At 40.4% G+C, this 268,954-nt stretch overlaps 1 protein-coding gene and 2 long non-coding RNA genes across 7 annotated transcripts; 1 reads left to right on the forward strand and 2 right to left on the reverse strand.

The window, feature by feature from the left end:
* Window positions 1–25,382: 25,382 nt before the first annotated feature.
* On the reverse strand, window positions 25,383–26,386 carry LOC115340404. The gene is made up of 2 exons (XR_003923043.1): window positions 26,304–26,386; window positions 25,383–26,120 (listed from the first exon to the last, which is right to left on the reverse strand). It is a non-coding gene; the product is annotated as an uncharacterized LOC115340404 (long non-coding RNA).
* NOL4 (nucleolar protein 4) lies at window positions 26,118–223,069 on the forward strand. 5 transcript variants are annotated; one of them, XM_030011980.2, is made up of 12 exons: window positions 26,118–26,829; window positions 61,874–62,023; window positions 72,526–72,637; window positions 73,149–73,261; window positions 77,274–77,406; window positions 140,215–140,498; window positions 173,969–174,148; window positions 174,898–175,089; window positions 187,065–187,178; window positions 210,361–210,541; window positions 214,682–214,762; window positions 221,123–223,069. In XM_030011980.2, the coding sequence occupies exons 1-12, from the start codon at window positions 26,563–26,565 to the stop codon at window positions 221,314–221,316; spliced, it is 2,001 nt and encodes a 666-aa protein (XP_029867840.1). In that variant the 5' UTR covers window positions 26,118–26,562; the 3' UTR covers window positions 221,317–223,069. The 5 variants fall into 5 exon arrangements, with proteins under 5 accessions (XP_029867840.1, XP_029867841.1, XP_029867842.1 ...); XM_030011981.2 differs by having other exon boundaries at window positions 26,118–26,772; XM_030011983.2 differs by lacking the exon at window positions 26,118–26,829 and adding an exon at window positions 27,286–27,718.
* On the reverse strand, window positions 75,655–95,046 carry LOC121233251. Its single transcript, XR_005932227.1, has 3 exons — window positions 94,997–95,046; window positions 84,591–84,596; window positions 75,655–75,664 (listed from the first exon to the last, which is right to left on the reverse strand). It is a non-coding gene; the product is annotated as an uncharacterized LOC121233251 (long non-coding RNA).
* Window positions 223,070–268,954: the final 45,885 nt, after the last annotated feature.

Raw genomic sequence — 268,954 nt, forward strand, 5'->3', positions numbered from 1 at the left:
GGAGAGAAGAGGTACCCATATCTATCTGTACATCAGGCAATTATTTTCACCATAAGAATAATGATAGGAGTGGGGTAAACCATCACTGAAACTTATTCCCTCGCCACTCTATTCCTATGGAATACAGTTGTTTTACAAGGTCCTTTTAAAAAAAGTTTATGTAGCATTAATTACCTGCTGTAACTGCTGTGTGAGACCATTGTTTGTCAGAGAACAGTGACTATGAGAGCTCTCATCTGAGAATTGCCACAACGGAGACTTGAGGTGCTCTGGAAGTATAACCCATATCAGATTTGCTACGGAATTATTCTTGGCTGCTTGCTCTGGTCTCAAACGCTGGTCTCATTTGAGTTGTAGCTAACTGAAGAGCCAAGAGCTATGAAGTTATTTTCTATTTCACTTTGATAATTTGGTATTGAGAGGGAATATTCCCCAAGGAGAGGTGAAATCATGACTACAGTTCATGGGTGGACATTTGCTGCTTTTGGTTTATTGCAGGTAGGAGTTCCCGCCTACACTACAATCAAGCATGCAGAAGCTGCGGCATGGTAGGATACTGCTTGTAGAAAATGCTATTGCTTTTGAGTTCCTGTAAAAAGGCTTCTCTGATAAGAGATATCCTAAAGAGTATTGCTGTAGTATTATATGAAAAGAAGCTTGTTCTGGAGCTATCCTTGACAGGCTGCAGGTTGTGATATTTTCTGTCCTTTTTTTTAAAACCAGAATTATCTGCACACAGACAGTGACTTTGCTAGTGAGCCAGGTGATTTTCCTGAGCTTCACAAGCACAAGTTGGTCAGATGTCCTGCAGAACATCTTTTTTTGCTTGCCTTTTTTTCTTGTGCACATTGGTTTTAAACAATTCAGGAAGTCCAAAAGCAGCATAAATTTTCTCATCACCCTTACACATGTGGTTTAAAACTTTGTGGACATGTTAACAGTCAATTATGTTTAAAAGTTTCTTTAATCATCACCTTGGAGCTTGAGGCTGGGGATATTAATGGTGAACTGGGCTGGTACTGGTTTTGTGAGGAGGAGTTTTCTTCGGTATGATAATCTATGAACACTAGAAAAAAGTTAGGTCTAGCAGATATGCATTGCACAGTACTTAACAGTAGTTTGAAAATCTAGTGCAGAGAAAAATCTCAGGTTGGGCCCTTCTTGTTTGTTTAATTAGTTTAATTTCATTTGCTTCATAAAGTTTAGTCCTTATAATTTTAGTGCAGATAAGCATTGCATCAGTTTAGGTGCTTCAGTGAAGTGTTTCTTAATGGCTCAGATTTAGCTCAGCAGATAGATGGAGGTGTTTGCAACTTGCTGAGCAAACTGCTGGTGTTTTGTGTGTGCGTGCAACTTCTGCTCAGCACAATGAGAGCTGTGTACTGAGCATGAAGTGAAGGACAGCTGGTGAGAAGCATTTGGCTGAGGCCAGTTCAAGAGGTAGAAGGTTCCTGGTAAGGCCTTAAATATACATTGGCCGTTAGGTGTGGAACTTGGATTTTATGATTAGGGCCCTACTTTTGTTTTATTGGGCTAGGGAAGACTAGAAAGCGGTTATTAATTTCTGGACCTATTTTATAACATTTCAAATTATTAAAATGAATCTTATTTGAAACCTCCAAGACTCACATTCTCAGTGTTTTGCTTCTTTATTTTTCTAGTCACATGGAAATCTTGGTCCAAGGTTCCCAAGGGGACTGTAGACATATAAACATTTTTAAAACACGTATGAAAATCGCAGCTAAAAACCAAGTCGAGACTTGGAATGCTCTGGATGCTAGTTGTAGCTCTGATGGATTAGTAGAAGGACTGGAAAGGTTACTTCTATTAATGCTTCAGTACTTCAATAACCCTAATTTCCCTGCTTGTAAAAATGAGCATTTACCTACCTCTCAGGCTGCTATACAAATCAAGCTCAGGCCTTTGGGAAGTTAACAGGGACATTTGCAAAGTGTGTTATAGTTTACAGGCAGCATCGTCGTCCCCCCCTCCATTTCACAAAACAGGAACCACTTCAGTACCACTAATACACCAGTTACCCAGTAGGAATCCAGTGATTTCAACTCCAAAAAGGTTTGAATAATTCAGTGCCACTTGCTATGTGAATGTAAGCTGTGACAGGGAAAGGTCCGAACCATCAACAGCCTTGACTCTACCCCCTCTTCCCGCTACAAAACTGCCACATTCAGTTAAATTTGTTGCATTTCATGATGAGGAGTGAAAGCAGCCATGCAGCATGAGATGAGCCTCCACCACCACCGGTACTTTATTAGCTTCTGTTCACCAAAGAGCGTTTTCAGCAAGTTGCCCTCTTCTACTATACAGTTTCCTGGAGATACTGTACATATATACAACATGCATGTGAGTGTATTAGCAGTTGAAACCGTATTATTAGTCTTTTATTAATTTGATTTGTAGTTTGCCCATGACAAATGTATGTTTTCCTCCCTTCAGAGCAGACTGCTTGCAGTCTGTACAGCCAGAGACGCTGCTAACAAAAACTAAGCCACCACCCACCAAAGAGCAATGACAAACATGCTGGGACAGGGTCTCAGTGAATTTATTTCTCACTTGTTCACTAGAATTATGTAGGTTTTGTTGCACAACCAGTACTGACAGAGATGTTACCGAGGTTTGAAGCTTTTTCTTTTAAACAGAGGCTGTTCTTTCCTTTAGGAAGAAAAAACCTAGCATGCAAGCCAGCCCGGAACGCATTGCCAGCTGTGCAAAGAGGGCTTGGGGATGGGTGGTCCTCAGGCCACCTCATTGCTGGGCTTGGTGGTGGCTTCCACGTGGCAGTGTCAGCTTCTCAAGCTCATGTAGCATGGCCCAGCCTGGCTTTTCTATATGGCATTTCTCTATCCTGTGCAAGCTGCTGGTACACTTAAAATAGCAAACATGAGCTTCTGAAAGGAAGAAAACATTAAGGAGAATGTTATTTCCACAGTTAACAAACATAAGACTCTTGTTACGTGTTCCGCCTCCCTCTCTCCTCCGCATCCACATCCGTACACATGCAGAAAGAAAGGGAGAAAACTGGAAAAAAAAAAAAAAAAGCACCATTAAGACCACCAAAACCATCTGCACTCAGACTTGTTACGCGTGTGCATGCCAACCGTTTGTATACAACAACACATTTGGAGAAAGGATTTTAGGAAATGTGCAGCCCCTGGCAGCGAGTGCCTGAAAAGCATTTGTGATGCCTAGTTTTCATTTAGTGCATGCTTTTGGGTTTGTGAATGTATCTAGCCAAGAGCACTACCCTCTTGCCATGTTCTCTTAATAGCCAGCACAGAAACAAGATGCAGATCATGACTGAGGCTGCACATTTTTTTAATAAGACACAAGTCCCTTTTCACATTGGAAGTTGATCTCCTTTAGGGAGAAATCCTGCTTTAACTCTTCTCTCCTTTTGAATTTTCAGGAAGCATGGAAGGAAGGTCTGCAGGACAAGGCTGGCATTGTCTCCACGCTGTAAAGCATCCTTATCTATAAAGGTAGCTAGCTTCGCACTTTATGGCTTTGTCATTTAAAACAAATAACTGGGTTTGTTAACTAAGCTTTGAATTTTGGGTTTACACTTTCTCAAAAATAATTTTGGAAGTGAATAAGGGAAGAAAGTAAGGCAGCGGGGAATAAAATCAAAGCATACTGATTTCACATAGGTGTTTATTCACAGTCCTGTGGCCAAAAAATCAAGGCAGAAAGCACTACTTTTCAGTATGAAAAATATCCAAGTAAATCATAGAACTAACAGAAAGCTAAAGGCTTCATGTAGGAAATAATCTACAAAATTTTTTACTTTATGAGCAGCTCTTATAGACTTATCTTTTTAAGCAGCTAGAAGGCCTTTAAAACTTATTTGCTGTATGAACATGTGATCCCTGCTGCTTATGTAAAATGCACAGGAGTGAGAAGACCTCGTTACCGAGCTAGGATCATTTATTAGCTGCAAAGTGAAATAATTGAAGTTAACCTTGGGCATTGTTGTAAATAAAACAGATGTACCTCTGCACTGAAAATCAGCAATATTTTTATCATTAAAGTAGATTTCAAGGTTATTTATGCCAATTCAGAGGACAGCTCAAATTATTGAATCACGAATTTTCAGTATCCAGCTTGTGTTATGATTGTATATGGCAAAACCAATTTGAGGTGCTGGGAAGAATAAGCATTGCCTATTTGAAGCACCTCAGCATTTAGTGCTTTCCCTCTGATTGTGCTTTATTGCTGCATAGCAGCTTCCATGCAACCAGGAACGAGCATTTTGCTGGATAAGCAGGAGGTGGTCCTTTAACTAGTCACTTTTTCAGAAGCACAATAATCTCAAGAAAAAAAATTTGCAAAATCTCTACGTTTGTTTCCACTCAGTTTCAGTCAAAACAGCATTCGTTCTTCATCACAGTTACCTTGGTGAGTTTGGATGGCAGTAACTCTGCAAAAATAGAAGTTTCACAATAGCAAACATAGGCCATAAGAAACTCAGGCAAACAAGTGTTATCTTTCTGTACATGTGCTAAAGTTATGGGTAGGATTTTAAAAAGTACATTGATCACTTAGGCAAAAAAAAATAATGCTATTGACTTCCAATGGGATTTACACCTGCAAGTCATTTAGAGATTTTCAAGATGTATTTAAGTAGGTAAACATCTAAGAGGATTCAGAGAAACAGGGAGGTTATGTTCTCAAGGGCTCTTTGGCATTTGCAGTGGCCAGCATCTAGCTGCCCTATCATCTAGTCCCACCCTTGTCCAGGCCCAGGACTACCCCGATGTGACTGACACCAAGTCAGGGCACTCATGTAAGGGAGCCCAAGAGACCGAAGAGCAAGGGGCAAGCTAAGCAAATGAAAGACCTATCTGAAACACCCACGAGGTGCTCACTCCATCCTCCTTGTTTTCCATACTGCAATCATTGTTTTATATAGAAATCAAGGACAGTGGCATGCAAGGCAAAATATTTTGTTTTTAAAAATCACTTTTTTAGGGAAATAAGATTTCCTCAGAATATTTTCCTTTCAAGTGTACATTCCTACCATCTTCAAACACAACTCAGTTATAAGTCTCAATTTATTGTGTAAAATGGTACTGAATGTTAGTTGAAACATACATTTTTAAATCAACCTATAAAACTTATTGTACATAGAGTTAAAATTTATTTGTACCTGAGCTTCAAGTTAAGGTTTAGCAGGCTTCTGTCACCTGTCCAACAATGCTTATACAAGAAAAATATTCTTTGCAGTGCTGCATTTGAGGCTGGGCGTAAATTCCACACCACTTAAAAATGTGACAGAACTAAGCTTTGAAAACAGAACATGAGCCCATTTCCTAACACAAGACTCCTAAAGTATCTACTCATATCTCTCACTAAATCTCAAATTTGCAAACCCCTCAAACACATGAATATATTCATATCCAATTTTTCTTCAGTTTAATCACATCACTGAGACTTAATATTTCAAAAAATCAACATCTTATTCAGAGGAAGACTGCATTACAAGAAAGTCCCTTGGCTGAAAACAAAAGGATGAAAACTTTTCCAGACTTAACATGAGGTATCTCCCTGTTTTGTCTCCTGTGCCATGTTATGATTAAGAAATACATTTTCTGTTGCATTTTAACGTTGGCAAAATTAAATACCTCACAGAAATCTGACACTCTTTTGACACACCTTTCTAGATAAAATGACTCCTCTCTACAGTTGTTTGCTGCATCATGCAGTAGAATCACAGAATCACAGGGTCACTTAGGTTAGAAAAGACCTTTAAGATCATTGAGTCCAACCATAAACCTAGCACTGCCAAGTCCACCACTAAACCATGTCCCTCAGCACCACATCTACACGTCTTAAATACCTCCAGGGATCGTGACTCAACCACTTCTCTGGGCAGCCTGTTCCAATGCTTGACAACCCTTTGGGTGAAGAAGTTTTTCCTAATATCCAATCTAAGCCTTCCCTGGCACAGCTTGAGGCCATTTCCTCTTGTCCTATCACTTGTTACTTGGAGGAGACCAGCACCCACCTCACTCCAACCTCCTTTCAGGTAGCTGTAGAGAGCGATAAGGTCTCCCCTCAGCCTCCTTTTCTCCAGGCTAAACAGCCCCAGTTCCCTCAGCCGCTCCTCATAAGACTTGTGCTCCAGGCCCCTCACCAACTTGGTTGCCCTTCTCTGGACACGCTCCAGCACCTCAATGTCTTTCCTGGAGTGAGGGGCCCAAAACTGAACACAGTACTCGAGGTGCGGCCTCACCAGTGCCCAGTACAGGGGGACGATCACTCCCCTGCTCCTGCTGGCCACGCTATTTCTGATACAGGCCAGTGTTGTGAGAACATATTTAGCTAATGGTCACAATAGCATTCCAGACGCCTTTAGAAGGCCTTGAACAGAATAAACAAGAAGACAAAAATAAGAAAGATACCAATTAGAAAATCACAGGTGCGCATTCCACGATAAAGAGAACTTGGCACAAACAACCTCAATTCAGCAGTTTATCTTGACCAATTAGACTGAGACAAGTCTCGCATGTTTTAGTTAGTATAATCAATTATGTCTTATGTTTATGCGCGTGTACAGTGTTGATATAACCAATCATTAAGTGTAACTAGACGCGTGGACAGTGCGTGAATAATGTGTGTAACCAATAGTAAAGTAGCTAAACACATGTACGGATGTAACTAATGTATAAAATGATGTCTGATGCTCTAGTAAAGTGGGCTTCACCTGATCACATTGGTCTGTGTGTGATGTCCTGAGCCTCCACAGGCCAGGATGCCGTTGGCCTTCTTGGCCACCTGGGCACACGGCTGGCTCCTACTCAGCCGGCTGTCGACCAGCACCCCAAGGTCCTTTTCCACCGGGCAGCAGCTTTCCAGCCACTCTTCCCCAAGCCTGTAGCGCTGCATGGGGTTGTTGTGACCCAAGTGCAGGACCCGGCACTTGGCCTTGTTGAACCTCATACAATTGGGCTCAGCCCATCGATCAGCCTGTCCAGATCACTCTGTAGAGCCTCCCTACCCTCAAGCAGATCAACCCTCCCATCTTGGTGTCATTTGCAAACTTACTGAGGGTGCACTCAGTCCCCTCATCCAGATCATTGATAAAGATATTAAGCAGAACTAGCCCCAGTACTGAGCCCTGGGGAACACCACTTGTGACCGGCTGCCAACTGGATTTAACTCCATTCACCACAACTCTTTGGGCCCAGCCATCCAGCCAGTTTTTTACCCAGCAAAGAGTACACCTGTCCAAGCCATGAGCAGCCAGTTTCTCCAGGAGACAGCAGTCCCGTACCAGGATTATCTAACTTTTTTCAGCTTGTACGTCCCTAAAGGTTTTCAGTGGCAGAATAAGTACCAATAAAATGAGAGTATGTAGTACAGTAAATTTCATGATAATACTTCCTAATTTATGTTTTTGAGACAGTTGAGTTGTTCTGGCTTCAGAAAGAGTCTGTTCTTTCATTCTTTTGAGGTTAGCCACATGGTTCCCAACTTTCCTTGACAGCCTCCTCAGCTGCACAGAGCAATTTCTCCCCTGCCCAGAGTGATTCCCCCTTGGGGGGCTCCAATTCTCAAGTTTAGGCTCAAGCCTGGATGGAGAATTCCAGAAAGCTTAACTTACAGCTTTGCTTACAAACCTGGTGTAGGGCCTAGTTTGTAGCCATGCTAAAAGATTTAGTCTATGCCTACTACTTACTGAGCCACTGGAAAAAAACCAACATGGAAATGATCTTCTTTAAAGTATTATTACTCACTTATTAATTATTTCCAGAAGTTTTCTTCCTTTCATCTTATTTTGTAATCTGGGTTATGAGTGTAAAAGAAGTATGTATAACATTTCAGTGGGGAAGTCTTGAAAGTGTAGCCACATCCATGATTTTTATTTCAGATGGGCAATTCAGCATGGCTTTAGGGAGAAAACAAAAGAGAACACTGTTTGGACACCAATAAAATTCAAGGTTGGGGTCTTCAAAATAAAGCATCAGCTTTGTCAGCTTACCAAATCCAGGATCTGGAGTTGCACAGCTGTATCTTTTAAATGAAATTGTCAGTGTTAATTACTATTAAATATCATCATAGAAAAACAGGGCGTAAAAGGACTACCTAGTCCCTCTCACTGTTTCAAGGCAGGATTGACTATACCTGCCAGCTTTTACTCATGTCAACTGCCAATATTCCTTGCACTGATTTAAAGCCATTGCTCTTATCCACCATATTTGAAGAGATGGCCTCTTCCTCCCTGAAACAGTCACTATATACTTGCAAATTGTGATTATTCCTTCTCTCCCACTCCCAGATTTTTCTTTCTTAATCTAGATAACTTTAAAAAAAATCTTTTATTTGTAGGTTATGTTCTTTACTAAGGAGAACATGTTATTCTCCTCTGGATGCTCTCCAAGTGTGCCACATTGCTCTTAAAGTATAATATCCAAAACCAGCCACAGTTCTCCAGCTGAGGCTTGATCAATGATGGGTGGAAAAAGGATCTTTCCATGTGTCTTACAATCTATATTTCTGTCTATCTCCCACTCTTATGAGATTCAGGGGGAGTGTTGGCAACAGTACAGTTATGATTTATGTTTAGTATACTCCTAAGACCCTTTTCTGAAAAAATGCTACCTAACCATTTATTTTTCATCCTCTATTGGGGAGGAATAATCAACTAACAAATGTATTGCATCTTATTTATCTTTATTGAATCTCACCCTGTACTTTTAATCCATTTTTCCAGATCTTTTAAATTCTAAGTAACCCTTGTGTGCACTTGCAGTCCCTCCCACCTTGAATCATCTTCAAGTTTAACTCCCACTTCCACTGCCTAAGTCAGAGACCAAACAGATCAGCATTAAAACAGCCAAGATGTCTCTGACGCTTCACCCCAGCTAAAAGGCCTATTTCAGTGTCAGAGAAGGTAAGGTGGCCTGACACCTCCATGAGGAACCAGCATAGGCTGTTACTCATTTCGTTGCAATTCCCCCCATTACTTACCAGTCTTTTTATGTGTGTTCTTTCTAGGAACTGGCATCAGGCTGGCAAATCTACACCTACCAGAATCCTCTGCTTTTCCCACTGTTTTTTTCCTGAGAGATCTATCCCATTTGCCCCTTTTCGAGAGCTTTTTCCTACCTTCAGAAATATCCATCATGTTCTAACAAAACTTTAGTCAGTTTTTAAGTATTCCAGGCCCAGCTGATTTCAAAATAACTAACTTAGGCTAAGAGCACTTAGCTCTCTCCTTACTCTTGGAGGAGATCGGTACTTCAACTAATAACTACTTTTACAACACGTTTTGAAGTTAGCAAAAGCTATACACTCATCATGAAACTTGATGGGTTTTTTGTAAGCACGCATCATATTTCCAAAAGTACATAAAATACTGGTGGGACTCTATGCTTTCACATTTTAGATGTATTCACCAATTTATTAGTAAGTGAAGGGCACAACATAGTTCATAGAACATTGTTCAACAGCATTCCTAAATTTTGATCAGACCCTCCTTGCAAGAATCAAGCTTCCGAATTAGCTGAACGCTGTTCTGAAAGCAGAAACCCAGCTGTTTACTGCCGAATCTATAGGCTATTGATGAAAGCAGAGATTTGTTACTCCATAGCTTGTCCTCCCCCCATATTTATTGATCACTATCCAACAGCTGTATTATCACGCAGATTTCTTGCTTTGTAAAATGACTGACTTCTGCAGCAATTCTATCAATGCCTTTTATTCCAGTCATGAGAGAAAGGAAACGGGGGATGCTAGCAAGAGTCAAAGATAACATCAGAACTCAGTCTTAATTTAAGCATATAATCTCTAAAAAGCTCTGCTTTACCCTTTTATTAGAGTAAAAAGATGAACTTAGCACACGCTTTTGATGGCCATTACTACTGCCTTGTTAAATGACTGCTCCGAATACCTCCCTGCAGGTGATCCCATCACCAGCGACCACAGAGCACTGGTTAAAGCCTGATGAAGTTGCAGCTGGAGGATGGTCCAGAGATGGAACCGACATAGCAGAGACAAGAGAAAAACGTGAGTATTAAGCAGTGCCATCTAGTGTAGTGCAGGCACTCCTTCGCAGGGAAGGGAGCCAGGCCCCAGGCCTTGTTTAGCCTTGAACTGGAAGAGAATCACAAGACTAAACCCATACACACCACAGAAGGGTTCTGATGGCAAATACAAGTAAAAGATGCTAGAGAGGTTTTGTGCCTTTTAAGTTCTGCCTGATTTGCACCCTGAATACTCAGATCCTTTTCAGATTTTTTTTTTTTTTGGATCTTTGCCTGAACTACAAAGAGGGGAGTGTGTCTGCATAAGCCTCTCTACATTTGAGCATTCATACTGCCGGATTAAGAGACCCATTTGAGCACTGCAATGACAGATGGTAAGAACTTGGTTGGAGGGAGATACCAAACCAATTTGTGTACAGCACCTGGTACTGCAAGGCTTTAAGGGAAGCTCTAGCAAGATTTGAAACCCCTGATGGTACAGATGCTTTCATTAGTGACTTAGAAGAACTCCTACAGAAGAGGTTAACACATTCCCTAGTTTTAGGCATTGCCCTTCCTATACAGAGCTCTGCATTGCATGGTGGTAAACTCTCCACATTCCTTATTGGAGTTTACAGCTGCAACATAGTTCAAGGACAAAACCATGGATAAAATACTCTATGAAATCACATCAGTTGCTGTTAAAAGACAATGGACACATACCACAGTCAATTCTCTCACATAGGTCAGCAAGGATTGCTGTAGTAAAATAACCTTTGCATCAGCTGAAAGTTTTCCACTCAGCAAGCATCTCCTCAGTCCTGTTTCCCTTTAGCAGACTAGCTAGCTGAACTGAACTGAATACAGGCAACACTTTCTGAGACTCTTCCTAAAGGGACTAAATCAATCACAAGCATAAATCAAAGCCAGGTAAAATAGGTAAGCCAAATCTTACCACCTGACTCCTTCCAGCTCTCTACCATCACCTAGATAGCAGGCAGATCACCCAGTTTTGCATAACAGATCCTTATCCTTAACATGACCCAGTCTCTTTAGCTCTAGCAGGCTCCCTCCCTTAAGTAAGCTGCTTGTTAGCCTTATCTTATCAGCTGGAAGACAGCTGATTAGTTACAGGTAGAGGCTAAACCCATCATCTGAAAGTCCCATCTCACATGTGACCTGATGAATTATATCTTTTTTAAATGTGTGGAAAATGCCCATCTTCCTAAGCACAATGCTTTGAGAATTACAGGATACTAAGAAACCAGGTGAAATTATGTGACCTGTGTTATGCAGAACAAGGGGTTAGATGAGACACTGCCTTCTTCCTGCTTAAAAACTATGAATGTATTTTGGTTTGAGCAGTATAAGAAATGCTTCAACTTGTGCCTCAGTTGTAAAACTACATGCCTTACTACATGAGAGCATTGTTGTCACAAAGAAACTGTCTCTATAAAGGAAGTAATTTCTTCAAAAATGGTTACCTATAGAAATGGGCAAACCAAAGCTTTTGAAGTTTTCAGTTCTCTGTTTGGGCTTCTAAAGAAGTCATCACCTCTGCAGATAAATATGTCTGTTGTTATTCAGGAAGGGGGAGCGTGGGACACGGGGACAGGATGGGCAAAGCACGCAATGGCCGGGCAGTCCCCACCTGCTGCTTCGCCCCCAGCCCCACCTCCGCCCCTGCGAAGTGGGGAACTACGGGAGAGATTTCTTCTCGCCCCTCTGCTCTTCTGCTCCGCTATCCTGTGCCTTTGCAGATGTCACCTGCCTCCCTGTCTCCTCAGAGAAGGTGCCTCTCTGCCTTCCTGGTCAGCTGGGAAGCTGCAGGGGAGGAACATACCATGCGGCTCACTCGTTACACCCAGCTCTGGCTGAGGCTGGCAGCAATTATACAAAACCCCAGACGAAAGTGGCCTGACTTTATGCTGCCCGCTCGTTAAAACCTCCTTCCTTTACAGCAAGATCTTTGAAGGGTGCATGCCAATATTGTTGGCAATATGTCATTCATTGAGAAATCTGGAAAAGATGTCCCGTATTATTCCATTGTGGATCCCCTGTCAAAAAACTCATGATGAGGAAACAGTCAATTATCCCACTGTGGGCTCTTAGAAGCTACTGCTGAGAGCAGGCAGCTTCGGCCATCCTAATGCCTCAGGTAGACAGGCCCTTAGATTTGGCCCTGTGTATAGACTCAAGGTGCAAGCTAAATGTGGTGGTGACTTTTACATTTTATAGCTCTGTAATTTCAAAATGCCTTTTCAGAGCCTGTGTAAAGCAGCCAGGCATAGCAATCCCCTGAGAAATTTCACTGTACAATAAAGGATTTTTACCAATATTTGCTACCAGCAATCCAGTTCCCAAAGCAGGTACAATAGTGGGGGTGGAGGTCTCAGAATAGGCAAATCCCTTATGCCCAATACACTTCTCCCATGGTATCAATAAACCTAAAGTGTAGGTCTGTCTAGCAACAGTGATTCACATTAGAAACTGGAGCAAGCTTTGGGGCAGGGTGGGTTGATTGCAAAATTCCCACATAAAAAAAAAATGTTTTTAAAAGTTAAGTGTGAAGCAGTTAAATGTTAGCAGTGCCAGAGTCCAGCCTAGCAGGGGTCTGTCAGTATTGCCCTGCACCAGTGGGTTTTATCCACTAACTGAAGGGTTCTGAGTGAGTTTATCTTGCACGTCCAGACCGCACTTAACCACATTGAGCACCCTTCTCAAAGGGACTGTTGTTCCTTCCTATTAGCAAAATCTCTGACTAAATATTTAGTGATTGCTATCAAAAAAATTCAGCTGGAGAAATGAAAAAATCAGGCCACTGTGGATGTCCTCAGCAAAATTATGCAGGATGTCATGTCAAAAGCAGGAACTGCCCCAATAGCACCCTGATCTGGGCTCACTCTCTAATCATGTAATTAACCCAATATTGCAAATAGGTGAGGTCCTGAGTGCTTTTTTATTCTTCCAAAGTTGCTGTTACCTGTTAAATTGCACTGCAGATAGCAGCAATTTTCCCTCCTTCTCCCTCATCCTCCAAAAATCTCTAATGCTTTACAACGCATCGCCACTTATTGCTTAGTTTGCCACCTGAACATTCACATAGATCTGACTGACTAATCTCTGCAGTTAATGCACATCGGCGGTAGTCAGATCACTCATATTTGAATCATTCGTACCCTGTGCAAGCTGACTCTCATTCAGGTGTTTAACATGCTAGTCCAAGTGTAGCTCTACATTACAGTCATTTAGTAAATGAGTGATTGTTTTGTTCTTTGGAAAGGAAGGTGGGAGAGGGGAATATTTTTGTTTTCTGTTACAGTGTTGCTGCCACCTAACTTGCACAGAAAAAAGAAGTGATACCCAGTGTCTAACTCTTCTTCCCTTACTTTTTGTTTGGTTAAAATTAAAGATTTTTAAAAAATTGTCTTCATTATGTCTTGATACGAATTTAAGAAAAGCACTTATGAGTTGGTCCTTCTTCAGAAAGAGATGGTGCATGATTATAGCAAATAGATTTGACTTGACCGTGGATAAAATTCATAGAAGAATATATTCTGTGAAGTAAGTAACTGACACGAATAGTTCAACCTATGGATTCTTTAAACTATTTTTTTATTGCTATTTCTACCCAGACCTAATGTGGAGGGAAAGGGCATTATTTTTATACACAGGTTTGTCATCTCATTTTGTTACCCCCCCCTCGCCTAAACAGTGAGAATATCTAACTATTGGTTTTCTCACCTATGCTTTAAAGTGCATGTTTTACTGTGTATGATCATTGCTTTTGTTTTATTTCTCAAGTATTCTGTGCTGTATGTAAAGTCAGTTCTATTAACAATACTGTTTATGCAGAAAGAGTGGTAACATTGTAGCCGTGGCAGTTCAAAGACACAAAGTTTCCAGGAAAAAGTAACCTCTTAGATTAGAACAACTGTTATATTCATTTTTCCAGCTGTAATAAAAGACACTTCCTCCTCTTTCTTGACTTTTTTATATAGCTACGTATGTTGTAATGGCTTCAGATGAACTATACAGAACTGCCCAGAGCTACACTTTGAAGTAATGTTTATTTACAGTTCTCTGTATAGTTGGTCTCCATGACTTACCATCAAAATATCGAAAGGGTTCTCCTTTTCCTTGTGAGCAGTAATTTTCTAGGTCAAGTAACATTTGCATTGAGCACTGCTCAGAGACAGACACTCTGCTAGATTTAGACAGTATGGTTTGATGCAGTGGCTGGGAAGATCTTGGACAAATATTGAAACAAAAATTGTCTGCCTAGTTTAAAGTAGATTTTTCCTTCTTATTTCATACACCTCAGTGAAAGGTGATCAGGAATAGAGAGGTCCTGGTCAGAGAGGTCCAATGGTGTCTTATTTTACATTTAATTCTGCATAACAAAATCCATGGAAAGCTATTAATTGATTTTTTTGTGTGTATTTTCAGTGTGGCAAATGCAGCATCATTTTGGCTTATCCAGTAGAATTCAGTGAAACCAAAGTCAAGGTGCCTGCTGGCTTCAGCAGTGGCAGGACCTCATTCCTTAAATTGGGTCTGGGGTGTAATTTACAAAAGAGCCTGGGAAAATCAGGAGCTCACATTCCACTGAGATGGACAAGGAGTGGGGCATCCCACTTCCCCCTGCACCCCCGTGGTGAGCTATAACCCACATGCCTTTTGGAAACGGCTGCTGTCAATTAGATGTCAGCTCCTCAAGCAGTGCAGGAACGGTGGGGTGAAATGCAATGCTCTGTGCTGGAGGTACTCAGGCTAGATGATGATTAGGGGTTCCCCAGCCTTAAAATCTTTGAATCCATATGCCAGACTGAATGTCCCACCTGAACAGCAAGCATGGAGCTTATGTTATTGTCCTTCACTGTACATTTCCCAAGCAAATGCAAATAAAGGGAAAGATGTTTGAATCATACTTACTAGTTACAGTAGGAGAATATAGGACATAGGCAGCTATGCATTAGCTATTTGGTGCAAGTTTATAGATCATAAAGCTGGAAAGACCATTTGTGATCATCTATGTTTGTCCTGTATTACACAGGTTACAGGACTTTCTTGAATTAACTCCTGTAGGAACTAGAGCATTTCTCTGAGAAAATCAATCAATTTCAGCTTCAAAATGTCTAGTGATGGAGAATCCATTACAATCCTTGGTAAATTGTTCTAATAATTACTTACCTTCCATGTTTAAATGTGTCTGGTTTCAAATTTCACCGTTTTTTGTCAGACTTTTTTCCACTTCACTGAAATGCCATATATTATCAAATTTCTACTCTTCTATTTCTACAGGGAGAAGGGAAGTTTATAAATGATAACCAACTCTCCCCTTAACCTTGTCTTTGCTAAGCTAAATAGATTGATCTACTTAAGTCTCTCATTGAAAGACATCCCTTCCCCCCTTGTAGCCCTTCTCTGAAGCCCTCTCTGTCGGCTGATGGTGGACTCAAAAGTGCACACTACTTCAGTCACCACTGCACCTCTGCTGATACAAAGGCAACACAGCTTTACTCTGAGAAATCCTGCAGTAGATAGGAGGCATTGACCCTTTGACTCACATACCCAGACTGAAAATTTACATTTAGCAGATTATTCACCATTACTCTTGATTATTTTTTTTTTTTTTAGAGAGCCTTTATACATATGGACAAGACCCCAGTACTACAAATGTATATACTGAGTCCTGAAGTGAGCCTGGAGATCCTAGGCACAGTTATGCTCAGTCTGAAATGGGGCTGATCTGGCAGGAGTTGTGTGCAACAGAGAAGTTGATTTCTCTGAAGAAGAGGCACATGTAAACGGCTTCTCTAGATACACTAAACTGCGCCTCAGACATGGAGAACAAAATGCAGCAACCCCCCTTAACAGACCAGTTTTCATGTGTACTCCAAGGTCTGTGACCGTTGCTTGGTTTCCCAGACAGAATTGAAGATATTGGGATTTTTCTACAACACTCCACGTAGTCTTTCTGGATGTGTCTCCTTTCCCATTTGGGACACCCAGCAATACCAGAGAGTTACAGACAGAGTGGTATCTGGAAAGGTCTTTTACCTTTAGTTATCCTTTAGGATATTTTTCACGCTCGCTCTTTAAAACAGGCCGATGAGGAACTTCTTGTGTTGTACCTGTGCTTTGGGATGGTTTTGAGAACAGAAGTGACACAGTTTGCCTTCAGCACACCACAATTATTTCCTGCAGTATGTTTGCAAACCTGCTGTCTGTTTTCTAGGGATACTGCATCTACAGATTGATTTATTGTATTTTAATTCATTCTCAGAGGCCTGTAGCAAGTGGTGGGCTAGGGGATCGCCTTTTTCATGAATCCAGATGTGTAAATAAAAAAGATAGAAAAAGCAAGGTGAACAATTGGGCCAGCCAGAATGAGCTAATGTATGACGGACAAGTTCTGGTCTAGCCTATGTTCTTTTCCTGTTTCCTCTGATAAATGAATACATGAAATAGAAAGTCACTAATATGCCAACAGGTAGCTTTCTGACCATGCTAAGCAGAACAACAGAGTGGGTGGTTACAGAGCGGGGAGTCTTGCAAGTTTGGAGGCAAAGGCCAAAATGGCCTTTTCCTTCCCATCAGAGACTGGAAAGCACCATGGCCATACTTGAGCTTACAGAGAGAGTAAATATCTTTAAAACAAACCAAAGCAAACCAAAGCAAACCAAAAACAAACAGCAGAAACAGTAGAATAGCTTCCTAAGCTACCCCTTCTATGGCCATGTACATCTCTATCTCCCTGGTCTCTGGCATGACTGAGAGTAGCGAAGGCAAGATTTTGCTTAGGAAGTTGAGTGTGTTACCCGATGAGTAAAATTCCCCTACTGAGTCATCATTTCTCTGGCATGTAGTATCTGTATAACAAGTTGGCCAGAATTTCAACACTGCATATGGCTTTTTCACACATGAACACATTTTCAATCGTGTACTTGTTTGAATGGGGATATCAACTTCAGAAAACAAAGTACACCTCTGGTTCAAAAAATGGCTGTGGGAAGTACAAGGAGCTCCAGTTTTACTTTCTTTCATAAAAACCAATATGCAAAGTTCAACTGGAAATGTATGAAAATATATAGAGCTTAACACTGCAAAGTTCAGTATGTGTTAAACAGAGTGAGGACTTTGCTAAGGCAGCATTGCTCTCTATGGGATAGTGGTCATAAATATAACTATTCATGCAATCCTTCCCATTTCAGGCATACTGCTGTCACTATTGAGGTTCTTCACTAAGCATTTTTTTCTGTTTCAGAGCCTTGAAGCATTACCCAATGGGCTGGTTTTTTTTCAGATGGTCTTTTCCTTTTGGGAAGAGAGAAATCAAAATGATGTAAGAGAACTTCCTGGTTCAGGTGAATCACTCAGGCTTTAGCAGCAATGGACAAGTCTCAGAGGTACCTTGGAGACTTGTAAGCATCCAAAATATAAGGCACCAGGATCATTTTTGTTAAAGCCACTTCTGCATTGCTTTATATACTAGAGAGTGGTCATTAAAAGGTTGGGGACAGCAGGTAGAGAAATGGCACTGCTTAAAAGAAGTCCTTCCTGACACAAACCAGGCATTTTTGCTGCCTCGTGCTCCATCTCTACCTCTCTTTCCATATCCCAGCACAGAGTGAGGGGCTGTATCAAACAGGTGCCTGGGCAGATTGGTCACAGTGATGTCCAGCTCCAGCTCCACTGTTTTAAGACTCCGAATGTGGATTTTGTTCGAAGTAACACAAATATGGGATTAAGGACCTCAGGCACACTGAGGTCTAAATGAACCTCCTTCTAACAGCAAATAACCTGCAAGGTCTTGGTACAGATAAACGCCGTGATTCTGGCAGATCTCCGGAGACAGAGCACAGAGGGGCAGTCCTGGGCTCATACCTCATTTAATTCCTGAGTGCTGTCATCTTTCACACTTGGTGCCTCCTTGCTGCACTGCTTGCAGTAGGGCACAGCTAGTTAGAAATCAAGAGAGCCACAACTATTTCCCTGCTGCTGCAAACTGTTGTGGATTTTTGCCTCTATCTGCAGGTTTCCAGATTGACGTAAAGGGTTGGGAGAGCCCTGGCGCATAGGAGAAATATGGAATAGGTGTTTTGTCCTTGACTAAATGCTACAAGGTACTTAGAGTAGATGGGACCTGTGAGGAGGTCCTCTCCAGGCCTGCAGGCCCAAGCTAGGAGACCTGCAGGACACAATGACAACTATCTCCAGCTCCCTATCCTGGGCATTTTCTACATATGCTGCCTTGAAATTCTCTACCTAATTTGATTTGTGGCAGTGTCCCGCTGCCCTACAGGGGGTAGGGACCTTTCCTGGTCAGAGGTCCTCTCCTCACTCCTGAGGGGTGAGGAATAACCCAGTCATGCAGAGTACACAGAAAGCAGCAGACCAACAAACAAACCCAGGAGAACCCTCCAAACCAAACCAAACCAAACCTACTTCTTGGGTCTGAACCAATTTTACTTGCCGTAAATTAATGGAGAACCACACCCCAATTCTATTTGTAAATACCCAGTTGTTCTGAGAATTCTTTTTATTTAATCAGTTTGGTTGTTTGTGTTTACTTTTTAAAATTAATGATCTTTCTTCTGTTGTTACTGTTCGGAATGGGGTTATACTGAGTAAAATCTATTCAGTATTTTAACAGCAACAGAGAGACCAGCCTAAGAAGTATGCAATAGATAAGCTGCAGTTGGTGAGTGGGGAAAAGTTGCAGGAGGGCAGATACTATTTATACTGTTCTGGATGTGGTGTTTTGATGACAACTTTATTCAGGACACCGAACATTACCAAGTCAAAAGCTACCAGTTATGACAGTTTCTGAAAGGGCACTTTTTTATGACCATTTTATGACCCTAGACATATAACTCCAAAATGTGCATGGTGTTTTCCTTTAAAGAGCATGGCTGGCTTATATTAAAAATACAGTGGCAGAAATTTGGGAAGTACTTTGAACAAATTTCACCTGTGAAGCAAGATCAATTAGGTCAGGGAGCTAAAAAAGATAAAATAGTGAAGGAAGTAGTATCTGCAACATGAGCTGACACTCATTTCTTCCATCTTGGTCTTTAGCTAGCAATCCCTTTAATGTTGTGAAGTGGTGGGAGGGCCCTATGCTGCTGATGCAAAAGTAAAATTTGGATTTTACTTTTACATCATATGCAAAAGTAAAATTTGGATGATCTTTTATACTGGGGAGGGATTAATGTTGTATTCTGCCAAATATTTCAGATTGAGTAATCCTCTTCTTTTTTCTTCCTCCACAGTTTCCTGCTGTTGCAAGGAGGACAGTGCCAGCTGGTTAACCACACTCCGCTCTGCTCTTGGCTTTGTCTAGTCGTGCCTGACACAACGGCTGTAGAGCCATATCTGGAACTTTCTGGAAAAATTTCCAATTATCACATCTTCCTCCACGGCAATAAAGTTGAGAATGTTAACAGAGATAGGCTGCTAGCATTTTCAGAACTGCCTTGTTAGTCCTGCCTTGGCTTAGGCAACACACTGGGTGATATTCCAGTAGCTGGTTTATATTAGTGTTGCTCTAGCTGAGAAAGATATGTTACCTGTAGAAAGAATAAAAAATCCTACACAAAAAAAAAAAAAAAAAAAAAAAAAAAAAAAAAAAAAAAAAATCCTTTGTGCACACCTTTTCCTTTAGGATAAAAGCAAGCAAAGTTGAATGTAAGGCATCATTATAACATTAAAAAACATTCGATGCCCATATGCAAACCTTAACACATTTGAAACATTCTTTTTTTTCCACTGTATGTTACATATTTAATCCCTTTTCCTTTCTTTATTACTAAGGAAATGAGGTCATTTGCATGAAAACAAGAGCTTAGATTCTTGAAAGTTTGTCTATTCCTGCTTATATTTTCCTGCTCTGAAGGGATCGGAGCCTTCTGCAAAGGGTATCGTAATTGCTTCCAACCCAACGAGCTGTGATGAATAAAAAGCAGGAACTTTTAAACAAAGACCCTGTTTTCATGCAAATATTCTCAGTAATAAAGCATAGAGTAAAAGAAATATGTGAAGTTATGTTTTGCAGAACTGCTACTTAAAGCAAAGCAGCTTTGTAGAACGAAGCAGAGTCTGAATTTTTCTAACTGCAGTTAAGGGCAAGAGAGTTTGAGTATTTTCCGTAAGAAATTCCAAATGTCTACAAACAAGATCGTTAAAAAGCAAAGATGGAATATATCCCAATATTATTCTCATTAGGGTCATCAACATCACTCTATGTGAAAAGTTCCCAGCCAGAATTATGGCACCATTCTCCCATTTCTTTATAAACCCAGGAACATACAGCCTCTTTCCCCCAAAGGTTTAGCAGTCTAGTATGTTCTTATAATCCATCCCCGAGTCATTGCCTTGGTCTACCCCCTCTTAATTTTCCAAACTCAGCAGTAACTGACCAAAACCTACTGAAAAAAATAGAGAAGAATATTGGAATTGGAAACAATAGAGAATCTGTAGGAAACATTTATATTCAACAGTGATGAATAGTTTAGGCTTTGCTTCATGATAGCTCACTCAGTAGATAAATCAAAAACCAGGAGGTGTTCATTTGCTTGCAGTTTTCATACATTAAGACCACCAAGTCTCAACCGCCCCAGTTTCTGATCTTCTAAGCAGCAAATGCCTTGAAGTTATCATTAAGAACAACTTTCTAGAACGGTCCTTTGCCAGTAATATTAGTAGGTGGAACGGTGACTATTTTCTCCTTGTGGAAGCCATGTCACGGCAAGAGTCCTACTTCCCCAAGTGTAATGAGGTGACTGATCATCCGACCGCTTGGGGATTTTGTCACGTACCCGAGACTAAAGGAAGACAGCACAGACAAGCCCATGCAGTGCGTGAACACTGACTTCTGCCTTCACAAGCGGCAGGGCTGCCATCACTCATCGGTACTGCCATCACTGGGCTGGAAAGGGCATGAGAAGACTTCCACTGAAATTGTCTCCAGCAAAGAGGAAAAGTGCTAGCAGGTATGCAGTTTAAAATAAATAATTTGGAGTTGCGGTTTCTTTATTCCACAGCACATCTTCTCTCAGTTCAGCACAGAAGATTTTCACTCTGCACAGAACGCAGACTTTCCCTCGTAACTCACGGACATGGCAAGTTAGAAGTGTCAAAATCATTTTTCTAACTATGTCGGTGAAGAAAAAAACAAGAGACAGAAAATTCTTACCCTCAAAGGCTACTCTTAACCAACCAGTAACTCCATAACAAGCACTGTCCTGAAATATTATGGTGCACGTTTTCTAAACGCTCCTCTTTGGCAGAAGTCAGATGACAGATTTCAGCCAAAAGCCTCCTCTTTTTTTCAGCAAGTTTTAAAAACTTGAAAGTGTCTTCTCAGCTTTTTCCATGGACTCAGTGCTACATCACCACAGCGCTGTAATTTCATATAGAAACACTGGTAACTTTAATGAGAGACATTAGGCCCCATTCTGCCTTCACTTTCTATTGCCAGTGGACTCGTTAGAGCTGATAATTCCACAAACACAATATTTATAACTTATTCATGATTTATTTTAAACCTCTTTCACAGCCTGATGCACATGAGGCAATTTAAATCGCCAAAACTCTGTTTTGCAACTAACACTTCATTACACTGAATGGAAAAGTTCACACATCTGTTGGTGTTGTATTGTTTCGGGCTGGCTGCAAGAGCAAACAATCCAGCAAGGCACAGATTTGCCACAGGAAGGCTGTCTCCAAACCAGAGGACAGAAACTTTCGTTTTCCGACAAAGCCGAGTGAGTTCTGCAGCATGCAGAAGAGCCTCAGCCCGTGGCACCGAAAGACCGACACAACCCCTTTCCTTCAAGGATGCTAGGGGAGATTCTTCAAGTTCAGCTGAGTAATGGGCTGTCACTAGAAGCCTTGACAGAAGGAGGATCTGTGCAAGCCCTTTTCATTGCAAGGAGATCCCTGTCTGTGTTATTAAACCCTGTAAATTCTGATACCATAAAACCGAAACGGTGAACCAAACCTCATGCAATTTTCCTTATTTAAACATAATCTCACAGTTCTAATTTCAGAGTCTCAGATGATTTAAAAATTGGAGATTAAAAATTTGCATTCTAAACTCATCGTATAATTCTGCTGAAATTACTATAGACATATATATATATGGATGTATGTAATGAGTACAGGTTATGCAGATATATTCTATAATGTACATCTACTTAAAAGTTAAGTCGTGTACCATGCAATTGACCGTATTTAGATCACAAATTCTTCATGGTAAGCATCATTTTTGTGTCCTGTGCTGATCCATTGCCTGGCACAGTGGAGTTCCAGGATGCTCCTAGGACTTCTGCCCACGTAATTGAATGGAAGCAGTAAAAAAACATCCATACCTTTCACCAACACAAATCAAACGTCCTAACTGTAAAACAAAGAGACAAATCCAGCTGAGTTAAATATTATGCTAGTTTCTACACTCCATCCCCACTCCACACCACAGTTGGTTTCCATCCGCTTTTGTTTCTCTCCTGTCATTAAACAGTTTGAAAAAATAATGAGTTATTTCTGGTTTTTCTAAGGCACGATCCAAACTCAGCTGAATTTAGGAATTTGTCTCTGCTGAGAAGGCATATGGCTCTTTACATGATCCAAAGCGGTACTCCTGGATATGGAATTATTTTCTGATACACTAAAGTGCTCCTGCGATATTATTTCAAGCATTTCACTCATCCATGCTACAACTGTCTGTATCACCACTCCTGGCTACATCGCTTCCTCCTTCCCCCCCCTGCTTTGTGAGCTTACTTGGGATTCAGGCGTAGCACGGTATCAGTGTGATATGGAAGTTACCGAGACCCTCAGCAGGAGGTTGGTTTGAGAACAATTATCTGACAGAATTGTTTAGCAGTGCAGCCCAATCTATGTTATGACCCTTTTTCTAAATGCAGATATAATGGCACATTAAAGTAATGTTACATCTCATAAAGCCTGCTGGGTGAGGGTTCAGCGAGGTTCCCCTCGCTTCCCTTCTGCACAGCAGTTCCTTTGTTACTGCCTCTCCTCCAGATCCTGTGATGGACGGGAGTCCCGCGCTCCTCTAACACTAAAATGGGGCTGCCAAGATAATTTACGGGCCCCGTGGCCAACAAAAAGTCTCAGGCCTCCCTGGGTTATCTCTAAGTCCTGCTTTTCTCCGCCCATTGTGCCAGCTTGTCCTCTCAGATTTTACAGATGCCAGGAAAGGTTTTGGCAAGACAAGCATCCTTCAGCGCGCTGCTTTTAAACAACAGTCTTCTCCCGGCTTCGCCTGCGTCTGCGGCGGTGTTTCTAGACAGAAAGCAGAAAAGCAGAGAGTAAACACGGGACCGGGGGGAGGGAGAGAGCAGAGCGGCCACGGTGCGGGCGAGTTGGGTCACGCACGGGGAGATGGCGGCCGGCTTGAGGTGCCCACGCGTGGGGCCGGCTTGCTGGGCTGTTGCGGTCCGGCCGGGGTGCGCGAGGAAAGGCCTCTCCCAGCTCTCTTAGCACCTTCCCTTTCTGCACTAGAAATCCAGGCTCGGCGTGAACGGTTTTGCCGGGACCGCGGGCCGCGGCAGCCTTTTCCCGCGGGGTGCGAGGTGGTGAAAGCGGAGGGTGCTCGTCCCTGTCCAGGCCTGGGCAGGAAAAAAATCCACAGCGCTGGATTCGCATCCTCTGCACCGCGTCCTTCCAGGCCCCGAGTGACCGCGAACCCAGGCACAGGCAAGATTTCAGCGGAGGACGCCGGGTTAAAGCTCGGGAAGCCCACAACCCCCTTCATTTCCGCGCCGCCGGAGAGACAAGGGCACGTGCCCGGGTTTCACCCGGTGCCGGCCTCCCCTCCCACCCAACGGCCGCGGGACAAACGCCGAACCGTCAGGCGGCCGCTCGCTGCCAGGAAGCGCGGCGCCCTGCCCCGCCGCAGCCGCGGGCTGCGACGCCGCCGCTCCCGCCGCCCGAGCCCCCCAGCCTCCGCCGCCGGGGCCCCAACCCGCGGCCGCGCCCCCCCCCCGGAGCCGCCGCGGAGGGTCCCGCAGGCGACAGGAGCTGCGGGGAAGCGCCGGCGGGGGAGGGGGGGGGGCGGTGCGCCGGGGGAAGCGCGGCCCCTCCGCTCCGCCGGGCGGGGGCCGGGCCGCGGCGGGGGGGAGGCGGCCGGGCCGCGGAGCGGCTTCGCTCTCCGTTTCCAAGGGAGAGCCCGGCCCGGCGGCGGCCACGTGTCCCCGCGGGGACCCCCGCCCGGCCCGCCGCAGCCCCCGCCGGCCGGTGCGGCGCAAAGTGCGCGGTGCCGCCGCTCCTCCCCCGCTCCGCCGGCGGCTGCGGCGTGCGCGGGCCGGCGGCGGCTGGGGCGGGGGGGACGGACGGACGGACGGACGGACGGGCGGAGGCCGCCAGCCCCCCGGCGCGGCCCTGCGCGCGTTTCTTGCTCCAATAAGCAATAATTAGGTCCTAAGCTAATGATGTGTCAGCTGATCCGCTCGCTCCGTCTGCGCGCGGGGAGGCGGGGGGGGGGCTGCTGCGCCCGGAGACATCGCCATGGAAACGCTGCCCTCCCCTCTTCCCCCCCCCCCCCGCCCCGGGCGGCCCGCGGCCGGGTGCGCGCCGTCCTCCGCGCCCCGCCGCGCCCGCGGAGGCGGGGGCGCCGCGCGCGCCATCCCGACATGGGACAGCGCTGCCCGTCACCGCGCCGCGCCGCCGTCGCCACAGAAACTTTTGTCCCGGCGGCCAATCAGGGCGCGGGGGGGGGCGCGGAGCGGCGCTGGGCCCGGCCCGGTGCGCCGCCGCCGCCGCCGCCGCCAGCCCGCCGCGGAGCGCAGCGCAGCGCAGCGCGGGGAGAGGTGCAGCGGAGCGGAGCGGAGCGGTGGTGCGCGGCCTGCGGCGCGCAAGCGGCGGCCGGGCCCGGGTCGGACGCGTGCCCCAGCCGCGGAGGTGCCGGCTGCGGGCGGGGGCGCGGAGCCGGGCGCTGGATGGCGGAGGCGCGGGCGGGCGCGGCCGCGGAGAGGCGACGAGAGGAAAGCGCCGCCGCGGAGCCTTCCCCCCGCGGAGGGGCTGTCCTGGTTGGCGCGGCGGGGGAGAGCGCGGAAATCTCCGGCGTGAACTGAAACTGTGGCAAAGGGAGGGGGAAAAACCCCCGAGATTGCTTTTTTTTTCTTCTTCTTCCCCCTTTAAAAGAGGGGGTTTTGCTCAGCATCCGCACGCAAACTTACTTGAATGCCTTGTAGCCCAGTTTAGCCCAGAGACCAAAGGATACCCCGCACCCGAGGAGTCCTACATGTGTGAGCACCATCATTACACTGGCAGAGCAACCGAGAGCCGCCTCCTTTCCTTTACCAACATCCTCCTGGGACTGATCTCTCTCTCCTCTGGTCCAATATCCGAGCCTATCTCGTATATATCTGGTTGTTTTTTGGTTGTTTTTTTTTATTTTATTTTTTTCCTCCATCTGCTGGGATTGCTAAGTAAATAAATAGAGGAAAATTCTAAAAGGGCATCTGAAAATTCAGTGGGACTGAACATGAGGAAGTGAAATGCTCACAGACCGTTATTATTTTTTTTTTAATATAAATTAGAAAATATGTGCTTAAAACGCGGATCGGATGTATTAGGCTTAGAAAATAGCAGGTAAGAACTTTCTTTCTTTCCAGTACCTTCATGCCCGGAGCGGGGATATCTAAAGCAAAGCCGCCCAGCCCTGGAATAAAGGGGGAGCGAAGAGACCAGTTTGCCCTTCAGTGCTTCCTCCATCCTGCGCGGCGAGGCTGCTTTAGGGAGAGGCACAGCCCGCCAGGACAGAGACAGAAAGCCTTTCGAGAAGGCAGCCGAGGGCTGCCGGGGCGGAGGAGGGTGGGCTTTTTTTTCTTCTTCTTTTTTTTTTTTTTTCCCCCTTCCTTCACCTGCACTATGCAGGGTGAATACGGGTGCAGCTGATGTATGGAAAAGAAGAAGGATCCGAGTCAATATTTTCTTTTCTCTTCGCTAAGCCGTGGGATAGGATTTTAATTATTTATCCACCCGAACCCTCTCCGGGTGAGACGCTGCTGGAGCCAGTGGGATAGTCCTGCCTTGCACAATTATTAAAGAGACTGATCACGTACAGTGGAAGGATAAGAGGAGCCTCCACCAGACCCGTTTTGCCTCCTGTGAAAAAAAAAAAAAAAAAAAAAAGAAATAATGAAGGAGAACATTGCCACACCACTGAATTGATTGCTGCCCCCCCTCACCCATCCCCCTCCCGGCCCCCCCACCCCCCCGAACCACCACCACCACCACAACAACAACAACAACAAAAAAAACCCCGCTGGGATCTGCCTGCACCGGGACCTCCTTCGCCCCGGCTCGGAGCTGGATGCATTTTTCATGAGCGCTGGGTGAACAGGTGCAAAGTGCGGCGGGGCGGCCCGGCCCCGCACCCCGGCCCGCGGCGGGGCGGCGTGCGCGTGTGTGCGCGCGTGTGTGCGCGCGTGTCTGTGTGTGTGCGTGTGAGTGTGTGAGAGTGAGTGAGTGTGCGAGAGTGTGTGTGTGTGTGTGTGTGTGTGTGCGCCCCGGCGTGTGCATGTGTGCGTGTGTGTACTAGGAGATTATGGAGAGCGGCGACCGGGACATGTACCGCCAGTTTCAAGACTGGTGTCTCAGGACTTACGGGGACTCAGGAAAAACCAAGACGGTGACCCGTAAAAAATACGACCGGATCGTCCAGCTCCTGAACGGCTCCGAGTCGAGCTCCACGGATAATGCCAAATTCAAATTCTGGGTCAAATCTAAAGGCTTCCAGCTCGGCAACTCGGACGAGGTCAGTGGTGGTGCTGGAGGAGGGAAGCAAGTGCTGTACGTGCCAGTCAAAACCACGGTTAGTAGAGAATTGTCTTCCTTGTTCTATGTCGGCCGCTGCAGCCCGCTCCGGGAGCGAGAGGCACAGGGGGAGCCGCAGCCACAGTTGGCTCCTTCCTCCCTCTTCCCCCAAGTCATCATCACCATGTTGCGTTTGCCTGTCACATTATACACCGCCGAGGTCTTTGTGGGTCCTTTTATTTAAAGCGATCGTGCGCACAACACACCCTGCCGGGTCGGTGTCGTTCTCCTCCTCGTCCTCCTCGTCCCCCCCGTCCCCCCGTCCCCCTCCGGGCCGCCGCGGCGGGTTTGGGGTGGGCTATTGTCCCGCCGCCGCCGCCGCCGCCGCCGCCGCTCCGGCCATTGTGCCGGGCCCCGCCGCCCCGGGCAGCGGCCCCCCGCCGCCGGCGGGGCTGATCGATAGCGCACGGGGGTAGCCTGCCTGGCACAAAGCCAAGCGTGGCGCCGGTCGGTGATTTGGGGGGGTTTCCCCGGGATATCAGTTGTTGGGTTTGGTTTTGTTTGTTTTTTTTTTTTAATTATTTTTTTTATTGTTAGCCCGCAGCCCTTGAGCCGCCGAGCGGCACGACTGTCCCCGGCTGGCTGGGAAGCGCCGGCTGCGATAGTAACGGCGGCGGGGGGAGAGGATGGATGCTCAACAAAGGGAGAGAGGGTTCCGCATGACCGAAGGAAGGGTGTTATTTTGTTCCTCTTGCTGAGGGTTGCACGGGTCTCGCAGCCATAAGGCTTAAAACTCAATTTGATGCGCTAGGCTAGCGTGGCATCCCCCGGCAGGCGCTGGAGCTGCAGAGCTCGGTGCAGGTCTGACAGCGGGAGAGCTATTATGCTTGGTGGTGGCAGAAGCGACAGATTTTCCTATGTAAGAAGATGGGGACTGTTGGCTGCAAGTAGGTTTTGCCTATTGAACTCTCTTAAATGTACCATTATTCTTACTTCTTACGCTCTGGGTCACGCAAGCTAAGCTTCTTTTGTCTGTGCGTGGGGCGGGTGGGGAAGGGGGAGCTGAGAACGGAAACCCGGCAATTAAAAATATCCCTGCCTGGGCATTTGGCTTGGGTGAGCAATATTCTTCTCTCTCTTTTCTTTTTTTTTTTTTTTTTTTTTTTTTTTTTTGAGTGGTAGCTTATTCTGACCTAACGGGAAGGCTGCTGGGTGGCGCAGCAAAGGGGGCTTCTTGGAAAGTATTCTGGGTTGGGTTGTGACGTAGGCTGCCGGGGAAATCTGCTGCTCTCTGCCTCGCTGAAGTCATAAACCTGGGCATTCCCAGGGGCCGGCTTGTATTTGCCCCCTTGTCATCAGCGCCGTCATGCCTGCGAGGAGGCAGAGGTGGGAAATTAATTTTAAGGAGTTTACAAATATGAAGATGGAAAGTGAAAGAGAAGCTCTGGACAGAGTTTGTTCCCTCTCTATGGTTTTTATTCACCGAAACGTTCTAGGTCTGCCTAACCTTCAGGTTATTTGGCAGATTTCTGTTCTACCATTAGATGACTGATTGCTAATCTCTGACCCCAGAGGGTACTGCAGATACAATTTATAATGAAAATGTTGTCTAAAGCAGAAGTCTCCAATTAGGTCGATATTTTTTAAAGTCTCTTCTACTTACTGAAATAATAATTTTGGAGATCCAGTAGGCAAGATTGTTTGTTCCTAAGACTACCCTTTTCATTGCAGGCTCAAAACTGTAAGCAAATTCAGTATTTTTTTTTTTAATTACATTGACTGCGCTACTAAATAAAAAGGCTAACCTATATTTCACATGATAGAATTTAAAAAATTAGGTGCTGTTCTGGGCCTCTGAAACACAAGACTCAGTGATGATCAACTTGTCTATTTTCTCTCACCTTTGCTAGGCCATGAAAGCCTGGAGTCCCACCTTGCATCCCCTCTTCTAGTTTATTTTCAGATCAAATAATCAAAATTTTAAAATCCTAATAAAATAAGGATACCTGCTAATAAAATCAAGAAAGGAAAGTTAGCATGACCAGTCCTGAATATCTGTACATTACTTAAACAATGACATATAAACCCTTACAGAAAAGGTCTTGCATGTAGGTAAAATTCCCTCCTGCTGGCCAACATCAATCTGTTATCCAACATAAATGAGAAAAGGTGACACTCAGCACTCTCATACAACATTCAGCTCTGAGAAACAAATGCTGCCTCCCCTCCTAAACCCATGAATCTGGTGTCACTATCCCATCACAGGAGGCAGAGGAGTATTTAAGTAGGGTGGCAATGGTTTGTATGAGCTATTGCCAGGGCAGGGGCAGCACCTGCCAGGTGCTGAAGGCTCAGAAATAACCCCTTTGACATGACAGGGGTGCAGACCCTGGCCCACAGAAAGCCGGTGGCAAAGCTCCTATTGACTTCAAGAGGCCTAGGGTTTCACCCCGCCGGGAATGATAAGTTACCAGGGGGAAAGATGGGATTTTCATCAGACAGTAATTGTTTGTAAGCCTTGAAAGCCCATTCTCTCATTTCTTTAATTCTTACTAATTATTTAAGAGTTTATTAATTTATGACCATTTAGAAACATCCCCACTGGTTTTTTTTTTTCTCTGATTGTTATCCCATACATTTGAGCCTGTCCAGTCCGCAGAGAGAGCCACAAAGAGTAACAGATCCCCAAACTGTGAATCTCTCCCTCATCCTCTCCCTCTTCTTGCCCATCACTTGATCTCACCATAGGTAAAAGTAATTTCAATTTAATATTAATCACTGCTGGCAGCATGAGCGCTCCCTCTGCAGTAACAGGATGGATGAAATTACAAGTTGGACTCTACAGTCACAAGCTGGTCAAAAATAAGCAAATATTCAAATACTTCATTAGGAATTATTCTCTCCTTGAAGGTTTAAGATTTGCTGCTCAGCTTTGCTGTCAGCCAGAGAGATTTGCTCCTGATGGTGCTGTAATCCACTGCTGCTGGTAATTAGACATCATTACTGCTGCGTTAAAGGGAAAGAGAGAAGGAGAGAGGACAGGCTGGGGCTAATTAACTACTTGATTCTAATGAAAGAAAGAGAGCCTGATAGCAACTGGGAGGTTGCACCGGAACAGGCTAGATGTACAACACAGACTTAATTGAAGCAGGGGTGTCTTGCAGTCTCACAGTAGCTGAGGCTTGGTCTACTGTCATATTCTGTGGGCAGTAGCGCATGAGGTATTATTCTGTTTTTCCCTTGCCTGGTTGGGAAGTAGCTCAAAATCACAGGCCTACCTTCAATGTCAAGTTTAAGCATGCCAGCAAGAAGAATGCATAGATGATTATGTGCTGGCCTAATCTATTTTACGGGTATGGTCTCCTCAAGAGCAACAGGAACAAATCAATTTCTGAATGTTCACATCCCTCTGTGGCCTAGGAGATGCACTTTTGGTCACCAGGCAACAACATCCCCTGCAAAACAGCCATTTTAGGTCTGGAGTGGGACAACACACAGTAACGTATTCCTATATGCAACCCAGTGAGTATCTCACTTCTGCAACTTTGCAGATTGCTCCTGTTACCACCGTAGGTTTTCTTTCATTAAGCCCAAGCTGGGCTTTATGAAAGTAGTGAAATTATGCCTAACCTAGACACACTGTATAAACACATTAGGCCAATAAATTTGCCACATGGCTGACAGTATCGACTTTTAATGGTTGGTACTTGCAATCCATCAGGAGTCGTGGAACTAATATTTCTAGTATACTATCTTTTCCAATGGTATACATGATTTTTATGGTGGATTTTTTGGTGTGTATTTTCTGTATATTTCTTTAACTGAAACTTTATCGATTGGCAACTTGAAAACAAATTTCTTTTCACCACTTTTCTTTCTCTTGCTTGATGTTGTCTGTAGACACAAATATGGCTCCTGAAATCAGTCTTGATTTAAAAATAAATCCTAAAATAATGGCCCATGCTGTATCAGCAGATTCTAAGCAGAACTTTCCTGTAAAAAAGAAGCACCAAGATGACTGCAGGATACCTCTCACATACAGAATTTACATGGTATTAGCAAACTAATAGAATATAACCTCAAAGGCCAAGTTCAGACTGCTTTTATGTCATTATTAATTTGGAATGACTCCACTGACTTTAATGAAATCTCAAGCCTAATGTATGAATTTTCCTGTGTCTTCTTTTATATTTTCCAACTATAAGCATAGAATGAACTTTCATTCAGAAACCAAATTTTGTTCAGTTTAGTTAAATCTTTAGATCCTCCAGGAGGATCTGGTACCTCTTGGATTGCTGCTAGCAGACCAGTGAGGGTCTTTGCAGGTGCGGGGCTCTACTACTGAATCTGATTACGGGATTTAGGGCTTAAGATTACAGGCCAGTCAGTTCTGTGGAACAGGCTGCATCGCAGCCCACCTCTTGTTCTGTTAGTGGTGAAGAATAGGAGGTGGACGTATGACTTTATGGTTCGTTTGATTTTGTATAAATGACTTTGTTTATGAACAATAGAAGAAACAGATCACAGTATAGATAGCTTATGTCAAAATACGGTGCTTTAAATTATGTTTTAAATTGTTCATTATTTTAGGGTATTTTATAGCAATCTGAAAATATGCAGCTTTGCTTCATTGCGTTCCTCCCCATTTTTGTAGCCATCAATATAAAAAATGAATAAAAGTGTTTGTAAAATATATATTGGTAGCTCTGTAGCCTAATGAACTGCCAACACATAATGGCAGTAAGCACCACAGAAAGGTGATGCTGAGGGTGAGCTACAATTTATCCCAAGGTACAATTCTGTGGTAGTTTACAGTCCCGTTAAATGCACCTTCCAGGCTCAGAAGCAGTATTCGAGCCTTGCCATATCCACCCCGTTTTAACTGCCCACCATGTTTTCCTTAACCCCTGTTCAGGTCTGCAGAGCTTCGTCTCCTCCGGTTACCCGCAGCCTCTGACCTGCCATTTGCAGACCTCCCAGTGGACTCGGTGAGGAGGGATGCTGGTGAATCAGACAGACAGTGCTGGAAAATGGTCATAGCAGATGGAACAAAACCGGTTTAGTTGGCAACTCTGCCATGCAGGCATTCAGTGAAGTGTTCATGAATAAAGAGAATAACCCTGTCCTGAAATTTAAAGATGTTCAAGCGGCCATATGTAAGATGCCATCTCCACATGCAGGTGTGAGAGAGAGGCAAAGGAGACGAGATCTGAGATTTCTTGGTAACAATGTTGAGCTAGAATTTTCCAAAGAACTATGAGCCAAAGAGAGCAAATTTTTAAAGAGGGAGCATTTTAAAGTGCTGCTTCTGTAACACTAGAAACTGTTAATGATACTTCAGAAACATTAAATAGGGTGTAGCAATACCATAACAAAACCTACTACTGATACATCCATCCCATGCATATAATGAGACAGGATGACAGATTCAGTGCTATCCCCTGGTAAAGGCCAGGCTTGTAGCTCAAAAGCCCCAATCTTTCCAGTCATACAAAATAAAACATCCTACTTTAATTTTCTTGCTGCTATGAACCTTTGCTGAGAAGACTGAGGCAACAGTGAACTTCGCTATCTTACCTCAGCCTCTTCTCAGCGAAGCTGCACTGGATTCAGTCATGATGCAGTGTGGTAGGGACTCCAGCTCAGACACTTCAGCCCTGATTTTCTTTAGATGTACCTAGTGTTGTTTCTGTGGCTACATAGCTATGTGATCAGTAGGAAATAGGCAGGCATTTGCTAGCAGGTTAGTGCTAAAATGGGCTGATGGGCATCAGTACAGCATAATGGGACTTTTCCTGATCTTTTTACGGAGAAAGTTTCTTTCCCTAACTTCTGGGGTGATCACAATTGCTCTTGTTCAATGATCTAGACAGAAAGGAGACATAGTCTGGAGAGACTACACACATATGGGTACAGAAGGACTCCATGTAGAAAGGGCTTATCATGCAAACAGGGCCCTGGGGGAACAGGGGCAGTGCTAGTGCTGGATGAATGTTAATGGAGTTAATGATTCAAATTTCATTTTATGCTACAGAAATAAATTAAAATTGGCTGACATTGAACCGTGCATTTTTTTGTCTGCTGTTGAAAGGAGGCAACCAGCAGCTATTGGGTTTGGTCTGAAGGAAGCTATTTGGGTCCTGATCTTTCCCCATATGCAGGATACACCTGTTGAGAGTTTGCTGGTAAAAGAGGAACAAAACAAGCAGGGCAAATGTTGAAGAGAGATATAAATGAGGTAGATGTGGAGAAAGATCATGAGACAGCATGACAGGAAACACTCTCCAGGAGCATCATACCAGATTCTGCAGCCTCCCATGCACCACAGAGCATCACAGGAATCTTTTGTTCCTTGTTGAGTAGGTTGACCCTGGTCAACACAGCCTCCAAAATGAGTAGAGCTTTCCAGGACGTAAAAGATGTTTTTATCTTGTTATGTCATTTTAAACCTGCCAGAAGCCTCTCTGACTTTAGAAAACTCAGGAGGTATTAACTGGTGCATGAGAGCTGTTTGCATTGTCCTGCAGCAGCACTGAAAGTGATCCTGTAGCTTTCTTAAATTACCTTTTTGTTCTATTTAAATAGATGAGCCTTGAAACCTTACAGTTCCACTAGCAAGGTATTTTTTAATGGTTTATAAACATAAAATATCCAGGTAGGCACTGCCAATATCCAGGAGAGACTTGCTACAAGTTATGGCATTGAGCATTCTTCTGGATGCAAATGGATTTTCTTAGCCATGATCAACTTTATCACAGACAGTTGTACAGGCTTCTAACTGCTTATTCAATAACTCTGCAAGCTGCAAACCCTGACAGTTACTATGTGCATCTGCAGGGATTACAGCTAGTTGTTGAAATTGAATTGTAGGGTTGGAACCATTTAGTTGTATATGTGGATACTCTTCAACTTAAGGGGCTATCTGTAGTGAACATTTTACTTAATAAATCTGATCTATGTTAGACTTAATCTCAAGTAAAGACTTTTTTCAGAAATAAATATTCTGTATAGACTTGGAAGGACAATTTTTATTAAATGACCTACTTGAGCCTAGGATGAAACTCATTCAACCTTTTTCACTTGAGAGCCTGTAATTAAGCTCCTCTGGGAAATGAGAGGTTTTACATATTACATTGCCAGTAAGGTCTGTGTGTCTGAAAGTTTTGTAAATTTTGTTACCCCAAAGTTTTTAGTACGACAAGACATGGATGCTATAACATTTTGACTGTAGTGAAGAAAATTTAAGAGGTGAGGTCACTTGCACTTAAATGACTTACGACTTTTAACTCTCCATACAACTTTTAAATGGGTGCATCATGTGATTGCTCTCTTTGTTGCCTCTGGACTAATACCACTACCAATACTGCCAGGTGGATTGTAGAAAACTTTTGTTCAAGGCAGATCCAGAGCTGAAGTAGCTGCCACTAAATCATGACCTACCTGTAGGGTAAAGTAGCATTGTGTTAGCAGATGGGAAATCAACTTGTGAATGGACTAATGCTCACTAGCCTGAGCTGGTAGAAGATGAGTCACAAGCAAGTAATTATACAAGTATTGAGATACAGTAAGAGAAGAACAGCTAAGGTATGGCCAGAGGTTTCAGCAGACAGGAAAGACAAGGAGCATAAAAAAGTTTCACAGAACTTCATTTTTCAGCGTGTATCTTCTCTGTTGTAGGCAATGAGGAAATACCTGTCCTGGGTTTACATTTCTCAGGTGATGAAACTGAAGACTGGCCAGAAATAGAGAAATAAAAAAAGAGATGATGGAAAATCAAGGTATTAAACTGCAGTGCATCACCAGGACTAATACAAATCCAAGAACACTGAAGAATGAAGTAACTAAAACATTATTAAAATCTGTCATTTGCCACTATATATGGCAATGATACTGGAGGATGGCAAAAAATGTACTAGAAAGAGAAAAAACAAGGTGGTAAAGATAGCTCATAGAAATGACAGACCAGTGAACCATATTTCAACACCAGAAAAAAAAAGGCAATAAGAAAATCATTAAAAATAGAGTCGTTAAGTGTCAATATGAACTCTACCTGGTTGGTGCAACTAGTTTGGATTTTGTAAGGGTTAATTATGTTCCTCTAGCCTGTCATGTTCAGAAGTCTTTTGGAAACAGTTTTCAGGTGAAACTTTGCGTCTGGCTTCCTTCTGAAATGAAACCAATCTGATACTGACTTTATTAAAGCAGGGTTGAAACTTTGGCTATGGTGACAAATTAAAGCTGGTGAAGAGTTGGGAAACCATAGGAAGTGTTTGAGAGCTATACAAATGCAGTCCGATGTGCATACATACGCACACGTAAGTATACACGTATACATATACACACATAAACTGAGACAAATGAAGGAGTTTCAACACTGGATGGAAATGCAAATTAATTAGGTTAAGCAAGTCAAGGAAGAATGGGAGGGAAAATAGAAATATCATAACAAAGGAAAAAAGGAGAAATCATGGCAGGCAGAATTCCCTACAGACCATTGCCAGATAATTTACATTTTATGCCATTGTGACATTAGCTTTTTGAAAGAAAAGGAAGAATTCAAGCTTTTCAATCACATGTAAAATGTATAGAATTAGTATAACATCTTAAGGGAAATATTTAGGAATAATTTCAAACAAATCAATAAGCATCTCTTCAATAAGCATAGCAGGTATATAAAAAATCGGCATTAGGAAAAGTGTAGAGAATAATATTGAAAACTTATTCTTCTCATTAATTAAATGGTATGTCCTCACCTTTAATAACATGCTTAGTGTATTTACCTCATCTCTAAAAGGTCATGATAGCTGAGAGGTCCAGGGAAGGTAACTAAGCTAATTAAAGAAAAGGGGTACTTATAAAAGAAATAGATTTTAATGGTTATATCACCCAGAAAGATGAACGTTAAAGAATATGCACAGTAGAAAACAGACATGTAAAGAGGTAGAAAGAAGCTGAGAGAAATGGTGTGGTGTAAATACCAATGAACAGCAGAGACAGAAAATTCAGCAGCCACCCTTTTTATTCCTACTCCATCTTCTAAGACTCTTTTGACAACCATCTCAAAAGGTGAATTCAAAGCTAGGCCATTGTTTCATAACCCGCAGTGTTGGGAGCGGAAAGTCTGCATTGCAGCCCCTAGAGAAACTCTGATTGATTCAGCCAAAATTTCTTCCAAGGATTTTACAAGAGAATGATAGTTCCGTGGCTCTTGTAAGGATGTAGTATGCTCTTCACGTCAGTTCAGCTTTGCTGGCTGGAGCAGAAGTCAGGTCAAGGTTATGTTCCTGCCCTTCCCGCTCTGTGCCCCTGGGAGCACAGGCATTGGTGATGGATGGCACTTACCTGCTGCCTTGCTGTTACCTGGTCTCTTGCAGCATCTGCCCAGGTGTTTTCCTGTAAAGTGTCTATCAGGGTTAGTCATGTTCCAGCCCATAGAGTCAACACAAGGAAAGACTTGTGGAGGGTGGTGAAATCCCAGCATCTTCTCAGCCCTTTCCCCTTTGTACTGAATTTTAATATTGCTGGTGGTCTCAGCCTTCATGCTCTTGTTTCATGAATAGATTATTAAGTTTTAGGTATGTGTTCTTAGGTTGGCCAAAGCTAGCAGAGGAAAATAATTTGGTCATTATAGCACAATACACCTGCAGTTAGGGATTTATTTGTTTATTTACTAGTTATTGAGCTCTGAAACATCTTTTGCAGACTCCCTTGGAGACTGGGACTAGATGGTTCGTTGGTCAGTTTGGCTGTAGCAGTTTCTATGGCTCATTGTTGTACTGATATTACTAGTCTGGAGGAAGGAAGGAGACCATCAAGTTTCTGAGCTCCAGCGCTATCCTATGTGGACCGGTGCATGAGATTATTGTTGTTTCCACAGAACGTTTGTGATGTATCATCACCTCCGTTTTCCAATTTGCTCCACTTGCGATGAGAAGTAATGTGCTGTTTTCACCTCCATATTTTTGTCTACTTGTGCTAGGTTTTTTGTGTGTATTTGTTGCAACTATTACCAAACTCATACTATGGTGGGAAGAAAAGAAAAAAAGAGCAGAATTATTAGAGAATTAATTGCAAATATGAGAGGAAATTAGCTCATTCAAATGACAATTTCTGGAAGACTTTGCTTTTGACCAGTCTGACCAGCAAGTGTGGCACATAGATAATTAGATGACTCGTCCCATTGCATTTCTCAAGAAACTGCAGTGGAAAACAAAAAGAGTGTAACTCTTCCTTTTCTCCCTTAATCTAGTCATAGTCACAATTTTTTTTTATGACATCTTTTGATAACCTTTATCTTTTTATATTCTGAGAGTTCAGCAAAGCCCCACGGCCATGGTTGCCATAATACTAAAATATTTCATTTGTAGCGAACAAACAGCTCAGCCTTCTTTTAATGAGTGCTATATTCCAATTCCAGGCATCTGTCTAAAACTTGTAGTTCAGACAGACTACATCTTTTACCCCTTTTCGTCTCAATTTGGGCTTATCCAACAAAGAGATGGGATAGTAAGTTCTGTATGGATGCAGCAGCAAAACCCAGAACTTCTCAAAAAGACATATGTTGTAAACTCATTGTACCTTGACCCTGCTTTTTTAGAAAACCTACACAGATCCTCTGCTGTGTTTTACCAGTGCACAAGGCCTGGTTATCATTGTTTTGGTGTAACTGCGAGTTGAATTGGGCATACGGTGAGCTTTCAAGGCGTTAATTTTGCACCGAAGCAAATAATAAAGCAATATAAATAAAGCTGGGTCTAGAGCTGAATAAAGCTGGTTAAAATAAGACTACTTTCTTCCTTTTTAACTGCCCTTCTGTATAGCAAATTCTAGTATTATCCTCTTCAAATCAGCCCAATTTTGGCAAGATACATCAGACTTTGAGGAAACTGTGGAACTGAAAAGATTGTTTTACCTGTATTCCTAATTGAACCTTACAGTTTCAACTTGAAACAAAAGGACTGCTTTCAAAAACTGAGTAGGAAAAAGCATTCCTAAATAGGAGAAAGTGGGTCAAATTTTGTTAGTAATAGTAAGTAAGTAGAACATTTTAATTAATAGAATTCTAACTTATCATTGAACTTTAATGAATTTATACATAATTACCAGGGTGGTTTTTTTAGAAATTTAATTCTTAATAAATGTAAAGTCAGGAAAATTTTCACATATACAGACTTCAAAAATTTTAACAAATGTGCATTATCATGCTTGCTGTAATTTGAAAGCAGGCAAATACACAAAGTGCAATATAGATGGTTATGTGAAAATATTTTAAAGTGAATTAGTACTTTGCCTAATAGTTCCAAAGAGTGAACTAAGACCTACAAAAGAGCTGAAAAACTGTGGATGTAGGTACTTGGAAGGAGTCAAGCCGTTGAAATCTGTGAGGCTTTGAAGGACCAGTCCTGTCATCCTAAATTGCGCTGGATGAAATGCCCTCCTGGGATAGGACCAGCAGCAAGTCTGTGAATCATTTTTTTGGCACAAAGATTATGCCCCTGTTTTGAAGACATAATGCAGCCCTCGGGTGATGCTTAGTCTTTGTAATGGCCAGTACCCAAGGGAGGAGTCCACCCACAAAGCATCCGCCATGTGCACTCAACACCCCGATCAGTTGGTATCGGTTGACTGGGTGGCAATGACTGAATTCTCAATAGGATACGTTCAGATGAAGTTTTTGTATTTGCAAAGAATAGTTTACCCATAACTGCTCTCTGTTTTGCCACAGTATATCCCAATGTGCTAGACCAGTGCTTAGTAAGTGTATAGACATGTTTATAAAAAGTATAAAAATATCTAGAAAGGTGTAGTTACAGCAAGGCCCAATTCAGCTGTAAAATAATACTAGGAGCACCCTGCTCCCACCTCTTTGGTTATAATCTTCTGCAACACCAGAGTTGCACTCATTGCAATGCACTGTACAGACAGTTCTCTGTTATAGAAGTCCCCATATTCTGATTGTTTAGGGATGGAAAAACCATACTGGAGAATGGGCTTGATCTTAGTCCTTTAAACTCTCCATGTATTTGTCAACTGAAAGTGCATCTCTCATCTTGTCCTCTTCCCAACTAAACATACACAACACACACTCACTGTCAATTACACTGTTGAGGTTGTTTGTTTGCTTAAGTATTCTCCCCTTTCTATGGATATTGCATTAGGACATCTGCTATGGGGAGAATTCAGGTCTCTTTCCCTTTTCCCTCTTTGAACTATATTTGCATTAGAGCAATCCTGCTTCTAGTAAGTAAGAGTGGAAGAAAAGTGAGATGAGAGAACAAATGGAGTAAAGCGTTAAAGCCAATCAACTATAAACAAACTTTGGCTTAATAGCATCCTATGAGCTCATCCTAAAGCAAGAAAGTCAGCTTTGGGAGAGGTGGAGGCTGGGGAAAATAAAATAAGCACGGAAAACACATATCATGCATATAATAACAACAACAACAACAACAACAACAACAATAATGAAGTAAACCAGGTAAAAGGAGGCTGATGCTTCCTGTTAATTTGGTAATAAAACTACTATTGATCTTCAAAACCAGTATTTAAGCAGCTAAGCATACCTGTTGGCCACCTATAAGCACAGAACAACCTTAAGATACTAACTACCTAACAATTAAAACTGCCTGGAAAACGTGAGGAAGATGGAACATGATTTTTTGGGGGTATTTTTCATGGAAATTTGATTTCAGCAAGATTTTTAATAAATTCTATGCCTGTTCCCCAGCATTTATTTCAAATTGGAGTTTATTAGTCAACATTTAATTTAATGAGTATCACAGCATGATATAGCAGAAAGTAGCTAAGCAGAATGTTGCTAGACACTAAAAAGCTTGTTGTTATACAAATATGCAAATAATTAATATAGGTGCTAGATACACCTCTCAATTTGAATTTGAATGTGTTCGCCATTGTGTCATAGCCCCAATATCTATGTGGTCTGCAGCACTACGCGTTTTCCTTGATCCTTGTCGTTTGTCTTTGCTGCTGCAGATTATTATTTACTAATAGGCAGAGAACAGTTTTTTTCCTTGCGTTGCCTTTATTTCCAGACCTCGAGGCCTGCTGTTTCTCATTTTGAATTCCAATCCAACGGCAGGTGCCAAGATTCAAATGTATATTATCTATGGGCAGTAGGATCAGCCCATTTGTGTAACATCCGTTGAACTGAACCACTCACTGTGCTGGCTGCATTTTAATATTGTTAATCTTTCTTTGGAAGGCACGCTATTTTGGTGAGCAACCAAATGCAGTCTAAGCTGCACTCAAGAGGAGATCTACAAATGGGTTTCTAAATCTAAGCTTCTGTAAAATTAAAAAAAACAAACCAGAAAACTTAAAAACATGTAACTGGAGAATCTATTAGGTCCAATCCACCCACAACCATCTGGACCAGTAAGTTATCTATCTTATTTATCTAAACAAAACTTTGGACATGACATGAGCAGAAATGAGGTGAATAAGTTGAGCTGAAATAATTAATCTTGTAAAATGTCCGAGGCCAAGAAGGCCGATTTTAAGAATTGCTGAATGACATTACCATGATAATGGGAAATAGACCATTTTAAAGGCAAAACCCTGTTCCCAGTAAAGTCAATAGCAAAATCCCACTGACTACAATAGTACTGGGATTGGCCTGCTAAGTAGCAAACCATGCTTTAAAAAGATCAATACTTCAATTTTACAAGGTAATATGGATAGCAGTATAGTTGCCTATTATCAGACCCCATAGTCTGTGGATTTTCTCTCTCTAACAATACCGAGGTTCAGCACCTATCTTATGAACCATCGAAAGACATAAGCTGTTTCAAAGCATTTCCCCTGCCCCTAGCCGAGAAAGCTCTCCAGAGGCAGGATGCGCCGCACGGAGCGTGCCTCCATCAGCGCCGCACCGCAAGGATTGCTCTGAAATGAATGACTGCCTCGCTCGAAAAAAAAAAAAAAAGGCATTAATTGCTGCGGATCTCGCTGTAGCATTTGATGCACAGAACTTCAATTCCAACTCTTAGTACGTGTCAACAGAAACGCCCTGGAACAGGTCAGGTTTTCATTTCAAACCACGCCACAGAAAACACTGGCGACAGTTTTATTTTCTATTTTCCTTTTACGTTTCAAGCGTTGCAGCGCTGTGATTCAAAAGAGAGCCGTATCCCATACGTTCATCTTCACACAAAGGATATGCATCGATTTTAACAGAAACAGAGGCAGACTTTGGGGAAGGGGCTGCCTCTTTCCTCACCGGCAACGCAAGGCCAGCCAGACCGCTATATTTTTATTCCCTGAAGCTCAAACCGGCCCTTGCAATACAGCGGGTTTTCCGAGCCCCTCCGCCCCGGGGCACGCCGTACCCCAAAAATCTGTGCGTGATGGGAGCTGAAGCGCTGAGCGGCGGCGTGTGCCGCGCCCCCCCCCCCGCCGCCCCCGGGGCTGCGGGGCGGGCGGGAGGCGCGGTGACCGTGACTCCATCGGACATAATGAGCGCGGCGGCTCGGCAGCCGGCAGGCATTTCCTTCACCCCTCCCCCTGCAGCCATATGGTGCCGTAAACAACCGCCGCGCCGTGCGGGGTTGGGTGGTTGTTGTTGTTGGTGGTGGTGTCCTCCCCCCCCGCCGGCTTCTCCCCGCGCTGCACAGGCCGCGGGTCTCTCCCGGGGGCGCCGGCCGGTGCTCCGGAGCGCCCCTCCCCGGGCGCCCCTGGCCGGGGACGGCGTTGGGGCGGGGGGCGGCGGCGGGCGCGGAGCGGCGCCGGCTGCGGAGGGGCCATCTGCCGCGGCGCGCGGGCCGGGGTGCGGGGCCGCCCCGCGGGAGGCAGCCCGGGCCGCGACGCCAGCTGGGTGCGGGGGCTCCCTCAGGGGCGAGGAGGGGACCGGGGCGAGGGCCGCGCCGCCGCTTCCCTCCCTCTCCCCCCCCCCCGCCCGCACCCCAGCCCGGTGCCGGCTCCGCCGCCGCCGCTGCGGCTCCATTAACTGATTGAGGGCCTGGGCTGGCATTGAGGGCACGGGGGAGGGGGGAGCGGGGACAGGGTGCGGCTGTGCCGCCATCGCCCCCCCCCCCCCCGCCTGTTCCTATGGTAACCGTGAAATACCGCCGGGACGGACACACACACGCACTCGCACACCCGCTCCTCACGCCCACTCGCGGAGGGGGGGCCCGGCCGGGCCCGGCCACCGCGCCCTCGGCACCGCCCCCCCCGCCGCGCCGCGCGGTTCCCATGGCGACGGGCTGCCGCAGCACCTGTGCGGCCGCCGCCGAGGCGGCGCAGAGAGCGGCTCCCGCCCGGCCATCGGCCCCTCGCCTGCCGCCTCTCCCCCGCTCCCCGCCACAGCCCGGCCTGGCTCCCGCCGGGGCCCGCGGCGAGGCTGTGCCAGCCCTCCAGAGAAAGGGCCGCGGTCGGTAGGGGCGGGGGTCCGACCCGGCCCGCAGCCGCCATCCCGCGGGCCGGCGGGCCTCGGCCTGTGCCCCCGCGGTGGGCACCGCCGCCCCGGGCAGCCGTGAGCCAGCACCCGCGCGGTTAAACGTGCGGGCAGGTGATAACGTGAGGTAAAATAGTAGCTCCGGTGTATTTTCAGTGCAGCAAATGCCCTGTGCCAGCTCAGCGTGGTGGTTGCTGCTGGCACCGGTAGGGCCCAGAGTAATGCTAGCACTGGAGATAGGTGGGTGATACCCTCCTCTGTCCCAAGCAGTCGTGTGGGCAGCCATGGGTGGATTTCTACGCTTAGCCTGCCCTGTTCCTGGCAGAGTATGGGTGCTGGTGCGCGTATGCGGCGATACGGCCAGTACCTATTTCATCGTGGCGGTCCCGGATGGCCGCAGCGCGCTTGCGTTATGGCTGTATAGCCTGCAGACATCACGGGCCTCCAGGAACTAGTGGTTTGACTTAGGGAGGCCCTTGTCGCTGGAAACAAGCCCCAAGTCTCTCAAGTAAATTCACCGTACCATGACGTGATGCCACACGAGACCCTGCTGGCGGATGTAGGGCTGCCCAATGGCACGGCAGCTACAAATACTTGCTGTAAATAGTGACATGTTATGGTTGGCATGACTTGAGGTGCAGGGAATGGAAATAAAACCTTGTGCCACTGTCACTCCTGATGTTCACCCTCGCTTCTGCTTTTGCCAGAACCCAGCACTTGAGACACCTCTTGCTTACCAGCCCTGGCACTCTCTTACCATGTGTGCATAGCTGTCTGGTATGTAGCATAGTATTTAGTTATAGCTATTGCTGAAAAGTAGCGTTGCTCAACTTTTGGCCCTCAAGGTACTAAACTGGCTATTACAAGCAGTCAAAACGTTATGGTACAAAAATGTGGTCTTGGGTCCCTGACATGCAAATCTTAATCTGATGATATACTTTAAAGCCAGGTCTGTCCCTCTAAAGAAGACTTGTGAGCCCCTTCCTCCATGTAGCTGAGTGGGGCAGCCCAGGAACTGGGAAAAGGGAATGGATAGGAGGAATATCCTTAGCCCCACTTACTAGAAGAGGTTTCTGTTTTAGCCATAATATAAGAAAACTATTTTTTATCAGCTTCACTAAGTGCTGGATTGCATGTCATCGAATACAGCTGGAGGACTCCCATTGTCTTTAACTGAACACAGCTGAGGCCTAAAAAGATAGTAAAATACCTGACCAATAATAACATCACCCATGAAAATAAAAATTGAATTCCATTGTGAAAAACTAACCACAAACCCGCATCTGTGTCCTAAAGACGTTAATGTAAAAAAGAGCAGGAAACCTTCTCTTCCTTTATAGATGTTAAAATAGCTTAAAAATAGAGTCTTGTCAACTGTTACAATTTCATCGTGAGTCCCATGGTGTTTGTCATTTTTTCTTAAAAAATACCATCTCCAGTCAAATGCTTGTGAAAATTCTACTTTTGTGTTAAAAAAATTACACAAAAATCATTTAGTAATCCCCATAGCTGTATAGAAAAGATTGTCAGTCTTAGCAACAGCTCCCTGTCAAATCTCAAAATCTCTCAAGGACCATGGGTATTTCATTATCAGCCTTTTGACTGATGAGTGTATAAAATGCTAGTGGTTAGTGTGGTTCTAGAGACTGATACTGTTGATTTATAAACCATGAATGGTCTTGCAGACTGCTGTTTGAGAACTTTCACTTTAAACTCTGCAAATGTCACAAGTAGACCCTGTCGACTTAGAACTGAGGAAACAAAACAAGTGTGTTTTTTCCTAAATCGTAAGATTTTTCAGACCAATTTAATGATTTTCCATACCCTATTTCATTAATGGAAATATCAGTTAAGTAATTATTCTTAAAAAAAGGCCATCAATATGAAAGATGAGAAAATGAAAGATACAATTTCAGCAGAATCCTTTCAACATAATGCCTAGTAAGCTCTTAAAAAAAAATTTCAGAAGGTGCTCAAAATAACAAAAACAGACCAAAAATTAATTACAGAGATAGGAACACTGAATACATCTTAAATTATATAAAGCTCAGCCTCATAATAGGGGAGTCTAGAAGCTTCAGTTTCTGAAGTTTACAAATCAGATTGTAAAAGCTTAATATGAAAAAAAATTGCATGAGTATGCTGTTCCATAAAGCAAGCTCTGGAAAAGGAGAGCATTCTAGTAAATGCCTTGCTGAAGACCATATTTCCCAGGTGCCATCTCATCAAAACCAGGAGGCATTCCTTCTGCTGCAGTACAGGAGCACAGGAGGATCAAATGTGAAAGCAACATCAATGCCATTATTTCTTGGCCCCATAATTCTAATAGGTTGACTTCCGTGGGACCAAAAATGCAGAATAAATTGCTACAATACCTACAGCATCAATAACTTGCAGGAATTAATTCAGAGATTTTTGTATAGCTTGAGTTATATATCAGTTGAGCTAATCATAATGGTTCCTTCTAAACCATTATGATCACCACCACCATAAAAAGAAGCATGGCCAGCAGGTCAAGGGAGGTGACTCTGCCCCTCTACTCCACTCTCCTAAGACCCCACCTGGAGTACTGCATCCATCTCTGGAGTCCTCAGTACAGGAAAGACATGGACCTGTTGGAGCCAGTCCAGAGGAGGGCCACGAAAATGATCAGAGGGATGGAACAGCTCTCCTATGAAGAAAAGCTGAGAGAGTTGGCGTTGTTCAGCCTGGAGAAGAGGAAGCTCCTGGGAGACCTTATTGTGGCCTTTTAGTACTTAAAGGGGGCTTATAAGAAAGATGGAGACTTTTTACCAAGGCCTGTAGTGATAGGACAAGGGGCAATAGTTTTAAACTGAAAGAGGGTAGATTTAGATTGGACATGAGGAAGACTTTTTTTTTATGATGAGGGTAGTGAGACAGTGGAACAGGTTGCCCAGAGAAGTTGTGGATGCCCCATCCCTGGTAACATTCAAGGTCAGGTTGGATGGGGCTTTGAGCAACCTGATCTAGTTGAAGATGTCCCTGCTCATTGCAGGAGGGTTGGACTAGATGACCTTTAAAGGTCTGTTCCAACCCAAACAATTCTGTGATTTTATGATTCTGTCTCTGTAACTCATGATACCCAGTATAACTGAGGTCTGGGAAAGAGGAGTGCAAACAACAGGATGCTAGACTGGATGCTGTCATCTTAATAGATTTCTTTATTTCAGTGAATATGCAGAGCTGAAACAGATACGCTGAATGGAGAAGGAATGTTTGTAAGCTACAATTGGAAACAAGGAGACAAAAAAAAAAAAAAGGAGCATCTGACCAGAAAATCTAATAGGAAAAAATTAAATGGAGCAACCCTTTTTGCTTCAACATCCAAAATCTGAGGGAGTTTCAGAAAGATTTTTTGGGGCATCATCGGAAATCATAAAATGTGTCTGTCAAAAAGTCTGAAGAAAAAGTATTCCTGACCCCTGGAGGAGAGTGCAATGATGGCATTGTGTTGTGAAGTACCCTCAGATGGCAGGTTACTGTTAAAAATGACTGAGCAAGACAGGAAACGGGCTGTGGTGGTGAATAGATAGATGGGATAAAACCCCAGATACAGAATGAAACCCCATCCTAAATGCATTGTGCCAGCTTGTGACAGCTACGTCAAGGGTCTGTTCATTTTTCTTAGGCAATGTTTAGCCAGCTTGCCATGCCAGCAAAGTATTATTGAATAAAATTGAATTTAATTTCACACACACCCATACGTAAAAAAACAAATACACATATTTACCAGACATGCAGCTGTGCCTGATGTCTCCCCAGAAAGCAAATTCCAAGATACATGCAGAATACCCCCAATGAAAAGTTGCGCTAGAAATTATTTGATTTGATGGGAAATTGCTGTGTCATTTCCTTTTAAAGACTGTAGCACTGAAAATACAGTACTGTAACAGGCTATTTGCACAGAATGGAGCAGGGCTTGTCTGTGTGGTCTTTTTAACATCTTTGTGGCGATCCATGCTGATTTGGCAGCTGTAGATGTAGGATTTTGAATTTAGAGTTTTCCTAGTGAGGGAGAACTGGCCTTATATGTGGTTTGGGTAGCAGGTGTGATTCATCAATAAAGTAATAACATATTTCTCTTAGAGCAGACAAGGCTTAAATGATGTAGATAAAGTACACATTCAGTCCACATAGCTGACTCCATCTGTTGGTGCAAGTGCTGCAAAGCCTTTTAGGTTATTTGGAGATAGTGGTTGCTATAAAGTGCAAGCAAATGAGTGGGTGCAATGTATTTACAGAGAGAGAGATGTGATACAAGAATTCCTACTACACTGGCATCCTTGATTTTACTAAATGTTTCATGATACACATGATCTCCTTCTGCAGTGTGTCTTGGGAAGTGTAGTCGAGGAAGAATCAAGCCTGATGTAAGGAAAAGGTGAAGGTTTGAGAAAAGCAAATTGCAGCTTCCTGTAGGCACAGCAGCATCTCAGAAGATGCAGTTTAATGTTGAATTGATGCAGAAAGAAACAAAATATTGCATCTGCAAATTCAGTCCTTGCTACTGCTTTATTCAGCAGAATAAAAATGTTGTCATTCATGTTGTCATCAAGATGAAAATAGATGTTGGCTCTCCTTGTAACATAGATTTAAAGCTTTATACCCTTAGCCATCTCTAACATGTATGTGAAACTGTGATCTCTGTATCTGTATCAGCTTTGCTGTGGAACTAACACTGATGATGGTGTGTCCCTAGTCCTTTGCAGGCAGAGCATAATTTTAGAGACAATAAAACAATTTGGGAGGTTGAGCCATAGTTTATTAAAATCAATGTGAGTCTTCAGTGGGATTTTTAATTACGTTATTATTCGTGAAGAAAGAATGTGCTGGACCCCTTGCAAGGGAAGCTGTTTTTGGCAGGAGCAGAGCAGGAATTAGGAGCTACACTGGAACCAAGGCAATGATACGGCAAAGCCTTAGGGAGGTGATCACCTGTTTCTCGCTGCCACTGAGAGGCCCTTGCTAACTCTTTCTCAGCAGGTATGATCTAGTATGGCAGAGAAACTCTATTCCCCAAATGAATCCTAGAGAGTGTTAGTATCATGTCTGTCTTCCAAGTGAACATAACTAAGGAACAGCAGCACAGCAGTCTGCAAACCTTTTGTAGTAGGCAGTTGGCATGGGCTTAGCCAAAGATTCTGTGTTTACCTCTACTAGTCTGTAAAATAGTCTCTCAGAGGGAGTGTTGAAAGCTACCTCAGAAGAGTCATTGAACACAAGACAGAAGAAAAGACATCATGAACAGCAGAAGACAGTCCCTTTTCTGTCAGGGGATGGGCTAAGTCACCATTTGATTTTTCTTTCATCTGTAACGTCCCTGATTTTGTATAGTACTATTCATCTCAAGAGATCCCATAGCACATTGCAAGCTAAACTGTGAATTACAACCGGCTCTGGGTTGGATGGCCATATCCATCAGTCAAACTGTACACAGCATGTGTATGTAATGAGAGGAGGAGAAACATTATTGTCATTATTATTACTGAAGACATCCGAGTGCTGTGTCCCATTATCTTAATACAGCCAGTATACACAGAGGAGCGAGAAAATGGGCAGATCACTTAATATTGGTGAATTATGGTTTTGCTACAGTTTCAACACAGTAGTTTAAACTAAGATATTGGGAGACAGAGCACCAAATTCTGGTGAACCTGATGAATAATATAGTCATTATACTGTATTTAATACATAATTGAATTCTAATGCTATGTTTCAACTTGTCTTCCTGTTCTGGTAAACAGCTGAGAAATTTAAAACTTTATTCCTTTTATATAAAGAGAGAAAGTGCAAGTAAGGATACATACTCAGATTAAAAAATGTTAATTTAGTGCTTGGTTCATGTTTTGGGCACAGAATTGTGCTAATAATTACGAGGATTCGTATAGTTTGCATATTAACTGTTGTAGGTATGAAAGAATAATCATGAACTTTAATTATACAGAGCAGACTATTTCATCTGCATCTTTCCTTTTCTTTCATCAGCTGTGCTTTACGTATACTAATATTAGCATGCGAAGCAATACTGTATGGTAGTAAATTCACGGGCATGCCTACATTGAGGCAGAGACTTGCAAACATCTGATTAATAGGGAGTCTTCAGCTTGCAAATAACTCTGATTTCCAGTCTTCTATCATGCATCAGATGTTGGGTAAATCTGATTACCTACTTATTCAAAACACCTATTTTTGCAGTACTGTTGAGGAAATAATATGTTTTCCTTCATTATTTGATTGTTTCTTCAATTCTGTTAAGAAAAAAAGGGGATGGTGGACAGCATCATTAGTGATCAGAAATGGGGTGTACCTCTTATCTTCACTAAAAAAATCAAGAAGCTGATATTTATGAAAATTAAGAAGCCAAATTTACCCAATAAAACAGCATTTGCAAAGTCAGTGTTGTAATTTGTAATTACTGTTTCTGTGAACTGTTTGCTCTTTAGGGCACTCTCCAGATTTGATGCAGGAAATGTTCTGTGTAAAATTCATGTAACTGAGTATCTAACCCCTTTCTACTAGGAATTTACAGTCCAGACATCTATGTCTGTTTCAGTTTCAAAGCAACATAATAAAGGAAAATAGTTCCATTCACTCTGCTGTTTTATAATCAGTGATACATGTGCATGTTAGGTAAGACTGCAAAACATTTAAAAGAAAATTCGTACAGAGGCATATCTTTTAAGGATAGGCTTTCGAAGAAGGGGACTGCTATGCAGTAAACACCTGAATGAAGGACACAACAAGCATGAACCCACTGAATTTCATTGCCAGTGGCAGAACAGACACAGATTTTGATTCCCAGCCCTCAGATGAGTGGTGGTGCCTGAGCATGCCTGAGAGAACATGCACACAGACCCTGTGGAAATTGCTAACCATAAATCTGTTTAAGCCCTGAAGAAAGTGTTTGGACTGCATGAGGAGCTGCAGATAGACTGAGAGAAGAGCAAGGGGGAGAGGAGGTAAGAAGTAGTGGGGAAAATGCATTTTATCTTGCCGCTTCTGTAAGAAGAACCAATATCACTCCCACAAACATTTAAGTAGAGTATTCTCACTGCTTTCAGAAGGGCATTAAGTAAGGCAAGAAAGACTTATGTTCTTACAGTGCTTCTTGCAAGAAAGGTTGTTAGAATTTATTTAGAGAAAAACTGAGTCTACTGGGTCTTCAAAGAAGTTCAGGAGACTGTTTCAGGTGCTTGTATTCTCTTAGTGCATAACCCTACAGGCCAAACAGAGTTTGGTGGGCTTTCATGAAGGTTCATCATGTGTACCATTAGCAAGTGTTTTCTATCACACAAACAGCTTCAATGTAATATTTGATACAGAAGAACTTTCCTTCTAGAGGAGACTACCAAAAGTATTTGTAAAGGCTCCCTTTTTCAGTCACCGCCACCATTTTTCTCTTAGATTCTTTTTAGATATATATTTCATTTACGTCACTGTAGCAAAAATTAATTGGCAAGGTGAAACTGTAGATCAGTGTTGAAATTTTCTCCTAAGCAAAGTCTGGCTAATATTGACTTCAGTGTGCAGTAGCAGCATGTTTGTGCTGAATGGTGATATGAACTCTCCATCTGCAGATGTCAGCCTCCTAACTATCACACTGGTCAGGACTGAACATATGGTTGAGCAGTGTTTTTCAAAACTTGGTTCTGCTGGCAAGGATTGGCCTCTTCATGCTGTGGACTTTGTTTATGGTTGAGGAAGGGAGGAAGAAGAAAAGGAGAAAAAAATTGGTGTAAATGATCTGACTATCTGCATCAGTGTTTCCTCACGGAAACACAGGTTTTTGAATCTGGCACTTGTTCTTGCCTAGATTACCCAGGAGAGAAAAGTGCTCTTGGGGTGTGGGGGGGGAAAGAACTGGGGAAATGTAATTTAATTAAAGAAAAAGCCAACAAATAAGTTGTTAAAGAGCCCCACATAAGTCTGCTGAGGTAATTTCATTTTGTAAAACCTGATCTGTGCACACACACACAAATATTAACAAAACTAATAATTAAAAAAGCAATATTCTTTATTTACCAATTGCTTTAGTTTTATGATACTTTTGACTGCACAAGCTGTCCCTCAGGTCTGAGATAGGATCAAAAAAGTTGTTTTTTTTAATGTATTTTTGGAAGGATAACTTTCACCCCTCATAATGAATTTTTCTGAAGAACATGGTCAGATATTTGGTTCACAGCATTTGCTGGCTACACTGAAAACTTGTTGCCAGTACCTGACATGACATTTGCTGTTTCTGTTTCAGACCCGGTGGACAGATTGTGTATCCAATGTTTTGCTTGATTTTTCTAGATACTGCGTTGCTTCATCTGAGAACAGATCCTAGTTCTCCCTACAGTTCCTGCTTTGCTTATGTTTGTAGGTCATCAGGGTTGTAACACCACTACTGCTAAAACTGCCTGCATGCAGAAGTCAGTGTGCCAAGCACAGACCCATGCATTCAGTTTTGTACTAATCTGACCACCAAGTCCCCAGTGGCCACTCTTCCTGGTCAGGTAACATTACCTGTGCAATTACAGCGAGCCCCTTGGTAATCCCTGCCCATTTGTCCTTGCAGAAATCTAGAGGGACCTCCATTAGAGGCTTAGTTTATACTCCAGGAATATTTAATCTTGGAAGTACCTCTTTGCTCCCTGCAACAAACAGCTTTCTTCCAGTGGGAAGTATATTGGTAATGTGGCCAAAGAACCAGGCCACACGTGGAGCACGGGGTGCCCTGGAGACTCCTGTCCCCTTTGGCACTGGAGCAGGGGACAGTTGTCATTATTCTCTACTTTGCCTCGCAAACAAGGTTGCTGAACCAGCGCCTGGGTTATATCAGCACCAAGGTTTTGTACAGGTGATGCAAAGCCACTAATGTTTTCTCATCTGTCCCTGCCATAAGCTGCCTGTACAGCACCAGGGCAACTTAAAATCTGATCCCCAGTGTTTTTACTGATGTTGCTAATGAGGTTACCAATTAATGGCACCTAACAGTCTGTTGTAGCAGTGGTTTTGGTGATGGAGACAGCTGTCCTCTGGGAACTGTGCTGAGATTGTGAACTCATTTTGTGTAAGCAAGTGAACAGCTGTTGCAGAAACATCGATGGAAGAGATTAGGTCACACACTTCATCTCCCTGCCACCCCAGGGCTATTCCTTGCAGCAGGCAGCAGGTGGAAGGTGGAAGAAACTTCAAGGGACAAAAGCCCTTGCTGGAGTTGGACCCAGAGATCTAGACACAAAACCACTATAGCAGTCTTCTGACCCATCCTGTTCCCCTGACTTTTTGAAGTATTTTACCAATTAACTAGGATTTTGAAGCAATTTTTTATTTTCTTAGAAGTTTTGTCACTGAGCTGTGTTGATCTGTGGTGTGGTATCCTCTTGGCACTTGATTCCAATATGTAACTCTTGGCACCTGCATATTACGTTATTTATTAAAAAAATCTCCCTCTGCAAACACCCTTGCATCAGAGGCTTATGAGTATTTGGAATATAATTTAAAAACATACATTTAATTTCACAGGCAGCACTTTGGGGTAATGAGTTCTCATTATTTAAACCTCACTTTAGTGTTAGGTTACTTTTGGTGTACAGTAGTTGCATTTCATCAGTCTGAAAAAAGGTGGCATTATAGATCTACATTGCATTCCCCTAGTGCTTGAATACCTGTAAAGTATAGCACACTTTAAAATATAATTGTGTAATTGTTCATTTTTGGAACATGACAGGAATGTTAAGAGTTAACATTTAGTTAGTCGCTTGCCCGTTTCTTTTTGCTGAACTGATGACAATACCAGTTATTTTAATTTAGAAAAAAAACCCAAACATCCACTCTAGGATTCACACCCATTAATTTTAAAATCCCCTACAGTCAAAAATATGTGAAGAGAATTAGTTGTTTTATCCTGGTAACCTTATTTGGGAAAAGCAAATCTTTTCATGCTCACTAAAGTACTATGTAGTACAAAGAACTGTATATTTTGAGATGAAAGTAAAACTAAGTTTTGTATGTATTGTCATTGCTAGTAACTTTTAGAAACAAGTTTCATGGAAATTAATGTACAGCATGCTGAGCTGTCAGTGTGGGGAGCTGAAGTCCCTTCTCTTCAAAATACTCACTAGGAGTAGATGACCCTACCAGATTTCATGTGAGATTGAAAAGGCAGTTCCCCGGCTAAGCATTTAGCTTGGCATTGCAATCTTCCCTGGAAAAGTCTTGGAGTAACTGTTCACAGCTTGACAGGTATAATTATCAGATAAAATGTATGAAGAGTAGAAAGACATGAAAAAGTTTTTAAAGGGAATGTCATTTTGGTATTTGTACACTTAGTGGTCACTTGTGCTTCACTGAGTTGTTATCCTTCTATTTTTCTGGCTTAGCCTGATGGTGTATTTACAATTTTTTGAACAACTGAAGAAATCTGTACACAGAAGGATTACCACCAGCCTCAGAATCGCTCCTTTGAACTTCTTTTGGTGTCTCTTAGTTAGGAGAAATCTTATTTTATAGCTATCCTAATACTTACCTCTATGTTCAGTTTTACTTCCAGTAAAAGAATAACGTGTTACTTTAATGGGATGAATTTTCACACACTTTCATCCTGTTTTGTGGTAGAACTGAAGTCTTGGCAGTTTTTTAAGCTTAAAAACTGCAATTTCTTAGAATTCACACAATTACAGAAAATTCTGGTAGAAGTTCCTCATACCTAGATGAATCCTCTAATGAGTCGTCAAGAAGGAATAAAAACATTAAACATTAAAACTTTGATCATGAACGTGAGCTTAAACAAAAACTTCAGTTAAATTTGGCTATGTTACACTCCTCACCTGTTCAGTTATCTTTAGTGTCCTAGCTAGGTTTATTAGCTCTCAGTGGCTTACCAAACAGTGAATTTGAAGTGGGCAAGGGAAGTGTGCTGGATATTTCCAGAACTGTAGTGAGTATTTTCAAAAAAATAGACTTCAAAGTCAAAACTTAATTATTTCTAATAGAAAAGTAACCCACTAGAAAAGAGACAGCTTCCTTCAGGGAACAGGAAACAATACAATCTGGTTATCAAAAAAAATAGTTATTGCTTCTCTTTTAAAATATAGACTTCTGAACAAACTATTTTGAAATGGTCTAAGATCAGAAATTATTTTTGAGATGATTTTTTGAATGAAGAATTCATTGATAAATTATAGTTAAGTTCAATTTAATAAAAAGAAATAGCAATTTGCTGAATTAATTTTTGTTGTTGTGCTTAGAAAGTGACCAAAATTGTTCACTTTTGAAGCGCAAACTGCCATCTCCCCACAGTTGTTATATGTGCTCTTCCTCTCTGTCCAGTTCTAGCTTTGGTTCAGTTGGAATTGTCCCATACTTTTCACTGAGTATGATGCATTTAATGCCTGGGTTAATTGTTCCTGTACTAAATATACCAACTCAACATACTTTTGTAGACAGAATACAGCATTAATTTGCTTTCTATGTCAAAAAATAAAAGGAAAAAAGGCCAGCTGTAATCAGGCTGCATCTAATGTTGGAAGCATCATCTGTTGTTTTAACAGGCTAAGTAGGCAGGAATTTGCTGGAGAGGGAGGCAGGTGGAGGGAGTCATGTGGCAAATATGGTCTCCATGTCAGAATAGGTGTTTATTCAGCTTCTTTCTGCTCTTCCCAATCACACCAGGGCCATGTGTGTCCCTGAGCTAGATATTTAAGTATCTTCCTCATCAGTTTGGGTAATATTCACCACCACATGCATCTGTGAAAAATTCTATCTTGTTGTCTTACTAAGGAAGCTATGACTGCATCTGCACTGGCATTTTAGTTTGGAGAATGAATGTGCCTTTGAAACAAAATTCCTGACCATGCTCGCTGTGCTTCATTTCACACTGCAGTGTTTTTTCAGTGCATGAACTGGATTCCTTTCAGTGAAAGAAAACTGGCATTTGTTCTAGGCATGCACCTACTGGGTTGCAACCAGAAGTGGGTGTCCAGTGCAGGGGACCAGGTTAGAGCTAGCCTGAAATAGATACTGTGTGGAATCACCTCCTTGGTATCAGCTGCCTTGCTCTATAGATCTGCTGCTCCTGTGGTGCCCTGCTTGCTCACAGAGATACAGCTCAGGGTGTTTAATTAGCCTGCAGCAACAGACTTCACAAATAGTAAAATGTGGCCTGTCGTGTGACCTGTTTTTGTTCAGAATGGCTGTGTAAATGTTTAAACACCTAAGGAAAAAAAATAATCTGGTGTTAGTGTGCTGAAGGAAAAGAGTATTCAGACCTCAGTTAAGAAGTAACTCTTAACTGTGAAGAGTAAACTGCAACCAGGGCTCTGCCTGTTCTGTATTCCTCACTGGGGTCTTCTCTGTCATTCCTTCAGGGCTCTGAGCGCAGTTGGTCTTGAGGTGATTTGAAATTGCCTCTTGCTTACCATATTCATACTTATTTTCAGTAGGAGACACAAGAGTCAGTAGACACATTCCATGTTTCATTTCCAAGCTCTTCTGCACTAACACTGATGATGATACATCTACCTGTCCATCCACACTTCTGAAGAAAGATGAAAAAGAAAAGTTTCTTCCCCTCTACAATATGGAAAGAGTTTTAAATATTTATCTCAGAGACCACTGGCCACATTACTATCCTGTTCGTGCCAAAGGGGCCTCTGAAGATACCTTTCATAGAATCATAGAATCTTTTAGGTTGGAAAAGACCTTTAAGATAATCGAGTCCAACCATCAACTATGCCCACTAAACCATGTCCTGAAGTGCCTTGTCTACGTGGTTTTTGAACACCTCCAGGGATGGTGACTCAACCACTTCCCTGGGCAGCCTGTTCCAATGCCTGACAACCCCTTCAGTAAGAAATTTTTCCTAATATCCAATCTAAACCTCCTCTGCCGCAACCTGAGGCCATTTCCTCTCGCCCTATCTCCAGCTACCTGACAGAAGAGACCAGTACTCACCTCACTCCAACCTCCTTTCAGGTAGTTGTAGAGAGTGATAAGGTCTCCCCTCAGCCTCCTTTTCTCCAGACTAAACAACCCCAGTTCCCTCAGCCGCTCCTCATAAGACTTGCTCTCTAGACCCTTCACCAACTTGGTTGCCCTTCTCTGGACGCGCTTCAGCACCTCGATGTCTTTCTTGTAGTGAGGGGCCCAAAACTGAACACAGTACTTGAGGTGCGGCCTCACCAGTGCCCAGTACGGGGGGATGATCATTTCCCTGCTTCTGCTTTGAAGGTATCTTGTCTATCATGAAATAATCTCCAGGCCCATTTTACTACACTTCAAGGAAAGAAAGGTGACAGACCTTCCCTTTGCAGTTTGGCAAGTTGGATTTCACAGCCCATGATCTCTAATTGCAAGAGCTTCATTTAATAGAGCTAGATTCACACCAGATGATGGCCTCACTTGAAAGGACTCAGTAGGATAGACTTTTTGGGTGGGATCTTTTAGACTTACATAACACTCAGCATTCACCTCTTATTGTTTATGGACAGAGACTTGTCTTTGATGCTTTCCTGTCATCTGGACTGGTCCAAGAGATAAAGGAGAAAGGGACTTCTGCTCAGTGCTGATTTGGTCTCTCTTGCTGTTTATTGGGTCTCTTAGACTCCCCTATCAAGACAGTTAGAAGACTTTTTCTCACCTACAGCTTTCATAACATCCCAAAACTTTGTGTCTGTTGTTTAATCTGATGTTTGTCTCTCATCTCAAATGGCATATTAATTTGCCATTTTACTTCACTTTATTCTCTTTATTTTCATGACCTATTTCCACAATTAGTTTGACTTGTTGCTGCCATTTCTGAGCTTACAGGTTTAGCCCTTGTAGGGTTTGTTGCTCTAAAGGTTCCAGAAGACTTGTCAACTGAAAATGGTTCCGGTGTGTATCTGCCTTAATATAACTCTGATTTTTCCTGTCTCCATCTGCTGGTAAAATACAAGATTTGCTGTTCAAACAGATCATATAATGAGTAACAGCAACTATAAATTTCAAATAATAAATACCCCTTTTGCTATTATAGACACTTTCCATTAGGAACTGGATAGAAGTGATCGATTTATTTATTTTTAGGCCACTTAATAATAAGTATGAAACACTAATAAATTTTGATCTGTACTGCACTGACAGGAATGATTTAGATATTCGAATGGTGTACTAATAACCCGGGAATTCAAATCAGCATGCTGATGAAACTAGATTGTTCATTTCCTTGGGAGTAAGAGACATTCTTAAATGGTCATCACTGTTTTTAAATTTTAATATTTTTACAGTTACTGAGCAAGCAGATAAAGGAAATAACATATAACAGGATTTTCAATCTGATCATTTATTTTAACTTATTTCTGCAGACAAGTATATAAGGCTCATGTTATACATAAACTACCACTGGTTCCTCCTAACAGTTACAATACAAAATTTTTCCAGTGTTGAATCCAAAGGGAGTAAAACACCTACATACAATCATGTCAGGAGCTCACTATGTATAAGCTAACAAGGTGGGGGTTTATGTGCAAAACTTTTTGTAAGGATGTAGTTTGTTCAGAGCACAATGTTTTAGTCAGCAAAAGACTTTGCTTCCCATCCAGGGGAAATGCATTTTCAAGACTGCAAAAGGAGATACTAGTCAGCAGAGGTGTGGTGACACAGATGTGCTTTAACTCTGCTGTCGTCTGATCTGGTTGGTTGTTGTTACACATATTTCTGCAATCAAAGCAGTCCTACATTTGTATGTGATTTGTGTTCTGTAATTAAATATATAGGTTGATTGTTATTTCCACCTACTCCTAATGTTTTGTAGATGCTTCTGGCTTTGATGCTTTTACAACAGAGGTTTTTATAGACCTGAACATTTTCCATAGAACCACCAACCAAGCCTTTACTTTTATTTTCTATTTCTGTCTATCATGTGTTTATAGGAATATTTTTCAAATGTGGTAAAGATACTGATAATTATATTCATTCAAGAATTGAGAGGGTGTTTTATGAGACCTGTTTCCCCCAAGAAATTTCAACATGAGATGGTGTAGGTATTCTCAAGCAAGGAATTGCAAGCACTTTTGTTTCAGTGGCTTTAATTTTAAAGGCTTGTATTAAAGTTTTTTCTCCTCTGCAAAGTAACTGTAAAAATGACAGCCTTTCATTTAATAGATCTTTTTGCTGTCTTGACTAATAGTTTTATCTGTTCACTTCACTGGCAAACCTTTTCCCCCTTCTTCACTCCCACTAGCCATGTAGGTTCCACCTCAATAAAACAGACTGACTCTCTCCTCAAGCATCCTTGTTCAAAGGGATCCTTAGCACTTTCCAAGAGGTGCACAACTCTCTGTAAAAGTCAATTCTGTCCAGAAATTTATTCTTTGTGTAGACATCTAAAACCAACCAACCAATCATCTTCAATCTCAGAGTGCAAATGGAATTTGTAGGGCTGAAAATGAAAAGAAACATCTAGTTGTTTGTATCCTAAGAACATAGGAAGAGCACTGAATAAACATAAAACCAAGAGTAAACAGGAAACCCTGCAATGCAAAGAGTAAAATTAAGTAATTTCTCACTGGTAGATGTAGCAGTGCTACATATCAAGGTGCCGCGATTAGATCACTGGTTGGCCCGGACCAGGGAAGAGACAGATAACACACATGGTGTGAGTGCCAACTCCGTCTTTTATTGCGCAGTTAATTCCTTTTATACTAACAACGGTAGGTGAGATTACTGATATGTCATAGGGAGGCGACGACTAGCCTTCTACCTTTCCGTGACATCGCGAGATCTTCCGAACGGTGTACCCTACAGGTAGAGATTGAAACCATTCCAGCAGCTATAGGGATGAATTGTATCTTGGCACTGCCTGTCACGCTGTTGGCTGGAGAGGAATCTGAGACAACTGGTTTAGGATAGGGGCATAGCTCTGTGATGGCTGGAACAAGTGGGATGAAGCTCAGCCTAAAAGATTTAAGAGTCTAAGTCCAATTTTTGAAGTGAAACATCCAGTGAGGCTTCCATTCCTAAGTAATTTTTGAAAGTAGGGCTTGGACTGTTGCCATGATGAATGAAAGTCCTAAAAATACATCTGTGATTTATAAATATCCTCCTTGCTATTCCAGAGTTGTTAGTAACCAAGTCACTTTGAAAGTGGCATTTAAGCTTCTCAGTCATAGAATTATCAAGAAGGAACTCAGTTAATATCTAGTCTATCCAAGACAGGATTTACTCAAACGATCCCTGACAGATATTTGTCTAACCTGGTCTCAAAATCCTCCTGTGACAGACATCCCACAGCCTCCCCAGGCAAACTATTACTGTACTTGACTATCCACATCAATAGTAAGTTTTTCCTAATGTCTAATGTAAATCTCCCGTGCTGTGGTTTAAGCCTATTACTTGTCCTGTCCCTTGTGGACATTTCATAGCCTTTCAGACATCTGCATAGCATTATCATGTATTCCCTGATTTGTCTCTTTTTAGCCTTAGTTGAGGCTAAAAAAATGTCCCCTTAGGCACTGTGAAAAATTTTACCCAAAGCCAGCTTATGAAGTAGAACTGCTTTGTTAATGCCTTTATCAAATAGCAATTTCAGGATAAAAGTGTAGTGTAATGGCATATGGCAGGAAAGCCAGATACAACTGTGTCCACTTCAGAGACTTTATGGTTTAAATGGAGATTTGAGGTTGTATCATTTGCCCAACTTTTTACTTATTGGGATGTCAGTATTGGGATACCAAAAGTCTCAGTAAGTAGCTACCTTATTCAAGTTACTCATCTGGTGTATTGCTTCTGCAGCTAAAGCTTACATCTCTGCACAGCATTGCTAGTCGCCAGATGGACTGAACAACTTACTCAAAGCAGCTCAGCACCTTCTGCAGCACTGCAGGCTTTCTGAAACAAGGTCTACCTTACTGCCTTATACAGCACCCAGCAGATTGAAGCCTGACCTAATCAGGTCCAGGCCCCACCAGATAAAGTTATGATGAAGTTACAAGTATAGATGTTAAATAATAGTACTGTCTTCCCCTGAAGCAGTTTCTACTCCATGTAAACCATTTTTTTCCTACCCTTTTTGACTGACAAGATTTGGAAAGTTTGTGTTCATTTTCTGGCACTTCAGTTAGGAGGCATGACAGAGAGTTTGTGCTGATCTTATTTCCTTGTATTTTTAGAAGTAGTAGCAATGCTTAGAGTTTTATTCAGCTGTATGGAGAAATGCAGCTTCAAGAGCGCACCCACATCATGCCTACCTGCCTTTGGGTATCAGTGTAAGGGGAGGGAGGTAGGAGGACTGTGAAAAAAGAGCATTGCACACTATGGCCACCAAAAGCAGCAAAATGAGTTTTGTTTTTGAGTTTCTTTTTTGAATGTATTCCTAATGTTTGCATGTGTCAGCTCTGCTGAGGTGGCATCTCAGGTTTTAAATTAATATTGTTGTAATGCTTTTCTCTTTAATTAAAAAAGAGAGCTCCCCCGTAGGAAATTTCCTAAAACAAAACTCATTAGTAATAAACAGATTAAATCTTTATCAGTTAATCAACACTATAAACTTCTGACTGTTCAGAGAGCGGCATGAGATAACACTGTCGTCATAATAAGAGTGTTTGAAATCAATAGGGACCCCGCCGTGCCATTTGGGTGGTGAGAAAATAATGATTGAAGATGGGGCCCCCTACAGAGCTCGCGTGAATTCCCCTAAAGATTAAAGCTGCAAAGATTGGATTTTATGTTGGCCCCATCTCTAAAACATTTTTTTTTTAAAATAGTGGGCAATGGTAGTGGGCAATACCAAACAAATTCTTAATGATGCTGATACCAGAACCTGTCATGATGCCACAAAATTTTTGAGCTGTTGGTTAGTGAAATTTTAGAGACTGTTCATGGGACGGGAGCCTCGCCGCCTTCTCAGAGCAACTGTTCCCAGCTGATCTCTCTGAGGCTTTAACCTGTCTGCACTGCAAATTCCTCATCTTCCTCCACCCTGTATCCTCAACACAGTCACTTCCGTCAGGACTGTGGTAGTCCTCTCATCATGCATATGCGGGAGTTCTCCTCTGGTCCAGTCGTCTCCTGGGGACAAAGAGCACAACCTGCTGTGCAGATGGAAGGGATCACGTAGCTTTGGGCAGGGACGTTTCTGAAGAAGGTTGGGCCTACTGGAGCAAGACAGGACAAAACTTGTCTGGCTGGTAGCGTATCAACACATCCTAACCTGATACCATTTGGAGTCATGCACATTTAGAAAGCTACTCTATAAAGGCACTGACATTTTCTCCATCACTACTGGGAACGTGTCAGAGCTCCTCTTTGTCACCCTCGGAGGTTCTTCAGAGCCATTGGGACTATTTGGGTTCTTTTCCGTGAACTCTATGAACAATAAAAATAAGTGGGCTGGAATAAAAATGGAGGCAGTGAGGAAAAAAAAAATCATGGTTGTTCACATCAAGCAAACTTACTGGAATGGGTTAGCAAGAAGTTATGAGCAGGGGGATGGCAACTGGGAGTCATACATAATTACTGCCTTTTCATTTCTCATCTTTCATCTTTATTTGGTCACCACAGCAATAATTGCATGTGTTTGGTCACAAAAGGGTCAATATAAATCAGTTTTGTTCTGGCATGAGTTACAGCAGCAGTAACGGTATTATCAAATGTGTTAAGTTTGGAGCGCCCTTACTGCTTAAAATACACATTGAAGCTTAGGTGACACTGCTGCCTCCAGAGGTCTGAATTCAAATACTGTGGTGGAGTACAAGTGAATTGCCCATTCTTATTTTATTCTTCATATACTTATGTTGTATTACAAAACACAGCCTGCTTGATAGATGCCTGCTGTGGAAAAACAAGAGTCCCAGTTTCTGCCCCTTCATTAGAATTGAATCCATAGACAGCTATAAAACAAAAAAACCCTCATATGGATGGTCCTGTTTAAAAGGCGGGAACTGAACTGCAGTGATTAATTTCAGAGACATTGGGGACTGTTTCTGTTTAGAAGTCTTTAGCTACCATGGCGCTATCACTTTTGAAAATCAGATGGTAGGTGTCCTCACTTTTCTGTCACTTGTTCCAACTGGACATCTGTGTGCAAAAATCACAAATTTTAAAAATATCCCTTTCTTTTCCTCATATTGTGCTATGTCTTCATGTAGTGTATTTCGAAGCAGGTTTTGCAGGGGTAATTTGTTTGTAACAACTTCCTTTGTATTCATAATTACAGTCAGCTCTGTCACCTGTGAATTAAAACCTTTTATTAAATATCTTTATGAAATGCTAGGTGCAGATTTACTGGGAGGGGAATGAGGGGATAAAAGAGCTGTTGCATTCTTATTAACCACCGCATAATGCATTTCTGTGCCACGTGTTTGGGACTGCTTCTGCCATTGAATCTTGTTTGTGCATTTGGAGAAAGAAGCACAGATATTTTTTGTTTCATTTTTTAAATACTGGAGTGAAAGATCACTTTCTATCAAGAGGCCAAAAGCCCTGGCTTGGCAAAATGGACTGCTTGCAAGGGTCCATGTGATCCTTCTGATCATACAGCTTTCCTACAATACTGTTTCTGTCATTCACAGGGTGGGTGACCTTCAGATCTCAGTGGAAGGGTCTTTATCTCCCTGCTAAAAAAGGAGAATACATCCCATGATTGTCATAATTTATCTATTCATCCTGTCTTCCTTACCTTTTCTTTTCTCTTTTTTTTTCTTTTCAGGATGGAGTAGGTGTAGATGAGAAGCTGTCTTTACGGCGGGTAGCCGTCGTAGAAGATTTCTTTGACATAATCTATTCCATGCATGTTGAAACTGGGCCTAATGGAGAACAAATCAGAAAACATGCTGGACAAAAGAGAACGTATAAAGCAGTAAGTAAAAAAAGCAACTAAAAGTGAACATCAGTCTCTAAAAGCGTGAATTATTTGGGCTTAGTCACATGGTGTGTGATTTGTGTTTTTTTCCAACTGGATTAGTACTGCAACCCTCACCCTCAAATTTATTTCAGAGATCTTTCAATAATGCATGAAAACACACAGTTTAGAAATCACATTTTCTGTGTAGTAAGGGCCAGATCCATTGGCTTCAATAAACATTTTCTCATTGGTACAAGCAGAGAATTTATTCTTTCTATAATGGTTTGACAATATCTCTATTAACTCTGTATTAATTAGTTGTTATTAAATGGATGAAGTCTTAAAGAAGACTTAGCAGGTGTTGCCACAACTTTGCTGAATGAGGTGCTGTACTTCAGCATATGAATGAAGTTGCCTTATAGTTTATTGCTGCAGACTAAGTATACTTAATGGTTTCATGGTATGAAAACTTGTAAATATGCTAAATTCAAAAGGCCGGAAAGCTACTAGGTACAATGAGAGAAGTATTGAGAGGGCAGCTCTCACACCTGCATAAACCGGCTGAGTAGAGAGAAATGATTATTTCTACGATTTTTAATTGCATGTTGTTGCTTGACCTAACCAGTTCAGCCACTGCCTTAAAATAGCTATAAATAGCTTTTGTGGTTAGCGGCACAAATGTAACACTTTCTTTTCTTACGGAGAACTAATGAAACATTTACTGCGCTTTCCTAAGGTGCTTAAAATGTATGTGCTTGCCTGGATTTGGATGGCCAAAATTCCACGTGCAGGGCTGTGATAGTGCCAGGCACGCTCAGCGGTTGATCCTGATCCACCTGCCCAGCTGCTTCCAGCTGCTGCAGCACCAGGAGCTCCCCCAGGGCAGCAGGGCAGGGAGTCCCGGCCAGGGCCCATCCCACACCCCCGGCCAGGGTGCAGGGCTTCTGAGACTCCTCTCCCCGTGGTCCCAGTGGGACGAGGCCCACGGGGGGCTGTGCACAGGGCCCTGAGGTGACCTGTCACCCTGAACACAGTGTTCTTCACCTTAAAAACAACCTGCAGTCGTGTCAGCTGTTTTTCATCAGGGGTCACCAAAATGTGGGGGAACTCCAGGTTTCTGCTACCCACATCTTCAATTTTAGCCATAAGAAATTGCTATTTTTCCATTTGTTTTTTTTCAGATATAGAAGAATCTTTGCTATGTGTTTATGAATCCCTTCAAAGATATTTTATTTATAGGCTATTTCAGGTGGTTTGTTGTGAGATAAGGTCTTGGCAAAATTTCTTATAATTTGTTCCCAGCGGTATTGGCCTTAAGATAGATATATGAAGGAAGACTGGTGTGCTTTTGTAAGGCTTGGAGTGTTATTTTAGGGTGAACAAACACAAACTGTCTAATTTTCATCTGTCACCTTGGCCATTTTGATACTTGGTCTTCTCTTTTAGAAAGCATTAGAGAGGTAATATTTTCATTGACCTTTCTATTTTGTTTTACTTCCGTAAACTGTTCAAAGGTATAGGTCACAAACTTTGTATAATAATATACAAGTGTAAAGAATACTACCAACTATAAATACAATACTTCAAGTCATCATCCTACAAATACATGCCAAGTATAATATTTACCACCGTAAGAATCCCATGATTCCAGGTCAGATAAGAAATTTGTGTATTGTGAACAGCATGAAAGACAACTAGCGTATCTTCTGTGAGGAGAACTATTTGTACAGATTCAATAGCCTGCACAGTAGTTTCATTTGATGTCAACTGTTGTTGCAACTGAGACCTGAGCTTATTACATCATTATGAGCAGAGGATAAGGATGTCCAAATGTAAGTTTGTGTCATTACCAGAGTCTGCAATATTTGTGCATTCATTTCATTGCATATTTGTTTATTAAGGGCATTGACTCTTATTTCCCAAGGACAGGATTCACATATATAATTTTTAAAGACTTCTATAGATTAAAAAAAAGGAAAAAAGATCTATCCTGATGTGAGAATTAAGTAAACAGGCCTCAAATTCCACCAGACTAGCTGGGGTAATGCATGCTCCTTTACTGGACCTGTCCATGAAAATGCCTTCACTAAAAATGATGAGCTGTGGTGTCGGTCTGTTCCTGCAAGCCATGCAGTATCTATCTCCTCTGTGGCATTGCAGGAGGAAAGAGGTAGTATCTCGAGTAACTGTCTCACAAAGCATTATATCCTAAAAGCTTTATAAATCAAACTGAAGTACTTTGGTGGGGTTTAATTTTATTAAGTGAATTGGGAACAAGGTTAATTTAGTCTTGTTTCTTCATTCACATGTCAAAAGTGAATCATCCTTGAGATCTGTGAATGTATTTATCATGCATAAGTATTCACTAAATAGTTTGAGTGAAGAGTTTTTACAGAAAGGATGGTTCACAAACCGTATGCTACAACTGCTATTTGTTATTCATAATTCCTGGCATGTGATGATCACATTGCTTCTGCTCTCTGACTGGATAACCAAAACATTTTAACAGAGAAATGATGGGGAGAAAACCACCACAATTTTGGTACAAAATTGCTAGGCTTCTGAAGTTCATAAATATTGTCATGGATTTTCAGTACCCAAGTATTTCTAAAAAATTAGTGGCACAGCCCTAAGAATTGCAACATATTGATTTCAAGTAATTACTTTGCTTATATATGTGTGTCTATTTTCAATAGTGAACCTGCTCCACTCAAAATTTTGAATAGCACTCAAGAATGATTAGAAGGGTAATGAAATTGTCAAAGGTGACTTAATTAACTACTGTTTGCATTTATCTAGAGTAGCAAACTTGGAATAGGTAGAGTCTTTTTAGTTTTTGATAGAGTCACCCCAGATGCTGGAGTGCTAAAATACATCAGTATGTGTCTCTGAAAGCGTGTTCAGAACAGCTTACAAACTCAATTAGTGAATCTGTAATCTGCACTGACTTGTTTACGTTAACTGTGTGGAAACAAATGGCATTTTTACAACTGATTGATTTCTGTGGGGCTTCCTACAGTGGTGCCTCACGGGAAGATAAATAGGATATGGTGCTTGGTACCTCTAAAAGAGCAGCATATTGGAAGGGAACCTTTATATTTTAATTGGGGCAGCAATGTATCAAACTCAAACTTTATGATTTCTTGACAAAAATCCTATAGATTAACTAGGAAAGCATCTGTGCTTCAATATTTAAGTTTAGAATAAGGTCCTATTTTCTTCTCTGCACACTAACAAATAAGAAGGGAATTGTACAAAGTCTATCTAAATGATGTGGGAGAGTAACCTTGAAAATATGCAAAAAAGAGTGAACTTCCTTTTTAACTGGCAGGTTTTGTGCTCATTTCAAGTGCTCGACTTGTATGCATTATAAGATTGATGGGCTGTATTCCTTGCCAGCATAGCTGTAGGTAGATCCACACTAGCAAAAAAAAGACCCGGCTTATATATATAAAATGAAACTAAGATCTTTAAATCGTATCTGGAGTATGCCAGACTGAAGGAATACTTAATACGATGTTTATAATCTCAGCTAGTTCCCTGGTTCCCAAGGAAGTTTACAAACAGGGAAAACATCGAGGGCCTTGATCTGGGAAATAATTCCCTCACAAAGGCAGGATATGTGACACAAGGCCTGGCCAAGTCAGTTGCTCAGCAGGGGCACAGGTGACTAGGAAGGTGCGGAAGGTGAAAAGAGCGTGTTCCTTGGTGCCAAGGAAAGCAGTGGTGTCCAAACAGGTCGCTGCTTGTCCTGCATTCCCCCCGGGTCCTCTGTCAGGCTCCACAGGAGGGGGGTGAAATGTGCTGATGCAAGGAATTGGTTAAGCTGTCGGGAGAGAATACCAAGGATCCTTGTAGGGGTGACTCTGCTAGCACTCGCTGCTACGGCTCAATGTCCTAGAGGAACTGTGTTGCTTTGGGATAGTACTTTTCACTCTTTGTCCTAAAGGAGTTATTTTTGTATAGGCATCCCACTCTGAAAGGAGAACTGCGGTGTCAAAGCGGAGATGGGGATGCACAGGACAGAAGTGTTCAGGAAAAGAATCCATCTGGTGTACTGGGAGAGGCATGCAACAAGTGCATAGTGGGCTTTCTGTGCCTTTGTAGAGCTGCATTTCTTGATTTAAACTGTTCTAAAATTTAAATTTGAGTGGTGAGGGGTATATCAGAGGTGGGAGTAACTGGGAAAAGTTGTGGCTACAGTAGCAGCATAATGCAACAGGCTCAAGCTGTTAGGACAACTCTTTGTGATTCAGTGCAAACCAGGAAAAAAATAGCCTTATTACATTTTTCAAGAAACTCAAATGGTCTGTGACCAGATGGAAGATGGAAAACATCTCTGCCTCCTCTCAGGCCCAGCTATGGGTACAGGTAGGCCAGATTTAGTGATCAAGCCCTATATTTCAGAGTATATTTTATTTTCTTTACTTTCTTTAATATTCTTAAAAAAGATGTTAGATTTTAATTCATTTAAACAATAGAGTAAGTGCCTCAGCTTTGTATGTTATATCTAGACAAAGTTTCCCATAACTAAGTGCATTACCTACCTGAGAACTGTTTGTGTAAATCTCATAGCCACCTTAAGCACCTTAAATTCCATGTGCATATTCTACTTGAATGTTTTTACCTGTGAAGGATGATATAATATCTGCCTGTTGAGCCTGTGTAGCCACTGTGCAAAGCTTTGAAATGTTACAGCAGTGAACTTGAGTAGTGAGTGAGGGTTGCGATGTCTGAGCAGGAGAAATGGGTCAGTTAATAAAACTCCCAATCCATGAATGAAAAAAGAGCACTGGGCTGATGAGCTGGAAGAGAAGCAGGCTTGTAAAACATGGGGAGATATTGATGTGTCAAGGGAAAGTAGCTTGAGGCAAGACTCTGATCAGATAGGTAGTACATAAATATGTAACATCTGAGGCAGAACAGGAGTCTATTAGGTGTGGGGCAATATCTGGGGTCCTGTTCTTCACCCAGCTGTTGCAGTAATAAATGTTTCTTGGTTTGGGATCAGGCTGTTGAGTAGATTCCCTCTTTCTTGTCACCCTAAGAAAAACTTTCCACAGATTGTGAAACATGGCATGACTCCTTTCCCCTCCCAAAACAGGAATGTGCTTGCGAGTCCCCTCTGAGCATCACAGTGAACGTGTTTTCCTCAGGAAAGAATTTTTTGACAGGCCGCACTGTGAAATAACAATCTCCTTCCAGTACAACTTCCCTGATCAAACAGGGCTAAAGCAGGTTTGGAGCCTGGCTGGTTTCTGTCCAGGGTAGACCTTGTCCTTGGGGAAGGGTTAAAATATGACACTTGTGCAGGGCCTTAACACGCTTAAATCCTTGCATCCACACTGTTCCTGTGTGCACGGTGAAACAGCCAAGCCCTGTGCACTTTTACTCTATGGACTTGTTCTTGCTTCATTGCAAAGGGCGAGTGTTGAGTGTCCTGGCAGTAGTCCTGCTAGCAGGCGTCCCCCATCGCTTCCCTCGCAGAAAGCAGCTTCTGCTACACAGGGAGGGAAGGGAGCTGTGAAGCGCAAGTTTAGCACGAAAGGGAACAGCATTTTCCCCAGTATAGCAGGGTAGCGAGCTCTTGATAAAACTCCCAGCAGTAATATATCTGCTTTCTTATGTCATCCTTCTATTCTGACCTCTCGATGAGGAAAGGAGAGGACTTTCCTTGGCTGGCTTGCCCTCCTGTCATCAAGAAACCAATTTCTGCCACCTGGTTTGATGGCTGTGGGCCCAGGACAGATTACCGTCTTCACTCTCCCTGTCTCTCTTTCTCTCCTCTTGGAAGTCTTCTTTCGATCATCTTCGCCCCCTTACCCTCCTTAATTAAAAAAATATACACACACACCAAAAAAAATTCTCTATTCTGACACATCGTATCTTCCAGACTACACATACATCCTCCATGTTAATTCTTTAGGGGTTAATAGGTTCACTTGCAAAATTTCACTCCCTCTCCTCACACTTGTCTTTCCTGCTCTGCCATATGTGTCCTAAAATCTGCCTTTCAGTTTAGAGCTTGTTAATTTTCCAAATAAAAATGTAGCTCTGAAAGCTACATCATCACAACATCCTGCACTTAAATAATCTGAATATTGGAGAGCATAAAAGAGACTGCCTGTTTTCTCTGCCTGCAGTGATAGAGTAGGAATGCAGTACGCTTCTCATAGACAATTAGGGCATGCATCACTTAGCTCCAGTCTAAATCAGATTACATGCTCAGGTACTGGATTACTTGCCTTGTAGTAGTTGTGCTCTTCGTGGGATCCAGTAAACAGCATGTAGGTCAATTATAGGTCTAGAAGGCCTTTGTTGCTGGGTGATGTTTTGGATGGGTTGATATATGTCAAAATCTATTATAGACTTTTTGTGAACAATGAAATAAGATCATAAAAGTTTTGACTCTGAAGTTGCTGAAGTCAACTCCTTTTATTTTCCTCTGAGTTCAGAGTTAAAATGAGATATGTGTAGGTGCACATGGACTGTATTGTTAGGAAATGTTTGCTTCTTATCCTGTAACTTTGGGGGCTAAACCAAACCCTGTCTGAGTTTTGCACTCTTTGCTTAATGCTCGAGACGTCTAGTTTCTTCTTCATATAATTTTTTTCCCTTTACAATGTAAAAAGCATTCAGCTGTAAGAGCTATACCAAGTACACAATACCTAAACACCAACCTGCTAGGATTGCTTATTTTCTGAGTTGTCTGTGATACAGAATACGTCCCGATGCAAGATAACACATTTCTACAAGCAACAGAAGATACGCTAATGTGCAATAAAACCACTAGTAAGAATAAGGAAACTCATAAGAATACTTCTAAAGCTTCATACTTGAAAAAAGTATACTGACTTTTTTTCCAAGCAATGCAAGTAATTTTATCAATATGGTAAATCAGCACTGATTGTTCTTTGATTGGTACAGGCATGCATGTGAGCAGTTTCTTGTAAGTCATGCCAAAAACATGCCGGTGTGTGTTGTTAGTATGTGGATGTAAACAATGCAATATCGCCCACTTCAATTCACTTGTCTGGCTTTATTTTTTCTTAAAATGTAGAATTGTGTGCGTTTGGGTTTTTTTGTGTAGAATTGCAATAAAACAATATTCTTTTATTGCAGCACATCACTGAATGAGATGCTCTGGCTATATTTTTTGTTAGCTAATGGCCTTGAGAAGAGAGCTAGGAGTAGGGCCACTGAAGGCAGTGAGAATATACAGCATCAATGAGGACTGAGTCATTATTGCTTTCTTTCAGACAGAATAGAGGACAGAAACAAATTTTCCTGATGAAGTCAGACCACTGTCTAAGGTATTTCTGTATAATTATTTAAAAAGGGTCATAGGCCTCCAGGTTGTGCTCTGAAATACTCACATGCAAGCTAGCTCCATGAACTACATCAACCCAACCTTGTGCACAAGCTGGTAAACTCTACTGAAGGGTGAAATACAGGATTTTGTGTTCAGCCTTGTGCTAATTTGGTTAGAGAGCTTCCCGGCTACAGCTGATGCTAAGCCAGCTGGTTCGGAGCATGGCCAGAGTGAGCAAGCAGCTATCTGCATCTTATGAAGTAGATGTGCCCTTCCTTAATGAGAAAGGCAAACAGAAGTCTGCACTGTTGGGGACGTGAGGTTTGGGGGGAGGTTTTCTAAGCTTTCTGGCATTGAAAATTGGAAAGAGCTTTTTGTGTATATTCAAGCAGCAAGAATAAGGAAAGCTGAGGGTTATGTCCTCTATGTATCTCTTTTAATATCATACCTATTGTGTTACGGCAATTTATACAGGCTGAAGTCTTGGAATGTAAGTGGTTGATTCAAATTACAGAATAAACAGGGGAGGAAGTTGGTGAAAACTGGTGTTATTTAGGGAAGGGCATCCTTAAAACTGTGTTGCAGTGGGAGGCTGGAGACACAAGCATCTGCTATGTGGACAAATTTAGTTATAAAACCCGGTTCCCTTATAGTCAGTGGAGCATACCTATCAAATCTGGGCCTTAGCTCACTTGCTTTCCGTGGAGGATTTTCATCTTGTTTGAGCAGAACCAGAATTTTGACAGAGATGCTTGATTAGAATAAATGGAGCATTCCTATCAAATGCAGGCAACTAATGAATCCATGGGTAAGCTCCATTAATTTCAATACAGTGCTAAATGTGTTAAATGTTACGAGAGAGAGGTTGCTGTGTATGTGCACTTACCAATTTTCTTAATGCTAAATTCTAGCTGATTTTAAGTTCTTTTTTAAGATTCCATAAAGCATGAGTATAACCAATGTTTTCATATTTAGAAAGGTAAATAAGCATCTGTTCTGTGGTATAAAAAACAGGAAAAATAATCTGAAAAAAATTTTTTGGTAGCATCTTCCATTCAAAAATGGCTTCATTTAGTGCCTTCATTTTCAGATAAATTTTTTCAGGCCCAGAGAAAATCTTTGCCAATTTTCATCATAGAACAAATTTTGTTTTTATACTAATCCCCTTCTCCCCCTCAAAATAAGATTTCTGTTATATAAGAAAACAACAACAATAAATGGCCTAAACAATACCACAAACAGGATGGTATAATTTGCGTTCTTATTTTACAATGCATCATTTTCATGTATATCCATGACTCATGTCACATCAACAAACACTAATTTAAACTCCACCTATTTTCCAAAATACTGTCACGATAAATTTGGTCCATGGAGTTTTAGGAAACATAAGTTTCAACACAGATTAAGTAGGTGACAAGCCAAGGAGAAGAGTGTAAGAGAGTTAAAACTTGCCATTGCTCCTCCTTTTAGCACCCTTGTGAGGAGCATGAGTGATTTACACAGTATGGAATCCCATTTTACATCCAGTTAAAGAAAGTTACCTTGTCCTTTCTGTATCCACACTTTGATACAGCCCCCCTCCATCCTTCTGCACTTCCTACAGAGACTTGCATCAATGCAGGGCTTGATAGGAAATCCAATCCTGCTGTAGGTTTTACAATAAGGGAATACAAGCAGGTATCAGTTGACTCTTTTAATCTCTCTTTCTGGGACTTTGTCTTTCTTTAAGGGTTGTCTCTATTGCAAGACAACCACCTTGGTTGGGAAAAGAAAGGCTAGAGATTCCTCACAATACTTGCACTGTTCAGTGTATATACATCAACATATATAATGAATCACGGAAAAGCCATGGCTTTGCCTTGTAATGTCATGAAAACATCCAAGTTTGGAGATTCTTCCACCCATCTGGTAAAGCCGCTCCTGTGCACTGGCCTCTTAGTGAAGAAGTTTCTGCTGATGTTCGGTTTGAATGTCCCAAACCACAGTTGGTGGTTGTTGTCCTTGGTTATACCCTCTGAAGAGTTTCTCTCCACAGTTTTTTAACTCCCCTTCGGGCAGTGGTGGGCTGCAATTAGATCTCTCTCTGCCTCATAAGCTACATGAAACAAATTCAGCTCCCTCAACCCTTCCTTGAAGGTTTCCTTTAGGTTCCAGCTGCCAGGGTGGCCTGCCACAGAGCCTGCTCCTACTTCTCAGCAGCCTTCTTGAACTGTGGAGGGGCAACCCGGGCACATTATTGCAGCTGCTGTCTTACCAGCACTGAGTAGAGAGGGATAATAACTTTGCTTTATCTGCTGGCCATACACATAACGTAGCCAGTATGAGATGTGCTTTATCTGTGATCAGAGAGTACGCTGTTGGCTCATTTTCAGCTTGGCACCAACCTCCAGGTCCTTTTCACCAAGGCAAAATGTCTATAAAGATGTATGCATCCTTGGGGGTGGGGGGAATGCAATCTTCAAAACCAGCAATACCTGTTTTCCTCCTCTCCCCTTTCAAAAAAGAAAAAAAATCCCTCTGATGCCTGCTTGTGAGTATGTGGTTGGAAAGAATGATAACGTTGAAATGAGGAAACAACCAAAATCTGTTATTTCAAGGTAAACCAGAGTCTTTAAAATCCAGCAATTCTGGAATTCTATAACTATTAGTAAAAATAACATATTTACTCCATAGTATTAAATCACAAGCTTTCTAAGAATATTTTTGCAAAACATTCAAATACAAATTTAAAATAGTAAGGAGACTGTCATTGCTGCTAATACAGTGAGTCCTGTATCTGTCTACGTGTTGTTACAATAAAAATAAATAGAGCACATAAGCCAAGCACTTTCTGGTTTTGGTGTTGGTTATAAGAAAAAGGTTGCTTTTCAACTTTTTTTAAAAACATCCCTCAGTGGGATGCCTGTTATGTATGAATCTTTTTGCTGAAAGGAATTTGAAAAAAACCTGTAAACAGAACACAAACCCCCTTTTGATATAAATGAAATTTTGTTCTGTATCGACTGTTATTGGGCATTAGATGATAAGTAGGCAGATTGGATAGATGTTTCTTGAAATCCTACATAGTATGCAGAACATGCTTTCATTGTGCTTCCTGGCATTATAAGATAATATGCCTTATTTGGAAATATAATGATCAGTTCTGTTAAATCATGTTCAATCAGCTTATATAATAACACCTATATTTTGTTATTCATTTCAGATTTCAGAGACCTATGCCTTCCTACCGAGAGAAGCGGTGACACGATTTCTAATGAGCTGCTCAGAGTGCCAGAAAAGAATGCATTTAAACCCAGATGGAGCGGATCATAAAGGTAGTTTTAGTGTCAAATAGTGGGATGTAAAGTAATTTTACTCCTAATACCCATTTATATTTTCCTAGCTTAAGTGAGGGTTCATAAAAATTTGGTAGACTGGAACAGTTCAGTAAGTCAGATCATCTCATTTACTTAAGCTGGAAGGTAGTGAATCTTCTGCTTTCACTTAAGGATGGAGTGTAATACCATATGCACCCTCAACAGAAAGATGATTTTATCTGGAGGAAATAATTTATTTTGCTATGGAAATGTTTATATGGGGGCTTAAACATATGGAATAGATAGGGTGCATGTGCTGTAGTCATTTAGGGAAGAAGAACTCATCACTTTTCAGGGTTTGAACTTGATTTTCATTTTTCTTCGGGAGACTTCCATCTGTACAGCCTACAAGCGATTGAAGATGCCAAAGTTAGAACTAAATGACATAACTGTCTGACTTTGACTGCAGAGTAGGCTGATGTAGCCTCCGCAATTAACATATAATGCATAATAAATATTTTTATTGCAGATAATGGAAAACCTCCAACTTTGGTGACCAGTATGATTGATTACAACATGCCAATTACTATGGCTTATATGAAACACATGAAGCTGCAGCTACTAAATTCACAGCAAGATGAGGTAAAACCTGAAATCTTTTGGTTTTCTGTTCTCCTGTGTTCTTTGGTACTTGTCTTTGCGGTAGCCAGGAAACTGAACTGAAGATGATTGTTGATCCCATCTTTATAATTTTGTTGCTAAAATAGTGAGTCTGAAACCAAACCAAGGCTGTTTGCAAGTAATCAGGTTGAGAGAAAATGTCATGACTTACCACCCTTCCATGGTTGGGGGTAATATGCCGTACTGCTTCAAATTACCTGAAGGTGCCCTTTTACTGTCTGGACCAGCAGAAAGGGTAACGGGGGTAGCATGTTCACCCAAGACTTAGTGCTGTGTTCAGCAGTGACTTTCATTGTCTACTTCTAGAAGACAATACCATCAACAGCTGAAATGAATGCCATGGTGTTCTCAACTTTAGCAGCCAGGATGCAACACATTACAGTGAGATAGATGGAAACCTTGGCAATATCAGCTGAAATCTTTAAGGCAAAAAGCTTGATAAATAAGAGTAGGGGTTGCTTTTGAAACTTTGAATAAAAAGATGGGAAACAAAAGGAAGAGAAGTAGGCTGAGAATCAAGCTTCTTCAGAGAGAATTGGAGTTGAATGGTATTTACTTCTAAAAAATTATTTTCTTTCTGTGATTTATTCAGAGTTTTTCCAGATCTTAAGTGCTTCATCAATTGGATAGCACCTACCAAATTATTTGTAATAAACTCATTTTGCTAGAAATGTGTTCATTTACCATTTCAGCTGCCAAATAGTTAGAAGCCCAGCTATGTGCCAGCCAAAAAGCAGTCCTACACGCTGTGTCCTTCTGCCTGACTGCAACATATTTTTTAATAAAGAAAACCTTCAAAAACAACCTTAGCAGCTGGATTATGTCAAAGACCCTGACTGACTCCTGACTTCTGTGGAGTCAGCCAGATTTGGTTTCATAATAAGTAGATATGGGCTATTGGTGGAGATTTATGAATTATTCAAAACCCCATAGAACAGGGATTTCATCACTCTTTTAGAAATATCAGGATCCTTGTTTCGCTTTTGCCTTTTTTTTTAATTGTGGAGGGTGTGGGGAGAGATCCCTGACTCAGAGTTCTTCATGCACAAATACAGCCTGGTCATCTTTCCCTCCTATTGAGTCTCCCTTCTGCATGCTGCCCCTTTTTAGGGATCTGGCAGCAGGGTTTCAAGCAGCAGGAGAGAAGAGCTTTATCCTTGCAGCAGCCTTAGGAGTTAAAGGACTCTTTGTTTTTTCCACTTCTTCCCTTTGAGAATTACTCCACCCACAACAGGGTCAAGGGCTCATGCTGGATCAGGGCCACCTGCCACAGTGCCTCTACAGCCTGAATGTTTAGGTGTAGTCTTTCTGGTCTGATGGCTGAAATTTGTGTTAAACCAGTTTTTTCATCTAGATGAACCAGGGGAGATGATGTGGTGGCCGCAAGAAGCACCATTGCTTGCTATCTCCCTGCCCGGCTCAGTTTTGCAGCTCTAATGTTACTGTGTATGAAATGTTTGTAGCACTGGATTTATGAAGATAGAAGTATTTTTTTATATGTTTTAGTAATAACATCTTTGCCAGGGCAGAGTGGACACAAGGAAAGTCTTCAAGATAATCTTCACATCTTTTCTCAAGGCAGAGTTTTGTTAAGAATTTCTTTTTCCTTCAAGCTGTACATTTGTTGTACTGAGAACAAAATGGCAATGAAAATGGTGTAGTACAAAGCAGGAAGATTTTTGGTGCATACGTTCAAGCTATTTAATGTACTTGAAAAACATGCTTGGGTTTGTAGGAAGACTCTGTTTCCAAGGTTTCATCAATCATATCTGTATTCTTGTGGAGGGGGTGGAATTGAGACAGGAGTAAACTTGGATCCCACGACTAGCTAGCACAGTGACTGAAAGCCTCCTAATTCTCGCATCCTCAATTCATCATTTTTAAGCTGAGGCCATCGATGAAAGGGAAACAGGCTTCATGTAACAGGAGAACTCATCGCTGTGTGGGAATTTACAGCTGTGCTGCAACGGGTGCAAAGATGCCAGTGGCTCCCAGCTCCTTTCCCCATGCCTGTGTGTCCACGCAGATTCAGATGAATGTTTACACAGGTTGGGGAGCGAGGTGGAGATATTCTGCACAGTGCTGTAGGCAAACACAGGCCTGCCCATGTGTGTTGTTTTATACCTATGCTAGCGCTGGATAGCCAGAGCTCCTTTTCTGGGAGCCCATACGGGTTGCCTAACCCCAGAACTGGAAAACGTAAGCTGCTGCTTGCTGGTTCCCACAGGATTCAATGAGAAATACTGCTGTGTCTTAACAGAGGCCCAGCCTTCCAGAAGGTCTGGGGGAGTTTGTGTTCTGATCTTACTCTTTGAACAAGCAGTGTGCATTTTCCCTAAACCTCAGAACCAGCTCAGCATGTGCCTTGGCCCCCTCTCCCTGGGGCAGGAGGCTAGTGGGCACCATGGTTCTTGTGTGAGGGCAGGGTTCAGGTATTTGCTGCTGCTGTACCTGGGGTGCTCCCACCTTATCTGAGCAAGGCAGACAGGTGCCCACTAGAGAAGATCTCAGTCTTCTGTTTAGTGCTTTACAAAACTTTGAGAACAAAGTATATTTGTTTCGTTATTTGTCATTGTCCTGGTGTGACAGTGCAAAACAGCATCGCCATGCGCGTTGTCCCACTCTCACTCCTGAATGGCATTTGGCAGTACTTCATCCCAGTTTAACAAGAGTCGTGACTGCAGGGAACTTGCCTTCCGAAAATGAGAGAAATGCCCCTGGAAGCTGGAAACATCACTGAGACCCAAGAGAGGAATTGATTTAAAGGCCAAGCACTCAGAAAGAAGAAAGCAGCTACATTAGTATCTGTAGAAACCAGTTCACAACAAGTATACAGCAAATCATATTCTAAAGATTGCTGTTTTTCTGGGTCAATTCTGGTGAGCAACCCAGAAAAATAGTCAGAATCCTGTCAGTTCCCACCCCCCCCCAAAAAAAAATTATATTAATTAGAAAAGTATTTTAAACTGATCTTCAGGGAATACAAAATTATTTGTCATATTTTTCTCTGTGTTCTTTAAAATGCTTTTCTTCATAACAGGAGTAATTATCTCAGAAAAATTGTTACTGAAAATATATCACCTTAGGTTTGTATGTTGCCTCAGCAGCTTACAGAGCAAGACTTGTGGTTGCTTAATTTTTAATCCATGAGTGGACGCATGAACTTCAGTGGGACTGAAACAAGTGAAGTTAAACACGTACGTGAATGTTTGCTGGACTAGGTCCAAAACTGTTTTGCTTTTATAAATGGGGACAAAATATTTGATTGGGACTTTTACTTTTTGCCCTCTGCTATCGTCCCTAGTAGATGCTTTGTAATTAGACTTGATGGATAAATCATATTAAAGATGTATAAGGTAGAATAAATTTGAAGTGATTCTCATGTGATTATATTACTTTGGTTTGCCACTGACTGTCATTTGAACATGCTCAGAACTTTTATAAGCTTTATCATTTTCATAGATGCTTCTTTAAGCACAGTAGCAGTGTAAGGGTGACATCATGTCAAGGGAATTTGGTGGTGGATTCTTATTAGGTCAAGCGGCCATTCGGAAATATCTTACTGTGAGTGGTCATCATGGGGTTACTGACCTTGCTTGGGAAAGGTATAGGATTCAGATAGGGAATGTGGAGAGCTCTCCTCAACCAAATTTGAATAACAAGGACTTGGTATGGGGTCTCTACTTACTAGCCCTCTTTTGCAAAATACTAGGGAAGCAGTTACAAGTGTGCGGTAATGGAGTATCCTCATAGTTGAACAAATTGCATTTGTCAGATTATCATACCACATAAACACTGTGTTTTCCTTGCTCTTCTTCATGTGCTCTGCTTGTTTGCTTATATACACAAAGATTTAGCGTGATTACACCCCGCTCCAGGTGTGAGTGAAACAAATGGGAACGAGTGAACTGCACATATAATGTGAACAGCATACGATGTTTTCTGACATGTCTCTGAAACTTTCCGTTTGCAGGATGAAAGCTCTATAGAAAGTGATGAGTTTGATATGAGTGACTCAACTAGGATGTCAGCTGTGAACTCTGACCTCAGCTCAAATCTGGAAGAGAGAATGCAAAGTCCTCAGAACCTCCAGGGCCAGCAGGATGGTAAGGCTCTCGTTTCATACAGAAAATGTGGTATTGCCTTGTCTTTTTCCCATTCTGTGCCTTCATTTAGTACCTGCTGTGTCCTTTTCTTCATAATGTGTTTCATTAGGTAATTTGAAATGTATGTTACCTATGTCTCAGCATGAAGAGGATGAAGTTGGGTTTTTCTGCAGGTTAATTTATTTGTTGCTTAGGCAACAGGCGAGTGCTTAGACCACTATACATTAGGTATTATTATTTTACTATTTTTATATACATAGTGTGACCATACACAGGCATAAAAGGAAATGAAACTCAAACCTTTCTGAAGCAACGCAGAAGGCTGAGAAAGTTGTTTTTACTGGTTGAAATCAGGGAGAGGGGTGTGACAGAAGCATGGTTATTTGAGAGGTAGGAATTGGGATGTGATATTCAGAAGAAAGGATGAAAAAGACAAACTCTGATAGGGAAATAGAGGTAAAAGAAGAGAAAACAGAACAAGCAGCATTGTAAATTTGAATGTTAATTATTTCTAGGTTAGTTACAACACAAAGCTAATTTGTTGGTGAAAGAGATGGAAGTTTTACTTTGCATAGAAGATGCATAGATGTGTATGTACTCTTTGATTTCAGCCCGTGTTATGGAACAAGTTAGATGGGCCTGGTTTGGAATGAACTTTCTCCTTGCCTATGGAGCTCACAAAGAGCCTGCCCACTACAGGCTGTGACAGTGGCTCATGTGTGGCACATGAATGCGCGACACCCAAAGTGCAGGTCCATTCTATTGCTGTTAGAAACAACACATTGGTATTCTGTACTTGTTACGCTGTAATTTCCTGATCACGTGTGCCAATTCAGAAGCGCTTCTTATATTTCTCCTGAACACTAAATATATGGGATTTGACAGTTAAGCTGGATTCTTTCCACTTTATGCATCATGGTCAATTGCTAGCTGGTAGGCTATTTAGGTGAGAAAGGGTGTGCTGCGTAGTGGCTGATAGCATCTGGTGATGGGTAGGACCTTCTGCTGTGTTGCTCTCCAGACATATAAAGGAGGAGAATATCTATGATAATTTGGTAGGCCAGATTCTAACCACAGCTGCCTTTTGCCTGAGTGTCCTCAAGCTATCACAAAATTTGTGCAACTTTTGACTTAATTTCTGTGTATGTTCACTAAAGGAGCAGTTCTGATGCACAAGATGTAGGGAAAGTCAGTTCCCTTTCCTGTTGAAGTTTGACTTTTCAAGGCTAATATATTACAATAATACTGCTAAGTTTGAGTTTTCAGGGATACTTTGGAAGGTGCCATTTTTAATGTATCATCTGGCTTTCAGTGCAAAACCGTGCTTTAGAGGTTTTTGCTTACCTATATACTCAATCTGTTTCACATATATAGAATGTTTCTTAACAGTAATTGTGTGCATGTGTATGTCTGAAATAAAAAGTATAGCTCAGTACAGTAACCTATGAAGAAATGCCTGTTGTACATGTCTTAATACCTGCCGAAACCAGATTGATGTGCCACATCTAATCATATTAGAAGATAAGTACGAATGATACAACGCTGCAAATCTGTCACTTGCTATTTAAAATGTATGGGAAAAAAATGCACTGTGGTCTTTGAATTGCAGGTAGTGTGATCTTACAGAATTGCTTTAAATCTCTCAGCTTTCCTTCTCTTCCTCCCAGATGGTACTTGCTCACCTTCCTAAGGCAATCCTATTTTTTGCTGCATCTTCTGCTAAAGCATCTGCTGATACAGAGATTTGAAATAGCAGCTCTTCCTGCTTCATGGTTTTCCTGTGCTAGCTGTTGTCAGGTAGCGAACCTGAGTGTAGCTAGTTATAGCAACAGTGCTTTTTCAGATATGGGAGAAGAGGCTGAAGGAGCAATGGAAAGATGTTAGAGAAGGGGAGGAAAAGAAGAATGATAGGAGAGGGCAGGAAACAGAAGATTGGAAGAAAATAATGAACACAGAGATAGAGGGTTGGAAGCAGGAACAGGAAGGAGGGAAGACAAAAGGGAACTTAAATGAACTTAGCAGTACAATCCCTTTTGCTGTCATAGCCTTCACCGTAAAATTTTACAAATTTAATACTTAATTACAGCACACGCATACCAAAACCATCACCAAAGCATGAATTTGTGTGTCTAAAGTGATTCCTGCCCCCTTCCCTCAAACATTCTATATGTCCATGACAGTTTATGTCAGCCACCACATTCAGTCTACAGATAAAGACACTTGACATTTAGCTCATTTGAAATGTCTTTGCTGCATTCTGGCAGGTGAAAACTTACTGCTGTGTAAGGTTGCCTGTGCACACATGGTTGGGAATGGTATCTGAAGTGGAATGGGACAGCACAGGTCTCCTGCTGCCCCAAGCATGCCCTCATTGGGAGAATGATTTGCTAATGGGAATCATTAGGAAAACTGCTGCCTGGGGTGCATTAGTGACAGCTCCAGTGTACATAAAGGTGATGTGTTCTATCACTTTGCTTAGCTGGCTTTCCATGTGAGGTGGCATGAGAATATTTTGGGACATCTATTATTTTTTTTCCATGGATTTCAACTGATTTGGTACTAGCATATCAACAGAGTCCGTGTACCCTAGAGGAATGTAATAGTGAGCTGGGCCATGCTACTGGGGGAAAGATGGAGGCTCCTCTTCCAGTTCAGTTTATCAGAGCATAGTGGAATGCTGACACTATCTACATAAAAGGAATAAGATGCTTTCATACCCTCTTCCATTGAGGCTATACCTGCATCATATTTAGATAGGTATTTGGCTTTGGGACTCCATTGCAGAGCTCATACTAGAAAATTTGACTGAGGTTTCTCAATATCTTCCAGTCTAGTACGCTGTGTTCTGCTTCTCATGGTTAGGTTGTTTGAACCTAAAGAGCATAAAGGCAAATATGAGAGCAATCTACAGTATCAGCTGAAAGCAATAGACTTCTTCACCCAGAAATGTCATGGTAGGTAGGAAAAATGCTGAGAAGAAAGGCACAGAGAGGGAAGGTATTTCCTCGCAGTAGATGGGTGCTGGTACAATACAAAAGTGCTGGTCTCTGCAAATGTACTGACGCTTCATAAGACTCCTTGTATAAAGCATATTAGGTTGAGAGGGAACAGGGAATTAAGGAAGAAATGAAAAGTGGGAAGAGTTGGTGAATTGCATCCATAGTACTGAAGTTGCCAGAATACTATGAAGGACAGTTCCCACTATAAATTAGCCTTTGTACACTTTTAAATAACAGGGCCTTGAGTCACACCTGCTGGTGAATGGCTGAAAATAGCATCCTGAGCACCTGCAGGGCTGCTGCAACGATGGGGGAGGAGTTGGAAAAGAGCTGCTGCTCTTCCCTGGGGAGTTAGAAAAGGAAAGCAGCTCTAATTTTCAATTGGTTCATTCCCCAGCTGGGAATGGGGTAGGGCTATCTGGTTACCAGTGCCTCAGAGCTGCTTTCCCTAGCAGCCAGCTGGATAATAGGGCTGCAAATTGCTGGTATGTTCCTTTCTCTTTTGCACCCCCTCCCCTTGCTTGCCCCTATTTTCTTCCTTCCCTATACATGCTACAGCTCCCTTGTCCTAAGCTGGTTCTTTGGAGTGAGCCCTGCATACCACTCACCTGTGGGCAAAGCTCCCACTTGAGAGCTGTCTATAATTCTCCTTTCTCCTAATAACGCTCTAGGGACTCTGATGTTGCTGGATCAACCCCTTTTGCCCTGGTCTCAGACCACAGACAGCAGGCAAGGTTTGCGCACTGAGTTGGAAATAAAGGAGCTTGTCTTTTTTTTAATTAGTGCTTCAACCTGTACAAAAATGATTTTTGTAGTGAAAACTGACCTCTAGATAGGTCTGTCACAGGGGCAACAAGAGCTGCTACCCTGAGGGAAAATGGGACTCTTGTTGCCCTTGCCTGTTAGCTGGAGCCCTGTGCAGAACAGCTGAGTGTGTTTGCTCCCTTACTGTGGTGGCTCATTAGTTACTAAGTGTCGTGGTTTAACCCCAGCCAGCAACTAAGCATCGCCCAGCTGCTCGCTCACTTCCCCCCTACCCAGTGGGGTGGGGCAGAGAATCAGGAAAAAAAAGGTAAAACCTGTGGGTTGAGAGAAGAACAGTTTAATAGGACAGAAAGGAAGAAACTAATAATGATAGTAATAACAATAATAAAATGACAATAATAGTAATAAAAGGATTGGAATATACAAGTGATGCACAAGGCAATTGCTCACCGACCAATGCCCAGTTAGTTCCCGAGCAGCGATCCCCCCCAGGCCAACTCCCCCCAGTTTATATACTGGGCATGACATCACATGGTATGGAATACCCCTTTGGCCAGTTTGAGTCAGCTGTCCTGGCTGTGTCCCCTCCCAACTTCTTGTGCCCCTCCAGCTTTCTCACTAGCTGGGCATGAGAAGCTGAAAAATCCTTGACTTAGTCTAAACGCTACTTAGCCACAACTGAAAGCATCAGTGTGTTATCAAAATTCTTCTTATAACCCAAAACATAACACTATACCAGCTATTAGAAATAAAATTAACTCTATCCCAGCTGAAACCAGGACACCAAGAAATGAGAGAGGTGTAGGGGGATGCTCTGATTAGAGGAAATTAAGAACATGCACAACTCTAGAAGTAATGAGAGTTAGGTATAAATTTTATGTTGAATTTTGTTTTTGTTTTTCACTATGTGAGCTATCAAATAAAAATCAGGGATGAGACTATTTGACTGTAACTCAGTGCAAGATGCAGAATTCATTTATTTTCAGTATTTCTCACTGTACTGAGGTACACCAAAACATACCAGTGTTTTGTCTGGATTTGGGTGGAGGGACTATGTTCTTTTCAATCTAGTTTTTAGAAAATGATAGTTACATGTTTGTACGTATTTAAATAGAACTCCCCCTCACAGGCACTGTATGGAGACTGTGCTTATAGCAACTAGGTATGACAAAATATGTCACCATTCAACCTTTGATGGGGGTTGTGCTATCATCTTAGATGTGGAGATTACTGATAAGCTTTTCCTGGTTGTATTTTTTCCAGTTTATAGAAAATTGAGCAATAGTACTGTAATTCAATGGAGGACTATGCCTTCAAGTAGTTTGTGGTCATTTGGATGGTGCCAGTTCTCTTTGCCTGGCATGTTCAAGTTGCCAGGCTTTCCACAAGATAGATGTAGGAGATGTGGTTGTTCACATTGACTATTCCCTTCACTCATTTGGTATTTGTGGTAGATACAAGTATTGGAGTCAGTCATCTAAATACCCATTTTCTGCATTGAAGCTATAATCTTTACTCAACAGCTTCACCTGAAACAAGTAACATCAGCTGATTAAGTTGTCAAAACTGTGTTTGTGCAAGGGAGCAGAGCTTGCTGTTCCCATGGTTGCTGCTGGTTTGTTCACTCTGAACTGAGTCCAAGCCATTGGTGACATGGCAGACCATTTAAAATTACATTTGAGCTGGGGCCAGGAGAGCTGACTGAATTTTGTGATATATTCAGACCTTCTAGTCTTTGTTAAGCCAGTGAAACTTGAAACATTTTGGGCAATAATCTCACTTCTTATGACTAAGGAGGAAACAATAAATACCAGTCTTCTGAAAGAGATCTAAGATACCTGTCTGTCTCATGGCAGTGGAAAAGAAGAGAGGAGTACGGTAACATCCAGGCAACGCTAGCAATACAGCACCTTATGCATAGTCTTTTGTGATCTTGCTGTAATTTCCCTGAAGGGAAAAGCCCACCTGTATGAACGGGTTTTACCTTTCCCCTATCTTGGGAGAAAGAGCAGAGACAGCACAGGCTGAATGAGGGCAACAACCGCATCCCAAAGACAAGGGCAGAGACAAGCTGGCAAGAGAGAATGAGGAAGGTCTCTGCTTTGGCTGCCCAGCAATCTGTTCTGAGGATAAGCAAAGGTCTCCTGTCTCTGCAGCTGTCGATCTGCCACCTTTTGCAAGCACCAGCTTCATTACTGAATAAAGCAAAAGACAGCACAGTCACACATGCATGTTTCTGAGTAAGCCTATGGGCTGCACTGAAGCGTTATCTTGCACATGTCAAAATCACAAAGGTTTCTTTAGACAGGGGGTTAGTTATAATATATTGCTCTATCTGAGAAAATTAGTATCGTCTTCTTCACCTAACCAGAGTTAAAGCGGATCTGAGAACCTGGCATATAGTACTAGTATTATTTTGCTTCAGTGGAGCTACACCTGGGGTGATTTGGCCCATCAGATTTGCTTTGATGTAATATTATTTGCATAAACCAATACATTTAAGAAAGAGGAAGAAAATGGTGAAACAAGGACAGAAAGCCAGAGTTGTGGAAATCTTGTTTCAGTGGGATTTTAATGGCTTCTTTAGAGATGATACCTTATTAATGCAAAAGGCACTACGAGTGACACTCTAATGCCACTTGAGCAGTGTTAATGATGTCAGTGATAATGCAACGTACTGAGCCTGGCCAAGAGCTTGAAATGTTGGTGCAGCTACGTTAGAAACTTTCAGTCCTTAACATCATTAAGGAGAGCTGGGTGGGATTTTCAGCAAATCAGGTATTTTAATGTACTGGCTGCTGACGAGGCAGCTGGTATGTGCATTGTCATCAGAATACTGAGCTGATATATGAGATATTTCTACTGTACGATGGATGAAAATCTTCCTTTGACTCTCTGTACAACTCAAATTTAGTAAGAATTAAGCATCAGTGTTTCTCCATGGAGAGCAGTCCTTCCTTACTCCAGATTAATGGAAGGAACTTTCAGGACTTCACTAACTCAGTGGACCTGCCTAATCAGACAAGGGTCTCAAACCAGGCTGTGGACATGAGCACCCCTCTCACTGAAGTGTAGCAAATGGAGTACTTTTACAACTGACTCTTTTAATATGTAGAGTTACTTTATTTTCATTTGCTAGTTGCAAGCATCTTGTAAGTTGGCTGTGCTGAATGTCTCCCCTCTGCTCCATTTTACTTCTGTGTGTCTTCTCTCATCTTTTGATGACTTGTGTTCTTTTTCTTTGATATGTCTTTGTTTTTTATCTTATACTGTAATTTGCTTTGGAGACTAAAATATTATTAAACATGAATTATGCATTGAGCAGACTCTCTGCTAGAGTCTGACTGGTCTGTTGCAACCAGAGAACAATCCCATTTCCTGCGCCACCCTCCCAGCTGCACAACTGTCACTTTCTATTACACTTGCCTTGAACAATTGAGTGTGGCTTGTAATGACAATAATTGCCTCAAAATTGTTTGTCATGTTTGCCTTGTTAGCAACAAACTACTAACTGTTGGTTACAATCAAATTCTCAGCTATTACTCCATAATTACATCAGGGAATACTTGCAGCCAATAATAGCTGAGAAATCAGAATTATCTTTTTACAAGGAACTCTAAAATGCTTGCAGACCATTCGCTATTCACAGCCCTTCTTTTTTACATCAGTAATCTAGTGGTAAGTGAAGCCTACCCCTGCGTAAAAGGCTAGCTGCAGACTTGCATTCTTTTGCACCTTCAAAACAGGTCTGCGGGTTGCATCAGTGTTGTACAGGTCCTCTATCAGTGGGCATTTCACTTTGGCGATAATACTAACAAACCAAGCTATCTTTTCCTTGCGCAGGTACTGAAGGGAGCCAATTTGCCTTTGATTTCAGTGTGCAAGCCCTTGTAACTAAGCTTAGTGGGATTTCTGAAAGCATGGGTTTGGTTTTGGTTGACTTTGCTCTGCTCTTTTCCCTTATCTTAGTATCTTTCAGGCTTTTTCCTCCCATTTCTCTGTAACATCAAAATTAAGGAGGGGTATTCTGGTATAGGGATTTAGTTTTGCTTTCCAGTACAGGCACTTTACCCAGTTTATCCTTTTGTGTGTACCAGTTGACTTTAGCAGGACCTATGTGCACAGATTGCTTAATTTAATTTGATCTAATTCCTTACAGTATAGGTAGAGGTTTTTTTCCTAACTACTGTTAAAATGTATGCTAGGTATTGACTCCACTTTTTTTTGCTATTATGTTTGATATTGAATAACATAATAGAACATTTTTATTTCAGTAAAAGGCATGTAAAATAATGTGTTTTAAAGAAAATTAAATTTAGCCATTAGTTCTTCACTGTGTTATATTTTAATTAGGGAAGCTATTAATTTTTTTTTTCTGAACAGGAAATTCCCTGGAGACACTGGGCTGTCTTGTGAAAGTTTTGGCTTTTTTTTAATGGAAATTTCTTTAAAGTGTTTCTTGTTTGATAAAATATTTTTAATACTGAATGTTTAAAATTAGGAGTAATTTTTTAACCAAATGCAAATACTTTGATTACAAAAGGAAAGTAGTACTTTTTCAGCACTATAGAGTTTTGTAATATTTTAACACATAGGAAGTGGTTCTGAGATCTGTGAAGCGGTGTTTTCAAATAGTTGATTTAATGTTGCCCAATAGTAACCATATTTGTTATTCTGAGGCAGAGGGATGTGCTATCTCTGGCACTTCCTAATAACAGGATGGAAGAAATTATATAATCATTCTGAAAGGTTCAGGGTAGGATGAAACTCCAGTAGTGTCCTCCAAGTATTCGTGAATACTGTTAGCCTGATTATTGTGAGAAAGATGGAAGGGATGGTTTGCATGTTGACTGGAGGCAGAAAAATACAACAATTGCATTTAGCATCAACACAAACTAAAATACAGCCAGGCTCTTTTGCAAGTTTATTTAGCACTTGATGACTGGTTAACAGCTTGCTGGGAGACATGTGAGGCTGAAGCAGTCTCTCCACTGCTGCCTGCCAGGTGGGCACTGACCAGTGCTGGTTGCTGAAGGAGCACCCTTCCAGAGAGACAAACAGATTTTAGTAGCAACTCAAACCCACTCTGGGAAAAGAAGAGGAGGAGCACACCCTATTTAGTTGCCTTTGTGGGCTGTACTGTGTGTGATGCTGAGAAACCAATCCAGAGCCTCAGTTGTAAGGGTTGGCATTACCATTAGCATAAATTCAGATAAAAGCTAATGTAAAGGAAGAATCTAAATTTATATAATACACAATTTTCACACTTAGGTGCACAGAAATGAAGAGAAATTGATGCCTTGGGTCAGCCTCAAGCTTTTCTCCATTTCCATCAGATAACAACTCATTAGTGTGCTAGTCTTGCAGCTGAAATGTGGTTTTCCAGCAGAAATAGTGCCCTGAAATCAGTGCCTACTGCAGAAGTTCCTGGTTATGGGGATAGTTGCATCTTTATGTCTTAAGTCCTTCCTCACTGCTTCAGTTTCATTTCAGAGTTTTTACAAGCCTGCTTTCTTGTGAAATGAATCAAGGAGTCAGCTTAATGCATCTCCGAGAGAGCTAGTGACTGCTTCTACCGAACTTCTAGCAGTCCTGATGTCTGTGTGCTTTACTGGGTAGACTTCTTCCCTAAGAAGGTAGAGTGATCCTTGTTAATAACCATCCCAGATCCCTGCTATAAACAAACTGTTAAACTTGTGTAAAAGGAATAGTTACTTCTGACTGGAAGGTGGAGTTCAAACCTCTGTGTCTAGCTTTTCGTACTCTGAAACTTGGATTTCACATAAGCATAGACATTGGCATGGAGACTTAAATGAGATCATAAACCAGAATAAAGCATGTGGTTCACTAGCAGCTTTTAAATAAAGCAACAGTAATAGGTACTTTAGGGCAATAATTGATTAGAAAATTTGGTTTTGTGCTTTGAGAAACACTATGATAAAACCATGATATCAACAGACTAGTCTAAATTCTTAGGAGCGATAATTGCTATTACTGCTTTGATGGGAAAAGAAATTGGGAGATACAGACAGGAAATAGGTTTGGTTTTCTTCTCTGCAAAGAAAACAAAATACAGAGATGACATTTCAGTTACACAAAGTTACTGTTCCAAGAGGAACCAAAACATGAAGTGTACTAAAATTGTAATGATTTAATTGGTAAAGACATGCGGTGCGTTTGTTACGTCACACTGTTTAAGCATCTCTGGGATGGTTATTCTGAAGGCAGCTGATGCTGCAGCCTGTCAAAGAGAGGATGAAGAGACAGAACTACAAAACTTGAGAACTTTTAATGCAAATTACCTGCAATGGGAGAAATAGGCCTTCTGCAAGAGGAGGTGGTACAAATATTGAGAGCAGCCAGGTGGTCTAAAGAGGCAGAAAGTAAATGGAAGCAACCAGTGCTGTCAAATCTCTTTTAAGAGGACTCCTTGTATGTGTATGAAGAATCGATAGATAATCTTTGAATAGTTTACAGGTCTGTATACATCTTCGTTACCAAAGAAAGCTATGATTTCTATCTGTCCAAAAGCAATTGGTAACTTTTAAAAAATATCCCTCTTAGTTAACTGTCGAAGGACTGTATTTTTATGAAAAGTTTCAAAGAACTGTGAGATTTAGTGACTTGGCTTTTGGAAATCATATTCATCATGATTGTGTCCAAAATATATAGGTGCAATTAAAATCTTACTAAAATCAGTTATAAGAATTTCTATAAACTCCAGTGGAGACAAGGTTTCATCCTTCATGTTTTCGTAAGAGGTTCTGGGCAGTTGAACTGATCCTGAAGTAGTTAATGTGGGTGCTGAAATTGCTACTGGTTCTTCAGTTAAACCATCAGTGCAGTTTATGCAGAGATGATAAGTTTAATTCAGTGAGTTAGCCAAGCTCTGTCTGTGTTCCTGTATCTTCCTTTCTTCTTTCTGCTACATTTTTGTGATCTGTACTAGTTATGTGTGCTCTCTAGGAACTGTGCATCTTTGATTCCTGGATCAGACTATAATCCCAGGTTATTCCTGTACATCTGTAGTCACAGACTTCCAGTTGCGCACATTGTTATCTCCTGCAAATATGCCCTATTTTAATTAAAAGTATGGTTGTTGTAAAGCCTGTTAGAAAGGACAAATATTTTTCTGTTCTCTGAATCAGCTACTCAGCAGCATGCTTCCATTCAGTCCCTGGGGAAAAAAAAAAGGCCTAAAATGATTGCTTACTCAAGGAGGTGGGGAAATGGTGGTGACAGCATTAAAAAGCATGTGGTATGGGTGGATTTCGAAGAGTAAGATGACAACCTGGACAAGTTCTCCACAGTGATTTAAGAAAGAGGGTTCTGTGGCGATTCTTGAACTTAATTCTGTCTGTTAGCATTGTAAAGTGCTGATTTCAATAGAAGCTTACTTAAATCAGCTTTGCAAAGGAGAGGGTAGACATGGTAAAATAATTATTTTTTCTCAGAAACAATTCTTCACCACCTAAGAAATTGTGTACGCTCCTAGCCTTCTAGCCTCTTACAGGCAGATCCAACACCGCCATGGCCATGCAGAAGAACAGGTTCCTTTCAGAAGAGCTTCTACTGTACGGATAATTGACTTGGATGGGTAGTGGTAGCTTTTTAGTCTTTTTTTCTGTTTCTTGGACCCCCTTCCAGCATACTACCTGGTTTTGAGTAGTCCAGTTGGTAGTCTGTGGGGCAGTTCTGTTCTATGGATGGCTTTTTTTTTCCAGGATGGCTTTGATGCCTTCTAGGGCATCTGCTGTTTTTATAGATGCTGGGTATGAGCCTCTGTGAGTAGAATAGGATGCTGCGATGTGGCTTCAGTGGGGAGAACAACTGGGGTGTCCCAAATCAGGCACATGGCCCACCAAACTGCCATACTGTAATAGAAAAAAAGCCCATTGCTTCTTAGGTGAAGTTATGCAAGGACCTTGTGTAACAGATGAGCTGGCTAACACCTGAACAGACTGCTTAGTAAGACCCCAAACCTAACTGACCATCAAGTACACATGTATGATGGAGAGGGCAGCTGTTAGCAGTACCAATATCTGTTTTTTTTTCTTTCTATACAGATAGAAGGGAAATAACTATTTGGTTTTTAAACTCTTCCTGCCCTGCAGAGTAAATTTCTCTGAATAATAATGAGTTTCTTTAAAGATATTCCTGTCTTGTGGGTCAGGAAGAAATCTAGTCTCCTATACTGTCTACCTCTTGGGAATACTGCAATTATCTATACTTTCAACCTGAATGAAGAAATGAGGAGAAAACCACTCTCCTGACTCCATTATTTCTGCTGAGAGTGAAAAGTGTCCCCCTTCAGCACCCTTCAAGGCAGGAAAATTTTACTTACTCTGGTTTCCTATGTGAGTATGTGGTGGATGCCTTACCATTTGTTTCTCCCTGGCTGTGCATGCAGATGTGAACAGAAATCAGTTCTGAGGAAAGATCCAGAGAGTAGAGGGTTATGAAGGCTGCTTAGGGAGTAACAGAAATTGAGCTTGCCAACTTGACAAGGTTATTTTTCCAGCAGCATTTATTAAAAATAAAGTTAGAACTGAGTTGTATGTTCGCCCTTTTGTATATTTCATTACACAGTATGGAACAAGCACAAAGCTAATTCAAGTGGACACAGAAGTATCTACTAATAAGAATAGATTTTCTGTTTGTATGTTTCATAACCATATTTATAAATCTATATTTCTCTTACCACATGTATCTCTTTCTATAGTTATCTAAGTAAACTGAAAACTCCTCACTGAAGGGAGGCAGAGCTTTGTGTCATGGGAATCTGTTATTAAGCAGATTAATACATTTTCCTGTGCTCTAATTAGAGACCGTCTCGGAGAGTTCAGAAATACCATGGGCCTGAATTTCTGGAAGAGCCAATTCTGTGAAGGCTAAATCCAACCAGACCAGTATAGAATCATAGAATGGTTTGGGTTGGAAGGGACCTTTAAAGGTCATCAACTAGTCCAACCCTCCTGGAATGAGCAGGGACATCTTCAACTAGATCAGGTTGCTCAAAGCCCCATCCAACCTCACCTTGAATGTTTCCAGGGATGGGGCACCTACAACCTCCCTGGGCAACCTGTTCCAGTGTTTCACCACCCTCATTGTGAGAAATTTCTTCCTTACATCTAGTCTGAATCTACCCTCCCTTAGTTTAAACCCCTTGTCCTGTCACTATGGGCCCTATTAAAAAGTCTGTCCCCATCTTTCATATAAGCCCCCTTTAAGTATTGAAAGGCTGCATAAGATCTCCCAGGGACCTTCTCTTCTCCAGGCTGAACAACTTGAACTCTCTCAGCCTGTCTTCATAGGAGAGCTGTTCCATCCCTCTGATCATTTTTGTGGCCCTCCTCTGGAGTGGCTCCAACATGTCCATGTCTTTCCTGTGCTGAGGACTCCAGAGATGGATGCAGTACTCCAGGTTGGGTCTCAGCAGAGTGGAGTAGAGGGGCAGAATTGCCTCTCTTGTCCTGCTGGCCATGCTTTGTTTGATGCAGCCTAGGATATGGTTGGCTTTCTGGGCTGCGAGTGCACACTGTCAACTCATGTCCAGTTTTTCATCTACCAGTACCCCCAATTCCTTCTCTGCAGGGCTGCTCTCAATCCCTTCATCCCCCAGCCTGTATTGATACCAGGACCTTGCACTTGGCTTGTTGAACCTCATGACGTTCACATGGGCCCACTTCTCCAGCTTGTCCAGGTCCATCTGGATGGCATCCTCTCCCTCAAGGTGTGTCAGCTGTATCACTCAGCTTGATGTCATCTGCAAATTTGCTGAGGGTGCACTTGATCCCACTATGTCATTGATGAAGATATTAAACAGTACTGGTCCCAGTACTACTACTATATGAACTTCTGAGGGACACCACTCATCACTGATCTCCATCTGGACACTGAGCCATTGACCACTACTCTCTGGATGTGACTATCCAGCCAATTCCTCATCCACTGAATAGTCCAGCCATCAGATCCCTATCTCTCCAATTTAGAGAGAAGGATATTGTAGGGGACTGTGTCAAAGGCCTTACAGAAGTCCAGATAGATGACATCTGTAGCTCCCCTTTTGTCTACTGATGTATTCACTCCATCATAGAAGGCTCCTAGGTTGGTCAGGCAGGACTTGCCCAAGGTGAAGCCATGCTGGCTGTCTTGAATCACCTCCCTGTCCTCCATGTGCCTTAGCATAGCTGCTAGGAGGATCTGTTCCATGATCTTCCAAGGCACAGAGGTGAGACTGACGGGTCGGTAGCTCCCAGGGTCCTCCTTTCTACCCTTTTTAAAAATGGGTGCAATGTTTCCCTTTTTCCAGTCTCTGGGGACTTCACCTGACAGCCATGACTTTTCAAATATCATGGAGAGTGGCCTGGCAACTACACCAGCCAATTCCCTCAGGACTCTGGGATGCGTCTCATCAGGTCCCTTAGACTTATGTACGTTCAGGTTCCTCAGGTGGTCACGAACCTGATCTTCTCTTGCAGTGGCAGGGACTTTGCTCCCTGGTCCTTGTCTTGTGGTCCATCCACTCGAGAGGTGTGGGAAGAGAGATTGCCCATGAAGACTGAGGCAAAAAAGTTGTTGACTACCTCAGCCTTCTCCTCATCTGTTGTTACCAGTTTGCCAGTCTTGTTCATCGGGGGAGGTACACTTTCTTTGACCTTCCTTTTCTGGCTGACATACCTATAGAAGCTCTTATTATTCTTTGCACCCCTTGCCACATTCAGCTCCATCCATGCCTTGGCCTTCCTGACTCCATCCCTACACAATCAGGCAGCGTCCTTATACTCTACTTGGGATACTTGTCCCTGATTCCACTGCCTGTGCATTTCCTTCTTGCCCTTTAGTTTGACCAGCAGGTCTTGACTCATCCGTGCCAGTGTCTTGCCTTCCTTGCCTGATTTCTTACACCTGGGGATGGAGAGCTCTTGCACTCTATGGAAAGCATCCTTAAAGATCTGCCAGCTCTGTTCTGCTCCCTTGTCCCTGAGGGCAGTTTCCCAGGGTGTCCTATTGACTAATTCCTTCAACAGCTGCAAGTTTGCTTTCCTAAAAGACTTTACTCTTTGCTTGTCCCACTTCCCTCAGGCCTGCAAACTCCACCAGTGTGTGGAGCCCAGGCTGCCTCCAATCTCAATGTCACCCATTAGCTCACTTGTGTTGGTGACCAAGAGGTCCAGTATCGCATCCCCTTTGGTAGGGGTATCTATTACCTGACTTAAGAAGTTGTCCTCAACGCATGCCAGGAGTCTCCTGGATTGCCTACAGCTTGCCGTGCTACTTTTCCAGCAGATGCCAGGGTGGTTGAAGTCCCCCAGCGTGACGAGAGCCTGTGAGTGCAATGCCTCCTGTAGCTGGAGTAAAGGTTGCTTCACCAATAGGCTCCCCTTGATCGGGTGGCCTGTAGTAGACACGAACGACAAGGTTCCCTTTGTTGCCTTGGTCTCTAATTCTTACCCATAAGCTTTCAACCTGCTTGTGGCTATTCATCAGAGATGGCTCTTCACAATCTATCCATTTCTTGATGTGGAGGGCAACCCCTTCACCTCTCCTTCCTCCCCTGTCCCTTCTGAACACCCTGTAGCCATTGATAGCTGCACTGCAGTCATGGGATTCGTCCCACCAAGTTTCACCAATGGCAACTAGGTTGTAGCTTTCTAGCAGCATGGTGGCCTCCAACTCCTCCTGTTTGTTGCCTATGCTGCGTGCATTGGTGTAGGGGCACTTCAGCTGGGCTGTTGGCCGTGTCGCCTTCCTAGAGGAACACCCCTTAATTCCTTTGAGGTATTTCACTGGTGTTTCCTTGTTGGCTTGTACTACCTCAGGAGCCCCTGACTCATCTCCGTAAGGCTTCAGGTGTGCTCTAGTGTACCCAGCAAGTCTCAGAGCAACAGGCTGAGTGCTCTCACTAGCACCCTGTCCCTCTAACCTTGGCGTGTCATCCCACAGCTTGTCACGGGTGAGTCTGATATTATCCCCCTCCCTCTTCATGTCTAGTTTAAAGTTGTGCTAGTGAGCCCCACTAGCTTGTGAGGAAAGACCCTCTTCTCCCTTTGAGAAAGGTATATCCCATCTGACACCAGCAGGCCTGGTGCCGTGTGGGCCATCCCATTATTGAAAACCCCAAAACTGTGGCAGTGACACCAGCCACAGAGCCATGTATTAATAGACTGGGTGCATCTGTTTCTTCCAATGTCGCTGCCTGCATCTCGAAGGAGAGAGGAAAAAATTACCTGTACTCCTAATTCCCTTACCAACCGTCCCAAGGCCCTGAAGTCTCTTTTGATTGCCCTTGGACTACATGTTGTGGCTTTATTGCCGCCCACATGGAAGAGCAGTAATGGGTAATAGTCCAAGGGCCTTACCAGGTTAGGAAGTTTCCTAGTGATGTCCTTAACCGGGGCCCCAGGGAGGCAGCAGACTTCCCTAAGAGGAGGGTCTGTCTGGCATATTGGACCCTCTGTTCGTCTCAGAAGGGAGTCACAACTATAACCCATTTTTTCTTCCTCGTGGAGGTGGTCATGATATGGGGGTAGGCCTTTCTGACCTTGGCAACACCTCTGGTGTAGATAGACCATCATCCACATCATCCATTGACTGACCTTCCACATCCAGAACCTCATACTTGTTGTATAGAGGCACCTGGGAAGGTGAGGTGGGCAAGGAGCGGGTTCGCCTGCCACCCCGAGCATGGAATTGCCTCCTTTCACCCTTTCCTTTAAGCTATTGCCTTCTGCCTGGTGGTGGGAGGATACAGGATCCTCTTGGTGTTGTGTTTTTTCTGGTGGATGTTCCTGTTTCTGTCTCAGGGAGGGCAGAGAATGGTTCTACCAGTCTACCTCTTTCTTAGAGGTATATATTCCAATACCTTCTGAAGCTCCAAGGCAAAAAAAAAGAGTTTACATCTCTTTCTTGTTGTTTTGGTGTGGGTGAAAAAGGTTTTGTTTGAGTGTATTTCAAACAAATCACAAGGTGTGTGCCATCTGAGCCAGCTTGTGTTTTCCTGTTCAACAGGAGCAACAGCAAGAAACAGTGATGTCAGTGTCTGTAGCTCCTATCAGAATATTACAGGTTATATCTGAGGGGCAGCAGTAACTCTTAACAGCTTAGCAGCACATTCTTCTTTCAGTGAAGCAACATAAAAAATACATTTGCATGGCTGTCTCTTGTAGAAGCAGGTTCCATATATATTAGAATATATTCCATATATTAGACAGAACATATATATAAAAATAAAAAAACCCTATAGTGAAGCTCTTTCTATACTTCAAAGCGTTTTCCTGATACAGGACAGTGCCCATCTTAGGGGCTTCCTCAGAGCTGTTTCCAGTGGTGCTTTGCAGGGCAGGTCAGAGATTGAGGGGAGAACATAAAGCTGGTGTGGTGTTGGTGAGTAAATGGTCTCCTGAGGCCTCTTCTTTAGGTGGTTTCATTCTTAAGTACATTGAGTTACAGTCAATGGCTCAATGTCCAAGTGGAAACCAGTAACAAGGGGTGTTTCTCAAGGGTCCATACTGGGACCAGTACTATTTAGTATCTTTGTCAATGACATAGTGGGATTGAGTGCACCCTCAGTGAGTTTGCAGATGACATCAAGCTGAATGGTGCAGTTGATTCGCTAGAGGGAAGGGATGCCAGAGGGACCTTGATAGTCTTGAGAAGTGGACCCATACAAGCCTCATGAAGTTCAACAAGGTCTAGTGCAAGGTCCTGCACCTGGGTTGGGACAATTCCCAGCATCAATACAGACTGAATTAATTGAGAGTGGAGAAGGAATTGGGGATACTGGTGGATGAAAAATTGGGCATGAGCTAGTGATGTGTGATGACAGCCGAGAAAGCCAATCGTATCCTGGACTACATCAAAAGAAGCGTGGCCAGCAGGTCAAGGTGATTCTCCCTCTCTACTCTGCTCTGCTGAGACCCCACCTGGATTACTGCATCCATCTCTGGAGTCCTCAGCACAGGAAAGACATGGACCTGTTGGAGTAGGTCCAGATGAGGGCCATGAAAGCGGCCAGAGGGATGGAACACCTCTCCTATGAAGACAGGCTGAGAGAGTTGGGGTTGTTCAGCCTGGAGAAGAGAAGGGTCTGGGGAGATCTTAATGCAACTTTTCAATATATAAAGGGGACTTATAGTAAAGATGGAGAGAGACTTTTTAACAAGGCCTGTAGTGACAGGACAAGGGCAGTGGTTTGAAGCTGAAAGAGGGTAAGTTTTATACTGGACATAAGGAAGAAATTTTTTACGACGAGGGTAGTGAGACGCTGGAACAGGTTGCCCAGAGAAGTTGTGGGTGCCCCATCGTTGGAAATGTTTGAGGTCAGGTTGGACGGGGCTTTGAGCAACCTGATCTAGCTGAAGATGTCCCTGCTCATGGCAGGGGGGATTGAACTAGATGATCTTTAAAGGTCTCTTCCAACTCAAACCACCCTATGATTCTGTGATTCTGGTAATCAAGGTGAGAACTCATACACTCCAGCTTATAAGGCCTGTGTCAGAAAAAGAAAGGAGATTTCTGGGTCGTTACAGGTGGCAGATTATTTATTTTTGCTGCCATGGCTGTTTGGGCAGCCAATAACATAGAATCTTGAAAGGTCCCAAAACTGAAGAGTGGGTTGATTAATTTAAAGCTAGATGTTGTTGTTACTGGAAGATGATCAGGAGGCACTTCCTTCTTTCTACCACCTTTCATTTGTCCACCTTCATTGTGAAAAGGCTTTTTTCCTGCTATCACCTAAACATCCAGACAGCTGGAGAAAGAGATGGATTGTGGAGTGAAAAGCTTTGTGCATTGGTGTCAAAGTGATAAGAAACATTTTTTTCCACAGGTTCATGTAGTTATTGGGGAAGAACACTGGGGCTTTTTTTGTCTCTAAGGTGTGGATTTTGGCAGGAGAGAAACAGTTTTCGTAATGATCCTTAGTTCTCAGTCTAAGAAGTCTGAAATATTTCTCCTCAATACTTCACACTTGGTTTTTTGCCAGCTGAATCTATGTCATATGAGGGGAGAATGGTAGTAAAGGAAGGGGTGCTGGCGGTTGAAAGGCATGTACTTCCATGAGAATGGACTGGAGTAGAGCAAATAAAAAGGTAAGCTATCTTCATGCTGATTTCTGGCTTGGATTCTGAGTATGAGAAGAGAAAGTCAGTTTTAGCAGCAAGGAAAAACAGTTTTCCAAAGAGTTGTCTGGCAGACAGGAAGAGAGGCAGTAGCGAGGGGCTTGGCAGAGGCATAAGTGGTAGTTAGACCTCTAACTCCTGCAGAGAGGTAGCAGAAGAGAGAGCACTCTTCTGCCATTTGTGCCTTTGAAAGTACTGCTCTTGGTGAAGGTTTGCAAGTTCTCTTCTAGTCACTCCACAAAGCAGCTGTTTAAAAGAGTGTTACTTGCCAGTGTGTGAAAGGAAAATGTCAGTGCAGGCAAATTTAGATGTCTTGCATCATATTCTCAGTGGGCCTACAATGGTTTATAGCAAATGAGGTTCTGACCTTGTTTAAAAACAGCTATTATTTTCTGTCTGCAATATTGATTTCTGTGATAGTTGATAGTTGTCAGTGCATCCCTGTAAGTATGAAAAATATAATCTTAACTTCAGTAATTATTAGGCACAATTTATAAGTCCAAAGTGCAGTGGTAATAAAGAATATCTGCTGATGTCCACCTGCTATCCATTCTTGTCTTCAAATGGTGAAGTAACCACATAGATGTTTGTGGTAAACGCCTGCCTGATTTCAGTACAACAAAATCTGTTCTGGAATACCAGCAAGTCAGTAACACAGCGTAAGTGGCGTGCCATATTATGTTGTCTACATTCCAGAAGAGACGCTGTCACCTCTTCCACCCACCCTCTGCATGTGGAGTAGCTTTTCAAAGCAATCTGAGGGTGTTTGCCTGTGCATTTAAATTGAAGGCCTGATTCAGTAGCTTTATTGTTCTAAGTAGTAATACTAAAGGAAGTATTTTCAGTTGGGAGCATTTGGGGGAATATTACCATCTTTGTTAAATGTACCAATCCATACAACAAGAGTGACAGCCATTTCCAATGACTCAGAGCATCATTAATCCAGAATGTTTAGAGCTATTAGCAGGGACAGCAAAGCTCATAGAGGTTACTCTCCCATCTTCCTAGTTAAATCAGAAGGCCAGTGGAGCTGGGGAAATGAGGCAAGGATGTGTCTTTGACAGAAGAAGAATGAATGTCTGTTGCCTTGAGTCACAGCAATATATATTATTTAGAAGCTGGAGGTATCAGAAATTGTCAGCAATATGACTGAAGGCCAGAACATAGCTTGCAGACTGTGAAATAAAGAAAACAAAGTAGTCCAAAAGATATGGTTTAATAAATTGAGTTACCAATTTGGTGATGCCAGAATTTATTGACGTCTGTAAGTAATGTGTCCAGGAACTGTGGTAAATGGGTAAACATTACTGTCATATTCCTCCCATGAGAGTGAACAGAGGTGATGGAAGTTTTTTAGCAACTCAGCTCTAATGGGAGGGAGCTGTAGAGTTAGTGGAAAAAAATTCCACCTTAAGTTAAATCTGCACTACTCTTTAATGAAATGTGACCAGCTTTTGGAAGGAAAGGATGGTTTTTGGCCCTGAACACTGAAAATGATTTGTATTTGTTTTTGTCCTGGATGTTCATACTGATTCAGCACTGACTATATATAGAATTTTTTTTTTTCTTTTAACAAATCCACTCCTTTGATATTAAAGAGGAGCAGCTTTTATACTAAGGCAGAAATCTGGAGGGTATTTTAAGATCCACCTACATCTTGTGAGATAGTCTTTACTACTCTAAATTAGATTCCCCAAACATGCCAGATATGAGAATGAGTAGAACATATGGATTGTCCAAAGGTATCCGAAGTAGGAGCCTTTTCTTTCTGCGTGCTGCTGCTCAGCTCAGCCTGAAGTGTGATGGGCACTTTTAGTGACACGTTCATGCTGAAAGGAGAGGATAGCTGTGAAGATAGGCCAGAAGCTTTCTGGTAAGAGCTCTGCTGGCTGCATGACATGATTACATAAAAAGCTGTAGGGAAGCTGTGAGATGCTAATGTTTTCAAGGTAGGGCTGAGGCCTTGCTTTTAGATTTTGCATCATGACATATTTCTCCTTATACCTATATAGATCCTGTGCAGGCAAGTTTTGGCAAAAACACAAAACGCCAGTGAGTTCCTTTTGTTCTTTGCTTTAAACATGGTCATCAACGAACCCTTTAAAGTCCTTGTTTAAAAAAATAAACGTCCGTGATGTTTAAGTTTGAACCCAGGTTCCAGGTCTTTATTAGCCAGTGTTGGAGTCTCATGGATTGCACATCCACATCTTTAGCCCAAATGAGGTTTATGAAGTTGAAAAGTACCGATGAACCCTGCAACACACAGAGGATTTTGGTAGCTGAATCAATAGTGGATAGTTTCACTGGTTGCTGTGATTCCAGATCTTCAGTCTGCTGCAGGGTCTGCTTTGGGCTGGAGTCCTGTCAGGATCAGCTGAGCCCAGAAAATGCCTTGAACACACAGCTTTTCATTATTAGCTCTCAAATGGGAGCTGCTGACACTGACCCTTCTTGTTCCATTTCACGGCAAATTTAAACACATGCGGAAGGGTGTTCAAACTTAGTCCATTTCCATTGAATCTACTCCGTATTGACTTCACACTAAGGTACAGGCACTCGTGTGCTTAGTTGCAATGAGAGAAGCTCAGTTAAATGAAGCTGTTCCCTATTGTGTGGCTTCCCACTGTTCTGTTTCCAAAGAGACTGTAACCAGGAACATACAGGAAGAGCGGAAGGTTGTCCAGAAGGGCTGGCTGTCCCCAGCTTCTGGCTCTGAGAAAGCTTCAGAGGAGCAGGGTAAGGAACAGAATTTTAGCTCTTTGGATGAATGTTTATCTTGGCAGGGTGTGTCAAGAATCATCTGAGCTGTAAGCTCATCTCATTTATGCACAGTATACTTCCTGGGTTTGGAGGAGAAAGGGAAATAGTATATTAATAGAGATTAAAGAATAATAAACAGTGCACTTCCATGCTATGTTCAGATCCTCAGAAGTGTTACATACTGGGAACGAACATACTTCTTAGTTTCCAATTTGTAGCTGTTTGCTCAGCAATGCAGAGAATCCTTGTAAATAAATTAACCAAATCACCTGGGACTCTTTTTGTATTTAAAAAAAATACATATCTCATTTCTTTGTATGGCTCAACCAACCTTGCAATGGCAGGTTATCTGCTGGCACACAGCAGAAAGTTTCTGCAGAGTAATATTGCCCCCAGTGTTATCCAGGTTGCTCAGCCAAACTTATCATTAACAAGTTTGGCAACACCCTTAGGCAAAGAGATGATTTGATAATGAACAGCCATCATCCTATCTGAATAGACAGCTATTGGACATAGACTGCCAAGAGATCATCTGCTGAACTCTTTGAAAGTATGAATGCCTAGCTGCAAATATTTTAAACTCTTTCTTTTTGAACTGCTCAGCCTACGATAATCAATCAAGAATAGCTTCAGTAAGTGTGTGCTGGAAGTTCTTCCTTGAGGGAGAGATTTTTGTTCTGGCACACACATTTTACATCACTGTGCTTCCCTGTGTGTGCTCAGATCTAGTTGGACTCATTTCCACAGCATTTCTTTCATTCAAATGATCTGCCTTTGATTATATAGGCCTTCAATTCTTTTTTAAAATCCTGTGGTATGGTAAAGGTTCAACTTTTGAGCGTGTTGTGTTTTCTGCCCTTGTGTACAAAAATATGTGCAAGGTTATGTGTAGATGATATTTTCTAGATACTGTTTAGGTTCTAAACCTACACAGGTGGTACAGAATTACATTTTTGTGACCATTTTAGGTTGTGAAAGTCACCTTGGCACAAAGGTCTGTCAGAAGGCAGTAGATTTCATGCATAGGTGCATATGATTGTCCTTTAAATAAGAATCGACTTTTCTGATTGTATATAATATGAAGGAGGTCACACCAAAAATCTGTTGAACAATTTTGACCAAGCAGAGTTCTTTTGATTTAGTAGTTTCCTGAAGATACAACACCATGTGAGGAAGACAGGATGATAGCTACTCTGAATCTAAAATATACCTGAAAGAAATAGTATGTGCGAACCAACTAAAATGGAGCCTCTTAAATGGGCAAATGGGAGGGCCTCAGGCAATAAGAATTTAATTTTCATACTGCTTTCTTACTAATAGTATGTGATTCCAAGTGTATCTTCTTAGGAGATAAAACCTCTCGATTCCCAGAGAAAGATAGTTAATACCATCTGAAAAAGCCCTTACGTGTTCATTAGGCCTAAGTATCACCAAAGCCTTTTAACTAGTCACATGGCAAGAGTAAGATGGCCAATACTCAGATATGTTCATATAGATTGTTGTCTTATTCTCTTTGCCTTTCTGCATTAAGTCTGACCCTTTAATGTTGAGAAGTGAGGGAGAGAGAAAAATTTTAAATGTGTGCCCAGGCCCCTGAACCACATGTCAGATAATGTAGGGAGATGTTGTGTCATGACAAAAACTCTGAATAAGCAAACTAAATGAGCAAAGGCTTAAACTTTTAGGGTTGAGCGTCCCATCTTCAGGCATCAAATCCATTCTTTGATGTTGCATTAAGCTAATGTAGCCTGATTTTTCAAAGGTCATCAAGGCCTGCCCTTTACTGTTTCCTTTACTAAATCTTTGCAGGGAATCCCATCTGTTTTACACCTGCTGACAGGCACTGAAATGTGACAGTTTAGCCAAAATGAATGAAGAATCATTAAAATGGATATTTTACCAAATACTGACAGTGGCTGACTCTAGGTATGGTGAGCTTAGAGTCATGGCTAGCTACACCACCTGACAATGTTCTCCTGTCCCACAGCTCCCAGTCCAGACTGGGGACTGTCCCGAGCCCTCTGCAGACCGCTACTGACATGCAGGTCTGAGGTCCTTCCCGGTGGTGAGCGGAGCGAGGAGGGACGGTGCGTGGGCAGGGTGAGGGCTCCTGCCCCAGCTGGGGAGCGAGGAAGTGCTTTCCTGTCCCTTTTAAGACTCAACCCGTAAATAGCTCCCTCAGAGTGTTTGGCAAATATTTTTTAATTAATCTCAGGAAATTTTAAAACATCCACTGCTGACTCAGATTTGGGTTTTGATGACTAGATTTGTAAAGGTATTTAGCTATGTAATTTTATTAAAACCAATTAGAACCAGGCCTCTAAATACTTGTTGGATAACAGTTGTGAAATAAGGCATTTATTATGGTTTTTGTACTCTAATAATATTTTGCTGCAGTTTTGCTCCTGTGTTTTTCTTTTTCCTGTTTTGTTTTCTGAAGAGAATATTAAAAAAAAAAAAAGTAATGTAATCATCAATTACTGTAATAGCCACTAGAGGTCTACTGATATCAAAATTCTGCCAACATCAATTATTTCTGCAAGTATTAAAAATGTTTCATCCAAAAGAAAGTGCTTCTTATTAAACATTAATTGTTTGCTTTGCGAGGTGGATCATTTTAATTCTCTGAATTTTTAACCTCAGTGTTGTTTTCAATTAAGTTGTATTTAACTGAAGTAGGGAAGAGTTGCACACAACTCACAACTGAAAAGAAAGTGACTTAAAAGATTGCCAACTATATTCACCAAGTAAGTATATTATAATGTAATTCACTGGATAGATATATTTCTTAGTGGTTAACCTTGCAGCAAACAATGTTTTAATGAAATTGTTCTACAGTTAATGGCTTCTTATGGCATTATTGAATTCCATCTGCCTTTGAGGATTATTTTTATTTCTCAAAAAATAAAACAATCTTAAACCCCTCTTTTAAATGACCTTAGTGTGATGCTTTTTAAATTTCAAACAACAAGTGGGAATTAGATTACTGTATTTCCTGTAGGCTTAATTATTAATCAGAAGAACAGGAATGTATTCGTTGGGACAACGGGGGGGACATGTTACATTAATGACTTTTTTCCAGAGACTTCTCTGCAGTCAGGTGACAAATACCGCTTCTTGGTCAAAACAAACACAAAACAAATCAACCAAACAAAATGGGTAAGTCACAGATGCCTGGTGACTCATGAGCTCCTTACCTAGAGTTTGTAGGGAATCAGGCTGGGGCATGAGAAGATCCATTTGAGACCTGGCTGATGGTTAGAGTTAAACATGGCTTTATCTGTTCCTGCTCAGCAAAATGTTTTTACATCCTCTTTGTTGTGGCCTAACAAGTCATAAAACAGTAGGCTGTGGGTCTCGTAAGAAGCGTCAGGCTTCTCAGATTTCATCTGACAGTGCTTCCTATTTGGTGTCTGACAAGTGGGTATACTTTTTTTTTGCTTTTTTTGAAAGAAGGTGGTGTCGCAGGTAGTGTTGCTGAAATCAGCTGCTGTGCTGAGGATACAAATGAGGCCTGGTTCAGCATACTTGCAAAACTTTCCTGATGCGTACTTAGCTGAATTGGGTGCTTTGCTGAACTGGGATGAATTTCAGTGGAAATATTGATTGTATATTGTGTACTGTATTGGGTCTTGTAATGAAATATTGTCTGTATACTGACTATATTGTGACTGCTGTACTCACCCTGTTCTTAGCCTAGCACTAGCTGTTAACTTGTGGATAGTTTTCTTCACTTACTGAAGGATGAGGGCTGTGATAGTGTGGTGACTTCAGTTAGCTGTGTGCGTGAAGTCAGTAGCTGATGGCTGGCAGCTAAAGAAAAGGAAAATCTATAAAGTCTGTCTTTTTTTCAGATTGTTTATTATAAAGGAAAAAATTCTGATGCCTACGTCTGTCAACCTTAAGGTTTATGAAGGTATCCAGACACGTCTCTTACCGGTTGGACTGCTTGGTATGAGTATACCTTTTCAATAAGAGGGGAAGTCATTAGTGTGATAGCAGAACAACTCAGGGTAAATCATTATACTAAAGGATTTGGTAAACCCATCTATAAATGGCCACTGTGTACATAAGTCATGCCCAAGATAGTTTGCACTTATTGTCCTTTATGGAAAGATTTCCTTTTTCTCCTTCTTCACTTTGAAGAGGAAATGCCATATGAAGAGGGCAATGCTTTCCTTACAAAAGACCCGTGAAATTAGTTCTTTTAAGAATATCCTTGCTTTCTTCATTGAACAGTTGGAGAATCACTCAGGTCCTTTGTGCAAAAGGCAAAAGAGCAGATTCAGTCAAGGCAGTTCTGGGAGGTGTAATCACGTCTCCCTGAGCCGGTCTGGGTCCAGCATCCCAACAGGGATTCCCCTCCAGGGAGAGCAGGTGGTGGAGCTGCTCTGCCCTCCCTGGGGTTTCAGGGGAAGGGTTATTTTAAGTTGCTGTCAGGGCTCCAAAGAAGTCTTGCCAGTGAAACTGGGCAGAGCAAAACAGATATAGCCAGAGTAGCTAGGAAAAGTGAGGACAAAGGGTGCATCCTCCAGCCATTTGTCTATCCTATTAATTAGCGTCCATTCCCCACCTTGTATCTTGGCTCCTCAATGAAGAATTATTCTATCTGTTTTCTTCTAGTGTTGAGAGACTTGGTTGAAAAAAGCTGTAGATTATTGTTATTGTTACTGTTATTAGTATTATTATTATTGTTATCATCAGCGCTCTCTTAATACTCCTCAGAAATTGTTCTGGTGCCAGGTCCCCCATACAGACCTTGTGATGACTGTAGCTTCCGTACAACCCTGAGTTGTTCTTAAAGCACTGGGCAACAGGCAAAATACTGGGACTGTATGGCTTTCCTCCTGAACATCCCATATTGAGAGGAATGAATGCTGAAAATTATTAGTGTGAGGGACAGAAAAGATACAAGATATATCATGAGCATAGGCTATTATGTTTTTCATACTTAAGTAAAAGCAGATGTAGGCTATGTGAGGCTAATGGGGCATTACTTACAGAGTCTCAGTGTAGCAAAACTAATGGAAACATTTTTCTTTTTAGCTCTAAAATATAGTGTTTAAATGGAATTATATGGCAAAAGGGGTGGAGCCAGCACGACATTTTGTCCAGATGTTTGAATTCCTCCTTATCCTTGCCCCAGAACTGGCAATTCACCTTTCAGAGCTTTATTCCCTGTATCTATGTCAGCAGTATGTGAACACCTTCACAGCAAGTAGTAGGTTTGAGGGGAAAAAGGAATATCTGGACTAGGAAAAGGCACCTTATTTCATTTTTCCCTTGGGTAGAATGTGGCAAATTTCCATCCTCTGCCTTCCTTTCCCTGTGAAGAGAGGATGAGAAGTCAAATGACAGTTTATTAGCACTCTCTATGCTCACCACTGTCTCAGGCTGGGACCTCAGCCAGAAACACGATTAAGGCATTAAGAGTAAATGAGAGGAATATTGTTCACTGCAAGATTCCCAACCCTTTCTCAAGCTCACAGATATAGCCAACAGATTTGACTGAATTCACAATGAAAGCATCCTTAGGACCATAAAAGCTTTTTTTTTTTGTTTCATTTTTTATTTTAATTTTCCAGAAAATGTGGTTGATTTTTAGGAGAGATGTAAACAGAAATGCTTATTCAAGCAAGATCCAAAGAAACACCTAAATGAAATGCAAAAAACCATCTTGCTAAAAAAAAAAAAAAAAAAGCACATTTCAGGATATATCTATACCTATGTATATATGTATGATTTCTCTAATAGTTTTGAGAATTTGGGGCACTTGATATCATGAAAGTGAAACTTATGGATAAATAACTCAAGTTTCTGGAGTCCTTTTCACTTTATGTGTGAGATAAGAAACCTTAGCAACTTAAAGTATTTAGGTGCTGTGTTCATATTAAATGCATTAATTAAATACCAGAGACTCAGTGAACTGGATATGGATAATATGCTGGAGAAAGCCATCCATGGTGCTGGTTTTATTAACTGAGTCGACATACTGTGTATTTTACTTAAGGCTAGGGTGTCTATAAATAGAATGGCCTCAGGCCTGTGGCTTAGAGACAGGACTTGGGTTTGTCTGCTGCAAGTTGGGTGAAAGAAAGCTTTGGAAAGGGCTTCCCTCTGGTATTGAGTAATATACACATAAATATGTGCAGGGGAAAGATGGCTTTTATATATACCATAGAATCAGTGGCTGGAATACTAAAATCCCTGTATCTGAAGCCTTTACTTCCTGTGACAGCCTAATGAGACACTGACAGTGGCTGTCTACTTGTCCTGAGTGAATGTCCTGCATTATGTTGTTTGTGTTGTACTGAAGGTTGCTGAAGTGAGGTTGTCTGACTGCTGTCCCCTCGGGAAGCTCAGGAAGAGATGTACTGAATCCCCCATGAGCCTATCCTCAGAAACAGTTTTCTACCTAAATAAATACCATCTCCTGGGGATCTTCTAGAATAGTAACCACTGTATGACTGCCAGTATCTTTTCATACTGTGAAAATCTGAAGCCTGAACTATAGCATCTATAATATGGAGGCACGGTTTAAGCATCAAAAAGGGGATGCATCTTATAATTTACTGACTGAACAGCATTGGCTTCCTACCTGTTTCTACATGTAACTTCAGTTGTATACACTTCATACTGTTTGGGACTAAGCTTTCTTAGGGACTTTTGTTCTCCTTATTTACCATACAAAAGCTGAGGTCATCCATGGTATTTCTTAGACGTGTGTGCTAAACAAGGGAGGGAAGAGTTTAAGGCATACTGCTGTATTCCTGTGTGGGATTTCTTATCTGGAAATATATATGTGTATCTTAAAAGTCTGTAGTGTGAGTCCAGCCCATCAGACCCACTGATGTAAGCTTTACAGACAGCTTGTATGTTCTTCTGCAGAAGAACCTTCATAGAAACCCCTTGTGTTTGATAGCTTTATATGGAAGAGTAGCAGATTTAAACTTCCCAATCTACAGCTCCTAAATCTTTTATACATAAATTGATCTCATATTTGTACACTTATGGAGAATTGTTAGCTAAAAATCTTTCCTACTTCTTCAACCTCTGTTTAAACACTACAAAAAAATTTACGTACAGAATATGAATTCATTATTTTATTATGTTCTGTGTGCTTCCTTGAACTTTATTGCATTATCGCACCTTGAAAACTGATGTTATAAAACAAATACTAGCACAAGATGCTCTAGGCTTAGAGAAGACACAGTAAAGAAAGACTAGAATAGAAAGTAATGTGGAATGAAGAGATATTAAATAAATTCTTGGACTCTTCAGTTTGGAAAAAAAAGAGATATCTGAGGGAGGGGTATGACAGTGGTCTGTACAGTTGTAGGTGGTATATAGCGGTAAACATGGTAGTATTCTACACTGTTTCTCATACTGTAGAAAATTGGGACACTTAATAAAATGATCAGGCAGTGAGATCATAAGAATCAAAAGACATTTTTGCACACAGGACATAATTAAGTTGTGGTATTATTGTCACAGAATGTTGCAGAAGCTGAAAAAATGAACAGTTCAAAAGTGGTCCTGAAGCATAGATCAACTGATGGCTATTCAATACAGGTTTTTTAAAATATTTACTCAGAGGAGATCATAAAGTATTGATTGATGGAAGCTGCAAGGATATACTAGGAGAAGGATCATCATATTTTACTGTTCCTATGGTCTTTTGCTCAACTTCTGCTTAGAATTGGGACACTTGGCAAGATGAATCTTTGCTTGAGCCACTGTGATTATTTGTGCTTGTTTTTAGATTTCCAGGCATCACATCTATATGTCAGATACTTGAAGGTATACACTTCATAGTATCAAGCAAGCAAAGTCCTGCAGATAAAGGCAGTGAGGGGATTCCCTTCACCTAACAGAGCATCAGAGAGACAATCTGTAGCAAAACAGGAAGAAAAGGCAATGTTCAGTTGCATGTTGTATTGCGAGCCTGGTGTTTGATTTTCGGTCTACATTGTGCTAATTATCATCATGAAACAACATAAAGGCTGACTGTAACCTGAATTGCTGTATTACCTCCCCCAATTGCCTAATATATTTTTTGCCATCAGGTGAAGTAGAATTCTTCACTGAAAAGTATCTGATTGTTTTGTAGAAACATGCTCAGTTCAACCATTCTGAGGCCTTTTAGAGTCTATTACTGCTGACAACTTGCTTTTTTTTTTTTTTTTTTTTTTTTAAGACTATGTTATTAGATGCACCAGTGGTTACACAAAGAAACAAATAGGTCAGTCAAAGTGAAGTACTTCTGAAAAAAATTAACCTTTTTGGGGTGATAGAAGAAAATGCCTAGGCAGCAAAAATAGCACTATGGCAGCAACCAGTGTGCAAGCCCTGCTCTGGTCATGAGAGGGGGGATACAGAACTGGGATTCAGTGGGCTTGCATTTCTTTCCTAGTTACCTTTGTCCTGGTCAAGTCTCTTGAATTCTTTCTGTCTTGTTTCCTGTCTGGAGAGTGGAGGTGATAATATTGCTTTAAATCCATCTATTTTCTGTCTTGCTTGGTTAAGCAGTAAGCTTTTAGGCCAGGGAGTTTATTACTATGTATGGGTACAATGCCTGGCATAGTGGTGACCTGATACAAGCCAGGGCATGTAAGTGCTAATGCACTTACATGTGTACATATATTAAGCAGAAATACTTTAAAAATCAAACTAACCAACCAAAAGAAAAACTGCTTGAGGACAAAGAATAGGTAAGTCCTTGGCTCTTCACTTCTGCCCATTTTTCTTTCTTTACTTCCCCTCTTGTATGCTGCTGACACTCTCTCACTTTCTTCTCCTTAACCTTTCTCAGCCTGACTGTTTGATGGTGTTCTTTAAAAGAAAAAAGTAAAGTGTGAGGGAATCACTGCCTGAACTGCATGTGCCTTCCTCCTCCAAACATGCACTTGGGCACTTAGGTGTGCTCCTTAACAGTTGTTCTGTGCTGCAACTGGAGCCACCAGCTTGGCTGCTTGTGCCATCCTCATCTCCCTCTTCTGTGAAAAGTGACACACTCAGACATGCCTTGGAGGCAGAGCTTAGTGGAGACGCAGGTGTTACAGGCAGCCCTGCAAGACATGCCTACCGGCATCATCAAACCAGCGTACCAGCTTTGCAAAAACAAACCAGAAGCACACATCCATGCTTCTTACTGGGAAACCAGTACCCCAGGACTCTGGGTCTAGAAAGTGATTCTCTGCATCCATGACCTTTTAGTTATTTGGTGTCAGGAAATGTGAATAAAAATTAAAAAATAAAATAAAAGGGACTTTATTCCTTCAGTGAAAATCTTTAAGCCTGAGATGTAGGGGAAAAATATTACCATTCTCATTCTGATGTAATCAAAGCCTTTATGTAATCTGCGCGTTGGTGGGGAGCAGTCTTCCTGAATTGTGTTTACTAGTGGGAGTTTAAGAACTGATGTGTAGGTGGGAACTAACAACACTACCCCACACATCTCACTGCTGCACTGCATGGATGGGGCTAGGCTGGTACCAAGACTAGCCATGAATGTTAGCCTCACCAATTTTGACCTGCATAGGGGACATTAGACTTGCTAGCATTTCTGTTTTAGAGGAACCAGCTGTGTGATTGGGAAGGAAGTAGCACTTGAATTCCTCTACATTTGGCTCCTCCCTGCCTCCCCCCCCCCCCCATGCATTTAGTATAACTTTGCATATTTTTCATTTCTTAAATTGGAAGGTTACAGTACCATTAAAGTCACCCATTGGAGACAAATAAATTATGCAGACCCACATAAGCTGCTGTGCATGACTGGAATTTCAGCCCCTAGTCCTGGCCATGCACTTCTCACTGAAATCAGTTTTGCACCATGGGACCCGCAAGTGGTTTTGTCACTGCTTGGTTAGGCTTTGAGCAATCCTTTTACTGTCGTTTGTCCAAACGTCCTAGTGCAGTGTTTAAATCTCAGCCAAACCATCTTTTATAGTGAATGTCAATTCATCATCCCCCTCTGTATCTGAAGCACTTGGACCATGATGCAAACCTTCATGACATCAGTGAGCAGCCAGTTACTAGATCTTCAGTAAGCAAGGTTGATCAAGGTATTCGGAGGTCACATACACAGAATTTATTTATGTTGTTGTGACTAGAGAATACAACTAAGAGCATGTCTTTGCCTTTTTCATGGTGAGCAAACTGTTGCCAGTTAAAGCATTGATGTGGCAAGATGTACCATATCCTAAGATGACTGAAATCACTGCACTAATTCCCACAGATTTAAATGGATTTTACCATAGGACTTTTCCTTATTATAAAAGCAGTGCTTAATCTGCTAGTAGTCGTAGTGTACTGCAGACCAACTGTGCACCATCATTGGGAAGAAGCAATAGGGAAAGTTTTCACTTCAGCTGAGACTGAAAGACTATTTAAATCTTTTATTCGATGTCTTAGGGTAGGCAGTCCACAGAAGTTCATTCAGGTAGAGCTATTCCTCCCTTTTGTGCAACATATTGAGGTTTGTTTTTCACAAATTCACTGATTAAATGTTTGTTTTTCTCAAAGCAGGAGAGGGAAGAAGATATCCATCACTGTCTTGACTTGATAGTTTTTTCTGCTACCTTACTATACACATGGAGAATGCTTTGCTTTGAGCAGTAGAAAACCCTGTGGATGTGATATCCCTTTCACCCCTACTTTCCTTCTCTACAGTGAATACTCTTAGATCAATTTTATGGTGCTGTCTCTGTTCTGTCCCTATTAGATGTTCCTCAACTTTAATGTCTATTTGTGAGAATTAGCTAGCAGATGGAGTAAGCAGCCAAGGTTATGACCCAGGTAATGCTCTTATGTCTCAACTCTTGTTTATTTGTTTGTCTTATCTGCAATGCATAAATGATTTACTGCAGGGTAGGTGTCCTTGGAATATGTTCTTCATATAATTCTTTGAGTCTAATGCCAGCTGAGATACTGAATCAGTCAACTGCCATCTCTTCTGGTGAGAATGTAAGATAACAATATAAATGACAGTTTCATAATTCCCCTCTGGAAACTGAGGAGCTATTGCTCCTACCATGGCCAAAGAATTATTCTTTATATACCTGCTGATGAAACTTAACAGAGCTTTGGAACTAGGTGGAAACAGCAAGAGGAAGTAAAGTTTTCTTCATACTCTTCCTTTTGTCCTCTTGATGTGCTATTGCTTCAGCATCTCATACAAGTTTTCCAGAGATGCATCTCATCATAGCAAAGCAAAGAACTGATGCAGGTATTTGGGTACAGATCAGCTATGCTTAAAAGATCTTAGATCCACCTGTCTAACTGGGTGTTCGAAAAGCATCTGTTTTACAGCTTGCACTGTCTTTAGCTTCACCCTATTCTCTTCCTCAGTTTTCATTCTAGCAGCCATGGGGTAATATCAGTAAATTTCTTACAAATATACTGACATATACTGAACCAGAATGAAAATTTGAGTATTCAACTCTTTTCCGATATTGTATGTTCCTTGGTTATGATGCTTTGTCAAGCCAGAGCTGGCTAGCATATCTTTCTTGCCTCTTCTTATAGTTATGCAAAGAAAAAGAACATAAACTGCTTCATTTTTGATTTTGGTACTCTTGGTCAAGGTCAAATATTCATCCTTAGATTTTAAAAGATAAATAGCTGCAATGCTTTTTTTGTCACTTTGCTGGGCCATTAACACAGTATCACTTTTCTTGTTCCCTCATCTTGATTTCACTGTGTGTCTGTCATAAATGGCAGCTCCTGGAGAAACATCATCAGCCAATTTGATTTATGTAAACTTTGTTATTTACTGTGATCTTTAAGATAGAAATTACTTAAAATATTTTCTCCTGTTCTGAATTCATAAAGCTATCCAGGGAGAATTAAATAGAACTTCCTGCCTGGCATGATTGGGAAACAGGCATTTTTGGTCTTTCAAAGCTGTTTGTTCACAGAACTTTCAGTCACCTCACTATGTGTTGTTACATCCTATTTCCAGCTTTTTTTGATATCAGTATCTTTCTCCTCAACAGTAACTTAAATTGATATATATGGGAAAAGAAGCTGTAAAATTCTAAAAAGACCAAATCAGACTTCCTGTTACATTGAAAACAGACCTAAGCACATTCAAACACAGCAATGCACAGTAGGTCATCCAAAGTACTGTCGTGACATGATTTGGACTACAAGAAGGAAATTTGATGCAGCTTCTAAAATTAATTTCATTTGAAACCATAAGCACTACGAAAAGCATTTATAATACTGATAATATCTACTGCAATTGCATTATGCTGTGGGTTTTTTGGTTTTGGGGGGTTTTTTTGGTTTTTTTTTTAGGTAACTGAAAAAAATTTGTGCATTTAGAAGACATGTTCCAGTAGAGTTATTTCTGCTCCTGCATAGGAAATAAACAGGTGGGAAATATGCACAGAGGAGTGAGACATGAGAAGTAAGCCCTTGTGTATTTACTGGTAATGGTTAAAATTGATCAATATCCTGTAATATCATGAATATCAGCAATGAAGCAGAAATTGCTTCCATAAAGCTAATTTAGATTAGGTTTTCTTCTCTTAACTAAAGGTAGTATTTGAATTTCTTCAATGCTTGAACAATAAACACCTGGATTTCCAGGATTTTTAAAATCAGCTGAAAAAGCCAGACTGAATAGTGTGACATAGAGATGCTGCAAAATTACGAACACTAAAAGAATAAAGCAATAAATACACTGGTTATCTTAATTTTATTTATTTTTTTTTCTCTGACAAGCCCAACCTGATGCTAGCCTGCCCCGTTTGGATAGATTAGGCACAAAGTCACAAGGTTGTAGAGCAAAATTCACATGTATAAATGAAAATCCATTAGCTTCTTTAATAGTGTTAAATGTAAATATTGGAAGTAACAGATACAGAAACGAAATAAATTCAGAGTATACTTTAACACTGTATAACAGGAACAGCACTGAGCTTGGAAAACATAGATTTGGAAATGAGCTCTCTTATCTCAGAGTGTGAATAGGTTTTACATTACTAAATATTTTCATTTGTCCAAATTTACATGGTGCTAAATGCAACCTTTTTGTGATAGTACTCAGAACATATTTAATTTAAATATTTTAAGTGCCTATGCCTTGAGTTTCCTATTTCAAAATGTACAGTTTAATGCTCACACTTATGTTTAGGTAGATAAAAATGATCTGACCTTCAAAGCATCTTGCATTGAAATGGAAGGTAGCGAATGTGAATCTTGCAATGTTGCAGCTGGTATCCAGGGAACTGCAAATGAAAAAATCAGAGGTCTTCACTGGTCACATTGGCAGAAACTGCCCTGAAGAACAGGGTTTCTATGCACGAGCATAATAACGCAATGTAGCAATACAATGTACTGAGGAAGAGTCAGGAGCTCAAACCCGTTAAGAGTCAAAACTATTTGTGTGTGAAAGAGTCATTGAGCTTGTGGCTGGTGTAGGGTACATCTATGTGCTGTTCAGAAAAGGGTCAGGGTCTGCAAGCTTGAGCACTGGAACACCCAGACATTCACTCAGTTTAATTGGTAGCTCTCTCCAAGGTCTGTGCTGGGCCATTTCAGCTTGCTTTCTCCAGTGCAAATCTGTTGTAAAGGAAGGTAGGCCCTCAGTTAATGGGGATGAAAACGTAATCCATCTGGGTTTCCTAAAGGTTTTTAACAAGGCCCCTCCTAAATGCTCTGTAGTATCTAAGTGGTTGAAAAATCAGAAATAGAGAATACGAATAAATACTTGGATCTCTCATTGGAGAGAGGTCACCAATGGAGTCTAAATGGATTTGCAGTAGGGCTCTTACTGTTCAAAATATTCATAAATAGTTTGGAAAAAGGCTGGAGGGCAAGGTGACACATGTTGACAAGACTGTTACTCAGGATCCCAAACCAAAGCCTGGTTGTAAAGAGTTACAGAAGAATCTCATGGTGCTGGGTGAATAAAATGACATAAGAAATTCAGCTTTGGTGACTGTAAAGTAAAAATAATGAAGAAATGCAATCTTCAATTTATATACTATCTACAAGGTCTATGAATGGCTTGGAATAAAATCTTGGGGGGATAGTAAACAGATCTATGAAAAGATCAGCTCAGAGCTCAGTAATGGTTTACAAATAGACTGTTAAGAATTTCTTGAAGTAGCACTGAAGATATGAGTTAAACAGGATTTGTACTTAGATGTTATACCAGCTAGTGCAGTTGGAAAAAAATAGTGTTATGGATTGGTAGAAGTAGTGCTAAAGATATGGGTTTAACGGGATTTGTAGATAAATGTTAAATCAGCTAGTGCGGTTGGAAAAAGTAGGCAAACTTTTTGGCACACAAACCTTGATGAGGTTGCGGATTGAAGGAGGACACTTCAGAGCTTAATATAGAGCTTAATATTGGATCCACCAGGAAAGAAATAGACAGCAAAACAGCGAACAGTAGCATCCCCTTTTTCACCGCTGTCAAAGACAGGATATTAGGCTAAATGGACTTTATCTGACCCAGCACAGCAATTCTTACGTTCCTGTCACATCCCTGTGTAAATTTATGTACCTACAGTGCCATTCTGCCCTCCCTTTTCCAAAAAATGTATAGAAGAAAAGGTACAGGGAAAGGTGGTAAGGAAGATCAAACATACAAAATTGTCTCCATGAGAGAAGAAACTACATTGACTATGACTCTTTAACCTGGAAAAAGGATGATTTAAGAGGACATGACTGACATTTTTAAAGTCATGAGTGGCGTGGAGAAGACTAAGAAGGACAAATTATTTGTTGTCTCTCATAATACAAAATGTATAGGCCATCAGATGGAATTAACAGAGGTCATGACCAGAATAAGTAAAAGAAGATACATTATGTGCATCACAAAAGGGTGTTGTAGATGCCAAATGCTTATTATAGGTTAAAAAAAAATTAGAAAAATTAATAGAGGGAAAATCCTTGAAGAGCTTTAAAAGGCAAGAATGAGTCTTTAAGCTATTCATTGGCTTTTTGCATTTTTCAGACCCAGATCACACACACCATAGCCATGCAGTTCATGTTCAGGCTCCTCTTGGGAACAAGACCACCAAGTCCCTCCAAGGACTTGGACGTCACAATATAATGTCATTGTTGTGCTTTTACAACCACTGCTGTGGAGGACTGTGGTATGTCTGTCTCATCAATTGGTTAATTTGGGGTTGCCATGCAGATGAGATGGGTTAAGTATTATGCGGTGTGGACAAAGCTGGTCCTGCCCTGAACGGCATGGACACAAGTCAGTCTGCTCTAGTTGGTCCAAAGGCCAGAACCTACTTCCTAGTGTGGTCCACAAAGCTGACAATGTAGCCAAGATATATAAGGTCAGGTTTAGGAAATGTCTGACCGAAAGGTAGCTGGGTGGTGGGAAGGTAAACATGGTCACTCTCTTCTCAATCATGCCTCTAGCTGTTGCGTGGTGTCAGGGTCAGGAGAGTATCTCTGTTATTATCCTCTTGCAGAATAGTGGTAAGGGATTATTGCTGGAAGTAACAACATGTATTTCAAAGTCATTGTTATTTTCTATATATCCTCTTTTTGAATGTCTATCAGACATAATGGTGTAATGTATGGTGTAATCTTTTATTGTTGGTCTCATTCACCAGAGACTGTATTGCCACAAAGTAGCCTATGTAACTCATAGAATCACGGAATAGCTGAATTTGGAAGGGACCCCTGGACATTGCTCAGTCCAACCTCATTGCCTGTTTAAGAAAGTTATGAAATTCAGTTTTTAGAAGATGTATAAGCAACAGACCTTTGAAAAAGCATTTTTATCTTTGCTATGCCTCTCCACCACCCCCAATCTGATAAACTAATGTTACAGATCTAGAAAAAAGAACATCTTACTGAGAACACCTGACCTCATCTTGCGTTTATGATTTCAGTGTAGAAATATTTTAGTTTAGTGTTGCCCATGTCTCCCAAAGGGGTAGCTTATCCCTTCAATGAGTACTTCTACATTTGGTACTACATTCCCAAATTACAAAGCATTTGCTTAAGAAGACAAAATTATATTACAATTTTACAAGTACAGGCTGTTTTAGCTTTTCTGTATAAATTACTTTGGCTATTAGAATGAAATCACAGTAATTTTTATTATTTTGCATATTAAAAAAATCATATCTCCTGAAATGTGTCATTACTTACAAAATCATTTGATTTAAAATTCCTGAACACTGATTCTGCTAATACCTACTCTTATTTGTAAATCTTGAGTAAAGTCAGTGAATTGAGAGGAACCACAGGTAGAGAAAAACGGTCTAAGAGGTACCAGAAATAGGTCCTGATTGCCTACATGATCCAGTGGATAAAATTACAGGAGGAAAATGCTTAATTATATAACACATTTCCAAAAATAAAATAAGATTGTGTTTAAGACTCTTGAAGTGCAAAAGCAAAAAATTTTGGTTTTCATTTACATATTTAGGTGTATTCTGATTATTAGCTCTGTGCCATTAGTTCTGTGCTTAGAATATGAAAACTGTTTGCTGTCAGAAGGTAGCGGTACAGCTTGCACTGGTGTAGGCTTCTTCTTGATTTATCACTGCACTAGGACTGAAGGTCACTCAGCATTTCGTATAAGGAATTCATCTGACAAAAGCAGGATCTGAGCTACCAAGGTACATTTAAAAAGAGAAAGGAAAGGATAGGGAATTAGGGGTTTTAAAACCCCAAATCACTGGTTTGATCCTGTAAAGTACTGGGCACTGTTGCTCTATTTCAGCAAGACTTTACACATGCTTAAACCTTTTGTTCAGGGCTCAGCATTTAGCACTGTTTAATCTCAAATGAATAGTTCTTTAAAAAGAAGATTGATATTTCCTTTCATCCACAGATTTCAAAGGACTCTGAACAGCTATGTACAGAAACTATATAATAAAAATGAGAATTCAATGGTGATTTTCAGAGTTAAGCATAGTAAAGAAAAAGACAGGAAATCAAAACAGGAACCTTCACTTTCTCATGTCAACTTTTCATGTTGGACCTATGTATAGTTTTATTTTCCTGTCTTTCTTCCCATTTATTTTCAACATGAAATCCTCAGACTCCTCATTTGTGGCCAAAGCTGTGAATTCATGCAGAAACATAGGACAAAATGTGTCTTCTGAGCTCCCACGTAGTGTCTTTAAACTGTGGGTATTATTGAGAGGAAAAGTGGCTGTTGTGTATTCACCTCTCATCCCCCTCCCAAGCAAGAGGGTAGACAAAGAGCAAAATTAAGACTCCAACCTTCATAAAGGTAGACTTTACCTTCAAAAAATGTAGAGCAGACCCATGAGAGCAGTAGAAGCAGCTTGTTTCTGCTAAGGACCTAGAGCTGGTTACTCTAGTCAAGCCTTAGAAGTATGTTACACGTACGTCTTTTTCCTTAGTTAGAGTAGATTGCTTAAATACATATAATCACTTTTCATTTTATCTTGCTCCTTGTTCTGGCAAGCTTCACCTGGGTTCACTAAAACAGTTGCCTTTTCCTGGGTATACCCAGGGATATACTAATGCAACAGGGGTACCTGTGAGCTCGTCTATGTTCCAGATCTCTGAACTTCACACATTTAAAGTGCTTCTGTTTCTCCATGTGTGTGTGAGAGGGTGTGTTCCTGCCAAGGGAATGATTCCGGGCACTCATCTGAAATAAAACACAAGAAGGTTCAGCCAGAAATGGAAAGAAGACGGTCAGGGTTAATTTGGACCCATTTTAGTAACTGGGTGCTACTTGTTTAGGGTGCTGGCAGGGGAATCCATTCCCTATCCAACAACTAAAGGAATATAGTAATTCTATTTTGTATTTGGTTGAAAGACTGAATTTCCAGAAACACAAGATTCAGTATTATTAGATGGAAGTTCTGCACATGAGCATGAAGAAATGAATGTTTGCATTCTAAGGGCAATATTTACTGATTTCTGCAGTCATAGTTTGTGAAAGAAAAAAGAAACAGAACTTTGCTTTCATTAACCATAATAGTAGTTTAGCTATTTTCACAGCATTAATCTTGCTGTTAACTGTTCTTTTCACATTGTGAGGAGACAGCATATGACAGGAAAAATCTGTAACATCATTCAACATCTGATTATATGCCCTTTTTCCTCAAAACCAATTTGCATGCCTACAAATATCAGTGTTTCCCAGTGGAATTGAAGGTGTAAAATACTGTCTCTCGAGCTGCAAATTATTTAGCCAAAGATTTTTCAGTATTTGGGAATTCTGGCTGGATGATTTCAAAAGCAAAACCATATGTTGCTTACATGATTTGGCATTTCTCCAGTTGCATAGAACATGAGTGGAAAAGTGGAGGGAAAAAACCCCAACCCTAACACTAATTAGATGATAATAAATACAGGTGCTATACTGTGTGGTGTAATTCATCTTCGTAGCAAGCTGTGGGATGAGTCAGAGCCAGCAGATTCTGAGGGATACTGTTTTGTGCATGTATATTCCTGACACATGCTAAGATCCAAACTAAAGTAAAACTGAAAGGGTCGTGTAACACTGAGATACTTTTCAAGGTTACAGAAGAGCAATATTGCCTAGCCATGGAAGATAAATTGTATGCTTTTTGTTTGGTTGGGTTTTGTCTGCGGGCTTCTAGCTGTAAATGCAATTAGTGTGGTACCAGGAAAAGCACAGTGATTTGATGATAATTTGGAGATCCTGACCTGGGCTTCCCTATGCTTCCATCCCTTCAGACTTCCCAACAATTTCCTGATGCATTCCAGGCAGCAAGGTGCCTCCCCCAGAAGGCACCTTTCCTCTCCAACCAAAGCTTTATTCCCAGCCTTATGTGGTTTGCCGAGACTGAGTTAGTTGGGACTAACTGCCAACTATCCTGTATAACTTGCTGTACAGGGAAAGCTGTTATACATCTGCGCACGGTTTTGCCTGCTCACCCCCCACCTCCCCTACCCATAGGAGTTCTGGCTAAATGCAGCCTCTGGGCACTTTCTCTTTCATGTGTCAGAGACCATCATGAAGGTTCTTTTCTTTTAAAATTTCCAGAGAGAAGTGGATTCAGATGGTGTAGATTTGACTCATCTGCAGCTCTTTTAGTACTCAGATAGGTCAAGTCATGACAGGTACTGAGGGGTCTGGTGTACCTTACCTGCTGATGGGGTGTTGTGTGCGTAGCCACACACGTTATATGCTTGAGAGCAAAGGCACAAAGGAGGAAGGAATCTGTTTTGTGCAAACGGATGGTTAAAAACATGGTTAGACACCTGCCTTACATTCTAAGTTGCTGCTTCTTTAATGTGAAAGCTCGCTGAGACACGCTTGTATCTGAAATAACAGAGAAGACACAGTCATGCTCCAGGAATTTACCACAATAATATGTTGTGTGGTTTTGTAAGAGAAATTAAAACACAGAGAAAAACCCTTTGCATGAAAATTTGATTGAACAATTAAAAAATGTGTAAATAATTGAAATGCAGGGACTATAAAAGCTTTCTATTATTCTCATTGAGAAAAAAATATTTAAAGCATAGGATCCAGACATTATTCTGGGGCAGTAAATAGCTGATATTTACAGTATGGATTACTCAATTTTCTTTTGCCTGATGAACAGGGCTCCCAAAGCTTATTGTGGCTGTTTTGTCATTTATGTAAGACACGTGGCCTCTGTGATTTGCTTTTGTCAGTATCCCCTCCCCCATCAGCAGAAACCTTTGAGCTTCAAACACAGATGTTGTACTGTGCTCTTTGTGTGCATGTATGTGTATGAGTGTAAAACCATTAAAGAAAGACCGCATGGCTAATATGCTGGAAAACCAAAGCTGAAGCACAGGACTTGGCTTGTGACTTTATTACTTTTTCTTTATTACAGTGAGATGTTAGTGTGGACTGAGCGTAGGACTAATATGTATGAACAAGTAGTGGTTTAAAAGCAGCCACACTGCTTATAAAATCAGCAATTTAACGTAAGCAGGAATGGCAGTTTCATTAAATAATGCTATGATCTCTCAACCATATTCTTAACTAGTAATCTCCCCGTAGCAAAATACATAGCTAATCAACCTCCTAGCCTGTCAGTAAACTTGCAGGGGAATTAAATCCTGGAGGAAGAAGCCCGTAGCCCCGGAGGAAGGCTGAGTGCATGTTTCACTGTCGTCTTTTCAGCTCATCTCAGTGGTCCCACTGCTAGAATGTGCTCTGTTGTCATGGCAACCCCATCTCCTGCTTCCTACAGGAAAGATTAGCTCGTACTGTGCACTGGAGAGAATTTAGGGGAAGTCAAGCTAATCCCTGGGTGCACTGCGAGAGAAAGGTTGGACCTCGCCTGAGGGATGCTGTATCTGCAATGATAGAATTGGCCTGCCACAGACACTGGTATTTAAGTTGAAGAGCAGAATTCACAGTAAGTGTCAGATCCTCCAGAGAGGAATATTGAATGAGGTTTTCTAAGTCTTGGTGAAGACTGTCCCATGCCAACAGTGGAATGACAGCAGGAGGCTGTGTGTGGAATACCAGTATGTTTCACCTGTTCAGGTGGTATTTCAAGTATAGATTCAAAGCCTCAGTTCCCTGGAAACTAGGTGATAAAATTCTAAAACATCATCGTGAGATGCGCACCTAGAAACCTGAAGCATGTCTCATTTGGTGCGTAAAGCTGAACAAGTGACGATGAGCATACCTTGCAAATTGTGTATGCACTGTGCGGCGTGCTTAAGAATTCCTGTGTGCTGAAAAATAAGCGGGAAAGCGTGAGGAAACCGATCTGTGTGTGCTGCAAACTCAACTGCAAAAGTGCTGAACTATCAAATTAAGCATGAAAATTTACAACTCCTGATTCAACCTTGTTTTTTCTTCATATTAAAACCCAAACTGAGAAAACATGAGCTTTTTAAAGGTATAGTCATAATACAAGCTTTTCTTTGAGGAAAACTCATTTTAATGTAGCTAAATTAAGGTGGTGTGTGACATGATGCAGCGTGTGAAATGTGTGTTTGTTTTCTTGCTGGTAGAGTTAAACAGAGGGTATTCTAGCTATTCCATTTCTGGTTATTTTAATGCTCTGGCTTTCTTTGATATGGTCCTGTATTTCACTTTAATAGATACTGAAGACTCCCAGCTTTAAACTAGACTGTTTGCAGTAAGATTTTAACTGTCTGATTTTTATTACTGTCAGCTTTTCCTAAACTTATTTTTTTCAGCAGAGTTTATATGTTCAGCCTATGTATTTTTACATTTTTAGTATGCATGTTTTTTCTGTTGAGTTTTAATCAAAAAATAACTTTATCATTATTTAATGGTTATTTAATATATAGTAGTATTCTCTAACTTAGATCTATGATGCATATATGTGTTTTACATGTATAAAATGTATGCGTGCTTGTGTGTTTCTGCAATACATACATGCATATCCATCTGCAGACAAATGGGGTCTTTGTTTTAATAAGGCCTGTTAGTGATTCATGATAATATAACAACGAGGAATTAAAAGACCTGTTTTCACCTTGAAGGATAGGTATTTTTCTCCCATCTAAAATGTTTATTGTTGCAAAAACCTAATAAATGCACTCGGTCCACTTAAAGGAACAGCATATGTTGTATTTCTGTGTGTGTCTCTAGAGTAAAAAGGGAAAGCGTCTTGACTGATATGATGAAAGAGCACTGTGTTGCCTTTCCAGAGACCTGGGTCCATGGAATAGGTAGTGAGGGGACAGTTGTTTTTCTCTCTTCCCTCTGAGGGCAGGTCAGAGAGTCACACATAAGCTCCAGATTGGTTAGTGTAAGAGCGGTCTTCCCCAAAAACTTCCTTTTTTTGGTTGGTTTACCAAATAGTAAGAGCATTGATAATCAAAGACAATGTCTGTCTTCTTTGTAGTTAAAATACTCAGTAGCCGGTCTACATCTATTATATGGAGGACTATAGAAATAAACCCAAAAGGATGGAAGCTTTAAGCCATCATTTAGGCTGGCTCTTGATTCTGTGGTAGACATATGGGTGACAGGGAATCCACACAAGTGCCAAGCAAAGTGGGGATCAGGGTAAGAGAAGATTCATCAAATAAATGTTTTTCATTAGAAAGAGCACTAAGAAATTATTGTTTGTTACGCGTCAAATTAAATTACTGATTAAAAAGTCCCTTCTGTGATAAAATAACACAAGGGAACATCTGTCAGAGAATTCATTGTGTATTTTCACCACCTCTGTGAGTGTTTGTTTTAGAGTGACACCTTTTAGCATAGCTGTTTACAGCTTTTAAAAAATTTTAGATGGGTAACTGCATAGATTTTCTACCTTGTGTGTCCTCTTATTAAATTAATTTACCACGAAGTTGAATTTTTTTATCTCAGGGTCATGACTTGTTTCCCTTTTTTTTCCTCCAACATTTAACTTGTCTATGGAATAATGTTGGCTGGTCAAACATTGTCTCAGCTTTTTTTGTCTTTGCAAAATGTGTGATAAAAATCACAACTTGGAAGTTGGTCCAAGTTTTATTAGGACTGAGTTTTCACAAAGGGACTTGGATGCCTTATCTGCATTTACAGACAACTTTAAGCACCAGCTGTAAACAGGACTAACTGCATGTGAGGAAGTGCAGTGAGGTTCAAAGCCTGCACCCAAACCCATAACCTGTGTTGCATTCTCTTCCGAGAAAAGGATGTGAATGCTCCGTGTAGCAGTGGGACTGTATTACACACGGGCAGGTACAATTGGTAGAGACGGGTCATGCTCAGGAGTCCAGGCCTCCAAACTTGAGGGAGTTCCTGTATAAACTCTGTTTTGATTCAGTAAAATTAATTTCCTTGAGTTACCAGAAACTAAAAAGCAGATGTGACTCTGCTTGCTGTTTACAAAAAAGTCAGAGTTCCTAAACTCTTAAAAATAATAGATGTAGCATATGCTGCCAGGGCTTCTCTATGGCACTCTCCCGTTGTGAGAACTGTTGGCTTCCACACAGCAGTGGATCACTCCTCTGCCCAGGCTTTTCTCTTCATTCTGTTTCTGCCCAGCATTCCTGCTTCCTACAGGTATTGCCCTCGTCCTGAACTGCCTTCTCCCTGTGCCACTGTGTCCTAGTGTTCAGGCTGTCTGCTGGCTAGATGTTGAACTGGCTAACATAATGCTCTCTGATGTGTCTTTTCCATGCATAAAAGTAGGATGATTTAATGAATATACTGATTCACCAGGTCAAGGTTTTGAATTATGACACCAGTCAGAAAAATATTGTTAATAGTGTGTCGTGCTCTTTCCTTGAAACTTTTCTCACAATTGCAAAAATATCCCCCAAAACTTGTATAGCACAGCTTCTGCCTAAAACCTCTATTTGGAATTCATGACTAACAATTTGTTCCTCTTTCATTGAGATACTCATTCAGGGAAAAATAGGTAAGATGTTCAGCACTTCCCAGGTGGTACGCTGCACCTCACAGAACCTGGCTGTCTTTTAACATCCACAAATATGATAAAATCACAAACTCTATTCTGTCCCAGCGGGGATCTTGCTGCTGGTATTCTCATTAAATCAATAATAGAAATAACGAATTTATACTATATACAAACTTTACACACAATGTGTATGTCTCTCCATATCAGAGATTTATCCTTCACGTTTTAGTAAGAAAACAGTAATAGCAATGATATTTTTTTCTTGGTTGCAAGGCATTTTTTTTTTCCTGGGGCATTTCTGCCTCTTTAATTCCTTTAAAATGTACGTATATATTCATGTTTCCAGAGACTACAAATGGCCAATGTGAAGGTGGCAGAAGTGGCCCTCAGTGAAAGAAGTGTATCTTCAGTTAAAACAGGAAGTTTAAATCTGTTAAGATTTTGTTTGCCTTTAAAGATAAGCTCAAATATTTTGATTAATATTTGTATTTTTCTTTTGTTTAAACAAATCTGCAAGGATTTAAAAAATATCTTTTGAGTTAACAGTTTGCCCTAATTTGAAACAGTAATAGCCAGCCACATGGGAATATTTTATTTTAAACCTCCTTTATCTTCCTTTTCTCCTCAAAAGTAAAAGTCTGAAGCCACTAATTGTATGTAAATTGCATGAATTTAATGGACTAAATTATTTCCCAGGCTGCACACACTGGCTCCTGTTGACTCTAGTGTGATTAAGATCATATGCATCCAAAGGTAGATTTCAGCCCTGTGTACGGTGTTCTTCTGGCCAGCTTTGTAGCAGTTAATTAAACAGTGCTTTCTCAGTGCTGTGCTGCTGACTTTGTGTTTTTTTGCGTAATAAGTTCCTTATATTAGCTGAAGACCTAAGCAAAACAGCAGTGTTAACTTTCAGCAGGGCCAAATGCAAAGGGAGAGAAACCAAGATTTCCTGGGCAAGTTCTCTGTTTCTAGTGGCAGTTGAGGTACTATGTGCTGTCTGGCTGACAGCCGTAATACTAAAAGGAGTGGAATTGTTCTTGTTGCAGCTCCATTATTCTAGTTTTGTATGCTTCTAGCCATAGCAAACTGAATTTTTTAGTCTTCTCCAAAGGTCATTTGTAAGGCCATGTCAGCAGGTGGCTACAAGGAACATGAGGGGCATACATGCATCCTCTAGGGCAATGCTGAGGTTTATTTTAGATTCCAAATATCAAAATATCAAATGTTCATATCAGTAATATCAAAATTGCAATTGTAGTAGAAAGTTATATAATGGGAATCCAGGGTTTCTGTCATTCTGTTGCCAGAAGAGTCCACCTGGAGTTTTACAGGATATAGGAGAATGAAAGTGAGCTCAAGATTTGAGTGAACAATCTTTTCACATGTAGTGCATTTTAATTTCTCATTGCAAATTTATTCTTGTCAATAGATTAGTTATTGTATCCTGGTGTGGATCCCTTTAATGGTCTGTCTTTAGGTGGATAATCAGTCATTTTGTGTTTGTCATTTCTCTAGTCATTATGATTGAAATTGTTTTCTGAAACATGCTGAGGAGAAGACAACTACTGCACGTGTGGGTTGATGGCAACAACAGCAGCGATCCTGATTGCATCTGTAATGTGTGAATGCTTTCAGCCAGCAGCAAACCTAATGGGATCTGATCAAAACTATGTTTTGGATATTCAAGTCCAAGGGCAAGAGTGCCATGATATCCACTAATGTCCTTCAATTCTGCTCTTTGCTACTACATAAACTACTGAAGATTTGTTTTGATGGCTCATACTGTGGTTACCACGTGATGTAGAAATTGCATTAACAGTATCAGTCCTTTTACTGTCTGCAAATGCGCTGTCAGCATAAGTCCACTTCCAATACAAAAGCTCAGCCTCTACTCCCTGTATTTTACCTTAATTTCCTGTAGCAGCAGCTGTGGTGTTGGGTTTGGCAGGGACTCATAGTGTAGGAGACTCCAGAAACTGCAGATTTCAGTGCTGAAGTTAAAAAGAAATGCATTTTGGGAAAACAGACTGCTTGAGAATTGGGTAATGATATCTACATAAAAGGGACTCCACACCAGTGATTCTCACCACACTTGTCAAGTGTTTTTTGCCATTTGTTGGAGATATTTCAAATTAGAGTTGTCTCAGGTGTTCTTCAACAGAAGAAGATAATGTTGAAATTAAAGCAGTTCTGACAAAATTTTAATCTTCAAAGGCTTCTCAAGTTCAGCCTGAAAGATTTTGAATCAAAAGTCCAAAAGCCTCATAGTACATTTTTCCTGGGGTTGAGAGATGCAGGTTCAAACCTCTGATCTCAATCAAGTAATGGAGCGACTTGAATTTAGGTATTTTCTGCATCACTGATAACTGTTCCATCTCCATCTATATGTGTTTTTTCTCTTCTTTGCTCTGTTGATAATGTGTATACAACAGGATATTCACTGCACAGGAGAGAGGCACTGACTCCGTATCCCACTGTTCTGGGAGTTCAGCTAATATTGGGGAGACAGGATCAGGAACTTGAAAAACTCTGTTTTTCTGTTTGCATAAAGGGGGATGCCAAGAATATTTTTGAAATATTAGAAACTTTTCTGAAGAGGAAGGTGATATCTTTAGACCACCTTCTAAATGTTTCTCTATTGAAGCTGCTATAGCTGACACAGGGTAATAAGGAAAGGATTTTTTTTTTTTAGAAAAGCTGCCCTTTGAGTCCTCCAAAATGTTTTTGTTCGTGTGTTGGAGAATCAAAGGTGCTTAGATAGCTGAAACTTTTTTAAGTACCTGAATGGACATATATAGTATGATCAGTCATTTTGTATCAATATTTTTCTGTATGTTGGAGCCTGTCACACTCATTTAATCAGGGGTAATAAAATTATGCTTTCCCCAGATTGTTTTGTAATTTTTGGACCAATTAAATATCTAGCTCTGAAGTTTTCTGTTGATTCCTATGTGCAGAATCAGGAAAAGTCTCTGAAGCTGTCATACCTGGAGCATCTCTAGGTGCCATCCACAACAAGATTTCCCACACAAATTTGTGTTTGCAGTGCAGTTAGTAGATTTTCTCGGAGTGCATTTACCATTGCCAGCTTTCACTTAGGTTTTTTTTTTTGTTGTTGTTGTTGCATTGGTTTGTATTATTTCTTCTGATGGCAGTTATTTGCAATTGTAGAAAAGGAAAAATCTGCTCCTCTTTTGTGAAAGAGGGCACACTAGGCATTTCATGCTGTTGAGTATTGGTATTATTGTTTGCTTTTGCACTGAATATAAAAGATAACAGCCCACGAAGTTCGTAACAGTTATTGTAAATAGCATTCTATTCATGGTCAAGATTGTTACCACGTGTTTCACTCTGCAACATGCATAACTTGTCTGCTTGTTCCAATGATAGCAACTTCTCACCCAGAAGTAATACTCTTATTGTATTCTCAAACCCAGCTTCAGATCCATGTTCCGCTTCTAAAAATTTTAAACTAAGCTTCTGGAAAACACAGTTCCTTCAGAATTGGTACATAATTGTTATTTAGGAAGGAAGGTGATCAGTTTATGTAGGTGATGATAAGAATTGCAAAGCAAACTGGGGATTTGAAAGAACTTCCCAGGATTCTGTTGTTTTGATGGACATTTACAGGTTATTTAAGCAGGAGAAAGACTATCAGCAAGTGTTGCTTGTTCTCTGCATTGTTTTTTGCAAACACTATATTTTCAAACTTATCTGAAAGCTTGGGAACAGGTTTGCCATACGGCTGTTTGTCATACAGCTGTTTCTAACATGCATTTCGACAGATTAAAGTAGCTATACAGTGATGATCCCTTCAAAATACGAAGTGTATCATGGGCCAAATAATCTTGTTTACAGATTTTAAAGGGAAAACAAATTATATAGCGGGTTTTGCAATATCATTGTCCTTTATTTTGTTATTTAAAATAACACCAAGCATTTCTGTAAGTCTCTTGCCCTAGGCTGTCCCTTCCTCCCCTAGTTAGCTTTGTAACAGAGAACATCATCTGTGGGCAGGATGCTGTGTTTACCAGGAGCAGCCTACCGGTTTCCACACACGGATCCATTGGGCAAGCTCAGCAAATGGTCATTTCTTATGATTTTATGCGGCCCAGCATTCTTAGCCAATCCCATATTATAAAGAGGCCAAGTAGGTATTACAGCTGGACTCTTTGGTATGGTTTTATTCTTTCCCTTTGTAGCGCTCTGACCTTTAACAACAATCTGTACATAAACAGTTGTTGGAATTTTAGTGAGAATAGGACTGATTCACTGTGATTAAAAGATTCTTAAATTTCATTGGTAATTGTACGTCATCAATTCTGTCAAGCACAGGAAAAGCATGTGCTGCAAATACTCTGTGTGTAGACTGTCCCGTTGCTGAATCCTGCTGGGCTACCAGAAGCCTTTAAGTGAATTACAAATATGGAACAGTTATTTTATTTCTTAAGAAATCTCTTCAGTCTGCAAAGAACTGAAAAGCAGTTTGTGGATTCTCTCTGAAGGTTGGTATTCTGTTTGGTCTACATTCTGGCCTTGTTGAATGTCCTGATTTTGGCTGGGATAGAGTTAATATTCTTTCTAGTAGCTGGTATAGGGTTATGTCTTGGTTTCAGTATGAGAAGAATGTTGATAACACACTGATGCTTTCAGTTGTTGCTAAGTAGCGTTTAGACTAAGTCAAGGATTTTTCAGCTTCTCATGCCCAGCCAGCAGGAAGGCTGGAGGGGCACAAGAATTTGGAAGGGGGCACAGCCAGGACAGCTGACCCAAACTGGCCAAAGGGGTATTCCATACCATGTGACGTCATGTCCAGTATATAAACTGGGGGGGAGTTGGCCTGGGCAGGGATTGCTGCTTGGGAACTAACTGGGCATCAGTTGGCGAGTGGTGAGCAATTGCATTGTGCATCACTTGGTTTGTATATTCCAATCCTTTCATTATCATTGTAATTTTATTATTGTTATTGTTATCATTATTATTTTATTCCTTTCTGTTCTATTAAACTGTTCTTATCTCAACCCACCAGTTTTACCTTTTTTTTTTTTTTTTCAATTCTCTCCCCCATCCCACTGGGTGGGGGGGAAGTGAGCAAGCAGCTGCGTGGTGCTTAGTTGCTGGCTGGGGTTAAACCACAACATTGAGTAATCTGGTTTTGAGACTAGCTCTCAGTGATGTTTCAGCAAGGGGAAATTGACTGCCTTAAAGAGAAGAAAATTTTCTGAAAGTTACTAAAATAGTATTGTGTCCAAGAACCCGTAGTGTTTCTGTTGGCATTAGCTTCTCAGAAAGAAACTGTAAAATGATAGTCCTCATGCAAAAGTTTTCAAGCACCAATAGTTTTCAAGTTTTCCCACCTTTTGTTTACACTTTTGTTTAATGCACCCTCTCATACTTGCTCTGTTCCCCATGCAAGCACAGTCCACTGCATTGCAGTGGGAGGGAAAGTTCGGAAGAAGAGATGCATTGCTTAGTCAGGTGGCTTGGCAGTGAAAATTTCAAGTCCACAGCTCTGGTGAGGAATAGCAGCAGATATGCCAGAACTGTCTATCAGATCCTTTGGGCTTTGTGAAGTTTCTGGGCATTGAATCATAGTTACTTGGTTTGCCAGAGATATTGTGCTGACAGACCATCTAGCAAAATCATTCTTTTTTGTCTTCAGATACCTCTTATTCTAGTCCATTTTTAGAAGATGTGTGACCAAATGCTCAGCTGTATTTTGGGAATTGTAAAAAAATTTATTGACTTTGATGTCTGTGCCGAAAATAATTTCTGAAAATGAAGGAGCATGTTTTATTTTTGCCAAAAATAATTTCTGAAAAGGAAAGAGCATGTTTTAATTTTGTCTGTCAGATTGGAAGTCGACATGTCTATCTCTAGTGTTATGAGGCAGTTGTTGGGATTTAAAAGTGGTGACTTTAATGAAGACAGAAGAGATCTTCCTGTAGTATTAACATCTCATTGGAAGTCTGCTATCTTCTGCCTGATATCACCCAATTGGTGGGAAAGACTTCAAATCATGGATGTTTGTGGATAGAGTTTGCAAATCTACCACTTTTCAACCAAAATTATATTATGTGATTCGGGATTGTGCTGTCTTGGGCCGTGCAATTTTTTAGTACGAAAAAATATTAGCTGTCGTAAACTTCCAAGCTGATTCTAATGCCTTGCATATGATAATGCCTGTACATCCCTCATGGCAGTTTTGGCATTTACTACACACAAGAGATTTTTCAAATCAAGGGAGGCCAATCATCAGCACTGTTTATTTTTCTCCCTTTTGTTTGATGCTTATAATTGTAATGAACATGCTAGGGAGACTTCCAATATGCTTATGTCCTTTACCTCAGTGGCAATAATTTTGTGTTCAGGTGAAGCTTCTTTAGCATTGGTGCCTGTTGTCACCTTTTACATTCTTTTGCTGGTGTTTGGGCTGGTGCTTAGCCTTCGTAGATGCTGAATATTTTTAACTTCTACTTGATAACAGCGAAAAATAAAATTAGGAAAGCATAATGGATGTAACATTAAAAAATGATTGCTTGCCGGATGGAGAAAGGCCATCAAGTTTGTTATCAAGTGTTGCTCTGTGTGACCAGAACACTGTTTTCACTCAAGCAGTGAGGATACCGCTCACTGTAGTTACCCAAGGCATGCTCAAATCAGGAAACAGCAATGTACATGCTGCCATGGATATCCATAAGCATTTTAAAGTGACAGAATAAAAAGCAAACTGAAATGAAAAGGGACATGTAATTTATATCTCTTGAACATGCTTATTTTGCTCAAGTTTGTAATAGCAGCTTTCCAAGCTCTGGAATTCTTCATCGAATTTCTAAACTTACAGTTTATCTGTAACAGAATCCTGTGCTTGATCCACTGAGACTGTGTCTCAGCAAAAACATTAATTACATCACAGTCATTAAATAAGGAAACAGCAACCCTAATAGAGTCCGAAACTTGTATATTTAGTATTCTAATTTCTCAGATTCACTAACAGCCACTTTCCTAATGTATCAAGGAAGTTTTAGTTCACTGTTGATAATGCTAGAACTGTGATGAAGTACAAACGCCATAAGTTCCTAATTCATATTCAATGTACTTTTCTTCCAGTTCTTCCCCATTACATATTTATTACCTATTTTTAAACTGAATTTCAGTATGTGAATATTAGAGGCACTTATATTAGTTTCTGCCGAGTTAGGAAATTTTCCTGAAAGCCTGTATGTTAATATGAGTGGAGAGAACTGATTGGAAAGGATGTGACAGAATTGTTCTAGAGTGAAAACCAAATCTTTTGCAAAACCAAATTCATTTTACCAACATTTTCAAATGAAAACTAGAAAAAAAATTTATGAGAATGGTAGGAAATGTTTTCACTTCTAGTTATGAAGCATTTTTCATGTCCTAGCTTTTAGCATGCAAATAACAATTCTATTATTAGTATGTAAATAACAATAAAATGGCTTTAGTTTACTTGATACAAGTCTTTAAACTATACTTTTCTGTATTAAAAAATTTAGATTGTCATTTTGAAATCCTGAGCTACAAAGCTACAAACCTGATGATGAAGGGTCTAATGAGTCTGAACTTTTTGTAGAAATACTGTTACTGAGAGTTATGCTGTCAACTCAGTTATTTTCATTATTATAGAGGCACCCAAAATATTGGGCTGACAGGTCATTTTCAACTTAGTTACTCTTTGTTTTATGCCCCTAAATAGCAAATTTATAGCTACTGAGACTGTGTATACATTACAAATATAAAGAATGCTTGCAAGTCTTCTTCAGAACGGTTCTAAAATAAAACTTAAAATATAATAATAGTATCTGTTGAACTTCAGCAGAACTCTTGGTTTTCCTACATTTGGGCATGTATAGATATCTTTTCCCAATTCTCTTCCTTTTTTTGTTGGATAGGTAAGATTTTTTCTTATTTGTACTTCATTGTAGTCTTCTAGTGATAGGCAAAATATTAACAGACATATGATTTTTTTTGTATTTCAAGAGGAAACTTCTGTTCAGTTTTCTCCTAGGAATCTAGCAGACGGGCAAATCCACCAATTTGTTCTGTAAAGTTTGGGGCCCAAGTCAGAGTTTGGGTTAAATGTTGCTAAGGATGTACGAAGCTCAAAGCAGCCATTTCTGTTTGCTCTTAAGGCTTCTCCCCCTTTTCTCTCCCAGTTTTACTGATGGAGGGGGTATAACGAGCCTTTCTATAGTCTTGCTGCCTTCATGGAAGAGCAGGCAGCAGTTTGCTGAGGGGCTGCAGAGCTGTCAAGCGATCATTTTTCTTGCTCGTGCTCAGGGCTTCACACTTCCAAAAGGAAGTATACAGTGATATCACTGTGTGAACCTGCTCGACACACTAAAGCTGGTAGGCTAAATTTTAGACTTTAAAGGACTTTATTAAAAAATGCCAGTATTTGGGGCATCCGGTCTGCAGAGAATTTCCTCTACTGACTCCAACTTGATCTTTCCTCTTTGCTTTTATCTTCTGTCAGATCCTGATGAAGTAAAATATGGCATCACACAGATGCAGTAGGTCCAAGTGGCAGATAAGTTAACATAATTCCTTTCAGCCCTGTTTGGGTTGACATTTAGGCACCAAACATGCACCTGCATGTTAGTCTTTTGTCTATTGCTGGCACAGTACCAGATTCTTCTTGCTGCCAGGAATGGCGGCAGCTGCTGCTGCCCACAGCAGCTTTTAGCTAGAGCAGCATAAGCCTCTTCCATGCTGGGCAAGAAAGAGGAGAGAGTAAGATCTCCTAGGTTACCTCTTTTTACTTTGAGGAAAAGGCTTCATATTTATCCTTCTTTTGTTAACATGTTGCAGTCTCAAACATCTTTGTTGCTGATATGTTCTGTACATGGTTGGAATTTTAGTGAATCTCAAAAGTCAGAGTTAGTCTGTCCTGAGCCCTGCTTGCCTGCCTGTCTCCCAGCCTTCCTCAGTTCCTAGCTTCATATCAATAAACTGCTCTGAAGTCTGGAGTCCTGTTTGAGATGAGTGTAAGGCAATACCTCTGGCGTCACTCATATGTTATTGGGTTGAGAACTTGTTCCTGCAATGCTTGTCCAGAGATGGAGCTCTAAGCCACATTCTCAATGTCAGATGACATTTTGCCTGTCAAATATGATCCTAAACACAGCATAAAAACTTTTAGAAGAATTGCAGGTTTTCTATATTAAGAACTGCTTGATAGAGCCTTTGCCACAAAAAGCACCCTAGAGGTTTCTCCAGAGTAAAGGGAAAATCAGAGATTTTTCTCCCCAGAGGCAGTGAGGACTATGTCTTTTGAAGTGGAAATGCCAAAGCACAAGTACAAACTAGATGCATAGGGATAATAAGACTACTGTGCACCCAGTGAGCTATTCAATTGGTTATTTACATGTGCAGTACCCTCCTAATAGCCATTCTGCTTCATCTCCTTGTTGTGTGTATACAGGGACAGTAGCTCTGCAGGCAAAGTAAGCATGCAATCACTCATGAAGCTTTATAAATGAGCCCTTCTATAACACTGACTGACAGGGCAGTATTATTTTTCTGATAGCTGCTGATGTCATGGAGTCACAGTTGTTCACTGTTCTGTTATTTAATGTTATAATTGAATAAAATATCTGCCTGTTTTGTGGCTCCAACAAGAAGAGGCGTTTATCCATGGAAAAATCGTGAATTACTGGAGGGGTTGTTTAATAATGAAATAAGATTTACAGCCTGGCTAATGCTGATTCCACTGTGTATGTGCCTGTGTATATGAAATTTACAGTACTCTTGTTGACAATGCTAAGGATTAGTTTTGTAGTTTGCTTTGTTCCTTTTTAATTCCATAAACGCATGCAGTGAGTAATCATATAGAGTAGCTCTGGACCTATTCCTCCACCACTGAAAATAGCAGTGAGGGATTCATTGATTGGCATCGCACTGAAACTGATGGACATTCCAGGTTCAAATTTCAATGCAGTGAGTTCCATAGCTGAATTCACAGAAGCCAACCACATCAGGAAAGCTACACGTATCAAAAGGAGAAAAAAAATTGTTAAAGTTAGTGAGGTTAGCTGAAGAGGACTATTAAAACATATTCTTGTAATGGAGCAAATACAGTCTCACTGCGAATGAAGGGACAAAAATAGTGCCAGTAACCTTTTGGAGGAGCAGAGAAGGGTGCTTGAGGTTTACACAGGTTCAAAGAGAGACTGGATATTTGCATGGAAAAGAAATCTGTTGAGCATCACTATGTTACTAGAAACCACATCCAGCTCAGAAGGGCCTTGAGTTGAAAATTATTAAGGGCTCAGCAATCCCCCAAGGAGGAAGAATTGTATATGCTTGCCTTATTCTCTTTAAACATCTCCTAATAGCCACCACTGGAGATAGGATATTGGACTAAATGGATTTTTGGGCTGACCAACTATGGCCATTCTTATGCTTTATGAAACAGGGAATAATAGAGGGTCTGAAATTATCTTTGTACCTCCATTAATTCAACCCCTGTTCTTTGTCATAATATGAAAGGGAATGGAGAAGATGAATAGATATAGTTGATTTTGACTAGCTTTTGTTATGTATTGAACTTGTGCTTGAAACATGACTTGTGATGTAAATGAAGCATAACCGAATACATAACTGTGACAAACTGGTATTAAATGGTCCTTGTGAAAAATGGTGGGAGTGAAATGTGACCTCACCTTTTTATCAGTTCATTTAGAAAAATCTCTATAATTATTTCATACTACAGAAGTTTCTATGAGTCAGCACTCTATACCACCTTTCATCTGATTTATGGTGTTCCTCTCCCCAAACTGCCTGCTGTCAGTTGCCACCAGTAGAGCGTTTTTTTCAATAGCTCCTGTTAGGAAGATTTGCTAGCATGCCTTGGGTTTGTGGAATTACAGAAGGAATGTAACTAACAGTTTTAAATATTTGCTTATGTAGCACATTATTTTCATTAAAGTTGTATTTTAACATAGGAAAAATAAAACGTGCAATATTGAAGCCAAAGGTTAAAGAGAACAGCACAGTAACTCAAAACTGTCTGGAGTCTGTCACTCTTTGGTCTGCAGTACTGTCTCCTGCAAGTGATCCTGTTCAAATGATTCAGATTGCTAAGGGTGTAAGGTGGTGTTTAGCAAGACCTGGTGGTATCTGGTGGTATCCAGCCCAAAGAGATTAAAGCAACCTTCATCATACAGGACTTTGGTAGACAATCTTTAAGAGTGGGTTTTGTGACAGCCTGCACTTGCACAGCCAGCAGCTTCAGTCTCACTCATCCCACTCAGCTCATTCACATCCCATCTCTTCCTTTTAGAAAGAACAGTTACTCACCTTACAGTAACTGCTGCTCTCAGAGATGTTCTGTAGGCAGGCAACCCACCGAAAATATCCATTTAACCTGTGTGCATGCTACCTTGGAATCTGCAGGCATCGGTGTCTGTTTGGGCTGCATATGTGTTCCTCTCCGATCTCCACTTCTTAGAGCAGAATGAAAAAAGTGGCCCCAACAATTGCCTTGTTCATTTGGTGTGATTAATCAGACTCATTATCGCCAGGAATGGTTTTGGCTTGTGGTACACCCTCATGTAGTCAGAATGTCTCAGAAGAGCTAAAGGTGCTCTAAGGTTAATTGCCTTTCCCTCGTTTTTTTGTCTAGTTCCTAAGTAGGCTGTCTGCCTTGCTTCATGGCAAAAAAGGGAGCTGTGTTAGAGCTGCTTTGGTATCATGGGGCTCTTGCTTCATTCTTAGTGTTAATGAGAGGGTTCCTTAGCTCCCTGACCCATCACCACATCTGTCCTTTCAGCAGATCTGAGCTTCCATGTGGTTGTATGGTTGTAGGACTGTGCCATGCTACTGCTGTTAGAGCTGAAGGCCAACACTATGTATTACTGACTAGTAAAATATGCAGTAAGTTTCAGGTAGCTGAAATCTCAGCTGTATAAACTATTTAAGTATATTCTAAATATTAATTGAATTCTAGCCTGAGCATTAATTTGAGAGAGGGAGAGGATATATTCAGAGATCTGTCTTTATGTAGAATGGCTTGTTGACTCCTTCCTGCCTTACCTGCAAGGAATATGAAAAGTCTGGGTGATTTATAGTATGAAATTGATCACTAAGAGTAATGCAAGAGATCCTTTAAAACATCTGGAGATTTTTCTCTCAAGGAGACAAGTGGGAGTTTATATATATACACCTTGGTTTGAGATTCACAGTACTTCAGTGACACTTATATCAGAGTTCAGATTTGTGCTCTCAGAAAACTGGTGTTTGAGGCACATGTTATTGCAGCCAGACTTGGTGCACGCTTCATCTTGCTTTGCTTTAAGAAAGCACTCTTACTGAGAATGGTGTTGAGCATTTGACATATCTGATCTGAAGACAGATCTCTCTGGGTGGAAGAACTGTATTTTAACCTGTAACAGAAGAATCTCTAATTCTAGCAATATATGTTGTTTGCCCATTAATAAATCTAGACAGTTTGGTAGGAGAACGTAATCTTATAAATTAAGACCTGGTTTCCTGCTCTAAATCTGAGTGCCCTTAAAGTGTCAACTGTCATGGAAATCACCTTGCAGAATCCAAGGCACTAAATACAGAGAAACTGAGTTTTGGCAGAAGTTCAGGCAATGATAAAGCGAATGTCTGTGGCAGATAATTGAAGTGAAGGATGCAACAGTTCTGAGAATCAATAATCATATTCAGAGCATCTGTTTTCTTGGACTTTCTTTGGCATTGTCTTTTCTTCCACCATTTCCAAGTTTCCTTCAAAAGCCGGGGGAGAAGATAACACAGTGGTGACTGCAATGAGCCTGGAAAGTTCTCAGGCAGGAGCCTGGACTTCTCAAGTGTGCAGAAATGAAGCTGGTGTCACTTTGTGTCTAGTTGGCCTCAAGGTGATCTGGAAGGATGAGCTGGAAGCTCTAATGCAATGCGATGAATAATAAGAAACTAATTGGAAGTAAGAAAATTGCTGCAGTTCTTGTTTTGAGAATTACCCCTAACATGGAGAGTACTTGGACTGAAGGTGCCCAAAGGGTGTTGGTCAGAGCAGAGGATCAGCGTGGAGCTCTCTGCAAAGGCAGGAGAAGGAGGTCTTGGCATCAGGAGGTTTAAGAAATGTCAGTCCATGAGTGAGAAGTCCATGCCTAAGCCTGGACAGTACTCCTTGCTTTAGCAAGAAGGCTGCTGCCCATTCCAAAGGTACCTTCCCTCTGCTCTTGGAGTCTTTCTCTGAGGGGTAATGCTCTTTAATCCCTGGAGAAGGATCTCTGCATAGGCGAGGCACCCGCTGGCTGTTTTTGAGAAGTGAAACACATACATGTTTTGCAGTCAGACTTGCCCTTTTCAGGCTTACGCAACAAAACCAGTTGTAGATGTGCTTCCAGTCTTCCAGTGTGCTGGGGTAAGGGTTTGAAAACTGCACAGTTCCTAAAGACGTGTCCTGTCCCGAGTAAGCAGCAGCATTTGATGAGGCCATCATTCGCTGTCACGGCTGATGCCTGTGGATAGTGGCAGCCCTGGGAGGTGACGAAGATGTGAACTCATCCCACTGCCTCTTTCGTGACTGCCCCGACACCCAACACGGGGCAGGGAAGCCCTCTGCTCCCTCCTTTCTCAGCTCCCAGCACCTGTGGTGTGCTTCCCTGGAGGTCTTCCCACAAAACCTGCCCTATGGTGGCGGTTCAGGCAAGAGGCATGTTTTTGAAAACAGCTGTCCTTGCATCAGTGGTGCAGTTGCTACCAAGTACCCAGATGTAGGCTGATCACAGTGGAGTTTTATTTTGCCCCTCATCAGCCAGCTTGTGGGAAGGGAGCCTGGAGCGTCTGCGGCGCTGCCAAAGCGAGCCCAGGGAGGGCCACTGAGGTTTGCTCAGCCTCCTGCAGGAGGGCACCCCGGCAGCGCGTCAACGGCTGCTGCCCCACGTGCGCTGCCAGGCCCGGGTGGCAAGTCCCCGGCAAGGGGCAGGGGCCGGGCTGGGCCCGGGCGGCCCCCAGCTGCCACCCGCGCCATGCCAGCGGGTTCCAGGGCTGCCACCACCTTCCCCGGCTGCGCTCCTGCAGCCTCTCCACTGCCCCAGGGACGGGCCCATGGCCGCTCCGCCTCAGTGCCTGCCGTTCGCGGTGTCCTTCTCCTGAACGAGGAGCTGTGGGCAAGCTGCCCTGGAGAAGCGCTCGCCGGTGGCCGTAGCTGGGCAAAGCCTCGGCTTCCCCGGGCCTGCGCAGAGCTCTCCCCAAGCCGCTACACCCCTGCCTCTGCAGGATGGAGGAAAAAAATGTTTGGTAAGAGAACAGGCTTTCAGCGTTAGCAGTTTCCTGTTGCTGAGGTGTTGTGATAAATAAAGGTGAGAAAACCGTACAAGCAAACTGCTGGTTGCTACCGAGGCCCCAGCTTAGGCGCAGCCCCCGCTCGCCACCACGCCGGGAGCAGTGAGGAGGTGAGGTGTCACCTCCTGCCCCCCGGAGAGGCGGTCGCCACCGGGGAGGGTGGTCTGAGGGGCAGGTCTCCTTGCCCCTTGGCAGCTGTGCGGCGGCCATGAGTGCTTGCAGTCCCTGCAGGCCCAGGAGTGGGGTAGCTCGGCCCAGCGTCCGTGAGCAGGGCTGGGAGCTGTTGGGCCCGTGGCTGCCCATATCTGGTCGTGAATGTGCCTTTCCTGTCCTGGGCCAGACCCTCCTGCCTTTTTCCCCAAACCCAGTTATTCCTGACGTGCTCTGTGTTTCTGATACGTGAGAAACTCTTGCTTTAGAGTAGCCTTATTCTTGGCAAAAATAGACCGGCTGCCCAGGGATGAGAAATGTACTAAACCTTGTAATTTAGTTACCTTGGTAACATCTGTAAGGAACTACTAGCACTAAACCACTATTTTTTTCTCGATCTCTTTTATGGCAATACATATTTTTATTTACTTGGCAAAAGCATGATTTATAGGCATTGTAGCCGTTCTCCTGTACGTTATCCTGACAAACAATGGTTCCCATTTCTAACAAGCAAGGTTAAATGACTGTGAAAGCAGGTATTTGACTTTAGAGTAGAAACTGAGATTTACCATCAAGTAACTAAGCTTTTGCTAAGCAAAGCCAAAATCATGTAAATACTGTATTATTGTTTCAAAGTATTATAATGCTTGATCACATTTACTCAGCATAGGAATTTTTTCAATGTTTATGTTTTAGAACAAATATAAAAAAGCTGGGTTTTTCTTTTTTTCTTTTGCATTGTAACATTCTCACACATGTGTAAGTTTTAGTTGTCAACCATTCATCATACAAGGCAAAAAACCCACCAAAGAAATAAAAGCATTAATTGCTTATGATTACAAGCCAAAACTAACAGCCTTGCTTTGGACTTTGCTGTTCCTAGATCCGGCTCTATGCACAGCTCTCGTCCCACTCCATCATTCCCATTTAGCCATCTATGTCCTGGTAGTGGCTCCTGTGCACTGTACGACCCGGGGCCCTCGGGTCCCGGCATGCAGAAGTTCCCTAAGGATCAGACCTGTGAGCTGCAGAGTAGGCAGTGCCCCCAGCTTTTAGGTGGCTCTTTGCATCCTCTGGCTACTCACTTGTTTCTCTCTCTGCTGCCAACAGCAGGGAATTTTCTGAGCCCTTCAAAGGGAGGAGTATCCCTCACTCGGTGACCAATTCAGTAATTGATTTAATTAATTTGAAACTAACTGTCACTTGTTAAACTGATAATCAAGAAGCCAATTATCTGTTAACAGTCCTAAATATGAATCAGTGGTAGCCAAAGTGTTTCTGTCTTAAATAAAGAAATCTGGATTTCTTTCTGATATCTCAGAGCTTTTAAGATGAGTTGTAAATATGGCTATTTTCTTTAAAAAAAATAAAGACTTTATAATAGAATGCCATTTTCTAGTTCAGAATAATAAAATTGCATATTTATTTCTGAAACTGCATTTAGAATTTTAACCTTTTTAATACGTTATCCCCTGTAAGACATAAGTCTCAGGGCATGATAGAAAGTTTATTAAGGATAAATCCTGCTCACCTTACTCATTTATGTAGCTGAAATCCTCAAGCAGCCTCAGGTTTTTAAATCAGAACATTTCCATTGCTCTGTTGCAAGTTGGTTGGTGTACACATTTAAAAGTCTTGTTGTAGGAACGTTATGTCTTTTATTGTATATACATTTGTGTTTATAAGAGGTAATGTAAAAGTGGTACATACCAAAACATACCTTTATTTTTTATTGCAGCCATTAATTAGAAAGCATTTTGTAAAACCAAAAAATGTTCCTTAAATAAAAGCATTTAAATTATTCTTTTTATTATGTATTTTCATGAAACTTTTTTTGTTACAGGTTTACAAATCAAAGCAATTTAAAAAATATATGTTCAGAATATGTGCCCAGTCCTGTATACTTTCTGACATAAAAGTGTTGGATGAGTACAGCAAGCAAACCACTGATGTATGATGGCTTGTCTATGGCTCTCCAAGTACTTAACTGAATTAAATCATTACCTATTTATACAATATTTCCTTCACTTTTTATATTCTGATCTGAGGGCGGTGAATAGTTGTTTTTTACTGTATTAATGATGGAGAGTCAACAATTTGATTAATCACGTAGTTTCAAACATGAGTATTTCTGAGCACATCCTTTAAAGAATGTGTCCTGATGTTTTTATTAAATTCCACGTGTCCATAAATGTGTTTGTTTCTTTTCCATGAAAGTTGTTTAGAAGGGCCTGAAAGCAGATGGTGTATGAAGGTACTGATATATTAAGGTCTATCTTGTCCTGTATCTCCAGTTTCGATCTGTACACATTCCCGGCTGCTAACCCCCAAGTTTTGTTTCCAGCTTCACTGTCTGCAGTAAGCATAGGCTTGTAGAGCCCTGGGCAGGTATTTGCACCATTAGCAAAACTGTGTAAGTCAGTCACCAAAAGAGAGGTGCTTTAGAGCAAAAGAAGTAAGCAAATTGAGGGTCAAATTCTGCTGCCATTTAATCCATTGAAGGATGAATTGTTTTACTAGATAGCCTGTTGGCCAAAACACTGTTTAGAAGTAAAGAAAGGCTGAGTAGTAGCACAGGTGGCAAATTCCAGTGCTGACAAACACAGGATACACAAACCCATAAGCATGTGAAAACACATATTAATCATACATTTCAGCTGTAAAATCTTAGGGGTAACAGCAACACATCCAGAGTTTTCAGATGTAACTTTCAGGCTGATAATTTAGTCCTTTATTGAGCAGTATTTTTTAATATATTGTGACACACAATGAACGAGCAAAGTGAACGAGCCCCTGAACAAAATGAAGATATGATCTTTGTTTCCGGAGTTAACTTTTCCAGTATAATCTTTACGGCCAGCAGTGATTACATCAGATGTATTTACATCATATCTGTGCAAGAGGATGTTTATGGATATGACATATGATGCTCTGCACCCTTAAAACCTGAGGACTAGATTCTCTCAGTACCATGTGCATCTCTGTTGATTTCAGAAATATGCAATACTGCAGTAATGAGCATGGTATAAGATTCTAAATAGATCCATAGACATATGGACAGACAGATGGATTAAGGCAGACTTTGTCACTTTGTCCCTAAAATCTTTTGTGATACTTATCTCTTGTGTACACAGTGACACTAAGGTGTCAGCCCAGATAATTTCCCTTAACTTAGTAATATTTTATGGATTTACATAAAGTTTTTACTTGAAAACGTGGAGGAGTGTGTGTGCACATTTTGCAGAAATGTACTGGTACTAGTAGTATAAACCATTTTCATTCTATTTTGAAAAACATTGTGAAGGTATAAATTATGTTTGAACTGGACAGAGATGATGATGTGGCATGTGACTGAAAATATATATTTTTTAATAGATGATTCAGCCGCAGAGAGTTTTAATGGCAATGAGACCGTGGGACACAGTTCCAATGCTTCAGGGGGAACACACTGCAGGGAGATGGCAGAAACCAACAGTAATGGCAAAACAAATCTGGAGCAGGATGAGCAGCCTCTGAACCTGAGTGACAGTCCCCTCTCTGCTCAGCTGACTTCAGAATACAGACTAGATGATCACAGCAGTAATGGAAAGAACAAATACAAGACTCTCCTAATTTCTGATCTCAAGATGGAACGGGAGGCAAGAGAAAATGGAAGCAAGGTAAGATGCTTCCACATGCTCCAGATATGAAGTGTGTAGCTTAGAAAAGGAAAAGATTTGTGAGGCCAAACCAAAGGTTATTCCCAGCTAAGCACTTAATGCAATGTGTCTAATGTTTGTCACATCATTACTCAAATGCTATACATAGATTTGTATGCTCTGTTACACATAAATGATGCATACGTACATTAAGTGTATGTGGATGTACATGGGTGAATACATATATATAGGCATAATATTGTGCTGACACACTGACAAAAACCAGTGCAGTTCTCCACCAGGCATGAATTTTATCAGTCCATTTATTGAGAACTGTCTACATTATCCATTTGAAATATATATATATTAAGCTATGTATATAATGTAATACATATATATATGTATATATACTGAGATACATATATCTATGTATATTTATAGATGACCATCTCATTACATGTATTACGTATCTGTAGAATGAATCCATGTGAATGTTAAGTGCGTGTGCCCAAGCAAATTACTACATGTGAATTATCAACATCTGAAAGGAACTGATTTAGTTCCTTCCTGATTGTTTGTGTTATGCAGGCACCTAACCTGAATTAAAACTGACAAGTTTGCTTTAAGAAGCTGTAATCCCTTGAGGGCTTTTCTCTGTAGTTTCCATTATGTGGGTACAGAGAAGTGAGGGTGGTTATATTGTAGATAAAGACAGATCCTATAGACTAGGTAGCTAGCTTTCTAGGAAGGTGTTTGTCATGAGGGCATACTGTAGGGAGGGTGAAGAAACGGCCTGTATCACAGAATTTACCTATTGACCGTATTGGTGACAAGTTCTTGTTTTTTATCTGATAACTCCCAACTGGATTAACACTTTTACAGCAGCAATAATAGGATGTCAGTACTAGATCCAAATACTATTAATGCTGGTTACTAGCTTTCAGTAGCCCACTACAAAATAACCTGACAATATATATATACTTTGAATGATCACATTTTTTGCAGGGCTTTGAAATAGGAGTGATAAAGAAAATCACTTTTTCTAGGTATATCCAGAAGGAGACTGTACATGACTGATGTCTAGAAAACATTTATTTATGCTAAAGTTTTAACTCCTGTCTTCATTGCTTGTAGAGTAAAAATAAAAACTTGGAATGTTTTTTTAACTCAAGTGTCTGGTTTTGGTGGGTAGAAGAAAGGCTGACCAAATGGGAGATTGTTAGTCTTTGTCTTTCTTGGCCTTCCAGTTTAGCAAATCATGTATCCCAAAACCTTCTCCATAAAATCTTTATGAAAACCTGTTTATCTTCATGGGATATTTTTGTTTCCACAAATTTTGATTTTATTGAAAATGTTCTGAATAGATCTAGTCTCAGAGTGTGTATACACTCCAGTGGTGGATTTACTCAGTACTTTGTTGCACAGTGAGTCCCAAATTGGCTAATATGAACAGTATCTTCATTTGCTTCAGGGCACATTGTTCCAATGAACATTTTATAAGCCAGCCACCCAAATATTGATAGACACACAGGCTCTTTTGCCTGACGTACATTGTTTCTGCCATTACTCTTGCAAATACACAAATAAGCTTGGTGAAGAAAGGGAGGAGTCTTAATGTGGACTCCTTTATAGCCAAGACAAGAACATAGTCTAATGTCACATTTCCGGTTTTAATCAGTTCCAACTCAGATGCAAAAAAAAGGCATCAAGAAGTGTTAAAAATCTGCTTGTAATGAATTGAGATGACAATCAAAACCATCTCATTCTTTGTTATTCTACAAATTTTAAGAGGCCTGAATCATCCCCCACATTGATATAGTCTTTCATCACTCACTGTCATCCTACCCACTCTATACTGCCAACAATATGCAGATTTGTCTCCCCTTTTTGTCCTAGTGAAATTTATATTGATGTTTACAGTTCATTTAAGTATATGATTCATTAGGTATGCAGCAAAGATTATTAAATATGGAGTGAAGACTTCAGGAAGAACACACTCCTGGGATAAACAAAAATTTGTCAGAGATTTGTAAGCTGAGTGTACAGTAAAGGAATACTTTTGCAGCCCATTTTATATTTTACAGATGAATTCTACTCTTACTTTTTAAATTTTAAAAAAAGTTATAGAATATTTTTAGAAGGAACAAACCCAATGTATTAGAATAGAATGGGACTCTACAACATCTCAGCGTTTCATATGCGTACATATACATTCATATAAATCATTACTACTCTTTTACCTTAAGCAGTAACGTACAGGCTAAAGATTCAGAGAACGTTTTACAAGTGCTAGACCTGATCGAGAAGGTCCTCTTGCTTCCTCCTGGTGAGTCAGATTACTGGGCCCTTCCAGAAGAGTGTTCTGGCCTTTACTGAGCTGATTAATCTTGAACAATGGAGAAGATCAAACTCCTAGTTGTGTGCAGTATTCGCTGGATGCACTTGGGCAAGGGTATCACAAGGAATAGCCAGAACTCTAATTCTCTGCCAGAAAGGAAACAAAATAACGAACAAGTAAGGTTAACAGAGTACTATAGTTTACCAGGAGTCACATCTCACATATCCTTTTTACCCAGAATACACCAAATATGTGCATTGTTTTTTGAAGTCATCTAGGAATTCTCCCAGTGCTCTCTCAGCATCTAACCTCTAGCCATTCACAGTTATAGAGTTATCAGACACAATTAGACCTGAATAATGGCATCACTGGTAGTGATGGGTAAGCAAATGTGTTTAGCGTAACCTGTAACCATTTCTTTCATGAGAAAAATAATCTGCAGTGGTCACCAAATATCAAATTGATATGCCACTTCTTATAATGTAGTATTCTTGCAGTATCTTTATGTGGCAAAGAACTAAGAAAAGTTATGTGAGAAGCTAGTGAAGAAAATATCTGGTTTCTAAATGAAGGGAAATATATTTTAATTATTGGATTAGCATTGCAGGAAGTAATACATTATGCTTCCTCCAGCTTCTACAATGGCCCATTCAGCCTGCAGAAGATGTTACTTGCTTGAGATGGCCAGGACTCTCTGAAACCCAGAGGCAAAGGGCTGGAGCTGGGAAGATCTGCTCTGAGTCTCCTTTTTAGATACTGCATCATATATGTTTTGTTAAGTTTGAAGCCATGTTTTCTCTGGTCAACTTGTATCCATTCTGACCTGTGACTAGGTTTAAAGATGACACATCAGAGCTGAATCTAGCCGCAAAAAGCCAAAACATTACTGATGTTTTAAGGGAGTTTGTTTTTTTTCTGGAAACAAGCACTTTTGTTAAACTATATTATAGGTATTTGCCTGTATAACACTGTTTACAAGAATGATGCTTCCTTCACATGTGTAGTGGTGGGCCCCACCATTTGATGATAAAGTTCTGATTGATGATTTTGTACATGCTGCAGAAATATGAAGAAGCAGCTGAGATAAAAATGGTAGTTTTCCCATAATATTTTCTTTGTAAATATGACAGCTAATAGGCAAATGTTTTTTTTGAAAATGGTTACTTCTTTGTGGAAGTTCAATTTTTAGAATATTCATCATGTCAATACCTATCTGAACCAATTATATGCTTATGCTATATGTAAAGTTTGCTAGATAGTGGTGTCATTCTGTGAAGGAGTCTTGGATGTCAAAACAGGGATACTTAACATTTCCCTAAATTCAGGCCTTTCTAACTACACAGAGGAAGTCATCAGTGATTTGTAAGAAATGGAGTTTTTTGGGAAGAATAAATCAAGTTTTCTTGTCTGAAAAGACTGATGAATAACTGGAGATTAGATAACCCTGTGAACAAATTTTAATTCAACTTTTCAAACTACTAGGGTATATTATGTAAAGAATGCTCTGTTCAGTCACTTCAGAATATGACTTTTTAAAACTGATGTTGATAACACTCTTTAAACAAGAATGATGTTTCAGTGGACAGTGTAACTTTACTCTTTGAATCCTCAGTTTCAGTCAGTGAGTATGCGTGGTAACCTCTTCTCCGTGTAAAAAGACCACATGCTGAGTGCAGTGGAGGGACTTGCCAAATTGTAACATAACCTTAAAATCTGGTCCAAAATGTTTTAGCGCTCACTGAAAAAGTGTTATGCAAGGAAGAAATGGGTTTTCATAGTCTTAAATACATATATGTAAGTATGTATGTATGTGTATGTGTATATATATACTTTATGCTTTTATTAAGCTGATATTAGGGAACTGATCCTCCAGTAAGACTCAGATGTTCATGCAGTAGAACTTTCTATAGCCATTTAGTGCTAAACTGAAGTCAGTGAAATTTTGAATAGCTGCAAAAATTTATACATAAATTTACCTTAACAGGGCTGGGTCTTTGTACTACAAAAGGCTTATAAAGTACTCACCTGTAAATGCTCTGCAAATGCAGTTCTATGAAAGCAAATAGTTAAGTGCACATATAAATTATTTTAGATCATTACATACTTATGTGTGAGACTGCTGGGTTTCTGTATGACCATGGTGAAGTCTCTGTAACACTGAGATTTTTGATTTCTCATTCTTGTGTTATTGCCTTTTCCTAGACCATATATTTTATTTTGAAAACTCATTATATAGGTTTATCTCTTCCACATAATTTATTTCATGAAATATAGAAAGCCCATTCCTTTTAAATTATTTTGTCTTTTCTGCATTTGGATAACAAGGTTATTGTGGTGTGGTATGGGAAAACAGGTTTTTGAGCTAACCAGCCATACTTATGTTGTGCCATGTATTTTACCTGGATTAATAAATAGTTCATTATGTCTGTATTGCAAAGGACATTCCTAATATGCAAAACTTCTCTTTGGGCTATCCCAGATAGAAACATGTACTACTGATCACGAATGCCTAGGAGACGCATTAAAGTGAGGTGACAAGGAGAATGCACACCATGTGTCCATTTTGTCCAGATACCTACTAAATGTGGACAGTTGGTTAATGTCTTCTTTCTTTCTACCAGACAAAATTTCTGATAGAAAAATTGGACACCTCCATGCCCTCTGGATGTATGGTAGGCTAAGTTAACATGCATTATGTTTAGCTCAAGTGTGTAATTGGATGCATGGAGAAGTGCACAAGATAAGTAATTTTTCTCTAAGTCTGAAAAGAAAAGCACAGTTTTAAAGGAGAGAAGAGTAAATAATGATTGCTGCATACAGTGACCTTTAATTATAATACCGCATTCTAATGTGCATGTCATTATAGTTACAGTGGTTCACAACAAGGCAGAGCTTTCATGTAGTTTCTAAAAGGAAGATCTTACTTTCTGTCACTCCTTCAATGCTGGGCTTTTGAAGTGTTTCTCAACCTTTTTTCTTCAGCCTGATGTAAAGAAAGAGCAGTGGTGTTGTCATGGGCCATTGCCAGGGGCTGTTTACTCCCAACTATTGCAACTTCAAACTGGTGTTGTAATGGATGCATTTTACACTACAGCAGGTTAGCCTGGCAGGTTGTCCATTTTTAAGACACGTCCCGCCCTAAGAAGGTATTTAAAGACTAACCTCGCATGGGATCTGAAAGCCAGAGCATATGTGAGATCCTGGGTGAAGGGTCATTTGAAGTTCCTGCACACTGCTCTAGTTAAAACTTTAGTCATCTTCGGTAGTTAGTCCAGCTGTAGAATCTTGTAACATCTGCTTTGCTGAACCTCATCATTACTAAAGGGAACTGGGCACAACCATCCAAGCAGCCTGACCTGAATATACAAATATACCGATAAGACTGTTCTAATCTGCTGGTGCATCATGAATCCAGCTGGTTTCCAAAAGTGCACATGAATTTAGCCACAGATAGACACCATCTCTGAGGAATAAGGTAGAGTTTTAATGTGTTTCTTTCTCACTCTCTCTCCTTATTAAAGGTAGGATTGTATCTTAGTAAAATATGAGAGGTCATTCCTAATATCCAGTGAACATCATCACATCTGACGTGTCTGAGGCATGTGAAGTCACTGTCTGTCTAGTTCCCCTCTGCCTCTGTTTTTGTCTGCAGGTTTGCTTGGGGAAATGCTCAGAGTGTAAGTATAAGAGTATATAAGTAAATGCTCTTTCCAAAGCAAGTGGAGTCCTCAGGAGTTACAGTGGGCTTTTATATAGACCAACAGTAGCTTACTGAGTCACTTAAGAAGTAATTTATTAAAAAAATGTCTTAATGAAATGTGAAACAGGTGTGCATCTACTTGAAGCAAGAAGTAAACTGCAGACTGTGGGAATTTGGCATGTTCAAGAACAGTGTTGGAGACATTTATTATTTATCTTTTCTTTTTTTTTGTTTCTTTTTTTTACTTCATAACTAAAACATTTCTCATTTCTTTTTTTCTTTCATCATCATTATTTATATTCAGGTGGCATAGGTAGCTTTCAGCTGAATTGGATCATTGTCATATGGTGCTTATACGATATGGTTACCTCAGCTCTAAGCAGGAAGGAAAGCTGAAAAGGGTAAGATAGAAGTGTCTCCTCCACTTTTGAGGATACCATTAAACTTTGCATGTCGGCTTTTTTGGTACAAAGAAAATACCCTTTTGCGCTTCTAGTTTATGCTGCCAAGTGCCCAAGTTACAGATAATGAATCTGGATTAGGAGTTAGTTAAGCCTTTCAGAAAGGAGTTTTTGACTCCAACTCATCCTCTCCACAGAACTTCTCACTCATCTCTCTTGCTTGAAGTTGGATCTCGCTACCTAGGTATGGCGTAAGAGGAAGCTAGATTTTTTTGTTTGTTTTAATTGTTATATTTTATTTCATTTCCATAGTCAGATAGAAGGTGTTAAAGCAATGCCATATCTTACTGACTGCTATTTTGTTAATGCAAATATCTTAAGAGTCTGCAGTCCAGGTGTTTGACAGCCTTATTTTATGGCTTAATTATTAAGACTAAGAAGAGGCTTAGTGTGAAATTCTGTTTGCTACTGTAATGAATAACCTGTGAGGAGGGAAGCAAAGTCTGGTGAAAGGTATAGGCAGGAAATGTTACAGTTAGTGGCATACTAGATTTTGAGCAAACAACAGAAGATTGGGGCAGAATGGAAAGCCAGCATGATACACACCCTGTGGAGCAGCAAGACATCATCACAGACTGAGCCTGCAGCTCCACAAGGGTCCGGCCTGCTTCCACTGTTCCAAGCAGGCACCAAGGAGAGGACGGTGACTTCTTTCAGCTGTGCCTTAATTGCTATTTGATGGATTCCATCATTGCTGCTTTTCACTAAATCCTTGGAAATAGTTTGTACTGAGACTCAAAAGTAAAAATAATAAAAGAAGTGAACTGAAGGTGAAATCTGCCCCTGCTGCCATCACGTGTAGGTGATACAAGGCTACAACATCTTTTGGCTTGCATCTCACATCTTTGGTGTGTGAAGGCAGGCTCAAAGGTTCTGTTGAAGTATGCATCTTTGTCTTTCTCTGTTATGCTCAGGTTTGTGCAAAGGTAGCAGGCATACCAGTGTTTTTCACAGCTCCTTGGGAGATAGATGCACTACAGTGGGAGGAGATAGGCCCCTTCTCATATGCATGGAGAACATTAATGAAAGGAGAACAAAAAGTGTATGCAAGGAGTTTTGTGATCTCTTCATTTTTTCCTACCCACTCACGTACACAAAAGTGAGACAAACTAGCCTGTTTTCTCTTTCCCTATTAATTCCTGCTTCATACAAAGGGGTTTTATAGGTTGGTCTCTTTGTGAAGACTGAGTCCTTTATATTTTGCTTTACCATTTTATCAAACACCTTGGCTTTACTTTCCCCCACTTTTAGAAAATGAGAAAACTGAGAAAATCACAATTTTCTAGCTCCAAAGGTCAGTTTATTGGTTGTTTGGAGAAAGCAGTACAGTTCTATGAAGAAAAAAAGGTCCTCTTTTTTTGCTGCTCTTTGATAGAGGAATTGTTATAGGCCACTGAGAAGCTTTTTGGTACTGAAAAATTGATGTTAGTTTAATGGTTTAATAAGCCTTTTCCTTGAAAAAGAAGTTGAATTTATACAGCACTTTTTTCTCCAGACTTGAATCTTCTGATTTTGGGGGTTACCCATAATCAATGGCTAAATGGAACGTTGTTATGAAGAGAGACAACTACAGGTGCATGAAAAAATCAGTGCAGTGTTTGTCAGAAAATATGAATGCTCTAGCGTTCTTTAACAGTCACATTCATCAAAGTCCTTTGTCTATGATAACATCAGTTCTGTGTCTAATTCCTCCCATTGGAAATATATTTAGTAACAGGTTTTCATGTTCAGTGAAAGCTCTTGAAAATGAAATTGGTTTCCTGCAGGGCTTTCATTACAATGATGTAAATCCAGATCAATTAAACTGAAGTTGATGATGCTACTCCAGATTTACATATCTGTAATGGAGAATACAATCTGGCTCCACGTGCGTATGAAATCCCAGCTAATGTAAAACTGGCACAGAAGAGGATAACTTTTAATGTGACCTTTTATAAATTTTCTCAGAAGTTTTTTTTCAAAGGGACAAGTGCACATTGGTCAAGTATCAGACAGTGGTGCTGTTGATTCCAGATTGCGTGTGTATTACTCACAGATAGAGCTGTCTATCCTCATTCACACTCACCTTTGGAGTCATTGGTCCCTCATACTGAAACAGAAGCAATTGTACCTGGAGGGGATGCAGGACTTTGTACAGCTAGGTTTTAGTGGCTGGACATCTGTTCAGACAAGAGAGAAAGCTATCAAGTGCATCTGCAAGGAGTGAGGTAAGGTGTATGAAAGTACTACTTCCCTCCCTGTTTACAGCCAAGCACTTTTTATAACTCAACAGCCTGGGAACCCAAGTCTGTACCTTTCAGGCAAATTCCTGTTGACTTCAACCAGGGTTTGTTCCTGACAGATACCTTCAAGGCTGGGCCTTGTTACAGTGAATATCTTCAATCCCTAACTCTTGCTTTTGTGTTTTGTTTTATTTTTTTTTTCTTAGGAAGGAAATTGAATTTGTGTTGAAGTCCTACCAGGTCAAATGGTTCACTGCAGCTTTTTCTTCTCCTGTTATCACATATGCAGCAACTCTACCAACTAGAAAAAGATTGAGAGCAAATCTTGCTCTTGGAAGATTAAATACTATTTGATGGTAAATTGAGCAAGATATAATGGGGCAGCAATAATTGCTACCTACTGCAATTGTGTTTAGCCTTAATATTATTTACAGCTAATGAACTGTCTTTTTTTTTTTTTTGGATGTAGAGATTGAAGAGCTGATCCTCAAAACTAATCTGTGATGAATGTCTTGATAATTGGCCACTTTCTACATACATTACACTCCTCCAAAACTATATTGTTATTCATGAAGTTGATAATCCTGAAATGTTACCCCTGATTTTTTCTTCTAGTATTGAATTCTTTTCTATATACCAAGTCAGCTGCTGAAGAAAGGGAGGAAAGAAGTCAAAGATTTTTTTTTCTTTTTTTCTTTAATGACTTTTATAACAACATATTGCTGAGGTTTTAAAATAAATATATTTTTTATTAGTTGTCTTACAGATATCTCGCTTTCTAATCTTTTTTTTTTTGTGGAATGAATGCCAGTAGTCAAATGTCTTGCTGAATACTTGATACACCTTCAAACTGTGCTTTTGTGTGCTCTCCGTTTTCCCTCTATAGCAATTGCTGAGAATAATTAGGTACACTAGAACACTGAATGCTTTTTTTGGATACTTACTTATTCACATAACTGGATTTGCATGGTGATGTGAGAGAAGTGAATAAGTCAATTTTTTAATGGAGGAAGGAAGGAGAAGTAGAATTCAACTTTAAAACTATTTAACTATTTTGTTCTCTTTCATCTTTCTTTTTGTTGATAGTCTTCTAACCCTCCTTTTGCTGCTTCAGCTTTTTCTGTTAATTCTCCTCTGTTCTCCTCCATTTGCTTCCAAAGACTCCTAGGAAAATTTATATGAAATTTTAGTTTTAGGAACAAAATAGTAGATGTAGATAATAATATCAATTACCAGTAAAGAGGACTGTAAGGAATCACCTGAATTACTGAGTCCAGTCTTCTGGAAATGGCAACCTAGGTAATAGACATTTACTCTGCAACAGTTCAGCTCACTAAACGTCGCAACGTCCATGAAGTTCTGATTAATAACCTTCAGCCTTATAGGAAACAACAATGGTGCAGCTGTAATATGCCACAGGGAAAAAGTGAGGCACTGGAATCATAGTTGCTGTCCTAGATCCCTGCAACAACAAGGGATTTGCTAGGTGGATTTCCCAGATGGTCTCCAGCAGTATCTTATTCCCCGCAGAATAGGGAATAAAAAAGAACAACCTCCAATAATCCCTGTCAGTCTGGTTGAGGTTTTGTCTGCCATATGTTTCATCAAAACATCCTGCCTTATATTTCGCTTCTAACAGTGACTGATTTTGAATACTTCAAAGAAACAATTAAAAAAGCCTCATCTACATTAGTTATTGAGGCAGGAAGGGGATGGTGATGTAGGTAAGCACTGAAACGTGTGAAAAGTGTGTTATGTTTATTACACACAGTCAAAAGATAGCAATCGAATAATTTTGCAAAACGTGTGGTAATGAATAAGCCACTGACTGTTACAAATATTACAGAACAGTATTCTTGCACAATCAGTAAAAGATCCTGGAAACTGGTACTTGAGAACTGTGCAAACAGTCAACATTTACTTTTCACTGGACACTGATGAAAGAGTATGAAAACATGAGCAAGTATGAAAATATGCAGCCAAAGGTAGGGGTCTGTAACTGTTGTGAGTTTTCATTCCACCCATGGAAGTGTGGCATATCATGAAACATTTTAATACTGGATGAATTCCATATGTATCTGTAGAGTTTTTACTAAGCTGCTGCTTCTTGGAGCTCACAGTGTTTCTATGAAATACTGCAGCTGTTGCTTGGATCTTGGCATGGTACAGCTAAGTATTTCCCATATAGGTGCTTCTTCTCATCAACTGCTTTGGTCACAGACTGTCATTCTCAGTGTCCCTTCGCACCTATTCAGTCTGTGTTTTCTTAATGCTTCTCACCATGAATATGCCATGAGCTACTCCCCAGAACTGATGGGTAATGATACATGCTGTTCTCTTCATATACATACATACATACATACACACAAACACACTTTTTCATAAAGATATATATATATATATTTCTTTATATATTCTTTTTTTCTTGCTTGTCTGATGAGAACTGTCATATCCAGTGGCCATGACCCAAAGTTGATGGAATCATACAGATTAATCAGGAGCATATGAAAAGCTTATATCTCTCGTTGTTGAGGCAGCTGCAATGACATACACCTAACCTTTGTGTACAGGTGCTCCTGTAGACAAGAGTGTGTGATTGTCTTTCATGTGCGTTTTAATTCAAATCACGATGATATCTTGTATGTTGCTTCTGTCTCCATTTTGTATTTGAGTAGAGGTCATGAAGTAATGTGTTTCCTCCTCTTGTGTTTCCAATGGAATTTGGGAATTGTCTGACTCCATCATGAAGATCCCTTGCAGAACTATTCAGAATTTCTGCCCTATACCTTCTGCCCTTGAGCTCCTGGGCTGTGTGGTCTCAGGATGGATAAGAGAACCTGCATGAAAAACAGGAAAAGGTGAGTTGGTTTCCTTAGGGGTTACCACAAATGGCCCCAGTATGGACTGTCCTGAGTCCTCAACATTATACTATGAGCTCTATATCAGCTCTCAAAGAGAGACATGGATATTCTTTGGGCCTTTTGTATTGAATCAGTGATATATATTTTTGGACCCCCTCTGAATGCGTGTATCTTTGTCTAACTTAGTACAGTTAGTCATATGCTCTTAAAAAATCTTTTGCAGGTGGAACCCCGTGGGACTGGACCTGTATCAAAAACTGTATTAAATGACTAAAATAAAAGTTTTAAAAATTCCTGTTTCCCCCAGTGTGTTGCTTAGAGGGAATAGCTGTGTTTAGTGAAAAAGAAATCAGATGAGTCTGGGGCATGTGTGCCACTTCGAACCCTCTTGGCCTCACTGGGAAATGGAGGGATGGAGGGATGGATGAATGAGATACAGGCATCTTTTGGAATATGCTTGTGTCAGTCGTGCCTTAAAGATGACTGTCTCATAAGGTTGATGCTTCTGTGTGGTTCATTAGATGTTTTTTAAAATCCGCTTCTATACATAATCATGCAATTAAGGGTCCACCCTGCCTTCAGGAAACACATAATATACAGGTTTGTGTAATATTGAAAAAAGATATTGGAAGCCATAGCACATTTGAATAAGTGACGAAACACCGAGGAGCTGAAAAACTTGCTACACGAAGAGGGAATTAACTTGTTAGAGATAAAGCAGTGGCGACTTCATCACAGATCTCATTGGTTCTTGCCAATAAATAGATTGTCTTTTATTTTAGAAGACAAAGTTATGAAAAGATTCAGCAGATGAAACTTATTTTTTTTTAAGTTAGGTTGGAATTGAGATAAAATATTTTTACAATTATTGTAACCAACCATTCATATTAAAGTAGTTAATTATTACACAAAAATTTCTACATAAGGTATTTGTTCTTTTTATAAATATTTGTTCTAATTTATCTGCAAGTTATTTGGCATAATTGTGTTATTTAGGAAAACGGTGACAACTATTCCCTCCTGTTCAAGAGTTACCAGGTGATGTTCTACAGTGCAGGCATTCTTTTTTGAGCTTAATATCTATGAATCTGTAGAAGTGTCTTGAATGCTTAAAGAGCCAAAAAGGCTTTTAGCCTCTCAGACTGCCAGTTCCCTGGCATAAGCTTTTGAAAAACCTGGCCTAGATGTCATAGTCTTTAGTGCTTAGCCCTGCATACATCTGGTTTGGGGTATAAAACCCAGGACAGGATATTTATTTTTACTACACTCACTATGCTAATTCAAGATCATTCTTATTAGTATAAGAGGTAAGTAGTTTTTAAGACTATCTCTAAACTCTGTTGAGATCACTTTTCATCTTCCTTATTTTTCCTTTTTTTTTTAATAGGAAATTGGCAGGGAGTATGCTGCTTTGCTTTTACTCTGTTTCTCTGTTTAGATTTTGTTTGTTTGTTTGTTTTAATATTTAATGCTCACTTTATAATGATGTTTACAGTACCAAGAACTTATATCTAGGGCTATATATGGCAAATAGCATAGTGAAACTACTGTTCAATGGTGAGACATTCAGTTATCTCTACTTGAACTATTCTGCCCATGTGAGGTAGTCAGTGTCAGTGGTGGCAGGACTTTCAAAACTTTTGCTCCACCTTTTATTATCTTTTCCTAGTCAAGAGTTATGTCCTTTAACTGTATATGATGCTGCAGTGTTACTTTTTACATTTGTCATTTAACATCTGTAATTCATATGGTTAATTTAAGTTTTAGGATATATTCTTTCTAATAAGATAATTCTGTGCATAATAGCTTTATACAGCATGAATCAGTCATTTATACTTTCACCAATATGTTAATTGCCAGAGATTCCAGTGTCTTAATTCTTTGGATTTACATAGCACGTTTGGGATTCTGAGAACATCAATAAAATAAATCAGCTTCACATTGGATCAGTCCCGTGAGGCAAGCATATTCCATCACTGTCTATTGATTAGTAAATACAGGATGACATAATTCATTGACTTTCCCAAGGCCAAACAATCTGTAGGAAAGCTGGATTAGTCATTTGTTTCCTGTGTGCTATACCTGAACATTAATCACAGTACTAATCCTTACCTTCAGACATTACTGTTCAGTTAGAGTAAAGAGGCAGAATCAACTTGAGTTGAATAGCCATTGGAAAGTTTCCTCTGGTTTTATTAGCATAGCTAAAATTCAAAGCAGTTTTAAAAAATGTTTGTTTTAATTTGTGCTTTGCTGGAACCATGAGGATGACAATTTCACTGATTGTCTTGGTAACTCTATCCAGCCTTCATCATGAAAACATATATATGTATCCACAAGAGATCCTATGGACTACATTGTTAATACTTATGTGAATAAGCCTTAGTTGCCTTAAAGTTAGTTGCTTTCCTTAAATTTAGTCATATAGCTTCCCTGTATAGTGTACTTACATAATACAGAAGTTAACAGCTGTGGCAGTTCATCCTGGGTTTAGATAGCAGAATGGGATTCAGTTGCATAGAAATGGGCATCTGGTACCTTTGTAGGGACCTAGGGTAATCTTTGCCCAGCAAACACCTCTCTGGAAGGATGTCTCTCTCACATTGGCCTTCTGTCTTATTTGCCAGCACTGTACAGTGCTCCTATTCCATCCTCAAATAGCAATGGGGCTCAGTTGCCTTTCACCTAGTCATCTGGTTCCCTTTCAGACTGTCTTGCACATCCGTTTAGCCTCCTCTCTTGACAGTCAAGGAAGTTCAGAGTACTTTGGTACAAACTGCAGTTAATTCCACTTACATTGATGCTGTGGTCTTTTTTTATATTCCTGAGGATAGGAGACCAACATTTGTCCTCTGAACTTTAAATGTGTCTCAGAACATGGCCCTGGCCTTGCAGAGCTGGGATGGATACAGCCATTAATTTGCTGATGGGATCGTTGATTGAACTAAGTAATGGCTATGTAGCCAAAACTGAGAGAACTGCATGATGATGAGACTGTAGAAGTGTCAGAATAATTGTCTGAAGCTATATAGCAATGCCATTTCTTCTGCTTAATTATGAAAAAAGTCAAAATAATAAGTCAAATCATGGAAGCATTGGACTTCAGCTTTTCAATTTATGTAGGAAATATGAGTGTGCCTGTGCATCTGTGTACCTGTATCAAGCAAATTGTTTGACTCCCTCCTTAAATATTACTTCTTACCATACAATTCTTGTTTCACAATGCTGGTATATATAGCTTGCTTGGCTGAGTGCTCTCCTGATAGCTAAATTTATGTCCTGTTTAATAGGCCTATGTACTTTCCATGTGTTTCTGGCAAGTGCTTTTGACAGCGTGCCTTTATACACATCTTTAAATTGCAGATTCTTCTTCCAGCAACCCATTTTCTAAAACTTATGCACTTCAGCCACCAAAACCATATAACTAATGTTGACACCAACAGATCCTGCAGTAGCTTACACAGACCACTTATTGGTGTTACAGCAGCTGGGCACTATGTTTACAATTCACTGATTTTTGGGCAAGTGTTAACTGAAACATGTAGCACAGAAAACATAAAAAGATTTAAAAATTAAGAGCTTTTTTACTTTAAATAGCAAGGAATATACACAGCTGAGGGCAAAAATGAACATCTGCTGGTGCTCCATCTCTTGCAGTGCTCTGCAAAGTCCTTCTGCTGCAGGCCAGAGGCTGGGTGTACAATAGCCTCCCTCTTCCTTCCTTCTTTGAAATGGCTTTGTCACCAGGACATGAAATTTCCACTGCCATGCAGCCATTTTAGGCCCTTGTTTCATCTGCCTGTTCATCCTTATTGGCATAAATGACTTTTTGTATTATTACCTCCTGTCTCCTGTGTTGTTGGGAACTCTTCTTAAATCAGCCTTACAAGTTAATCCAAGTCAACTGTGTTGTGATCTGCTACATAATAACTTATTGAGAGAATTCAGCCCCAAAAGTGGATCCATTCTGTACGGTGATCTCTTCAAACAGGATTATCCCAACTGATGATTTCATCACTTTCAATATCTCTTCTTACACTTGTGCCAGAAACAGAAGTCTCCCCTGTTGCCTCTGCTATGATATATGAAGGCAAAAGCCAATAGAGGAATCAGAAAAGATTGGCAAGAATAGAAGACATTCCGTATCTGTTTTTGGGAGCATGCATTTCAGGTCATTGCTTTACCTTTGCTAAGGTATCAAAAGAAGGAAAAATTCTGAAACTGTGGAGAAACCAGTGTAATGTTATGGAGACTTTAATTTAGCAAATAGCATGCAAAATGAAATTAGTAGTATTTTCACAGAGCAGATTTGCTGTAGATTTTGTTGAATATGGAACTACATTGCATACAATAGTACTTTTGTATGGTACTTTTGAAGAAGCTGTTCTAAAAGTTTTTCTAAGTAGAGAACAAGGAAGGAAATGATCCTGTGCATAGCAGTTCAAAAGCAAGATTGGCAGCAGAGCACTGAAGGGAACTATTTCTGCAAATGGCATGTCAATACTTAGAGCAGATTTGATCATCAGCATTGTCGGAGAGCAGCAAGAGGGAGGCTCCTCCATAAGGGAAGGCAATCAGGGAGTTGACGGTGGCCATGACCCAAGCCCCACAGCACCCCTCAGCCTGCAGGACAAGGGCTGCTGACGGCAGTAGCAGGTCCCACTGACAGCCCAGTGACCAGCAGACAAGCAGGAGGGTGTGGGCAGGTCCCAGCTCAGTGCAGGAAGGGCAGGCAGCAAGCCAGGAGCAGCCTGGGACAGCACTGGCCCCCACTTGCCCACAGCATGGCTCAGCTTCAGTGGGGCTCCTGGGAAGGGGCACAGAGGTGGAGGTCCCAGGAGAGGTGGCCAGAAAAAATAAGGCCCGATGGTGCACTCCAGGTCCTGACAAGGGTGTGGATTGATGACAGAAAATGTAAGAGGGTTTTAAGTGGCAGTGGTAAAAAATGAAATGTTAACTTCAGAGCCCATTCCTACCTCACATGGAAGGACTTGTATTAACTCTGCAAGGGCAAATTTCCATGGGCTGTGCTCAGGCTACAGCCAGCGATCTTACACAATAGAGATGTTTACTTCTGCCTTTGGTGGAAATGCAGAATCCAAGATACGGGACAGCAAAAGGACAGCATTTAATTTCAAAAATTAATGGGCCTCACTAATCCTACCCTAAAGCCTTTCATCCTTCCACAAAAAAACATGGTCTTACCTTGAATTAGTTAATTGAGGACAGTGCAGTTTTCAGTGATCAGATCCAGTGAAGCACTAACCAAGGTAAACCATTTTTGGTGCGCAAAGTTAAGGCATAAAGAGTGTTTCCATAGCTCCAGTTATTTAAAGCCTGTGAAACATGAGCTCTGCAAAACATAAGGCAGCAAAGCTTTAAGTTTGGTCCCATGATCCTCCTGTCAGCTGTAGATCTTCAGAGATGTGCCAAACCATGAATTTGCCTGTGATCATTAGGACTGACCAGGGCTGGTATTTTTTAGGATCAAAAAATCATTAGAAAATACAATAATACATTGTAGAAACATTACTCAAGAAGTGTCAGGTTGGAGGCTGATTTATTTGCACACAAAGAATAGAAAAAAAGAGAAGATAAATAGGCTTCAGGCTTATTTCAAGGTGTTTTATGAAACAGCTACTGAAATACTGACCTTGGAAATAGTGAAGGTAGTCCACAAAGCAAAACCAAGTGATGTAGTGTTTCCTCTTGAGAAGAGAGTTTTCCAACACTTCAACACCTTTCATGGTGTGTGCGCAATTACTCCATATTTGCTTCTTAATTTTAACCAGATGATAAATAAGGATTATTTGATTATTTAAGGTATTAATATGAACATATTAGAAAATGTTTTGGAAGTGGTGGTAGGGGAAATAATTCCTTGTGGTTAGTTTTCAATGAGAAGCCTTTGGTGAGGAGAAGAGAGGGATCAAAACAGAAGCTTCTCTGGGCCTTCGGAGTCTTGTGACTGGATGATTTTGCTCCATGTTCTTTGCTAGGTGAGAGGAGACCTGCCAGACTCCAGTGATATTTTTTGTAATCCCACTTTTGGCAAAACATCAGGAAAAGGAATGTTGAAGAAAAAATAGCTTTCTTCATCCTCCCTCTGGAGTTTGTCTGAGGGATGGCTCGCAGGGAATTCTCTTGCAAATCATGAAGTCTGAGGTAGTAAAAAGGGAGTGGTCTGGCAAAAAAGGTTGTAAGCTCTTCTGTAGTTTTCTCACACTGATAACACTATTAAGGAGAGTAGTTTGTGTATGTTTTTCCTGACTTTTGAAAGGCTGAATGGTGAATGATAGAAAATTTTGCTTTCAGGTTATAAACTTCATTTTTTGTGGTTTTAAAGAAAGCTAGGGTTGTCCTAAAACTCATGTGGAACTTTGATTAAGCATATCATGCAGAATTTATAAGCGGTTAAAAACTACTGGATGGTCTGTTTGTCACACATAATGACTTAAGAGCAGGGCCTTGGAAGGGCAGTGCATTAAGAGGAACGTGGCTGTGCACAGACATATTGCTTCATACATTAGTTAACCTCTCATAGGTTTGTTAAATAAAAGTAGCTACTTGGAAAGTTGAATCTTTTTAAGAACATCACCTTATCAAATAATTTTCATGAAAGTTATTCCATGCCTTCAGCAGATTTTGTATAACCGTCACTTTATACGTCTTGCCTTCAGTCAAGCTGTGAGATGAAATTATATTAAATACATTAAAAAAAGATTATCTCCCAGCCTTATTCAGTATTGTGAACTACATAATAATGCCACAGAACACATTCGTACTTGTACAAATATCCAGAAAAATAATAGTACATGTGCAAAGTATTATGGAAGTAGCTAATAAGTATGGGATTCTTCTCTGTATGGATACCTCCCCCACACCACTTTGAAATTCATTCTACCTAGAGCAAGAATTTGCAAGATACTTGTTAGATCTTTTCAAAGTATTACTTTCCGTAAAAATACATTTAGATGCAAAGTGTTATTTAGAGATTTTTATGCCAGACTGTTCCTGCTTTACTCATGTCCCAGGTAAGAAATGTTCTCTAAAATCTTGGTTACAAGGAAAGTTTTATCCAGAAGAAATACCCGTTTGCTATCCATATGCTGCAGTTTATTCTATCAATGTGAAAAGGTGTTTGTTGTGGTCCTGATCATTGTCTTGATTTTGTTTCCTAAGGAAGTGTTTTATGCTCTGTCAGTTTGTCTGTCCCTGCCTAACCTTTAAGACTATTGACCAATTTCAATCTAATTTGATAAGGTAGGAATCTTGACAATGTTGAGTTGCTACAAGTTCTGTGAAAACCTGCATTTGACTCAAGTAGAAAGGCCCAGGTTACTGCCTTTGAGGGCCTTAAATTTTGAGAGGCAGAAGCTCCTTGGGCAATGAGTACTCTCCCAGCCCTTAACAAGCCACAAACTCTTGCCCTGTGAGAAGTGGGAGAGATGTGGAGTGAAATGGAGAAGGCATGCCAGTGAGGACTTGGGGATCTAGGACATAAGTCAATAGGATGTCAGGTTGCTTCAGTTGTACTTTTTGAAGATAAACCTGTTTAAGCATAATATACTGGATATTTCTGTATAGGAATCACTGAGAAGATATTAAAGCTACTCCTTTACAGGACCCGTCGAGGTAAACTATGACTGCCAGAGTGAGTCACTTCCCTGTATTTTGTTTGTTGCTTATGGCACTGTTGAAAGCACTTACTGCATAGAAAAATTCAATAGCTTGAACCCGTATCATCACATTCATTTTAAAACAGTAGTACTGGAGCTGCAAAATTTCTTGACAAGACTGAAGACGTCATATTTAACAGAGAAAACCTATTTCTATATACTTTCATTGCCTGCGTGGTGTTACTTTTTAATAATGGAAAACAAAGCTATTAGTGAACAGATCCCTGTGTTCAAATGGAGCCTTACTATAAGATTTGCAGGCCCAGAGTCTACAAAAGGAAATCCTGTTGTATTTACTTTGTTGACTAGAAGATTGACAGGTAGTTTAGCAAGTTGGAATGGAAAGCAAAATATACAAAGTAATATTACGGATGTTGCCTTACAGACAAGTAAACATTGCTGGTTTATAAATTCTGGCATTGCAAAGCTTGATGGTGTAAATACCTTTAAAAATTGCAGTGGTACATATGTGTTTCAGAAAACCTATCTGGGGACCATTTTCTGAGTCATAAAGTTTTCATTTGGATTTTAGAAAATCTGCCTGTAATACCTTAGCTACAAAATAAATACACTGCAGCCCCCCCCCCCCCCCCCCCCCGCGCGTGCGCACACACACACACACTATTGACTTAATCAGTCATAAGGAACCAGTAAAGATTTTGGGATAAAAACTGTTGATGTTTTCTTGGTACACAGATCACAGCGCAAATCATGGCAGCTAAACCAGCTTCAGGTGTATGGGTGCTTTTTTGACCCCACATGACCTTCTGCTCTATGTAATCAGCTCTGATCTGTCCCTCATGGACCTCAGTAGGCAGAAAGCAAGTTTCATGCAGGAAAGTTCAGAGAGCTGCAGGGATGCCAGTGCCAGCTGATGGTGCTGGCTGCATGCAGGAGGTCTGGCACACTAAGGGAAAGACTGCACAGATAGTGCATGTGCAAAAGAGAACATTCTACTAAGGTTTGTTAAATCTGGTTACTCACTAGGGAAGGGGAACTTTACTAAAGTTATCCTTGCCTTTCAGTTTTTAAAATTAATTCTTGCTTACTGGTTTCCTGATCTGTGGTCTGGCCACACAGCAGAGGAGAGTCAATGCCACTTCCAGTGACAATGATGGAGGGTGTTCACAGAAAACTCTTCTGTCCCTCACATTCTGTGCATCTTGTATTTGGGTTTATTAAAATGCAACAGATGAGAGTTATATTCCCCATTCATACTCCAAAAGGATCTCAGCCTGTAGATGACAGCACTGCATGTCTTGAACTCAGGTAGAGCTCTGTGAAGGAGGAGAATGGGTGAACACACAGTGTAGGCAGCTGCACCATGAGAGGGGGGGCACTTTCTCAAAATAGACACATGAATAACTTATTTTTATTTAAAAAAATAGATGCTATTTTGTTTTCCTCTTTGTTTTTTTCATCTATGGAAGCTAAGGATAAAGTAGTAGTCATATAACATAAGAAAGCAAATAGAAATGGACACAAACTTTTAAAGTTTTATGCCAGTTCAGATCTGGATCAGAACTTTTCAGCTAGCTCTCTTCATGCGATAAACTGACTTACTATAGGATCAAATCCCTTTTCCCTGAATTTAGGGGAAGGGGGGCGGGGAAGATTAAATCATTTGGGTTGGAGCAAGATACAAAGCAGTTTTTATAGCTGTTCACTGCTCCATAGTCAGACATTGAGTTGTGATATCAATATGAGAAAATGTACTGCCTGCTCTGATTTATTCCATTCTTCTGGTATACTTCTAGCTGGTTTTCCTCCCAGAACTCTTCCTCTACAACAATGTGGATTTAATGTGTTTTTTGGAGGAAGTGAAGTTTTGCCAAATAGGATTTTCTACTCTGCTAGGGGAATTCTCCATTGCTGGGTAGTGATAAGAGCTGAGCCTTGTGCACTTTAGTAAAATAGAGTGAACACGTAACAAAGTTGTCCCTAGAATTTGCAACTCAAAATATCTCTCTTAATAGAAGCTAAAAATATTGTTTGTTGTAAATGAGTTTGAGCTTTTACAGACCAGGTCTATTAGATCATCTTGGAAACTTCTTTGCTGCTTGATGGCTGCATGGTTCCTTCTAACTGAGCTCTCACTACCAATGTGACAGAAACATTTTGCAGTAAACAAAGATTATGCACGGAGTCAAGTTTGGAAGTGCAATTTCCTTTCCAAACAGCAGCTGTTCAGGGAGCTTACACTATGCCATGCTATCCTGGAGGAAGCAGGACAATTCTATTCTCACAAACCTGAGAGTTTAACAGGCTGCATATAAAATCCCAGGGCTCATTTATAACCAGGCCACACAAAAGTTCTAGCTCACTTTTTTATCAAATATATACTAATGTTTGTGCAAGTTAGAAAGTGCTATACCATCTCAGGCAGGTAAACTTATGGATTTCAATGAGAGTTTCTGGTTTCTTCAGAATGGTACTATGAAAGCTATGATCCAATAGAGATACTTAATGATATTGGTAGGGAGTTAGAAGGCTACTGTGATCTCTCTGATTCTTCTGGGGAAGAGCATTTGCTCCTCAACACAACTGTGTTGTTTGCTAGAATTTGTTCCCTGAATAGTTTGATCAGGAATTGCCTTTTCTTTGGGAGTCATGTTTAATGCTTTTTATAATATTGCCCTCCATCCCCAATCCCCCAAATGTCAGATTGTGTCTTTAGCAGGAGCACAGCCAGCGTCACTTTAGGACTGAAAGGTTCTTTTGTTGTTTCTGTTTCTTGGTGCTCTTTTTGTATCAATCCTAAGGATGAATTGGTCTGGAGGACCAATGGCTAGAGATTGCCTTTATGAGGAACTCTACTGCAATCTTCTTATGGTTGCTGTCATGTGCTAACCTCAAGCAATACATCTGGCTTACTTGTACGATAAATGCTTTTTTTCTCCTTCCCTAAACAAAGAGGGTCAAACTACATGCATTTCTTACAAATCAGTCTAAAGATTTATTTGTGGTAGATAAGTAGGGAACTAATCAGTAAGCTATTCCATCAGCTTCAGCTACAGACATCTCATCTGCTCCCTTGTCACTCAGACTATTGCAAACTAGGACCAGTTTTTTTCTTCTCCCCCCGCCTTTCAGGAGCCCTGTCCCCTCTTCATTGGTCTCAAGTTCTAAATCTCCCCACCTGGCCCTTAAGCAATAATTAAGGCAATTAGCCTCTGTCTCCCAGGGCTAGTTGCTAACACAATCCAGCTGATTTACCTCCAGAGATGTTTTATGAAGCTAAGCAAAGCAAAAAAAAAAAAAAAGAAAAAAAAAAGTTGCTACTATAAGCAGATAGAGGCAAAAGGCAGAAAGGAAAAGCAAGAACAAGCTAGTCCTTCATTCTCTAGTTGTGCCCTATACTTCTTTGTAAGCAATATGCTCCTCTCTTGCATATGCAACAAATCTGTGTTGTGCCCCTGTTGCATTCCTAGCTTTCCCCCAAAGAAATCAATCTTTAGTATGTCATTGTATTACTGGGATAATTGTAAATGGCTGTTCAGTATTGAACAGATTATTTTGGGTTACATGCATGTCATTAATCAATTGGCTTTGTTTTTTTGCATGAGTCTGTCTCTCAATATGTTACCATTACTGTCTTTTTTCCTCTAATCTGTACTTCTGAAGATGTAAATGATCGGTCAGACTCTCATGATCAGAAGAGAAGGAGTGACAGGACTGTCTCCTCTCACCTATTCTGGCATATGACTGTAGTGACTGAGCAACACAAACTGAAGGAGGGAGAGCCTAAATTTGTCTCAAACGATGGAGACAGGTGAGTTGGAGTTCCCTCCTTCACTGCTTCCACCAACTGATTTTTAATCTCCTTCCCAAACATTTGCACTTCTGCCATGCTCAGACTGGAAAGGAGAAAGGTGGGAGAATCTCTGAAATGCCATTGTGTAGGAATAAAGTAGGAAGACGAAATCAGCACAGGGAAGAACTTATGATAAATTCAGAAAAAGCACACCAAGAAAGGTCCATTGTTAAACCATTTTCCTCTCTCATCCTGATCATCATTTTTAGTTCCTCATTATTTTCCACTTTTGTTCTGTGCACTGTGTTCTTACTCATATGAGTTAGGACAAAAAATGCTGCTCCTCCTTCCTTATTAGAAAATACACATCCAGAGCTCAGGATGTAACTATGTGTTTAATAAGTCCTGCTGCTGGGTAGCCTTTATAGGGAGTTGCTGAGTTCCTGGACCTCAAATAGCACTCTTTTACCTAAGTCCTGGCAAGAATAGGACAGAGGCATCCTTCATCTTCATTGCTTTCTTTCTCTTTACCTAGTGAAAAATGCTCCTCTCCTGTGCTGCTGCTTCTCTTGGGACACACAAATTCTGCAGTGGTGATGTATTATTGTCCCTACATCTGTCTCTGCTGTTACTCTCTGGAAGTTTCTTTTGAAACTTTGTACAACCTGGAAGCCTCCTGCGTAGCTTCCATCTCCAGCTTTCCTGGGATACACAGAGACAGGGGAGCGGGGTGAAAGTAAGTGTCAAAAAAAAAAAAAAAATTCTTAAACTCCTGACTTCCTGATATGACTTGAACTCCTTCGCCTGTGAATGTGTTTGCTCCTTGGGAACATTGCTTTGCAGGTAGAAAAAGCTTACATATACCTGAGCTGCGATGGAGGAGTAGAAAACTGTCATAGTAAAGAGTGGGAGGAAGAAAAAGGTGGTGGAGTAAAGGGCCAGGTACAAAGTCTTTAGATTCTCTGTGGTTGTAGTTCTCTTAGCAAGGGCTTCACCTGTAGCCGACAGTTGTAGATTCAAGGGATGTTGTTCACAAATAAGCACATAATTTCCCAGTGTAGATTCAAGCTTTTGGACTTGAGAAAATAGCCTTATCTTTCATGTTTGTAATTGAAGAAGAAAACAGGTTATTGAACCCTTTTGGTGTCACAGCTTAAATTTATGGCAAGATGGAGCAGAGAGAAATTTAAGGAGGAAGATGTGAAGGAAATAGTATGAGAGTCAAGAGAACAATGAAAGAGGAGAATGAAGCAATAAGAACTAAAGGCATAATGAGTTCAAAGAGAAAGAAAGGAATGAGAGGTTTTAGGAGAAAGCAGCTTGGAAAAAAAATGGTTTAAACTGAACCAAGGGGCATGAACAGAAGGAACAGCAAAGGAGGAAAAAAATGAACAAAGATTGTGGCAGTTTTCTAGTTCATTGTAGATGTTTGACAAGGGGCCCATGACTAAACCAGTGAATTGCATGTAGTTTGTATTCCCTGGTTTGTATTCCTCACTGCTAAAGTGAGGAAGGGGATTAATCTACTTAGGTTTTCCAGCAGCAATATGCTCAAGATTAAAATAGAGCATCCGATGATGTCAGGCTGACAAGAAACCCTGCTCTTCTGTATTTAGGACAACATTATTTCCCTGCATATGGATACCTCTAAGAAATTAAAATCCTAGAAATAAAACAGTAAGCTTAGGACATTTAAACTACTACTCAAGAAATTATTTCATTCCTGTATCTCAATTCCTGCTTTTGCTGACAATAACTTTGTACCTAAGTCAGACTTCAGAGGCCATGACTGCAGTTTTAGTATTCAGCAACTACTTTTGTTTTAAAAGCTATCAGCAGTTCAGGATATTTTCTAACCATAGGGGTAGCACTGTTGGCCATTAAGTGGTCTCTTTGAAGGATAGATTGAGTTTTTTCAGGGATTCTACTTTTACTTGCAGAAGAGTTCCTATGAAACTGGATTGTTGTACCTCTGCTGACGTGCTCAGTTATGTCTTACTCTTCTGTCACTTAGATGAGGACAGGCTGCAAAGAGAGGAGTGAGAGTCTTAAGTCTTACATTGTGATTGTCACTGTGATATTCAGGTTTATATAGGTCTTCCCCATCTTAGTTACTTCCTAAATGTGTTGCCTGCATTAGAGGTTTCATTCTCAATTTAAATAAAATGAGAAGAAATTAATAGCCCAGTGTATTTGCAAAATAGTTTTTAGCTCTTACCAGCCAGTTGTCTAAAAATTGACCAAAGAATTGGTGGTCAAAAATGCTCACTACATGCCTGTAATGTGAACCTTAGTAGACTGAACTGTATTTCATAAGAAAAATGTTCCCTAATCCCCATATAAACTGTCGCTATTTCATTTAAAAAAGAAAAAACCCTGACAAATGGAAGGCTGTGGAATCTGGGTGGAAACTGTAAAGGTTCTTGGCAAAATGTTAAAATTTCACCCCAAATTAGAAATGGTAGTTTTCCAATAGAAGTTTTTGATTGATGCATTTTGACAAAAGCTCAAGAACTACATGAGGCACTCCCAGGCTCTTGGCTTCACAGAGCTATGGTAGTACCTGCAAAGTATGATAATGCTGTCCTTAGGAGACCACTCATGAAGTTCCCTTACCTTTGATAATAAGGTAGGTTTTCTTTTTTTTTGTAAGGTAGGCTCTTACAAGAGTATAACATCTTCATTCAAATCTTCTGGTTTGATTTTGCATGTACTATAGGAAATGTTTAAATACTCTACTGGTTCACGGTTTGCATAAATCCAGAAGTTTGTGATGGAGCTTTCCTATTTGTTTCTCAAATTCACAGAAACTTTGTCAGATCCTTTTAAAGCTTCAGAATGGCGGTGTATGATGCCAAAAATAATTTAGGCTTTTATTTACGTATGTCACCATTTAGCTTTGACTTTTCAGCTCCTAGAAAGGACATTGTATTTTTGCCAAAACCACAACAGTCACATTTCGCAACATGACCAGTTATTGGGGGTTATGTAACTAGGGTTTTTAGTATTTGGTTGAAAATACCTGTCTTCCTACATCAGTGACAGGAGCTCTAGAAGTCATTAATAAAACAACTTTGTGAAATAAAAGCTGTGAGAAGTAGGCAACACTCCTGCTCTGTTAAATCGGCTCTGCCCTGGTACTCTTGACACTGGTGGGCTAGGAAGGTTTGGACATGCTTATTCTGACTCTTCAAGAATTCTCCCCCTCCAGAATAGCTGGGGAAGGAGTAGGAGCCTTCCTGAAGGTGCTGAATCAGGTAGTAAGAGATTCATTGTGGATAAATTAGAAAGAAGCTCATTAAACTACTGCCTCTAAATATACTTCATTTTTCTACTTGACTGAGAATTCTCAGTTGTCTCTCTGTTTTTACTCTCTACTAAATGTCTGAGGTTAATTCTACTAGGGCAAGGTGATGTACTTCAATAATGTCGGTCAATACCAGTGGGGATAGACTTACGGTAGACTAGGTTTTGGCTAAAAGGAGAAAATATACCACAGGAAGTTCTGTGTTTCAGGAGGTTTTTCAATTATTTCTTATCTTTAAATTATCCAAACTTCTATCTATCCAGATAAATCCTGCTGGAATGAAAGTGTCTGGGTAATTTACAGTTTACTCTACTTATTGCTAATAAATGTGCTTCTGTTGAAAGGAATATCACAAGCAAACAGATAATATGATATAGACTGGCTAATTACTGAGAAAGAACGAGTAGTTAGTCTTAAGAACAGTCACTATTCTCTCAGTGACTACTGTAAAAACAATGACTCTGGAGAAAAGACCATGTCAAAGATAATTCAGGAGAAAAATCTTTTTATTTCTTAGTTCCTATTATAAATAACTGAACAGTTGTCTTTCTGGAGCTCAGATTGTTAACACAGAGGAAACAGAAAAGATCTTTTAATATTTCAGTGTAATACAATTTTTTTGTAGAAATGTCTTATAAAATCTACTCCACTTTACATGTTAGATAACACTTTGATAGAGTCAAACCTATGAACCCTAGATTTCAGCTCTCCATTCTTGCAGTAAAAATGCTGTTATCCTCATGCTCCAAATAGCAGAATTATACACAGTGACACCTTCCCATTATCAAGCGTGGAATTTTATGAAGGAGCTGGAAAGGCCAGTTGTGGTGTAACAAGGGGAGCAAGCTAGTCTTAGTCAGATGCAAAGAGATGGGTAAGGTGAGCAAATGTGTGACAAGTTTATAAAAATGAGGTTAATTGGATCTTGAAATAAATGGTGAGATGGAATTGTATTTGAGACTTTACAGTCTTTTCTGTAATGAGAAAAAAATGATGGGCAGTAAAGTTCCACACACATGACAGTATGAAGGTTTAAAGGGGCTGTGTAAAAAGGATAGTAACAGTAAAGTCTGGAAGACAGGAAGGCATAGGATTTAAGAGGGACTGTGGAAAAAAATGGTTTATTAATGAAAAATAATGGAGACCTGGGCTTCTCTCTATAAAAACTGAAAGAGGATTGCTTAGGATAGTACCTGAACCTTAGTTTTCCAGTTATGCCTCCTGCTTTACTGTTTGAATTGAGGTGAAAAAGATAGGAACATTTGAATTCATAGTTTCATCTTTTTTAATACCAAAAGGGCATGTATGTGCCAAATGTATTTTATGTTTTCTGATGTGTTATTGTTATTACATATGTTATAGATTTAATGTAAAAAAGAAAACACTACCTCCTGTAGACAAGTTCCGTGCAATATGGAATACTCACAGTTTGCACAGGAAAGAAAGTGGAACTCTAAGAATCCAATATTCATTTCAAATATAATTTTAAGAGGAAGATATAGGACATAAATTTTCCCTTAACCTTACAGGCTTAAACTTTTAATGTTGTTTATATGTCAAATAAAATGCATGCTTCTTACTCGCAGACAGTGCACCAAAACCCAGTGTGTTTGTTATACTTTTTTCAAAAAGCTTGTCATATGTAGCATCAGTTAAAAATGTAAATGTGAAATAAAAAATTAAAATCAAGTTCTAATTTAATTGACGATTCTGGAAAAAAAGAAGTCTTCAAAGCAATCAAATCTGGTGTCATCAGAATATTCTAATCCCTTTCTGTATCATAGGAATGGTTTCTATAAAAATATGTATACACAATAGCACATGGGAAAATAAGCGGAAAAGCACACCTAATTTGCAAGAGTAACTGCTAAAATTGTAGACTTTTGTGTATTCAGTGGTACAGCGGGAAAGACTGAGATGTAGAAAGAGAAGACCGAAAGGGTTGGAGGTTCAACTGAGCGGACAAGCAGAATTCTGTCAGCTTTAGATTGTGGTTTTATTTACTCATTAAAAAAAATATATTTAGTAAATCTTATGGATGTGGAGGCAGATTTCTAGAAGAGAATCATCTATAGCCAGCAGAGTGTTTTCATCTCTGCCTACCTCACAACTCCTTTCCTTTCCATGCAGTATAGAACCTGTGCTACTCTCTTGCCAACTCTTCAAATCACCAAATCTCTTCAGCTCACAGGAGTGCTGTGGTTTATGAGTGACTAATGTAACAACTGAAAGAGTTACACACTATCCAACTAAATGTAAAACTATTCAACTAAATGTAAATGTAAAATGCAATGTAAATGTGAAAAATGAGGCTTCATTTTAAAAGAAAATCTGCTATGCTTCCTTCAGCGGCTTTTTTTTCCTTGAAAGGTGGGGTCTTTTGTTCTCTTTTGGCATTTTTAAAAAATTACAAGGCTGAGATTTTTCCAGTTTTTTTGGTCATTACAAATAACCAGATTCAGTAATTAGCTTTCTGTTGCTGAATAACTTTTTGTCCAGTAATCAACAGCCTTCTTTGTACACTCACCAAGATAGCCAAGAGTGTCTTGCTGTCCATTGCTGGGAGAAGCCTCCTGCAATAAGTTCATGTGACATCATCCTCCAGACCATGTCTGATGGCCATACACCAGTGTTTGGGCCTACCAGGCACTGGGGCACTATGGTAGACTTTATACTTATTAATATTCTGGATTACTTCTGCTTTATTTCTCACCAAATAACAGCATGACTTCTGTTGGCAACTGTGGGGTTTCTGTATTACTGTCTTTTGCCATGTATGGGGTATTCTTTTATCTTGCAAATAAAGTGATAAGCTTTTCTGCTGTAAGCATATTAGAAATCAGTGAAGCAATAAATGAATATATTTTCTATAGAAAGGCCTCAAATGGAATACGCTTTGGAGTTTTGGGAGTTGCTCTTTGAGAAAGTTTCAGACCAAACAAAGAACATCCAGAGCAGACCAGTAAGAATGATTACGAATCTGGAAAACAGGAGTTTCATAGCATGAATGAATTTATTGGAAAGAGAAGATTGAGGGGAGGGGATGTGACAACAGTATTCAAATGTCTGAAAGATTCCTGTAAAGAGGGAAGAGAATGCTCTCTTCTCCAGGTACACCTGTCCTCCATTGCAATATGTGGTAGATACATGAAAAAGGGATAGGCTTAGTTCTGTTTATGAAAGTCAGAGCTGGGTGTTAAGAATATTTTAATAATTCTGAAGACAGTGAAACACTGATGCAGATTATCTGGGGGATACATGGCATCTCTGTCACTAGAAGTCGTAATATAACAACCAGAAAACAGTGGTCAGGAATGATCTCTGACCTTGTTCTGTGGCAGCAAGATGAACTAGGTGACACTGTGATGTCCTCCCAGGTCTTTTATAATACTATTTGACACTTACCTTACTTCAGGTGACTTTTGTTGCTGACTTGTAATGTATTAGAAAGATGTTGATAATTCATGTCACAAGCTCCTGAAAGCAGGTTGTTAGGCAAGAACCTTTACTTTCATTTTTATAAAGCAGAAGTGTCTAATACTTATTATTGCAAGGAAGAGATTAAAATAATGAACTCAGAACCTTCAGAAAAGGGCAAGGACAAAGCGGCAAGAGTATATCTATCAACATCTCAGTATTTTTAAGACAACTTTATAATCGTCTAAATGTTTGGGGGATGCAATACTCTTGGCCTTAGCCTCATTTGTTCTCCTTGAATAATTTATCATTATACTTTGCTGTCACTTTCTTTTCCAGCCCACATTTGTTAAGCACAAAGGTTTCACCTGTGAAATATCTTGTGTCTACTAATGCTTCCACTCCATGATTGCTTTAATCTTGCATTGCTGTCAACAGAGACGTGTATGCTCCCTCTATCCCCTCCATGCTCACACTCTCCTGTCAGCACAAAGGTTTGTGCTTTCAGGTGGTGAACTAGACCCAAGAACTGATCCTGGTCTTAAACAGACTGGCAAAAAAAAAAAAAAACCAAACCAACCCCAAAACATTTTAACCAGGATCACTTCTCCAGTCTAGTTCACTGCAGGACCATAAAATTGTATGTGTCAAGGGGTGTACAGGAATCTGAATGAGCAGGTTCCTGTCTGGCAAAGGTGGGAGAAGCCTTTTGAAAAGACAGTGCAAGACCTAAAATTGAGGAACATGTACTCAGGAAAAGTTGTCGTCTGCTCTTCTACTCCATGTTTGTTTAGCACTGCAGCTGCTTAACAGAGTACCAAAAGAAAATGCTTCTCAGCTTTTGCACAACTGCAGAGTCAACACAAGTGAGAGAAACAGTCTGTTCCTTCTCTGACTCAATATTCATCTGTGTAGAAATATAAAAAGGTAGAAATTTTATTCTTAACTGAGCTTTTGTAACCTCTTCCCTCCGTTTGCTGATGCAACAGCTAGGAAAAAACCCACCTTTTTTTCCTGGTACTGTACACAGTCTTCAAATCCACTATGAATAAATATGGATTCCTGCCATGCAACTTTCTCAGATAGTTATTCTCCACGGTTCATTTAAGATGCTAAAGTAGTTCTTGAAATAAATATTTTGGAGAAGACATTGGACAAGGCTCTCTATGCGATGCTTTCTTTAAAAAAAAAAAAATTACTATTGCATTTTTGAGAGACATAGCTAATCCATTTTGGCCTGAATTTCTTTCCTTCACAAAAGCAAATCTCAATCCTGGTGCATAATTTATGATCTTGGCATCCAGCCCAAACATATGTACATACTGAAATCAGTTTTGCATCTGTTTAACTTCATGCACATGAGTAGTCTAATTGGATTTAGTCTCATGAAATGACTCATGCGAAATCAAGTGTTTGCAGAACAAGGGTTTCAGACAGTAGGGTTCTTCAGGGCAGTTGCTTCTACAGCTTTATATGGTGCCTAGCACATGAAATGGCTCTTTGATTATCTAGAAGCCCTCTGCATGCTGTATAGCTGTAGTACAAGGTGAAACAAAGCAGTACAAAAGAACAAGTCTGGCAGTCTAGGTCAGATCTACTACTGCATAGCACTTGGACACAATTTCAATAATTGTAACAATTAATTAATTGTAACTTTCTTTTTAAAAAAATTTTCATCTGGGAACCTCTTCAGCATCAAAGAAAATCACTCTTCTTATTCCTTCATAACAGGCTACCAGACCGCAGCTGTCACATTTCTGGTAGCCATTGGACGGTTAAATACTGTTGCTTATATATGCTAGACACTCTTGATAAGCTACAGCCATTATCTCCTCTCAGTATGGAACTATATTCTTCTGGAGCCTGATAATTCAATGGATTCAACATCTCCTGCAAGGAAGAGTTATCTGAATGGGCAGCAATGTAGATATTCATCATCTTCCCAGAACAAAATACCAGTGTGTCAAGAAAAGAAACAAGTTTTTTCTGCTCTCCCAAGTCTTATCTTCCTATGCCATCTCATAACCTGCTAATCCTGAACCCTGGCTAATTTCTTGCCTCATAACTGGGCAGTCATAGGCTATAGGAAGAGAAGAGGTGATGCTGAGCTTGCTACTTATTGAAGGTGTTTGTATCTAGAGGCGGGATCTTCTGTTTTCTTTTGATGTTTTCTCCTTCTCCCTATGTCTGCTATAAGGGTCTAGCGAATGGAGAGTGGTCTAGAGAGTGAAGAGACTCAAGGAAGGGGGCGAGAGAGGCTGCAGTTCTGATGTTAGGAGCATTAAGGATTAATAAGTGGAACTCCAGGGAATTTGTACTGTGAGAATATAGTCTGGGGAGGATACATAAAAAAGGAAGGCTTGGAGTATGAGTGCTCTTAAGGCAAGGCAAGGAAACGTATAGGAGTGACTCCAAAACTGACGGTGTACATAAGATGGAAATGAAAATAGGGAAAGAAAAAAAGAAGTTGGAGTAAGAATATAAAGCAAGAAGTATACCTTAAAGATTAATGGCCTTTACCTCCTACCTCACTGCCCAGCTACATTCTGTGATTGGTGAAAACACCCTGAAATAAAGACAGTTTTAGGAAGCTCAGAATGTAGATCAAGGCATGTGATTTTAAGTATTTGAAATGTATTTTTGATTGAGGCATTATGCTCCTGACTTTTGGTGACATTTAGGCATGAAGCACGTAAAAAAAGTATGTGAAGCTCATCATGTAATACCTGATTCAGGACTCTCTGAAGTTAATAGACTACAGTATGCTTTGAAGCAAGAGAGGAAAACATTGAAATATTACAGGATTAAAATATTATAGAAGAAAAATTGTGCTCTGAATTATCTAAACGTGAATCTGATGGTTCTGGTGAAGATACTCACCGATATGTTTGTGTGACTGGGGGAAAGCTATGATCTTAAAGTGTTAAGTTGTAGAAGGCTTTTTATTACTAATGTCTTTTTGTGGTCTGCAGTTTGAAGTGCATACAGAGGAAACAGGTAACTGAATTCTTGATATTGCAAGGAAAAATGCACAGTATTGACTTTTGGTAATTGAAAACTTTTTGGTCCTACAAGTGGATACACTTTAATGAGATGGTCATCTGTTTTATCCAGCAAGCTGAATTTCAGCTCAGGGGAAAGTTCTGAATGCTGATATGCAAAGAGACAATGGTTTTGCTATATGATTCTCAGGAGATCATTCAAAATGTTAACAAACCTACACATCTCTAATTCATTCTGGAGTTTTGCAAGTGAAACCAGAACATAATCATCTCCATGTTTTGCATAACTTATTGTAGCTCTTGATTATTGATTGGATGAATATCAATGTTTCCTATTTAAATCCTCTTTGCCTTAAAACGTGCAATTTTTAATCCTTTACAGTTTTGTGCAAATCAATTGCCCCTTATTTACATCTTGGCTAATACAAAGAAGTTGGTATTTTTAAGAAACTTCTGTATGTAGTGCTTAAACAAGGCTGTATGGCAAAGATCTCATGTTAACTGTAATTACCATAGGTAATTCATTTGTTAATTGATTTACTGAATTTGCAGCTGGTCACTTTTTCTAAAGTACTGAAATTAATATTGTGAATTCTTCGCTCTTACAAGGATTATGAGCACTTTATGTTGAACAAAGAATAAAAAGAAATAATGGAATTCTTTAAATATTTATATATATAAAGCATTTTTGATGAGAAGACCTTATTTCCATGGTGAATTTTTACAAACATTCTTTTTGTCTGTTTTCAGTCCCCTGCACATAGCTATTCAAGCTATGACTCTGGCAAGAATGAGAGTGTAGGCAGAGGTGCTGAAGATCTGTCTCTGAACCGAGGAGATGAGGATGAGGATGACCACGATGAGCAGGAAGATCCTGAGAAGGTTAATGAATCAGATGGGGTAGAAGCTGAGCGACTGAAAGCTTTTAATGTAAGTCCTCTTGCACTCGTTGTCTTGTTTACTTTTACTATTCCTTTTACATTGTTATTTATGAGTAAATTTGACAATTAAAGGCACATTAATTTAATTTGCAGGATTTATTTCAATTATTATTTTAATGCATATTAAACACTTGCCAACAGATGACAGATTTACTGTGTTTTATTTAGCATTTTAAGGCAGAGTGCCATCTTTACCAGTGAGGCAAACAAAGCTTTGTTCTGTATGTGTGCATGTGCTCCTGTGTGTGTGGATGTGGCTGTGTGTATGTGCATGTTCACCCATTGAATGGAAAGGGGCTGTAGCTAGTTTATCAGAAGACCATTCTGGTGGTCAGCTGTTCTCTATTGCTTTCCCAACGTATGTAATTATGCATGAAAACACAAGCAATTGTTCAAACAAAGAAAAAGTGAGAGTCAGTTCAATAAAATGATTAGCAATCACAGCTTATTGTTAATAATGAAAGTTAAGTAGTGCCTATTTTCACAATCTGTTCTGGTTTATCTTACAAGTTCTGTATCCTATAGACTATTCTTTTCTTGTCTTTTTTTTTAATCAGCTTCCCCCCCCCCCCCCAATAACCCTTTAAAGAACTGTTTGCTTAATATTTCTGGCTTCCCATTACAAAGCTCTTCAGTGGATAGAAAAAATGTCTTCCTATCAGTAATCAAGACAGGAAGCTAGGAAGAGAAGAGAGCCGCCCTCCAAACCCATCTCCTCTGTCTCCCTCTTGCCAACAGATGTTTGTCAGGCTGTTTGTAGATGAAAACTTGGACCGAATGGTCCCAATCTCTAAGCAGCCCAAAGAAAAGATCCAGGCTATCATTGACTCATGCAGGCGACAATTCCCTGAGTATCAAGAGCGTGCCAGAAAACGCATACGTACTTACCTCAAGTCCTGCAGGCGGATGAAAAGAAGTGGTTTTGAGATGGTGAGTTTTGATTTAAAACCCAGCCCTAGTTTCCATCAAAACCCCATATGTAAATCCATGGCACTATTTTGTTTTCATCTTAGTGTCTTTTTTTTGTTTGTTTATTTTTTTGGTAATACCAGGTCAGAGGTTTCTTTTTCCCTCCTTCATTCTTCCTGAATTTATTCCCGTTGTTCACTGGTTTAAAAATGCTTTGAGACACTGGAGTTCACAAGATGAACTAATATGGATGTATAGAAAAAGAAGAAGGCAAGGCATAAGGAGGGAAACCAAATGATGGCATATATAGTGATTTATTTCCTACTTCAGGTTACACTTAGAGATATTTGCCTGGAAAAGTCTTGCAGTAAAATGGATTTTTCTTTAAAATGCCTCTGCTAACTGGATTTCTATGAGCTCTCTAAAAATTAGATCCTGCTAGAGAAATTCTATACCCAAGAAAATGCCCAGTGTAGTAACATCACACTGGCAATGGTTTTGGCTTTGGGCTTTTTTTTTGTACATTTTAGACTATTACTTATCAGTAAAAGTTACTCCTTTGAAATCTTTCAGTTGATATATAGGTGTGCAAAACACATTAAATGGTGTTAAAACACAGACATCAAGCTTACAGTTTGAGCATCCCAGTGGTTTAGTAATTGTAATTGAATCAAAACCCATGAAAATTATGATGGTATACAACTGTCAGTGTTTTCAGATATTAATATTTTAATATTACTCAGTAGCAGAAGAATGGGTAAATAATAAGTCTTCTCACCAGTTGGCAGCTTTATTATCTCTAAAAAACTTTTGCATTTCCAAAACCCAGGAAAGTCAGAAGAAACTAGGTAGCTACACACCTTATGTTTGATGTGTCATCTTAGCTATCTCTCTGGCCTCTAGATGACAATAAAATCACCTCATCATTACAAATAGATATCATTTAGTGATTAAACATATCATTTTTTTTTAATTAATCATCTGCAAACCCATTGATTACATTAAAAAATTACTGGAGATGATTGAATTTTACTGTTTCTCTCTTTCTCTCTGTCTTTCTCTTTCCTGCAGTCTTTGCAGAATACTTATGATTTCCATATGTTAAGATGTTAGCTGACAGTTTTAAGAACAAAACATCAAGTTTATTTGTAGGATAAGAGTACTATCAGATAACACAAAAAGCAAAGACAGAAACTAAATTTTTGTATGTGTTTGTGATTCTAATTGACTGCATGTTTTGTATTATTTGAAACATTGGGATAACACCGTTTCTGAACAATGGAAACACAGGTGAAGAGAGACAGGTAAAATAAAGGACATCTGTACAGATAAAAGTGCCAAAGATTGACTGGTGATGTACATGTCAGATTGTAGAGCCTTCCAAAACAAAGAAAAACAGAAAGTAAATATTTTCCATGATACACTAAGTAGTATCAAATTGCATCTACTCACTTTGCTTGAAAATAATTCAGCAACATCAAGTTCAGCTTTCATGATGCCAAATATTTTTATTTTGCTGTACTTTCAGTTGAAAATACTTACAAAATTAGCCGATGCTAGCAAGTCTCCTCACTGTTCCAATTTATGGCCTCATTACTGTCATTATTCACACTGATGAGCAGTTATGTAAACTGGCTCATTTTTTGTCATCTGAAAACATTGCACAACTGTTTTGCAATATGAATAAGGGGCTTACAGTCTGACCCATAAGAGCTAGGTTGTTGGCTTAACTTCAGTACACGTTTGCAAATGTTACTTTCATATGAATAAAGGTTGCAGGATCAAATTTATTCTTGGGATGGGAAAAGGAACAGAGGTTACCATGAACATGATCCAAATAGGCAATCTTTATAGTTCAGAAATATTCACTATTTTTATAATGTTCCACAACACTTTGTGATGGGCTTTATTTCTTTTTAAACAAACAAATTACCCTCTAAAATATTGACTTTGCTGCCCATGAATGGAAGTGACAAGGCACTGGAGCTCATGCCAAAGATTTCAGCCCCCTTGGGCCTGAAGGGAAATCTGTCCTGCTTCTCTGTTCACAGGTAGGAACATGAGCCAAAGACTATCCAAAGTCTTTGGAGGAGCTCCCATTAACTTCCTAAGAAAATAAGTGGTGTTTTATGTTTATGTCTTGAATAATTCTGAAATGTAATACGTATCAATTTGATGTTTTTAATTATTTTCTGATTTCTAAATTACTGTATCAGCACCTCCTGATTATAAGTAGTTTGTTAAAATGCTACCATGGACAGAGGCACTTGACTGTATGATTATTTTAAATGTACTTACCATTTTGACAGTGGAAAAGAATCACTTTGTCTGGATAATAACATTTGTTCAAAACAATCATGAAGGGATGTGCTGGTGTTGATTTGAGTAAGGTGCTACCCTCAAATATAGCAAAACAGGATAATGATCTTCTCAGGAGCAATAGTGCTACCATTGTTATATTAAATAGGATGTCAGATAATAATCTCCACAGGAGATGTCTTTTGCTATAGACATATTAAACACAAGTTTTTCATTTTGTTCAGGTTCAGAATGCTACATTTTGAGCATCTAGTTGCAAGAGAAAAAGAGAATAATCTCATATATGGCATATGACAGTTCAGACTGTGTGGAGCAGTGCAGCTATCTACAGCGTCATATTGTAAAGTGAAGAGAAAATGTAAACACTAAGTTAAATTAGTGTAAGACTGCATGGTAAAGATGAAAAAGCATGCCTGAAGCCTGCTTCTGTCAGTTATTTGCCATCTGTAATCCAAACGACAGTTCTTGCTGCATAACAGGCCAGTTCTAGCTCTGAGGCAATGGGAAAGACTCAGTCTAATGAGTGTTCATATTGTTAATTAACATGTTTCTCAGTATTAATATTTTTAAGGACTGCTTATAGTTATTCTGCTTCTATCTGCTTCTACTTATGACAGATAGTTGTCTGTGGACACCAAGGCAGCTTGCATACCTTCTTGTTACAAATATTCCTTTGAGGAGTTCCCTTTCTACATTGGAAATGCTTTGTCCATTTCACTGTTCAGCTTGTAATTGTGCCTTTTTCATTCTGACACAAGCATACCCCTCAACAAGACACTGTCAAAGTTTTTCTCATTAGATTTTTTTTCTCCTCCCATAGTCTCTTGCTTATGGACTGTTGAGAATGTTCTCTTACTAAGTTCTACAATCTTGCTCAGAATCTTTCATTGGAAGGGAAGTTTGTCAAGTCCTGAAATCACTGGCTTTTGGATGGGATCTCTAGGTTGTGCTTCCACCTGCGCTATGCTGTAGCACTTTGTGAACTTCTTAAAGTTCTTGATGTTCTTAAAGAAATTCTTTCTTTTTCTCTTCATTAGCCCATAAGCAAAAGAAAAAAAAAATTACTGTCTCTTTCTCAAGGACTGATATTAATGAGAATTCCTTTATATACATTAAGTGATTTGTGACTTATATATGCTATACAAGAGGAATTTTCTCCCTGAAATGGTCAAATGACCTGTTTTGCTAATGTTTTTAAAATCTGTCCTTTAGATTTGTCCCAGCCTCTGTATCTATAGAAAACTGCCAGTTAAAAAAACAGACAGTAGACAGCTGCTGAGGCTATGTGGTATGTATTTATTTAGTTACAGTCCAGAAAAATTTTAGTGCTAGAAATAACCAAATGAGGTTGAATTGACTTAATAATTACATTTTCTACTATCTGCTTCCTCCCATCTTCATGATCTCCTATCATCAGTCTCACTGCATTCAGTTTGAAACTTCATCTTACAGTATCTTTTTCACAGTTATGGCATATTTTCTATGTGCATCCCAATGCAAGAGCAAGGTCTTAAACTCTCGTTCACAAAGAGATTCTTCCTTTTGTTTAAGCAAAAGTAAACCCTCCTTCCTAGGCAGTACTGTAATACAAAGCAATAGTATCAAAGAGCAAAGTGTTCTTATATATTGGAGAGAAAAGGCTAGTTATAAATGCTTTTCATTGTCCGAAGACAAGTTTGCATGTGTCAAAGAAGAGTCACACTATGCCTGAAGACAGTTCCTCAGTTAGATCCCAGTGTTGTTCATCCCAGCTCCTTCTGTCCTATTGCCAGCCTCAATAACAAATAATTAAGCTCTGTATCTTCACTGCTTCTGTCATTTGGTTGTGCCAATTGGCTGTAAGAGGTGTTTTAATGATTTGCAACTGTGCACATGTTGATCAAGGTGTTTTAAATGTGTCCAGTGGCTTGGAGTGCTTCTATATTGTGATTGAGCAACTTTGGTGGGGACTGGTTTGCAGAAGCGGGTATGTTTTCTGAAATCTGCCTCGTTAAGATTTCTCGGGATAGATACCTAGCCTCTGTTTTTAAGTTTTAGCTTTACAGAGAGGAAGCTTTCATTATTTACTGAATTTAGTGCTGAATAGTCCAGCTGCCCTTGCAGTCACATGGCTTTTCAGTCCTCCAGGCCTTTTATGGCTGGAAAGGTCATAAACGGATGCATACATAATCTTGACTAATAAGCTGGGAAGCATTAAGAAAATTATCACAAGAACAGTTACATTAAGATCTACAAATAACAATAGAGTTGTTGCTTTGTACTATACCCCAGACGGTTGACTGGTCACTTCCCTTTCTAAGCATCTCACCCTTGTTTGACAGTGGCTCCCCTATGTAAGTCTGATGGGCAACATGGTTGAAAAAGGGCAAAGCTACTCTCTTATGAACTTTGACTTTTTCCATTAGGTCTCACATGTCCTTAAAATAAAATTCCCTAAGGCTCTTAAATATTTGTTTTCCCCCACAGAACAGTTCAGTGAATACTTATGTGATTTTTAAGAACTGCCTTTTAAATCTGTCTCAGATACCTTTTTCTTTTCAATAACTTTTGCAAGTACAGGCAATTTTGGAAAAGTGAGTGGTGGAAGAATTTACACTTTTTCCAGTAACCTTGGAAAATGTGAAGAAGTTAGCTTTGAAAAAGAACGAAAACTAAAAATTGAAAAATACCTAGCAACCCGATAGTAATTAGTCTTCACAAAAGATAGGAATGCAATTTTGACATTTGTTTCATTTTTTAAATTGGATTTAGAAGAAAAACAATCTCCTCCAAAATAAGTTCTGATATAGAAAAAAAACCCTTTTTATGGAAAAAAAAAAAATCTGGGGTAAAAGAATGTTCACCCTGATTATCCGTAAACTTGAAATCAGAAAAAAAAGTAGTAAATATGTCACTTTTTCTTATGCTGTGATTCTGACTTAGATTGAGACCTCTGCTGCAATGATACTTGATTAGCTGGTTTGTGCCAGTAACTTAAGGACAGGAAGCCAGTTCAGTGTATTTATTTAGGGGAAACAGGAACCAATGTTAAATCAGACTCAGTTTTTCCTAGTCCTCTGGAGTTTTGCTAGTAAACTGCTTGCTATTGGAGCGTCCAATCCCCACATAACACAGAAGAGGTTAGTTCAGCATGACAATTCCTGGCGTTCTCTGTCTCTCTGAAATACCAGATAAATTTGGGATAGAGGTAATCTTATCTAATTTTGCTAGAGAAATTAGGTGACTTGGCTCCCTCAGCAATCAGTGAAGCACTTAGATGAACTAGTCCAGAGAAGTTCATCCCCAGCTGTCTCATGAGTCAACTTCTGGAGATACCTGTCTTTTCAATGAAACAAAAAAGATGCCTAGATGACTAGTTTAGGCAAAATACTTGAGTTTTAGGTGGATAAAGTCAGAGAGGTATTCTTTCTGTTGTTCACGTAAGTCATTTAAAATTTTCACTAGCCCCACTGAAACTGGTCTCTTGAACAAATGGAGCAGGACTTGGCCCCATATGTAGGCACAGCAGCAGAACGGTGGTTGATTGGAATGTGTCACTTGCTTAACATTTAGACAGGAATATGGATATGTTAAGATATATATGGATATATTTAGGTGCTGTCATAATCAAGGTGCAACATGCAATGTTTCAATTAAATGTACTTTAAAGTTGGAAACTTAAAAAAGTGATGTGAACATCATTGAACATTTTAAAAAGCTCTTCTGCCATTTAAGAAAATATTTCTAGTTATTTCTCTGAATTCCTTAGTAGGTGTTACAATTGAGTATTTATCACAAGACTGCAAGACTGAGCAAAATATATCAAAACCCAGACTGAAACACAGTGCTACAGGCATTAAAATGCCAGTCCGGTTGTTTATATTTCACTATTCTGTACTAACTAACAATTATAAAAGTACATCCAATACAGTGCAGTACTGTACTTCAGTCTGTAAATTAAAAAATACTCTGTGGAAAGGTTTCGGAATCCTTTGTAACGGTGCAGTGTAGAACAGTTCCATGTCATACCTTTCACTGTGTTACACTAAGTAAAAAATCTCATTTGAAGATAATGCGTACCCTGTCTTGTAAAGTATTTTGGATGTTTTTTATGAAAAAATGCTATTTTGGTATTGCATACTGTTATAAATATGTTGGGGATTTTAACACATTGTGTTAGAGCTTAATAAATTATTATGAAAGAGTTGTGGCATATTTGCAGTATTTCATTTTGGAAATGAACTGGTCTTATGATACCTGAGGAGAAAGCTGACATGCAGGAGAGCACTAGGAGGTATCATGTTGTTAGGAGCCCAACTTGCAAAGAAGTTCTTAGTGGCACCTCTGGAAAAAACTCGGTTACTGTCAGTGAGGCATCTTAGGCATTCATCTTCACCTTCAGATGCCCAATCACTTTGAAAAATTTGGAACTGGTTTTTTTTCAAGTTTGAGTAACAGTTAAAATATTTTCTCATTCACACATTTATATTAGAGTTCATACATTTATATTAGGCTCTCTATGAACAAAACAAAGTAACTTGTATGTTTATGTGCTTGCAACTGTCTTATACTGAAAGATCTCCTTTTCAGTGTTAATTGGCCTAAACTAGAAGATGGTATTTATGCACAAATGTCAGGTTATAAAGTTTGGCATTTTAGCAGGTGTGCATGTGTGCCTATTATCTGACGTAACAGGTAGCTGTATTTTTTTCAGAACTGAGTCAGACTGGTGTAGCGTGTAATAGTATCTAGACCAAGCTTCTGTATGACAACTTTGGCTTTTATTTATAAGTAAATACTGGATCTCACAAAAAATGCCAAGGTAGTAACTTCAGAGACAACAGATCTCTAACCACAGGAGGACAGCACGTACAGCAGATTGCAAACTTCTTTTTGGTGAATATACTGCTCCTAGTGGTTTAGACTGAAATATAACCCATCTGTAATATCAATAATTGGTAGATTTATACCAAAAATGTACATCTGAAATTAGAACATAGCAGTTTTTTAGCTTCCTTATAGAAATACAGGAATTGTGTGAATATGCCAAAAAGGATATTTTGTTTCCCATGAGGGTACTTCAAAGGTACATCACTTTAAACAGAAGACCTGATGATACTGTATACAGTTGGTGTACTGCAAATGGGTATTCTACAGCATATTGAAAGCGCTAGTCTCTTTTATGTTAAGGAATCAAGAGTTTATACTTACAGAGCTAATTTCTAGAGAATCTGGGCCAAGGATTTCTCATTTCAGCTACTAAAAAAATCAGCAACCTTACAGGACTACTCCATAACTCCAGAAAGGCTTGTTGTAAGATGTTTTGATTGTTGAGAGCCAGATCTAAAGACCACCAAAGCCATGGAAGGATCTTCATTAGCTTTACTGTTCTTTAAAGCAGACCAACAGTTATTTGACTACAAAGAAGTATCAGCTAATTTGATTTTTCATTAAGAAATCTGCGAAAGTGTATCTGTCAGCAATTTGTACACTCTTCAGAAAGAGATAAGGGTATGAGTGTGTAAAGTCTTCATATAAATTTGCACAAAAGTGATTTCTTTTAAAACCATGCAAAAGTTCCTGTCCAGTATGGTGGTTAAGTGTGCTTGTTGCTTTGTCATCACTGTCATCTACAGGCTCTGTGGTGGTCTCAAGAATCAGATTTAAATTCCCTTGAAATGCAGTTTCAAATATGAGAAGACTGGAGGTGGTTGGTCATCTCCTTTGGGCTACTGAGGGAATTTCCACCACTTCCTGAATGTCAGTCACTTCAAAAGATGTTAAAAAAAGAGGCATCTTCATGTACATGAAATCTAGCAGGTTTCCCTTACATCTTTTGTCAGAATGCTCTTCTCCTACATCATGTTAGAGGCTGAATGTTAGTTGTGTGTCAGCTGAAGAGATGTACAAAATCAAAAAACAATGTGTGTTCAAAATGTGGCTGCTGTTTTAGTCTAGTCACAAGCGGTATCATGTTTCCAAGTAAATACAAAGGAATTCTGTATACTGCTGCTGTGTGATGGACAGAGGCATATAGTCTTCTCAGAAGGTCTGTATTAAGCTGTTTACCAGATTGCCTCTACGTTTTATTTATCTCTTCACCTGAAAGTTACTATAAAATTTTCACATGCCTCTTTTCTATCTGTCATTGGTTCAAAAATGACAAAAATGTTATCCTGCCTTCTAATTTTGCTATGTGAATCGTTTGTTTTGGTAGACTAAAGGTTAGAGGCTTGCTTCTTTTCTGTTGTTTTACACATGGGTAGTTCCAGTATAGTTATTTCCTGCTTTACATCACTGTGAAGTAAAAGAAGTACCACACTGGGGCTGTGAATGTTATGTATCAAACGACATTAGGTGCATTCTGCCAGTTAAAGCTGTAAAGCTGGCTGGGAATTTTTTGATAATGCCTTTTTTTTTTTCCCTTTAAGAAATGTTAGTCTGTCAAAGGTTTTCTGTTTTGACATACTCCAGTAAAATGAAACCTCGTTTCCTACTAGTCCAGTGGGCAGGTTGTGGATCTAGGAATTGGGGGGGGAGCCTGGGAGCCCTTGGAAATAAGGACTCCTTGGCTCCCACATTTCCTGCTGTAGTCCCAGACGTGCAGGAACCAGGACTTAGCTCTCAGCTGTGCACAGGGGAGCCTGGTAACCTAGAAAATGCTGGTTTGGCTAAGATCTGCAGGGTCCCTTCTGCAGAATTGAATGATGTTGCTTTTGCCATGTTTCCCAAGGCCTTTGTGTCTCACCCTCGGATAGGGAGTTGAGAAATATTCAGAACCCCACAAGGACTGGGATGCTTGAGCTTCTTACAGAGGTGGTTTTATAGCTGGTAGTCATGGCAGAGTTCATGAATAATCAGAACTACAGAAGGTGAGGAAGTTAAGCTAAGCCAGAAGGGGCATCTGAGCTTAGAAGATGGGGCTATTAATTCAGTTTATTTAAAAACATCTTTTAAAAAGTGGTTATTTCAAAGCAATTTTTCCTCTTAGGCAAGGCTTTTCAAAATTGATCTTTTTGACATTTCACAGATATGGCATTTCATGGAACAGAAAATCCTCTTTTTAACAGCTCTACTTTTAGTGACAGAGGACTGTGTTCGTCTTCTCAGTCATGTCAGACTAGTACTCTGCCTGAGTTAAGCTGATAGAGCCCGAACCTTAATCAGATGATTTTTCTCCTGTGCTTTGTTACCGTATTTTACTCCCCAGGTGACTCAACCGTGCATTCATTACATTCTCCCTATTCACTCTAGATAGTTCTTGACATGAACATATCAACAGCCAGCTGCAGTGACGAGTGAGACAAATTATGGGTTAACACATATTTCAAGAGGAAGATACTCCATTACCTGGAGATTTTCTCTTTTTTGTGGCTACTAACTTTGGGTTCAATATTTCAACAGTGAACACGTAACCACTGTCCTCCTATTCAGAGAAAAGCACATGACTGCTTGATTTTTATGGTAATTCTTTATTTTTTATTTTATAAAACACTTCAATAAACCTATTCTCTCCCATAAACAAATAAGCTGGGGGAACTTGGGTTCATTTTACTTTTTGGTCAGAACATTAATTTTTTGGCTCATGTGCCACCTTCTAAAAATCCATTGATGTATAGGTATAGTTATAGGTCTAATTAAAGACCTGAGCTGGAGGAATTAACCGTGTGTTTACTCACCATTTTTCAAGAATGTCATTGTGTGGCCACTGCTACAGGAACACACTGAGACCATGCAGCAAACATAGTCAATGTACCTTGAACATACATAAAACAGTGGCATGGACAGTGATACTTGGCCACCAAACACAGGGAGGGATCTAGCGTGGCTAAATGATGCAATAACAAATTCAGAGTAACATCACCATTCTGGGGAGGCAGAATAAAAAATGTAATGCTTTGTCAGTGAAAACCTTCTGCAAAGACTTCCTCCCTCCTCTGGAGCTCTGAGGAAGGTGTCTGCTTGTACTGTAATGTTAACTTCTGTAATGACACCAGGGTTTAATATCAGTGTCCCTCATCTCTTAGACTTATTTTCCGAACCAGAAACAAGTTCAATAGTTTGTTCTGTCAAATCAATCCAAGTATATTTTATTGTAGTATTGCAGCCTCTGATTGTCTGTCTTACACAGCTGTTACGCTGATGCCAGAGAGCTTGTTCTTGTATGAGTGGGGAGAAATAAGCCTATTGCACTAGTGAGGTAGACCCATAAATCCCTGTCTATTTCTGAAAGCTAGTTCGGCTTCTGGTCCCAGACAGACTGTGGTCCCATACGTTAGAGAAAGTACAGTGTCAGATTAAAAATTGGTATTCTGCAGAGCACATTTAAAGTCTATAAATGGACTTTAATTTTTAAAGGTAAAAATGTAATATTAGTAATGGTTAGTTTAATTAGTTCATGGATTGTTATGAAAACCATAAAATCAGTTGAGCCAATATAATGAATCTGTTCGAAGGTTGTCTAAGAACTGAATGGGAATACTTCAAAACTTTCTTCCAAAACTCAGTGACGTTTCATAGCAGGTTCATATTTATGCTTTTGGGAGTAAGAAGGCAAGACTATAAACCCTCCCCCCCCACCAAAAAACACAACCCAAAACCCAACAGTGAACAAAAAAGCACCCCCCCCCGGCTAGTTCCTCACTAGGTATAAATTTACACAGTATTTTTGAGTTCAATGAAGCTTTGAAAATTTATGGAAGTTCAGAACCCGGTTCAGTAAATTGCAGTCTCTGGAATGGGCTTATATGTATATTAGTATCTATGTTATTATCCCCATTTTCTTTATTTTCTTGGTAGTTCAGATATATCTTTGTATATTAATGAAGAAGATTAGTTCTATTGTGAGCATCTTTCAGAAGATTGTTTTGCATGTAATTAGGAGAAAGAGGTGTGTACATATTCTTCTTAATGAAATGGTAGGGAAGATCATATTGGAGTTCATAACCAACAATGTAGCTAAAAAGATTTTAGCATTCCCTTGTTTTGGGGGGATTCATTGCACCTTTAACCTAAAACATGTAAATGCTATGAAATTAGTAATGAGGAGTTTTAAATCGGAAAAACGAACCATAGCTAGTTGAACCACAAAATATCTACAGTGTTGGAAGGCTGGCATTATCAAAAGAAAAACAGATTATTTTTTTTTTAGTCATTTTAATCACATCAGTCATGTTGGAGCAAAGAATGCAAATATTCATATACTACAGATTGAGACTGCTCTGAAATGTTCTGACAATCTGTTATGTTTTGAGTGATGTTTCAACCCTATCACTTGGGTTTTTTTGTTTTGGTTTTTTTTATGATGATAAAAAAACACTACTCATCTCTGTCACATGCTGTACAGGATAAAAAGCCTTTCAGTTTTCTTAACAAGAATCAGACGGCCAGGGTGCTGCTGGAACGCAGAGAATATGCCACTGTCTGTTCAAAGTACAGCTTAATGAGCCAGACTAAACACACTGGACAATAGAGCTGTGGAGGGAAAGGGCTTCTCGTGGATCTATGGATCAGCTGCAGCTTTAACATCTAACTAGTTTCATTTTTCATCTTTACAAGTTCCATTTCCCTGTTTTGTTGGTATAAACTGCATTTCAATGAGCGGACTTTCCTGCCTAGGTGATGGTATTGTGTGCTTTGAAAAAGGATATCGTGGATTATGCTAGAAATAATTTCTGTGTTTCTTTTTTCTCTCATAGTCACGACCTATTCCCTCACACCTTACTTCAGCAGTTGCAGAGAGTATCCTGGCTTCCGCCTGTGAGAGTGAAAGCAGAAATGCTGCAAAAAGGATGCGGTTGGATAGACAGCAGGTACTGTGTTGTTTGGGGGTCTACCACATCCATATTTATAAATGCACTGGACTCATTTACAGAGGATGCCATGCAGAAGGGTGGTGCAATCCCTTATACGTTTCTTGCTGGCAAGAATAATTAAAATATAAAAGCTGTAGTTCTTTAAATGAATACACAAGCATGTCTTTGTGTATATTTACATAAGGTGTATGGCGGTGTCTAGTATATTTATAATGTCCGGCTGGATAAAGCTATATATTTGCTTTTTAACGGTTGTAGATTTTGAGGGCATAGTGTGTAATCTGCGTACTAGAATTAAAAGGAACAGAATATACAGTATATATAATTTACATAAATAACAGAAATCGTGCATGTATCCATAAGTCAGTGTGCTTATCTGTGCACATACTCTCTTTCAAAATATGTACACATTTGTAAATGTAAGGTGAAATAGTGTAAGTTTCTGAAAATATCTATTTGCCTGAAAGAAAAGTTATTGTGATATATAGCAAAATCCTGTCAATTAACTTATTAGTGAGTTTTTAAAGCTCATATCAATATTTATTTTATTTTTTCTTATGTGATTATTCAACTATTATAGTGCATGTTAGGATTTAATTATTTTTAATTTGCTAGGAATTGCACATTTTCTTTCAATTTTTTGAAATCAAACTGGTAGCTCATTCCAGGCTTTGATTATTTAGTTGCTTCACAGATACAGTGAATGTCTAACACTCTTATTGCAGACTATTATGCTTTATTTCTCTTCACGATTATCACAAAGTCAAATCTTAGTAATATCTCAGTTGTTCCAATATATGCCTCTGTCATGGTAGATGAACTTTTTTTGTGGAAAAGGACATTTTTTAAAAGAACATTTTCCCTTTATACATAGTCCATTGAGTTCTTTCAGGTCATCCCCTAACTGAATAAAGGATTCCTACTGCTATGCCTAGAACATTGATAGTTTAGTGTCTGAGAGTGGATATTGCTATTTCTTTTTCCTGTCATATTATTTGCTAGTATTTTCACTACTGTGGTACATTTGCCTTAAGATTTACAAATCACATAGGATGTCAAAGCACTAATCTATGGCTTAATGCAGAAGTAGTGCTCATTCAGATTTTGCAGGTTTTGTATTCTCTCATTTGTTCTCTGATTTTTCAGTAACAATTGAAAAAAAAAAAAACAAACCTACAAAGTCGATGTGCTTACCCCAAGGAGAACTAGAAGAGACTTGTGCAAACATCAGTTACTTTCATTGCGCAAAACTGGTGGCTCAATTCCTTGATCTAGCCAGGGTGAGGCAGAGTTTTTGAGTGATTTAAATGAGAATCCCATAATACTCCCCAGAGAGCCAGAGAGCTGTTGAAACCAAAAACAATTTAAAAACTGTAGACAGAATTCAAAATGCATATTAGTAGGATATTTTTTTCTCTTATTTGTGGTATTACTATCACAGAAGGATTTGGTAACAGTTATCATTGAGGGGAGAGGTATTTCTTTACTTTTCATTACAGAATTAAAAATCTGTAGGCAGAGTGGCTCCAAACTGATCACCTTAATTACAATTGTGATATTAAAGTAGCAAAGCTGCCTATGAAGAACAGGTGTTGCGTTCTGCTTCCTTCAGCTCTGCCCTCTTTTTGGCAGTGAGTTCTCCGAACACTGTGGAGACAGTTGCAAATAGCACCAGCCATTTGATTCAGCAAGCAGTAAATTAGCTGGGTTGATGTAGCTCTGGTGCTTGCAAAACTGTTTGTGAATTCAGGGTAGATTTGCTGAATAGTTTTGGCTGGAAAAAATTATGGCAATGTGTGTTAGGTAGCTTCATAAAACTTGTAGTGAGAAATTTACCCTGCAGGGCAGAACAGTTAAGTCATTAGAGAAGTAGAAAAACTTCATTCTAGCCCCAGTTCCATTGAAATTTAATTATTTATTCCAAGTATGTGACATTAACAAAGTAGACCGAGAGCAAAGCATTCCAGAATATTTCTGAATGGGATATTTAACACACACTACTGTGCTCTGTTCTTACGCTGAGATGGGAAGCGGACCTGTATCCTCACATCCAGGGAGAACGCCTTATAGGTAAAAGGGTTCTAACCTTCTCCTCTTCCTATTTTTGCCTTTTACTTACTTTTAAATTTCCTTCACTTTTCTTAGATATGTCCAAAGTGAAATACTTTCATTGGATTTTTTTCTTAAACAGAGTAAGGTTGAAAAAGTTCAGTTCAGCATGTTGTTTTTACTGTTCCATAGCTCAAAAAAAAAAAAAAAAAAAAAAAAGATGCCTTGTTTACTTGTTAACGTCTCCACTTTTCCTTTCTAAACATAAATTTCCAAAATTGGGTATTATGCCAATGGGTGGACTCAGGCTTTGAGGACCCTTCAGCGGAAATTTGGGAGGAGGAAAGGGGAAATAAGATTTAGATAATGAAAATTACCACTTCATAAATTATATCAAGAGGTCTTCTTATGGAGGACAACCATTAGACAGTCCTGGAAAGTAGATTGTTAAGAGGATCTGGTAAGAGCACTCATTCAGCACTTCCCCTCAGAGCTGAATGGAAGCATTGCATTAAAGCTGCTTTATTCTTGCATGCAGCACAGTGAAGGTCTGCCTTTTATTCTCCAGAAGGGCGATCTGCCTCAGAGTGAGATGTAACTTGCATCCCCACCACCACCTTTTTCAGAATATTACCCATAACGTGAATGTATTAAGAACACAGTGAGTGTTATGCCCAATCCTGAAGCTAAGACAACACTTCAGCAGCTTCCTGAACTCCTTTTCTTGTCTTGTTTACGCTCTTTCCTCTTCTCCATTTCTCCTCCTGTCCCTAGCACAACACGGTCCCTGAACAGGAAGTTCTGAGCATGTTGCATGTATGTCCCTAATGGAAGTCTGTACTTCAGTAAAATAATATGAATTTCCAATCTAAGTACGTTTTTGCCTACAGTGTTAATTTTAACAGTGGTTTGATGAAAAACCATCTCAATTATTGCTCAGCAAAAAGAACCAGCTTAAAAGTAAAAACTATGGAAACTTCTAAGAGTTCATTTTTTTCTTTTGAATGGATAGAGTATTAGCCATGCTCATGAGTATTAGCCGTTTCTCTCACAAGTATTAAATTTGAAGGATTGGCTTTATATACCTATAATCCTGTGCACAGATTTGTTATCTCTTCAGAATAAACCTCTCCAAAGTGTGTGTGTGTGTGTCTGCGCACACACAAATACTGCATCTTATGAATGACTTTCTAGAAGTATTTCTGATAGCTGCAGTGCTTAATATAGCCCTGATCTAGGGATATTGTAAAGTCTGATAAAGTTAAATCTGAAGCAGGAAGAAGCCATCCTATAAAACCCTATATGCCTTAAATTTCACACATGTGATCTTTGTATTTCCTAACTCAAGGCTGAAAAATTCTGCCTGCAAAAATCCAATTTTAAAAATAAGTTAATGAAAACTGGTCTCACTGGCATCAATTACTTATTTTCCAAATTGTTTTTTTCCATGGCAATAATTTATTTCATAATGGGAAAATCAATATCATCTTGTCTGTCAGGAAGCTAGTAACTTCCCATAGTTTTTGAAACTGCAACAATAAAAGCATTGGCAGTTTCTGAGACTTCTCTGTAAGGAATATAAATGTGTTTACTAGGTCACGGTAGCTTGGACTATAATGCTTTGGCTGTCTGACTGTGTTAGATGTTACTCGAGTGCTCTCTTTAGCTTCAGTGCATTTTCATTATCTTGAGATCAAGCTCTGCTGGTTGGCCAGTAGCTTAAGTGCCGAGAAGTTATATATTTGATACCCATTACCCAGCTGAAGAGTTCTGTCGCTTCCACTTTTTAATTCTGCCTGGTAGTAAAAATAATTTATTCCCTTGCACAAATTTTATAGATTTATATATTGAAATTGTATAGGATTACTGATACTACTGCCAAACGGCGAAATGCTCATGACACTGGGCTGGATTTGGTTGATCTTTCCCAGTCCAGATCAGGCAGTGGGTACAGAGGCAATGCAGAACTTTTGTGTTGCTCTCCAAGTCATCTTTGCTGAGTCTGGATACTGAAAAAGGGTAACTCCAGTCTTGAATTTTGAGGACTTTTTTCATCGCAGTTGATAAAAAATGTAGAAACAATAAAAAATGTAGAAACAATAATTGGATTGACCTTCTGTGACTTGCTTCAGTCAGAGATAGAAGAGGCAATCCTTAAGATTTCTGTGCTTCTGAGTGATATCTTGGGATGCTCTCCTGGGATAATCCTTCAAGATCCTTATCACATTTCTAGCAATATTCAGTGTGAAGCAGTTGCACTGAAGTGGAGGTTCTGAACTACTATCAACAAGGGAGTAATGAAACAAATTAAGTAGAGCTAAAATACAGCCCTTTTTACATGCATTCCTTACATATGGTAAACAGGATGACTTCTTTTGTTGTGTCCTTTACAAACCAAATTGTGTCTTGGTTGGACAAAAGAAGAATGGTTAAATAAGTAGAAAAAATCTGGAAAAAGTCATCCTGTCACTACTGTCCTGGGCAGTGAACAGATGTTGGGATGCCTGTTTTGTGGGCTGCCACTGCAGAGGCCTCAGGTCTGTGGCTCTACTTGTCGATCACAGAAATGGAAGGTTCGCTTTAAGAGCTTAACCATTGTCAGTCTTTGCTTCTTCTGAACAGGTATGTGCGTGGTGTAGTTTTTGTAAAACCTCATCATAAAACTGTCTGGAGCACTGTTGGGCTACGGTACTCTGTGGAAAGTGGAGGTGGATTAGTCTTGTTACTGTCCTGTCTGAAATCAAAAAGACCAATGAAAATTCTTCAAGGGAAGATCTAAGAGGAAATAGTACTTTATATACATCAGTATGTGAGAGGATCTGCCCCTTTATTTTTCCTAAGGAAGATGAAAAGGTGAAATCTTCCTTTGGAAAAGCAAATAAGGATGATCTTAGGAAAAAATTGCCTTCACCTTTATTTGGACACAAGTGGTTTTTGTAACAGCTGCCTTTTGTTTCATTGTTTTGTTGTTTAGAATTGATTCTTTTTGCATGCTGTCATGTTGCAAATTTTATGAATGAACATTTTTTCTTCTAATTGAAATAAGAATGTTTTGGTGATCAAGACAAAATGTCAGCTCCTGGGAGTGAGGAGGGAGGATGAATATGGGAAAGCAGGAAAAGAACTGAATCATAGAATACTATGTCTGTAGAAGTGTATGAACCTTTTTATGGACATGTCGTGTATAGCTAGCCAGATCACTTAGAAAACTGATGAAGCTTCATTCACACCATGTTGATTTGTACCAATTAGGAATCTGGACCTTTGAGAATTCATTATTCTATTTGTAGATAGGAGAATAGTGGTCACATATGACTGCTAAGCCAGTGGACTGGATTCTCTCCTGGATTCAGTCCATGTTATTTTAGCAATTTGACCTCCATTTCAGTGAGTAATGTCATGGAAGAGCTACCATAGCATGCAGAGTTTTTTGGTCAGCCAAAGGGGTGAGCTATGTACACTTCTTTCATCCTTATGCCCCAAGTAATCGAACATGCAATGTATGATTCTTTGAAGTTACATAGCAAATGACAAGTTGAGCCCAAAGAGAGCTTAAGGTCAGAGGAAAGTCAAAGTTATCTTACATATCTCCCATCCTAACATAGGCATTTCTCAGCCAGAGCTGGTGCTTTTTAAATTCGTAGGCTCTTCACAGAGTGCTTGTCAGTCAATATTTTATAGAATATACATGATAAGAAAAAGGGTTTCTGCATTTTCATTTTTTTTAAAATGTGAATTTAAAGGGTACAGTTTCTTTTCATTCCAGAGACTAGCTGAAAATAACAAGTCAGAAAACTTTAGAGCCTGACAAAGGTGTTGTCCTAATACCTTCACTGCACAGACATGAGAATAACACTTTTTTTGTAAAATTCGTAATTTCTTTAGTTTGATTTATTTCAACTATTCTTTATCACTATCTACAAGCCAAATGTGAGGTAGTACAATGAAGCTATTAGGATGTGTGTACATCTCCATGTGTGCATGGGAGACGATTTCTCTTTCACTGAACAAACCAGTTCTGTGCAGACTTTAATTCTTCACATGAGATCATATTTGGGGATGGCTGCAAGACAACTTTGCAGTTGCTAGAGTATTACTTACTTCATCTCTATCTCTGCTTCAGTTATTTCATTCTCTGCTAGGCATCTCAAAAAAGTTCTCTAAACATAAATGTTAAATGCCTTTTTTTTTTAATCATAAGGTTAAAAGATGTGATGTAAGATTAACATAAATAAGATTAGGATATATGTGCAGGTTATATTTCTGAGTCTTGTGGAAGTTACCAGTTTCTTTAAATATAAAAGCTAAACTCAATAAAAAAATCTTTGATTATTTGAGCTTTTCAAGTTTGTAAGAGCAAGTCTATGCACTGTGCACAGACTATCCTGCACTATGATGCTATGAAGCAGTTCTTTATGATAAACACTGAATGCATTTTTTAAGAAACCTCTCATCAAGATGACAGCTATAATTTTTTTCCATGCTGTGATTTGTAACCAGGCAAATTAAATATCAATAATCATTGTGGTGGAGTGAAAGATAATATCTAACCCCCAAGGAAGAGAAAGTTTAATGATCCCAGGCTTACACTGAAACATGAATGAACATAAATTTGCAAATAGGCACCTTAAACACATTCTTCACCCCCATTCTAGTTTGGGGGATATAAGGAAGGCAAATCTAAAGTTTTCAGTGCTTTAGTAGCATTTGAATAGGGTGTTAATACTGCAACATTTAGTAATTTTAACAATACTGCTTTTAGCTGCTAGAGCAGTAGGAGTAGGTGGCTATTAGGTTTCTGACAAAGCAATTATGGCCTAGACACATATGCTGGGAGCTGACCTGACATTTGCCTCTGGATAGTTGTCATAGCAGCAACCTGAATAGAGCAGCTTGATACAAGTGCCGGTTGCAGACTGGATATAGGTTCTGTGCTAATGCAATACATCTGAATATTAATAAAAGTGCATATGTACTGCCACTTGGAAATCACTGCTACTGTTTCCTTCCATTTATATCTAATTCCTAAATGTTCGTTTTCAAAGAAATTGAGGTTTGTAAGAAGATGTTAATGATCTGCCTCCATACAATTTCTGGTGCCATTTCTCTGCATGTAACAAGGAGGTTGACCTAAAGAAAGACTCTTCAAGCACAGTTTTATTAACAAAAAAAAACGTCTGGCTGTTGCAGACCAGAAGCAGTTTGTGTCTCGATCAAGAAGGAAAGAAATTACTGGTGGACAAATTACAAGTAATTGTAAAACTGTTTTGGAAGAAACTAATTAAAAATCTGAATTGCAGTGAGGGCGTGGACCTCCATTGCAGGATCACTCTATCTGGCTTTCAGCAGTGAGGGGAAAGAGACCTTTAAATCTTCATATTCTGAGGACAGAGAATTTGTGTTTCAGCTTCTAAATTTTGACACTGAGCAGTTATTTCCTGTATTACCCTTCAGACAGCAGGAAAGAAGGAAGAAGGATATGTATTTGTGTCCCTGTATGTAAGTTGTTCTTCTCTTTCCTGATCAATCCAAACTGCAGCTCCCAGGAGGAAGGAAGAAACAAATTGCAGGGTTCTTAAATGCTCTTTTTATTCCATTATTTATATTGCATGTTTTTGTATCAAGGGCAGATTTGGACAATATTCGTTACAGAAAAGGGAATTATGCAAAAATATCTCCCAGTGGACATTGGAGAATGCTCTGCTGAGGCAGTGCTTCTGTGGCAGAAAGCTGCAAATTCAGAGGGAGCACAAAGAAGTGGTTTTGTTTCATGGAGATGGAGTCCTTGCTACAGCTGTTCAGTATGCAGGAAGAGCACATCAACTATACATCCTTGTTAGAGGTGGAGGAGAAAGCATCAGGAGTTCCCTTCCTCTTGGGTTTCACAGAGCCTAATTTGCTCTAGAGAATGGGAAAGAAAAGGAACTTCGTCCGTGCTGACCACAAGTGGCAGCAGTGCGGAGGGATGGGGCCATGTCCTCTCTCTGCTGTATATTTACATAAGACCTGAAAAATTCCAGCTCAAAGTGGTTTTCACTTCAGAGTGGGAGGCTTGCAGAGTCTTAGATAATAGAAAAGAGCAAAGGGAAGCAGATAGTTCACTTAACATAAAGCAAACAAATAGAAATTGGAATCCCCAAAACCACAAGAGGCAAAAGTCACTTTAACTTGCAAAGACCTCAATGCCTCTTACACTACAGAAGCTTTATTAATAATAGCTTTTTGTATTCAGACATCTCATTGTGATTTGGTATTTAATAGGGGTCAGAGTGATTTCTGTACTTCAGTACTTTATCCTTTTTAATCTGCATTCAAAATGATCACTAAGATGACTGTAACGTCCTTGGATACCCACATGCTTGTTTGCATTTCAGGCCTTGTTCACTTCCATCATTTCCCCACCTAATGATTATTTTACTTCTGAGTTGGTCTTTGGTTTGCTTTTGTGGTTCCAAATGATATGCTTTAACCACTGAGGCACAAAATGTTATGCAGGCACCATTTAGCTGCATGTGGATTATTGTCAGGAGATCAAATTATGTACTAGTATTGGGAAACTTAGCTTCCTACCCACAATGCACTGGCTATATTGTCAAGGGGAAGAAAATAAGCGGTATGCATTGTAATTTTAAATCCTGCTGCCTTTCAAGTCAGTGGCAAAATTCCTGATTTCAGCAGTGCTGGATAGGGTTCTGTCATTAGCAGATGCAGCTGGAAGGGACTGCCGAGTATCACAGGGCAACCCCCCTGCCTCCATGCTCCAGCCCAACCTACATTAAATTTGCTCCATGTATTGGAAAGGAATAATGTGCGAGGCACGCAATTGCAAATAATTTCATGCCTTGGATTTACAGTGAGGCCCTAAGGTAAGCAGCTAATTTTTCACCTCCACACAGAGATCATTAAATTAGAAAATGCTTTATTTTTCCAGACTGTTTGTGCTGAGCATGTATGGTTGAATTTCAAGCTGCTGATTTCAGGGAACACTGTAAACACCCCGAGCTGCAATAAGATCTCGAATGTGAAGTAAAATTGATGCCAATGTAAGTTTTCTGTTCTGGAGGTTGATAAAGCTGAAGGCTCAGAAATGGAGTGTCAGGTTGTTTCTTGGACAGGAACTTTTAAACAACCTTGTCCCCCTTCCTACTATAGGTGGAATGAAAAGGAACAGGGACCAGTACATCCTTCTTCCCTGTGTCTTTAATATCCATCTCCTGTCAAGGAGGCAGAAGAGGAAAGGCTGATTGAAATATAGATATAAAAGTTCTCTCCTCAGGCTCAAAGATGGAGGTTTTGGAGTCACGGCTTTTGTTCTTCCTGCTCCCATGTTGAAAGCCAAGAATAGAGACCTTTTTACTTACCCCTCCTTTTCATATGGCAGAAATATATTAAATGTGAAGCATTTTCTTGCCTGTCAGATGTTTATAGTGTAGAGACAAGTATGTAAAAGGCATGATTTTGTCCTCCCTTTCCTGTGTTTAGCTAATGACTTCATTGCACACACCCTCCTGCCTACAGCACAGGCAGGGAATAACGTTTCTGGTCAGTAAATCCCTGTTATCATGCAGAGGTTGAGCCAGTTTAATGAAATCAATGCAAACCCAGCATGCATGTGCAAACTCTTACTTTTCAAGACTGGCATATTTTGGTTTTGGTTAATGAATTAGTAGATTTAGAAGACTTTAGACAATAATAAATTACTCTTAAATTCAAAGCATCAGTTGCATAATGGATTCAGATGTATATTCCTTGGTTAGAACAGTGCAATTCTCCATGCAGAGAATACATGTAGAAATGTACGCACAGACTGCTTATGTTTGGTAGCAGGAACATGTTTGTGATTCAACAACTGGCTTGATGTCCCTAAACTAAATTTAGAAACATATTTTTCTAAGAAAAAAATAAAAAATATAATAAGCTGTGGGAGCAGGAGCTGAGTGCATTGCCTGGGAGCAGCACCAGCTGCTAAAGAGGCTAGGCACAGGGCAAGGCAGCCAAGCAGGCTGTGGCCAGCAGCCCAGGCATTGTGCCAGAAGAATCCTCCCCTGAAATGAGAATATTTGGTGAACAGATTTGTACTGCAGCGCACAAATTTCATGCTTATTACTCATGGTATTTCATATTAAGCTTCAGTTTTACTGTCTCCATTAATGAAGCAAATCAGAAAGTGCATCCTCCAAAGGCCAGTCAAAGTTCATTTCTTTGTTTCTTCCAATGGCTTATGCTACTCTGGTTTGACGATTGTGGAATCAAAAGGCCATACCCCAAAGCATCACTTCTTATCTACTGAATCTTTTAAAATACAGAACTCTCAGAGTACTGAAGTTAAAGGATGTGCACCAAGTTCTGTCAAAAATTTAGAGCAGGTCTTCTTCAGTAGCAAAACATTTTCTTTCTACTAAATAGTTTGAGACAGGGTGGGGAGGTCAGGGTTTTTTTAAAATACCTTTTATTTTGAAAAGATATTTTTTTTTTTAAACTGTAAAAGTCAAGTTGTACCTGAGGCAGTGTTCAAAAAGAGACATCCTGCATTTAATTCATAGAAAGAATTTTGGTTTTCGCAAACATGCAGTTCAAGTTTTAACACAGATTTGAAATAAAATAATTAGCAATCAAATGTATCAAACACAGGGTAAAATACCTTTAAAATATCTGAACCTACTGTTGAAAACAGTCATTAAGTGCATGCAAAAAAAGTAATTGCTCACTCTCTAACAGACAGAAAACTGGGGTTTTTTTGAAAGACAGCTGTCTATAACTCCCACTAGAATTTACCTGTGGAAGAGACACCATACTGTAAATATGGCAATAAGCTGGAATCTTCAGCGTGCTTGGTTTTTTCCTTTTCAAAGCAGAACACAGACATTTTTAATTAGTTGAAACTGAGGAAGTTAATTCAGCATTGACCGCAAATGCTTCATGTCTAGGCTGTCATCTTCTGTTTCTAAATGAGAAGAATTTCATTTAGAATCTAATATAAAGTGCTTTGGTCCATTCCCCCTGCCACACACTCCAATATATGTAATATTAAAAGAAAGTGTGGGGCAGAAGAGAAATAGGAAGGAGAAACACTCAAAAGTCCAAATCATACCCCATAGTTTTCCAATAAAGCCTTTTTCAGTAGTTGCATCTCCATACCCCAGAGCTAGCAGGTGTATGGAAAGCTGTTTTGTGTCAAGAAAATATGCTGTCAGTGGTGGGAGTGATACCAGTTGTAATGCAGTAGACGAAGAGACCTATAGTGGGAGGTTTAATTATGTTGACCGTGATGATATTGTAGTAATAAATCTGCAAAGCTGGCACAAGCATTGCTCCAGTCCTCCCACACACTTTCCCCTGCATGCTCCCGAAACATTTGATTCACAAGTTTAAAAATTTTCTCTGTTGGTGCTCTGGTGCCACAGTCCTCCTGCACTGAATGGAGTAATGCTGATCTATCCCAGCTGAAAGTGTTGCCCATCATAGTCACTAAAAAATGGCATGTTGGCAAGGGGGAACAGAAACGTCTCTCCCTATCGGAGTGCGTCACTGAGATAATTTGTTGAGGACAGTACACATAAGTATGAAAAAATGAAGAGAAAAATGCTTGATTGTGATCGTAAAAGTGAAGCTGCCTGAGGCATAGCAAGGCTTGTTCTGAATGAGAGGAATACACCACGAAGGAGGAATTTCTCTCACTTTGCATCCTTCTGGTTCAGCAGTAAGTACTGCTACGCCTTTGTCATCACGCATCAGTTTCAGTAATACATTGATTCATTCAGCACCATTACCTGCAGGCAAAACTGCTCTTGGGATGGGAAAAGATGACATTGTTTTCTTGTGGTTTATGTTTTTTTCTGTTTGGAAGAAAGGTCAGATATTCAGACTCCACCATTTGTACTGCCTGTCAATGAGGAAGCAGCAAAAATGATCAGGAGCCGTGTTCTTCTGCAAGGTGCTGGCCTCTGCAAAGAAATTGGCTTTGAAAGGACTGGAGGGGATATGCAGCAACATAAGAATAAACATGACATAACCCGTACTTCGTTTGCACTGAAGTTTTACCTTTATTTTCTTCAGACTTTCAGCTAATCTAATTTCAGCAGGGGCATCCTAGGCCCTGGAGTTCATTATGCAGTGCTTCACGTTTGGGATCAGGCATGTATCAAATGAGGTCTCTTAGGAGCAGGCTTAGCAAGCCTGCTCCCATGGTGCTGTGCCTTGAGCTGTCTTAGGCTGAGAGATCTATGGGTGTGGCACAGGGAAGGAAAGGATCCTTCCATATTCTCTCTGGTCCCATCCTCTGTGGCAGGCTGAAGGGGTCGGTGATGCAGTCTCCCAAGGGAAACTGGCTTTCCTTTGAAGGAAAATGTTGACTGAGAGTGGGTGGGGAGGTGCAAATAGAGGAGGGGGGGGATTGTCAAGGTTGACTACTGAAACAAAGACTAAATCAGTATCTTATGATAAGGCCCAAGGCAAGGGCCACTCTGTGCTGTTCTTTAGGTCAGAGTGAAAATCTGCCTTTGTTTTCTGCCTATCCTGAGAGGAAGAAATTCTGTATGAGGCCTGGGTCCTAACAAATCTCTTCTCTCTGCTGGTGCAACAGGGAGGAGAAAAAGTTCCTCCTGCCCCCTCTCCTCTGGTGTTCCTCTGCAAAGCAGAAAATAGTGGCCCTGAAGACTCTTCTGCTCTTTGCATGGCACCTTTGTCCCTTTTTCTGAATTTGTACCACTTTATCTGTGGGAAATGTCACATGTATTTTGTGAAATATGCCATGAGCACGTAGGAGTTTTGCCAAAACTCAAAGGCATTGGCACAATTCATGTAGTCAAAGCAGGTCCAGTTCTACCTGTTACATGCCTGTAGCTGTTTGTCATCTGGTGCTGGCCATCACTGGACACATTATTTAAAATTGCACTGAGGAAGTCATTGGTGTGCATACACTGCAGTGCACTATGCAGTCTTGCACTATGCACCTGTCTCATATGTTGAGACAACTTTCAATTAATAGTGTTGAAACCATTAGCTAACTAAATTTTTTCATACATTAAAATTCTCTAGAGAAATAAAGAGCATTACCATGTCCAATATAACTTATGAAACAGCTTATGAAGGGTGATAACTGCAACCTAAGACAAGAACAGCAGGAGCTATGGAGAAATTTAACTTGCAGAACACTTTCTGTCATTAGTCCAACTCAAATGTGGTTGCTACATTGAGTTACACTTTTTAACATTCCTTTGTCCCTGATCGAAAAAAGCACACCAGGGAAAGCACATTCAAAAATCAACTATCTAGAACTTCACTAAAGAACAGTAAGTTTATCTCAAGCACCACAGAAAAAGATAAGTGCTATCCTTTTCCATTTGGACAGAGAGACATGGTCCTTTAGAAGAACGCAGTTTCTCTTTCGCCAGTGACTTTGCGTCACAGTTATCTAAACTGTAGGAATAGCTCATTCATGTGTCCATGCTCAGCCAGCACCACTAGTGACCTCTGAAAGCTCATGTTGCTCTTCTGCTATCACAGTGGATAATGAACTGGCCAAAGCTGACAGGCTATGAAAAATGATCCCTCTGCTTTGCTATTGCTTCAACAAAAGTGATTCTCCAACAACTCCTTGCAACAGCCATATGAGTACCTCTTCCAAAAAAGTTTTCTGTTCTGCAGGTGAAGTGGAAGTAGTGGAAAAACAAGACTCAAATACTGCAATGTGAAAACACTAACCTTTTAAGATTAACATACCCGTTCCAGTCTATAAATAATGTGTCTTTCTATCAGTAATGCAGAAGACTGAGGTTCATTTTTCTCTCTTCTACACAATAGCACCTTTTTATTTCTGTGTCGGTCTCATGCTTTCATTTCTTGTTGAACACTGGCTCGTGTCATTTTTGATGTCTGGTGACAGCACTGGTGCTGGCAGTTCATTTCAGTGTTAATAACCTGAAAGCAAAAGGAACCTACTGCCCTTCTGATCTGAAACTGAATCATGGTGCTTTCTTTTCTTGGCTCTATACCCTGTGTCAGGAGGACAGTTTAGAGGTCTTCAAACTTTTGGCAGCTAACTTTTAACATTTTGATAGACACTCTTCAAGTTCCCACATCACCATTGGCATTACAGGGAATTTAGATGCCTAACTGGACTCTGTATTACACCTGATTTAGCTCAATTAGGCTATATCAATATTTCCTCTCCATCTAAAAAATTATATTTATCATTTTTTATCTAAAATATGAAAATCATTTTGATACTGGACTTCACAGCAAAATCAACATTAGTACCTAGACTTCTGGCAGTAACATGGTCAATACAGTTGCATCTGCATGCTAGGAGCACTTTTTCATATAATGTTATATTTATGCCAGAAAATTCTATGCTGAGACTGATGTGCTCTCCGTGTAATGATGAGGTGATAGACAGAAGCAAGGAGAGTGGCATAGAGGGTGTGCACTACTGGATCACAGGCAAGGGAATGGCAGCAATCTCCGGGTGTTTAAGAAGGGGACACCCTCCAGACCCTGCAATGGGTCCCATGCAGGGACACCATGCAGACCCTGCAAAGAATCCCATGGCTCATCTTCCTTTAAATGCCCTGCTCTGTGCGGATGATGACGGCCACTTACCCTGGCAGCTGCTTCTCTGAGCAGGAGCCAGAAAACTCTGAGACTGATGTCTCTCCATGTAATGATGAGATGATAGACTCACAGCTAAAGCATGAATGTTGAGTTTAGCTGGAATACCCAGCTCTAACTGAGCTACAAATTGAGTAGTATGTCACACAAGAACAGGATTTCTCATTTTTTTTACATACTTGATTTAAGTAAGTAAAAGTGAAGAAAATAATGCAGAGAGAGCGGCAGAGAAAAACGTGGTCTAGATCTGATAACAGATGGTGGGAAATAGAAAGCTGTGCCGTCTCCCAGATGTTTCTTATGAGAGGAGAAATAGTGTGTGTGCCTGAGGACAGCAATTATGGCCCTCTTGATTTCACTGCTAAGTCCATCCCTGAATTATCAAAACACTTCCCAATCTAAAAAATACCTGGCATGAGTTCTGTGATATTATTTGAACTTGACCTCATATTTTGTTTTAGCCAGCTTGCTCAAATTTACTCTTAGTACTTCTGGGGAAAACCTCAGGGGTCTTTCTGCTGGTTGTGCATAGACCTCATCCATAATTCTAGTGTGTTACCCTCTGACGAAGACCTGGAATGCTGTTTATGAAGAACAACTAAACTTAAAGGGGAAGGAATCTGTCCAGAGGTGCAATTATTTTTTAAATCTATCTGTCCTGATGATTTTGGACAACAGGTTATGGCACTGTCAATGGATGCATCATTTTAAACAATACTGTGACTAGCCTGAGAGGTGGAGAAATATCCAAGCATACATATATATACATATAGATATCTATCTTGGAAAATTATCAGAGAATAACTTTGTCCCTCAGATAAAATATATCTGAGGTATGTTTTAAGTATTTTCCTAAACAGACTATAAAAATTCTAGCAATTCAATTTTCAGGCTTCAGCTATGGGTCTGGCGTGATAAGTGAAATCTCAGGTAGATACTAATTTTGGATTAATAATCCCTCAATACAGGGACTGGGAATTTTGTAGAACTTTATTCAAAATAGTTTTGAGGTATGAAAGCACAATGCAGCATGGCAAACAGGTGGCACGAATTAATTTTTCTGTGCACAAATTCATCAGGGAACCTGTAGCAAGTGCTTGGTTTTTCTCACTGTGAGTACTGAAACTCTGCTGACTTCAACTGAAAATCTGGCTTTTGCTCATTGTGCTGTCAGAGAAATAAGGCTTCCTGGGGAAGGTAGTATCTTTTATTAGATCAGCTTTTGGGCACAGAAGTTCTTCTCCTGGTCTAGGAAAATGTATTACCTTTTTCTACAAACCTTACCTTGCCTCCATGCTTAGATCACAGCTGTAAGAGCACCTCCTAAATATTGAAAGATGTTGTCCTTTTAAAGGACTTTAAATAATCAGTACTTTAAATATGAAAGTCAGCCAATGCAAAGGACTACTGTGAAGCTTCATTTGGATTTCAAACTCAGTGAATTATGTAGGTCTATTTAATTTTGTTCAGGCCTCCCTGGTCTTGAACAGGTTTTATTTAGTGAGTAGTAATCCCAGCACAAACCTTAGCAACTGGAGAGGGGAGAAAGAATGTGCAATGGAAACCAAAACTAAAGCGAAGACTCACATCCATCATTTGCAGAAATACCATTTGCACCATTGCTAAGCACACTGAGTCAACAGCCTTACTGCAGCGTTAAAGGAAAATTTAGCCTACTGTGATGTGCCAAAGTAATGTTTAGCTGTCTAGGCTTCCAGGATATTGGTCATAAAATTAAAAGCTGGGTCAAACACTAGAGAATTAATTTAATGTAATTAAAGCTAATAAAAGATCCAGTGTTCTGTCAGAACAATGTGTGCTATCCAAGCAGTTGGTAGTATCATCACTTATTAAGATTACCTGACACTTCCCATTATAATACTAGGTATGCAATTTGGTGATAACTTCATGACCTTCAGCCCCTAGGGATTACATTTTCTGTTCTCTATGTCTTCCATCTGTTGAACTCTTTCAGAGAAAACTTCAGCCATTTTCAAGAATGAGGAAAATTTTGTCCTGTAAGGGTCATTTGATCCTTAAATGTATTTACCATTCCTTAAAAAAAAAAAAAAAAAAAAAAAAAAGCCTCTGTGTTTGGTCTTGCCAGTATAGTGGTGTCATTTATGCCAAGGATGTGACAATGGATGCACATGCTTACACAGTTAAAATATTTTACTTGCTAAATTCCCAGATTATTTGAATTTCAGTGGGTGTGACTAGGAATCTGATTCTGTGCAGAAAGGAGGGGAAGAGTGTGTGAACCATGGCAGGAGCAGAGATAACAAGGGATGAAGGGAAGGGGAGATTATTAGATGGGGTTGGATGAGGAAGTGAGTAGCTGAGGCTGGTGATGTGAAGGAAACCAATCGGGTGAATTAAAGAGCTAGTGGTGAAAGAGGATCAGATATTAATAGCAAAAAATAATGTGGGTTGAAAACAGGAGCTGCCCTGGCTAATTGTAGAATCTGGCTTTGCTCCCCGTGGGACAGCATTTTGGGGATTAGGAGACTGACAGGAGTCTGAGGAGGAAGAGAAAATCTCAGATGGGACCATCAGTGGCTGTGACACTGATTAAATACAAGTTAGGAAACAAAGGGGCTTGAGTTGCTGAAGCTGCTCAGGTATCACGCATCGAGAGACTTGTCTGGAGAGGAGAGATGAGGATTTGCTAGGCAAGAAGATTGAAACTGAGATGGAGGGTAGAAGATGAAACTGGAGAAGCAAGAAGGATGGAATGAGGAGTCAGGGATTTTGAAGATACAGTATGAAATAAGTTTGAAGAGACAGAGCACAAGGTTTACATGAGGAGGTCATGGGTGGGGAAATGGCGGTGATCTCTCCAGGTGTCTAAGAAGGGGCCACCTTCTGGGCCCTGCAATGGGAGCCAGGAATCCTTTGGCTCATCCTCCTTTAAACACTTTGCTCCGTGCAGACGATGATGGCTGCTTACCCCGGCAGCTGCTTCTCTGCGCAAGAGCTGAGGCGGGCAGAGAGCTCCCAGCCCCACAGCCCCTTGCGGACTCAGCAGGGTGTCCCGTGATGGAACTTCTGAGTTTCTTCCCATTATTTTAAAACTAAGTTACACAAAGAAAAGCCCGTTATGTTGTTATGGTTGCAGAACTCAAGCGCTTTACATATTAGGTAATGCTAGCTTAAGGTTGCCTTCGTTGCCAGAATCTCACCATCTGAAAAGCAGTGATAAAAGTCCTATCTAACAGGAGTATTGTGAGGATTAATTGGGTATGCTTTGAAAAGTGCTACATGGTTTTATCATGTGTTTCTATTTATTTTACTTTTGGTTCAAAAACCATAAAAATAAATTGGTGGGTTCCAAATCGGAAAAGTATATGAAACATTATCTCCTTTCTTCTAAAGCCATACTACAAGCTATTGAGGCTAAAAAAAAATTTTAAGCACATGAAAGCATGTTTTGTTTTTTCATGTGAATGATTTTTTTTTTCCTATGCTGAAAAAATGGAAGACCATATGCAAATATTGGGTCCCTGGCTTGCCTATTTGTTTGAAGACTAATCTGCATTTTAGTTTTCCTAACCTCAAAGTGGTATTCTAAGAGAAGTGTTTATTAACAAGAACAACAAGCAATCCACATTTTTCAGTTTAACATATTAAAAAAGAAAGTATCAAGAAACATGAGGCAAAAATGTGTTTGCCTTTTTGTCTCTTTTCTAATTGAATGGGAAAAAAATACCTTCACATCGAGGCAGTTAAAAACTGTCATTCTCAGAGTTGTTAATTTGTCAGTCTGGTAGACACTGCACTTCATGAAAGCAGTAGTTAAATGAGTGTCACCATCTTTGCCATTTTTGGAACTTTACCATTTATATCCTTATTGCAGAAGTTTTGTTAGCTTTATGGTCAGCTAGCATTGTCCATGTGGGTTGGTCTGCATACACACTCACTTTTGGGATTTACATTTACATATTAGCAATGCCTATTGCTAACAGTGGAACCAAAGCAATAGCACTGCTGTCTCTTAATGGAAATACACAGAATTTCCGACACTTGTGTATATATGGGATCAAAACTCAATATAGCACAGCTTTGCCAGGGCTTTTTATTTTAACAATCTCTTGCTTTTTTTTATTATTTTGGTGGCGGTGAAGCAGATGGGGAACAGAAAGGAGATATGGCATTGTTAGAGTTGCTTCCACGAAGGACAGACTTTTCGAAAAGAAATGTGTATGCTGGGCCTCCATTGGCACAGGGAACAGGAGGCTGGGACACTGCTGGTGAGCCTCATTCTTTGTACCACAGTCGTGGCATTCTGCACTAGCATCTGTGTTGCTGTGGATGGTATTTCCTTTTAAACTATTCATTAGCTGCTCAGAATATCAGTCAGAGGAGAGCAGGGTTTCTTCAATATACAGGTTATACAACAGCTCATGAAATCTTTTCTTAGTATGTACTGTCCTTAGAGGGTTACTTAATTGCTTCCATGACTAAAAATAAAACAAATTGCATCTATCTGCTCTTTTAAGGAAAAAATTGTGTTCTCCTAGTACAGACCTGGACATAAAACTGAGACATAGGTGTCTCTGATATTTACCAAGTTGAGGATCATGGTATGTACTTCATGCTTCCACTTTTTCAAGTGAACAGATAACTTTGTATTTTAGCATGCTTTTGTACCTAAAAGGTATTTTTGCATTCCTGTGATTTCCGTCATTTTCCAGATGATATGCTCAAGACTTAAATTACTTATCCTCCAAAATAAATTCAGAAGAGAAATATTGTTAGATGGATGACTTATTTTCATTGCCACATACAAAATGAAGATGGTATAAGTCAAATTCTAGGTGGACAAATGTTATATCTGCATCTTGTTCATACTTCTTATTAAAGGTAAACTATAAACAGTTTAAAAATGGTTAGTTAATACTTCACAGGTTTTATAAATCTGTTATGAATTACAACAGTATGTGTTCCAGGTAGTTAGGTCAAACACATTAATAAATGGATGGTTATTTGTTACTGATTATTATGTTGGTTTTTTTTTTAAATAATATTTTAAATAAATTATTAAGCCTTTCCAGCGTAAATATAATATATGGGGAAACAAGAAGTGCTGAATGACTAACACAGAATATTAAAAAAATCTCAGTCTGGAACAACACTATGATTGTTTAATTTCTAGATTAGTTTAAAAGCAAAGGCAATTAAGATGAAAAGAAAGAAGAGAATGAATCTGTGCAGAATAAATCTTGCGTATGCAAAAGTGAATATGATAGTCATGTTCTTTCTCCCCAAGAAAAAGAGAGCCTGGCTTCTTTATCCTTGGTGTGGCTGCAAGGAAAAAGGACACAGTTTTGCCTTTTGAAGTACAAAGTGTTTCTGAAAAATGCTTAAATCCTGGGGGATGTATGAGAGGGAACACCTAACCCCCTGGGACCAGGCTAATGGTTCATAATCCTAGCAGTAGGGCTGACACCTGAGCCTGCTCAGAAAAAGCTTGCCAAAAATCCTGCCCTACTTCTGCATTTAGTCATCCTGAAGCACTGAGCTAAGCACTTAGATGAGGCCTAGATTTCAGGTCTGAAATGTATGGCAACTTATTCATCATTTAGGTACAGGTGATTGGTCTGCTCTTTAAAAATATTCGTAATATTTAGAGGAAGCCACCTTTTGTGTAGTGCCCGAGAGATTAGAGCTCATCCGCAGAACCAGGAGTCCTGGGCTCAGCATCCTCCTCAGCCCCTTTCACCCCCCCCGAGGAGTGCCTTCCCCACCGGGATGCCCGGGCTCCACCTCGACCCCAGCCCATGGCACGCCGCCGTGTCGCACAGGGCTCTGATCCGTTCAGTGCAAAGGTCCCCCTTCTGCAGTGCAGCCCCAGCCTTGGATTCCCGACCTCAGAGCAGCTTGTGAGTTTTGTGTTAGGGAGTAGCTGGAAGGGAGCAGGGCTGGAAGCCTCCCAGGGCAGCACTTCTCTGAAAGGGAACTGAGTCATGCTCCCTTTTTGTTTGCTATCTCTGTAGCCCTATGAATTGTGCATTTCTCTCCACACAGTAGCACAGCTTCAGCTATGACTCCCACCGCAGTTTTGCTTTGAGCCTGGTTGCTAGGAGATGGCAGCTCTGAGTTCAGGTCCCCTTCTCACCACAGCTAGCAAAGACCTCGCATCCCAAATTTTGCGCCTCTTCACCGTGTATTGCAACAAGGAGCCAGAACTCGAGTCTCCCGCTTCTTGGCCATGTGCTCTAATGCGTGGGCTGGTACGCACCAAGGGCCCTGGCTGTGCCCTCCGGCCAGGCTCTGCTTGCTGTGCTCTGCTAGAAGCTCAGTGCATCAGCTCTGCAAGAAACTCACTGTTAGGTTTTCAGTGCATTGACTAGAGGGGGCTCTGGAGCACATGTAAATTCAGGGACGTGCAAATTTGCGGGTTCCAGACAGTCAGGATAAGGAAACAGGCCCTGAGATACTCTGCTCAGCTGTAGGAGTTAGTCGCCTTTGCACTGCACCCCTTGAACACAGTCCAGTCCTTGATAAATTTGCAGAAGATCCCTTACTGATCTTTGCGAGAATAAAATGAGGCTCTGAGTGAGTCTATGGCAGGAAGTATCATCTAGTTTTAGACATAAGGATACAGACCATCTCAGCCTTGAGAGTGTTAAAGATTTGGACGGTGAGTTAAGCTCTGCTGCCAAGAAAGAAATTTACTGTATAGCTTATGAATATTTTCTCAGAGAAAAGAATACATTTTCTCTTATAAGAGACAGCAATGACCTTTGGAGATAAAAGGTAAATGATATTAAAGTTGAATTCCTGGCAAAAATACATTGCAATTTTGGCCCTTTGTTTAAGTCTATAATTACTTAAGAAAATGCATAAGAGACCAGTTTGGCCAACTCTCTTAAAAATGCAAAGCTGTGCCTCAGCTCATATTAGTGCCCAAGAGGCTCCATTCTGATTGTTTATGGAATTAATTATCTGATGGCTCAGTGTTCTGTATTAAATATTAAAATTTCTGTTAATAATATATATACCATCTCCTGAGTCATCTCAGTTGTGCCCAAGTCTCTTTCACCAATAAATATCTACAAGACAGGGATATCTTCATCTCCGAAAAATTGGTAGTGTCTTATTTGAGAGGTGGAACTGACAACTGCTCCTAATGCAAAGAGGAAAGCTGCTTCAGATCCCTTTTTGCTTCAACACAGAGACTGGACACTATTTGAACTATTTGATCCCTCTGTGCTGGTATATATATTCTTATTTTTAAGTAAACACTGTAAAAAAGGTTTGAGATATTTTATAACGTTCTTGATAAGGTTGGTATATTTAGCAACCATAAAAGGGTTGTGCAGAAGAGAGAGACATAAAATGGACAAAATCTTACACAAAGGAGAGATAATTTTAACAGATCATTTTTCAGTTAGTTACTCTGAAAAGGTCTGCAAACATTCTCATCTCTGTTTTTTTAAACACTGATCTTCCATAGATCCATTTTATTTGAAATCACTGAAATATATTTTCATCATATAAGAATATAAAATCAGGCCTGTAAAAAAAGTCTGCAGGTTAAAAGAAACAAAGAAAAAGTTCAAATACATTTGCAGACTAAATCAGAAATTCTGGTGCTCATGTCCCTGTGGTGGGCTGAGCAGTCACACACTGATAGTTTTCCTTGTTCCCAACTACTAAAACACATTAAATCTTCTCTTAATGCTTTTTTTTGTTTCACCTGTGTCATTACTAAAGTTGCCACAGGGGCATTCTGTGATCACGAGTGGAGGTGAGGTGCTCTAAGCAGTAGCTATGGTAAGTGCAGATGGGGAAAAATATGCTTTCACCTGAAACGTGATCTCATTTAGGGGAAAATTGGAGGGCATTGTGCTAAATCCTGTCAAATATTATGCAAGCATCTAAAAGGTAAACAGGGAGCATTGAAGGGAACTCATGGTGTACAGTTGCTGCTCATACAGAGATGACATGCTTTCAAGTCACGTTTGTAGAGGCATCCTTGCCACTTGGCCCTTTGTGGATGGACACTCAGCCCTCTGCAAACACAGGAAATGCTGTTTTATTCCATTCCTCTATTCCTCCTGTCATTTCTGAGGCTGATACATCAAAAGAAGTAGTTGGTGCATTCTGTATTCATTTGTCTTATCGAGAAAGATATGATTCTCTGGCTAGGAAGAGTCACTCAGAAAGTAATGGCTTTTTTCTATCCTTTCCCACGTATTTCTGGACAGAGTTGCGTTTTGCAGGAGACTGAGCTCTTTAGGGTGAGAGGATGCATCTTGTCCTTTGAGAAACAGCATGGTTGGCTTGTGGAGCACAAATAAATGAATATTCTCAGATTTGTAAGAAACCTGTATTCTTGCTTATTTCCGTTGTTTCTTTTCAGCTGATATTTGGTTAATCAGAAACACATCTGTGCTTGTTTAACATGTATTATACTTTCCTGAAAGCAATAGATGTGGAGTCTTAACAATGGAAAAGACCCTCTTGTGCAAGGTAAAATGTAACAATTATTCAAAACCTTTCCTTGTTTTTGCAGGACGAGGCAGCTCCAGCTGACAAGCAGTACAAACAGGAGCCAGCCCAGGTCACTTACTCAACATCAGCTGTTTCCAGCACACAGGAGGTGTTGTACATCAATGGCAACGGGACCTACAGTTACCATAGTTACAGAGGGCTCGGAGGTGGGCTGCTAAATCTCAACGATGCTTCTAGCAGTGGTGAGTTTCCTTACAAAATATGCCTGTGTGTATATGTACTCATGTGTACATTTCCCCCTGCTGTACAGAAAGCTAGTCCAAGGGGTTCAATATCCATAGGCTATTATCAGATAATGATCAGGAACAAAATCCCGCAAACAGCTACTGCTGAGCAAAATACTTGCTCACTGCATGCTAGTCTCCTTTCAGTTTCCAGGGACTAATTCACAATAGGGCGAGACTGAACCTGAAGTCTCTAACAAAGCTGAGTAAAAAAGTGCCAGGTTAGATCTTCAGTCGATTTGCATGACTTTATGAGGACCTACACTGTCATTATTGTCCTCTCCCGTACTGATCACGAAATGAGGCCATTAGTATTTTTGTGGCTGGAGTTTGAAAAGACTGAACTCCATATTTTGTAACACAAATGAATTGACCTAGATTTCTCACATGGTCTCTCTAGCTACTTTAATTTACTGCAGATAAGGATCTGGCATACCAAGTGTTAAATGAGAAATCAGCATCTCCATCTATATTCTAAACTTAAAATGATGCAGGTAATTATGTGTCACCATGAGGCTGTATGCCCCTCTGAATAAAACAGTGGTGTCATTTATTTAAACAACATTCTTTTCTTCTTACATTAGCAAACTTTTGTAACAAACAGATGTAAGCGTATTGTATTATTTGTTTGAAATAGTCCCCCATATTGATTTCATACAAATTCAGAGCAAAGGAAAAGGTTTGCCCATTCTGATAACGAGGGTATTGTCTGTCTGTCTGAGAAAAGTGATTACTCTGGAAGCCTGAGGGTCTCTGGCCTCCAAGAACGGTATTTAAAAAATGTCTCAGAGGATGGAAAAATCCCTGGGTTTTTGTCCTGGCTGATCCCTCTCTGGCCGAGTAGGAGAGTGCTGCTTCAAGTACACGGGCTGACTTAGGCAAGATGGTAATTGTTCAGCTACAGCCTCTGTATTTGACATGCTAAGCAATTTTCAAAACGCTACCAGTGCTGCAGCCTGCAAGAAGTTACTGGTATGTGGTGTCCCGGTGACCTTAGGTCATGTCTGCTCCCTCAGCCCCCACCCCCAAAATCCTCAAAGGTCTGTGAATCATTTGCATGAAGTTTTCAAAAGGCTTTAAAAAGATAATATTTTAGTTGTCAAAAGTCTTTGACTTAAAGAGAGTGAATAATGATTACAATTGTTTCCATATGCATGAAAAACACATCTGAGGTACTGAATATGATCTCTGATCAAATACTTTCATAAGAGTAAGACAGGCCGTGGAAAACTGGTTTCTTGGGAAAATGCACAAGAACTTTAAAATTGTCTTTTACATTGTGGCCAGAGAAGATCTGAGCCAGTTCCCACTAAAAACAGTTGGCATTTGCTCTTTCACCCAACTAAGAGTAGGATTAAACTCCCCATGTGTTATTTGTCAGCAGAAGCCATCAGAATTGTCCTGGTTTACATAATCTTAAACTGTGAGGAATCACAACTGTTTTGTGTACTTGTTCTTCCCTGCAAACCTCTTGTAACAGGATACATTTCCATAACTCCCATTTTTCAGTGAATTGTGGGATTTAGGCAAAAACATTCTATGTCACCTCAGCATGCAATTTTAAAAAATGAGGTACAAATTCAACATCATAAATTAGCATTACTTTCTGATTAGAAGCAACATTTTCTATGTACCTTTAACGTAGAGGACTCCAGTGTTTTTCACAGTTAAAGCTTAAGATGGGTTTTGCAGGACAAACAGTTGTTATTCAGGAACTGCCAGATGCTGCACAGCTAAGGCAGCCAGGGAACTGTACAGTGCACTGCATTTCCCTCTGTAGCATTGCTGGGGTGAAGGGACCAGTGGATGTTTACGGTTTGCATACTGACATATGCTCAAACATTTCTTCTTCCTTGCCTTTCCCTACTTGCACTGGAAAATATTGTCTGTATGTCCTCTTACTTTGGAATACTAGTAAACCGTTATACCTCTGCCAGATGGTTGTGCATAGTTGGAGTGTTGTGCAATGGTGTCTGTCTTCTCCACAGGGATCCTACAGGATCCAAAGCACATAAGCTCCACGAACCAAAAGTCTGTGTGCCAGCACTTGGAAACCAGTTGTTGATGCTAACAATCTAGCTGGCTGCTGATTTGTGACCCACTTGCCATTTCAGGAAGATCATTAGGAAAGTTGTGGAAAGGCAACTCCATCAATTTCTCAGTTTCATTGACACAAAAGCAATCAGTAGCCAACCTAATTATCTCTGGGCTATTGAGAGTAAAGTGCTCTGGCTCCATTAGCCGGTTTCCCTACAGAAGAAATGGGAGGACTTGGAGGCCAGTTCTTTGGGATCTGTCAATCCTCTCTGATATGTCCATGGAAATTTGCTTTTTCGTTTGTGGACTAAGAGGAGTGGATGGAGTTGCAGTTGAGAGGGCTAACCATTGCCCTCCACAGACCTCATAGCACAGTTGTTTGCAGTCGTTATTCTGTTTCAAGGACTCTCGTTCCAAACATATGCAAGGCTGTTATGATGGTTAATGAGTTCCCTCTCTGGAGAACAGGATATTTGCTTGTGAATTGTTTTCAGGACCTAAGAAGTCATTTAAGAATGCATTTCCTTTTCAATTTAGTAACCCATCAAATGTTCTTGTCACGTTTACAAATGTTCTTCTAGTGTAAAAATAAATATACACCTCAGTCAGGATGTGTGTATATACAAATACAGTCTGGTTTTGTGTATCTGCTAAAACAGAAAAAAGGAGAAGTTGCAAAACTAGCTAAAACTCACTGCTTGAATACCTATTTCTGGACCTTCCCCCACAGTAATATGACTATGTCCAATTAGCTCTCCTCTCTAATAGTCCAGCTGATGTGTGTATTTTGTATGCTGTGACTCATTTAATTTGGTTATTTCCTCCCCTATAAAGTTGGTCCCTACTCAGATCCCATCTTACAGACTTAGCTATCTGCTTGCCCAACTGTTTGGCGACTCTGGCTCAGGGACCTCTCTGTGCCTGCTGTTGCAGTGCTTCCCCCCTCAGCCTGTCCTTCCACATGGCTAATTACAGAACCATAATTAGCTCCTTACACAACTGTATGGGGCAAGCCTTCATGCAACTGCTCAATATGAGAAAGCAGAATGCAACAGCTTGTACAGTGACCCCCTCTTTTATTGTGCAGGAAAAAAGCACAGCAGGAGAAGGCTTGGGCTTACAGCACCAAGGTCTCTTTTTTTTCCCCCTGCTTTTAAACCCTTTAGGCCAAGCCAGCTTGGCTGGAAAGCTTCACCCCATCACCAAGCAATCTGTGGGTTGACAGAGCCTCTGTCAGCCTATACATGAGCTGGGGAGAAGCCTTTGGGCACGTCGTCCTTGATTCTTGTAGATGCTAAAGGAGAGCTGCCCTTTGAGAAGGGTGGATTTCCACGGCTCTCTTTTTAAGACTAATGCAGTTCCTGCTACAGAACTGAATAGAGAATCTCCAAGGCGGGATAGCCCAGTGGGTGTGAAAAAAATTGCTTGCCAGCTCCTAGCCAGCCACAAAGGCTTCATCTGGCCCCACTCCATCACACCTGGACTGATCTTGGAGGGACGCCCAGCTTGAGGGCAGGAGGGTGAGGACAGGAGACAGGCTGCTCTGTTGGAAGCAAAATCTCTTGCTGCCACCAGAAGCTGTTGAAGTCCCTGCATGCTGCCTGAGCCTCTCCTGAGAGCGTGGGATCGCCCCTTCTCCCCACGTGTTTCTGTCCAGTGGGTCACTGTCCTCCCTCTCCCCATGACTGTCAGCTGTCAGCACTTTCTGTCCAGTGGGTCACTGTCCTCCCTCTCCCCATGACTGTCAGCTGTCAGCACTCTCTGAAGCCAGGGCGGGCTTATCAGAGCCTTGCTCCCCACAGCCACTCCGTTTCCTGAAGTCCATTTTCCCTAAGAGGTGTGGAAAGTGTTTCTGCTGCCATTGATGGGTTTCCTGGAGGTGATTTGGGGCTGTTTCTTCTGCATCATTGCCTGGTTTTCTAGGCAGAAATGTCAGTTGTTTCCCTTTGTGTGTGTAAAAAGAGAGCGTGTTTCAGACTCGATGGCAGACTGGCTGTGCAGGACATGCCCTCATGTCATGGTAAGACAAAGCATCTGTTGTGTCTCCGTTTCTCTACACAGATCTGCAGCCTACCTCCACCACAGCCTCAACTCAGCACTGCATCCCAGGCACCACAAACGTCCAGTCCCCTTCCAGCTCAGGTGAGTCTTCCTGCTGAATCTGAATATGTTCGCACCACAAGCAAATCCTGAGCCCTGGCAGGCTTCTCTTTCAGCCTCCTCTCCCACGGGCGGGCCTGCAGACCATGACCAATTGCCCCATGCTCCAGCTGGTAGCTGCCAGACTCCTACCACACCGCTCACCTCTCCCTGCTGCTCCCTTCCAGAGGCCCAGAAGGGCTGCGCTCTCCCAGCCGTTCCCCACTTTAGCCTGGCCTCTTACCCACGTGCAAATCAGCCTTCCTGGTCCTTCTGCCTCCTGGTCCTTCAGGCGGTGCAGCCCTGCTGAAGACGACGGGGTAGATGGAGGAAGGTCCTGGAGCTGATGCTGCTGAGCCCCAGCGATCAGCATGGCCGTGCTGCTCTGGGGCAGGGAGAGGAGAGCTGAGCACTCTTGTCCACTTTTGCATGTGACAGTAGGGGAGGTGCCTCATTTCTGCACCCTCAAATTTGGTGAAGTTGTAACCTTCTGTAAAATCTTGGCATTCGCATAAGCAGTAGAGGCTTCTTGGCAATAAACTAGGAAAAAAACGAGTCCAGCTGAGAATATCCAGTATGTAGCTAATTCATAAAGTGCTGACTGGGTTACCCGCAGCATGGCTGGCCATGGTGTAGGGGTTGAATGGGATTTTTGCTGTGGTTGCTCTCTCCAGCTCTTCTTTGTACCTCTACTCTTGCACAGTCTTCTGTGTTCTCAGTGCTATCCTGATGACATCAAAGTGAGAGAGAGAGGAAAGACAAAACAGCTTGTCTCTAACACAGCTGGAGCCTGGAGCATGAAAAGACACAGAAAAAGAGTGTTAGAGCTAGGAGCCTGGGAGAGTGTGTTTAGTCCCATTTAAAAAAGGCAAAATGTGGGGTTGGGAGAAGTTAAATGGTTTGACCTATGTTGTGGCAAAGGTGGGAATTTCTCACTGGGAAATGCTGGCTGAATTTGCTATTAAGGTCATGCCCACATTCCTCTTCCACCTTCCTCCTCCTCTTCAAGTTGTCGGATACATGCCATATGCAAATATTAGTCTGCTCCCACCATAGGAATGGAGATGGAATGTCTGCGATATATTGGGCAGTATCCTACTTTTCTACCTTTGCACAAAGCTCAGGGGACAGCCATTAAGGCAAGACAGGTGTATGCCACATAACTAATCTCATACGGTGGATAGGAAACATTACTGGAGGACCTCACATAATCATTTCATCACAAACCAGTGTGTTTGATGATTGTTGAAAATGCATGATATTCAGTGGCTATAGGCATTTCTGTGTTTTCGCATTTCTTTCCTCAGGCAACACAGCAGTTTCTTCTGCTGTCTAAACTAGCTGAAGGTATGTTTTCCAGAGGAAAAGGTGTAGAAGGGAGAAAGAAGCTTAAAAGGTCCAATTCATTAGTCCCTGTTTTCTTCATCTGAGATCTGGCACTTGAAACAATAGTTTTAGGCACATCTGTTTGAAGGCGGGAGGAAAAGAAACATTGACATGCATAATATCACAATAAAACATTATTGCAATAATAAATACATCTGATTTGGAAAAAGTAGCACACTTTGATAGTTGTTTCTATTTAGTTTTATTGGCGTATATGAGAAGCTAGTATATACTCACTCCTAAAGCCACTCATGGAGAAAAAAGGGGAGAGGAGAATAGGTACAATAGAAAAGATACACAAGAGAGATTTCAAAGCATGGGCAAATGTATTTTTCTATAAGTGCCACTGTTTTTTACATCTTCACTGATGGAAAGGGTTGCTTAACTATTAAGGAAAATGTAGAAGCATAGATGCTTAAGCACATATAGGTTTTTAGAATAATTTTTGTTATTTTAAATTATTATCTGCAATAGCGATAACCATTTTGAGGGTCATTGACACATTTATTATTCTTTCAGTAGTTGTTAATTATAAGATTGGTAGCTACCCAGTGACAGCATACAATTCTTAAGGGATTTTTGCTGAGACAGTTGATAGTGTCTAAGCAATCAGTAACAGCACATCTACGTCTGACCCATATTTTGGAATTTGATATAAATCATGTTGCTAATGAGTAGTGCGTGAGGCAATAACTAGTTCCATTTAAGTCTTGCAATTTACAGAAAAGCCATTTGTCCCACAGTGTATTTAATGACAGATATTCCTAGCAGCTAATTTGATAAATGATTGTCTAGCACATGAAGAGCGGGTTTTCAGAGTTCTCATATTCAGCTTGAAGTGGTTCCAACAAGACCATTTTCACCTCACAGGGGAAATTAGGTCTATGTAACTGGACTGAGGTGATAAATCGAAAATATTCCTGTGTTAAAGTGTCAATCAGGTGGCCTCGGCAAGAAGCAGAGGAACAATACTTCAGTGTTCTGAAAGAGTGTAAAAGAAAAGATCTGTCTCAGCAATTTGTTTAACCCAATGCTTAAGAGAATGTTGTGCTGTTATAAAAACATGGGAGGTGACAGTTGTGAGTTACAATAGTATGCACTAGGAGAAATAAATAAATAAAAATAAGTATCCTGTCTTCATATCTGTGATATATGCTTAATCTTTGCTTGCACACACAGACATTGTGCAACCTGATAATGTTTGCAATCAAGATTTTTAATTGTCCTGAAGTACTCCAGGATAGGAAGCAGTATGCTAAAATGTGCAGTATCACCTTGGAGGAACCGGACACTGCAAAATTCATTACAAAAATATTCAGATTTCCCTCTGTATAAGGATACACTTCCTTGTTCCTGTGAAGACTGGCAGCTTAATAAATAACGTTAAGTACACTAAAGAAACAGTTCTATTTAAAGTAAGGATAGTTATTAAAAGAAATAGTGGTGAAGCTGTTCAGCTTTCTCCTGATTTAGTCATCTGTAGTGATGGCTTCTGGAGATAGAGGTTCACGAAGTGTCTACCTTAACCAGCTATTTTAAGCCTTCAGAATATCTGTGATTTATTTGTCTGTTTAAAGAAATGTGCTGGATATTTATGAGTAAGATTTAAGTTCCCATGTTTCAATAGCTGATTTGCATAAAATTACACAGGAAAAATGTACACTATAAGGTGCATTTATTCCTTATTTTCTGAATGACCAGGTATGACTGATGAAGCTACAGATAAGTTACAGCATTTTTACCATATAGCAGCCTGAACAACCTTTAAGAATCAGTAATACTGCCAGTGAGTGTCTATCATAGCTATTAAAAGCTGCGACCATCATAGCTGTTAAAAGCTGAGACCAATATAACACATCCTAGGCCTAGTCTCTGAGTGAGGTGTTGTCCCAGATGTAAAGCTTGGGCTGTCATAGGCAAGCTTTGGAGGTGAGGTGTAGGGGGTCACATAACATAATTAAAAGAAGAACCAAAATCCTTATCGCCACATCAAGCATGGCTTGTTCTCTTTCTGTTCAGCTATCTGCCAGCACATGCAGCTTCCCTTCCTGAAAAGGCACAGGTGTACTCACTGTCCTGAAACCACAGCCATGAACGTTTTTCTGTGTGTGTGGATTTCTTTGCTTTTTTGCTCAGGGGGCTTTTCTTTGAGGGGAAGGAGGACAGCACTGTGACTTGTTAAGTACAAGGCAGCAGTTGGAGGGTGAAGTAAAATCCTGTTTTCTTAGTATATAGCAATAAAAGAAAAATCAAGGAGTTTGAAGTAGCTGGGGTAAGTTAAAATCAGAGATTTCTTATTTCCTTTGTATACAAGAACTCTGTATACATCAGAAGTCTCCCAGACCAAGAGGAGTTCTGGGTCCTGATGATTCTTTGTGTATGCAGACCGCAGATTTGCACTTGCACAAAACTTTATTTCCAGTACCTTCAGGGATTCAAGCATATGTATTCTGAAGAGTTAAAAAACTTTCCTCAGGATAGTTATCCGGACATCTAGGAATACAGGGCCAGACCTTCAGTTTGTGTAAATCACTGTGACCCTATAGACTTGTGAGGAGTTACACGGATTTATGCATGCTGGACATCTGGTCTCCTCCTAGTTTTCCTTTCAGAGCAGTGCTTTTAATTTGTGTCATCATTTTTTGTAAGGAAAACCCCAGAGATGTAAGCAAGCAGATTTCTATGTATTTTCTACTTATGAGTGAAGTAAACTTAATATCCTATTCAATCACTTAAAAATCTGGATTGCCAATGAGAAAAGCCCTTCAATTTAGTTTAAGGAAAAGACATGCTTCTGCTGTATATTGTGTGTGTGTTTTTGGCTGTGACATGAATGAGAGACAAGGAAAGAACGTAAAAGTTAAAGTAGTTTCATATGGAGCACAATGCCCTCAATATGTCAGTGGTAGCTTTTTCACTACTGCCTCAATAAATATAGAAGTTTTTAATGGCTTCTTACAACCATTCAGTCCAGCTGGCTTTATGATTTGTATACCTTTCTTCTCTGTGCTGGGTTAAGATTTACTTAGAAATATTCTCTGAGCTTCTTCACTCTGTGGTCGTTTCCCTGCAGCGTGCGGTCACACAGAAACAAATGCACCAAGCTAATTGTCCTTTTATTTATCCTTTGTACACTGGAAGTCATTTAAAAGTCAGTTCATTTATGCCGGTGTAAAACTGGATAATACAGTTGTAAGGCTAAGTGCTGTTCAGGCTAGTTGCGTAGTAGGAAATAAGATCTAATAGGACCCTTTCTGTCTGAGTAGTTTCTTTTCATAGTCCCAGCTCTGCTTTCATTCGCTCAAGGGGAGATTTTCATTAACTTCAGTGAGTGTGAGAACATGGCAATCTCCACATTCTTTGTGGTCTCAGCCGTATCTCTTGCATAAACATAAAAGAAAGAAAAATAAGTAAGGTTTACGACCAGATCTTCAGCTTCTGGAAATCAGTACATCTCTTTCCATTAGTGCTTAAGATAGTGAGTCTGGTTTTGAATCTTGTGATTCTGGTGGGATTATTTAGGAGAACGTCTAGGATATGAATCAGTGTGTTCTGTATCCTACAGTTGAATATGTTAAATTTTAAAATTATTCCAGTCTTCTTAGGAAGCAAAGTCCATCCGGTGAGCCAACGCTGAGAAAGCCTTGGCATTGACATACATTGTCCAGATGAAATTGTACAGTGACATTTTTCTCACAGGAAAGCAAGATACATAGCTTTGGATAACTTGATCCCAGTTTCCAGGAGAGTATTAAGATTAAGATCAAGCTAGTCTGATCTTCTGTCTGCCAGAAGTATAGATTTGCTACACTGTCAAAATGAATGAGCAGTACTTTTCCAGATTTGCACATAATAAACTGCTTGGTAGGTATACTTGCCATCTGTATCCTTCCATGTTTAAAAAAGTCCTCAGTCCAATTCTACCTGTCGAAATTTACAGTCCAGGAAGAAAACATGTATTGTGTTAAGTGCAAAAGGCAAACATCTCATCAAAGCACCATACATCTTAGCTGATTAATAACTATGGTCAAACAACCAGGGAAATTCCACACAAAGCCAAACTCCATGATGGCAGATGGTTTTGCCGATTGGGGTAACCTGCAGACTGCCCTCAGGAGTGCTGTCTTCTGCACACAACGTGCATGGTCTTGAGAATATTCTTTGAGGAAAAGTGCTAAGCATATTGGTATAAGCTGCCAGTGCAACATGGTGATTGCTGCAGGTTCTCTTGTCAGTGTTCAGGCCTTACAAGATCCTTGCAACATATTGCCAGCTGTATGCAGCCCCACCAGATGATACTGTACTCCTCACTGTAACAGCCAGATTGTCACCAGCCTAATCTCATTCATGACCAGCTATTTATATAAGTGATCACATGGCGTCAGGGCTAGTCAAGTGAATGACCATTTATCTACATCTGTAAGGGATTCACAATCTGGCCGCATGCTGATTGAAGCATAAAACGTGAAAAGAAATATCTAGAGAACACAAGTTTGATATTCTGTGATAAAAACTGCAAGTGTGCAGATTGCCATGAAGGCTATGATGGCAGCTGGAGCTGGGGGAGTCACAGGAGATGAACCTTCTGCCAGCTCACCAGCATCAGATTCCAGGGCAGTGTTGGGGTGCAAGTGGCTTACACTGTTGGCATACCCCCCAGAGGGTAGTTTTCTGCTGGCAGTGGACTTGCCCCTTGTGTTACGTAAGTAGAACTTAAAAGGTGTCTGTCATATAAATAAATATAAATATAAATATAAATATAAATATAAATATAAATATAAATATAAATATAAATATAAATCGCTGTGGTTCCTGTCAAGGCAACTGGTAACTGAACAGTTATTGCTTGTTTCTGCTGCTTCTCACTGGCACTCAGCTGAGAGTAGATTTTGCTGCTCTGCATTTGTAGCTACAAACCTGTGAAATGTCTCTGGCAGTGGATCTGAAGCCTCTTTTCTTTTTCTTTGTTATCTGCAGGTCCAACAGATCTCAGTATGAAGAGGCAGTTAGCAACCAGCTCTGGATCCTCCAGTAGTTCAAGCTCTAGACCCCAGCTGAGTCCAACTGAAATAAATGCAGTGAGGCAGCTTGTGGCAGGGTATCGAGAATCAGCCGCATTTTTATTGCGTTCTGCAGATGAACTGGAAAACCTTATTTTGCAGCAGAACTGAGTCATGTGACCTTCACACTGGCCTGGTCTTATCTCAGAGTTTCCACTAATGACATTTTGATTTCCCAGAGCACACACTTCAGTTACTGCACAGTCTTTTAGGAGAGTTAATTACCATAATGCCACACTGTTCTTGATCCATAAAGTGATGTGTTAAGGTGCTTCAAGTGAACTTCAACCTCTGGTATTTCCGAGGTACTTTACTGTGTCCAGCCTATTGCTTTTGTTTTAGTGTGTCAGCATAAATATCGAAAAAGTGGCTAGAAATTAACTCATTCTAACAAGTGGAGGAAACAGAAGATGCTGTGATGGCTTAAAAAAAAAATGGTTCAAGATCCAAGTGCAATATTAGTGGAATGTGATACTGACTCATTGGACTTAAAGCTGCAGTATATGGCAAAACGTTGCCAAATGTCCTGTTGCTACAGGGCACAATTGCAATTAAAAGGATCTTGTATTTTAAAAAAATGTAATTTTTATAAAAAACAAAACAAAAGATTTTTGTTTTCATTCAAGATTTTTCATTTTTACTTTGGTAAACTTTTTCACTGGTCCTGAAAATGTTTTGAGGAGCTATTTTAAGTCCCCCCTTCCTCTCTTGAACCCCTGACTGTGCCCTTCTCCCCAACTTCATATTCTTTCTACAACAAGTAACTCTTGATGCTGGATAATTCTTCCCCCGTGTACTGTAAATTGTCATCTGTGGAATACCTTCCAAAGGAAGCATGCATTTCCTGCATTCATGCCATTCTCAACTCCATTCTGTAATATATTGCAGCTTTATTAGCAATTAATAAAGAGTTGAGGGTTTTTTAAAAAAGACATATCATTGAGAAAAAAAAAAAGATAAATTGATTTCTTACAGTGAGCTCATCTAACTCCATGATCACTGCTGCTGTCCTATACAAGTCCCTCTAGTTGTGATTGGACGTAGATGATGAATGTTAAGAGGTTGCAAGTGACAATCTGAAAATTTGCACTCTTGTGTGTATTTATTTTTTTTTCCTTAATTTAAACAAAATTCTTACCGAGAAATGTCATTGACACTTCTGGTATGATTTGTATAATTCCCAGGCCTAGCTAAAACCTGTACAAAACTGTAAATGGATGCAGCTGCAACTATAATAAAACTCTTCTCTCCCCTTCCCCACTCTTCCCAACCCCTCTATTTCTTATTTTATAATATTGATTACACATTAATGGTGTTTTCTTTGTGCACTACGGCAGGCTTATTTTTAAGTATATAGAAAAAAGTACTTTAGTTTATGCTTACTGTACTATCTGTTCTGTTGTTTAGCTTTTGTTGAATAACAAGTTTCTTGTGCATTCCTAAATTTGCCTTATTTCATGTACAAAATTTTATGTAATTCTGTTTTTGACAATGAGTTTAAGGCATCAGTGATATTTTATATCTACTTGTTACATATAGTTTTCCAAGTAATGACTGTGATTGTGACCAAGTAATGTGCACTTTTTCTTGTAACTGTGGACATTGCTATGCTTTTTTTTCTCTAGTGTTTCTAGAATTACTGTTGCTTACAGTTATGTAAAAGAAAAAGAACTTTTGTGATACTGTTGGTGAATATTAATGTGAAAAAGCCTATGAAATATGAGTATTTTGGAGGTACATAGATACACAAACATCTCTAAGTTGTGGACTGATGTTCACATATTTAAATGAGAATTCAAAACCTGAGGGCTGGAATCATTTCCTCTGTTTTGTTTGGGTAAATAAACAGATTTCTGTGTTTAAATACATGATTGTGAAACATTATAACATTTAAACTGACACAGCATTTAAAGCTATAAATATCATTGTCTTTAGACAGGAAAAAGGGCCTTCCAGTCCAATTCATGCAGACACCCAAACCTCATTTCTCAAAATTATTGAGTAAATCCAGTAGGCTGATCTAGCTGGAGCTTTGTATTAATGAAGAAATTCCTCAGTAAGAGCAGAAGCGGGTGGCCCATAAATCATGAGATCTGAGTCACTAGCATTTTATCATTTTAAGTTGGCTGGAGGCAACACCATTTTACCACTCTACATTTATTCTTAAAAATCTATTGCATGTCTTTTTAAAGGCACCTATTCTTGGATATGAGAATATTGTTGCAAATTCTTACTAGTTGTTACCCATCACTTGAGAGATGCATTTGCTCCTAACATCTTCTCACCATGCTTGTGAAAACCTATAGCTTGTCTCTACCGTAGATGTGCGGTTGCCTCAGCTTTTGTCTCACCAGGCATTCAAAAGCCTGTTAGGAGCCAAGTGCCTGTTTCCTCCCTTCCACTTTCAAATATCTACAGCTTCTTCTGTCTCTTGCATGCCAGGAGGGGATGAAGCAGGTACCTTGTGCCAGGTCACTATCTTGGCCTCATCCAAAGAAAAGTTCTGGCATACATCTTCCATAAAGAAGAAGAGTGGCAACTATGCCTAGGTTTCAAAGTTTCCTTAGTCCTGTTGTGCAGGGCAGTGTGCCTCAAACTGCCAACTAAGCAGCAACCAGCAGTTTTTCTAAGAGGCTGTTTTCCAGCCAGGAATGCTTTGCAGCTGGGCAGCCTCACTGCTTTTCAGCTGTCTTGCTAAATCCAGGTAAGGACAAGAGGCTAGAGGATGAGGAATTAAGAGATTTACTTTGGTGTTCTACCCTCTAACTCCTCTTTCCTCTCCCCCAATTACTCCTTCTCCTGAGGGAGAAGTAGGAAAGTTAGGGCATCACCATATGATCTTCAAGGCCTATGGCTAGTCTCCCCTTCGTTCTGCTCCACCCCCCACCTACTTGGTAGTTCTCCAAGTATGTCTTCTACAGCACACACATCCTCTCCTTCTGGCTGCCCTCTCTGAAATATTTAGGGCCTTCTTCAATTGTAGGAGCAATTGACGTCCTTCTCTAAAGGCTCATACAGATACTTAGCTTTCAGTCCTGAAGTGGTTTATCTATGCCAAATTCCAGCATACTGATGGGTTTTTTTACTCTATAGCTGTTTCCACCTCTAAGTACAGGGTTTATTCATCTCTTCTTTGGAACAGTCATAGATTCAACTGTAGTTTTAACTTCCTCTTCTTCTAAGAGGGTACTGAAATTTGGACTCATCCTGTGAAGGAAGGACCATAAATCTCAAACCACTTTTGTGTGTGCAAATCTAGATCCAAGCATTGCAATTAAATTTGCCCTCTTGGATCCTGTATAGGTCTCAGAGCCACTTACTCTTTGCCTGCTTTGAACCTCCTAAGGAAGTAAAGGCGCAGGTGTAGAAGATCTTGCTCCAGCTATAGACTGAGTCAGGTATCCAGAAGTAACTTCAGAGTTATTTCTTTCTCTTATCCACATCTTCTGTAATCAATGCCTGATCACCTCAGCCTAAACATTGCTGTTAAGATAGGGCCAGTCCCTTCCAGCATGGGCATGTCACCTGAGTATGACTGCTTAAGGCTGCCTTCAGAAAAGTGTTATCCTTATATCCAATATCTTTATTAAACTAGTACTTCAAGTTGATGGATGTCTCACTACAGAACCTCATCAGTGCAGCCTGGCAGGTGCTGGTCTTCCTTGAGACAACCTCACATCTTCCCAACTATCCTGGAGTTTCCTTGGGAATGGTCCTGTAAGACCTTCAGTCTTCAGGGTGTTGCTGCAAAGGGAGGGATGGTGGGAGAATGTCATATAATGTCCCTGAATTAAGTACCAAACTTGACCATGGTCTCAGTGGGTTGAGTCTCTTACATCCACACTGGGAAGACAAGCCATTTTTCCATTCTTCTCTCTTCTCTCCCTGATTTCCAGGGTAGTTTTCATTGATAGGGCAAGCGGCTGTGGGTAATAGCCTTAAATGCAACCTTAGGCTGTGGAATTGGACAATCCAACCAGTTTAGCAACTAACCAGATTTGTTTACCGCTTTTGATGTCTGGAAACTGCAATCAGAACACATGAAAAGAGATCTGGATTCAAAAGTTTTTATCCAGATTGGCACCTTGCTGCCTGTCATCGAAGGAGACCACCACCATATCAGCCATGATGAGTATGAAAAGCTACAGAAAGACAATGCATAGGTAAGCAAATATTTGACAGTTCAAAAGATGCCCATCCTGTATGGAGAATTAATTTTCTGAATGACGAAAATCAGATGAACATGTAGTCAACCATAGCTATAAAATTAATTGGAAAACAGTTTTACTGAAGGGATTGGATATTCTTGCTGTAATGACCTGAGTGTCTGCTGAATACAGTTTTAAGTGGAGGTAAGTTTTGTGGGTAAAACTCCATTGAAATAAGGAACAATTTCATTTCTTTCAAGTTCCTAGCACTGTGTTAAAAACTTCCCATAAATTTGTTAAAAATCCTCTGAATTTGGCTTTGAGTGATTTGTGAGACATTCATAAGGAAGACATATGTTTTGCTATATAAAGAAAAGCAGATCTCAGTAGATCCTGGAGTCAGGATCTAGCCCTGACTCCAACCACTACTGAAAAACAGTTACCAGCACATGAAAAAGAATTGTGAAATAATGGCAGAAATCAAGCAATGCCACACAGATGGCTGCTGGAGTAAGTATGTAAGAATATAAAATGTCTGTACTGGATGAGACCAATTGTTCACAGCATTGTATGCCATCTCTGATAATAAACCAGATAAAGATGTAGCAGATATAGCAGACCAGAAGAACAGAGCAAGCTTATAGCAATGCTCTCTAAATGCACATCCATGGCCTACGACAACTTGAGGCTGCAGTGGGTTGTCTCTGGTTGGCAGGTAAGCCCCCACCCTGTCACTCGCTTACTCCCCACAGCGGCACAGGGAGAGAATCAGAAGGGCAAAAGTGAGGGGAAAAAAGTGGGTCAAGTTTAATAAGTGAAGAATGAAAAAAGAAAAAGTGATGCAAAGGCAATCACTCACCACCTCCCACCAGCAGACTGATGCCGAGCCACTACCTGAGCAATGGCTGCTTTGGGCACACAGCCCACCCCAATTCCCCCCACATTTTATTGCCAAGAATGACATCATACGGTATGGTATATCATAAAAAAAATATTGGGCACAAAAGGCAAATGGTTGGCTGAAGCCATGCAATCTGTGAATGCCCAAGCCAGGTCTGCTGACTCCTTTCAAATGTCCTGCCCCAATAAAGCACACTCCAGATATGCCAAGTGCAGTACATGAAGTCCAAAAATTGGATTCTCTTTTTCTGCTAAGCTTTCCTCAGGACTGGATCGAATGTTGGGGAAGAGGGTGTAGAAATTTTTTTTTTTTTTTTTTTACTCTAACCCAAATAACCTGCTTAAATCTCTCTTTCACAAAGGAGCTGGAAAGGCTGTAAAATTAGTAACTGCTTTATGAATAGAAACTTTATGTTTTGCCACCTAATTCAGTTAATTTCTCCAAGTGTGGAGAAAGATATTTTATGCAAAGTTTTTTGTTCCCTTTTCTAATAATGTCTGGAAACACAATGGAAAAGAATTCTAATTATTGTGACTATATATATATATAATTTGTTTCGTAAGTACACCTTTGCTGTGGTAAACCAACTATAAAATTATGGTGTAAGGAGAGTTGGGAGAAGGATCCAGTTTACCAATTGCACATAGATAGGATTGTCCTCGTTTTCCCTGAGAGTCTAGGCAACCGTTGACTCAGCAGGGGGGTAGATCACAGTAGCTAATTAAAAAGAAACAGTGTTGCCAATTTTTCCAGGTTTTCTAGAAAATAATTTTAGTTTAATCTTTTCCTAATGCTTCCCTGGAAACTTAAATCAGATAATTTTTCCCTTTTTCCTGCAAGGCTGCTGTTTCGTTATTGTAGGGTTGCTAATCAGTTCTTGGTGCTGGTTTGGTTTTTACAATCAGTCACAACACAGTGAAGCATTCGTAGCAAGACAAGCACTAGGAAGAACTGGAAAAATAGAAAGGATAAGTATTATTAATTTTTCAAGCATATCTCTGTTTAACTGTTTTAAATTAATTTTATATGTGGTTGCAAACTCAGAGTGCTTTAGCACCACAAGCTTGACCTATTTCCTCTCACATTCTGTAGCAGGGAGGGAAGGGTTTTCTATGTGGAGGAATAGCTTCTAGCTGAGAAAAGCTCTTACTGCCCTAGCCAGCAGGCAACCTTATTGGCGTTCATTTGCTGCCCCTGATATTTGAAAATTACAAGCTACAAGGCATGCTTAACTTGCAGATCTGTTCTCTAATAATTAGAGGCACAGGCTAATTTTTTTTTAATGTCTTTGTCTAATCTTATTTTTATTCTTTTCAATGCAAACATTAAACTATAAAGAAAAACAAAAATAAAATTATAGATTTAATATAAATCTTTCATATCCAGCCTACAGTTGAGGTCCACATTTGGAAAACTTTAGTAGTCTCAGTGCTAAAGTACAAAATCATATGATTGCTCCTTTTTTAAAAATTATTATTAATAGTGTGTGTTTACAGTATATGGAACCCAGCTTTCTTCTGCTATGTGGGGAAATGTCTACAGTGGAAATCCACCCTCTTCTTTGGACTAGGGTGTCAAAGGCGGCAGCATGCCCTATCTATTCTCCCTGCCAAGTTATTTGTCACTCTGTTAGCTTACAAAAATTGCTGATGAAGGGCTTGAAATCATGCTCAATTAAAAAACTACCACGTGGTTTAAACACCAAATCATTTAGATCCTGGTAGAATCATAGAATCAAAGAACAGTTTGGGTTGGAAGGGACCTTAAAGATCACTTCGTTCCCCACCCCCCTGACCCCCCGCCATGGGCAGGGACACCTTCCACCAAATCAGGTTGCTCAAAGCCCCATCCAACCTGGCCTGGAACACTTCCAGGGATGGGGCATCCACAACTTCTCTCGGCAACCTGTTCCAGTGCCTCACCACGCTCACAGTAAAGAACTTCTTCCTTGCATCTAATCTAAATCTGCCCTCTTTCAATTTCAATCCATTGCACCTTGTCCTGTCACTACAGGCCTTGGTAAATAGTCGCTTTCTGTCTGTCTTATTTGTTGAAAGGCTGCATTAAAGTCTCCCCAGAGCCTTCTCTTCTCCAGGCTGAACAACCCCAACTCCCTCAGCCTTTATTCATAGGAGAGGTGCTCCAGCCTTCTGATAATTTTTGTGGCCCTCCTCTGGACTTGCTCCAACAGGTCCATGTCCTTCTTATGCTGGGGGCCCCAGAGCTGAACACAGTACTCCAGGTGGGGTCTCATGAGAGCGGAGTAGAGGGGGAGAATCACCTCCCTCAACCTGCTGGCCGTACTTTTTTTTTAGGCAGCCAAGGATATGATTGGCTTTCTGGCCTGCAAGTGCACATTGCTGCCTCATGTCCTATTTTTCATCCACCAGTATCCCCAAGTCCTTCTCCACTCTCAATCCACTCATCCCCCAGCCTGTATTGATATTGGGGATTGCCTCGACCCAAGGTGCAGGACCTTGCACTTGACCTTGTTGAACTTTATGAGGTTCACATTGGCCACTCCTCAAGCCTCTCAAGGTCCCTCTGGATGGCATCCCAGAGGTATCAATGTTTTGACTCATTACTGCAGTATGCATAAGAGTGGGCTGTTATGATTACTGTGGGATACTGTAGAAAATCTCTTATTCCCGATGGCTTTTTGGCTGGTCATTGCATTCCCAATATTTTGGGGCTGAAGAGTTTGTGGAAAATCTCTGTGAAATGCTATAGCTCAGGTATTGTGGGCAGTTTGGGAATGTTTCAGTAGTAGTTCAGAAAACCTTCCAGTGGCAGTTTCTTATATCACTGTCACTGGGACTTCAGACTGATATTTTAGAACTTGAAAGAGAATTCCATTGTCAAGATATTGAGAGAAATGTGATTAATAGCTGTCACTCTGTACATCATGCTAGGTGGTACATTTTTATGATGTGAAAAAGTGAAAATTAATCTTCTTTGCTTAAAAAGGTCCATCTGCCCATCCTAGTCACTATAAAAGGCCACTTTCTTCTTTTCTTCTGTAAGGGAGAAGGAGAATACTAACAGGGATACTGATTTTTTATTAGCCTTCTATTGCTCCCCACCAATAAGAGGATGTCATTGTTATGGTAATACAGTGTGAATGACACAATACAATGAAAGAAATCAGTAAGCATTATAGTGCCCTGATGAGTACCAAGCCCCGAAAGGACTCTGCAGATCCAGATCTGTTTGTCTTAAGTTACTTGAGTCAAGACTCAACTTGACACATTTTGAGTGGGCACAGTTTACTCTACTTGTCAACATTTTGTTCACTAAATTTATATTAGCGAACTACTGGAAAGACTTACCTACAGTTCAAATGTTGCAGATCCTGTCCCAAGCTGTGAATAGCACCTATCGGGGCCACTCTTGAATGAGAAAAGGGATGGCACTTGTTGAACAGAGAGCAGCTCTCAGGCTAAGAGCTTAGAAAATCTTTATAAAAATGAGAAGCATTCACCTAAGCCATAGCTTTGCCTGGTTCAGGCTTTGGCAAACCTCATGAACAGGGTGCCCTTATGACAAGGTGAAATTTCAGTTGTAACTGCAACTAAAACATTAAGAAAGATATTCAGCTAAAACAATCACATCATTTACCTGGATGAAGTGCAGAGTTGATTACACATCTCTCATTATAACAGTTCTTCCAGTGATCACAGCTGAGTTGGGAAGCCTGTACCAAACACTCTGACTATATGTTGCTTTCTAGAAAGCTGACAGCTCTAAGATGAAGGCAAAACGCTCTTTCAATATTGACTGATTCTCCTCCAATTCAAAAAAGGGTAAGCATTTGGTTTGGGTGCAAGACACTGTGTGTTCATCCCCTGAAACTGGCTAATTAATTTGCTAATGTTCACTTGTAAAATTTAGTTGGTGAGTAATAGACTCAGCGTGAACACTAATAAACGGTAAACCACTCTGAAGTGGTCGTTATTCGTGACAAGCAGGTACACTGTGGTAGCTTCTCCTTGTGAATTTTTCACTGTTGTTTTATGTGAGAATATTGCTTTGAAACCGAGGCCAAAGTAGAGGCAAGTGAAAAATTGGCCCAGTCTGGCACCAAACAACCCAAACTGTGTTTTTGCAAGCTGCTGAGCAGCAGCAGTTTTGAAAATCAGTCCCTGGAAAGGGCCCCAGAAAAGGGTAGCTGCTTTTCTCTCTGTTTGAGAAACACTTGGATTATTAGGAATAGGATTTAAGGTAAGCATTGCCAAGACTGGGTCCTGTGTCACTGCCTTCTCTTTTCCCAAAGCGTATTTAAAGTAAGTGTATTTATGGTAGGAATTCAGCAGAGACCAGACTTCTGCCCAAAGTATTTTGAGAAACCAAAATAATGTAGTGATCTTGTCTCATTTCCTTCAAGAATGACAATGTGACATGGTGGAGGTGTGCTGTGTAAAACCCACACTTGTCAAACTAAAGTTTTATTAACAATTAAGCAGTTTTGATTCTGTTCTGCAGATGGCAGTGCTTATTGCAGTGTTGTGTTACATCCAACACTCAGGTAAGACTTGGGTGCTCAGACCTCCAAGTCAGAGGTGCAGAAGGGTTTCTGTGTGGGCAGTTGGTGAGTCTGAGCTAAAAAGCTCCATCAAGTCTTGCCGGACTAAAGGTCACTCATGGGGTCCTTGTGGTTAACCATGTACACTGCCATGGTGCCTTCTTAACCTCATGCTATATTTTTTCTTACACTTTTGTTTGGCTTCTTTATTGAATTTGTAGGTTTGGTGTTTTCACTAAAGGGCAATGCATTTTCTTAAATATTTTTGCTTCCATCTGTCCTGAGGAAGCCATTTAATGAGACTCCATTTACTTCTCATACTAACCCCTTAAGAATCCAGAAATTCAGTTGTAAACACAAATGCCTTAAAAACACAAGAGTAGCTTCAAAATATGGGTTGCAAAAATCATCAAAAATACCTAGAATGGTTTTACATGATCCCTAGAGCTTAGAGCAAGAACTTTGCTGAGAACATGAAGCAAGGGTATACAAAGGAGGGTTTATACATTTCTAATAAGATATTATACTCCAGTTTTTCCTTTCCTCACTGAACAGTAACAGGCCCTTTCGTTTAACATGGTGGGGGTTTTTTTGCAACCACAATCTTTAAAGGGCTAAGATAAATACAAAAAACCCCCACCCAAAACCAAACTCAAAACATTTTAACAGATGCTTTCATTGGGAGCAGGAAACATATTCAGGAGAAGTCATCAGGACAGCAATCGGATCAAACTTAAAAACACCGCTAATTTATTCCTCTTAACCTGCAACATGTCTGTACAGGCAAAGGCTTGAAAACTAAACACCCTATCTGGCATTCATACCCTCAGCTTGCATGGATGTCCGTGAGAGCTGAGAATGCCTGCTGCTCTGCAGGCTTGGTATGGGGAAGGTGAGAGAAAGCACGTGTCATACTGTAATTTGCAGCAGCTCATCTCCGTGAATACAGGTTTGCCTATGCTAAAACATTTCCCCCACTCTCTGGTCATTTTCCCCACTCTAGAATGTGGATATTAATATGACATTCTTTCATGCTTATTTAAGGTATTTTTATGTTTCATCATCCTCCTAGCAGGAGGGAAGAGCAGGGAAAAAGTGTGACATGCAGGTATAGTCATAGCTTGCTATGATGTTTTTACATTTATAACTGCAACTTCAGTGGGGCACAGCAGCATTACTGAACGGGGAAGATCCTAGTTAGCCCAGGCACCTGACTGACTATCATCTGACATATTACCATTACTTTTAATTAAATTCTCAGACTAGCAGCTTTTTTTTTTTTTTCCCAGAAGGAAAATCAGGATCATCACAAAAATGGACATTGCTGCGAGTGTGCTTTGATGTGTGACAAAAACATCTAAGCGGACAGCTTTTAGATGTAGCAAATGTGTGTGGCATTTGTTTTGAATCTCTCTCTTCAAAGGAGAGGTTATCATGAATTTCTTCAGAGGATGTCACTCCTCAGTCACTTACCCACCCCATTATTAGTCTGTCCCACTGAAGGGCAGGTACCATTCCTGGAACAAGGGAAAGAGATATATTATACAGGCATCAAAAAGAAAATTTTGGGGCAGTGACAGCGGTTTTCATTTGCAGCGCACTCAAAACAAGGAGACTAATGTCTGGGTGGTAGCATCTAGCAAAATTAACCACCTTTTTAACTACTGACATCTAATAATTTAAATAAAATTCCATAATTATTACTGTTTCTTTAACCACTTTATCTCCTACTACACCAAGAATTTTCACAGGTTGCTGTATCATGACACCTACTGGCAGAGAGAACCAAAATAAATAGATGCAGCTCTTTCTGAATGATGAAATATATGTTTCTGTCTACATTGGGATTTTTGTTTCACATTGAAGTGATTACTGATGTATGTACATTCACGTGGGCAGCCCAATCACTGCAGCTTGGAGAGGGGTGAGGAGGAAAGGGAGGTGGTGTGTTTAAACACAGCAGTGTCTGCAAGGGGCCAGTGCACCCCAGGTCAGCGTGGCCTGGGGAAGTATTGCGTACTCGGCTCCTGTGCCCTGGAGTCCAGACAAGCCACTTCATTTTGTGTTTGTCTTCAGTTAAAGCTATAATTCATTTCTGGCTTGCCCTAGTCAATAGAGCAGAACGCTCATGTAAAAGACACCACCCCTGCCTGAAAAGCATAGCTGCTGGTTTAGGCTAGGTTTTTGGAAAGCAATAGCTCATCACTGAGAAGCAGCTTTAACAGACGTATTCTACGCGGGCTGCTGTAGGTAAGCTTGAATTTCTTTTATTTGAGGTAACAGTTGATTCTGAAGACACTAGGGATGGATTGAAGGTGCTGTGAAGAGAAGCAGTGGAACTGAGCTTTAAACCCTTTTGTATGGTTGTCGTTGTTGGGGGTCTTTTCTTTGACTTGCAGACCTTCTCACCTTATATCATCTGTCCTTTGTTGGGGCTAAAATACCCATATGAACAAATACAGAAAACAGATTTGTATGAACTATAATCAGGCACTGGTGGGTTGAAATTAAAAATACCATATTTTACCCTACCACTCCGTCAATGGGTGCAGAATTTTCTGAAATGTTTCTAAACCAAGAAACTTTTTGGCATGTTCACAAAAATAAAGCATCTTTCCATTCCTCAGTGCTAACTCCATTGGACTCTGACCCTTTCAACCATTTTATTCCAACTGAGATCTGCACTCATGCTTCTGTTACCACCTGGAAAGCCACCTGCTTCCTTAATGTGTCTTGGTTTATTATTGAATAGAATTTCCCTATTTGACAGCACACTGGCAGCACTTTCATTCCTCAGGATATGGTTTACCAGTGAGCTATTATCTATGTCTACTCAAGCTTTTGAGATCTAGTCTAGGTTTTCTTCTCTTATTAAACTACCGTAACAATGTCAGTTATCAAATTGTCATCCCTGTTAAGTTCTTCCACTGTGCATAAATCCATTTTCACACTGCACAAGGCAGAATCAAGCAGCTTTTCCAGCAGTTTACAAGCGGTATGTCTGGCCAGTACTTCAGCTGCATAAATCATCTTATGTCACAAAAATATGAATGGGATCTTAGGTATATGGAGAGAGAGAGAAGCAAAAGATAGTAAGGACACCAGCATTTCTCATTTGTTGTTTGGTCTTTCCTTCCAGGACGAAGGAGCACAACAAAAGGAACTTTTTTCTATTGCAGCTTCCAAAGCAGTAAACCATATGGCACAGTCTCCCAATAGAAAAAGTACCTTTTCTTTAACCGTTTTTGAAAACTCCAGTTTGAGATGTCAAAATATTTTTTCCCACATGACCATCGCTTTAAAAGCTGTGATTGTATTTTGGCTGCATTCAGTTGGATTTCACCTGGAACAATGTTTCAGTGTGTGTTTTTGTATTGGCCCCTAAGCAGATGCCCCACAGTTCTGTCAAGAAGGAAAATGCAGACCTGAATTTTGTTGTTAGGTTCCTTCTTACCGCAGCCACATTGCCTCGCTGGTTTACGCATGAGAAAACACCCACTTTCTTCACTTGTATTTTCTTTTTGCAAATGAGGACTTGCTCTTGGATGTTCCTTTCAATAGCAAATTGCCTCTCACCTGAGATAAGACAGTGGCAGGAGCCTTCTTGTTAGATCAACCTCTCCTGAGACCTTTAACTGATGTATTTACTGTGCATTGCAGCCAACAGAGGCTGAACCAGGAAATTTGTCTCCTAAATCTTTGCAGAAAGAGACTGGTTTTTTTTCATTAATTTACACCAGATAAGGTGATTTCTAAGACATGTTTTTCCTTGAAAAAAGCTTAATCGGGTAATTATAGCTGCAATGCCACTTCCACTGTCATCTTTCCTCCTGGGTAAAATTTTGTGCCAATTCACACAGACAAGTTATTTAAAAGGGAGTACCTCTCCAAGAACCAGCTTTTCAGCTATTTTGCATTATAAGGAATCCTTTCCCCATGCCATCCCCTATAGTAGTGCTATTTACAAGCTCAAAGGATGGCTTGCAAGTTCAGGGAACTGACTGTTCAACACCATCCACATCCCCATGCACTGGCATTGCACCTCTAAGCCTTAGCAAAAAAGACAGCTGCCACTTTGGATGTCCTGAAGGTCTTCTGAGCATGGAGCAAAGCACCTGCATGGACTTGGGGGTGGAAACAGATCTAGGTATTAACAACCACTACAAAAAAAAAAAAAAAAAAAAAAAGAAAGAAACAAATTCCATTTACACATCTACATTTAACTCTGTATAAAGACTGCAGGCTGCATTTATATTTGATTCACAAATCCTCACTCTTCTTTGTAGGGTTTTCCCTTTATAAGGTTAGTGACTTAGTGGCACAGATCCAACCAAATACATACTATTACTGTGCTCCCTTTCCCAATCTTTTTCCCCATGTCTAGGGCAAGAGGGAAGGGAAAGGGACTTTAGGAGGGAGGCTCAGTTTTGGGCTCCCAAACTCAGAGCAGCCCCACCTGCTTTTGCTAGGCATGCGGAAACTGTGCCTTTAGGGATCTCAGACTCCTGATACAGCAACCAATTTTTCACCTCTGTTCAGGCAATCAAAATCTTAAGCTTATCCTGAGCACACAAAATCTGGTGTTTCTTTTCTTCGTGTGCCATTGTGTGTGTAAGAGGAAAGAGTGTGGATCAACAGCTGCCTTTAGTCAACACAGTCAATCGGCTTAAGAATGTAATCATCTAGAAAAAGGAAGGGAGGCTAAACTGCTGTCACTTGCTGCTAATAAAAGTTACAGCATTAAGCAACAGCGGGAGACAGGCTTTTGTTCACCCTAAGTGAGCATTTGGCTCTCTGTGTGCCTTATACTGTGGCAACACTGTACATTGAGAAGGGTTCTTACAATGGACCAAACTTGGAGGAGACATTTATTCAACATGCTACTTACTCTGCCATTCATTTCCAGTGTCCCTGCTAGTTCGGTGAACATTAGCGCTTGAATAAAGCTCCCCTGTCCTCTACCATCTAATTCTGCATTGTTAGGCACAATCCAGTGGTTTTGTTTCTTGGATTTTGAGGGGTTTCTTTTTTAAACAGCAGTTGGTGGAGTTTGGCACAGTAATTACTGTTGTGTCATAAATTCAGCATAATGGCTGCACTGCAGGACCAAGCAGACAGGCTGTGAGGCAGCAAGCCCTTGCTTAAACAAAAGAGAGCTTTGATAAATAGTAATATTGGCCAGAAAAATTATTAAAAAATATTTGCAACAAAGTATGGGCTCAGTTACCTGACAGATAGCATATTTTAACATACCTTTCCCTTTTAATATATTATTTCTCTTAGCTTATTTGGGATTGTGGGTTTTGGGGGATTTTAGCCGAGTTTACTTCTCACATAGCAAGCACTAGGAAGAATGCTAGAGTCCTGTTCACCCACAGAAGAGGTGAACATTAATTCAGACTTCTGCATTGCCTGGTGTGACTAAGGAATGATATGGGAAATCAGACACCTTGGAGCTAGTACTTGCCAGATGATTCAGGCCTTTGTGTCCTTTCTGAGACCTTCAGGGAGCTTACCCATGTTGCCAGTAACTGTGATGTCCACTGTAAACTGCAAGAAGAGAGTAAAATTACTTTAGATAGACAGTGAATAGTTACCTGAAAGTTATTCTCTTTTTCAGTATTGCTAACGTGCTGGGATGAAGCAAGAAAACCAAGGCTACAACAACTGATCAAGCCATGACAAAAGAAAAGTTCAATATCTGAGTACAAGACATGAAAAACCAAGGCCAAATGCAAAAATGAAAAATATTCCTAATTAAAACGACAACTGTCATTGGGTTACTGGCTACTGCTATTCAGATAAGTTGTTTCTAGGAGGAATCCCAAATCTAATGAGTTTTCTACGTACTTTACAAACTAAGTAAATATGAAAATAGTGCTATAGTTGTCCACATCGTAGAGATGATGATTGCACCAAAGCACTTGAATTGGGAGAAAAAAAGCTGCCCTTCCTACACAGAATGTAAAAAAAGGAGGAATATTTTAGCCTGTCAGTGGACAAAGTAAGACTCCTAGACTTTAGTTTGTCATTTACATTCCTTCTTTCTCTTATACTATTGTTTCTAACATCATCAATATTTGGGGAGCTTGGGATGACAATCTATTAAGATTCAGTCAAGCATCTGTTTCTCAGCTCCTCTGAACCAACTCTGCACACCACTGTATACACTGCACTTGGGATTATTAAAAGCATTTAACAACAAGCGGTTAATGTAAGCCAGTGTTAAGTGTATCCAAGATGCTGGGATCAGCCCTTGAAAGCAAGCTAAGTGTGTATTTCAGATAATGCCAGAAGCTAATAGTGGGTGAACACTGACTTTAATTGTAACTCACTGCAGTTTGCTGCCCTGCGTGGTGAGAAACTCCTGTCTGCAGGTCAGAAGCCACAGCATGCCTCGAATGCCCAAAGGGTGGTTGCAAAAGCAGCAACCAAAAACTACTCATTTGAGTTATTCCTGACCACTTAGTGCTGGCCTGGTTAACACTGCCAGAGGCCTTTCCGCCAGCGGAGAAGGACAGGCAAGGCACCCACCAGTAACACTATGCTGGAGTTCATCCCATGTGGGACACAACAAAGCTGATGGCCCATGGAGGCTTGGGGCAGGGGTAACAGCATCGCAGTTTCCCTTGTGAGGTCTTGAGTTTTCTTACCTGAGAATTAAGTTGCTAATGTCTCGCTGGGTAAGGTACGTAAGCTAAGGAGTTGGGTAAGGTATGCAGTGGCAGTCAGAGGTAAGACGTTGTTCAGCCCAGAAAGTGAGCACTTAGCCTGAGATCCTGAACTGGAAGTGACAGCCTGAGTCCGTAGAGCCATTCAAGGAAGGAAAGAAGAGCAGCCTTTAAGCCTGACAGTTATGTGCCTCCCTGGTACAGTAATACCAGAAACATGTCATGGGAAGATTTAAATAGAAAGTGTTCCATTTAATGGGATTTTGGTCACAGTACTGTGGATCTCTTTAGCAGCATAAAATGTACATTCGAAGCACTGCCCCTTTGCCTTAAACTTCTGGCTCATTTTTCTTTGCTAATGCCTTAATGGTGGGCACTTTTTTCCAAAGGGAGAAATGATCTGCAGCACATAGACAATTTGATGGCTTAACACATTGCACTGCCGACTGCTGAAGGCAAAATACCAACCACTGCCTCCTTGCTTTATCTGTGTTACATGCTAATTTATGTAACCGCAAGAAAAAGGAATTAATTATGGGATTGTACAGTTAATTTCACTGAACAAGAACACTACACAAGACAACTAATATGGCACTCCTTCCTCAACTGAAGATTTTTTCTCTGACTTGTATTTTGCTTCTCCAAACCCCTTGTTACTCCAGTCCCTTCTTACTATACTGAAGAAGCTCAGGCTTTGTGTGTGAGACCTGAGATAGGGACAACAGAGGAGGTAAAATGGATGAGAGAGTAAGTGGCAAAGAAGACAGGGGAGGGGAAGGTTGATGAGAGGGGAAGCAGTAAAAGGATGAAGGTATGTCTACATTTCTCATCAGAACATCCTTTGCTCTCATGTGCCCCAGTTCCAAGTAGGAAATGGCATGATTCATGGAGGAGCTGCCCTCTTTGGACTGGTCATTGTCCTCCTAAGCAGAAATAAGTCTTCATTCCTCTACTCCACTCCCTGGTCCCCCTTCAAGATTGAAGCTCCTTTTTCCTGTAGAAAGCAATTCCTTAAGCCTGCTTCCTTCTCTGCCCCCTCACTGCCCCCAGCCAGTAGCTTCTGAAGCAGAGGGTCTAATGATATCATAGCAATTCTCTTCTTCCTCAACACCAACCATTATCCACTGCCAACATTTTTTTTGAAGACCCTAAAACCAGTACCTAGTTTTCACTCTGAAAACTTTTCCTGATGCCTTCTACTATTTCTGCAGATCCTGCAAGCATTTGCAAACATTCTTGCCATGAACAAATAGTACATGGTCCCATGATTAAATGGTGTTTTTAGAAAAGCTGGTAGTTACTAAATGTTCAATATTTGCTTGTAGCTATAAGACATCTGAAATTTTTAAATGCAGGAGGAGAAACTAAGTAGGATTGGTGTGCAAACAAGTAATATAATGCAAATGTGATATGCAAATCACACTATCTTTATAAAAATTATGGAATTGCCCCATAAATGATATTTTGCACAAACACAGATGTTTGAGGTTAAGGGCAGGGAAAGTAATTCCCAGTTCCAAGTGGTTCATATGGTCTGAGAAGAGAAACTGCAGCCATAGCTTCCACACCTTTTGTTCTTCCCTAACTTTCAACATCTTGCTTTTTCTACTTCTCCTGCCATATCTGTTTTGCTTTCCCTCCTTTCTCCTAACCCCTCAGCCAGAAAGGCCCCTATAAGTGGTTTCCAGCTCAATGCATCATTGTGCATACATGCAGCACAAAGCACATCTCCAGCCTATCCCTCGCCCTCAGCAGTGAGAGAGGTCAGGTTCCATGCACCTGTCCACACGCAGGAGAAGGCATTTCAGCTGTAGGTCAGCATGGACCTGCAAGGTCCCAGTTGAACCCCACTTTTGTCTGTTGCTTACAGATAATCTCATCCTCTTAGTCATTTGTGTTTTGTTCTCTTTTCTTCTCCAGCTTAGTATTCTGGAACCTGTCCATCCACCCAACATGTTTTAACACTCCTGCTGAACAGGTAAAGGGCGAGGTCTCAACTTTCTTCAGAGTTCTGAGTTATCAGTTCCTTCCACCCTTGCAGCCATCCACCCTCCAGCAGAGAGGATGGGCCATTCTGTAAAGCCAGAGTTATCCTTTTATAGGCATCATGGGCAGAAAAAAAATACCCTGTATACAAGGGTGCTCCTTCTCATATGAAGCTCCTTCTTCCATGATTTCTTGGTTCAACTGCAATTCATGCTACCACATTCCTGAAAACTCTGTTCTCACAAATGTGTTCCCAAATCCCAGCCCTAATCCTTTGCTCTGGCCTCCACATGGCATAGAACTGTATTGCTAAATAACTGAAATAAACATTATTACTTTAGGCTGAAATAAAGTTAGGTTCTCTGTCTTCTGCTCAGTAAACAAGTGATTGTGCTTTCAACCTCAGTGCAGGCATATTAGCAGCACCTTCAACTTTGATGTGCTCATAAGCCTTCTATCTTCCCATTCTTTTTGATATCTCTCTCTCTGCGAGACACCCAGACATGATCATACACCAAAGCATTTTGCACGCTTGCGATGAGCTGCCCTACATACCTCCTCATCTCCCCACTGGAGTCCCAGCACCGTGTGGTTGGCTCCAGGTCCTCTGGCAATGGCATGCCTGGAAAAGGGGGTTCCCATGAGCCGTGCATGGCTGAGCTGCGTGTGCTTTGTGTTGGTAACGGTTTTCCAGCTCTTCTTTGTGATCAGCAAAGCCCCAGCAGGTGACACTTGCCATTTCCAGTGGTGATGCTGCTGAGGCTCTTTGTAGGCTCAGTTTTGCGTCTGTTGAAATCTTTGTACTCAATTCAGTGGGAGCAGTTTTGACCATCAGAAAAGGCATGACTACACTAGGTGTATTTAATGATTCAAAGACTTCCTTCTCGGCAACAAGTGGTTTACTCTCCAACAGCTTTCACTTGAGACCTCCTCTGATTACTTTTCCTTTTCTACTTTAATCTTCCTCATGGACCTCTGTTATTCTTTGCTTTGATACATCATCTACTTCCAAAGTTTCTCTGTCCTGTTACCCATTTTATTTTTGTCTTTTATCTCATGCCAGCAACTGCATTTCCTTGGCCTTTATACAGAAGTTCACCTGATGACTATTTCAGAATGTTACTTTGAACTTTGTTTAAAAAATAAAAAATGAAAGTCACAAATCACAGCATTTGCTGACAGTTACTACTATGGCATACCTAGTGTGACACAGTTATTTGTCCCCTAAAGAAGAGCTACCAGCAATGGACCCTAGCATCCCACTGAGTTACTGATTTTTTATAGGTTAGCTTTTTTGAGCCATCTTATGTGTTGTCCCATCTTTCAGCTGAAATCTTGTCTCATTGCCCATCTCCCTGCCCCAACAAATGAAGAGATCACATGTTAGAGGGCAATTATTAGCATGACTTTTCTTGATTAAAAATAAAAAGGTGATTCAAAAAGCCTTTTTTATTATTTTAATTTTTCTTTTTTAAACTCTAGAAATCTGAATTTCATGGATGAATGACAGGGCAGTATTTCTGAAGTGTAGTAATCTGCACATTATCCTGTGATGGTCCTGTAAGTGCTACCTTAATCACAAATGGTGCATATTAATGAAGGTCCTCACCAGATGAAAGAGAATGTTAAAGAGTAGATGAAGCTTGATGGATTTAATACAACCCACTTTGAGTTGTGCTCAGATTGAGTCAAAGAGCTTCAAGCTACATTTCTGCAAGAGGGGGAGGGGGAAATCCCAAGATGACAGATGCCGTGCAGAGCAAAGACTTCTCTAAAGAAAGAAATAAATCATTTATGTACAGTATTCACTAAAAACTGCAGGGGGCAAGAGACTGCAGGTTTTCCTTTCAAACAAGGAAGAAAAATGCATATATAATAATTGCTGTTGCAAACATACACAATACACAGAAGGTAAGTCCAGATAAGAGTCATTCCCTTCCCCATGAAGGAACATGCCTAAGTAACTCCTGGGATACTCATCTGCTAAGAGTATTGGGATCCTCTCGTTGCAAAACAAAAGGAACCTCTAACTTTATCTGCTACATTTCTGACTTTTTATCGTTCAGTTGAACAGTCCAAAATACACAATTACCCGTACTAACAGGCACGCACACATAGTCCATCTGCCTAAACACGAGAGGTGGTCACAGAGTGTACACAGAGTTGCAAACAGAAGCAGTCGGATGGGGTTTGCACGAACCAGGGTAGGTTGTTGTGCTGCAGTGCTGTCCGTTTTGTTGAACTCATTAATTTAGTAAGGTCAGCGATGTAAGCAGCTGTTGCCACAATCACATTCTGAGTAAGTTTTTTGCTTTTCTTTTCAAAACAAAGCACAATTCAGAACAGCAATCCTCTGACTCTCTCAAACTTCATAAAGTAGACCACCCATTTATGTGCTTACGCACACAGGAAAAATAAACTCTTAGGGTCTAGTGTGCAGTAATGAATTGAAAGGCCTTCTACGTATTGGTCCCCGCTCCTCCTGTTATGACTGTTATTACTTGTTGTATTTCTGGAAGCTGCAGGACACTCTCCCCAGCTGGAGAAGAACTCCCAGTGGGGAGGCTTCCCCGCAGACCTGGCGCTCAGCTCTGCCAGCACCCAGCCCTCCTGCCTGCTCCTCCAGCTTTGCTCCTGCGCCGAGGGTGGGAGGGCAGGGGCCACGTCGCTGCTGTGATCCACCCATTTCTGGCCGGCCAACGGTCCCTTGAGGGCTATTAGCCACAGACATTGTGTGGAGGAACTCTGAGACACTACTGCTGATCTCTGGTTGAGTCCCCTCACAGAAGGAACAGCCTGTAACTCTTTTTGGCCTCTTTCCCTGAGTTATGCTCTCAGAGGAGGACAGCGGCAGAATATCTGGGTGTCTCATACACCAGAGTAACAGAACCACTATTCATCATATGCATTCTCAGAAGTGTATTAATCATCGAAAGAGACGCTTTTAAATATTTCAAAGATCTGATTTTTTTCAGTAGTAGCATCTGTTCTTTTTGGGGGGAAGTTCGTGACTAATGGCACTAATTGTACCAATCTCAGTTAACAGAGCAGAGATCATATACACACTTACAAATCAATTAAGTGGCTAACCTATAAGCCTGCCTGCCATGTACGTGGAGGCAAGAAAGCCCACCCAAAACCCAGGTTCCCAGGGGAAAAACAACCCCATGCTGAAACATTAGGCTGCGGTTGGCAGGCCTGGTCCATGCTAGAGCTCCGCCACGTGCATCGTACCTTTCTCCTGCTGTCAGCAGCACAGCACCAGTTCACCCCACTTAAGGACTGGGCCCTGCATGTTTGAGAGGGTAAAGTCTGAAGTGGTTGTTGGTGTTTCTCAAACATCCTGCCCTCACATCTGTTGGAGGTAAGGGAACACTGGCATATCTTATCTCTTCAAGCCCTTGCTGCGATAGCTGGCGTACACATGCTGCTGTCAGCTAAACCCACAAATGGCTTAATGGCAGGTACATAATAGCCCGTTAGTACAGGTTTGCCTGGGATGCTGGCAGGTGTTTACATGAAATTTTGCCCTGCTTGTCATAGCATATAGGACAGCCAGCACCTGGCAACCTCCTACCGAACAACACATTCTTTAATTGCTCCGAAGCGGTAGCGGCAGCTGCCGCCAACCTTGTTAAATAAACAACAGGTTCTGCACCTGCCTGAGCAAAATCCTGACCCGGCTCCCAGCCAGCCAGCGGGCATGCAGGTAGCCCTGCCTTCCCCCTGCACAGCCGCCTCTGGCACTGGCAGGAGTCTATCAGTATTGATTTGTCCTTTGGCTGCGGAGGTTTGCCCTGCCCTTCTCTCGGGAGTATTTTACTGAGCTGGGAGACATGAAAATCTCCCTAATTAGATTTCTGGTTTATGGATGATTCTCATCATACACACACACATAGCTCCCCAGACATACAGGCGCAATGGTAATGAGAAAAAAATGACTATGTCACAATAGCCAAGTGCCTGTCCCTTGCAGAGCACTTTGATATAGTACGGAATAATTCTGAGTTGTTTCTGAGGATCCAAAGACTTAGTACAGGACAGGGCTTTTTATTCTCTAAGGAGTGAAGCTGTGCAAAAAGCACAATTTTTGTTAGGTATAGCTAGCAAAGACATGAGAACCATGTATCCTGACTTGTAACAGGTGAGCTTGTACTCTCAAAGCCATAAATGATTATTTTATCATTCTCCTTTCTACCATGTTTAATTAAAACTTGGCATCTTATTAGATTCTACAGTGAATACACTTGTCTGGATCCAACTTACCAAATCAGGAGGAATAATGGGGAGGAGGTTACTTACCTGCTGCCAGGATACTTCCCCTCTGTTTTTTGTTTTTTTCCCCACTCCTTCATGTTGTTGAACAGGACATGCTCTGAGGGACACCGTGGCATCTCGTTCAGCCTCCAGCCAGTGGCAGGTGCCTGAAGAGGCTGCACATGAAGCACAAGTGAGTAAAAAGAAATAAATGCAAAGGTCCTTGTTATTCATGCATAAGACAAAAGCCACTGTAAGAGACAAAGAGATGACAACAAAGAGAGTGGAATTCCAGGTGAGTGCTAGGAAAAAAGCAAACAAAATAACTCCCCCCGAAAAAGGTGACAAAAGATCAAAATGGTCCATTTAAAAGCTGTAGGGGACCTAGTTTGGGGCAGCACTCCGAGAGCAGAGCACCATGTTAATTGGGTTCCATTCTTTTGATCCATAGAGCAAGACTTCCTCCATTTACATCTTTTCCTGAAAATTAAGAGGCAGAAAATACTTAGTGGCAGCTCTTATACTACAGTTTTAACACACAGACACAGCAAGGACCATCTGTTGGGTCTCTCAGCTACAAGGGAGATGAAAAGGAAAAGGTGAAACAGGAGCACTGCATCTATTTTGTGGTTGTATATCCAACCCGATATAGGGACATATTAACTATGCTTTGGGAGCATTAAATTCCTGACAGGGACAAGTTATTTACTACTAATAGTTCCCAAAAGCAAGCTGGCACAGCAAATCCCCTTCACACAGTTATACAGGGCTTCAAGTCTAAGAAACCAGTAATGAACATCAAGAGACTTTTACTTGCATTTACTATTTTCCAATAAATTGCCATCAGCCCGCTTTGCAAACATAGCTAATTATAAATACAGTAAATGCTGTTAAAGCACGAGGCTGAAATGCCTGCGTGACGACCGTCTCTTCTCATGCTCTGCCTTTCAAACGCCATGGTGCTGCAATCACTGCCCAAGTAAAATGCTGTAGTTTTAATAGATCCCCTACTAATTATGCATATGAGTGACAAAAGTGATTTTATTGAGCAGAAGGGCAGGTTTCAGCTTAAGTAGCTCCGAGGCAATATTACCTTTGGCTGTTTGTGGGATCACGTTGCCTTCTAGTGGCTGGCCCCAGCTCCCTCATACCAGAAAGGTTTCAGGATACTCTTCCACAAACATATCCAGAGTGCAGGATATTTTCTTAATTCCTTCTAACGAAGAAACAACTGTCCAGCAAGACTCATGCTCTATATTGCTTAGGATGCAAGAAAGAACAGTCATAAGAAAAGTCCCTTTTTTTGGACACACATTACTGTTCATTTTGAGTGTCTTCTAGAAGAAATTTTGAATATGTTTTAAGCTCTCCACAGCCTGTAGCAAGCCAAAACAGTGGAAGTTTATCAATTCATGGCACTGAATAAGCCTGTCTCTTCTGCATGAGCACAGAGAAAGAAAGAAAATTTTAGAAGTCAAGAAAAGTGAAGCAATTTCTTTCAAAATACTGATTGCACAATACCCATGAGAACTGGAGCTAAAAGAGAGCTCTGGGACAAGGTTTGCTTACTCGACTGTGAGAGCCAGGGTGGTCTCCATCTTAGCGAGAAGGGAAAAACCAGGTACTGCTGCAAAGTAGAAATAGTCTGGGGAAATATTTAAGCCCAGGAATACAGAAAGCAGGAGAGAAAGAGAGATGACAAAGCCAGATGGGGCAGTCTGCCCTCCCAGATTTGCTAGAGGAAGAATTCACTAGTGAGGCAGTTACCCAAAGCTCTTTTTATCTGCATGTAAAAACAATTTCATCTGAAGTGGCTGCACTTTAAAGGTGTTGGCTGCTTCAACAAAATACTTCCTATGAGCTTGATGTTGGTGGTCCATATTACCTTCAGGATCATCTGCAGGTCTGGATCCTAAAATGCTTATCTGCAAATGCAAGAAAAGTCATTACAAGAAGAGGAATTAGAAATGACTTCAAGAAAACAGTGATTAAGCTACATCACTGAAAGAAGGAGCCACATGAAAATGGCCAAAGCTGTGGACTATTTAGAGAAACACAGATATGGAAGACAATTTTTTCCTCCTTTGATGTACAAAACTAAGGCGGGCGGGGGGGGAATAGAGATTGGACACAAAGAACAGAGGGAGAGGAAACAGAATTACAGCTGAAAATTAGAAGCAGAAGCCAAATCATTGGAGGAACAAAGACTGGATCGTCAGCTCAGAAGGTGAAACAAAATGTGACAGTAAGTAAAATGTAAGGGGCCTGTTACAAGAGAGCTGAAGAAAATGAAAACAAAATGGTAAGAAATTTGAAGGAAAGACTTTCAGTTGCACAGACTGCAAAGAGCAAGTGGTCAAGGACCGATGCATGGGCCTGGAGAGGAATCCAGTCATTGATGGGGTGGGCATTTTTAAAATTCAACACCCCACCATCGCCTTGCTGCTTCAACAAATAAAAAGTTTATTATCTCAGGAGAAATAAGGTCCTCAGTATTGAGGACTGCTGATTAACATAGCTAAGGAAATAAATGTTTAAATCAAAATGGAATGTTTCCCCCCAAACTATTTTATGCATGTACAGAACAGCATTATATAAGAAGTCAGATTAGACTGTTGCAGTCCTGCCTCTTGGCTCCGTAATCTATGAATATACTTGCAACACATGGCTGTGTCCTTTCCACCTGTTCTCCAAAATTCTGCTCATGCACACATTGCATACATAATAGGGAAAAAAAGCAATGCATACGTGGCCAGCAACTGCCTTCAACGCAATCTGCATGAGATAAACATGACAGAGATGAGTTAAACACATGAATATACCATGCAAAATACAAGTCTGTTTCTTCTATTTAGAGCTCCGAGTACTGACTCTTGGGGAACTGCCAGTTTGAAGAATGTAGCTCATCTTCCTTGAATATTCAAGCAGAAGGATTGGTGGAAATACAGGTTTCCTCTCCTCTAATGTATTCGTTATATAACTGCAACTCTCAATCTCCTGCAAAGTTTAGAAGCATTAATTGGTATACATTGGTATACCTCCTTTTTTAAACCCAGTAGTAAAAAATAAGAGGCTCCTCATAACTGTGGATTTATACATAGTAAGATCGCATAACTTATTATGATCCCTTTTGCAAAAAGACTGCCATCCAAGCAAGCTGTGCACTTTGTAGAATATTCCTTTCTGTTGGTCCAGTGAAGGAACAGATGCATACAAGACTGAATTTAACCTACTAATTGCCATTTTTTTTACACCAAAGGCTATCAGCCACTTTTTTTCTGTCTTGTTAGATTCTTGGGTAACATCACACCGCGTGATAAATGCAGAATGACTTGAAACACACAAATATAGTCTTCCAAATTGTCACCTGCAAACTCAGGTCACAAAAAGAAGGAGAAGGACAAAGAGAAAGAGAACTGTTAGAAAAACGTTACTAGCAACTTCCTTATGGTTTTGGTGCTTTGAGAAAGTTGTGGCTCAAAACTTTACACCATTTTCTAATGAAATGTCTCCTAAAGTATTCAGAGGACTACCTCTTGGAAAGAGAAAATAACCCAGACTACTGTAATCACTGTGGGCTATCTAATGAGATGATCCTGAAGGTAATATGGACCATCAATGTCAAGCCCATAGAAAATATTTTGTTGAAGCAGCTAACGCCTTTCAAGTGCAGCCACTTCAGATGAAATTGTTTTTACATGCAGATAAAAAGAGTTTGGTTGTGGTAAACAAAGGAATGCATTTGGTATAGGGTAATTAATCACTGTAACTAACTGGAATATCACCTTACTAAAAAAATAAACTTACCCCTAAACTTAAGAAAACTATCCAACTTTAAAAACAGTAATTCCTTTTTTTTCAAGAAAGATAAAAAACTTCCCCTCCAATATGTTGATAAGGCTGATAAGGCAAACATATTTATATTTAATAATTCTACAATATGATCTTTTCAGAAAGTCATAGCATAGGTCAAATGAATGGTATTTGTGAGCCAAATTGAAAGTAGAAAGGAAAGCGGAGTTCAGATTTTAAATACAAAATCATTGGGATTCAGTTAGGTGAAGTAGTGCCAAGGGAGAATTCAAAATATCTTCAGTATTCTTCAGGTTCATCATAGCACATTGAATAAAAATCAAAATGTCTGTTTCTTAATCTTCCAGAAAGGATTAATAACCAAGGTAGGCAATGTGGAACAATATTAGTGTTTGTGTCTGTGAATTTAGATAGTTGCACCACCATTCTACATTTCTAAATTCATTTATTCAATGAGACACAAAAATAAAGGCTGGTAGCCCTTATGTCAGCATCCCCAGCTATGCTTCACAAGGGCAAGGTTCCATCCCCTTGTGGATGGAGGCAAAAGCTTTTTGTTCCCAGGCAGGTAGTTCTTATTTTCCAGTGTAAACTGAGCTACAGCCACTATGTAGCTTAGTGTGTATGTAGCACTTAATTATTATTCTTCCCATATTACCATCAAGACAAAAAAAATCAGTCTCCTGGTACCCTGTGCCTGGAACCATATTAGCCTCTATATTTGCAAGCAATGGGAAGTTCCTCTCAAGACCATAAAATGCCATGTTAGATTCAGAAATAATGACAGCATGTGGATGACTGATTTCACATGAGGAACCCTAAAATATAAACTAAGCAGCTTTTCTAGGAGGAATCCCATTCTAAACAGGGAAAGTTGATTCATCAGTTTGCTTCCTTTTAACTTAATCGCTCACTCTCAAATTGAAGTGTTAAAAGAACATCATGTTTTTAAAAACCATGAGGAACTCAGTTATGCCTGCACGGCATTTTCTGTACTGTCATTATCTTATTCTGCCCACACTTGGAGTTAGCTAGAAGCAGGCGAGCTCTGAATGAAAGCAAGACAGCCATGCTTGCAGAAAGCTGGGCCCAAGCTAATAAGCCTTGCTAAGAATCAAATTTTTTTGTTGCTGTATGTTGGCAACACATTAACACAGCTATGTAGCTTCCAGTAAGGCTATAGCATCAGTGAAGTAAGCTCATGTCTGCTCGGGGCATGTGCAGGCATATTCACAGACTGGGGGAATAAGAGAAGCAAAAGAGAGGGTTTTATTCCTTAAAAACCATACACTTAGCGCCTGTGCTGCAGTCATCCCCAGCGCACCAGTCAGCACAGTCAATCTGCTGTTAGTAAGAAAGCACCAACTAATCCTTCTATGTCGTGTCTCGGGGAGCATGGAGCCATATGACAGCTTCCAGAGTCACCGCTCTGTCCCTCGTCTGCTCCCGAGACAGCCCAGCTGTAACCCATGACTGCTGCAGGGGCCATGTTATAAAGCTAACAATTGGCTTATGATTAGTCTTAATTTTCCCTTACTAGCCGTAGATTTGGTGTCTTCTTTTACAAATATTGTAATTAAGATGATGTGAATGCTTAGTAATCCTGATTTACAATAATAACATATTATCCATTCCTAATTGCTATTCAATCGTAATTGTCTCCTTGGAACACACACCTGATTAGAACAAGTTTTAAAGGCAAGAACCGGAGCAACCGCTTGGGATCTCAGACCACTGAGGACAGGGCAGGAGGAGGTCTGCTGAAGTCGGAGGAGGTAGCAGTGCAAGACAATAGGGTACAGCTAGGAGAGAGACTCCACCGTGCCTCTGCTTCTGCCTGGAAACTCCATAGCTGTAACACCAGCTCTGCATCCGATGTTAAAAAAAAAAAAAAAAAGTTGCTCTGGAGTGTGAGACACCACATGTCAGAAGTGTACTGTGAAACATATGTTCATGTTTTCCCTTTAAGACAGAGTATTTCACATTTCATTTTTTATGTATACTTTAGATTACAGATGAATCTATTGTACCAAAATATTGGCAGCTGCTTTCCAACATGGGAGACTGCCTTCCATGTTCAGCGAACTCTCCATGCTTTCCACTATAAAACATTTCAGCAGACTCTTGTATATTGATATTCATTACCTATACAGTTTGCATAAGACATGCAAACAGCCCAATCAATAATATCAGCTCATATTGACTAGCTATTTCTACCCTGAAATAGGAATGTCAAGCTTCAATTGATTCACATTCATGCACTGTGTAAACATAATTTAAAATTAACATGTACAAGATAGAGCACATACTTTTATTACCATGTGGAGTAACCCGGGGGATGCACAGTAACACAAAGCTGGTGTACTAGACAGAACTAGTCAATAAAATGCAAGGTATAATTTGCCACCTAAATGTCCCATAAACTGCTGCTGGCTGCTACAAAGCTATAGGCCATTCTTGTGCTAGCATCAGTAGCTCCCTGCAAGCCACAGGAGGGGCAGTGGGAGAGGGTACGAAACATGGCTAACACAGCCAGAGCTACACAGGAGGAGGAGCAGTAGCTCCAGCTAGAAGTCCAAGAAGGGACAGTGCTTGGGACAAAGGGATGCTCTGGGTACCAAAATAGCTCTCTGTTTCCTCTACAGCACACTGAAGAAACAGACTCCCACCTACCCTGCACAACTGATTAGAAAACAAAATGTAGCTTACACGACATGATCTAAATATTTCATAGAATCATAGAATATCTCAAGTTGGAAGGGCCCCATAAGGATCGTTGAGTCCAACTCCCTGCTCCTTGCAGGACTACCTAAAACTAAACCGTATGACTAAAAGCATCGTCCAGATGCTCTTTGAACTCTGACAGGCTTGGTGCCATGACCACTTCCCTGGGGAGCCTGTTCCAGTGACCGACCACCCTCTCAGTGACAAACGTTTTCCTAATCTCCAATCTGAACTTCCCCTGATGCAGCTTCATTCCATTTCCTCATGCCCTATCGCTGGTCACCAGAGAGAGATCAGCACCTCCTCCTCCGCTGCCCCCCTTGGGGAAGTTGTAGACTGTGATGAGGTCACCCCTCAGCCTTCTCTTCTCCAAGCTGAACAAACCAAATGACCTCAGTCGCTCCTCGTAAGTCTTGCCCTTGAGACCTTTCTTGGTTGCCCTCCTCTGAACATGCTCTAATAGTTTGATGTTCTTCTTACATTGAAGCACCCCAAACTGCAAACTGTACTCAAGGTGGGGCCACAGCAGGGCAGTGCAGAGTAGGAGTCACCTCCCTCAACCAGCTGGCTATGCTGTGCTTGATGCACTCCAGGACACAGTTGGCCCATTCAGCTGCCAGGGCACACTGCTGACTCATATTCAATTTGCCATCAACCCAGGCCCCCAGATCTCTTTCCACAGGGCTGCTCTCCAGCCTCTCATCCCCCAATTTGTATGTATAACCAAGATTAACCCATCCCAGGTGGAGAATTGGGCACTTGCTCTTGTTAAATTTCATACGGTTGGTGATTGCCCAGCTCTCTAGTCTATCCAGATCTCTCTGTAAGGCCTCTCTACCCTCAAGGGAGTCCACAGCTCCTCCTAGTTTAATTTCATTGGCAAACTTACTTAATGTACATTGGATTCCTGCGTCCATATAATTTATAAAAACATTAAAGGGCACTGGCCCTAAAATTGAGCCCTGAGGAACTGCACTGGTGGCTGGCCGCCAGCCTGATGTAACCCCATTTGCTACAACCTTTTGAGCCCAATGTGTCAACCAATTGCTCACCCAACGTATTATGGACCCATCTACCTGTGTGCTGGGCAGTTTATCCAGAAGGATACTGTGAGAGACAGTATCAAAAGCTTTGCTAAAATCCAAACCCACCATATCTACTGGCTTCCCTTGGTCAACTAGATGGGTGACCTTGTTATAAAAGGAAATTAAGTTGTTCAGGCAGGACTTTCCCCTCACGAACCTGTGCTGGCATGACCAATGACTGTGTTTTCTCTTAAGTGTTTTTCAGTAACTCGCAGAATAACCTTCTCTGTAATTTTACCAGGCACTGAAGTGAGACTGACAGGCCTGTAATTACCAGGGTCTTCCTTCTTACCTTTCTTGAAACTTGGGACAACATTTGCCAGCTTCCAGTCAACTGGGACCTCTTCAGACTCCCAAGACCATTGAAAAATAGTGGAGAGAGGTCCTGTGATGACATCAGGGAGCTCTTTCAGTACCATGGGATGAATCCCATTGGACCCCACAGATTTATGCGCATCCAGCTGGAGCAGCAAGTCTCGAATCATGGATTTGTACAACTTCATGTTATATCTGGCTTCTCATGCTGCACGTGCTGGTTTTCATGCACTTTTTCCATAGGAGTGCTTCTCAGTTTGGGCAAGTACCATGTTCCAGTTCAAACAAGCAAGCTCTGAAGACCCAGGAAGACCCCACTCACCCTCACTCTGAGGACTACTTCTTTCCTCCCCGGATGCCTGCCTCTGTCTGGTGCCTTTGTCCTTCAACCACCCCGAGGAGAGAAAGAGAGAGGTATGTGATCCCTTCTTTACCTATGGTCAGCTGAGGCATAGCAATTTCCCCAACACACAGAGGAAAAATGTGGCTGAGTAGTGCAGTCCTGAGTTAGCTAGTAGACTCTAATGCTCCTTAAACATACACATGCATTTCCGAACATCCACAGCACTTCTTTCAGTGCCAGTGCTGTTCGGTGATTCATGGCTCACCCTTTGCAAGGCTTTGATGTTCTTCTCTGAGTAACCAGAGCTGAACAAAACACCCGAAAGATGTTTTTCCACCAGTTTATGTCTTTGCCTGTTACACTGGCAGCCTAGAGTTGGCTGTCCATGCCCTCGCATCACTTTGTCCTTTCTCTGCTGCCCTGGCAGTGAGTTCCCCAACCTCTGTATTCACAAGGCGGCCCAAGGGGGGATGTGGCAGAACAAACAGCCAATGTTTAGTTATACGTAGAGGTAAAAAGATCCAACATAATTCCCTTTTAACTAAGCTACTATCAATTAACTGCAGGGGAAGGGGGGAGGGGGCAAAAATCTCAAGCTCTAGAGATAATAAAATAGATAAAATTAAAAACTTTCTACAGGTGGTCACTAAAACCTATTTGGTACCAAAACACATTGTGAATCACAGGACAGTCACTAAGAGCTGTAGGAAGAATAGTTTTTTTCCTAGTCCTGGGGAACAAAAAAGAATAATTAAAAAATCAGGATAGTATTCACAAACTCCTCTAGAGTTTTCTGCCTCTCTTTTGGTACCACCACAAAACTTCTGACAAGATTTTCCAGCTATTTTCTCACCTGGGTTTGCTTGCTTTTTAACAAAGAAAAACCCATAAAGAATCCCAAAGTAAGACACTCAGCACAAACGTTACCATTCTAATGACAGCCTGAATGAAACCAATAAAAAAAAAAAATCAAACAACTAAGTAGTTTATTTTACAAAAAAAAAGAAAAAGGAGTTCCTTCAGCAGAAGAGAAAAAGACACTTAGCTATCTACTTGTCAAGTCAGGACTAGACCCTGGTCCTGCAGCTCTCCAGTTCCACAAACAAGTTTCACTGACACTCTCCGCTGGTGATGAGAGGGACCATATTTTATCCACCAGCACCCTGATGCTGTAAGATCTCTGTGCCCTACATTTTTATCTATTGAGGGCTCATCATCTAGTGTTTTCAAGGAAAAGAAAATGCAGCTCAATGATGAGAAGAAAAAGATACCATAGAGCAGCTGCAGCTGTAATTGGCTGAAGGCCTAACAAATGACCTAATATTCTTCTAGCTAGGATTTATCCAGCTGCTCACTGTTCTGATTAAATAGGACTAATCCATCAGAAGAAAATTGCTTTGCTGGTTCAAGAAATAAACTTACCTATTTCTTAATTTTTCTTTAATTTTATTATTAGAAGATAAAGCTCTACTTCTCTAAATCTAATGTTTGATCTAAATTATTCATGGATAATTTTGTAAATTAACACATAAACCTACTCCCATAGAGCTCTCTTATGAAGCTGCTGTTTCTGATCTTTATTTAAAGCTGTGAATTAAAACAAAGCACAAGATGAACCACTAAAACTCCCTGACTTCTCTGTCATACAAGATAGAGAGTTTTTTCTAATATTTGACCTCTGAAATAGGAAGCTACCACAGTTATAATTAGCATCTGATTGATCACAATATATACGTATCACTGTTCCACTGCCAATAAATGCTTTGCATTCCAAGATAAATATGCCCAATTAAATTGTAATCAATATGATTTTTGAAGTCATTTGGTCCCCATCATCAGAAATAATATAAAAGTGTCGTGGTTTAACCCCAGCCAGCAACCAAGCACCACGCAGCCGCTCACTCACTCCCCGCCCCCCCCCCCCCCCCCCCCCCAGTGGGATGGGGGGGAAAATCGGGAAAAGAAGTAAAACTCGTGGGTTGAGACAAGAACGGTTCAACAGAACAGAAAAGAAGAAACCAACAATGACAATGATAACACTAATAAAATGACAACAGCAATAATAAAAGGATTGGAATGCACAAATGATGCACAGTGCAACTGCCCAGCACCCACCGATCGATGCCCAGTTAGTCCCCGAGTGGTGATCCCCCCAGCCCCACTCCCCCCAGTTTATATACTAGATGTGACATCACATGGTATGGAATACCCTATTGGCCAGTTTGGGTCAGCTGTCCTGGCTGTGTCCCCTCCCAACTGCTTGTGCCCCTCCAGCCTTCTTGCTGGCTGGGCATGAGAAGCTGAAAAATCCTTGACTTTAGACTAAACACTACTTAGCAACAACTGCAAACATCAGTGTGTTATCAACATTCTTCTCATACTGAACCCAAAAACATAGCACTATACCAGCTACTAGGAAGACAATTAACTCTATGCCAGCTGAAACCAGGACAAAAAGGAATGTTAAAAATGATTGAACCTTTGACAGTCCTCACCTTATTTCAGTTCTCTCTCCTGATTCAATTTCTCAGCAACCTGCCTTAAATCCTGGCTGGCAGACAGGCTCCCTTTTCCCCTGAACACCTCATTGTGAATGCACCAGCCACAGACCACCATCTTTTGGTGTTCTGCTACTGCAATAATGGAGCATATTCCATCTCATCACCATCTTTGTCTTAGCCTTCCTCGTACTGAGTAGAATAATGATTCAAAGCCCTGAGTCTACTGCTATCAAAAGAACTAAAACTTTTAGTATCAGATAGTGTACTACAGTATATTGTACACCTTTGGTTAATGTCACCGTGCTTCAGCAAACATTACGGGTCTAGTGCTAGTAAACATCACTTGATTTGCTACTAAGTCCTGCCAGCAGAATACATATTAAAAAAAAAGAAAAGGAGAGAAAGAAAGGGAGAAAGCAGGAAAACAGAACAGTACAGGAGCTTCCACTTAGAGAAGAAATTTTTTATGAATCCACTTAATGAGCAGAACGTTCCTCTTCCAGTGTCATTTGTAAAAGCGAGTTTCCAACACTGCATGTCTTTTTATAGAATCATAGAATCATTTAGGTTGGAAAAGACCTTTAAGATCATCCAGTCCAACCGTCAACCATGCCCACTAAACCACGTCCTGAAGTGCCTTGTCTACACATTTTTTGAACCCCTCCAGGGATGGTGACTCAACCACTTCCCTGCGCAGCCTGTTCCAGTGCCTGACAACCCTTTCAGTAAAGAAGTTTTTCCTAATATCCAATCTAAACCTCCCCTGCCACAACTTGAGGCCATTTCCTCAATTTTGCACTGAAATACATGACAAATCTTCCCTATAAAGTCATTCAAAAGCTTAGCATGCATACAAACAAAAAGTGTTCACTGTGGCAGCATTTTCTTTCCCCCATTGCTCAAGTGACGTCCATCAATACCATGTTTCACTTCTGTTCCATATGGCTGAGGTCACGTTTCAGGATCTTGCTCCACATCAATGCAGAGATTGCTATGGCTTCAGTTCTGGGACAGCTTCACTATTGAAACCAGGAAAGAAAATGGAAATGCTGGAAGGTTCTTCAAATGGGACTGCTGGAATGGACCCCTAAAAGAAATAAAAGACCAAAGACTGAAGAGTTTATGAATGTAAGAACCAACTTCCAAGCTTCTCTTCATTTACAATACGCAATGTGGTTTAGCTACCAGAGAAATGGAACAGCAATCAAAGCTGTAACACAACTTGTATTTTACCAGATGGCAGTATCGGAAATAGCCTTTACAAGATCTAACTGGCCAGAGAAAAGATCAGATTTTGGTGGAGCGCTGTTTGCTGGATCCAACAGAGGACCTTTTACAAGGTGCACATCTCAGCATTAGAAGAGTTCACTGCTTTAGTCTGTTCAAATAAATAATTGCAAACTGACTACAAACTGGTTGTTTTTAAGTATACAAATAATCAAAAGAACCAAAGAAAATAGTATCAAAATGTTTACTTTTAAATTTAATTTATATTCCTGCTAATGAATCAAGAGTGTGTGTTTTGGAAAAGAACCCTGCAACCTTGCTTGGTCTGATTTCCCATCTGCTCAAAAACGGAGGCAAAAAATAGAAAATAGCATTAACAAAAGGTGCCATATATGTTAAGTGCAAGTGAATATTATTACTGAAAGAACTGCATATAGATATGGTCCTTCAGCAAGAAACAGACTAAAGCAACCTACCGTCTTGCCTGAGGGACCCAATCACCAGCCACGGGTTCATTTCAACGTTTCTGACATTTGGTCCTTAACTCTCTCTGACACCTGGGAGCCCCTTGGGACTGAGCCCTCCTGGCAGACAAGGAGAGATGGCAGCAGTTCCAGGGAATGGGTTTCTCCTGGGTAGAGTGAGCATTTTCTAGTGCTAAAATTGGTGGTAGTCAGCTCCCTGCTAAGATCACTCCCCACGTCCTATTGTCATCTTGAAGCTCACATGAAACCCGTGCTCTGTATAAGGCTCAGAAAAGCTGATCTAAAAAGAAATGTCAAGGCTTTTACCTTCATAAGAAACAGAGGCTCATAAAATTGTGATCGTTAAGCCTCCTCGGTCAAGTGAAGCAGGAAAAAGAAATATATCTAAAGGTTTTAGTAAATACAACTGAATTTGTCATCTTGAATAACTGAGTACTGCAATAAAGTGCCAAGTAGAGACTAATACATACTTACATGCTACTAATTTCCTGGTTTCAATAAATCCAATATAATAAAATTGACAGATGCTGTTTTACGTACTCAAGTGATTCATGAAGGGCCTGAAACTGTAATGCTGCAACAAAATATGCCATCTGTGCTAGGGTTTGTTTTTTTTTTTAAATAAAAGGACTGACTGGCCGAAGAGTGGTGACAGCACATGATTTGCCTAGCACAAAATGAGAAGCTTGACACCTTTACCTATAGAGGTAAAAGAATTACTGGACTTGGCTACTATTTTCCTATCTATTGTCTACCCAGACTGTTATTTTGCAAATGCTCAAAAGAAAGAAAAATAAACCAAAGAAACAATTGAAATTTAAAGCATAATTAGATATTTTTTCATGTCTCCTTTTAAAATTATGTTAATTGGCATGCATTTTTAATGACAACATTAGCAGACAGTAATAAAAAGTCAGCAGGATCTACACATGGATAAATAACAACACACTAATGATAATTACATAAACCTTCTGTGTAGTGACATGTGGGTCAGGAATTGAATCTGCACTCTCAGATTAAATCATCTATCAGGTCCCTACATTATCAGTAACAAATGTCACTGGTATGTTTCATTGTCTCATATTCACAGTGCTCTCATAGTTCTGCTTGTTAACATCCAAAAAAAGATTATGTTTCAAGGCCAAATCTTGACACATAATGGTAGTCAACGGGAGTGTTGATTGCAAAAGGATAGCAACATTTTAATTTCAAAAAAGAGCTTATTTCAGAAACTTAGAGAACATAATTTCTACTTTATATTTAGGCATGTAGAAGGGCCTTTCTGATAAAAAAGGATCAACTTAAATACATGTGTTTATAATTATATACTGGCATAACTGCCTTGCTGAAATGGGACCTTTTTTAAGCAGGTGACTTTTTAACAGTGAAGATTTAAAGACTGAGCAAAGAGTTTCTGTATTACTGAGATCAGGCCAAATAAGGAATGACTGAAGTCAAATGGAAAGGTTGCCTTTAGTTTCAGAGAAAATACACATTTTTACATCCTTTTTTTTTGACGTAATGCAATATGCTTTCTTGTCATTATAGAACAAACTGACAAAGTAGCTGACAATAATTCTCATAAGATCAGAAGAACATGGTGCTTCCAAACAGGACTTTATTCTATGGTACCAGGAAGCATTTGGCAGAATAAGACACATAATACAGGCTGTTTGTGAACCCTGAGAATGGCATCTGCTCTGCCTCACTTTAGACACAGGTAGGACAACGGTTTGCTTACAAAGCCTGTGGTCCTGAGCTACACTGACGTATGAAAAATAAAAGTTAATCTAATACCTGTTGCATTGAGCATAACTGGCAGCATTTGGGTAGCTGGATGTTGCATGGGAGAAGGTCATGAGTTGCCCTGAGCAGGTAACAGCTACGTCCAGCCAGCTCTGAAACTAATGTGAGCAACCCATTGCCTGCCAAAACTTCAATGTTGAAGGGGCACGTGGTGCCTCTGCTCAAATGCATTTCAGAAAAAGCAGCAGCCACAAAGGGCAGGGGACACATGGGGAGATGTTTTTGGGCAGATGCATGGAGGAGCCACAGGGAAGGAGACTTTTTGGGACATAGAGGTGACCCATATCAGAGTGGGGACAACATCAGGGGACTGCAGCCCAGGGTGACCCATGCCAGGGCAGGGGCACCCCTGAAGGACTGTGGCCATGGGTGGTCCTCACTGGAGCAGGGGAAAAATGAGCAAGGAGCAGCAGAAAGAAACCATTAGGCACCGGACCTGCCCATGGGATCATGGAATGAATAAGGAGGGCCTGAGCATAACCCACAGCAAAAACAAGGCAAGATGACACTAATAAGAGGAGAGCAGAGATGTTTGTCTTAAGATGAGCCTGGGAAAGAGGAATGAAAGTGTGTTACTTAAGTATTTGTTTTCTCATTTTATGTCCCCCCCCCAGTACCTGAATCAGAAGATAGAGTTAATTGGCAGTAAATCAAATCACATAAAAATTCCCCCACTTGAGACTGTTTTGCCCATGACACCTGTGTCTTTTCAGTTGTAGCTGTTGAAAGAGAAGAGATCTAGTGAAATGTCCTGTCAAGCTTGACTTACAAATTTACAATGGATGATGGAGAATCTGCCACAACTCTTGATGCTTCAGGACCTCTTTACTGTTTATCAGTTTCCTGTCATTGTTAAAAATGTATATTTTAAATTGCTCAGTTTAGCTTCCAACCAATAGACTTTGTTACACCTTCAGCAAATAGAGTGAGCTATTAATAATCCATGTTCAAGTCCCTTTACCTTCAGTATTTACATACTATGAACCTTCAGAGTCTTTTATCTTCAGAATTTCTATTTTTTAAATCATTCTACAGTTATTTGGCAGTTTCTTACCAGGTATTCAATGTTATTCATTAGTTACAGACTCCTGAATGGGTGGGTTTTAATAGCAGATGCACAAAAGCTGAAGAAAGAACTAATACAATCTCTACATTGCAATGTAAATCTAAACAGAATTGTCTATTGCCAACAAAAGATACACTAATTTATTAAACTCAGTCTATTAAATTTGATGATTACACATGGAAGGGTAATACATTTTTAACTCAGCCTTTGTGTTTGTGAATTTTACCTTGAACCAATATTTGCTGTGTTAATTTGATATGCTGTTATTCAGTTTTCATGGAGAAAATATCAATTTCTTTTCATAGATAGTGAAGGTACACAGTGGTGAAACCATAGTTTCCTGAAAGCCAAGTTATATTTTTGAAGGTTCAATATGATTCTCAGAAAGGAGAAGTTAAAAATAGGGTTAATGATGTATCGAAGTGCAATATGCATTTAAAGTTAAATAATGGGGAGATGTAGCTAGGCAAATAATTCCCAGAATAACCTGTCCACTTGCTTCCATTAAACTAGCTATATTAAGTATGTGTAGACCATTAATATCATGAAAAAGAATGCATAAAATCTAATAGTCTAATAGAACACCTCTCACCTTTTGGATATTTCTTGACAAGGTCAGAACTCCATCAGGATAACTTCTGATTTTGAGAAGTTATTTTTGTCCTGAAATCTTGATTCCAAATGTCTTAATAGGCTTGAGAAGCCAAAGTTAGGTTCTTTAGCATGGACTAGAGAAAAACAGGTGATTAGCCAAACAAAAGGTTGCTTTATCTATCTTCACTTCCACTTAAATAACTTGCTTGAGCCCAGTCACCTCTCCCAAAGTAATGACAAGGCATCAAAAAGGCGAAGAAATTATTGAGGACACTTGCCTCATTCAGCACTGTTTTTCAGGAGAGGGAGATTTAGATTTATTAGCTATTACAGCTACATGGCTAAAGGAATTTTAAGTTAAATTAATTAAGTCTTAAAGTTCTGTGCTTTTTGTTGCTTTAGAGCAAGCTTTGTTTGAATTTACAGATCTTTGAACTGTGGATTGATTTTCGCTTTTACCGATGAAATCCTATACAAACACATTTTTTACAAGCATTATTCAGGCTTACTTCTTTTGGATATAGTATATACTGTGTTCAAACTGATGATTTTTACCAGAGATGTCACCTGGGCTCTACCCATAGTCACCTCTTAAGCATACCAAGCACACCTTGGAATCCCGGTCATCAAATGTCCTCATCAAGTGTTTTCAGCGGCCAAAGTGATAGTTTTGTGTCTTTTGCAAGCCAAGACTTCCTTTCAATGAAAAAAATCACAGGTGAGGCTGATGCATGACTCTAGTATGGAATCAGGATGTGGACAGGGTATGTATTCAGCAGTGCTGGAACCAGTAATTTAGATGTAAATCTTGGTTACCAAGATTGATAGATCAGTTAATACGCAGGACAGTAACTCCATTGCCACATATAACTTGAATGACAGAGTCCTGAGGAAAGCCAGAGACGGTGTGAGCAGGACGTTCATCAATGGAAGCTTCCTTTTTCATTCTTCACTGAACGTTCTTTCAGCAGAAAGAGGTGGGACCGTGCTTTCACACAGCTCACGTAAGCCAAGAATAAAAAGTATTATGTTGAGACTTGTGAGGCTGCATAAACTGCATAAACAGTTTTGGGGTTTTTTCCCAGTTTGTAATTGAGAAGCAAACAGAAGAAGGATATTCAAAAGCTAAATAGTAAAAAACAGAACGAGAAGATGACAATAATAATTAACAACTAGTACTGTTACTACCTATAAATAATAATAATTAATAACTAAGAACTACAAGAATAATACTATTTTCTTTTTTTCCCCTATTTCCCCCGCACCCCCCCCCCCCCCGATTTTCCTATGTATTTTTCCATCCGACAGCTCTGAGGACAAAAAAATTGCAGAAACAGAAATCAAACAAAGCTGGTATGTGGTTTTTATGTACTGTCATATACTGAGGAGTCCTATTGAGAGACCAGAATACAGTGAAAAGTCCAAAATAATCGTGAGATAAAAGGATAGTCCTCATGTCAGAAAGACGAAATTAGAAAAAAAGGGTAAGACCTTGTTCCTATTCCCAGAGGAGCATCTTGTTCATCCATGCAGACCTCCTGCTGGCTTTGCTTCATTTCATGTTTGTATGGATGGACCATTCTTGAGCTCAGGGTAAGTCATCCTTGAAAATCAGCCAGCTCTCCTGGACCCTTCTTTTCTCCAAGGCTGCATCCTATGGGATTCTCCTGAGCAGATCCTTGGACTTGTGGATGTATAAAAGCATCACCCTTCATCTTAAACACATCAAACTGGGTCTCCATTATCCTTTGGAGATGAACATCACTGGGAAATGAGGACTTGTCTCAAAGACCAAACACCCCCTGATTCCCTCAAAATGTCGGCAGCCAACAAGTGTTGATCAATTAAACTCCGAGGAACCAAAAGAATTAGACCAAAGGCAGCAGATGCAGGAGACACAGCACCACTGGACAAATCAGAGCAGTAAAATGAGAAGGAAAGTAGATATGGAGGAGATACAATCAGAGGGTTAGAAGAGGAACTGGAGAAAGGTTATATTTGTCAGGCAGAGAAGAGATAATGAAAAAAGTGAGAGTGTTTAACTATGAATGTTCTTACCTGGGGAAAAATCCAATACTGAGATTTTGCAGAAGACAATGAAAATTTCAAAATGTTTTGTAAATACTGGAGAAAGGAATTCTTTTCTCTGAGCTCTCCATTTTTCTTTCTACCTTCTGTGAAGTAAATTCTGGCTTTCAGAAGTACAGTTGACTAACTGGGCATGTTTAGAGAGAAGAAAAGAACCAAATTATACGAGAATAAAGTTCAGGTGATAGATGCATAATGCTGAGGCCAACAGTATAAGCAAGCCACGTCTGTATTTCTCTCGAGAACGTAAGTATGCTAAGCTCCCGAATGAGAAAAACTACTGGGAAACACAACAATAAGGAGATCATGAATAAAATCTGTGTCCTGGTTTCAGCTGGGATAGAGTTAATTTTCTTTCTAGTAGCTGCTATAGTGTTATGTCTTGGTTTCAGTATGAGAAGAATGTTGATAACACACTGATGCTTTCAGTTGTGGCTAAGTAGCGTTTAGACTAAGTCAAGGATTTTTCAGCTTCTCATGCCCAGCCAGCAAGAAGGCTGGAGGGGCACAAGAAGTTGGGAGGGGATGCAGCCAGGACAGCTGTCCCAAAGTGGCCAAAGGGATATTGCATACCACGTGATGTCATGCCCAGTATGTAAAGCGGGGGGAGTTGGCCTCGGGGAATCGCTGCTTGGGAACTAACTGGGCATCGGTCGGCGGGTGGTAAGCAATTGCATTGTGCATTACTTGTTTTGTATATTCCAATTCTTTTATTTTTATTATTGTAAATTTATTATTGTTATTATTATCATTACTATTTTCTTCCTTTCTGTCCTATTCAACTGTTCTTATCTCAACCTACGAGTTTTACCTTTTTCCTCCCGATTCTCTGCGCCATCCCACTGGGCAGGGGGGAAGTGAGTGAGTGGCTGCGTGGTGCTTAGTTGCTGGCCGGGGTTAAACCACTAATCTGCAACTATGTTAATCTTACACTTACAGCTTTTCAACAAAGCACAGTAGCAAATGATAGAAGCAAGCGTACATCTTTAAGATCAAAAGGCTAAAAAATTCTTTGCAGAGACTCAGCCACACTTTTAGGGTTACCGTATTACTGCCTGAGATTTTCAGGCTGAAACTGTGTCTATAGTGCACATGCAGCAAGTCTGGTATGCCCAGGATCCATCAAATTTACCAATGACCAAGGTATGCCCATAGAAGTGATCCATCACAAACTCCTCATAAGCTTGTACCTTCACACATCACCTATGCAACTCACGTACAGGAAATAAATCCTATACATCTTGATGGACACCTTGGCTGCACCTATGATTGTGAATTAAAAAGTATCCAGGACCTTTGCCACCATTTAAACATGATCATGCCTGCTAATATACTGTAGGAATATCCTCTGCTGAAGTTCTGGCGTGTGCCAAGAAGCATCATTCCAGGGAAGTCCTGGGGCTGGCTCTGCCAATTGGCCTCGGAGCCCATGAGCATTCCCAGGCACAGGTAACTCAGTAGCTTACATGCATAGCATACCCAAATGCTTATGTAATTAGGAAGTCATGGTGATTAACAGCACCCACGTACTTTGGGACAGTTTATGTGCTTGTGTTGTGTAATGCAGCTGCATTCCCCGTTACATCAGTGTGAATACTGTGAATTCATGCACCTTTTAGTGGGAGGATGAGTATAAAGTATGTTAATAAGTTTGAGGGTGTAAGCAGGCAGACAACTAAATATTAGTAATTTAAATATATAAGAAAAAGTTCTTGTGTAAAACCAAGTACTTTACTAATAAAATCCTATCATTTAAGCAATAATACACCTACTTCTCTATGCCATCGATCTTCAATATAAGAAAATCCATGTGTATAAACCCCATACTCTTTAATAAGATTTTGTATCAAGCAGCAGAAGGATTATTTTTGAGGCACAAATAAGGAGTGTTTACCTTTCTAAATGTCTGATTAGCATTTATTTCTTTTACACTCCTGCATCTGCCAAAGCTGAGACCTGTCCTGCTTGGTAGAATGGTAGAGAATTTATTTCTTTTCCGCAACAGCTGCTTCTTGGCGAAGTGACAGGGGGCATTACTGCACCGGGCTGATAGCAGCAGCCGCAGTGTGGGTTTTGCTGCACTTTGGTTGGATGTTCAAATCTGGGGTCCTTCTGCATATGCATGTCGGTTCCAAACAAATCTCAATCTATTCTAAGCAAAAAAAAAGATCAAAACATAATTAATGCCAGTGAGTTTCTTTCTTCTCTATGTATAAGCTTTGAATATGACTGTCCCCCAAACAAGAGTTTTCACTTCATGCACTTGTAATGCTTCTGCATGAGGTGGCCCCAAACCATATATTAATGTTAGAGGAAATAGTTTCTTGCTCCTTGACAAGTGACAGAGATCTTTACTCAGGTAAAACAAACATTAAATTGATCTAAAATCCTATAATTGTGAAGTGGTATCCATTTACAGCTTCTAACACTGCAGCAAATAACTACAAGCTGTATAGCCACAGAAAATCCGTCAAAAAATACTAAATTTTGCAAAATGTGTAGCAAAGTAAGAAAGTGTAGCTAATTTCAATTCACTGTTTATGACAGGTGAATTAGTCCTTTGAAATTATTTTTGTACAGTGTTTAAAAGGGATTTAATCTATTAGGCTCTCCAGTTTTTAGACTATACAGACATTATGCTCATTATTACATTATTGTTGGTATTTCAGTTCATCTTCTGATATTCAGTAGGGACCCCTTTTTTGTTTCAGGACTAGCTTTAGCTTGATAAAAACACATGCTGTCTCAAAGTACTGTTTTCTTCATTATTTGTCTTTATGATCTTAATGTTAGAGTTCATCTCTCGTATAATGTATATTATTGATCTTTAAGATTTTGAAATCCATTTGATCTTTTAATTTTTAAAACTTCTTAATAATGGTTGGTAGGTATTTTAATATTTAGTTTAAAATTACTTTATGGGCTTGGATTGTCCAGAGAGTTTTCTTGTGTTCCTTTTTCAGCTCAACCGAAGTTTTGAAGAAGCAAGTCAATTTTACTGTAGAGAAGTGATAAGCATAGCCAGAGGAGAACCTTTAATAACGCTTCCTCTTCATTGCCACTTTCCTCAAGGAAAGGTAGTACACAGAAAGTGGTAACCTATAGTATAAGCATGTAAGGGTGAAATCAGAAAGGCCAAGCACAAAGTTAGGTTCAACCAGCAAAGGACATTAAAAACAACCAAAGAAGTCACTCTTGAAATACATCAGCAGTAAGAGGAACACCAAGGTGCCAGCTGGTCAGCTACTTAAAGGAGAGGGAAAGCCATCCCTAAAAATGTCGACTATAATCAGATAATTAACACAATTGGTACCGGAGATAAAAGGCTACTATCTCAGCCTTGAATAGGTCAGAGAGCACTTGTATGAGCGATACATTTTAAAATTATGTGGGCATAATGGCCTTCATTGCATAGCACTTGAAGGGGTGGCTGATTCAGTCACAGGGCCGTCAGGAGTTATCTTCCAGAACTCGTGAAAACGGGTGACGCCAGGAAGACTGGGGAAGGATGAACATAATAACAACCTAGATTTCAAAAGAGGAGGAGAGAAGGGAATTAGTATCATCAGCTTCATTTCACTCTCTGGAAAAATGTTAGCACAAGTTAATGGTTTATAAGGACTCAGAGATAAAAAGTAAACCAGCTATGGTCAACAACAATTTGTCAAGAAGAAGGTGGGTCAACCCAGTCTTACTTCCTTCCATGACAGAGTAACAGGCACCGTGGACTGAGGAGCAGTAGATCTCACATCTCCATTTCACTAAAGCTTTTAGCACTACTGTGACATTTTCATAACTAAAACAGCAAAATACGGTCTAGACAAAACTGTTACCCAGTTAGTCAAAAGTGGGTGGGAAACCATTCTCACACAGTCGTACCAGCAACCATAGCAGAGTCAGTTCTGGCACGGTTCCAGTTCCTTCCAGCATTTTAGTTAATGAGATGGGTGATGGGACAACAAGTTCTGAGTGGGAGGCTGGTCTCGATGACCTACTGAGGGCCCTTCCAACAGGAATTATCCTGTGATACGGTGGTCCTGTTTTTCTAAATTTGCAGATGATACCTACCTGGGAAATACTGTTAGTTGTTGCCAGATAAGATTGGCATTTCAGATGATCTGGACAACTTCAAGCTATGTTTAAAAGCTTAGGATAGCACTAAGCACTGACAAATAGAATATTCTACACTTAGAAATAATTAATTATTCAAATACAGGATGGGGAAGAAGAAGCTGGAAGCAGTTTTACGGGGAAGGATGCAGGGGTTACTGGGACCAATCTGAACCCAAGTCAAACAGGCCATGGACAAACCAAACACTGTTCTGGGACACAGGAGCACAATTTTAGCCTCCAAGGCATGCAAACCAGTCCTACTGCTCTGCTTGGCCTCAGCTGAGATAATGTATTCACTTTCTCCTGGGAACGGAAGAGCAAAAAGGATTTGAACTAACTGGAGAGACTCCACAGAAGATCAATGAAAATGATAAGGGGGTTGGAAAACATGACCTGTAAAGAAAGGCTGAGTATTAGGATTGTTTAGCTTAAACAATGGAAAACCAAGAGAGACAAATTAACAGCCTAACTATCTAATAGACTGCTGGAAAGAGGAAAGGAGGAAGTTACTTTCAGTGTCTGTGAAGGGTAGATAAGACTGAATGGGCTTAAACAGCAGCAGGGAAGATTTGGGTTAAACATTAAGATAAGCTCTCTAATTGTAAGAACAGTGAAGCACTGAAAGAAACCGTGTCCGTGACTGGGTACCTACCTTGCAGGGCAGGTGAGGCGCACCACCCTCAGCGGCTGTCTGAGCCTACTGGGCAACGGCAGGGACAAGTTGGCCTTCAGATTTCTGGCAAACCTATTTTTCAGATTCTATAGTTTATGAATAAAATCATCCTTCTTTTTGCAGCACCAGAAATACCCTAATATTTAATCCTGACCTAAGTGTACCTCATAGCCTGCTTTCCTAATGCCTTACTCTCCTTCAGTAGTCCTTAAATACAACTTTTGTTTTTAACCACGTCACAATCATCAGATGCCAGAGAGAAGAACCCCTTGTGACTGACGCCTCACACTTATTTCTTTCTATTCCTCCCAAGCGTTTCATTTTCTGCCTAAGTCTCTATAAATTCTTTTTTATTAAATATTCAAGCACCATTGGCACCGGTGTACATATCATTCCTCTTTACTGTCACCTACACTTTTCATAAAGATCTTGATATTATTTCTCTGAAAATTTAGAACATGCAGAATGCAGAAGGTCTGTTCCTCAGGTCCAGCAATACTCTACAATGTCCCTTGAATCACATGGCTATTTTCACTGTCTTTTCATTATATTTTAAAGGAGCCGAAAAGACAAATGCAGATTTTCCCCACCCAGATTAATTTGTTCTAGGTAGCATGACATACCTAACTGAAATAGGTGACATTGAATGTATTTCTAGATTACTTTTTGAACTGTCCTATACAGCGACGAACATAAATCAGACTCGCTTGGCAATGCAAGCAAGGACTTTTAGAATCAGGAAACTAAAGTAAGGCTCTGGAATTCCTATTTTAGGAAACCAAAACAGAGACCCTTAATTTGAAAAATGCTCAGCATACAGTAACTTTTAAATTTTCTAACCAGAAATATTTTAAAATACCTTCAAACAGCCATTTTTAAGGAACTAGCCATCAGGTCCTGTAATTTTATACTATGAACTAGCTCTGAGTCTGTTTTTCCTTGAATATTTCTCTCCCAATTTAGAGCTACAAAAGATGTTCTTAATATTTGCAATTCTATACAGATACTGAACTTTTAAAACAATTGGCAGGATCACTTGTTCCAAAACCATAACTAACTAGTCTTATGCTGACTGTTTCCTTATCCATGCCTCTTTTCAGTGACAGATTATCTGTGTTGGCTGTGTTTTCCTAATACTCTGAGGACATTTATTTGGACTTGTTGAACAGTAAATGCTCACTTCTGGATGGAACCCGAGACTATGGTCTATTCTGGCTGCTATGGATCAGCTCCTGCTCACACTCATTAAAAAATCTGAGGCTTGGACTTTTCCACTCAATAACCTAAAGGAAGACAAGGGATGTATGTTAGGATTATTGCATTTTCACAGTTAATTTTATTCTTTTCCCCAAAGACTCCATACCATTCTGCACAGTGCCTAAGTAAATGAGTGAAGGGTGAGGCAGTACATACAAGTCTCTCCACGATCGCCCAGATTTGCTCCTTTAAAAGCCAGAAATGCACACAGCAGTAGCAAAGATTCTGCATGATGGATGTTGGACTGAGAGTTCACAATCAGGGGGCATGAAAAAGCGATTTGCAGGATGGATCTGAGCAGTTGGGAAAGAATCAGAAGCAAATAAGATGCTTGACAGCAAGGCCCAATATTTTTTTTTTTTTTCAAAAAGGTGTATATCTCCTTTATCTTAATATCAATAGTCATTTGTTGTCACTCAACATAGCATGATTTCTTGTTAATAGAAGTCAATTATCCAATATATTCAGCTTATTTTCAGATGTGTTTTTTCTGTGTGGGCTCTTAAACTGTTCCCTGCCCTGGTGGTACATGCATGAGGATGCTCAAAGATGTTGGAAGAAAGCTCTTGGCTTTTCATTGGAAAGACATGGAGATAAGACTCTGAAGGCTGAACTAAGCTCTACAAGACCAGGACAAAGGACACAGAACAGAAGGTGTTTAGAAAGGTGACCTGTACACAGAAATTCACATTTATCCAAGGTGTCATCAGCTTTCAAAAAGTACAATCCAGGCATTTTTTCCCCCATGGATATGTGAAACAACTGTTGTTTTAATCACTGCTGGTGAGTCAATAGGCACCTCCCAGGCTGAGAGCGTGAACTTACAGTACTTAAAAGTAAACGGCTGTCACTTAACTGAGATATAACAAACTCCTCTCATCAGTGTCTGCTACGTATTTGTAGAGTACCAGTGTCCAGGTGTCTGAATTATCTCAACAAGTGTTGCTTTATTTCTACCTCTAGGTGAGTTTCCACAAAAACCACCCATACTAATAATGTACTCTGTCTCCACAAGCAGGTACGAGCAGGTATCGGTGTCTGTGCCTGCCTACCTTCTTTATCATGGAAAGCTGTCTCCAAGGTGGTGGGGCTCAAAGGTATTGCTGTTTGGTGGTCCTTCAACCGCAAGCCACGTCATCCAACAAAGCCAGGCTTGACAACAGCACACCCTTTG

The sequence above is a fragment of the Aquila chrysaetos genome, chromosome 4, assembly GCF_900496995.4.
Source record: "Aquila chrysaetos chrysaetos chromosome 4, bAquChr1.4, whole genome shotgun sequence".
In the NCBI taxonomy this organism is placed as follows: domain Eukaryota; kingdom Metazoa; phylum Chordata; class Aves; order Accipitriformes; family Accipitridae; genus Aquila; species Aquila chrysaetos.

What these genes read in the sequence shown, in the direction of transcription:
- NOL4 (XM_030011980.2), top strand. Translation starts at nt 26,563, where the DNA reads ATGGAGAGCGGCGACCGGGACATGTACCGCCAGTTTCAAGACTGGTGT. An exon ending in AGATGGAGCGGATCATAAAG is followed by an intron (nt 72,638 to 73,148) that starts GTAGTTTTAGTG and finishes TTTTTATTGCAG; the next exon opens with ATAATGGAAAACCTCCAACT. An exon ending in TGCGGTTGGATAGACAGCAG is followed by an intron (nt 187,179 to 210,360) that starts GTACTGTGTTGT and finishes TTGTTTTTGCAG; the next exon opens with GACGAGGCAGCTCCAGCTGA.